The sequence below is a fragment of the Staurois parvus genome, unplaced genomic scaffold (genome assembly GCF_062004578.1).
Source record: "Staurois parvus isolate SC_StPar_1 unplaced genomic scaffold, SC_StPar_1.0 ptg000264l, whole genome shotgun sequence".
Classification (NCBI taxonomy): Eukaryota; Metazoa; Chordata; class Amphibia; order Anura; family Ranidae; genus Staurois; species Staurois parvus.
Genome location: NW_028318060.1, coordinates 9,889,819 through 10,178,176, shown reverse-complemented (window position 1 = coordinate 10,178,176; position 288,358 = coordinate 9,889,819). Strand labels below are relative to the sequence as shown.

Here is a 288,358-nt window from a genome sequence, read left to right as displayed (position 1 = left end):
TACAGAAGCCAGTTATAATGCCTGACCACCATTGCTAGAGGCAGGCTTAACACTGATATAGAATATGAGCGGATCTCACACATATTTCAATTTTTGATGGTTCCCCTTAAAATTCATACAAGACCCGAAAGGCCTGGCATAAATTATGGGGGAATCTCACACCCCATTAAAATAGAATATATATAAACCAAGGAGAAGGGGATAGTTTAAAAAATGGCTTGGCAGGTTCCTCATAATTCATACCAGGCCCTTCAGACATGAAGTAACCCTCCCAAATTATATACCAGACTTGAGGGTTGTAGCTTTGATTAGGAGCTCCAGATGACAGCTAAACTCTAATGCCATCTGGAGTTGCACTGTCCAGTCATAGTATAACATTTGTGTTTATTGTCTATTGTCAAATATACAATCTAAATTCTATTTCAAGATAAAACTAGTTTTATCTCACCCACCTATATTGTGGCCTAACCAAGCTGCTTACCTACTGTACAATGTTTGTGGTTATTGTCTGTCAAATATTACAGTCTAATCTTTATTTCAAGATAAAACTTGCTATGTGTCTCCTCATATATTGCAGCTTAACCAAGCTGGCCAGTTTGTGGCATATTTGTGGCAATTGTCTATCAGATAATACATTTGTTTATAGCAAGAATAAACCTGTCTTCTCTCTTTTTATTTGCTGTCTATTCAAGTGCTTGAGTACTGTCCTGACACTAGCAAGTTTCTACCAAACACATACCTAAAGTCTATATTGAGAATATTATGGAAATATTTGAGGATTTCAGGGAATGTGTTGTTATATTTTATATATGTTTTCAGGTTTTATTAAACATTTAAGACAATGCAGTGTGGTAATGCGAAAGAAGAAGCTCGCAAACTAGATCATGAAACTGCTTTACCAATGGCCTTTTGTATGAAGTGTGGATTTTTTTTTTATCCCCCTCATAGACTTCAATTGGATTCACAGGTAAGTTTGCTTTTTGTATATTTCAGGTGGGGTTAAAAAAAACCCTGTAAATTGAACCCAGGCAGATTCATATATCCCTATTTTTCATCAGATTCAAAGAGAAATATTAGGATGAAAATGTAGAACTTCAACTCAATCTGTTTACTGATGCATATAGAAGGATATGGAGATTCCTCTTCACTGGGGCTAGACATGAGCAAGGCGCAGGATCTTTTAACGCAGTTAAGCTTATGTAAATTCTTTGGTATTAAAGCTGATCTCCAGGTATGGTTGGTAGTCCAGCTAGGACCAATGTAAGTATGCATATTCCATATATACGAGATCCCTGTATTAGTTGCCACTACTACAGTAATGGCTGCAGTCTTCATACCTCTGAAAATAGTGCAGTGTGTTAAAAATATGCTTGCTGTACCTTTGTTGTGGCTTCCAGCATGATACACCATCCACAGGGACAAATGGTAATACTTTTAAAATGTTGCTTAAACATGTGTTAAATGATCTAAACATGCCTAAAATGCACTGCACAACAACTGTGCCACATCACAAACAATGAGATGTGAATGTAGTCTTAACCACTTGCCTACCAGGTACTTATACCCCCTTATTTACCAGGCCAATTTTCAGCTTTCAGCACTGCTGCACTTTGATTGACAATTGCGTGGTCATGCAACATTGTACCTATATGAAATTTTGATAATTTTTTTCTCACAAATAGAGCTTTCTTTTGGTGCCACTGGGCGCTTTACTTTTTGCGCTATAAACAAAAAAAGTGCAAAAAAATTGAAAAAAAAAGTTTCTTTGTTTCTATTATAAAATTTTTCAAACAGGTAATTTTTCTCCTTCACTGATGTGCGTTGATGAGGCAGCACTGATGGGCACTGATAGGCGGCACTGATGGGCACTGATAGGCAGCACTAAAGGGCACTGATAGGCAGTAATAATGAGGTGGCACGGATAGGCGGCACTGATAGGCAGCACTAATGAGGTGTCACGGATAGGCGGCACTAATATGCAGCACTGATAGGCGGCACTGATAGGTGACACTGATGATGGGTACTGATAGACGTCACTGACTGGCATCACTGCTGGGCACTGACTGGCGGCACTTACTGGCACAACCGCTGGGCACTGACTGGTGGCACTGACTGGCAGTACTGCTGGGATGCACTGGTGGGTGGCACTGGTGGGCAGCACTGGTGGGTGGGCACAGGTGGGTGGCACTGCTGGGCACAGGTGGGTGGGCACAGGTGGGTGGCACTGCTGGGCACAGGTAGGTGGCACTTCTGGGCACAGGTGTGTGACACTGCAGAATGGCACAGGTGGGTGCACTGCTGGGCACAGGTGGGTGATCTGCTGGGCACAGGTGGGCGGAGCTAGTGGGCGCACTGCTGGGCACAGGTGGGCGGAACTTGTGGGTGGCACTGCTGGGCACCGATCATCAGGGCACTGATCATCAGTGCCCTGATGATCGGTGCCGATCCTCGCTGTGACAACTGCCGGTTCTCGGCAGTACTTTCTTCACGATCTGACAGCGTGAGGAAAGTGCAGCCGAGAACCGGCAATTGCATTTCCCTGTGATCAGCATGTCATTGGACACGGCTGATCACATGGTAAAAGGCCGCTGTGATTGGCCTTTTACCACATCACGTGATCAGCTGTGTCCGTAGGACACAGCGATCATGGAGATCACCACGTGCGCGCCCCCTGGGGCGCGCAGGAGAGCGCGTTCTGGGAGGACGTCATATGACGTCCACCCAGAACTGGCCGGCCGCAGTGCAGCCGTCATTCGGCTATCTGCAGTCGGCAACTAGTTAAATTGGTTTACACAATATAATTTAGAAAAGACCCTCCTCAACATTTACTGCAAATAAAAATGCAGACCTCAGATTAGAAGCTTTTAATGCAGTGTTTCTCAACTTATTTTCCAGTCAAAACACCCTTTAAAATGATAATCAATCCCAAGGCACCCCATTTTAAAATTTAAAAAGCTAAACTCATATTTTTACATATTTCAGCAACATCCATACACATAGGACACCCAATATTAGAGATCATTTATTCTTCCAAAGAAAATTCACTTTTGCACACTGGTATGGACTACTATTTCAACATTTCTTCTCCCTAATTTTTTTTCTCCCCCATGCAGCCAACATGGCCTCAATGCTGACAGGTAGGTGTGGGGAAATACAAGGATGTTGCGCAGGAGCCAGATACCCTCCTTATCAAATTATGATGTCAGCAGTTGTTAGGACGCTGGTGGCTGGCCCGTATGATGCCCAAGGTTGTAATGTTGCACAATAAAAAATTGTGACTGTAACAAAAAGGCACACTTGATCCACCTGATGGCTTGTACACACTTTTTTTGGCAAATTGGGGCAATTTTTAGGCATTTTGCCAAGGCACCCCTGAAGAACCCATGAGGCTCTCCAGGTGTCTCAGCACCCTGGTTGAAAAAGTTTGTTTTAATGTTTTAAATCAGTAGACCCACAATGCTCTGACTGCTGGCTGGGTGAAGTACTGTTCATTGCAAGCCTGACAGCCCACAGAATTTTGTGCTGTCTCATTCTTGCTTTAACCAACTCAAGGACGGACTGTTTGACTCCCTTCCTGCTCAGGCCATTGTTCAGTTTTTAGCACTGTCACAGTTTGAATGGCAATTATTCAGCCATGCAACACTGTACCCAAATGAAATTTTTTTTGAGACAGAGATTTATTTTGGCAGTATTTAACCACCACTGGGTTTTGTATTTCTCACTATATAAATTAAAAAATACCAAACAATTTCCTTTAGTTTCTGATATAAAACTTTACAAAAAATAATCTTTCTTTAAACATTTTGGGCCAAAATGTATTCTGCTACATTTCTTTGGTAAAAAAACAAACAAACATGTAAGTGCATTTTATTTAGTCTGTGTGAAATAGAGTCTATAAATTATGGTATATATCATTTTGAAATTTATCAACCCCAATGTTCTGACTGCATCTCATTTCTTGAGGCCCTAAAAAGCCAGGACAGTAAAAAATGAAGTAAGTAAATAAAATTTGATTGTAATGTAACAAAGTTGTCTTTTTAACAAGTTATTTTTCACTCATGACATAATTACAACATTCTTCCACTCCTCCTGATTATGTGAATATCCCATGTGTGAAACATTTTTGCTGCCTAGACGTATAGAGGAGTCCAAAATGCAAGGAGCACCTTCAGGCTTTCAAGGGACATAAATAATGCATCTGATTTCCTGACTACCTATCACATTTCTTGAGCCCCTGAAGTGCACAAAGTGAAAGTAGACCTTCCAATATACAGTATTTAATTAGAGGCATGGTGAGTCTTCTGAAGATCACATTTTTTCACACAGAACTGTCAACGAATATATTTCTCACACAGCATGGGCATACTTAGAATCACACCCTGAAACATTCTTTGCTATTCTTCCAAAGTATGGGGATACCACATATGTGAGACTATACAGACAGTATGGCAATCTGCCTAAAGCCCTGAACATACAATGAGAATATTGGAAGAATGGTCGTCTGTTTTTTTTTTGGATGCTAGTCTCATATCGAAAGTGAAGAGGTTACTAAAGTTAATTAAATTCTTGTATGACAGAAAGAAAATTTGGAAGTGATAAAATGTATTTGTATTGTATTTTCGAGCAAAAACTGTACTGATTAAATGAAAATCGTACGATCTGGTATTGTACGAGAAACCTTTTCGTGTTTGTCCCTTCAAATAATTTCGGAGGAACTGTATGCTAACGATCAGACTATCGTATGATTGCTTTGAAAGCAGTATTTTTGGTACAATTTTCTGATTGTGTGTACTAGCCTTTAGGGGTAGAATCCATAGGCAGTGTTCTCCCAGAAAGAAAATCCATGTAGTTTAGTACAGTTGTGGCAAGTTCCAAAGATGTTTCCAGAACATTTCTTCCAGAACAATATTATTCTTAACTCAATAGGGAGCACTGTACACCATTAGGCAAAAGGTGAAAATAATCAGGGAGCATGGGGAAGCAGGGAATATCTAAACAAGGGTTATACTTTGTAATGCAAAACAGGAGGGGGGAGAAAAAGTAGACTGTACTGAGACAAAAAACATGGCAATAACAACAATAAACAGACTGCTGAAGATAGCACACTCTTCGCCTTGTATCAGTGAATACCACTATACTATAATGTGCAATAGACTGGAAAAAGTTACAGACAATATAGACCATAGATGCAGATGATGCTGTCTTCTGTACCTGAAAAATGTGAAGACAGGACAGAAATATGCTAAACAACAATAAATGCATAAGTCCATTGAATGTTGAACTCTTTGATGAATCTTTGTCAATGTAGGCTTGAAACAGAAATTCCTGAAAGTGACTTTCTCAAAGGTGTCAAGACTTGCATTGTCCCTTGATAGCAAAGGTGGAGTAGTCCCTTGAGTAGGCTCAAGGAATCCCTTGGCATGTGTATCCTTGTGAAGAAATAAATATTTTGGCATGATGAGCTGTCAGTGGTGTAAGCATGAACTTGAAGAAATTGGATGCTTCTAGTTCAAGAAGATGATTACTCAGCTCCTTGAACTTCTGATTGTCTCTGTTGGATGATTTGGGAAAGTCCTACAATCTTCTAAATAAAGCTTGTTCTAATCTCTCCCATGCAAGATTAAGGCCTTTACTTGGTTTGTGAATGTGAATGTTCTAACGATTGTGCACAATAGAGACATGGAACCTGTACACGACAGCCATTTTTGTTTTTCATGAGCAATAATCTTCCTCCCCTCCTCCTGAAAACTTGAATTTGTAGCTGTAGCTTTTAACAAATTTCAAAAGTACCTCTTATCTTAATTAAAACAGAGCTGGCCAGGGCTGTAAACAGCTAATTAGTCTTGACAGGATGTCTGTTTCCACAAACCATGGAAAACACTTTCCTCTGCCCTATTGTAAAACAATAATAACTCAGTTAAGCAGTCACACATGACCTCTAAGGCCATTGAGGCTCTAGGAATGCAGAGCGTGCCATGAAACGTCTATTCCACATGTAACAATTCCACATACAATTCATAAACTTCAACAGGAACAGGGTACATTAATATTATATATATATATATTTGAATAGGAAATATTATACCAAACAAATCAAGGTCATACATGACTATGTTAGCACATAAGAAAGGGGATAAAGCAGTATCTTCCCTCCTGGGTGACAAAAGTATGCTGTGTTTGGTATCCCTGAGTTCGAAATACAATTCTGAATAATAATCTGCCAGTTGCTAGAATACCACCTGCGCGTATTGGAAGTTGTAATATTAGTATGAAACTGGAGTTGGGACTTGGTCATAAATTTGGTGACCTCCTAGCACCCATCCCTTAAACCGGATGATTGATCAGTTGTTCTCGGGCGACATCCCTTTGATGTCATAGAAAAGGACTGACTGGATCTAGTAATGAAGCTCTCGTTTAACATCAACTAAAGAACATCTTAACAGACGTTAGAGCCAGGGCAGCGTTTTTGCTTGGATAATTGGACGCTGCTAAAACCAAGGACTTTGCAAGTATTCTACCTTTTTAACTCCTTTCTTGTATTTCTCTGTTGCAATATTGTTGTCTTTATTTCTTTGTAACATCCCTTTTTGTAAATATTTTAATTGCACCAATTGACTTTACATTAATAAACCCTATTTTGAAAAGTGTTAAAACTATCTCTAAGGCTTTTAATGCAAACTAAATTATCCCTGTCTCTTGAAGAGTGCTACTGTATATAATAATCCTCTGAATATACTTATTTGTGGTGACAGTGTGTGTTACAGACTTTTTGTGTTCACATTTGTTCTTGCTAACATTGTGAAAGGTTGATAGTCCAAAAACTATCTGGTGGCAGTTTGGAGTTTGAATGGTTAATTGGGTAATTAACCTAACCCAGTGACAATCGCTCTCAGACTGCTGGCACATAGATTGTGGTCTCATGAGTTGCAAAATCTTTGTGAAGGGTGCAGCTGAGAGTGGCAGTGTTATGCAAGTGACAGCAAGGCGTAAGATTGTCTGGTCCTTTGTCATGAGTTTGTGAAAAGGGCAGGGGTGGGGCACAAACATTTTTTAGCCTTTTGACACAGTCCCATCATTGTGGCCCTAACCATTCGATTAGCAGATCAAGCTCCTGCATGGATGGTATGCTGAAGTTCTGGTGTGGATTTTAAGAGGGTACCGCAAGCAAAAAAAATGTGAGTGGTAGAAATAGAGCTTCTTTGTAGGATTTTCAATGAATAGTGGGCTGCATGAGCAAAAGTTTGGGCTTTCCTTTGAATAACTGAACAGCCAAAGTTGGTTCATCACTGTGGGTATTAATCTACTATCGCTGTGTAGTAGTGGGTACATGTGGTCTTGTAGCATGAGTCTCAAGAAGGGCATATCTAGTCTCAGGATACTTAAAGGCAATCTGGTGATCTGGGCTCAGGAGGGTTTGTGATGGCTCATAGGTCACTGCATGAGGTATTAGCAGCTTAGGAGGCAGAGGAATACCCAAAGTACTTGGCTGACCTGTATGGTTGATCACTGCAGTATCTTGCTTAAGAGCAGAAGCATTGTGCTTTTGTGTCTTCACTGTTCTGGCTTAAGATGAATTGCAAGGTCCATCTGGCAGGGTCATTAGGTGTAGCTAAGAAAGAGCAATGGACTTCTTCCTCTACAGTTTGTTCCAAAATTCTTAGCTTTGCTAGGACTGATGCTTCTTTCCTTTTTGTTTGAAGGACTTCTAGCTGTGCCTCTGTCTCAGCCTGTACAGTCTCAGTCTCTACTTGAATCATTGCAGATTGTTCTTTTTTTTTTTTTTTGCTTTAACCTGTGCTCGTGCAGCTTGTTTATCTGTCTGTATTCTCACAGCTTTGGCATTAACAACCACTTCCCTCTCAATACAAAAAGCTGCTGCCTCTGCTTCAGCACAGACTATTATGAGATTACTCCTCAATAAGGCATGTGAAGGCAATGAAAATTGCTGTAAGCTGGGATGTTAGTGATCTATAAGATGTTTTGGAGTGCCTTAAAGAGAGAGGGTGGCAGGCCACTGATTTTTGAAGTTTTGATATCTTGTTATGACCTCTAGAAATGGAATGTCTATTAGGAATGAGCCAATGGGATGAATTTTCACCCGTTCAGCCCCCAGTTCGATTTCTACCACTTTTATATATGACAGCTTCCCAGTGTCAATGGTTCCCAAGAAAGCAGTGGGCACAGTCCCTAGCAACTACTATTACCAGCTCATTGGCTTACATGGCTGGGAATCCCTGGCCATGTAAACAAAGAGGCAGGGCTAGCAGTGACATTACTGCCCAGATATGATCAATTGCCATATATAGGCAATGGCATTTACCAAATATGGCCGTGGACAAATTTTATAAATGATGCCACCACTTTTCCTCCTTCTTGCCTTATTTAGCTGATGACAAATTGTGGAGCTGCCTGTCTGGTCCCAGCGCATCATTTTTTTTTCTTTCAGTGAGTCTACAGGTGGTGGGTAATGTAATTGGTGACTACAGATTTACAATGAAGCATCCCCCTGACAAATAACCTTTGTCCCTATGTTGATGAGGACAAGGGTTTCTTCCCCACAACCCTGGCCCGGTGGTTGTATGGGCTGCGGGTGGGGGGCTTATCTGAACCAGGAAGTTACCTTTAACAATGAAGTCCAGCAATGAAGATCCATGTCTATCATGATGCAGGATTCCTGCAGACCCGCCCAAAAAAAGAACAACAAATCGCCAACATCTGACAACTTACACTGATGACAGCTGATATAATCAAGTGGCAAGGGCTCCCAGGTGACGTAACTGACCATGTTTTGAAATGCAAAAAATACTTTTTTTTGCCTAAAATTTTGCCTATCAGTGGCAATGACAGCTTTGAAATGACAATATTTGGTCAATGAAGTCACTCTAAAAATACAAACTGGTTGTATTGTGACTGTCACATCTTTCTGCCATTTACTGGTGTGAGTTGGAAGATCTCCTTCTCTTTACTGCGTTCGGAGGTCCCTGTACATTTATTACATTACTGTGTATCCTCACTTCTTTTTTGTGTACCCTTGCCTTTATATGGGTGTGTACAGCACTTCAACCCTTCCTTAAAAGGGACTTAATACTCCACCCTCGTTTGAGAGGGCTATTCTCTAGGATTTCCTTTTCCTGCATCCAAAGGTTAAGGGTACTCTGTTTCAAACGCCATCTGCTTGCTGGTTAATACTTTAGATCAGTGGTTCTCAACCTTTCTAATGCCGCGACCCCTTAATACAGTTCCTCATGTTGTGGTGACCCCCAACCATAAAATTATTTTCGTTGCTACTTCATAACTGTAATTTTGCAGTGGGAGGACTAGTGCCACATCATTGGTGTCAGTGGAAGGAGTAGTGCCCCATCACTGATGTCAGTGGGATGAATAGTGCCCCATCGTTGGTGTCAGTGGGAGGAATAGTGCCCCATCGTTGGTGTCAGTGGGAGGAATAGTGCCCCATCGTTGGTGTCAGTGGGAGGAATAGTGCCCCATCGTTGGTGTCAGTGGGAGGAATAGTGCCCCATCGTTGGTGTCAGTGGGGGGAATAGTGCCCCATCGTTGGTGTCAGTGGGGGGAATAGTGCCCCATCGTTGGTGTCAGTGGGGGGAATAGTGCCCCATCGTTGGTGTCAGTGGGGGGAATAGTGCCCCATCGTTGGTGTCAGTGGGGGGAATAGTGCCCCATCGTTGGTGTCAGTGGGGGGAATAGTGCCCCATCGTTGGTGTCAGTGGGGGGAATAGTGCCCCATCGTTGGTGTCAGTCGGGGGAATAGTGCCCCATCGTTGGTGTCAGTCGGGGGAATAGTGCCCCATCGTTGGTGTCAGTGGGGGGAATAGTGCCCCATCGTTGGTGTCATTGGGAGGAATAGTGCCCCATCGTTGGTGTCATTGGGGGGAATAGTGCCCCATCGTTGGTGTCAGTGGGGGGAATAGTGCCCCATCGTTGGTGTCAGTGGGAGGAATAGAGCCCCAACATTGGTGTCAGTGGGGGGAATAGTGCCCCAACATTGGTGTCAGTGGGGGGAATAGTGCCCCATCATTGGTGTCAGTGGGGGAATAGTGCCCCATCATTGGTGTCAGTGGGGGAATAGTGCCCCATCATTGGTGTCAGTGGGGGGAATAGTGCCCCATCATTGGTGTCAGTGGGAGGAATAGTGCCCCATCATTGATGTCAGTGTGGTGGAGGGGGAAATAGTGCCCCATCTTTGGGGTCGGGGGGGGAATAGTGCCCCATCGTTGGTGTCGGTGGGGGGAGGAATAGTGCCCCATTCTTGGTGTCAGTGGGGGGAGGAATAGTGCCCCATCGTTGGTGTCTGTGGGGGGGAGGAATAGTGCCCCATCGTTGGTGTCAGTGGGGGGCAGGAATAGTGCCCCATCGTTGGTGTCAGTGGGGGGGAGGAATAGTGCCCCATCATTGGTGTCAGTGCGGGGGGGGGAGGAAATAGTGCCCCATCATTGGTGTCAGTGGGAGAAATAGTGCCCCATTGTTGGTATTAGTCACACAAATGATGGGGCACTATTCCTCCCACTGACACCAATGATACTTACCTTGCTGACCCCTGCTCCAGCCTGGGCTCGCTCTCTCACTTACCTGTCAGCTGTCTTCCTTCTCTGGCCGCTCTCCTCTTCACTTACTCCGGCAGTTCCCTCGATCTTCTTAGATCTACGCGCGCTGCCGCTCGGCTCCTCCTCTCCAAGCTCCACCTCCTCGCCGGTGATTGGCCGCCTGTGTGCCTCTCCTGAGCTACAGTTCCAGTGGCCAATCAGCGGCGAGGAGGCGGAGTTGTTGAGGGATCCCGGAGGTGTGGCCAGGTGACAGGGCAGCGTGTCATCCCGCCCACACATCGACTGAGTCAGAGGAGCGGTGTCTCGGTTCCTAAGACCATCGGAAATATGTGTTTTCCGATGGTCTTAGGCGACCCCTGGGAAATGGTCGTTCGACCCCCAAAGGGGTCGCGACCCCCAGGTTGAGAACCGCTGCTTTAGATTGTCCAACTATCGCTCCTTAAGGTTAAGAATTATGTTTCCTAGGCTTTGATAATTCTTTACAAATATTCTTGTTTTTGTTGACCACATTTGCTGTCAGCCTCTCCTCACCTTTTGTCTCCTTAGGGTGGCTGCTGGATTCTCCTCCACTTTATTGTTGAGATCCATTCCCTTACCAATAACAGTCTCCACTAGTGATGCTATCTGTCCTATTCTGAAACACCAGATTCATTCTTAGTACCTTTTTTTGTAGTAACAATTTCCATATTGCTACCCCATCTTTTCATTGGCCTTTCAACTATATATACCTCCTCCCACGTTTGCCTCGAGGACTTCTCCAGAGCCTCTCCAATCCTCTGGAACTCCCTGCCCCAGTATGTCCATTTAGTTCCTACCCTGTCCGCCTTTAGACGATCCTTGAACACTCAATTATTCAGGGGAGTAGACCCCACCTCTACCTAAGAACTGTACTTGAGTCACCTCCATCAGATCATCCCCTGCAGCTATTACCTTTTGTACCAGCTCCTCTCCTTTTAGATTGTAAGCTCCACGAGCAGGGCCCTCCAATTCCTTCTGTATAAAACTGTATTGTAATTGTACTGCCCCCCCCTTATATTGTAAAGCACTGGGTAAACTGTTGGAACTATATAAATCCTGTATAATAATAATAGTATTCCTTTGGATGCTCATTTAGTTAGATCTACACATTGAATCTTCCAGTGGCTGTTGCTCACCCCTCAGTTGCATTGTTTTTGCACATGTCTGTGATTTATTATATCCCTGTGTTCCTCAATGGATGATAAACAGGAATTTTAGTACTTATTCTAAAATCTGTTTTTCTGCAGTCCAATGAGGGAGATAAGTCTGAAGCAAAAAAACGACAGAGCTGAGGCGTGACTGTTAAGGGCATATACAGTATATTAGGATGGCATTCATTTTTTTTTCCTGTTTGCCAGTGTCCACATCCTGAAGGAACCACACATTCATAATTTACTGTATTCCTGTATCCTTCAATAAACTTAAAGATGAGTAAAATATGATATTTTGCAAACTATGAACATTTTCAGTATACAGAAAAATACCTGTTGATCTTGCCAGACATGCAGTGTCCTTTCCACTTCCTATGAGCTGAAGAGAGAACAAAATAATCTCATCTTTCATTTGTAAGCTACTATTCCCCTTATCCCCTATGTACTGGACATGAACAAAGACATGTTTGATGTCCAACCTGGGTGGCAACCATGGCTCCCTCCAGAGATACAGGAGAGGAGTGAGCATAGCCACCCAATGACAGTAAGTGGTGTTACTTGCAGAATTACCAGGTACGAAAAAAGGAAAATAGTCTGGAGAAAAAATCTAGAGAAAATAAAACTAAATCAGTCACCATTCCTAAGGACTAGTAAACTACAATAAACTGTATCATGATTTTGTTTTTTTTCATTTATTTATGCTTTTGGTTTTATTTGACTAACAGGTTCATTTTGGCTTGTACTTGGATCCTGAGTAATATAGCCATACTGTAAGTTTAAATTTAATTTGATAATTCTTGTCAAACATATGAAATATTTAGTTTTCAGAGACATTCTCCAAATTTATTTTCTATGCGTGATCTTTGCCTTGCCTTTATTTATGTTTTAAAGCTACCTATATCAGCGCAAAGAATAAGGCAGTGGGAGTGTTGAAAGCTGTGTTTGCACAAAATGATTTGCAATGAGGATATTAACAGAATGCTGTAACATGAATAGCCCACTGTATATCAGTATGCTCTGATGTTTGCTCAAGCATGGAAAACCTTTACTGTGCTATTATTTGATTATTTTTATATAAACTATATCAGTATTAATCACAGTGGACTTTTTCCACTTAGTTTCTAGAGAGAGAGAGAGACACTATAATTTTCCCATTAGGCTACTGGGGCTGGTCCGTAATATTTTCCTATAAGCTACAAGGTACTGGCAATAAGAAATCTGCAAGGTTACCAGGGTATATTTTTATGCGATGGAAATAGAAAAGAAAGTCTGTTAAGCTAGTAATGTCTTCCAAATAATATTCCAAGAGGGTAACTGGCACTGTCAGTAAAAATTCCACTAGGCTATCAGAAACTGACACCATCAGTCTTATTCAGTAAGACAGTTAAAAAAGCATGTTGATGTTCAGAATAAAGTAACGTTTGGCAACCAGTTGGATTTCCTTATACTGAAGTCAGGCAAGTGCAATTTCACCAGCTTTCAATAGGATATTGTGCTTTTTAGTACTAAAAAAAAGCTTGTGATGGGCTACTAATATTCAGGCAAGGAAACTCCAAAAATCCTTTAAATGGAACCCATGATTTGCCCACACAGCACAAAACAACATGTTCATTTAATTTTAGCCATCCCCAGCAACATATACACTTTTCACTACTCTGCCACTCTACTGCCAGCAACAACAGGAAATCCTTGTATAAGCTAGTTGCTAGGGTCATTGCTTACACAGGACTATGAATTCTTGTGTTCTTGTGTCACGTCGCTGATTGGTTCTGTGTTATCAAACAGAGTGCTTTATGTGCTCTTCAATGCCTGGAAGTATTGGGTATTGATTTGTTGGGTTGTTGAGAAGTAGTGGATTAAGGCAAGCCTTTGTTATGCCCAAAATGAGCAATGCACAGGTTTGCTTTATGATTTCTGGAACTCCAAACAGATGAGCAAAGCTCCAGGTAATCAAAATTCATGTGCCAGTGATGCTGTTCAGCAGGTCGGACTGACCATTTGAGCACTTGGGCAATGCCCGAGGGCCCGGGGTCAGTAGGGGGCCCCATGAAATGCCACTGGTACCTTTTTTATAGGCTTTTTTGAATGTGGGCAAGGACACAGGGGCCCCATGATCCCCTATTGCCCAGGGGCCCCATGAGTTGTCAGTCTGCCTCTGCTGTTGAGTAGGAATTTTCAGTAGACTATCACTGTATTGTCTCTTTAAGGAGGGATATCTAACATGAACTCTGCGTATTGCCTGGGTATAGTTATCAGCGTGAAAAAAAAATATTATAAAAGGAAAATAGCTGATGCTTGGAGATCCATTTGCCAGTTTGTTCTGTAATAGCAGAGACAGCTGTTGTTGTGGTTCTTAAACTAGCTCCTCTGGGTGTAAAGCTGGTCATAGACGACTCGAATCTCAGCTGGTTCAACAGGGACTGGCTGAATGTACCCGAGTTGATTGATCAATCATCTTGGGTACAACCAGCCTGTCAGACTTTTGCTGTTATAGCTGTTAGCAGTAATCACTGTGCCACTAGCAGTAATTGCTGTGCCGCTAGCAGTAATCACAATAGCCCGCTGGAGGGATTCCCCCATCAACACTGACTGTGTTGATGGTGGAATCAAGTGATTTTCTTTCCTGCAACTCAAGACAGCTATGCAGTATTGTGCTTGTACGTTGTACTGTAATGGTCATTTTCTATCAGTTCTTGATAAAACAAATTGCATTGATTTTGAATAATTTTTTGTTATAAAATTGGGGTGGAAATCAATCAAGATGACTATCATTATAATTTTCTGTTTGAAATTGGTAGATTGTTGAAACCATGGTTGATATGTTTCTGCAGACAGTTTAGTTCTATGCAATTGTATTTTCAGTCAAAAGTTGATAAAAAGATTTAAAATTTTTGCAGACTTCTTATGTTTATGACCAGCATTACATTTAACAGGATGTTTCCCCCATCTTCTATTTCTGTCTGCAGAAATATATTGCTCATGGTTTCAACAGTCTACCAGTTTCAAACAGGTTGATTTCCACCCCAATTTTATAACAGAAAATTATTAAAAAAATGCAAGAGCTGATAGAAAAAGACCATTACAGTACAATGTACAAGTACAATACAGCATTATTGTCTTATATACAGCCAGAGTTTAGGGACATTGTGTTGTCAGCCAAATTGTTATACAAGCAAGTGTTCTTGCCTCCTGTATGACTGTCAGGGTTGATTCATACTCAATGCAATTGAAAGCACATGTAGTATTGCTGTGACTTTTTCAGATGCAGTGTTCCTCAAATGCTCATATGACGGCATGGACAATATTCAAAATGCAGTAGAAAAATGCAGTTCGCTATGATGAGAAATGATGCAATACCCTGAACTATGTTTTTAAAATGTCACGTAGTTTGCTTGCACCCCAAAGAGTTGCACACTGAACAAAGCCACATTTGGTATAAATGAGCTGTTATTTCCATGGCCATTACTCCAATTCAAAGAACTTGTCTGCAGAAGTTAAAAGTCAATGTGAAGCTATCAGTCTATTGGTCACAACACTAAGAAAAATACTGCTGGAGAATAATTGGAGGCCAAGTGGAGGCTCAGGACAAGGCTGGAGGACAGGGAGAAATAGGCCAACACCCAAAAGAGCCGGCTTTCAAAATTCTGGCTCTTATGGTGGAGGAGGCTAGAGCAGGTTGAAAATGGTCTTTTAAGCCAGGCCAGTTCCCTGGAGTGAGGCTATCCCCAGAAGGACCTGGGAGAAGTGTATCCATGCCGGAGGTAACTGCAATGATTCTGTTTGAGGGCCACCTTTAAGGAGCACTGAGCTGGATACTGACAGCCTAGGGCAAACCAGAACCCTATGAGTGAGTATTGATGACAACAGGAGAAGAGAGACTGAGTAGAGAAGATGGCTTACTAAAGTGTACTATGTGTTAATTCCACATGTGACTGTTGCAGTTTGTCCACTATATGTGAATGACAAAATGCTGTCAAGTGACCCCTGGATAGTATGCCTATGTTATGTGACTGTAATGCTATCTTAAAGTAACATCAGTGAAGTGCAGCAATCCTAACTTTTTGTGTGGACATTCCTTCCTAGAGATATAAAGGTCAGTGGCCAGGTATGTCGAGAGAAGGACTTTGGTAAGGAGATGGGCGCAGGATGGTGGAGGGTTAAAACCTCAAGCAGGAGGGTCGTTGTTCTTGTTCTAGTAAGAAGAAGCAGTGCAGGGACTTGTACTCTTTGGGGCCAATACAAAGCCATTCGCAAGCCCCTTTACACGCACATCACTGGGTATTGTCCATTGACATTTTGCAGATATCCTGACTATATAAGATAGCATAGCTTTGTCTAAATTTGTACAACACAAGGCAGTAAAGCAAATTATGTGTGTAACATGGCAAGGCCAGTTTGTCTAATCAGTCGTTCTCTGACTGGACAATTTAGAAATTGTGATGTCACCACTCCTCCCCTCCACCTCATATAGTGAAAGAATGCCTTATATTTATAGAAACAAAATAAAAGGAATTCTCTGAATGTTTGCAGTGCCAAGCAAGCAACCCCCTGTGGTCATTCTGTAGAGGGAAATCAAGTTGACACATGACCAGCAAAATTGCAGTATCATTGTACGTAGCAGTGCCAGATTTTACAATGATTGGCCCTTCAGGTAAGAGCTATGCATTCCTACATTGGTCCAAGATGTGCCTATGTAAGTATGCAACAAAGATAGTACTTGGAGTTCAGCTTCGATCCTTATAGTGCAGGGGGAGCACCACTGCAAGGGTTTTTATGATTCCCTGGAGTTCAGCTGTAAGGCCTCATTAACATTAATGCATAGACCCATACACTGGTGAAGAGGTGTTTATTTATGCACCCAGAATACCGTACAGCCACACCAGACGTCTTAAAAAAAATCAATGAGAGTCTAACAAGTGAATCTTCTGTACAAAATACATATCTGAGCATGTACCTGACTGCAGGAACAAATGAGTGGCCCTGAACGCAATCATGACTGTACACTACTCCAGACCCATAAACAATTATCTCTACACAGACGCACATATCTATGCAACAACAAAATATTCAAATGTTTTGTGAAGACATATTCTATAGTGTTTTTGTAAATATAACAATTCTGGTTAGGAGAAGTTTTGGAAGCCTGAAGATTTTGGTGCCTCAATAATTTTCAGACAGGAACAGAAAAAGAAGTGACTTTAGATAAAGGAAGAAGAAAGAGAATTTGAAAATGTTCAGACGGCCAGTTCGGTAGCTGCAAGAATGTGCTAAAGACATAAAAGTTCCAATAAAAAGCAACAACCATTTTACTTCCTTTTTAGGGCATACAATTTTTGCAGACCACAAATATAGCTCATGTTTGTACAAAAACCTTTAATGAACTAGGAAAAAATATATTTTGAAACACACAGTGCTATCCCTAGGATTTAGGTTGCAGAAGCATATTCACTTTTTCCAAATTTCTCCATAGCACACTGTGTTTCCAAAACGGATATCCAAAATTATCATATCCATGTAAAACCTCTAAGACAGAGGAAAATGAAATATGATGTTTGCTACTCATTATATTTCACACTGCACTGTAGGGAATATAATCATCCAAATTGTGATCACAATTAAAAGTGAGAGGCATAAAAAGATATTAAATCTAATAAATGAATTACAAGGCCATCTTTGGAATTTCCTATTACATATCTAGTGCAATCTTTAGAAGACACAAACTCTTCTGCAGACACACAGTAAATGGAATAAAATGTACTTTTACTCTTGTTCCATTTAAACAGAATGTGAAAACCAGCTTGTACACCGACACCATGGATCTATATTCTCAAACAATGTCACAGACAACAGTTGTATGCATTTCATTCACTTTATGACTTTGTACAGAATAGTTTAGAATTTCTATCAGCCCTTACACCAAAGTGGTTGTTTTGTTGTAGCTTTTGGCAAGTCTGGCAAATTCTGCATACCTGAGAAACGCTAGGATTTGTCTCTTTGGTGTCCGCCGGTTGTTAAAGCTGAAGGCCAGCTTTTGGTACACTTTACATAGTTCATTTGGGCCAAGCTGGCCCAAATGAGCTATGTCCCTCACTAACATGTGAGGTAGCTGGATGTGCTGTATAAACTGTATGTAGCTGAGGTTACATACATACAGCACTGTGTTCCCGGAGCAAGTGGGCTGGAACAGAGCTGGAACACAATAGAGCCTCAGTCACTCATAGAAAGCGATGTATTTTGTTCATGAATACAAGGATTCTTCTGATTGGCTGAGTCAGAGAGACGGACTGATGTCACAACCTCTGACTAGGCCAGTCAGTGGCAGCTTTGTATTCATTGATAGAATACATCACTTTCTATGAGCGGCTGAACGCAGTTCAGATAGATTCTATTGTGTCCCGTGTCTGAGATGGTAAGGTCTTGACTCAAACCCAGAACACAGTGCTGTATGCTGTATGTAGTTTCAGCTACTTACAGTACAGTTTATACAGCATATTCAGCTGCCTCACATGTTAGGCCCAAACCAACTATGTAAAGTGTACCAAAAGCTGGACTTCAGCTTTAACTTAGCATGAGATGCAGCTGAGTTGAGTAATGTAACAAGATGGGCAAAAGCCTAAATAATGCAGCAGAGCGGAGAGTAATTGTAACGTTTAGTTTAATAAACAGATGCAAAGTTATAATCAATAATGTAAAAGAGGGTGAAAACAGCAAAGAGTATACATTCAGTGCAGAATAATACAAAACAGATTATAAAAGTGGCACAAACATGGACTCTTCACACACGTCTCTGTGATTCAAACATGGTAACACGTGTCTCTATAAGACTTTGAGGGTGGAGGGCCTCTCAACTGGCTGCAGATAATTTGCCCAGCTTCTTCTGCCTCATGTGTGGCCTCTCTGGACAGCTGAAGGAGGGAAGCAGAGAAACTAATCCTGCATGGGCATGTCTAGAAAACCATGGAGTTGCAAGAGTTAAAGGGACTTGCACCTGCATCAGAGCACGGTGACCATTTTCTGAAATGGAACATTATTTTGTCAATGTTGCAGTGGAGCCAGAGCTTCTAGTATTTCTTTCCTACAATGGAACTTTGGAGATATTTTAGATATACAGTTTTGGTTTCAAATACACCTATGCTACCCTAAATCAAGGATTATGAGCCATTCACAGAGGATGAATAGTAATTTTCAGTTGAAAAGTAATTTTATGGCTACCATAGAAATCCATGCACCCTTTATGGAACTTTGATATTTGGAGAACATATTATAGATCACTTTCACATCCTCCTCTGTAGTTATGGCAAAGTGTAGCATGTCATCAATCTAATGAAAAAGTCAACAAAAGCTTAGTTCATGAATACATTAATAAAAGGGAATGTGATTTCTGTACAGTAATGCATGTGTTGTTTTACAGTACAAAGATCAGCTCCAAGAAACTTTGAAAATTAGGAAAGGATGAATAAAGGCAATGCTAGCTTTTTCAATTTCAGTCCTTGAATGCCACAAAAAGCCTGGCTGTAGGGACAATAGCTTGCAAAATAAGTTATATCACAATTCATTAGACCCTTTACACACTGATTCACATGACTTTTTGGTGCACTTTTAGAAAATGCACCCAATGGAAATCTATGGCAAAGCTCAGGTAACATGCATGAAAATCATGGGTACGCTGTACTGCACCCACACTGTGGAGAAACCGCAGTGGATCAGTGTAAAAGCAGTCTTATTTTTGCCCGTTTAGTAAATCATTTATCTGCAAGAGGGTCATAGCCCATACGTACTGAGTTGAATTACACTTAGGCCCCTTACACACTGGGTGGGCTCTGTTATGATAACAAGGGGATCTGTCCACTGATCTTCTGCTGTTCAGAGCAGAGCCGGTGGATGAGCCAAAACTGAGCAGGCATTGTCTTGGACTCGGTCACTTACAGACCATTTACCGTGATCTACCAGTGAGCCAAATTAATATGAGAATACGTGCACGTGGAAGTAAGACACTGACACTTCGCAGTTTGCCAACTTCCTAAAATTCTGTTTTATTGAGGAACTAACAGTATCATTTATAGGGCATATGATGCAGGCAAAGCATATACATTGATTGGGTGAAAAGTCCACTTGGTTTCTGCGTGTTCTCACTGGGCGCCGCCATCTTTGAAGAGGGCGGAAGCGGAAAGGGCGGGGCCGGAGGCGGAAATGGAGGTGACTGAGTTGGAAGCATCGGATGTTGCATAGTCAGCTTCCAGTCACATCCCTTGCAAATCTCCTCCCACCCCGGATTCTTAACTGAACACCCCTTACATATCCGGAGGTTCTGACTACACGGTATGCAAAAATCTGAACTCTCGGGGTGGGGCCTTCCTGTATTTCCACATGCCTCGCACTTCCAGGACGGGCCATCATCATAGGGGGGTGGCGCCTTGCCGGGCACGTCTCCTTTCCTGTAATATACATATACAACTCCCCCGTCCAAGTTTCTGCTGTCTTTAACATGTTATGCTTCATTAGAAGCCCTCTCTTCTCTTTACACAGCTTCCTCCACCAGTTCACAAGCAAACGAACTGTTCTCTGGCTTTATAAGTTTCTGTCCCATTTTGTTTTACTTCCCTCCCGGGGACCCTAAGGTGGTCCCCAAAGCCGTCACTCTGTTCTGAAAGTGCTGTGTCGTGAGACAGTGTAAGCGCAACACTCCCCCCCCCCCCCTGCTTCTCCTTCAGAGAGACTTCCCTATTTTTCAGCTCCACTGAGAGTAATGCACATTAACCCTGTAAACCAATATATCAGGAGCTACGATTGTCACTGTACTACTACTTGTACTACTTTCACCAATCCCCACACTTTCGTGGTGTACACCAAACATTAATCCACATACACAGTGTGATCATGACATAGTATTGCAGACACGCCTGTCGGGAGTAAAATGTTTTTTGTTTTTTTTTTCTTAGTTTTCTTTTTCCCCCACAAGACCAATCCCTGGCTGTGGTTATTTTTTTCCCTCGAGTCACCATTACTGCGACTACGAGTTCCCCTCGTCAGTCACCAATACTGCGACTGCGAGTTCCCGGCACCCTCTCTCAAATCAGGGTGTATCCTGTCCACTCCTGACGAGGAATATTTTGCCGTAATTCTCCCCTCCCTCACTGGCGCATCAACAACAACCCAACCAATCACACTGGTACACACAGACAACACAAAAGACAAGACATATCACACTGGTAGATGACGTTACACTGACAGGTGGGTTCAAAGGAGCCCCGGGCAAGTATACCTGTCACTTTGCTGATCAACGGACAGCCAGACGGGTGAGTAGTCCCGCTGGGCAATTCCAGACTACGCAGGTAGGGAATTATTAAACATAAAAATTCACTTACCGCTTTCGGAGGTGATCAGTCTCCGGTGGTCTGGAATGCTCCACGGTCCCCCTCATCCACTCTGGGTTGGCTGATCCCGTGTTCAGAACCCGGGCTCCACGTTGGGCGCCAAATGTCTTGGACTCGGTCACTTACAGACCATTTACCGTGATCTACCAGTGAGCCAAATGAGGACACCACTTATGCCTCGGGAATTTCTTTCTGTGACCAGTTGCAGCAGTGGGCCAGAGAGAGACTGGCGGACCAGGCCACCACATTGCAGGACATTACCCAAGACAAGACTGAGTCGGTGGAAAAGTTCCATACCAGACTAACACAGGTGTTTACAGACCTAGGATTCAGTGTCCATAACAAGGTACATACTCAAATGCTGGCCTCTGCATTTGTATCAGGACTAAAGGAGTCTGTTTGCAAGGGTTTGATCACTGCCCGTCCAGAATACCGTACCCTCCACCTGGATATACTGCTATTAGTGGCAAAAGGTCTGGAGACCACCCAGGTGGCCCGGAAGCCGACACCACTCATGTTGTCGGCTGGAGAGCAGGTCTCCAGAAGAAACCCACTTATTTGCTTCAACTGTGGAAAACCAGGACATTTCAGAAAGGAATGCAGAGCTCCCAGACTTTCACGACGACTCACTGACTACAACTCAGGGTGGGAAGAGTCTGCAATGCCACCACCTCCACCGCTTCCAGGACCAACACGCACAGGTCCTACCCAAGAACATTTGAACCTTCTCCAATAGGACAGGGGCAAGCCTGTGTCCACTCCCCTTATGACAGTTTCTTCTGATGGATATGGTGCTAGTGGGCCCCTAGCAAAGGTCACTGTTCCCATTGAGGGACATCCTCTGGAAGTTTCAGGCCGCCCCTTGCCAGACCATGTAGAACAGGCCTTACAGGAACTGCCACTCTTTGGTCCACCGGACCTGAGGATATTGGCCATCTGAAAGTTACTACAGTGTTAGTCCAGCTTAAGCCTGGAGCACCATTGCCGCGGAAGCCTCAATACCCTCTGAATCAAGCCCAGATGGACGCCATCTCCAAACAAGTCAATATACTTCTGGAAAACGGGGCATTAATTCCCCGTGTGTCCCCATGCAATACATCCCTTTTCCCAGTGAAGAAAAGAACTCCAAAGGGTGAGCCCACCAAATATCACATGGTTCAAGATCTGAGAGCAGTCAATGAGGCAACTATTTTGGAGACCCCCATTGTACCAAACCCCCACACCCTGCTTGCAGGGGTACCTCCCACAGCCCAAGTGTTCACAGTTATTGACTTGGCAAATGCCTTCTTCAGTGTTCCGCTGGACCCCTCCTGCATGTACCTCTTCGCCTTTACCCATGCTGGCCGACAGTATACCTGGAGAGTTATGCCCCAAGGGGCCCAAAATTCACCAAGCCAATTTACAAAGGCCATGACAACTATCCTCAGCACCTGGCAACAGTCACACCCGGAAGTCATAGTGCTCCAATATGTGGATGACTTGCTCCTATGTGCCACCAACCACTCTGAAGGAAAAATCACTTCTCTGAGCCTCCTCCACCACCTGGCTGAACAGGGCTGCAAGGTTTCTAAGGACAAGTTACAGTGGTGCCAAACTTCTGTCATTTTCTTGGGACATTTCATTTCCCAAGCCACTCGTCACCTCAAGCCGGATAGAGTACGGGCTATCTAGAATGTCCCAATACCTCAGGGACCAAAAACCCTGCATGCTTTTCTAGGGTTGGTTTCCTATTGTCGTTCCTGGATCCCAGAAGCCTCCATCTTGATGCAATCCCTTTATGATGCCCTGAAATCTGAACCCTTTTTCCTGACAGAAGAAGCTGTACTTGATTTCCATCGCCTGAAAAAAGCCATCTCCACTGCACCTGCATTAGGTCTACCAGATTATGATGAGCCCTTCAAATTTTCTGTGGCTGAGAGACAGGGTCATGCAACAGGAGTTCTGGCACAGCGCCATGGGGGTCGCCTCCAGCCTCTGGGTTATTACTCCTGCAGGCTAGACCCGGTTGCACGAGGTGGTCCCTCCTGTCTGAGGGCTGTTTTTGCTGCCCATCTTCTCCTGGATAAAACGGCAGATTTGGTCTTAGGACATCCACTCACACTTCTGGCCCCCCATGACATTACCGCAATACTGAACCAAACCCAACCAAAACATCTATCTGCCGCCAGGCATCTGCGACTGCAAGGCTCCCTTCTTTTACCTGATCATGTCACCCTGGTCAGATGCACCCAGATAAACCCTGCAACTCTTCTCCTTCTTCCGGGGGGGCAGAAGAAACAGAAGAAGACACCGAAGACATGGCACCAGAGGATGTGGTACATGACTGTTTGGAACTTATGCAGGCAGAAATTACACACCTACCAACAGTCCATGATACGCCCCTATCAAATCCTGACCTAATACTCTTTGTGGATGGATCCCACTTTGCAGATAATGCTGGCACCTACCACACTGGATATGCTGTGACTACCGACACAATGGTACTGCAAGCTAGACCTCTTCCACCTTTTATGTCTGCACAAGAGGCTGAACTAAGGGCCCTCACCAAAGCCTGGGAATTAACAAAAGGAAAGACAGCTAACATTTACACGGACTCCAGATATGCACTGGGAGTTGCATTTGATTTTGGCCTAATCTGGAAAATTAGGGGCTTTCTCACGGCAGCTGGGACTCCTGTAAAGCATGGAAAGGCGATCAACCGCCTTATCGAAGCACTCTTACTACCAGCCCAAGTGGCCATATTGAAGGTGAAGGCCCACGGTAAATTGACCACTATGGAAGCAAAAGGAAATCATCTGGCAGACATGGCTGCTAAGCAAGCTGTGGTCAGGGAGCAGGAAGAGGATGAAGAGATGTGCAGTGAGGTGATGCCTGTGTTAATTCATCAGCCCAAGGACAACCAACTCCAGGAAGCCCAGGATAACGCTTCAGAAGAAGAAAGGAAGGAATGGATACAGAAAGGAGCAGTTGAGGATAAAGGATTGTGGGTGGTGGGGAAGAAGGTTTTGCTTCCCAGATCCTTATATCCGGCAACAGTGCAGTGGGCACATGGAGCGTCACACCTGTCCAAGATGCTAATGAACTCTTTGATCAGTAAATACTGTGTGGCACCCGGAATTACGGCTTACACAGACAGATTCTGTAAGTCTTGTGTTGTATGTGCCAAGTGCAATCCGGAAGACCTGAGAAACCTCCAAGCAAACATCTGGCCAGGGCACTATATCCATTTCAGAGGATCCAGATAGATCATATCCAGATGCCAAAAAGTGGACGATTTGAATATGCCCTAGTGGTGGTGGATATGTTCTCAGGATGGCCAGAGGCATTCGCAGTAACCAACCAGACGGCAAGAACCACTGCCAAGAAGCTGCTCACGGAGATAGTCTGCAGATATGGAGTGCCCGAGGTGGTTGAAAGCGATCAGGGACCAGCTTTTACTGCCAATGTCACAAAAGAGATCTGGGGTGCTCTGGGGGTCACACTTGCGTTTCACACACCCTATCATCCCCAGAGTAGTGGGAAGGTAGAGTGCCTAAATGGGGTCCTGAAGTCAAGAATGTTAAAAATGTCCCAAGAGGTAGGCATGGGATGGCCGGACAGCTTGCCTATTGCTCTTTTCAGCGTTAGATACACACCAAGGGGAAGTCATGGGTTGTCTCCCTATGAGATTTTGTTTGGGTCCGCCCCTAGACTGGGTACCTACTATCCTCAACAATTACAGTTGCAGTCTGACTCATTGACAAAGTATGTGATATCTTTGACACGTGTGTTGACTAATATCCATGTGCAAGTATTCTCCTCCATTCCAGATCCTGAGGCGGACATAGGAACACACACTTTACAACCTGGAGACTGGGTCTTGGTCAAAAAGTTTCTGCGAAAACATACATTGGAACCCAGATATGACGGTCCTTTCCAGGTGCTCCTGGTGACTGCCACTTCAGTGAAGTTGGAGGGAAAGTCCACCTGGATACACGCGTCACATTGCAAGAAGGTTCCAGCTCCAGAGGACGAGGCCCTGTCCATGTCACCCACACCACAATGATTGTGTTGCATATCCTTTTTTGGTGGAAATGGGAGGGGGCCAACAGGTGGCCATCACTCACAAGGGTGACTCCACCCAGTTTTGGTATAATTCATCCAACACACAAGTAGCAACATTTTTCTTCAATCATAGCCTGTGCAAGAACACAACTGTCCCCATTGCCTCCACAATATATATATGTGTTACAGATAATTATTGGGGAGCAGATTGTGGCTACTGGGGATCAGTGGGATGGAACACGAGACCGGTTTGGGGGTATAAGCCACAAAGTGCAGTAGAGCGGAAAGACCGGTGTGGAAAATCTCTAATTTCCCGAATGACACTCACTTACTACCCCTAAAGTAGATAGGTGATCCACAAAAATGAACAAGCAATTCACTGTAGCCATCCCCCTTACTCTGACCATAGAGAGTCCGGGAGATCAGGGAACTTACCTTCTAGGGGTGTTATACCCCAGAGGTGGCACAATCCACCATTGTGAGTTCCAACTGAAAGATATATACCTTTCAAAAGAGTGGTTGGCCCCCCTTAATCATTCTCTCCCTTCTCCCAATCCCCACACCTCCATGCCATAATGCCATTGCACATCCTCTCAGATCCATTACTTAAGGGGCCTCCCAAACCCCCCCATGCAACCAAGCACAAACGAAGTGCCCTGCAAGGGAGTTTTGACCCCCATGTCTATATAGATGCGATAGGAGTTCCAAGGGGGGTACCCGATGAATTCAAGGCCAGAGACCAGGTGGCCGCAGGATTTGAATCCCTATTCCTCTCCATCACTGAGAACAAGAATGTAGATTGGATAAACTACATCTACTATAATCAACAACGGTTTGCAAACTACACACGAGATGCCTTAAAGGGGATAGCAGAGCAGTTGGAGGCTACTTCTAACATGGTCTTTCAAAATCGTATGACACTCGATATGTTATTAGCTGAAAAAGGGGGGGTTTGTAAAATGATACCAAAGACCTGCTGTACGTATATCCCAGATAACACAGGCCCAAATGGGAAGGTGACACTGGCCATCAAGAGGTTGGAGGACCTGTCAAATGAACTTAAGGAAAACTCAGGTATTACACATCCCTGGGATCAGTGGCTTGGATGGCTGAGTGGCTGGCAGAAAGCCCTCGCCCAAGCAGGGGTGGTTATCCTGATTATTATCATTCTAATGGCAATAGTCGCCTGCTGTGTGATCCCTTGCATTAAGAGGCTAATGGGGAAAGCTGTGAACGAGATCTCCCCTACATTCCTGAACTATAACAATGTTGAACTCCCCTGTAAAGAAAGGGAATCCTATACTCCCTTACAGACCATGGCCCCTGATCATCATTTTTCAAACTTATAAAAAAAAAAAAAAACGGAATGCTACAACTTTCCCCCCGCAACAGACAACTATAAGCAGGGAAAGACAGTGCCTGACTGTGGCCTTCTCAGGACGTATCGAGACTCTAGGGATGGATTAGCCACTCAGGGGCTCTATATGCATCTTAAAAGAGTTCCAAGGGGAGGGCCACCAGGCAGTTAGGACATCAGAAGACATAGGGACAGTCAGGAATAAAATAGCCATTTTAAGGGGGGATTGTAGTGGATTGTGATAGACAGTCCACGTTTTATTAGATGAATTTTATAGTCTTGCTACTGTCTGTTTCTTGCCCTTTAAATTCCTTACTCTCTTAAGTAAACAATCAGATATAGGTTGACAGAACAATGATGATAATTAAGATGGCGCCTTCATCCGGAGTCTCACCCTTGGTGACTCATTAGGAGAAAAGTATCTTTTAATGTAAACAACCCCCATAAAAGGGAATGAGTCTCTTTGGGGACAATGATTGGAAGATATCAACACGGATGGAAGAACACGCAGAAACCCAGTGGACTTTTCACCCAATCAATGTATATGCTTTGCCTGCATCATATGCCCTATAAATGATACTGTTAGTTCCTCAATAAAACAGAATTTTAGGAAGTTGGCAAACTGCGAAGTGTCAGTGTCTTACTTCCACGTGCACGTATTCTCATATTAATTTGGCTCACTGGTAGATCACAGAAAATGGTCTGTAAGTGACCGAGTCCAAGACAGCATGGACTCCACTGTCCGTTTACACCCGACTGCCCTCTGATCAGATCCACCTAGATGGAGGGGGACAAATCTCCTTCTGCTATATTTTAGCAGACCAGATCAGATTGGAGGTAGGCAGGTGTAAATGGAGTCTGTTTACACCTGTTGGTCCACAGGTTGAATGGAGGGTCCAATTAGGTCTGCCTGAAAAACTGACAGGTGGACCTGATTGGACCCTTCTTGTGAAAGGAGCCTTACGTAGAACAAATAAAGAAACATATCTGATCAGTGTAAATCATCTTAGATAATCTCCAGCAGAGAAAGATATTGTCATAAATTTATCGATTTACTGTATGCATTGTTATGTCAGCAAATCATTTTTTTGTTTTTCCTTTCCTGGATAACCCACACTAATTTAATAACTTCATTAAAAGTGTCATTTCTAAAGTGGATTTTTCACACCTCATCCAGGCCTCTAATTAAGTAGCAATGGACCAGTCAATTCAAGTAGAACAGGCTTGCTGGATTTGATCCAGTGTTACAGAAAGATTTTTCATATTGTTTTTGTTAATTTAAATGTCAAAAGAAGCAGAAATACAGATGGACAAAACATTTTCTGAAGGCTCATCTGGAGTGTATCTGCATAGATGGGATGACTCACTGTCTTATAGAAGAAAGAGCACAGTATAATACATCTTTATATACTAGTTTTTCTGTGAATATAATGTAAGATGATACTAGGTTGCCAATAACCTACAGGGATAATATGAATATGTTATCTTTAACTGTTCAGATTAATATTCTGAAAATGTCAAAATTGGATTAGAATGTGTTCAAATATAAATCTGGGTGCTATAAAAGTACTAATCACAGTAACTTTACTGTCTTGATGAATACATTACTATTATTATAACACAGTATTTATATAGCTCCAACAGTTTGTGCACTGCTTTTCAACATTTCAGACATGTCATAGTACAAAGTAACCGTAACATTTTTTAATAAAGATTTAACTTTTTTGAATAAAAAGCAGTAGGTGCTGATCCTGGATATTTCCTCAGTCAGTTCACCTAAAGTCTAAAATGACTGCATCATTGTGTAAGATTTGTAAGCATTTGTATAGACATATACAGTATATAGTAGCTAAGAGGACAGTACAGCAAACACTGCCTTTATCTGATTAAAATATTCTACTTAGCTGAGATTAGTCATTTAGTAATGATGCTACATAGAGGAAGAACATAGGACATGTAGTTCTGTAGAGGAGCACTGTATAGAGATCCCCTGCACACAAAGGAGGAGAGAGCTGAGCGTTTTCCTAGGCAAATGTGGGGAGGTCTGGACAGACAGTACAGGGAACCAGTGTGGGCAGATCTGATGCTGTCTATGCCTACATTGGGCTGAGCCTTGTGAGAGCCGGGGTGATGAGGACTGAGCCACAGGAAACTTCTTGCTGCTGGAGACCGGAGGGGTACAGACCTGTTGCCTGTGTGTGTCTATACCTACCAGAGACAGAGAAGCCTAGGATTAGAGCTGGAGTTGAGCCTAGAGGCCCTAATGATGGGGACTGAGCTACCAGGACCAAGTTCCTGAGGACAGCAGACCACCAAGCTTCCAGGACAAAGTTAGTGTGTACCAGGATTGGTGAGTGGATTAAGGCATGCTTGTGTTCTCACTGTAAGTAATCCAATACAACTGGAGACTACCCTTTTTGCTTAACTGCCCAACAGTACTGCACTGCATGCAGTCTTAAAGAGACAGTTAAACGTGCGTCACTATACGGATGGGCTCCAACAATAGCCGGCTTGGATTTGCAAATTAGGTATACAAATACCACTCAGAGGTATCCACCTAGGAAAGCCTACATATACTGATGTTCAGGGGTATATACACAGAGTGCATTCAGGGACATTTTCTTGATCAGCTGTTGCAGAGATTCACTGTGAGATTGTTCTTTGTCATTTTTATACTTTCACTGTCTATGTTGTTCTTTGTCAGTGCTGTGGGTATTGACTGAAGTCTAGGTTATAGAATATGTCAACCCAAAATGTCATAATCCTGACATGTGCCTGCTGTACCATATACTTGTATGAAAAAGTATCCTGTTCTTTTTGTATTGCTACCTTTGTGTGAAATTCCTGGTGTTCCTGACAGTCCCTCTGCTTTCCTATTAAATATTGACCACATTAGGAATTATAACACAGCATGGTCAGTCTTCTAGCTATGATGAGAACTCTTCTTGCTCTCCTACAATGATCAGACTTTTGATGATACCCCCTCCATGCACAATCATTCACTGGGAAAATCAGTGTGCTGCTGTTTCTCCTCCCCAGCTCTCTAAAATCCTTATACAGCTGAGAACATAGCCAGGGCGCCCTGCTTGCATACTTGGGAACCTCTCTACTGCTATATCTACTGGTGTCCAGGCCTGACCCCTGACCTGGCACATTTACTTTAATGCAATTTACTAAATTCTTTACCTTTTTATTGAAGCTGGCCTACTGCCAATCACACTGCCCTTTGCGATCCTAATATATATCCAGGAGTGTCAGAGGGGACAAAGCAGTTTACAAAGTCATAACTGACAGGTGACCCATCATACCATGCGGCACTTTTGGGGGTAGTTCTACACGATCATAAAAAATATGTTTAAAACATAAATTCCCTTTAAAATAGAATTCTACCTTTTGCAAAAAATAAAAAAATAATACCCATATTGAATGATGAAAAAATGCATTGCTCAGGCTCCGGCAGACTATTCCTCTAGCTGCAAGTCATTGCCTAGGTATGAACCTGCTTCCAGACTCATCCACCTCGTTAACCATTCTGTATCTGCCACCCCTGTCTGCCAATTCCTCCACTGGCTTCCCATTGCCCAACGGATAAAATTCAAAACACTAACAATGACATATAAAGCCACCCACAACACTGCCCCAATTTACATAACCAATCTTATCTCTAAATATCACCCAAACCGTCCACTCCCCACAAGACCTCCTACTCTCTAGCTCCCTTATCTCCTCCTCCCATGCTTGTCTCCAAGACTTCTCCAGGGCGTCACCCATCCTCTGGAACTCCGTACTCCAATCTATCAGACTATCGCCTACTCTACTTACTTTTAGGCGATCACTGAAAACCTGTCTCTTCAGGGAAGCCTATCCCGCCCTCTGCTAATACCGGAATCCTGTACTCTTCCAACCACTCCATCCCCCACAGTTATTACCTATTGTACCATTCACCCCTCCCTCCTAGATTGTAAGCTCCAAGGAGCAGGGCCTTCAAATCCCTCTTGTATTGAAATGTATTGTTACTGTAGTGTCTCCCACTATAATGTAAAGCGCTGAGCAAACCGTTGGCGCTATATAAATCCTGTATAATAATTATAGGTCTGACATATCAATGGACTATAGTTGTGGTGATGTCAACACACTTATGCTCCATTGAGAATTATGAGCCCCTCTAGCAGTGGTGTCCCGTGGCAGGTGCAGGGGGTGCGGCCCACACCCGGTGACACCGACCACACGGGGTCGTCGGTTTTGTTTACAATTTACCTTTTCTTGGAGCGGGTCCGGTGCCACCCCGTATAGGTTGCGTGCCAGCGATCCCTGCATCATGCGGGGTTCGTCGGCATGCAACCTATACGGGGTGACACCGGACCCGCTCCAAGAAAAGGTAAGTTGTAAAGAAAACCAATGATCCCCGCAGGATGGATCGGATCTGCGGATTGAGCATAATGGATCGGAATCTGATTCATTATGCTCAATCCGCAGATCTGATCCATTATGCGGGGATCGCTGGAGGGGGTGTCACCAAGTGTTACCGCACCGGGTGACACCAACCCTAGGGATGCCTCTGCCCTCTACTTAAGTAGCAAATGGACCTTGTAGTTTTTTCAAGTGGCTTTGAGGTGGAGGGGTAAGCAACCTTGTCATTTTTTTTATAGTTGTCTGTTTCCCCAGTAGGGAGGTTCACTTTTTTTACTTGTTCTAGTAAGAATTGTCCCTGAGACTAAAAGTGCAGAAAAATGTAAAAATCCAGTTGTCATCACAACAGGGATAGAAGGGAAGTCTTGTAATAGGTAAACGTGTTGTAGTGACAACTGTACGAGAGGATTTTTCTCACTTTCAATTTAAATCTCCCCAATGGAGCAGAGACAGCAAAAACCTAGCTGGTTTCCTACTAGGACACACAGAAAACATTTGTTTTCTTTGTGTCCTATTCACACTACCATACAGCCTGGAGCTGCAATAAAAAGCAGACATACAGCATATTATCGCAACACACTATACAGGATCGTCCCTCACTGTACAGCAGCGCAGTGCATTGTACTGCTGTTCAGCAACATGAATGAAGAATTGTTTTTGTGCACTTTAAATAAAACTTCTACAATAAAAAAGGGAGTGGTATGAGGCACTGGATTGCGCACTACACCGCCTTTACTGCAGCTGTAAAGTACAGCCGTTATAGGGAAAAATTGCTGTAGTTTTACTCTCAGGCAGCTGTCTGTTCAATGTGAATGGGCCCAAATAGGCTTTTCCTCTGTGCCAGCAGAGCGTCATTACTTTTTCATAAAACGTTGAGTAGCAGGAGAGTACTGTGCTGCAGATGAAACTCTACATGAGTAATGTGACATGGCTTAGGATAATGACTTCATGATGCTGTATTCCACAGTCATCTTTTTGTATGTAAATTGGGAGCTTCCTTGGCATAAACTCACTTGAGCATAAAAATGTATACACTGATCTGTGATCTGCAGTTCATTATTGTGCAAGCATATACTACATATTAGAATGATTGAAACCCTTTCTACTTTATTATTAGAAATGTGCTTATAATATAATGCATGTTTACAGAAATGTATCTGCATATGCTGTTTTGGTTTTGTCCCATAGTATGTAAAATTAGCCTGTTTTTACAGTTTTTTGAAATGCACAGGTATGGAGGAGCTATGATATTGGTTACACAATATTTTGGTCTGGTTTTCCCTAGAGTATCTGTCTACAAACAAGTGAGGGAATGAAACCCTTCCAAATCTCTGTTACACTGATAAGATACATATGGATGTCTGTTCATGAACTGAGTGAATTGGTAGTAAACAGTGTTGGAGATATGGTAATAACAAGAGCTTAAAAGTATAAAAATAGAATATAATATGTTATTTTATTCACAATGCTTACTACATATAAATACAAAAATCAACAATCATAAAAATCTGTTTAGGAAATCATAACAAGCATCCATTACATAGGAACATACCAAAAAAAAGAGGGCATACTTAGAAAAAAATGGTAGAATCGAAGCACATTTATGACTCAACTGATGGCAGTTCGCTCTGCTATTCACTGAACTTACAGAAGTTTGTGGGACAAAGAACAAGCTCATGGAATTCCAGCAAATGCAAAATGGAATTTAAAATTCTCAATGGAATTTGAAAAAAATTGGATGCATAGTAAGTGCAGTGGAGCACCATAGAAATCACAGAGGAATTATTGAGAAAATTAGTGAATGGCAAATGGTGAATGATTCAAAGCAATAAGTTGCATGCAAATATGATATTGAAGATATTGTTAATACAATGAATGTAATGAATGTGACCTACTGTAGGTGTGGATTTCCCATTGAAGAGTAGGAAATGCAGGTATTGGGCGAATGGTAGCGAATATTGCTGAACAGGTGGAAACTGGAGGAAAATACAGATAGCAATGTGTTCTATACAGCAAATATGGCAGATCTTCCGGTGTTTCTTAGTGTTAAATTGGCAAATGATTCCTAATCATACACCACAATATACTTGCAACAAATATAGTAGACTTATTGGGGTTGATTTACTAAAGTTGGAGGGTGCAAAATCTGGTGAAGCTGTGATAGAAACCAATCAGCTTCTAGGTTTTTTTGTCAAAGCTTAAGTGAACAAGCTGAATTTAGAAATGGATTGGCTACCATGCAAAGCTGCACCAGATTTTGCACTCTCCAGGTTAGTAAATCAACTCCATTGTCTGTCATGTTCAGAATGCTAATCAAATTACTATTCGTAATCCAAAATTCGAATGTATTAATGAAACCGTACTTGTACTATTTTATTCATTTAAAAGTGCAAACTTTAATTTTCTTTATCAAAGGAACAGTATGTTCTTGACATTTAATGAATGCATATTTGTTAGTACAACTATCTATTATTCTAATCTTTTCTGTGACAGCAGTGAGCTGTGCTTGGCCCTGGATCTTTAAGGTCCCTAACCTTGATTTTCTCAAGCTACATTCCAACCACTTCCTCCCAGAACTTCTGAAAAATACCATTACTTGATCATGTCAGTGCTAGATTATAAATATCATGATCAAGTTGCAAACTGGACCTCCTAGAATCCCGTTTTCAGAGATTTACAATGTAGAACTGCCATGTGATCTTGAGCATATGACTAAAAAGAACTGTACAGTGTCACTTCTGTGGCAGACTGGATACTGTAGACATTAAACAATAAAATGTTAATTCTGTCTCATACTAGGGGCAGACTGACAACTCATGGGGCCCCTGGGCAATAAGAGATAATGGGGCTCCCTGTGTCTCTGCCTACACTAAAGCCACACCCACACAATACCCCTCAGCTGCATAGAAAGGGCATTAAAAATTATTTAAAAAATAATATAACAATATTGTGGAGTCCCCCCTCCATTCATACCAAGCCCTTCGGGTTTGGTATGGATTTTGAGGGTAACCCCCATGACAAAATCTTTAAAAAAAATGGTGTGGGAGTCTCCCCCAAGAGCCATACCAGACCCTTATCCGAGCATGCAGCCCAGCAGGTCAGGAAAGGGGGGGGGGACAAGTGAGGGCCCCCCCCTCCTGAACCATACCAGGCCACATTCCCTCAACATTGGGGGGTTCTTTGGGAGGGTTCCACTTCCCCACAACCCTGGCCTGTGGTTGTAGGGGTCTGCGGGCAGGGGGATTATCAGAATCTGGAAGCCCCCTTTAGCAAGGGGGCCCCCATTTCCTGCCCCCCCTTTTTAATTTTGGCGCAGGGGTTCCCCTCAAAACCTATACCAGACCCAAAGGGCTTAGTATGGATGGAGGGAGGATCCCACTCCGTTTTTTTTATTATTTTTTTAATTGCTGGCAGTTCTTTCTTTTACATTCAGCTGTCAGTGGGGAACCCCGCTGACAGCTGAAACATTAAAGTATGGTTTTCACTACTAAAATACCGCATGACTTGATAAAATAACTCATGCTGTATTTTAGTAGCATTTTTTGGTGCATTCAGACTTTAAAAAAAAAATGCTGTGCGGTATCCTACCACATACTTGGATTCGGTAAGGTACCACTTAGTGAATTGTGCCCAGTGAGGATCTCACCGGGCCCCCTACTGACCCCGAACCCTCGGGCAATGCTTCAATGCCCAAATGGTCAGTCCACCCCTGTCTGATACTGAAATGCATCTAAACCCCTCCCAATCATTTTTTAAATTTCAGAGCTTACCAATTCTTAGATGTGGTAGCTTAGTTAGTTTCTTTTAGAACAAAGACAGAGAGACAGAACAAGTACATTCTCTTAATAATGGCATCTAAGTGCCATTAATAAATGTGTGCTTCTCACAAAACAAAGGACAGATTATCAAGGGACTCTCCCCTGGATCTGATGTTGGAAAAAACAGTGTTTTGAAACACAGCCTGGATGGTAACAGCGGATCATACATAAGCCAGCTTTTAATATAGTGCCAAACAGGAGAACCTCTCACCTTCCATCCCACCCTTCCCTTCATGCTCTGTCTTCAGATACAGCCGCGTGTATCTAGAAGGCAGGTTTTAAGCCAGCCACAGATGGATCAAAATTCATCCAGTTCAGCAGGGACTGGCCAAATTTCTAAACATCCATGGGCAGGCTGCTTGTACAAAAGTTGATTCCTCAATCAACTTCTGTAGAACCAGCTTACTGGATAATTTTTGCTTGACCACTGTCACTGGCTGTAGCCAGGAGTGCTGATAAGTGTATTCTGATGAAGGGGAGGTCTCCTTGCTGTCAAAATACAATAGCTCCATGGGAGGGATTCTCCTATCAACCTCAAATGTGTGGATGAGGGAATCAATTCATTTCCTTTCATTCAACCAGCTGGGTTTGAAAATGGATCATGTATGGACTGTCTTAGGGTGACGTATGAGAAGGTTAAGACAAAATAGACAACATTATTAAAGTACTTTCAAAATTCAACTATAATTAGATACTATGCAATTAGAAATATCTGGGTTCCATTTACCTTAATTCAGTGGTAATCTGTCTTCATGGCTGCCTGGAATTCTTGAATGTTTTTTTCCATAATCAGGCATGCTCCAAATAGGCACATGCCCATTGTGTCCAGTGGGATTTTAGGAATTGCATTACCAAAATCCAAAAATAAATTCTGCAACAGTGACAGAGCAAATATTTTTCTTCAAGTTCATTGTGGTGTTGTTGGTTTGATCTTGGTATACAGAGGATAGTGTCATTCTGTTTCCTAACCTGTCATTTGCCATCTTCTCTGACTTTAGTCTGTTAAGCGTCTTTGGTTGCTTACTGCCAGCTTCAAGTTATGCCTCAACTGTTACTTTATTGTTAGGATTTGTCTTGTGCTGCCAAGTTGATTCTGTCAACTGTCTAGACCAGGGGTCTCCAAACTATGGCCCTCCAGGCGTTGATGAACTGCAAGACCCATGAGGCCTTGCAAAACTCTGACAGCCACAGGCAAGACTCCCAGAGGCATGATGGGACTTGTAGTATTTCAACAGCTGGATGGCCATAGTTTGGAGACCCCTGGTCTAGACCACTAAGTATCATTAGGGCAAGCTGAAAAGCTACAACCCCGTAACAACATACCCAAACCTGAACCTCCTTGTGTGTTTTCTTCATAAACACCAGCCACTCCTGTCACTCCTTAGACACCACATCTCTAGTATCTCAAACTTATTGGCAAAACGAGATTCATCTACACCCAGGTTTTCATATTTACAGGAATATAATGGAAGTAATATAAACAGAAATCAGGTTGGATATAAAAACTTCATAAATATATATATGAATTGGGGTTGGTAGTAATAGAAGGTTAACCTACACCAGTTCCGGCCTTTTGCATCCATTATCAGTAACCCCCTTTTCAGACAGAGGTATAGATAACAAATCTGTGACAGCACAGAGTTTGTATTGATGCAAACTACTGTAATGTAACACAAACGGGTAAATATTGCAGAAAATAATTTAGAAAGCACACCTACTTGCAGAAACTTCATATGACATTAGGCATACTGGATCAAAGATGAATACAATTCAGTTGGCAAGCTGGTTTCCTTTCTGTGACTGATGTTGTTCTGGTCTGGTAATGGGGTTGTGGGGAGACAACACAAGAATGGTGTGGCAAGAGTGGGGATTGATTCTGTCTATGCTTTTAAAATAATTGCTTGGATGCTTCCAGCAGTGTCCTGTCTCGAGGCAGAAATGGGTTGCTGCTGAGCATGTGTGGGTGCTAGACCTATGCCACTGGTTGCATTACTGGTTGTGAACCCCACTGCTCTTCTTCTCAGAGTTAATTCAGATTTCTTCCATTATCATTTGGAGTACTGTCTGCACCCAAAACGTGACTAATAATAATGTCACTATAGACTAACAACATTTGCGTTATAGCCAGTGAATGCAATAGATTTGGGTTGTTAGTGCAATGTGGCCTAGTTTAATTATTGCTGGAATGTAATACACTTCTGACACACATCTTGTATACGCAAGAGCAAGGATTGTAAATGAAAGACAAATGTGTGTGAAATGCATGTTCCCCATTTACAGCATATGTACAGATGGTGACATCTGGAGTCGGGAATAGTCATATTTCCCTGTCCTCGCACTTTGCTCAGTGGAAATGTTCATATACTGTTATTGGAATATCTTGGCAAAAGTCAAATAAAATGCACAGTGGAGTCTGATATTTAACAGTCTGTGGAATTTTTGTCTGATTTATTAATGCTGTTGTTCTTCCTGTCCCAAATTCTAGGAAAGAGAAGCAGAAAAAAACTAGGTGCTAGATATGAGTGTGCTCTAAGCTGCCTATTTCTTTCACTTCTGATTATTTTTAAGTTTAGTATTCTATATTGAGTGTAGGCTGCTTATTTCATTATCAATATAATAATAAACTGATATTTACTCTCTACACACACACCACTAAATCTAGCTTTACATATTTTCAGTAGATACAGTACAGACTAAAAAAAATCTCTTCCCACGTGTACAATGCTAAATCGTAGAGCAGCCAAATTGAACACTCTGCCCGCACTGCATTGCTGGCTGGCTAGGGGGGCAGTGTCGTGAATGTTTCAGTGCACTGCACATCCCTTTTTTGGTTTGTTTTCTACCAGCTTTATTCAAAGTGTACAAAACCTACACTTCATTCACTGCAATGTCATGTGGCGCGATATACTGTACTGCCTGACATTGCAGTGCAATTCAGGCCGGCGCACTGCATAAAAATGCAGCATGTCTGCATTTTATAGCAGCACACTGCAGAGCAACACTAGGCTGTGTTGCAATGTGAATGGGGCATATAGCAAACAATTGTTTCTTGTGTGTCCCTGTGGTGACAGACATTTTACCATGCGGTAAAACATCTCTCATCACACATAGTGTGAATTGGCCCTAAAAGTGGTTCTAACAAGTTCAAGGATTGTTTTTAAAGGTAACCTGTGGTCTTGTTGGGAATGCAACAGCATGTACTATATAGTATTGTGTGTTAATATCACTTGACCATTAGATGGCACTGTACACTAAGGTTACCAGTTGTGCATATGTGTAAAACTTGTTGGTTCTCTCTCTTCTCTTCCTCTCTTTTCTCTCTCTTCAAAACCAAGATGTCTGCTGAAATGTGTTCTGTATGTTTGCAACTTAAGCCACACAAGTAAAACAGTGTTCTTCCTCATCACAAGCTACCAGTGTCTTCTCTAACACATAACCAACAGGTCTGACTATTGGCATTGTACAGTGGTACCTCGGTTGAACGCCTAGGTTAACGTAATTTTCGGTTTACGTATGAAAATCCATTGAAAATAATGCCTTGGTTTACGAATTTTTTTCACAATATGAAGCAATTTACCCCAGGATGCATTGCACCTGGGAGGTTTATAGCTCCGCCCCCGGCATTCTGGAGTCTGTGGGTAGTCTGTGGGTATCATGTGGCGTTGAGTGTGGAGGTGTTTTTCAATGCATTCCTAAGGGAAACTGTGTTTCGGTTTACAAATGTTTCGCAAAACGAAACGTCCCAGAGAACGCTTTAAATTCGTAAATTGAAGTACCAATGTATTTATATATATTTTTTTAGTAAATGAGCTTTAAATCAAGCCCATATTGACCTACACGTTTTAGGAACTGTGAAGTAATTCATCCCTAAAGTGTATGTAAAACCTAGCTTGAAACGTATTTGCTCCCTTTTGGTCTGCTAAATATACCCTTGAGAGTGTTTTTGTTATACATCTTTGATCGTGTAAATGATCAGACACCTGTTAATCCTGTCAGAAATTCTGTTAGCTCATACCTTTCTCTCTACTCTGCTGCTGGGTGTTGCTACAATGCCCTCCTCCCCCCCAGGCAATCATCTGGAATTTGTGCAATGGTAATATATTGATCAATTCAGCAGTAAAGGGCCACCGCTGACAGGTCTTGTTGCTTCTCCTCGTCATGATATGCTCACACTGCCGCTGTAGTCTTCAGGACCCTGCCAATGGACTGCCAACAGGAACTGCCCCACCAACAAGTAGCAATCCAGAAGAAGGACACCCCCAATCTACAATCCAAAATAAAGAAGGTCAGAACATGGAGCATCAAGTAACTAATGATACAGGTAAGTATTTGCAATTTGTAGGTAGATTTAAAAAAAAACATTATGGAGAAATAACTAGAGTGGGTAGTGTTTAGCAGTTGAGGGTTGGAATAGCCTGGGGAGCACCTTTCATAATCTTGGTTAAGTTAAAAATATACAATAATCTCTCCAACCTTACTTTTGAATGAAATAAATGACACTCTCTGATGACACCATTTATTTGAAAAGTGTAAATTAAAATTTTATTTTACAATGATGGTAATGCCTAAGCACACTTGCAGAGAAAGACAAATGTGTAAGATGCCATTGCTGACCTCTTCTGAGAATATTAATTGATTTGGTGTTTGTGTCTTCAGTACTTTAACCCAGACCAAACATAAACTGGAGGGTGCAAAATCTGGGGAGGCTGTGCATGGTAGCCAATCAGCTTCTAACTTCAGCTTGTTCAAATAATGTGGAGTTCCACCCAAAAGGGGAAGTTCTGCTTTAAAGACTGGTCCTCCGCTCAACATTAAGGATTGGCACCTTTGGAGAGCAGGGAGGAGCGGGTACCCAAAATTGACAGGTACCCGCTCCCACTTCCACTGTGATCTCCTAGGTCAGTGGTGGGCAACCTTTTTTTTCAACTGAGCCAAATCTCGCCAAAACCACGATTGAAATTTATTTTGAGAGCCACATTTTTAAAACTGAAAATACATCCCCCATATAGTAATTCATCCCCCATAGTAATTCATCCGCCCTATAGTAATTCATCCCCCATATAGTAATTCATCCCCCATATAGTAATTCATCCCCCATAGTAATTCATCCCCCATATAGTAATTCATCCCCCATAGTAATTCATCCCCCATATAGTAATTCATCCCCCATATAGTAATTCATCCCCCATAGTAATTCATCCCCCATATAGTAATTCATCCCCCATAGTAATTCATCCCCCATATAGTAATTCATCCCCCATATAGTAATTCATCCCCCATAGTAATTCATCCCCCATATAGTAATTCATCCCCCATATAGTAATTCATCCCCCATAGTAATTCATCCCCCATATAGTAATTCATCCCCCATAGTAATTCATCCCCCATATATTAATCCATCCCCCATATAGTAATTCATCCCCCATAGTAATTCATCCCCCATATAGTAATTCATCCCCCATAGTAATTCATCCCCCATATATTAATCCATCCCCCATATAGTAATTCATCCCCCATAGTAATTCATCCCCCATATAGTAATTCATCCCCCATAGTAATTCATCCCCCATAGTAATTCATCACCCATATAGTAATTCATCCCCCATATAGTAATTCATCCCCCATAGTAATTCATCCCCCATATAGTAATTCATCTCCCATATAGTAATTCATCCCCCCTATAGTAATTCATCCCCCCTATAGTAATTCATCCACCCTATAGTAATTCAGCCCCCATATAGTAATTAATCCCCCATAGTAATTCATCCCCCATAGTAATTCATCCCCCATATAGTTATTCATCCCCCATATAGTAATTCATCCCCCATAGTAATTCATCCCCCATATAGTAATTCATCCCCCATAGTAATTCATCCGCCATAGTAATTCATCCCCCATATAGTAATTCATCCCCCCTATAGTAATTCATCCACCATATAGTAATTCATCCCCCATATAGTAATTCATCCCCCATAGTAATTCATCCCCCATATAGTAATTCATCCCCCATAGTAATTCATCCCCCATATAGTAATTCATTCCCCATAGTAATTCATCCCCCATATAGTAATTCATCCCCCATATAGTAATTAATCCCCCATAGTAATTCATCCCCCATAGTAATTCATCCCCCATAGTAATTCATCCCCCCTATAGTAATTGATTCCCCATAGTAATTCATCCCCCCTATAGTAATTCATCCCCCCTATAGTAATTCATTCCCCATATTAATTCATCCCCCATATTAATTCATCCCCCATATTAAGTCCCCAAGTCCCCCCTGTGTCAATTCACTTACCTTTGCTCCGCACGTTCTTCTCGCCGTGTTCCCGCGCCGTTCTGGTCTTCAGAGCGGACTGTGAGAGGAGAGGAGTTCCTCACGCTGCCCCGCCTACATCCTGGCTGCCCCGCCTACATCCTGACAGCTGCAGAGTCCTGACTTTTGGGGCGGCCGCCCGAGAGGAGGGAGGGGAGCGGGCGTCCGAGAGGAGGGAGGGGAGCGGGCGCCCGGCACACAGAAGAGCCGCATTTAAGTTTGTAAAGAGCCGCATGTGGCTCGCGAGTCGCGGCTTGCCGACCACTGGCCTAGGTAATCGGAAGCGTAAGTTGTCCTCCTACCCTCCCCGTAGTCTTCTGGGACTGCGGAACCATTCATGAAGCGCAGCACACCTTGCTGGGCACCCAGCTGTGAAGTCGCAAGCCGGGTGCCCACACTGAAGATGCCAGCACCTGGAACACAGGATGGCTGGTCAAACGGGTTGTGGGGAGGACACCGTGGGATCGTGGGACAGGTGAGTAACTGTTTTTTAAATGTCAGCAGCTACAGTTTTTGTAGCTGCTGACTTTTATTTTTTTACAGTGTGAGTGGAAATCCGCTTTAAGCTTTGACAAAAAAAAACTGGAAGCTGATTGGTTTTTGCGCAGAACTGCACCAGATTTTGCACTCTCCAGTTTTAGTAAATCAACCCTACAGAGTATGTGACATCGGAGAGAAATCAGATCTCCTGATTCTTACTTGTTCCAGGCCATCAGCTCAAAAAGTGCTTTACCTATTTTGATCAGCATGAAAACCAGCCAACTAGCATTTTTCGTAGGAGAGGAAAGCAATGCTAACCTATCTATTCCCTTCAAACATGTTTTGACCAGACCAGAGTATTCATATATTCAGTAATTGCGCTTTTCAAAACACTAACATCACAATTTTCAGAGTAATGCAGCTACTTTATACAGTTAGAGTAAAAGGTTGAATGATGGACTGGATGACAAGAAGATACTTTAGTAGGCAAAGGAGTAGCCCTAATAAACTTTGTAAATATCTGGTTCCATAATTGTAAGCTATAATCACTGGTAAGTATACTACAGCCCCTGCTGTTTTCCTGACTCATGATCCAGACATGTTCTGATATTTTTTATGTAATAGAGTTCTTACAATATTGCTTTCATTTTAGTTAGCAATACCACTGCAACTGAACCCAAAAATGTAATGTGATTTTTCAGTTTTGGCAAACTCTTTTTTTTTTTTGGTTGGAGATCTTTTTCACTGGAATTACAAGATACATATCCTAGCTCTGGAACCTGATTTAGCAAAAGATGCAACTTTTAGTATTATAATGGAAAAAATAGATTTTAGACATTATTAGATTTGTAAACATAAAAAAACCCTTAAAATGCAAGTAAAAATTATGATGCAATTTTCAGCAGAATAAATGTCTGGAAATAGGCAGCACAGTGGCTAAGTGGTTAGTGCTTCTGCCTAGCAGCCCTAGGGCTGTCGGTTCTAATCCCAACCACAGCGCTACCTGCCTGGAGCTTGCCCTGTGCCTGCATGGGTTTCCTCCTACACTCCAAAGACATGCTGGTAGGTTAACTGGCTCCTGTCTAAATTGACCTTAGTGTACGAATGTGAGTTAGGGACCTTAGATTGTATGCTCCTTGAGGGCAGGAACTGATTTGAATGTGCAATAAATATGTAAAGTGCTATGTAAATTGACAGCACTATATAAGTACCTGTAATAAAAAAAATTACCATAGAATTAATCTTACAGCCTAACTTTCATTTTAATTTCACTTTAAATAGTTTGTTTGGGCCAAGCTGGCCCAAACAAACTATTTATAGTGGAAGTAAATCTGGCTTTAAGACATCACACATAATAAAATTAATAGTGTATGTACACGGTCATCAGACTCAAATGCAATATACTTTCAGAGGGTCCTGAGTTGCTTTAATTTGCCTCTGAGTTGCTTAAGGTTGCTTTGGGGAAGAAAGCAATTCAGACACAAGCAAAAACCTTCTGGTGATGGATTTGAGTCGTGGAATGCATGGCAACTCAGGTAGAGAGAACGGCGGTGCGGAGCATCCACTTCTGCCTTTTGGAGGTGCCCTTTGGGCACCATAATATGTGAGTGCAATATTTCCTTTTATTTTCATGCAGATTACTTCCCTACCAGGCACTTTTACCCCCTTCCTGCTCAGGCCAATTTTCAGCTTTCAGCACTGTCACATTTTGAATGACAATTGCACGGTCATGATACACTGTACCCATATGAAATTTGTATTATTATTATATTATTTAAACAGATAGAGCTTTCATTTGGTGGTATGTAATCACCACTGGGTTTTTTATGTTTTGCTAAACAAACTAAAAAAGACTGAAAATTGTGAACAAAAAAGTTTTTTCTTTGTTTCTGTTATTAAATGTTGTAAATAAGTAATTTTTCTCCTTCACTGATATGCGCTAATGAGGCTGCAGTGATGGGTACTGATTGGCTGCACTGATGGGCATTGACAGGCATCACTGGTGGGCAATGACAGGTATTACTGATGGGCACTGAAAGGCAGCACTGATGGGCAATTATAGGCGGCACTGACTGACACTGATAGGCGGCACTGATAGGCGGCACCGACTAACACTGATAAGTGGCACTGACTGGCACTGCTAGGCAGCACTGACTGGCACTGATAGGCAGCACTGATTGGTGGCACTGATGGGCACTGATAGGCGGAACTGAATGGCACTGATAGTTGGCACTGAAAGGCAGCTCTGATGGGCACTATGTGGCATCGATGTGCACTGATAGGCACTGGTATGTGGCATGGATGGACACTGACAGGTGGCACTGATGGGGCTACACTGATCATCAGGGCACTGATGATCAGTGTAGATGTCCCCTCTGAGGAATGCCCATTACCAGCTCTCCTCTCCTCACACGCTGTCAGCGTGAGGAAATGACTGCTGATAACCGGCATTTTCTATTTACATGCGATCAGCCGTGATTGGGTACAGCTGGTCACATGATAGAGCCTACATCATTGGCTCTTTACTGCGATCGGTGATTCACTGTGGCACCACCTGTTGCTGCGCTGTACGCCCCCGGGGGATCACATGTGCAGCTAGAGTGGGAGGACGTCATATGACTCTCATCATTTCCTTATATGGTGGGTGGGAAGCGGTTAGAATTTGCTACACTATAGAACATATTTTTCTTTTGAGTGTTTGTACTATTTCATCCTCTTTTTCTATTTATACTGTTTCAAAAGCTTACTGTCGGCATACACTTTGTCTTTTACCATCTTATATCTGGTGAGTTATTATTCTCACTGCATGTGGTGGAGTTTTGCACAAGTGGACCATTCTGCTTGATTCTTTCGGACACTGGGTGTGGAAGGATAACTCTTCGTAGAATAATTAGATAGACTTCCTTTTTTTTGGACACTTTATAACTTTATTGGTTATTTCATAAGGACGCTTTGTAACTTGATTTGTTACGGTGTAATTATTATATGTTATCTGTCTAGTGTTTTTGCAGATATTATTCACTTCAATATTGCTATGAGTAGCATCTTTTTCTTTCATTTTTAGATATAGCAAAAACTGTGTATATGAGCCCAACACTTCAGAGCTCAGTGAACTATTCCTCCAAAAAATGCCTCACAGTCTAAACTCGGTTATGTTTATTTACGTTATTAAAGGTGCAACTTAAATTCTTTAGTTGCTAGGTTTTATATAACAAATAATGACACACTTTAGAAGTTTGCATAATTTCAAACAAAATGTCTTTGGATTTTGTGAGGTTACTCTGAGGTTAAATATGGTAGTGGAAAAATCAGTGTGTTGCAATAGCTGTAGACTTTGGAAAGTTAAAGGAGAGGAATTTGACAAAAATAAGGAGTTGCTGGCAGTGTCTATGACTGAAGACAGTTCACAGCAAGTATCCTCTTTCTTGAAAGCACTGGCTAGTGACTAAAGATTCCAAAAACAGCTACACACTGACACCTACTGGGCTAAACTATTTTTACCCATGGATGAGTACATAAAGTACTTCATACATGATGCTTATGGGCTCATGAAGTTGAGTTTTATTTGACTGCAGATTTTTATTGATTTCAAATATGTAGCATAAATGACAGTTCTTAGGATGCATTTGACTTGCTTTGATTTGCTTTGCTAGGGATGCAGCAGTTCTTATTGAGATCCAATAATGCTGCAGGCAACCATGGAGGTGTTTGAGAAGTGATGCATTTTATGCAAAGCAGTGGGTCACTTCAAAGTCATCTGGGGGAAAACATGCAAGAATGTAAAGCAGACCATAAACAAGTTTGTTTTTTTCATTCAACCAGCGATATGGACCATACTTAATGTGGATGGGGGAATTCTTCCATCTGAGCTATTGTACTCTGACAGAAACTTCCCCACGATCAGAATACACTAATCAAGGTTTCCGACTATAACCTGCAGTGCTGATCGAGCAGGGAAAATCTGATGGGGCCGTTGTACAGAAGTCGATCAGTAGATTGACTTCTGTGCAACCTCCCTACCCATACAGACATCAAAATTCCTCCTGTCTCTGCTAAACCAGCTGAATTTCAATCCATGTATGGCTGGTTTAAAAGTGTCTGGTCTGCAACATTCTTGGCTTTGATGATGGTGAGGAACAGAAAAGAATGTGTTGTGGGGGTCAAGATTTACATATTTTTAACTGCTTCCCATCTGCCCTATAGCAGTAAAACTGCTACAGAGCGGCACGGGTGTGCAAAATCGCCTATTGTGACGGGAGCAGGGGTGGACTGACCATTCTTAGCTAGTTCCTTAGCTTTCTTAGCTAGTTCCCTTTTTATTTTTTGTGAAAAGGTAACTAACTTTAAGTGCTGCTACTGCTGAATTTGTGCACAGGAGGGTGAGGCCCCAATCAGCTGCTCTCAGGGGGATTGTCAGGCAATGGGAGAGACAGAGAGGGGAGAAGAAGAAAGGAGAAGAGAAGGACAGCATCTGGAGAATCAGATGTGGAATGCACAGAAAAAGTCAAGCTGCTTTTATCTGTCTATGACAGGGTGAGCTTCTCTCTCATGCTGGGGAAGTGTTGGTATCTCTTTTATCTTTTCCTGATAGTCAGATCTGTGTATAGCATTTTAGTCTAAAGCCGGTCATTAACTGATCAAAATTTGGCTGGTTCAGCAGGGACTGGCCAACGTTCGATCCATGTATAGGGACAGTAGTTATACAGTCAATCTACCAATTAGCTTTTCTACAACCAGCCTGTCGGTGGTGCTGATCAGTATATTCTGACATGATAACTCAGTGGGAGTGAGTGATTTCCCCATCCATGTTGAATGTGTGGATGGGGGAATTGGGTCAGTTGTTTTCATTCAACCTGCTAGTTGAATGAAAAAAGCTGAATCATCTATGAGCTGCTTAACTTCTTCACGTCCGGCCCCTGCCGATAAACAGGCTGCCGAGCGATGCTGATGCGGTGGGACGTTTCTAAATGTCCCCCCACATCCATTGCCTGTGCACGCTCCCAGGGAGCAAACAGCCCGCCGTCTGTGCCTGCTGTGTCCACCGGACACAGTGGAACACAAATCGCTGTATGGGACTGCTGTGTGAGGTCCAAATACATGAGATCAGTGATTGGCCAATCAATGATCACATGAACAGCAGTAAATAAGGTATCACTTTTTTACTACTTGTGAAATCTGTGAATGATCACAGAGGTCACATGGTACAAGGCTATTCACAACAGCCTTGTACCATGTGACAAGCTGTGACCAATCACAGCTCTCACGGGATTTCTTAATAGCTGCAGGAATGCAGCCAGAGAGATTGAGAAATGATTGCTTTTACAGCCTTTATGGGTGTACAGGCAATCAGTGTAAAAAAAAAAAAATCGTCATCACCCCCCCACAAGTAGTACAGTGTCAGTATGGTGACAGTATACAAAAAAAAACATAAATAATAATATTTAAAAAAAAATAAAAAATAATAATTTTGAACCATTATAATGTTTTTACCGAAAAGATAGCTGAATACATTTTTGGCCAAGATTTATGAAGAAAGATTATCTATTTTCAAGAAATACACTTTTTCTCAAAATTTTTGGTCTTTTTCAATAAATGTTGAATAAATACCACCAAAAGAAAGTTTGATCTGTCTAAAAAAATGCTAAAAATGTAATTTAGGTACAATGTTGCATGACCGCGCAATTGTCATTCAAAGTGTGCTAGCACTGAAAGCTGAAAATTGGCCTGGACTTGAAGGGGGTGAAAGTGTCCAGGCTTGAAGTGGTTAAGACACTTCAAGAAAACAAATGCAACAGAATTAAGAAGGGAACTGATCACTCGGCATTGTTTCTTGGAGTGGTAGTGAAGGAAGGCAGAGTTAGTATTTTCACTAAGAGCAATGAAAGCCCACCACATATAAAGCTGTCTGCATTTGAAACTACTTGTACACAATGCACAGCTGTTTATTGCCATGTGTTCTCAGTCCCTGCCGACATAAGATGAAAGTAGATTGATGTATTCATAGAGATCATAGAGGAGTCTGGCTGAGCATGTTCTCTAAGGAATCCCTTTGTCTAGCTTTGGATTCAAACTATAGGCTCCAAGGCAGCTCATATGGAAGAAAGAATTGTACTCACATGTTAAGGGTTTTCCTCAAGGGTTTCTCTCATTTGAGCATATGCAGTACTTCTGTTGAGGATTCTGTAGACGGTGGTCAGTCAAATTCAAGAGTTAATTCATAAATTACTTACAGTGAATGTAAACCTCTGACATGAAGTATGAACAAAGCACATCATTTTATAGTGTGTGTTTGCCTCACTCCAAAGCACTGTGTGTGATTTCTCTCTGCTTTCTAGTTCCTCTGCTATCTGCATGGCTCACTGCTGAAAGGTTTTTCAGGTTCTAAGGGATAGAGGGAGATGGGGTAGGGAAGCTCCAGCACACAGCCTGTGACTGCTAGCCTTACCTTTGCTTGTACTGTATTTCTGTGTGCTCTGTGAATGAGGCTGTTTCTGTGTCCTCCAATCAGCTCTGAGATTACACAGATCTCAACTCCCTGAACTGTGCAGAGTATAACTTTGAATTCCTGCCCCCTGACTCTGGAAGGTCACACAAGCTAAATAAATATGTAGAGAGAAGATGGACGCAGATACACAGGTACAACTTATCTAATGGTTTCATCTCTGTGTATCACCTGAGGCTAGTCACTTCACTGGGTATAGGGTTTATAACTACTTTAAGTGACTTGTTTTTTTCTGGGTTGGATTTTGCCAACTGAAGAAAAGACACAGTGGTGAGAGAATTCCACTAAATGTGTGGGGGTGCAGAATAAGGGAAATCGGAAACAAAAAAGACCTTTAATTATACTATGTTTGCTTGAGAGAAATTGTTTTTCTTTAAAATCCTTAACTCAAACTGTATGCAAATCAAATACAGTACACTTAGTGGCTACTTTATTAGGTACACCTTGCTAGAACCAAGAAAATATCCCCCACACCATTACACCACCACCAGCCTGAACCACTGATACAAGGCAGGATGGATCCATGCTTTCATGTTTTTTATGCCAAATTCTGACCTTACCATCTGAATTTCGCAGCAACCAGTCTGCCCATTCTCCTCTGACCTCTGGCATCAACACAACTGCCACTCACTTGATATTTTCTCTTTTTCAGACCATTCTCTGTAAACCCTAGAGATGGTTGTGCATGAAAATCACAGTAGATCAGCAGTTTTTTAAATACTTATACCAGCCCATCTGGCACCAACAACCATGCTACATTCAAAGTCACTTAAATCCCCTTTTCCCCCATTCTGATGCTCAGTTTGAACTTCAGCAAGTTGTCTTCACCACATCTAGATGCCTAAATGCATTGAGTTGCTGCCATGTGATTGGCTGATTAGCAATCTGTGTAACCAAGCAATTAAACAGGTGTACTTAATAAATTGGCTGGTGATTGTATAATATAGTAAGTTTAAAGTAGACTAAAATGTGCACACTATCGCAACCAATCCCATACCATTTTGAACTGCTGCTTTTCTGTATGTCATGTAAGTCTGACCATATGCAGCACAGCATGGGGTGAATTTACAACTTCTGTATCATTAGAGAACAATAGTAACAGAGCCAAACCAGTCTGAATGGTAAAGATGTTTTCCTGAGGTCTTCTGTTGTAAGTGTTATAATCCAGATGCTATAAATTGATTTGTGACTGTACAACTTAAGAAGAGGATTGGCCACTGAAATTATTAAAATATTTCATATCTGCCATTTCTCAGTGGGAAAGACTAGTAAACATGTTGCAAGGTGGGGGATATTACAAACAATATTGGAGAAAAGTTAGTAGTCAGTATGTGCTGAAAAAGGAGTGCAAAGAGCAACGCAGAAGGTAGAACAAAGAAGAGGAGTGTGGAGAGCAAAACAATTTTGAAGGAGAGGAGTGCAGAGGTCATGACAGTGGGCAATCAGTGCAGGGGATAAATGCAGAGAGTAAAACAATGTAACATAAAACATGTGCAGGAGAGAAGTGCAGAGAGCAATGTGTACAGGAGAGTGTTTGAAAGTTATGACAGTGGGCAGTATGTGCAAGAGAGGAGTGTGAAAAGTATGACAGCAGGTAGTATGTGCAAGAGAGGAGTGTGGAAAGTATGACAGCGGGTAGTATGTGCAAGAGAGGAGTGTGGAAAGTATGACAGGGGTTAGTATGTGCAGGAGAGGAGTGTGAAAAGTATGACAGTGCGTAGTATGTGCAGGAGAAGGGTGTGAAAAGTATGACAGTGGGTAGTATGTGCAGGAGAAGGGTGTGAAAAGTATGACAGTGGGTAGTATGTGCAGGAGAGGAGTATAAATAGTATGACAGCGGGTAGTATGTGCAGGAGAGGAGTGTGAAAAGTATGACAGTGGGTAGTATGTGCAGGAGAGGAGTGTGAATAGTATGACAGTGGGTAGTATGTGCAGGAGAGGAGTGTGAAAAGTGTGACAGTGGGTAGTATGTGCAAGAGAGGAGTGTGAATAGTATGACAGTGGGTAGCATGTGCAGGAGAGGAGTGTGAAAAGTATGACAGCGGGTAGTATGTGCAGGAGAGGAGTGTGAAAAGTATGACAGTGGGTAGTATGTGCAGGAGAGGAGTGTGAATAGTATGACAGTGGGTAGTATGTGCAGGAGAGGAGTGTGAAAAGTGTGACAGTGGGTAGTATGTGCAAGAGAGGAGTGTGAATAGTATGACAGTGGGTAGCATGTGCAGGAGAGGAGTGTGAAAAGTATGACAGCGGGTAGTATGTGCAGGAGAGGAGTGTGAAAAGTATGACAGCGGGTAGCATGTGCAGGAGAGGAGTGTGCAAGCATAACAGCGGGTAGTATGTATAGGAGAGGAGTGTGAAAAGTATGACAGCGGGTAGGATGTGCAGGAGAGGAGTGTGAAAAGTATGACAGTGGGTAGTATGTGCAGGAGAGGAGTGTGAATAGTATGACAGTGGGTAGTATGTGCAGGAGAGGAGTGTGAAAAGTGTGACAGTGGGTAGTATGTGCAAGAGAGGAGTGTGAATAGTATGACAGTGGGTAGCATGTGCAGGAGAGGAGTGTGAAAAGTATGACAGCGGGTAGTATGTGCAGGAGAGGAGTGTGAAAAGTATGACAGCGGGTAGCATGTGCAGGAGAGGAGTGTGCAAGCATAACAGCGGGTAGTATGTATAGGAGAGGAGTGTGAAAAGTATGACAGCGGGTAAGATGTGCAGGAGAGGAGTGTGAAAAGTATGACAGTGGGTAGTATGTGCAGGAGAGGAGTGTGAATAGTATGACAGTGGGTAGTATGTGCAGGAGAGGAGTGTGAAAAGTGTGACAGTGGGTAGTATGTGCAAGAGAGGAGTGTGAATAGTATGACAGTGGGTAGCATGTGCAGGAGAGGAGTGTGAAAAGTATGACACGGGTAGCATGTGCAGGAGAGGAGTGTGCAAAGCATAACAGCGGGTAGTATGTATAGGAGAGGAGTGTGAAAAGTATGACAGCGGGTAGGATGTGCAGGAGAGGAGTGTGAAAAGCATGACAGCGGGTAGCATGTGCAGGAGAGGAGTGTGAAAAGCATAACAGCGGGTAGCATGTGCAGGAGACGAGTGTGAAAAGCATAACAGCGGGTAGTATGTGCAGGAGACGAGTGTGAAAAGCATGACAGCGGGTAGTATGTGCAGGAGACGAGTGTGAAAAGCATGACAGCGGGTAGTATGTGCAGGAGAGGAGTGTGAAAAGTATGACAGCGGGTAGTATGTGCTGGAGAGGAGTGTGAAAAGCATGACAGCGGGTAGTATGTGCAGGAGAGGAGTGTGAAAAGTATGACAGCGGGTAGTACAGTCATGGCCGAAATTGTTGGCACCCTTGATATTTCTCCAGGAAATCATGTATTTCTCACGAAACGTATTGCATTAACACATGTTTTGCTATACACATGTTTATTCCCTTTGTGTGTATTGGGACAAAACAAAAAAAGGGAGGAAAGAAAGCAAATTCGACATAATGTCACACAAACCTCCAAAAATGGGCTGGACAAAAGTATTGGCACCCTTTCACAACTGCGGATAAATAAGAATGTTACAAGCATGTGATGCTCCTGTAAACTCACCTGGGGCAAGTAACAGGTGTGGGCAATATAGAAATCACACCTGAAAGCAGATAAAAAGGAGAGACGTTCACTTAACCTTTGCATTGTGTGTCTGTCTGTGCCACACTAAGCATGGACAACAGAAAGAGGAGACGAGAACTGTCTGAGGACCTGAGAACCAAAATTGTGGCAAAATATCAACAATCTCAAGGTTACAAGTCCATCTCCAGAGAACTAGATTTGCCTTTGTCCACAGTGCGCAACATTATCAAGAAGTTTGCAACCCATGGCACTGTAGCTAATCTCCCTGGTCGTGGACGGATGAGGAAAATTGATGAAAGATTGCAACGCAGAATAGTCCGGATGGTGGATAAGCAGCCCCAAACATGTTCCAAAGACATTCAAGCTGTCCTGCAGGCTCAGGGAGCATCAGTGTCAGCGCGAACTATCCGTCGACATTTAAATGAAATGAAACGCTATGGCAGGAGACCCAGGAGGACCCCACTGCTGACACAGAGACATAAAAAAGCAAGACTACAGTTTGCCAAAATGTACTTGAGTAAGCCAAAAGCCTTCTGGGAAAACGTCTTGTGGACAGATGAGACCAAGATAGAGCTTTTCGGTAAAGCACATCATTCTACTGTTTACCAAAAACGGAATGAGGCCTACAAAGAACAAAACACAGTACCTACGGTAAAATATGGTGGAGGTTCAATGATGTTTTGGGGTTGTTTTGCTGCCTCTGGCACTGGGTGCCTTGACTGTGTGCAAGGCATCATGAAATCTGAGGATTACCAAAGGATTTTGGGTCGCACTGTAGGGCCCAGTGTCAGAAAGCTGGCTTTGCGTCCAAGATCCTGGGTCTTCCAGCAGGACAATGACCCCAAACATACGTCAAAAAGCACTCAGAAATGGATGGCAAAGAAGCGCTGGAGAGTTCTGAAGTGGCCAGCAATGAGCCCAGATCTAAATCCCATTGAACACCTGTGGAGAGATCTTAAAATTGCTGTTGGGAAAAGGTGTCCTTCCAATAAGAGAGACCTGGAGCTGTTTGCAAAGGAAGAGTGGTCCAAAATTCCGGGTGAGAGGTGTCAGAAGCTTATTGATGGTTATAGGAAGCGACTGATTTCAGTTATGTTTTCCAAAGGGTGTGCAACCAAATATTAAGTTAAGGGTGCCAATACTTTTGTCCAGCCCATTTTTGGGGTTTTGTGTGACATTATGTCATATTTGCTTTTCTGCCTCTGTTTTATATTTGTTCCAATACATACAAAGGGAATAAACATGTGTATAGCAAAACATGTGTTAATGCAATACCTTTTTTGTGTGAAATACTTGATTTTCAGGAAAAATATCAAGGGTGCCAACAATTTCGGCCATGACTGTATGTGCAGGAGAGGAGTGTGAAAAGTATGGCAGCGGGTAATATGTGCTGGAGAGAAGTGTGAAAAGCATGACAGTGGGTAATATTTGCTAGAGAGGAGTGTGAAAAGTATGTCAGCGGGTAGTATGTGCAAGAGAGGAGTGTGAAAAGCATGACAGTGGATTGTATGTGCAGGAGAGTTGTGTGAAAAGTATGACAGCAGGAAGCATGTGCAGGAGAGGAGTGTGAAAAGCATGACAGCGGGTAGCATGTGCAGGAGAGGAGTGTGAAAAGTATGACAGCAGGTAGTATATGCTGGAAATTAGTGTGAAAAGTATGACGGTGGATAGTATGTGCAGGATAAGAGTGTAAAAAGTATGTCAGTGGGTAGTATGTGCTGGAAAGGAGTGTGAAAAGCATGACAGCAGGTAGTATGTGCTGGAGAGGAATGTGAAAAGCATGACAGCGGGTAGTATGTTCAGAAGAGGAGTGTGAAAAGCATGACAGCAGGTAGTATGTGCAGGATAAGAGTGTAAAAAGTATGTCAGTGGGTAGTATGTGCTGGAAAGGAGTGTGAAAAGCATGACAGCAGGTAGTATGTGCTGAAGAGGAGTGTGGAAGATGCCGGGCAGAATATGTAGTAAAGATGTGCTGGAGGGCATGGCAGTGCACATTATGTGCAAGAGACAATATTATTTTTATTAGTAAAATTTTCATTACATTCAATGTTTTTTTAGTGAATTTTAGAGTTAATCCCTTTGCTAGACAAATCACAGTGAAAGCCAACAGAAACTAAACTAAATTTCTGGTCATCCCCCTGCATATACTGACCTTCCCTTGAAACAGCTAAAAAAGTGTGAAACTGGAGAAAGTTATGATCCTATGAAGGATCAATCAGCAGTTGTAGGTTTCTCATTCTTGTATAGGGTCCTTCTCTTTAAGTGGTTCTAAAGCCTTAAGGTTTTTTTTTTGCCTTAATACATACTATGCATTAAGGTAAAAAAACCTTCTGTGCTTCAGAATCCCCCCAGCCCCCCTCTTACTCTTACCTTAGCTCAATGAAATCCAGCAATGTGCAAGAGAACATCGTCGCTGTCTTCCTCTTCACTGAGCTGTCAATCAAATGCTGTGATGGGGGAGAGGGGGGCAGGCCTGGGCCCCTTGTCTGTGTTAATGTGTTAATAAGTAAGCTCACACATGTGCCCCACAGAAAGTAGCTTTCCATGAGGGCATTTGGCAAATAGGAGGGGCCTAGAGTGCTGGCGGGGGACCCCAAAAGAGGAGGATTGGGGCTGCTCTTTGCAAAACCACTGCAGAAAACAGATAGGCATAACATATTTTTTGTTTTTGTTTTTTTAATTATCTTTATTCAGATTTTCAATTTATTTTTTTTCACAAAATTACAAAAGAAAATAAAATACAAATCCCGATAAAAGGGAATCAGGCAGGAGACAAAAGCAACAAATGAAAAACAAAGCAGCAGATTAACTAAATGGAATGTACACTTAAAACAGAGGAAAGCTTGTCATTCACACGTGAGACACATCATATGCAGACATATACAAAGGAAAGACGAATTCAGGACTGGACGCCTCAACTCTGTCCCAAAGTGGCACATATTAGGATCAGAAAGAGAACTTCACATGGTCAAGAATACATCTACATCAGGTGTTTTTTTTAAATAAAGGTTTAATGTTAATTTAAAGTGACACTAAACTGTGGTTTAAAACAAATTTTGTTCAAGTGTGTATTCTTCACTCAGAAAAGTATGTTTTATTGCTCTCAGGGTCTTCAACATTATATCACGTTTGGGCCAACAGTTGGGACAGTGGTACTTGCATCAACTTTCTCACTCTCTCTCTGCTCCATCCCACCAGATATCAACCTATTGAGAGACACCATGGAATATGAACAGCTTTGCCTTGTAACTTCACCACATAGACACACTCTTTCCCTGACACATGCTCTTGCAAGACATGGAGACATATTCTTGCCTGTCATATAATCGAGCCTGAGAAAATGAGCTTAACCTGACGTTTACAAAACAGAAAATTGATTGCATTCACTCTTTGGCTCACAAAGCCTCAGTTTCTCAAAAAATCCAGAAAATGGTCTATGAAATTCTCACAAGGTGGTACAGAACTTACATAAAATGTTTCCCCAACATTTCCCCCTCTGCTGACAATGTCATAAAGAAAAAGGCACCTCTTTGTACATTCTCTGGGACTGTCTTCTCCTCACCTCATTCTGGTCATATGTACTGGCTGCTGTAAATATTTTAAATTGACAAATGTAAATTTTTCAAATTTTTTGCACACTTTTTGTTTATAGCACAAAAAGTAAAGAGCCCAGCGTTGATTAAATACCACCAAAAAAAGCTCTGTTTGTGAGAAAAAAATGATAAAAATTTCATATGGGTATAATCTTGCATGACCGCGCAATTGTCAATCAAAGTGCGACAGCGCTGAAAGCTGAAAATTGGCCTGGTAAAGAACGGGGTATAAGTGCCCGGTAGGCAAGTGGTTAATCATGTCCCTTTATGCCTTTAAAGTGCATTTTATAAAGAGTTTTGAACAGATAAAACTTTTTTGATTTTTTTCTGACCTCCGGAACAGATTAATTGGTTTTCAATGCATTTATGATTTTTTTTAAAATCATGTCCCTTTATGCCTTTAAAGTGCACATTATAAAGAGTTTTGAACAGATAAAACTTTTTTGACTTTTTTCTGACCTCTGGAATGGATTAATTGGTTTTCAATGCATTTACAAATTAATTTTTAATCATGTCCCTGTACAGTATTTATGCCTTTAAAGTGCACTTTATAAAGAGTTTTGAACAGATAAAATACTTTTTTTTTTACTTTTTTCTGACCTCCGGAGCAGATTAATTGGTTTTCAATGCATTCCTATAGGAAAGCGTGTTGGGTTTACGGATGTTTCGCAATACAAAAAGTCCTGCAGAACAAATTAAATTCATAAACCGAGGTACACCTGTACTTGAATTTGTCGCATGCATCAGTAATAATAAAAATATTGCAGGGTTTTCACAAATTTGGAGCAAGGTTGACGATTACATCTACATCACCAGAAATGTGCTGCAAATTCCTTATTGAATTGCTCCCATGTATATGAAGTGTAATAAGCACTTAATTCAGAAACAGTTTAAATATTGTACATAAAATGTATGTAATTTCTATTTTAGGAAGATATTAGGAATTTCTTCCTCTATTTATATTTCCTATAGATATTGCCTTTTGTGCTTTTCAGAAATCACTATGTAAACTGTGAAGAAATGAAAGCTTTCTACAAGTGTTCTATATGACACAACTGAATTCCAGTCAGGATGTCTCACAATATGACCTGCACACGTTATGACTCATGTTTGGCATTAGCCGTTCAGTAATTTTCTGTGGCTAAAGTGAATGGATTGGAAAATATGTATAAAAGATTCCATGGTTAAATCTTCCTTCCATGTTGTTTTTGTTTTGGGAATACAATACATTCTCATGAATTACAAGACACTGTTATTTCTCTAACCTTTCATTCCGGCTAATGTTATCATTAAAATAGACCTCCCCCCCTTTCATTAAAACTGCATGCTGAGAGCAAATCATCTTACATTCATTAGTTAAACATGTTTCGCTTTTATTTACAATGACTGTTTTTGCACTTCCTGGTTTCTTTAGCTACTTGCCCTCCGGAAGATTTTACACCCTTCATGACCAGGCCGTTTTTTTACTATTAAGCACTGCACTACTTTAACTGGCAATTCACTCGGTCATGCAACGCTGTACACAAATGAAATTTATATAATTTTTCCCCACAAATAGAGCTTTCTTTTGGGGGTATTTGATCTCCATTGAGTTTTTTATTTTTTATTATATGAATGAAAAAGACTTAAATTTTGGGTCAAAAAAAGTAAAACTGCTATAAAACATATCCAATAAAAAAAAATTAAAAATCAAATTTCTTCATCAATTTAGGCTGAATTGTATTCTGAGATATGTCTTTGGTAAAAAAAAAATTCCCAATAAGAATATATTAATTGGTCTGAATTAAAGTTATTGTGTCTACTAATTATGGTATATATACTGGAATTTGTATTTATTTATTTATTTTAATACTAGTGATGGCAGTAATCAGTGACCTATAGCAGGACTGTGATAGTACAGCGGGCAATCTGACACTAACTGACATGCCCCCTACCCACAAGTCTGAAACCACATACATGCAACGCATGTGTACAGTGCATGACTCACAAGTGGTTGAGTCACTAGTGATATAACCCTGGCCTTACAACTGCATCCTGATATATACTATATTGCCAAAAGTATTGAGACGCCTGCCTTTACACGCACATGAACTTTAATGGCATCCCAGTCTTAGTCCGTAGTGTTGAATATTGAGTTGGCCCACCCTTTGCAGATATAACAGCTTCAACTCTTCTGGGAAGGCTGTCCACACGGTTTAGGAGTGTGACTATAGGAATGTTTGACCATTCTTCCAGAAGTGCATTTGTGAGGTCAGACACAGATTTCGGACGAAAAGGCCTGGCTCGCAGTCTCCACTCTAAGTCATCCAAAAGGTGTTCTATTCGGTTGAGATCAGGACTGTGGACAGGCCAGTGAAGTTCTTCCACCCCAAACTCGCTCATCCATGTCTTTATGGACCTTCCTTTGTGCACTGGTATACAGTCATGTTGGAACAGGAAGGGGCCATCCCCCAACTGTTCCTACAAAGTTGGGAGCATAAAATTGTCCAAAATGTCTTAGTATACTGATGCCCTAAGAGTTCCCTTTGCTGGAAGTAAGGGGCCAAGCCAAACCCCTGAAAAACAACCCCACACTATAATGCCCCCCTCCCACCAGCAAACTTTACACTTAGCACAAAGCAGTCAGGTGAGTACCGTTCTCCTGGCAACCACCAAACCCAGACACATCCATCGGATTGCCAGACACAGAAGCGTGATTCATCACTCCAGAGAACACGTCTCCACTGCTTTAGAGTCCAGTGATGGCGTGCTTTACACCACTGCACCCAACACTTTGCATTGCACTTGGTGATGTAAGGCTTGGATGCAGCTGCTTGACCATGCAAACCCATTCCATGAAACTCTCTACGCACTGTTGTTGTGCTAATCTGAAGACCACATAAAGTTTGGTGGTCTTTAGCTATTGGCTCTGCAGACAGTTGGCTACTTCTGCGCACTGTGCACTTCAGCATGTGCTGAGCCCGTTATGTCATTCTACGTGGCTGAGTTGTTGTTGTTCACAGTTTCTTTCACTTTGTTATAATACCACTAACAGTTGACCGTGGAATATTTAGTAGCAAGGAAATTTCATGGATGGACTTATTGCACAGGTGGCAACCTATCACGGTACGACACGCTTGAATTCACTGAGCTCCTGAGAGAGACCCATTCTTTAATAAATGTTTGTAGAAGCAATCTGTATGCCTAGGTGCTTGATTTTATACACCTGTTGCCATGCAGGTGATTGGAACCGCTGAATCCAATGATTTGGAGGGGTGTCCCAATACTTTTGGCAATATAGTGTGTGTGTGTGTGTGTATATATATATATATATATATATATATATATATATACATTGCTCAAAAAAATTAAAGGAACACTTTGAAAACACATCAGATCTCAATGGGGAAAATCTATGCTGGATATCTACAGTTGTGTCCAAAATTATTCAACCCCCAATGCTGTAAAGGGGTTTAGGGACTATAGTGTACATTTGGAATTGTATTCAGAATCAAATCCTACAAGGACGTTGTAACTACCCAAATGCAACTAAAATGACATCAATTGTTTATGTAATACAGTAGTAAATGGTTCTTATGTGGTTTCTTCATTGCCACAATTATTCAACCCCTTAAAGACTACCACTCTGAAGAACAGAGGTTCATACAGGTGCTTTCCATCAGGTATTGAAAACACCTGTGGATGTCACCGAGCAGCAATCAAGCATAATAAGCACCAATTAGGCAGCTTTAAAATGACTGTGATACTCAGCTCCTTCTAGACATTTACTGGTGTGGTTACAAACATGGTGAAGGCAAGAGAATGGTCCAGGAAGACAAGAGAAGAGGTGATTTCTCTTCACAGGAAGGGCAATGGCTATAAGAAGATTGCAAAGATGTTAAACATACCAAGAGACACCTTAGGAAGCATCATTCGCAAATTCAAGGCAAAGGGCACTGTTGAAACGCTACCTGGTCGTGGCAGAAAGAAGATGCTGACTTCGACTGCTGTGCGCTACCTGAAGCGTAGAGTGGAGAGAAGTCCCCGTGTGACTGCTGAGGAACTGAGAAAAGATTTGTCAGATGTGGGTACAGAAGTTTCAGCCCAGACAATAAGACGCACACTGCGTAATGAAGGCCTCCGTGCCAGAACTCCCAGGCGTACCCCCTTGCTGTCTCCAAAGAATAAGAAGAGTCGACTGCAGTATGCCAAAAGCCATGTGGACAAACCACAAAAGTTGTGGGATAGTGTTCTGTGGACTGATGAAACAAAATTAGAACTGTTTGGGCCCATGGATCAACGCTATGTTTGGAGGAGGAAGAACAAGGCCTATGATGAAAAGAACACCTTGCCTACTGTGAAGCATGGTGGAGGGTCAATCATGCTTTGGGGCTGTTTTGCTTCTGCAGGTACAGGGAAGCTTCAGCGTGTGCAAGGTACCATGAATTCTCTTCAGTACCAGGAGATATTGGATGGAAACGTGATGCAGTCCGTCACACACCTGAGGCTTGGGAGACGTTGGACCTTTCAACAGGACAATGATCCCAAGCATACCTCCAAGTCCACTAGAGCATGGTTGCAGAGGAAAGGCTGGAACATTTTGGAGTGGCCATCGCAGTCACCAGACTTAAATCCGATTGAGAACCTCTGGTGGGACTTAAAGAAAGCAGTTGCAGTGCGCAAGCCTAAGAATGTGACTGAACTGGAGGCCTTTGCCCATGAAGAATGGGCGAAGATACCCGTAGATCGCTGCAAGACACTTGTGTCAAGCTATGCTTCACGTTTAAAAGCTGTTATAACTGTAAAAGGATGCTGTACTAAGTACTAAGATTGAATGTCACTTGGGGGTTGAATAAAACTGATAATGCTGTGAGCACAGAAAAGACATTTGTGGTTATTTCATTATAACTGTTATGTTATATTTGTCTGACCTACAAGTGCCTCTTTAATGTAAATGTAAGCAAGATGACTGAATGATCAAAAGCAATGTCAAACTGGCCAAAACACTCAATTTCAGTGGGGGTTGAATAATTTTGGACACAACTGTATACTGATATGCACTTCGTAATGTGTTAGGAACGTAAGGCTGTCCCAACATTTGATGGTAATGAAAAAAGCAAAGTGAAAGCAGCAGGCTAGCTCATTTTGCTGAAATTTAATTGCAGCAACACAAAATGGTACTCAGTACTCAATATGGCCCCCACATGCTTGTATGCATGTCTGACAATTTCGGGGCATGCTCCTAATGAGACGAAGGATAGGGTCCTGGGGTATTTCCTTCCAAATCTGGACCAGGACAGTCTGAGGTGCAACCTGGCGGCATCAGGTGGACATCAGATGGACCTAAGCATAATATCCCAGAGGTGTTCTATTGGATTTAGGTCAGGCAAGCATGGGGGTTATTCAATGGTATTAGTTCCTTCATCCTCCAGGAACTGCCTGCATACTCTTGCCACATGAGGCCGGGCATTGTATCGTGCCAGAAGGAACCCAGGACCCACTGTGCCAGCGTAGGGTCTGACAGTGGGTCCAAGGATTTCATCCCAATACCTAATGGCAGTCAGGGTGCCATTGTCTAGCCTGTAGAAGTCTGTGCATCCCTCCATGGATATGCATCCCAAGACCATCACTGACCCACAACCAAAACAGTCATGCTAGACGATGTTACAGGCAGCATAACGTTCTCCATGGCTTCGCCAGACCCTTTCACGTATGTCACGTGCTCAGAGTGGACCTGCTCTCATCTGTGAAAAGCACAGAGTGCCAGTAGACTTGCCAATCCTGGTGTTCAATGGCAAATGCCAGTCGAACTCTATGGTTCTAAGCAGTGAGCACAGGGCCCACTAGAGGATGCCGAGCCCTCAGGCCACCCTAATGAAGTCTCTTTCTGATTGTTTGGTCAGAGACATTCACACCAGTGGCCTGCTGGAGGTTATTCTGTAGGGCTCTGGCAGTACTTATCCTGTTCCTCCTTGCACAAAGGAACAGATACTGGTCCTGCTGATGGATTATGGACCTTCTACAGCCCTGTCCAGCTCTCCTATAGTAATTGCCTGTCTCCAGGAATCTCCTCCATGCTCTTGAGACTGTGCTGGAAGACACAGCAAACCTTCTGGCAATGGCACGTATTGATGTGCCATCCTGGAGGAGTTGGACTGACTGCGCAACCTCTGTAGGGTCCAGGTATCGCCTCATGCTACCAGTAGTAACACTGACCCTAGCCAAATGCAAAACTAGTGAAAAACAGTCAGAAAAGATGAGTACGGAATAAATGTCAGTGGCCTCCACCTGTAAAACCATTCCTGTTTCGGGGGGTCGTCTCATTGTTGCCCATCTAGTGCACCTGTTGTTCATTTCATTAACACGAAAGCAGCTGAAACTGATTAACAACCCCCTCTGCTACTTAACTGACCAGATCAATATCCCAGGAGTGTAATTGACTTGATGCTATACTCTGATTAAAAAGTGTTCCTTTAATTGTTTTGAGCAGAGTATATATACAGTATATATATGTATATATATGTATATATATATATATATATACATACAGTATATATATATATATATATATATATATACATATAAACCATATTGCCAAAAGTATTGGGACACCCCTCCTCGAAATCATTGGATTCAGGTGTTCCAATCACCTCCATGTCCACAGGTGTATCAAATGAAACACCTAGGCATGCAGACAAACATTTGTGAATGAATGGGTCGCTCTCAGGACCTCAGTGAACTCAAGCATGGTACCGTGATAGATTGCCACCTGTACAATAGGTCCATCCTTGAAATTTCCTTGCTACTAAATATTCCATGGTCAACTGTTAGTGGTATTATAACAAAGTGGAAGCAACTGGGAACAACAGCAACTCAGCCACAAAGTGGTAGGCCACGTAACATGACAGAGCAGGGTCAGCGCACGCTAAAGCGCACAGTGTGAAGAAGTCACCAACTGTCTGCAGAGTCATTAGCTAAAGAGCTCCAAACTTCGTGTGGCCTTCAGTTTAGTACAACAACTGTGCGTAGTGAGCTTCATGGAATGGGTTTCCATGGCCGAGCAGCTGCATCCAAGCCTTACATCACCAAGTGCAGTGCAAAGCATCGGATGCATTGAGATGTCAGCATACCAAAACATTTTGGACAATTTCATGCTCCCAACTTTGTGGGAACAGTTTGGGGATGGCCCCTTCCTGTTCCAACATGACCAGGGGCGGACTGACAACTCATGGGGCCCCCGGGAAATAGGGGATCATGGGGCCCCTGTGTCCTTGCTCAAATTTAAAAAAGCCTATGAAAAAGGTACCAGGGGCATCTCATGGGGCCCCCTACTGACCCTGGGCCCTCGGGCAGTGCCCGAGTTTCCAAATGGTCAGTCCACCCCTGAACATGACTGCGCACCAGTGTACACAGCAAGGTCCATAAAGACATGGATGTGTGAGTTTGGTGTTGAGGAACTTGACTTTCCTGCACAGAGTCCTGACCTCAACCCATTAGAACACCTTTGGGATGAATTAGAGTGGAGACTGTGAGCCAGGCCTTCTTGTCCAACATCAGTGTCTGACGTCACAAATGTGCTTCTGGATGCGCAGTTCTGTTGTGACAGGGGGGAGTGATGGATTGTGTGTCCCTGCAGAGCTGGAAACATGATCCATCACTTCCCCTAGTATAAGCACCACCTAGTGTACACCAAACACATAGCTAGGCACACACTTAACCCTTTGATTACCCTATACGTTAACCCCTTCCCAACCTGAGACATTAGTGCAGAAATCAGTGTATATTTTTAGCATTGTTTATTGTTATTGTTATTGTATATTGTTTTTTTTTTTTCAAAATTGTCGGTCTTTATTTGTTTATAACGCAAAACGTAAAAACCATCAAATACCACAAAAAGAAAGCTCTATTTGTGGGGAAAAAAGGACACAAATTTCATTTGGGTACAGTGTTACATGACCATGCAATTGTCAGTTAAAATAACGCACCGTCATATTGTAAAAAATGGCCTGGTCAGGAATGGGTGTAAATCTTCTGAAGCTGGTTAAAGTTGTATTTTTATACGTATTGTTTTTTTCTGCCTTAAAATACAAATAATAGAAAAGTAATGCAAGATGTTACAATTTATCATAGACATAAACATGTCCCCCCATTGAGGCCAAACTAACTGAATACCATCTGCGTGTTGGTGGAAACTTCTAGCGTAGTAGCTTAGATACTGACAAGATCGCCATGTTTTATCAATTTGAACTACATTGGCATGATCCTGCTGTACTGCACTCTATTTAATTCATTAAAAGTACCAACAAAATGGTTCTTTTTACTTGTATGCCTAGAAGTACATGGTGTGCTATAAACACTTTTTTTCTGTTCTGACCAGGTATGAAGAAGTCTATCACCAGCTAATCAAACATTACTGAGCTTTCCCCTAACATACTACCATGGTGACAATGGTTTTATCATACAGGAAATGAGGGACAATCTGCAACACATAGGGGTCGATTTACTAAAGGCAAATAGACTGTACAGTTTCCAAGAGTGGTTGCTGCCCAGCTTAGTAAATGAGGTAAAAATTCACTTTGCAAAGAATACCCAATCACATCCATGGAAAATTAAAAAAAACAAAATAATTTTTACTTGTACCTAATTGGATGATGGAAGTCAGCAGAGCTTCTGGTCATTTACTAAGCTCTGGAGCAACTGCTGTCTCAGAGTGCAAAGTGCACAGTTTATTTGCCTTTGATAAATAAACCCCATAGCGAAATAAAAAGCTTTCAGGGATTCTAGCCTTCTCCTACTCTACTTAAAAAAAGGATTTTTCTTCTGTCTGTATTGCTGTTAGAGAAATTTTAATAAGCAGGGTTCTCTGATTCCCCCTGTATTGTTTGTATTGTACGTAACTGTACTGTCTGTCTCATGTTATAAAGTGCTGCACAAACTGTCGACGCCAGGGGTGGACTGACCATTTGGAAACTCGGGCACTGCCCGAGGGCCCGGGGTCAGTAGGGGGCCCCATGAGAGGCCCCTGGTACCTTTTTCTTAGGCTTTTTTGATTGATTGATCCCCTATTGCCCGGGGGCCCCATGAGTTGTCAGTCCACCCCTGGTCGACGCTATATAAATCCTGTGTAATACTAATTTGTCTTGTTTCCTTTCTCGTAGAATGAAGGGAAATCTCTCCAATGGAGCCCAAGATAACAGTTAAAAACCCAGAAGAGGTTTGAATCCTTCCCACTCTGTTAAAACTCCCAGTAACTGTTACAAGTAGAGATGAGCGAAGAAATGAAAAATTCGATTCGACTGATTCGGCGAATTCGTGGACAATATTCGATTCGAGTCGAATAAATTCGCTGTGAATTTAACTTAAAAAAGGGTGTTTCTAGGCTTCAGAGAGACTTAATATTAGTGCAGAACACTGTACCTTTAATTTAAATGCCCTTGGAGTCTGCTGGGGAAGAGAAATAATACTGTCTGTCAGTATGACATGCAGATGAGTGCCGTCGATCTTAGAATCACTGCACACTTCACTCCTTTGGCCAGTCACGGGGCCAAAACCAGTGTTTGGAGCCACAGTGTGGCGGTGGAGGCAGCAGCAATGGGAGGCCATACAGCAACCTATGACAAAATGGAAACCAGCAGGAGCGTGAGGAGACCTGAAAGTGGCACATGGCAGAGTGGGAGCAATGGGAGGCGGTACAGGGACCCAGGTCACACTGTGGGCCCAGCAGCAGCGTGACCAGGTGGTACGGGGGCCCATGGCCGATATGGGGCTTGGTGGCACCTATGGAAGGCCTGTAATCTGCCAGCAACCTATGACAAAATGGACAACCGCAGGAGTGTGAGGAGATTTCAAAGTGGCACATGGCAGAGTGGAAGCAATGGGAGGCCGTACAGGGACCCAGGTCACACTGTGGGCTCAGCAGCAGCGTGACCAGGAGGTACGGGGGCCCATGGTCGATATGGGGCCTGGCGGCACCTATGGAAGGCCGCTAATCTGCCAGCAACCTATGACAAAATGGACAACCGCAGGAGTGTGAGGAGATTTCAAAGAGGTACATGGCAGAGTGGAAGCAATGGGAGGCCGTACAGGGACCCAGGTCACACTGTGGGACCAGCATCAGCGTGAACAGGCGGTACGGGGGCCCATGGCCGATTTGACCTCATTCATCCCATAGTCCTGCCGACTCACGAATAGCGTGGCCTCCTCAAAGGGCCTGAGCAAGCGCAGGTGTCACACATGAGCTGACAATGGCTGACATCTAAGTTACACAGGGAGTACCTTTATCCGCTTTTAACATCAGGAAATCTGTGATGGCCTTTAGCTGTTCGTAAAGGCGGTCTAACATATGTAGGGTTGAATTACACCTTGTTGCAACGTCACAGCATGAGGAGTCGGTACGGGGGCCCATGGCAGATTACATGTCTGGCAGCAGCAATGGGAGGCCCGTAATCTGCCAGCACCCTATGTCAAAAAATTTAACACACCAGCAGTGTGAAGAGACCTGAAAGTGGCACATGGCAGCAGAGTGTGGCGATGGAGACAGCAGCAATGGGAGGCCGTACAGGGACCCATGAGAGACTCTGGACTTGGCAGCAGCATGAGGAGGCGGTATATAGGGGCCCATGGCAGATTAGGGGCCTGGCAGCAGCTATGTGAGGCCCGTAATCTGCCTGCACCCTATGTCAAAAAATTAAACACACCAGCAGTGTGAAGAGACCTGAAAGTGGCACATGGCAGCAGAGTGTGGCGATGGAGACAGCAGCAATGGGAGGCCGTACAGGGACCCATGAGAGACTCTAGACTTGGCAGCAGCATGAGGAGGCGGTATATAGGGGCCCATGGCAGATTAGGGGCCTGGCAGCAGCTATGTGAGGCCCGTAATCTGCCTGCACCCTATGTCAAAAAATTAAACACACCAGCAGTGTGAAGAGACCTGAAAGTGGCACATGGCAGCAGAGTGTGGCGATGGAGACAGCAGCAATGGGAGGCCGTACAGGGACCCATGAGAGACTCTGGACTTGGCAGCAGCATGAGGAGGCGGTATATAGGGGCCCATGGCAGATTAGGGGCCTGGCAGCAGCTATGTGAGGCCCGTAATCTGCCTGCACCCTATGTCAAAAAATTAAACACACCAGCAGTGTGAAGAGACCTGAAAGTGGCACATGGCAGAGTGTGGCGATGGAGACAGCAGCAATGGGAGGCCGTACAGGGACCCATGACAGACTCTAGACTTGGCAGCAGCATGAGGAGGCGGTTTATAGGGGCCCATGGCAGATTAGGGGCCTGGCAGCAGCTATGTGAGGCCCGTAATCTGCCTGCACCCTATGTCAAAAAATTTAACACACCAGCAGTGTGAAGAGACCTGAAAGTGGCACATGGCAGCAGAGTGTGGCGATGGAGACAGCAGCAATGGGAGGCCGTACAGGGACCCATGAGAGACTCTGGACTTGGCAGCAGCATGAGGAGGCGGTATATAGGGGCCCATGGCAGATTAGGGGCCTGGCAGCAGCTATGTGAGGCCCGTTATCTTGCAGCACCCTATGTCAAAAAATTAAACACACCAGCAGTGTGAAGAGACCTGAAAGTGGCACATGGCAGCAGAGTGTGGCGATGGAGACAGCAGCAATGGGAGGCCGTACAGGGACCCATGAGAGACTCTAGACTTGGCAGCAGCATGAGGAGGCGGTTTATAGGGGCCCATGGCAGATTAGGGGCCTGGCAGCAGCTATGTGAGGCCCGTAATCTGCCTGCACCCTATGTCAAAAAATTTAACACACCAGCAGTGTGAAGAGACCTGAAAGTGGCACATGGCAGCAGAGTGTGGCGATGGAGACAGCAGCAATGGGAGGCCGTACAGGGACCCATGAGAGACTCTGGACTTGGCAGCAGCATGAGGAGGCGGTATATAGGGGCCCATGGCAGATTAGGGGCCTGGCAGCAGCTATGTGAGGCCCGTAATCTGCCTGCACCCTATGTCAAAAAATTAAACACACCAGCAGTGTGAAGAGACCTGAAAGTGGCACATGGCAGCAGAGTGTGGCGATGGAGACAGCAACAATGGGAGGCCGTACAGGGACCCATGAGAGACTCTGGACTTGGCAGCAGCATGAGGAGGCGGTATATAGGGGCCCATGGCAGATTAGGGGCCTGGCAGCAGCTATGTGAGGCCCGTAATCTGCCTGCACCCTATGTCAAAAAATTAAACACACCAGCAGTGTGAAGAGACCTGAAAGTGGCACATGGCAGCAGAGTGTGGCGATGGAGACAGCAGCAATGGGAGGCCATACAGGGACCCATGACAGACTCTAGACTTGGCAGCAGCATGAGGAGGCGGTATATAGGGGCCCATGGCAGATTAGGGGCCTGGCAGCAGCTATGTGAGGCCCGTAATCTGCCTGCACCCTATGTCAAAAAATTAAACACACCAGCAGTGTGAAGAGACCTGAAAGTGGCACATGGCAGCAGAGTGTGGCGATGGAGACAGCAGCAATGGGAGGCCGTACAGGGACCCATGAGAGACTCTGGACTTGGCAGCAGCATGAGGAGGCGGTATATAGGGGCCCATGGCAGATTAGGGGCCTGGCAGCAGCTATGTGAGGCCCGTTATCTTGCAGCACCCTATGTCAAAAAATTAAACACACCAGCAGTGTGAAGAGACCTGAAAGTGGCACATGGCAGCAGAGTGTGGCGATGGAGACAGCAGCAATGGGAGGCCGTACAGGGACCCATGAGAGACTCTAGACTTGGCAGCAGCATGAGGAGGCGGTATATAGGGGCCCATGGCAGATTAGGGGCCTGGCAGCAGCTATGTGAGGCCCGTAATCTGCCTGCACCCTATGTCAAAAAATTAAACACACCAGCAGTGTGAAGAGACCTGAAAGTGGCACATGGCAGCAGAGTGTGGCGATGGAGACAGCAGCAATGGGAGGCCGTACAGGGACCCATGAGAGACTCTGGACTTGGCAGCAGCATGAGGAGGCGGTATATAGGGGCCCATGGCAGATTAGGGGCCTGGCAGCAGCTATGTGAGGCCCGTAATCTGCCTGCACCCTATGTCAAAAAATTAAACACACCAGCAGTGTGAAGAGACCTGAAAGTGGCACATGGCAGCAGAGTGTGGCGATGGAGACAGCAGCAATGGGAGGCCGTACAGGGACCCATGAGAGACTCTAGACTTGGCAGCAGCATGAGGAGGCGGTATATAGGGGCCCATGGCAGATTAGGGGCCTGGCAGCAGCTATGTGAGGCCCGTAATCTGCCTGCACCCTATGTCAAAAAATTAAACACACCAGCAGTGTGAAGAGACCTGAAAGTGGCACATGGCAGCAGAGTGTGGCGATGGAGACAGCAGCAATGGGAGGCCGTACAGGGACCCATGAGAGACTCTGGACTTGGCAGCAGCATGAGGAGGCGGTATATAGGGGCCCATGGCAGATTAGGGGCCTGGCAGCAGCTATGTGAGGCCCGTAATCTGCCTGCACCCTATGTCAAAAAATTTAACACACCAGCAGTGTGAAGAGACCTGAAAGTGGCACATGGCAGCAGAGTGTGGCGATGGAGACAGCAGCAATGGGAGGCCGTACAGGGACCCATGAGAGACTCTGGACTTGGCAGCAGCATGAGGAGGCGGTATATAGGGGCCCATGGCAGATTAGGGGCCTGGCAGCAGCTATGTGAGGCCCGTAATCTGCCTGCACCCTATGTCAAAAAATTTAACACACCAGCAGTGTGAAGAGACCTGAAAGTGGCACATGGCAGCAGAGTGTGGCGATGGAGACAGCAGCAATGGGAGGCCGTACAGGGACCCATGAGAGACTCTGGACTTGGCAGCAGCATGAGGAGGCGGTATATAGGGGCCCATGGCAGATTAGGGGCCTGGCAGCAGCTATGTGAGGCCCGTAATCTGCCTGCACCCTATGTCAAAAAATTTAACACACCAGCAGTGTGAAGAGACCTGAAAGTGGCACATGGCAGCAGAGTGTGGCGATGGAGACAGCAACAATGGGAGGCCGTACAGGGACCCATGAGAGACTCTGGACTTGGCAGCAGCATGAGGAGGCGGTATATAGGGGCCCATGGCAGATTAGGGGCCTGGCAGCAGCTATGTGAGGCCCGTAATCTGCCTGCACCCTATGTCAAAAAATTAAACACACCAGCAGTGTGAAGAGACCTGAAAGTGGCACATGGCAGCAGAGTGTGGCGATGGAGACAGCAGCAATGGGAGGCCGTACAGGGACCCATGAGAGACTCTGGACTTGGCAGCAGCATGAGGAGGCGGTATATAGGGGCCCATGGCAGATTAGGGGCCTGGCAGCAGCTATGTGAGGCCCGTAATCTGCCTGCACCCTATGTCAAAAAATTAAACACACCAGCAGTGTGAAGAGACCTGAAAGTGGCACATGGCAGCAGAGTGTGGCGATGGAGACAGCAGCAATGGGAGGCCGTACAGGGACCCATGAGAGACTCTAGACTTGGCAGCAGCATGAGGAGGCGGTATATAGGGGCCCATGGCAGATTAGGGGCCTGGCAGCAGCTATGTGAGGCCCGTAATCTGCCTGCACCCTATGTCAAAAAATTAAACACACCAGCAGTGTGAAGAGACCTGAAAGTGGCACATGGCAGCAGAGTGTGGCGATGGAGACAGCAGCAATGGGAGGCCGTACAGGGACCCATGAGAGACTCTGGACTTGGCAGCAGCATGAGGAGGCGGTATATAGGGGCCCATGGCAGATTAGGGGCCTGGCAGCAGCTATGTGAGGCCCGTAATCTGCCTGCACCCTATGTCAAAAAATTTAACACACCAGCAGTGTGAAGAGACCTGAAAGTGGCACATGGCAGCAGAGTGTGGCGATGGAGACAGCAGCAATGGGAGGCCGTACAGGGACCCATGAGAGACTCTGGACTTGGCAGCAGCATGAGGAGGCGGTATATAGGGGCCCATGGCAGATTAGGGGCCTGGCAGCAGCTATGTGAGGCCCGTAATCTGCCTGCACCCTATGTCAAAAAATTTAACACACCAGCAGTGTGAAGAGACCTGAAAGTGGCACATGGCAGCAGAGTGTGGCGATGGAGACAGCAGCAATGGGAGGCCGTACAGGGACCCATGAGAGACTCTGGACTTGGCAGCAGCATGAGGAGGCGGTATATAGGGGCCCATGGCAGATTAGGGGCCTGGCAGCAGCTATGTGAGGCCCGTAATCTGCCTGCACCCTATGTCAAAAAATTTAACACACCAGCAGTGTGAAGAGACCTGAAAGTGGCACATGGCAGCAGAGTGTGGCGATGGAGACAGCAACAATGGGAGGCCGTACAGGGACCCATGAGAGACTCTGGACTTGGCAGCAGCATGAGGAGGCGGTATATAGGGGCCCATGGCAGATTAGGGGCCTGGCAGCAGCTATGTGAGGCCCGTAATCTGCCTGCACCCTATGTCAAAAAATTTAACACACCAGCAGTGTGAAGAGACCTGAAAGTGGCACATGGCAGCAGAGTGTGGCGATGGAGACAGCAGCAATGGGAGGCCGTACAGGGACCCATGAGAGACTCTGGACTTGGCAGCAGCATGAGGAGGCGGTATATAGGGGCCCATGGCAGATTAGGGGCCTGGCAGCAGCTATGTGAGGCCCGTTATCTTGCAGCACCCTATGTCAAAAAATTAAACACACCAGCAGTGTGAAGAGACCTGAAAGTGGCACATGGCAGCAGAGTGTGGCGATGGAGACAGCAGCAATGGGAGGCCGTACAGGGACCCATGAGAGACTCTAGACTTGGCAGCAGCATGAGGAGGCGGTTTATAGGGGCCCATGGCAGATTAGGGGCCTGGCAGCAGCTATGTGAGGCCCGTAATCTGCCTGCACCCTATGTCAAAAAATTTAACACACCAGCAGTGTGAAGAGACCTGAAAGTGGCACATGGCAGCAGAGTGTGGCGATGGAGACAGCAGCAATGGGAGGCCGTACAGGGACCCATGAGAGACTCTGGACTTGGCAGCAGCATGAGGAGGTGGTATATAGGGGCCCATGGCAGATTAGGGGCCTGGCAGCAGCTATGTGAGGCCCGTTATCTTGCAGCACCCTATGTCAAAAAATTAAACACACCAGCAGTGTGAAGAGACCTGAAAGTGGCACATGGCAGCAGAGTGTGGCGATGGAGACAGCAGCAATGGGAGGCCGTACAGGGACCCATGAGAGACTCTAGACTTGGCAGCAGCATGAGGAGGCGGTTTATAGGGGCCCATGGCAGATTAGGGGCCTGGCAGCAGCTATGTGAGGCCCGTAATCTGCCTGCACCCTATGTCAAAAAATTAAACACACCAGCAGTGTGAAGAGACCTGAAAGTGGCACATGGCAGCAGAGTGTGGCGATGGAGACAGCAGCAATGGGAGGCCGTACAGGGACCCATGAGAGACTCTAGACTTGGCAGCAGCATGAGGAGGCGGTATATAGGGGCCCATGGCAGATTAGGGGCCTGGCAGCAGCTATGTGAGGCCCGTAATCTGCCTGCACCCTATGTCAAAAAATTTAACACACCAGCAGTGTGAAGGAGACCTGAAAGTGGCACATGGCAGCAGAGTGTGGCGATGGAGACAGCAGCAATGGGAGGCCGTACAGGGACCCATGAGAGACTCTGGACTTGGCAGCAGCATGAGGAGGCGGTATATAGGGGCCCATGGCAGATTAGGGGCCTGGCAGCAGCTATGTGAGGCCCGTTATCTTGCAGCACCCTATGTCAAAAAATTAAACACACCAGCAGTGTGAAGAGACCTGAAAGTGGCACATGGCAGCAGAGTGTGGCGATGGAGACAGCAGCAATGGGAGGCCGTACAGGGACCCATGAGAGACTCTAGACTTGGCAGCAGCATGAGGAGGCGGTTTATAGGGGCCCATGGCAGATTAGGGGCCTGGCAGCAGCTATGTGAGGCCCGTAATCTGCCTGCACCCTATGTCAAAAAATTTAACACACCAGCAGTGTGAAGAGACCTGAAAGTGGCACATGGCAGCAGAGTGTGGCGATGGAGACAGCAGCAATGGGAGGCCGTACAGGGACCCATGAGAGACTCTAGACTTGGCAGCAGCATGAGGAGGCGGTATATAGGGGCCCATGGCAGATTAGGGGCCTGGCAGCAGCTATGTGAGGCCCGTAATCTGCCTGCACCCTATGTCAAAAAATTTAACACACCAGCAGTGTGAAGAGACCTGAAAGTGGCACATGGCAGCAGAGTGTGGCGATGGAGACAGCAGCAATGGGAGGCCGTACAGGGACCCATGAGAGACTCTAGACTTGGCAGCAGCATGAGGAGGCGGTATATAGGGGCCCATGGCAGATTAGGGGCCTGGCAGCAGCTATGTGAGGCCCGTAATCTGCCTGCACCCTATGTCAAAAAATTTAACACACCAGCAGTGTGAAGAGACCTGAAAGTGGCACATGGCAGCAGAGTGTGGCGATGGAGACAGCAGCAATGGGAGGCCGTACAGGGACCCATGAGAGACTCTGGACTTGGCAGCAGCATGAGGAGGCGGTATATAGGGGCCCATGGCAGATTAGGGGCCTGGCAGCAGCTATGTGAGGCCCGTTATCTTGCAGCACCCTATGTCAAAAAATTAAACACACCAGCAGTGTGAAGAGACCTGAAAGTGGCACATGGCAGCAGAGTGTGGCGATGGAGACAGCAGCAATGGGAGGCCGTACAGGGACCCATGAGAGACTCTAGACTTGGCAGCAGCATGAGGAGGCGGTTTATAGGGGCCCATGGCAGATTAGGGGCCTGGCAGCAGCTATGTGAGGCCCGTAATCTGCCTGCACCCTATGTCAAAAAATTTAACACACCAGCAGTGTGAAGAGACCTGAAAGTGGCACATGGCAGCAGAGTGTGGCGATGGAGACAGCAGCAATGGGAGGCCGTACAGGGACCCATGAGAGACTCTAGACTTGGCAGCAGCATGAGCAGGCGGTATATAGGGGCCCATGGCAGATTAGGGGCCTGGCAGCAGCTATGTGAGGCCCGTAATCTGCCTGCACCCTATGTCAAAAAATTTAACACACCAGCAGTGTGAAGAGACCTGAAAGTGGCACATGGCAGCAGAGTGTGGCGATGGAGACAGCAGCAATGGGAGGCCGTACAGGGACCCATGAGAGACTCTGGACTTGGCAGCAGCATGAGGAGGCGGTATATAGGGGCCCATGGCAGATTAGGGGCCTGGCAGCAGCTATGTGAGGCCCGTTATCTTGCAGCACCCTATGTCAAAAAATTAAACACACCAGCAGTGTGAAGAGACCTGAAAGTGGCACATGGCAGCAGAGTGTGGCGATGGAGACAGCAGCAATGGGAGGCCGTACAGGGACCCATGAGAGACTCTGGACTTGGCAGCAGCATGAGGAGGCGGTATATAGGGGCCCATGGCAGATTAGGGGCCTGGCAGCAGCTATGTGAGGCCCGTAATCTGCCTGCACCCTATGTCAAAAAATTAAACACACCAGCAGTGTGAAGAGACCTGAAAGTGGCACATGGCAGCAGAGTGTGGCGATGGAGACAGCAACAATGGGAGGCCGTACAGGGACCCATGAGAGACTCTGGACTTGGCAGCAGCATGAGGAGGCGGTATATAGGGGCCCATGGCAGATTAGGGGCCTGGCAGCAGCTATGTGAGGCCCGTTATCTTGCAGCACCCTATGTCAAAAAATTAAACACACCAGCAGTGTGAAGAGACCTGAAAGTGGCACATGGCAGCAGAGTGTGGCGATGGAGACAGCAGCAATGGGAGGCCGTACAGGGACCCATGAGAGACTCTGGACTTGGCAGCAGCATGAGGAGGCGGTATATAGGGGCCCATGGCAGATTAGGGGCCTGGCAGCAGCTATGTGAGGCCCGTTATCTTGCAGCACCCTATGTCAAAAAATTAAACACACCAGCAGTGTGAAGAGACCTGAAAGTGGCACATGGCAGCAGAGTGTGGCGATGGAGACAGCAGCAATGGGAGGCCGTACAGGGACCCATGAGAGACTCTAGACTTGGCAGCAGCATGAGGAGGCGGTATATAGGGGCCCATGGCAGATTAGGGGCCTGGCAGCAGCTATGTGAGGCCCGTAATCTGCCTGCACCCTATGTCAAAAAATTAAACACACCAGCAGTGTGAAGAGACCTGAAAGTGGCACATGGCAGCAGAGTGTGGCGATGGAGACAGCAGCAATGGGAGGCCGTACAGGGACCCATGAGAGACTCTGGACTTGGCAGCAGCATGAGGAGGCGGTATATAGGGGCCCATGGCAGATTAGGGGCCTGGCAGCAGCTATGTGAGGCCCGTAATCTGCCTGCACCCTATGTCAAAAAATTAAACACACCAGCAGTGTGAAGAGACCTGAAAGTGGCACATGGCAGCAGAGTGTGGCGATGGAGACAGCAGCAATGGGAGGCCGTACAGGGACCCATGAGAGACTCTAGACTTGGCAGCAGCATGAGGAGGCGGTATATAGGGGCCCATGGCAGATTAGGGGCCTGGCAGCAGCTATGTGAGGCCCGTAATCTGCCTGCACCCTATGTCAAAAAATTTAACACACCAGCAGTGTGAAGAGACCTGAAAGTGGCACATGGCAGCAGAGTGTGGCGATGGAGACAGCAGCAATGGGAGGCCGTACAGGGACCCATGAGAGACTCTGGACTTGGCAGCAGCATGAGGAGGCGGTATATAGGGGCCCATGGCAGATTAGGGGCCTGGCAGCAGCTATGTGAGGCCCGTAATCTGCCTGCACCCTATGTCAAAAAATTTAACACACCAGCAGTGTGAAGAGACCTGAAAGTGGCACATGGCAGCAGAGTGTGGCGATGGAGACAGCAGCAATGGGAGGCCGTACAGGGACCCATGAGAGACTCTGGACTTGGCAGCAGCATGAGGAGGCGGTATATAGGGGCCCATGGCAGATTAGGGGCCTGGCAGCAGCTATGTGAGGCCCGTAATCTGCCTGCACCCTATGTCAAAAAATTTAACACACCAGCAGTGTGAAGAGACCTGAAAGTGGCACATGGCAGCAGAGTGTGGCGATGGAGACAGCAGCAATGGGAGGCCGTACAGGGACCCATGAGAGACTCTGGACTTGGCAGCAGCATGAGGAGGCGGTATATAGGGGCCCATGGCAGATTAGGGGCCTGGCAGCAGCTATGTGAGGCCCGTAATCTGCCTGCACCCTATGTCAAAAAATTTAACACACCAGCAGTGTGAAGAGACCTGAAAGTGGCACATGGCAGCAGAGTGTGGCGATGGAGACAGCAACAATGGGAGGCCGTACAGGGACCCATGAGAGACTCTGGACTTGGCAGCAGCATGAGGAGGCGGTATATAGGGGCCCATGGCAGATTAGGGGCCTGGCAGCAGCTATGTGAGGCCCGTAATCTGCCTGCACCCTATGTCAAAAAATTTAACACACCAGCAGTGTGAAGAGACCTGAAAGTGGCACATGGCAGCAGAGTGTGGCGATGGAGACAGCAGCAATGGGAGGCCGTACAGGGACCCATGAGAGACTCTGGACTTGGCAGCAGCATGAGGAGGCGGTATATAGGGGCCCATGGCAGATTAGGGGCCTGGCAGCAGCTATGTGAGGCCCGTTATCTTGCAGCACCCTATGTCAAAAAATTAAACACACCAGCAGTGTGAAGAGACCTGAAAGTGGCACATGGCAGCAGAGTGTGGCGATGGAGACAGCAGCAATGGGAGGCCGTACAGGGACCCATGAGAGACTCTAGACTTGGCAGCAGCATGAGGAGGCGGTATATAGGGGCCCATGGCAGATTAGGGGCCTGGCAGCAGCTATGTGAGGCCCGTAATCTGCCTGCACCCTATGTCAAAAAATTAAACACACCAGCAGTGTGAAGAGACCTGAAAGTGGCACATGGCAGCAGAGTGTGGCGATGGAGACAGCAGCAATGGGAGGCCGTACAGGGACCCATGAGAGACTCTGGACTTGGCAGCAGCATGAGGAGGCGGTATATAGGGGCCCATGGCAGATTAGGGGCCTGGCAGCAGCTATGTGAGGCCCGTAATCTGCCTGCACCCTATGTCAAAAAATTAAACACACCAGCAGTGTGAAGAGACCTGAAAGTGGCACATGGCAGCAGAGTGTGGCGATGGAGACAGCAGCAATGGGAGGCCGTACAGGGACCCATGAGAGACTCTAGACTTGGCAGCAGCATGAGGAGGCGGTATATAGGGGCCCATGGCAGATTAGGGGCCTGGCAGCAGCTATGTGAGGCCCGTAATCTGCCTGCACCCTATGTCAAAAAATTTAACACACCAGCAGTGTGAAGAGACCTGAAAGTGGCACATGGCAGCAGAGTGTGGCGATGGAGACAGCAGCAATGGGAGGCCGTACAGGGACCCATGAGAGACTCTGGACTTGGCAGCAGCATGAGGAGGCGGTATATAGGGGCCCATGGCAGATTAGGGGCCTGGCAGCAGCTATGTGAGGCCCGTAATCTGCCTGCACCCTATGTCAAAAAATTAAACACACCAGCAGTGTGAAGAGACCTGAAAGTGGCACATGGCAGAGTGTGGCGATGGAGACAGCAGCAATGGGAGGCCGTACAGGGACCCATGACAGACTCTAGACTTGGCAGCAGCATGAGGAGGCGGTATATAGGGGCCCATGGCAGATTAGGGGCCTGGCAGCAGCTATGTGAGGCCCGTAATCTGCCTGCACCCTATGTCAAAAAATTTAACACACCAGCAGTGTGAAGAGACCTGAAAGTGGCACATGGCAGCAGAGTGTGGCGATGGAGACAGCAGCAATGGGAGGCCGTACAGGGACCCATGAGAGACTCTGGACTTGGCAGCAGCATGAGGAGGCGGTATATAGGGGCCCATGGCAGATTAGGGGCCTGGCAGCAGCTATGTGAGGCCCGTAATCTGCCTGCACCCTATGTCAAAAAATTTAACACACCAGCAGTGTGAAGAGACCTGAAAGTGGCACATGGCAGCAGAGTGTGGCGATGGAGACAGCAGCAATGGGAGGCCGTACAGGGACCCATGAGAGACTCTGGACCTAGCAGCAGCATGAGGAGGCGGTATATAGGGGCCTATGGCAGATTAGGGGCCTGGCAGCAGCTATAGGAGGCCCGTAATCTGCCAGCACCCTATGTCAAAAAATTAAACACACCAGCAGTGTGAGGAGACCTGAAAGTGGCACATGTTTGAGGCATGATTCATGGCGGATTTAGTCAGTTGTGTCAGGAACTGGTGGTTTGAAATCCAGACTAATCCACGCCTGATTCATTTTCACAAACGTGAGTCTCTCCACACTTTGGGTGGACAGTCGTGTCCTCCGCGGAGTTACAATACCTCCTGCCGCACTAAACACGCGCTCCGATGCCACGCTACTGGCCGGGCATGACAGCCTTTCAAGGGCAAATTCAGCTAGTTGGGGCCAAAGGTCAAGTTTCGTTGCCCAGTAGTCAAGGGGATTGTCTACCTCGGTTGGCAGGGTGCTGTCCAAGTAGGCCCAAGCCTGTTGTTTGAGCTCCTGCTCCAGGTCCACCTGATGCTGCTGCTGCTGCTGCGGCTGGTTAGTAGTTTCCTCACTGCGCTGGTGAAGAAAGCTACTCATCATCGACTGCAGACTGAGGCAGCCACTGCTGGTGGAGCTGCCACTGCTCCTACCACCCCACCCCTCCCCTGCTGCCATGCCAGCGGAACGCGAGCGCACAGGGCCCACAGTGTCTGAGGATGGACGTTGGCGCACAAAGGCAGAGACCAACTGACTACATAGGTGGTTTTTATAGTACGTAATTTTGGCCTCCCTCTCAGCAGGTGTGAAAAAGGCCACCATTTTGGACCGGTAGCGAGGGTCCAACAAGGTGGACAGCCAAAAGTCATCCCTCTGTCTGATGGTTATTATTCGGCTGTCGCTACGCAAGCAACCGAGCATGCTATGGGCCATTTGTGCCAAGGAATGCGAGGGACTCCCTGCCTCCATCTCCACAGCATACTGCCACGGTGCGTCTGGGTCCTCTGTCTCCTCCTCCTCCTCCTCCTCTACCAGATGCTCCTGCTCCTCCACTCCTGTCCGCTGAGTGGAAAAACCACCCATTTCACTCAATAATTCCTGAGCACAAATGTCCTCCTCTACCTCCTCCTCTTCTTCCTGTCCTGCCCCCACAGGGGTCATGTGGCGTTGAGATCTGTGCGCCACGTCTACCGCACCCTGACCAGCCATTGTTAACAGCATTTGTTCCAGGACGTGCAACAGAGGAATGACGTCGTTCATCCCATAGTCCTGCCGACTCACGAATAGCGTGGCCTCCTCAAAGGGCCTGAGCAAGCGGCAGGTGTCACGCATGAGCTGCCAATGGCTGACATCTAAGTTACACAGGGGAGTACCTTTATCCGCTTGTAACATCAGGAAATCGGTGATGGCCTTTCGCTGCTCGTAAAGGCGGTCTAACATGTGTAGGGTTGAATTCCACCTTGTTGCAACGTCGCAGATCAGGCGATGCTGTGGAATTCCGTTCTGCCGCTGCAGCTCAATGAGGGTGTTCTTTGCGGTGTAGGAATGGCTGAAATGCATGCACAGTTTACGTGACATTTTAAGGATGTCTTGCAGTGGGATGGTGGATTTTAGGAACCGCTTGACAACCAGATTGAACACGTGAGCCATGCATGGCGCATGGCACAACCTTCCTTGACGCAGAGCAGACACCATGTTCTTTCCGTTGTCAGTCAACATGGTTCCGATTTTTAGTTTGCGCGGAGACAGCCATCTGTCGATTTCTCTGTTCATTACACTCAGCAGTTCCTCCCCTGTGTGACTACGTTCGCCAAGGCATACCAGGTGCAGCACAGCGTGACACCGTTGCGCCCTGCACATGTGATATGCCGGTCGGGTAATGGGACTTGGCACGGGGGTGGCGGCTGAGGACACGGCGGAAAAAGAGGTGGTAGAGGCGGACATGCTTGCTGGACCAAGGACGTGCAAACGTGGAGGCAAAAGCGTCGTGACCTGTCCAAGTTGCTGGTGCGGCTGTGCCGGCACCACGTTCACCCAGTGGGCCGTAAATGACATGTACTGTCCCTGACCGTAGTTACAGCTCCACACGTCGGCGCTGCCGTGCACTTTGGCAGAGACCGACATGCTCAAAGACTGGCCCACCATCTCTTCTACATGTGAATGCAGGGCTGGCACTGCCTTTTGGGCAAAGAAATGACGGCTTGGCACTCTCCACCGCGGCGCGGCACAAGCCATCATTTCTCGGAAAGGTGCTGAGTCCACCAGTTGGAAAGGGAGGGACTGCAGCACCAGCAACTTGGACAGGAGGACGTTCAGCTTTTGCACCGTCGGGTGCGTGCTCGCAAACTGTTGTCTCTTGGATACGGATTCCAAGAAAGACTGTTGACGGAATCCGAGAAGAGGAGTAGCAGGAGAAGGAGCATCTGAACGAGCGGAAGATGCCAACGAGCGACAACTCCCCTCAGCAGAGGTGTTGGAGCCTTGACTGGCTGATAGAGGGCGATTGACGACGTCGGGTGACGGAGCAAGTAACGGAGCGGGTGATGGAGCGGGGGCTGGGGCAGGCAGAACCGCCGTATGTTTATCACGGTTTTCCCAGGCCACCGAATGGTGACGCTGCATATGCTGACGCAACGCTGTAGTCCCAACATGGGCCCCCTGGCCACGCTTGCATTTCTGGCCACATAGTCGACATACGGCTACGTTTACTTCCTCGGGCGGCTTGAGGAAAAATTGCCACACCACCGAGTAGGAAACTTTGCCCCCGCTACTCTTCACTGGCTGACTGCTACTTCCTCCGTGCGCACCGGCACCACTACTGGCCGTGGTGGTAGGCTGCAGTGGAGCTGGTGCTCTACTCCGTGGACGTTTGGCTCCACTGACACTGATGCGACCCTGCTGCTGTCTCCTGGGCAACCCACCGACTGTTTTGCTCGCTGCCAAGCTGCCACCCTCTTCTCCTGATGATGCGGAAGAAATTGCCTGATGACGACAAGGCTGCCAAGTGCGATCAACCTCCTCATCATCAAGTAGGGTCTCCGCCTCACTACTAGCCCCCTCGGCTGCGTCTGGGTCAGGAGACAGACCTGTCTCTAGACCGGCTACCGAGCCACTCTCCTCGCCAGTACTTGTTCGCTTGGCTGCTGAAAAGGCCGATGTCTCCCCCCGTTCCTGACCGCCCTCTGTTAGCTCTTCCTCACTGTACAGTGGGGCTGAGCCCACAGCATGCGATACTTCGCTTGGTGAGGGAACAGCAAAGGACAGGGGCAGGTAGAGGACACGTGATTTCAGTGGGCTTGCTCCCGGGCCATGCCAACTAACGGTTGTGTCTGACGTACCCACCGACCGTTGGCTGTAGGTGTCAGAGGTGACCTGGGAAGAGGAAGACGACCGAGCCAACCAATCAATGACGGCAGGGTTGTCGGTGGAGACACGACCGCTGGATGACACCGGGAGCACTGGCCTCTGGCTGCGAATACTGCTGCCTCGACCCTTTCCTCTGCTGCCACGTCTGCTCGCTCCTAAAACATTGCCTCCTCTGCCACTCCTCTGCATGTTGTCTGACATACTATTTAATTCAACGATTAGGTGTCCCTGAGTAACAATTCTCTGGCACTCAGTAACAATTCTGTCTGTCCCTGAGTATGAATTCTGTGGCCCTGAGTAACAATTCTGTGTCTGTGCGAGTAACAATTCTGTGTCTGTGCGAGTAACAATTCTGTGTCTGTGCAAGTAACAATTTTGTGTCTGTGCGAGTAACAATTCTCTGGCACTCAGTAACAATTCTGTCTGTCCCTGAGTAACAATTCTCTGGCACTCAGTAACAATTCTGTCTGTCCCTGAGTATGAATTCTGTGGCCCTGAGTAACAATTCTGTGTCTGTGCGAGTAACAATTCTGTGTCTGTGCAAGTAACAATTTTGTGTCTGTGCGAGTAACAATTCTCTGGCACTCAGTAACAATTCTGTCTGTCCCTGAGTAACAATTCTCTGGCACTCAGTAACAATTCTGTCTGTCCCTGAGTATGAATTCTGTGGCCCTGAGTAACAATTCTGTGTCTGTGCGAGTAACAATTCTGTGTCTGTGCAAGTAACAATTTTGTGTCTGTGCGAGTAACAATTCTCTGGCACTCAGTAACAATTCTGTCTGTCCCTGAGTAACAATTCTCTGGCACTCAGTAACAATTCTGTCTGTCCCTGAGTAACAATTCTCTGGCACTCAGTAACAATTCTGTCTGTCCCTGAGTATGAATTCTGTGGCCCTGAGTAACAATTCTGTGTCTGTGCGAGTAACAATTCTGTGTCTGTGCAAGTAACAATTTTGTGTCTGTGCGAGTAACAATTCTCTGGCACTCAGTAACAATTCTGTCTGTCCCTGAGTAACAATTCTCTGGCACTCAGTAACAATTCTGTCTGTCCCTGAGTAACAATTCTCTGGCACTCAGTAACAATTCTGTCTGTCCCTGAGTATGAATTCTGTGGCCCTGAGTAACAATTCTGTGTCTGTGCGAGTAACAATTCTGTGTCTGTGCAAGTAACAATTTTGTGTCTGTGCGAGTAACAATTCTCTGGCACTCAGTAACAATTCTGTCTGTCCCTGAGTAACAATTCTCTGGCACTCAGTAACAATTCTGTCTGTCCCTGAGTAACAATTCTCTGGCACTCAGTAACAATTCTGTCTGTCCCTGAGTAACAATTCTCTGGCACTCAGTAACAATTCTGTCTGTCCCTGAGTAACAATTCTCTGGCACTCAGTAACAATTCTGTCTGTCCCTGAGTATGAATTCTGTGGCCCTGAGTAACAATTCTGTGTCTGTGCGAGTAACAATTCTGTGTCTGTGCAAGTAACAATTTTGTGTCTGTGCGAGTAACAATTCTCTGGCACTCAGTAACAATTCTGTCTGTCCCTGAGTAACAATTCTCTGGCACTCAGTAACAATTCTGTCTGTCCCTGAGTAACAATTCTCTGGCACTCAGTAACAATTCTGTCTGTCCCTGAGTATGAATTCTGTGGCCCTGAGTAACAATTCTGTGTCTGTGCGAGTAACAATTCTGTGTCTGTGCAAGTAACAATTTTGTGTCTGTGCGAGTAACAATTCTCTGGCACTCAGTAACAATTCTGTCTGTCCCTGAGTAACAATTCTCTGGCACTCAGTAACAATTCTGTCTGTCCCTGAGTAACAATTCTCTGGCACTCAGTAACAATTCTGTCTGTCCCTGAGTAACAATTCTCTGGCACTCAGTAACAATTCTGTCTGTCCCTGAGTAACAATTCTCTGGCACTCAGTAACAATTCTGTCTGTCCCTGAGTATGAATTCTGTGGCCCTGAGTAACAATTCTGTCTGTGCGAGTAACAATTCTGTGTCTGTGCAAGTAACAATTTTGTGTCTGTGCGAGTAACAATTCTCTGGCACTCAGTAACAATTCTGTCTGTCCCTGAGTAACAATTCTCTGGCACTCAGTAACAATTCTGTCTGTCCCTGAGTAACAATTCTCTGGCACTCAGTAACAATTCTGTCTGTCCCTGAGTAACAATTCTCTGGCACTCAGTAACAATTCTGTCTGTCCCTGAGTAACAATTCTGTCTGTCCCTGAGAATGAATTCTGTGGCCCTGAGTAAGAATTCTCTGGCACTCAGTAACAATTCTGTCTGTCCCTGAGTAACAATTCTCTGGCACTCAGTAACAATTCTGTCTGTCCCTGAGTAAAAATTCTGTGGCCCTAATAACGTTTCTGTGGCCCTAAGTAACAATTCTCTGGCACTGAGTGAAAATTCTGTCTGTCCCTGAGTATGAATTCTGTGGCCCTAACTAGCGTTTCTTTGTCCCTAAATAACGATTCTGTGGCCCTCATTAACAAGTCTGTGTCCCTGAGTAATGGTTCTCTGTCCCTAAGTAACTTCTCTCTGTCCCCAATTCTCGTTTCTGTGGCCCTAACTCTGTCCCTGTCCCTAGTACAGAGCGGTCTGCCTCTGTTCAATGACTGCAGGCAAATGAAGATTTCCAAAATGGCCGCTATATATACCTCGACCATTACACAGTGCTGGCTGGCTGGCTGCTGATTGGCTGATGCGATCACATGTCGTTGAGGAATGCATTATGGGGCAGCGCGCCTTGTCTGCGCGCCTTCCCCGACATCCCCGCTCCGTCGCCGCACATGTCAGCCGCCATTTTCGGAAAAATTTCGATTCGCGCGTCCGAATTAGGCTGTTTTTCGGATTCGGCACGAATCGAAATTTTTCCGATATTCGACTCGAATTCCACTTCGGATACTTCGATTCGCTCATCTCTAATTATAACCTTCCCTTATGCTGCATTCACACTTGAGTGTTTTGTAGTCCGAAGCTTGAAACTCGAAGACTCTCAGCAAGCAAACTCCCATTCATTTAAATGGCCCATATTCACAATGAGATATGAATAGGGGTCATTGAAATTAATGGGATTTTGCTTGTTGAGTGTCTTTGAGCTTCAAGCTTTGGACTACAAAACACTCAAGTGTGAATGCAGCATAAGAGAAGGTTATAAACCCTATCAGTTTGTTTGCCATCTATGTCCCAGAGATTTTCCTTTACTTACTACCTCATAGCCAAACAGGAAGTAAGAGGAAATCCATTCAAAGTGTGGATGTTTTTGTTGTCACCAGAACTAGTGTCCCCATTGGAAGATTTCCCCTCTTCTGGTGTCAACCCAACATTTTGGATTTTCTTTCACTTTTTGTGATAATAATAACCAGGACAAAAAAAGAGGGTGAATTAAAAAAAAGGGGGGGGCATAGAGAGCTGGGAAGTTTGTTTTTCCCCACTTCAGGGGCTACTTAGAATCAATTGGTAAATGAGATCCTACCAGCATGTTGTTAGTTTGCTGTGAGGCATTCTAGTAGAACATACATGGAACAGCTCCAATGAAAGTCTACCAGGCAGGATCCATATAATGTGTCAAATTGACAAAAGCTGCCTCCTCACAGTTTGAAAGAACAGCCTTTCTACCCTGGGGAGTGGACCCAAATATAAAATCATCCATCATTCAGGCATTTTATGCATCTCAGTAAACCATAGGATTTGTTAAATATGAAAACTAAATACCTAGCACATTTCTGTTTTGGTTTCCAGGACATTACATTCTTACAAAGTCTAAATTTTAAGCCATTTTCTTTTGGATATATTATCCAAGATATATACAACAATTATGTGTTAATACATACAGATGACCTCATTACCCACTTTCAATTAAACGTCAGCCCATTTATTAAAATAAATAATGTATGGGTAATACATTTCATATATTACTAATGTTATATTTGTAAGAACATTCCTAGCCAATGGGAAATATACAAATGGTTTCTCAGCATGTATTTAATATTTGAAGGAAAAAATTATCCACAAAGCAGTCTGCTAGTGTCAAAAAACTGCAGAAGTGCAGAACTTTTGAGGGTTCTTAATCCCTTGCTGGTCATATGCCATGTCTATGGAAACCTGCCATTTGCAGAATAATATTAGGCTATAAGTGGGAAATGTCATGCAGATTCACATTTAAAGTAATTGTACAGTACAGCACATGTGTAATGAGGTTTTGGCAAACATTGATCAACCCATGGACAGTAACAGTCAAAATATTTAATTGATCAAATGTTAGATGTTGCTTTATTTTTTGTGCCATAGTTTCTAGAGTAATAAAGCACAATCTGTCTGTTAAGAGTAAAGTTGATCCTGAATTTAAGATGATGTTAAATTTGAACAGAACTTTGCTTAATCAAATAGCCAAATCCAAATCCTAATTTCAGTGTTATTTTTAGTTTGAATTTCCAAAATATTTCTTGGTAATAAGGACCAAATACTGCTCAAAAGGCTGTTTTTGTCTTGCCCGGTCATACCTATAGTATCCCTTGTAAAATATTTAAAGAAAGTTCTCAGCATTTTTAGGCAGGGATGCCAGGAACTGCCAGGAGCTTCCCAAACTATTCTGCACAATTTGCATCTTTTGCAGCTTGGTTACACAAAAATTTTGGAGCCTGGTTGAGAATTCCATTGACTTTATTTGCACTTCCAGTTTACAAGTTCCAAATGTCATAAATTTGCAAATTAAAAAAATGAAATCAGGAAATCAAGCTCCCATCATAGGTTAGATGTCTGTCAGGTTCTTACTGCTGTCTGGGTCTACCTCACTTAAAGATTTTCCCTAGCTTCCTTTTATTGTGACATCCTTTGCCATTTACAGGAAATTGAGGGAAATTCCTCAAATGGGACACAAAACAGTGGTGAAAACTTGAAAGAGGTAAACTTTTGGCATGGGGGCTTCTTAGAGGTCTTCAGCTACCATTGTTCTGTATTGGGCTTCTAGTGTGTCCCTGTGCCTTTAAGAAGGAATAGGCTACCTCCAGGCATACCTGGATGTAGTGCCCTCTTGTGTACATAGTTTGTGAGTGTAGTTAGAGGCTTGTTAGAAGTCTGGGTGTCAGTCAGATGGTTTAGTTCAGGTCAGGCTGGAGGGCTCTACAGGTCAGTCCTCTGGTACCCCTCCCTGGCTCTAGATGCTTGGAGCTTTCTAGAAGCCAGTGGGTGGAGGCCAGGAGGAACTGATCTGCATATTCATGGATGTCTGACCAATCCTAGGCAAGAGGCCTGGTAGTGTGGCAGACGTGTCCATACATATGAGAGCCTGGCCACAATTAGAGTCAGGTGGAAGATGGACCCCAGAGAAGGGGATTCTGTCTCCAGGCTGAAGGAAGGAAAAAAAGAAAGCCGATAGAGGGAGTTCCACTGCCTTACAGTCCACTAAAGAAGGACAGCCTGTTAGTCTAGAAGGAAACCAGCCTAGCAAAAGCCTGAAAGCAGTTTTTCCAAACTAAAGGACACAAGGAGAGTGTGAGTACCTCTACACCCCTGGGGCCTACAGGGAAGAGGGCTGCTAAATGCTATACCCATCCAGTTCTCCTTGGGACAGTGCTGCAAGCCTGTACTAGAATCTCTTGCTCCAGGATACCCTTCAAAAGACAGCTACGTTGATGGGTAGTTTCTAGCTGGGGTCTAAAGAGGGTCAGAGGGGGCCAAGAGCTTCTCACAGAGACATTGTTATTGGTCCATGAAGAGACTGATGCCACTCCGGAGGAAGTAGAACGTCCAAGATCCTACATTTTTTGACGTTTGTCTTCAGAGTTATTAGTTTCAAGTCAAGTTGGGCATCCCATATACCCCTACTCCCTATCCAAGTTGTTTATCCCCAAATAAAACAACAACAAAAGCCCATGAACTGGTTACTGACTCTGAATGAAAGTTGGAAAATGCGTGTTGCCTGGCCATATAGGAAAATATGGGGACCCAAAACCAGTAAGAGGCATTGGCTACCTGCTCTCAATTTATCATTTGCTATGTATTCTCTCAGAGGGTGGCTCTCATGGATTTGCTCCAGGACCACACTGCACAGAGGGACCTTGACGGGATATTGTGGCTTCCACATATATTTGCAAATGTTGTTCAACTAAAGCCTTTCTTTCTAATGCAAATTGTTAAACAATGTTATTTATGACATTTTTTAAATTTGTGAATAGGCATGTTTTTTAATGCAGAAGAGACATACTGGGGTTTATTTACTAAAGCTGGTTCACTCAGAATCTTGTGGACTTCTGCATGGAAACCAATCACCTTACAGGTTTTATTGCTAAAGCTTAATTGAACAAGCTGAAGTTAGACACTGATTGGCTACCATGCACAGCTGCACCAGATTATGAGTGAACTAGCTTTAGTAAATATTATTATTATTATACAGGATTTATATAGTGCCAACAGTTTGCACAGCGCTTTACAAAATGAAGGCAGACATTACAGTTACAATACAATTTAGTACAAGAGGAAACAGGGGGCCCTGCTGATTAGAGCTTACAATTTAGGCGGAATGGTTGAGTGATACAAAAGTTAATAGCTGTGGGGGGGATGAGCTGATGGAGGAAATAAATGGCGATTTATTAGGTAGAAGCAAGATTGGCTTCTTTAAAGAGAAAGGTTTTCAGGGATCATCTGAAGGTGGATAGATTAGGAGACAGCTGGACAGATTGGGGTAGGGAGTTCCATAGGATGGGAGAAGCTCAGGAGAAGTCCTGGAGACGAGCATGGGAGGAGGTGACATGGGAACTAGAGAGCAGAAGGTATTGGAAGGATCGAAGAGAGCGGTTTGGTTGATAATTTGAGACCAGGTGGTGATGTAGCTGGGGGAAGAGTTGTGGATGGCTTTGTAAATTGTTGTTAGTATTTTGAATTTTATTTGTTGGGTGAGTGGAACCCAGTGGAGGGATTGGCAGAGAAGGGTAGCCCCAGCATGTATCTTCTGCATTAAAGTTCTCACCTGCCTGTCTGCACTATACACTGAGTGTCAGGGCTCCCAGGTGTGACCAGAGGTGTGTGACTGACGCAGGGAAACGCAGACTTCAGATATGTTATAAACAATGTAATTTATTAACACTAACCATACAAACATAAACGCAGTGCAATACTAAAACATAACACAGTGCAAACAAACCAACCAACCACCCACAGATAACAGTACATACAATGCAAGCGTCGTCAGGCAGGCCGGGTCAATATCAGTCGGGCAGGTAGGTACAGGGGGAGCAAGCGGAGAATGGTCGGGGTCACAGGCCAGGTTCAGCAGGTAGCGGGCAGCGTTTTACAGAGGGTCAGGCAGAGGAGAATGGTCAGACAAGCCAGGGATCAGAGCAGGGTCAGCAGAGAATCAGACAGGAACAGAGAGCAGGAACAGGATACAGGGCCCAAGAGAAACACAACACCAAGGCAGAGTCTGCAAGTCTGGCCATCCCTTAAATACACCAGTATCATCAGTTCCAGGTGTTAGCTGGCTGAAAGGTTGAGTCTCTGATTGCTGGGAGCACCCGCTGGCCAGCCCTGGTACTGCAGATCAAAAGGCAGGTGAGTCCCACCATTGCTGGCCAGTCCATTCCTGACACTGAGGTTTGCAAATGCAGCTCAGTGTACAACTTTGCCATCTGCTAAAAAAAAGGAACTCCCTTTCATGTGTGAGAGCGATGTTATCTTGGCCCTGACAATCATAATGGTCAAAGACTGGAACCCAGAAGAAGCCACTCAAAGATGTCAGCGGCAGGTGGAGGAGCTCTTGGACACCACAGTGCTGGAATGGAGATGAGCATGAGTTCTGCTTAAGTAGGAATGGGCTACCTCCAGGTATACCTGTTGTAAAATTATCCATTGCTATATATGCTCCAAGATGGATGTTCTCAAAGATTAGAGCAAGGGACCACATTACATAGAAAGGCCTTGACCAGGCAGTGTGATTTCAACATATATTTGCAAATGTTGTTGAAGTAAAACGCTAATTGGTAAACAGCATTTGGGGGTTTTTTGGCTACCCGATAAATGTGTCAGACAATTTTTTCATTGTTTGTTCAGTTAAAACCCCTTTTCAGGTGCACCTTACTTTATATTGTTATAAATTGAAGCAAGCCTTTGCACATTTTGTTTAGCTTGCTGGATTGGGTATGGGGGCACACTGGAAATTTTCAGTTCCCACTTTGACTGCAATTGTGCTTTGTTGAGTTTGCAATGACTTTACAGCTTTAAAGGTGTATGGGCTACCTCCAAGCATATCTGCACTTAATTTAACCCTAACGCTACCTCAAATTGAGAAGAGTTGAGCTGCAGATGAGCTTTAAAAAAAAAAAGCGGCAGTGTCCTGTTAGTTTTGAAAAATGTGAAGGCTGAGATGGGACATTTGCCCCCTGGAGCAGTATTACCAAGATATGATGGGCTGGTGGCCCAGAATGCAGATACTCCACCATTTGGACATCAATCAGAGAAGGATCTGCAGTAACACATGCTACGCATTATATACAGTAGTTATTTACACTGCTCCAGAAAATTAAAGGAACATTTTGAAAACACATCAGATCTCAATGGGGAAAAATATCATGCTGGATATCTATACTGATATGGACTGGGTAATGTGTTAGTAATGTAAGAATGCCCCATCGTTTGATGGAAATGAAAATTATCAATCTACAGAGGACTGAATTCAAAGACATCCCGAAAATCAAAGTGAAAAAATGATACAGCCGGCTAGTCCATTTTGCTGAAATTTCATTGCAGCAACTCAAAATGGTAGTCAGTAGTTTTTGAAGCCCCCGTGTGCTTGTATTCATGCCTGACAGTGTCAGGGCATGCTCTTAATGAGCTGATGGATGGTGTCCTGGGGCATTTCCTCCCAGATCTGGACCAGGGCATCACTGAGCTTCTGGACAGTCTGTGGTGCAAGGGTTTCATCTCAATACATAATGGCAGTTAGGGTGTCATTGTCTAGCCTTGTCTAGACCATCCCTCACCCAGCACCAAAACGGTCATGCTGATCGATGTTACAGGCAGCATAATATGCTCCATGGCTTCTTCAGACCCTTTCACATCTGTCACATGTGCTCAGGGTCAACCTGCTCTCATCTGTGAAAAGTATAGGGTGCCAGCGGCAGACCTGCCAATTTTGGTGTTCAATGGCAAATGTTAATCGAGCTCTATGATTCTGGGCAGTGAGCACAGGGCCCACTAGAGGACATTTGGCTCTGGCAGTGATCATCCTGTTCCTCCTTGCACAAAGGAGCAGATACTGGTCCTGCTGACGGGTTAAGGACTTTCTACAGTCCTGTCCAGCTCTCCTAAAGTAACTGCCTGTGTCCTGGAATCTCCTCCATGCTCTTGAGACTGTGCTGAGAAGCAGCAAATCTTCTGGTAATGGCACGTATTGATGTGCCATTCTGGAGGAGTTGGACTGCCTGTGCAACCTCTGTAGGGTCCAGGTATCGCCTCATACTTCCAGCAGTGACACTGACCCTAGCCATATGCAAAACTAGTGAAAAACAGTCAGAAAAGATGAGTACGGGAACAATGTCAGTGGCCTCCACCTGTAAAATCATTCCTGTTTGGAGGGTTGTCTCATTTTTGCCCATCTAGTGCACCTATTGTTAATTTCATTAACATGAAAGCAGCTGAAACTAATTAACAACCCCCTCTGCTACTTAACTGACTAGATCAATATCCCATGAGTTTAATTGACTTAATGCTATACTCTGATTAAAAAGTGTCCCTTTAATTTTTTTGAGCAGTGTATATCTCATTTTGGCTTACAATCACAGCAGTTGGTACAAGTTAAGTAAAGATAATAGAGTAGTGGTTGGTAGAGTTGGTAAAGTTGATTTCCTTTGCCTGTAAGGCATCGTGTGACTGAATGCTGAGAGCTGTAAAAAAAAACTGATGCTAAAAGATGTGCAAAGGTGTTTTACAATAATTGTGCAATTTTGGAACTCTTTCAAAAATTCCATCCAATCACTGTTGAACCAAGGCATACTTTACATGACACACTTTCTTAATCCCACAGAAATGTGTCACTACCAAGAAAAGGAAAGTTGATTGTGTTTTCCCTTTAAGTCTAAATGTTTCCAGTTCTCCCCTGAAGAATACTGGAAAATGAACCATTAATAAAATACAGGTGACAGCTCCACTTTATTGTGGTCAAGTGGCAATTTCACAGTTGAAGTCACACTGGGTAGCTATCACTTGCCTATTACTAGGCCACAGCTTAGGTCTTTTTTCTGTGCTGGAATAAATGCATCCACATGGACCCTTTATCCTACTCAAAATAAGAAACCTATTTAGGAAAAATAAGCCTCAGTTTGATGTTATTTATGCTTTCTGGAATTTTGCAAAACTTTTAGATAGTAAAAGTAGACATTAAACTTGTATTTATCATGCCTTGAAATGGGAAATATCATAAATTAATACACACACAAAAAAACACAGAAACTAATTAAAAAAAACAGCATTTTAATGAGACAAAGCAAGCGGTGCAAAAGAACCTTAATTTTAATGCTCACATTACTATTTTCATTGCAAAATGATTGTATAAAAAGAATTCACTTGTTAAATAAAATTGACAAGTACAGTACAGTATTTGACAGATTCTGGTCCAATAATATCATCCTCCTTGGCATATCTGTTCCAGTTTCATATAGAAGTCCTCTTGTCTTTTTCAAAGAAGCCTTCTACTTTGGAACATAGCTTTCTTTTTATTTAGGCAGACACTTCTATAGGCTTCAAGCAAGAAGCAGGATCAGACTATACATGTTGGGAGCCAAATGCATACAAATCATACAAATCATCATTTACATACACAGCCTCAGCAGAGGAAATATACAGTATGTATGAATTGGCACCACAGTTAACATAATATATTATGTTAAATGTTCATAGATAGAATTAGATATTTTTATTCTATTAAAATGGAATTGCCTGAAGCCAATCAGTGCACAAAACGTTTACAGTATTTGAACACCTCTAGGATTAGTATTCATGCATTCAAAATATTCTGGACTGTAATTTGTCTTGAAAAAATCATGATGCAACAGATTAATATACAAAGTTCTAAGCTTTGCTCTACAATTTGTAGTTTTGAACTGTTTTGAAAAAAAATCAGTAATCAGAATTTGTGCTTACTGAATATTTAAAGAATATGTAAACCCAACATTTTATATTCTGGTTCTGTGACTGCTGTACCATGTATTTGTATGAAAAAGTATTCTGTTCTCTTTGTATTGTTTCCTTTGTGTGAAATCCCTGGTGTACCTGCCAGTCCTTCTGCTTTCCTATTAAAAACTGACTATAGTAGGGATGAGAGTAAAGTGTGGTCAGTTTTCTAGCTGTGCTGGGAACTTAGTGTGCTCTCTTCCAATTATCAAACTTCTGCTCAGCCTCCCCCACCCCCCCGCCATTCACTGGGAAGATCAGTTTTCTGCTATTTCTCCTCCCTCAGCTCTTTTTTCTCACCTGCATAAGGAGATTAGGGGGTATGTGATCACTTATAAAACAGGGGGAAAATGTATTTGCAATTTTGTTTATATCAAAACACAATTTTCTTTTCCTCTCATTTCTGTTTTAAACTGAATGGGTTGTTTTACAATGGATTGTTTTACATGCACTTTGAAGTATTTCTGTCTCTAGCTTTGCAAAAAAAAAAAAAAGATGCTGACAGGTATAATGTACAGGTTCTTAGAGTGCCTGCACATAGCTGCAATGCTTTTTAGGGTTCTTGCACTACATGAATGCTGGAGTATTTTGATTGGTCAAAGCTTTGGCATTTCCTGAAAGTTCTGAAGCCTTCCCACTCCATTCACCTCCCACACATCTAATGGCCAGTAAGGCAGCCCATTATAGGGGTGGTTTTAGCATATAAGGTCTGACATGCATTCTCTTATGCATGTCATTTCCCACTAGAGTCTCAATAAACGTTATTCGGAAACATTTTTGAAACAGTGTGGAGTATATGTTTTTAACTTTTTTTAGCTTTTTTATACTGTACAATATATTCACCATTTTTGGAAAAGTGAATTGGAGATTAGATACCTCCAGTGCAATGGCAAATCTAGCCCATTCAAATTATTAGTATCTGACCATCTACGTACATAAAATTGAAATCTATTTTTATAACATAAGTACTTGTTCTAAATCACTATTGAAATGCCCGTCTGTATCAGGCAATCACTAAAGATATTTACTGTTATTAGAGATGCTGTCCTAAATCTGGCCTACTAAAAACAGGAGGAAATCTATCTTACCAACTGATTCTACCCTGCCCAAACTGTTAGTAGTAAACAAGTATCCCTGGTAGGTATAAATCAGATTCCTCTTAGTTATATTTGCTAAATTGCCATCCCGTTCTATATTAGTAAACACAATTGATTTCCAAATCCACTTTCCAAACTAATGAAGTGCCCAGTTTTTAGAGAAAAAAATCAAGCAAAAAATCCACTCACTCAATATGTATTTCCATATATATTATGGCTTCATCAGGAATGTTTAAAATAAAAAGTGCCAAGTTCTCGGTGCCCCCCAAAACAAAAAATATTAGATCAAATCAAAACAAAAGAATATACATAAAGCCTAAACTAAAGTTTATTGAGACTCTAGTAGCAAATGGGCAAATGCCATGCATAAGGGGATGTATGTCAGGCCTTATATGCTAAAACATCTCAGCTTTGATTTACATCATAGTGATAGGTTAAGAGGAATGTATTGTGGCACTGAGCTAAATGCTCTAAAGGCATGCATTGACATCTCTAGAGGCCCCACCTTATATATTTATATACAAGAAGCTTGTTTGTTTACTTAGGAAAGCAACTTGTACATGCCTGACACAAACGTGGTACTAAAAGTGACAGATTAAAATAGCATACAACAAAATATCAGTATAAAACACTAGAAAATAAATGTGTAACTGCAGGGAACAACTAAACATGAGTTTGTCTGCAACCTATCCAATCATAAAACCTTCCAATCATTCAGCAAAATCAGTTCTGAAGAACTTCCCCAGAACATCAAACAATGTAATGTGTAGCACCTCTCAGTAAATTTATATGGTATGTTGCAATGTGTAAGCTGCCAGGGCCATACTGAATGGGCCCAGAATTCAGGGGCTTCTAGGTTGCTGGCAGTGATGTATTTCTAGAATTTATTATGTATTTCTAGAACCTTCACATACTAGTTGACATATGCTAAGATGTACAATATATTTCTAGAACCACCACATGCCAGTTGAACCAATTGGCATGTGGTGGTTCTGTTATGTGTATGTTTCAATCTGTCATCTGAGCTAACAACTTAATGCTCAGCTTAAAAAGACTTAAGCCAGCCATAGACAGATCGAAATTTGGCCAGCAGGAACCAGACAAGTTTCAATCTATCTACAGGCAGACTGGTTGTACTGAAGTCGATCTTTTTCAAGCAGCCTAATCAGCCCCTAAAATTCTTATCTGAACTATCTGTCATCTGTGCTAACAATGTTCTCACATGATCATGCACAGCTTGAACAGACTTAAAGTAGTTTTAAAGGCTCAAGATTTTTTACCTTTATGCATTCTATGCATGAAGATAAAAAACCTTCTCTGCATAGCATCCCCCCATCCCCCTCAATACTCACATAAGCCCTTCTTGATCCAGTGATGTGCACTGGAGTCTTGGCTATCCCATGACTCCCTCTCCTTATTGGCTGAGACTGCAGCTATTAGCTCCCCATGCTGTCAATCACAGCCAGTGAGCAAATGAGAAGAGAGAGGAGGCAGGGTCGAGCCGTGGCTCCATGTGTGAATGGACACAAGGAGCAGCGACTGGGGAGTACTTATGCTCGGGCGCCCCCATAGCAAGCTGCTTGCTGTGGGGGCAACCCAAAAGAAGGGAGGGGCCAGGACTGCCAGAGGGGGACCCAAGAAGAGGAGGATCAGGGCTGCTCTGTGGAAAACCACTGAATGCAGCAGGTAAGTATGACATGTTTGTTTTTTTTAATGTAAGCCTTTAGAATCACTTTAAGTAGGCCATAGACGGATTGAAATTTGGCCGGTTCAGCAGGAAACAGATGAATTTTGATTGATCTATGGGCAGGCTGGTTGTACTAAAGTCAATCTATCTCAAGGAGCCTAATCATCCCCTCTAATTATTATCTAAACTGCAGATCAATTTGTGTTTATGATGTGTACTATAGAAGAAGGAGCGTGTTTTAGTATTGTGCAGTGCAAACCATTGCTGTGTGATCAGCACACAATAGGAATTAGTAGTTAAAAGCATTTCTGGCAGATCAACAGGTGTTTTTTCTGCACTTGCTTTAAAAGGGTAAAACATGAGGAAATGTGCATGTAGTGCAGAAATGTACTACATAAATGTTTTTTTCTTGACGTACAATTTAAGTACATACTCACAATGATATCCAAGAGAAACCTGACATCTTTCTGCCTCTTCAGAAGTTTTATACTATCTTTGGTCAAGCATCATCCAACATCATTATCTACATCTTGGACTAAGATGCTGATCAATGCAAAACATAGGGGTTGATTTACTAAAACTAGAGAGTGCACAATCTGGTGCAGCTGTGCATGGTAGTCAATCAGCTTCTAACTTCAGCTTGTTCAATTAAGCTGAAACAAAAAAGAGCTGGAGCTGACTGGTTTCTATGCAGAGATGCACCAGATTTTGCACGCTCCAGTTTTAGTAAATCAACCCCATAATCTTGTAAATGTATCATTTAAGTAATCATTATGTCCTTGGTTGTGTACATCAGATTATCTCCTGTTTCACCTAGAAATGTGACAACAGTTCTAGTGAAAGATGATAGGGGACATACTTTTCCTTCTGCCTGCAGAAGACCGATGACATTATTCTCCCAAAATTCTCCACTCAGGCCTTGGCAAGGTCACTTGTCCGGAGTTTATGCACTATGTTCAGTGAAGGTATAGTTTATTTTAAAAAATATACTGTTTCTGTGTATTGTAGCATGATAGGAGTTCATTCATGCAGACTTATAGATTTACCCATAGGTTCACTTGTAAATAGTGAACCCTTAAAATATCAACATTTGAAAGAAAAATGCTGAAGATAGGCCTGTAACATACATTTACATTTGCCTTTTTAAAATTACAATAGCTTACAGCTTCAGAAAAAAATGTCTTCATTACATATGAAATTATAAAGAACTATATAGTGTTTTCTGGCAAGATTTTGGAACTGTATGCTGATATAATATAATTATTACATTTTCAAGGGTCAGTACACTCAAAACTGATATTTTAGCTTTTGGAAGATGCTGGAGACCTACATTTCCTAACATTTTGTAATTTCTAAAGCAATAAATATACTGTGCCACGCCTAACAAAATCTTAAATAAAAAGAGTATTAAATAGTAAACATAATGTGCCAATTATAACATCATAAATGCTCCCATATATAAAAGTGCAACAAATTAGTAAAGTGATACTTTTAAATAGTCCTAAAACATTTCTCTTTTAGAACTAAGTCTAACTTTTGTAATTGCTCTGATAAATTGAGTGAGATCTGATCTTTACTGTTGACTTCCTAAAGCTGTATACCCGCAAGGGCAATTATTGTTCGAGTCCCACTCTCCTTTTCAGATTTGTATTGTGATTTATAGTAGCGGGAAGGTATAGTGGAAGAGCTGGTCTCTGAAATTCTGAAAGATTTAAGAAAGCTGAAAGCTTTCTGTAGCTGAAAGTATCAGTTTCCAGTTGTGGATAAATACCACCTTTGGGTGGACTGGCCCTTTAAATCTATTTTATGTTTTTACTGCATTTTTTTTCTAAAGGCATTTACAAATTTATTTAATGGAAGTAAGGGAACTAGACACATCATGTTCTTGAAAATATTGTAGAACTGCTATAGTTTTTTCTATCCTCCATTTTTTTTCATCAACAGTTAGTGGAACATAGTGCCATATATGGCTCTCAGATGCTTCTTGATTGCACTTGTTGCTTTACAAACTTTTTAATAACATACAGCCAATAATTTTAAACTGTTTAACCTTAAAAAATTACTTTAGAGTGCAATCGTCTAGTTGGCGTGATTCACCTCACCAATACTTGTAATATGACATTGTAGAAGTAAAAACTTGAATCATGAGAATTTTTTTTCACCTGTATATTTGCATGCAGACCTGTTTGATCTGCAGAGACACATATAACTCACTCTAAACATCATGATTGCATGATTGTATGATTTAAAATCAACACCTGTAGATTGCAAAACATAATACCCTCCAGATTTCTTTAGAGTAGTAAACAATATAACACTACCAGTAATGTTGAAAGACATTTGGCTGTTAATAGATGTATACTGTGACTTTTATTTTTGCATGATTTGCAGTCCTCTTTGCAGAATGTACATGGAGATAGATTTTTCATCACCTTGGAATTGTAGCTCTTTACTGTTCTTCTCCCTGATAAAAATGAAAACAAAAATTAGAATATAGAAACAGTGGCATATTTTGTCCTTTAAAATTTAACTTAACCTTTTGCACCATGTTGCATTTTTAGGGTGTTCGAGCACAAATGGGACACCCCCTCATGACATCATGTGGGGGTACTTCTCTCCAGCGGCCACTGCTACTTTTCAAATTTACAAAATTATGTGGGGCTCCTTAATAACTTTGGGTCTTTGTATGACATCTTCGGGTCTTTGGATGAAAAACATCTGGAATTTGGATGAATAACAGGATCCACTCCACCATTCAGAGATCATGTTACATTGCCAATGTACAAAATGAAGAAATTTGCTCAATGGAAGAGGAGAGGACTGGCCCCTGTAGGACTAATACAATTCAGCCTCTAAACCCAAAGCTATTGACCATTAGAGCACCAGAAGTTCATCACCAGGAAGAGGACTGGGCACCCTGCTGAGAAGATTTCTACAGGGCCCAGCTTCCTGTATGACATTAGATATACTTGATTATAGGTGAGTTAATTCACTAAAGCTGTAGTGAAAGATAATAGCTAAAGTCCAATTTAAGTCTACAAGTAGAAGAATATTTTATATTACTTATCTTAGGCTTCAGGCACTCACTTCTCTCTGATGCTCTGGGTTGTAGCTGAGCCCTCACCTTCCTCACGTAAAATAAAATAGAAGTGTCACTTCCACTAATAGAAGGTGTCTACATCACTCAGGCAGTGATGTGGACACCTGAAGAAGAACCACCCGTAGTGCACAGAAGAGAAAAGGAGGTCATGTGTCCATGGCCTCAAGTAAGTAAAATGGACATTGGAATAGGTTTCTTCCTTTTTTTGTTATATAAATGGTTAGAAAGGTGTCAGAGGAAGGGTGCAAGGAGGGTTTGCTAATATACTGGAGTTGGGCTTTAAATACTTTCAACTGCCACGCTTCCTTTTACTGTAAATAGTACCAGTAAGGCCAAGTGTCCATGGTCACAGTGTCTCAAAGTGCATGACCTTACACTACATGTATAAAATGAAACACTATTTTTTTCAGATTTGTTTAGTTTGCTAAACTGTTATCGCTTTGCATCTGAAGATCTGCCAATTTTTTTCTGGCAGATTTATGTTTTTACTTTTTTAGCTTTTAAAGGAACGTTTGGTGGATAAAAAAAGAAGAGTTGCTGACCTAAATTTGTTAGTGAGTCATAACTACAATGAATGAAACCCATAACACAGTGGCATTATTACTAAGTCTTAGCCAAAAGATGTTTGCATGGCTACTAAAAGCAGAATGACTTGTAACAGTAAGATATCATATTTTATTCATCGAGGAGTAAGTTTTGACTTCCAAAGGTTGAAGATAATTGCATGCATGTTTTGGACTTCTTTTTGGTGAGGAGGTAATAGAGAAAAGTAAAGAGTTTGTGAGAAAAAAATATTTTCCAATCCCACAAAGGGCAGTCAGGTGAATATCTTTAATTACCTTATAACTTTCCAAAAGCACCCTCTACTGGCTGGGAACAACTTGTTCAAATCAAAGAAGTATGTGAATATAGTGCTGACAGACTGTAGGTCTGTAGGCCTTTATGAATCACTAGAAAAATACTCAATGGTTGGTTTTAACATGGTAGAGGTCATATTCTTGTCACCGGATTGCTATAGGGTTATAAGCTGATCAAACCAGACTATTTTGATGTGTTTTTTTTAATTTGAATAAAAGTAGAAAACAAAAAGGTGGACAGGGTCCAGCCCCTTGATCTTAAACTTAAAATAAAGTTACTAATTTATACATAATTTTGCTAATAAACGTATGAATTTTGATTGTTTTTTTTTCTAAGGAGATAACACTAGTGGTATGGGCCATACTGAGAAGGACAAAGTTGAATAAATATCACATTATTTTAATAATACACATATTTTGTATATACCCACAAATAAACACAGACACATACAACAATGTATTGCTACTTTTACCTGGCTCATAATAATCAATAATGGAAACAAAAGCATCCTGAGTGTAGCCAACCTTTGAATTACGGGTAGCAGGTATATCCACGCACACTTCTGTTTGATTAATCTAAGATATAATGACATAATGTAGATGAATAAATAAATACTTATTAAATAATATCACAATACATGGAATTTTTTATAGTTCCACTTCATTCATATCAACATAAAGGAAACCTATACTGAGAAAATCATGCAGGGTTCCATTTCTGCCCACTCCTCTTGAAAATAGTTTTTGCCCGGCTGTCTCTGGATTTAATACTTTGTGAGGCACTAACTTGCAAAAAAAAAGAACATATTAAGTGAAAGTAAATAGTAAAGTCAGAGTTCCTGATATATGTATTTAAGACTGATGAATAAGAAATATTGCACCCATTAAATGAACAAACAGCCAGACAACTAACATTTTTAGACTGAGGTCAGCAAAATTATACAAGGGAGGCAAAATAGTGCACCCACCAAAACTTTGACCCCTAGCCATACTTTATATTTTAGTTTTGATTCCCTTCCTCAAATTAACTTCCAATTTCACATACGTACTGTAAATGGACAGTTAAAGAAAATTTTAAGTAGTATATCTGATGAAACAGATAAAATACAGTTTGTTTTAATACAAAAAATATACATATTATCAGCAACTTTAAAACAAGTTTGCAAGGCCTGGGTTAATCTTAGATGTGGCTACAAAAGACTACATAGTTAAATACATTTTTAGGCTATAGATAAGTAGCATATAACAGTCATATAGAAGCCCTCTGGAGAATCTTGTTACTGAAGTTAGTAACCATTCATCAAGTATGGCTACATACAGTATAATAAATATATTACACAAAAAAATACAGCATACATTGACTGATTAAGGATAATACCCAAAAATGTATGTTGATGAAGCCAGCTATGTATCCCTGGTTATTTTGTATGCAATAGAATCATAAAAAATATTACAACCAAACTGTGTGGACTGTGTATGGATGGCTCAGATCATTAAGGAATATTATCCCAAATTTGGCACATATAGTGCATTGTTGGCAATGGTAATTGCTGGTAATGGAAATAACATCCAGACATAAACACCAAAAATGACAACACCTTTACCTTTCAGTTTTCATCCTATGCTGTATAATGCTGTACATAGCAGTGTTGCTGTAATTTGCCACATATACTTTTTTCTCTCTAAATATATGCATATATATCATAGCTTGGTAAAGTACATGATTCAAGTCCATCAGATAAAAATAATAACCAGCTTGGTAGCATACTGTATCTGGTATTTCCTGCAATGTTGTGTCTATTTGGTGGTAAATATACAGTAGTTCATATACCCTCCAAATTCCATAATGGTGCAGCCCAACCAGAGGAATAGGAACGAGTTCAAGAACACTGGGAATAAAGAACTGTTGTGCCAGAAACAATAGCATCCATAATTCTTTTTGTATAGAATTCTTTTTTTTAAACTCATGAGTTAAAAAACAGTTTGAAAGATCAAAACACAGTGTACATATGGGAATGATCATTTCACTTACATTATCAAAATAAATATTGACTTTGCCATCCATAGTTTCTTCTATTTTCTTAATAGGATATCTCATTGATACACCTTCTGAAGCTAGTTTGAAGCCACTAAGCAAGTCCACTTGCATAATAGCCATTCCAGTCTGAGCTGAGGTCTCTGTTTCAAGGTAGCTAACATAGAGGGTTAGAAATAAACAGATGAGGTTATTCAAGTTTGCAAGAAGATATCATCATACTCTACTACTAATCATCACACTCTACTACTAAGTTAAAATGTAAGCAACATGTACTAAGCTAGCATTGTTTTCACAGTCATTTAGAGTCTTTCTGTACCCTGCATTATTTAATCTTTCAGGCTTCAATAACACAAAACTGGTCCATAAAAGTAGTTAAGCACAAAAATGAATTTCTTTAATACAAAATAGACAGTTGTGCCTTAACTAACATTATTACTGGAAACTATGACCATTACCATGGTAAATGGTAATTCGAAATAGGCGTGGGGAAAAAAACTGTTACTTTTAATCAGTGGTGCATCTAATGACCGTAAGTTAATTTAAGAAAAATGTTTTGGCAGCCATACAAGTGATCACCACCATGGTCTGATATGACTGCACACCTTGTAATTCTGACAGTAACACCCTTCCTGTCCACGGGTGACAAATCTCACTCATTGTTAGAAGCTCAGAAGATTTCTGGCAGGATTACCTGGTACTTTTTGCACTTACTAAACAAATATAACAAATTTTTTTCTCTAGTATATTTTACAGACCAAAAAGAGGCAGAAAAGGGAAGTTCATTATTGGGGTTAAAATTCTCTTTAAGCAAGAATAACAGAGGCTGATATACTGCAAGGAAAGGAATGTGAGAAATTAAAGGTATTATTTTGCATTTTGTTAAAAATGTTTTCTTTAAACTGCAAATTAGACTACGCTCAATTCATATTCTCAATAATCTATGAAGATTACCTTAGCTGTTCGAAGAAGAGTTAAAAGAACAGAGACTGACCTTGCAGGGGAGTGCTAATTTATTATTTTAAAAAGATGTTGTAAATGTTATATTCATCTTGGGATATAAAAAATCCCCAAAAATGGCTTAAAACAGTGAATGTCTTTCATTGCTATAGCTTTATATTTGTCCTGGAAGTAATTTAATACTTGAATGCCAAATGGATTTATGAAGGTTTTTATTCTATAGAGGCTTTCATTGTCCTGCAATTTAAAGTAGGAGAGCAATACATAAGTTTGGAAAAAAGGGAAATAAAAGTGGTAGATGATGAATGTGTGGACTGAATATTACAGCTTGTACTAAAATGATCCCGCAGTCTCTTTAATACAGAGTGGGACTCGTACCAAAGAGTCACAACCACTTTGGTAGCCATAAAATTATGTAAGCGCAGCATTACCTATTTTCACATGACATCATTTTTATCCATGCTAAACCTTTGACTGGGCTGGTTTCATTTTAAACACTTAGTGCCAAATTGGATCTCGCCACAAAGAACAACAAAATAAACAGCTATTTTAAAGCATTGCACCATGCTGCTTTTATAAGACCTGAACAAATCACAGTTGGAAGTTGACATTAATGAATGTTTTATCATAAGATTTAATGAGTTTGATTGGTCTAATATATATTTCATTTTGTAAGTTACATTTTTTTATACGATATATATTAACAGATAAAAAATACACATCTCAAGTGTTTAAACTTAAAAAATTTAAGTATTAAACTAAGATAATTTCTCATACTCAAACTTTTCTTTTCTGGAAACAAAGAGCAAATTCTGACTTGGCTTTCAGATTAGAGGTAACTCAAACCATATGTTATACCGTGAACCAAGGGAGGAATGAAAAAATATGAAGAAGGAACTAGATACAGTGATTAGTTCCTACTACTTAGTAACACACAGCAGCTTAGAACTTGCCAAAAGCAAGGACCAAAATATGCTCCAGGACAACTGAAAAGCTAGATAAATCACTGGAATAGACAGGAAAAGATTAGACACTAAATGTAATTATATGTTGTAGTGCAATGAGTGCAATGAGAGCTCCTTTAGGGAAAACATACTGTAATTCCTGTTAAAAAATGTAAGTGCTACAATGTAACTTGAGGTTACAGTGTTTTATATACAGCATATATATATATATATAAAAGCAGTGTTACCCTGTGATTTTCCTTTAATGACAATCAAGAATTTTGCAATAAAAGATTTCCCAAAGCACAAAGATATGGCATTCCTTTGTTGTAAAACTTAGTTTTCAAAACATATTTAATTGGCCTCAAGAACAAGTTATTAACTCTTGATTAACTGATGGACAGTGCATATCCTTTTTATATGTATCATAATCATCATAGTAAATATGTTTTTTTGTAAACATAACATTTTTTGGGAAAAAGTTTTGAGTAAAATTTTTAGTTGCAAATTCATTTTTATCTGTTTCTTTGGCTTACCAAAAGTCATGTTTCAGACCAGAACCAGAGTCAGACACATCAAAGTACACTTTAGCTAACTAACATCAGTAAATCAAGTACAATGGAAATGGGTTAGCCTACTACAAAATATACAGTAAATATCATAGCTCAGAGAAAAGGGGAGCACGGTGGCCCACTATAGAGCAGCTGGCAAATTACTGAAATCAGACACAGAGGAATTGATTTTCTAAAAACAAATAAGCTGTTCACTTTGCAAGGGAATTTTCCCTAGGCTTAATGCTTGTGGCAAAACTTCACTTTGCGAAGAATACCCAATTACACGCAAAGAAAAAAAAACAGTAATCTTGCTTGCACATGATTGGATGGTGATAATCAGCAAAAGTTCACCTCATTCACTAAGATAAGGGCAAATTCCCTTGCAAAGTAAACAGCCTGTTTGTCTTTAGTAAACCAACATTACAATAACAATGTGTGGGCATGAATGTGTCATAAGAAAAATTAATCTACAAAATATTAAAATGTTCTTGGAAAAGTAAGAATTATAGTCAATGGTTTTGAAAACAAAAAATGTTAGCTACTTGAAAACTGTGTTTAATACCATACAGTGTTTTAATCACTACCAATTCAACTTCAGGTTGAAATATAGACTATAGCTAAATATTCTTTTAAAGCCAAAGTTGTTTAACCTTTGTAGAACACAAAAGTCATGATAGGTAAGCAAAGCCAAACTAAGGAAAGCCAAACATTATGGATTTTTTTTCTTTCAACCACCAGACAATAGCTTCTATAAATTCTTGATGCGTGAAAACACTGGTGGATAGTTAAAGAAGTACAAAGAAAGTAAAGAAGAGATGAGCTGAATAACCAAATATGAAAGTGTCTTCTCACAGAGAAACCAAAAGAATGTCTAATAATAATTGTAGTGGAGTGTGATAGATTAATATGTAGAGCAGCACATTTTGAAAGATTAGAACCTAAACCAGAAAGGTCCTGAAAAGTCCTCATATCCTAAATAAGATTAGGAAGTAAAACTAATGAGTTTGTTAAGAATAATAAAACATCATCAGCAGGCGTACTAAGTATAAATTCACAGTCACCTTTGGAATAACTCTTAATATTCAAACTGTGATTAATTGCAGGAGCTAAAGGCTCTATGGTGAACTTGAAGCTGAAAGGGAGAGAGAGGGTACCCCTACCTCACTCTGCGCCCAAAAAGGAGAAGTCAGATTTGCAACCTGGAAGTTTAACTCTTGTGCATGGAGCTTAGATGATACAGAGCCCGAAACCCAGCTCAATTTATTCTTTGAAGCCAAATTTAGAAAAGAAATGATCGATGTTGGACCAAGTTACACTATCAAAATGCCTTGTGCATAACAAGGCTTAACAGAAGTACTGATCAAGAGAATGTACTTGCATCTTGGATAATATTGGTGGATAAACAGATATATTCTGTAATCTGTCTGGAAGGTATACAGTTCATTTGGTCTGGGGAAATTAAGGTAATAAATAATGCTTATCTATTAACCAACTGTCTACCAAAAATGTTTAAGTCATTGTTTATAACCAAAATCTCTTATGTGGTTAAGCATGGTCTTTATTGGGTTTGGGGATAAAAGACATGTTGTCTAGTAACATATCTTCAGGTAAATTATTCCCTTGAAGGATGTAATTAAACAGCTTGGTTAGCTTAGGAACCACACTATGAGCGAATTTCTTGTAATAGCACATAGAGTACCCATTCAGGCCTAGGGCTTTTGAAGGTTTAAGAAATTTAAGGATTTACGCTGTCTCTAAATCAGTCCATGAGACATTCAAGCTCTGCACTTCTTATGCAGACAGTGTGGGAAAACACTATCTTCAACCAGTCTATGGAAGAAGGAGGAAGTGGAGATGAAGGGGAGAATAGTAGATTGTAGAGATTGTAAATATCTCCATGACTTCCTTAGGATGGGACACCACTTGACCATTAGCACTTTGAAGTTTATAAACATGTGGGGGTTGATAGAGTGATTTAGCTTCCTAGCAAACATGAATGAAGCAGAGCTGCTGTATAATAAAAATGTAGCTTTGGACCACCTTAACGCCTTCTCTCTGAGAGACGGGTGTCCAATGCCACTCTCTTTTGATGTATCTGTCTTAAGAGTTCTGAAGAATGATTTTAGCGATGAAGGTTATAGAATTTATCAAAGGCATCGTAAGCAAGCTGAACTCAGTAAGTTTAGCCCTAGGTCCAGCTGCAGTAATACCTATCAGATGACAGTCTTATGAGCTGACTAAATGGTGGTGGCAGCGAGTTCATCAACCGATCAACCATACTATCCGAGAGCTGTTTAAAAAATACAAGATCCTTTCATATAGAGTCATTTATTCTCCACATAAAGGGTGTATTAGAAAGATCAATGCGGGAAGTGACAAAGGATACAATTTGATGGTCCAGCCAACAGCAAACATGTATGGAGGCGGAAGCAGAATTGGCCAAAAGTACTGGGGAACAAAAAATATAATCTAAGTGGGTATAGCTGTCATAAAAGTGAGGAAAAAGTGAATACTTCTTGGATCCAATATTGTTCACCCTCCATGAGTCAATGAGCTGATGTGATTGAAGCAGGCCTGTCAAAGTTTTTGGAAATGTTTTGGCTGTTTCTACAACTCTACATCAGTACAATGTAGGATGAGAAACTAAATTGAAATTTCCCCCAACAATTAAATTATTGGAGTGAAATCTAGGACTCTTAAAAGGAGGGGCAGGGGGAAGAGAATTGGAAAGCTAGTTCTGAGTTGGTACATCCCAATAACTATGCCAAGTTGCTTGATGCTGGGGATATCAGCTCAGGAGTCACATTGATGAAACAGAATATGTCCCCTAGCTGCCAGGGGAATGACTGCTTGGGATGGGGGCAAGATAGACAGACAAGGATAGACAGATATTGTGGTAAGGGACTAATTTATTAGAAGGACATATAGAGCGATCCGTCACAAAGACCTTGATCACCAAAGAGTATGTTGTTTACCAGGCTCTCGGGTTGGGGATATCGTGGATCGGATAGACAGATTGTTGGGTGAGGCTGGGGAGGACCCAACTGTCATGATACAAATTGGTACCAATGACAAAGTTTGAGGAAGATGGAGCATCCTAAAAGTGATTTCATGGACTTAGGAGCTATATTGAAGAAAATTACCTCCAAGGCATTATTCTCAGAAATACTGCCTATACCTCGAGTCACACCAGAGAGGCATCAGGAGCTTATGGAACTTAACAAGTTGCTGAGGAAGTTGTGCAGGAAGAAGAGTTTCGGGTTACTGGAGAACTGGACCAACCTTTCGGTCTTTTACCGGCTGTGGCAGGGACGGATTGCATCTAAATGAGTGTAGCTCTGTTGGGGCAGAAGATGGCCAAAAAGTTATAGAAACTTTTAAACTAGGTGATGGAGAGAAGGGATCAGAGGAAACTATTCCAGACAATAGGCAAGGGGCAGAAGATGCTACTGTGGAAGTGAAATAGGAGTGCCTAAGACCAATGCTCATAAGCTGGAAGAATCCTACTGCAACCTCAGAACAAACAAGGATAAAATAATATGCGCTAGTACAAAAGGAAAAGGCATGTTCACAAATGATAGGAGTTTGGTGAATAAAATGGAAGGCCTTGAACTACTGAAGGGACTTCAACTCTGTGGGAGTATCAGAGACCTGGTTTGACAGTTCATGTGGCTAGATTGCAGCTGTCAATGGGTATTCCCTGTATCAAAGCTACAGGGTAAGTAGAAGAAGGGAGGTGGTGTGCATGAACATCAAGAGTGATTTGTCTGTGGACATGAGGGATGACATTGCCAACAGGGCAAAGGAGGAGGTGGAATCCTTGAAGCTGGAGCTTCAAAGGAAAGAAACAAAAGGGAAATTAATAGTCAATGTATGCTACAGGGCCCCCTAACCTGAAGAATGAAGAGGAAACAGATCTCCTTTCACAATTACAAATGGTGGCGAAGTTGGGCAATGTGAATATCATGGGGAACTACAAATACCCATATGTTCAATAGGCAGATGGAACTGCTCACTCATCTAAGGCTCATCATTTTTTGAATGCCTTAGAGGACAATTTCATGTGTCAATTTGGTGGATGTCCTAACTAGAAACAAGACTCTGCTTGACCTACTAATTACAAACAAGACAGAGCTGATTTTGTAAGTAAGGGATAACTTAGGAAACAGTGTACATCGTAGGAAGATTACACAAGGGTAGGACAAAAACATTAAAGTGGCTATAAAGCTTAGGTTATAAAATTAGTGTTGTGCTACTTAGTGATATTAAAATAACAAAGTATGCTAATATACTCTTCAAAATTAATAAAATATCCTGATATACTCTTCAAAATAGACAACATGTCACATAATAAGTCCCATTCTGCTAATAAATGAGTTAGATATTATTATCAGTATCTTGTGCTCCACCAAGGTTAGAAGTACACCACCACCGGAAAGATTAACTGCTCACCTGAAAAATTGGACCTATATAAAAATAAACTATATTGCTAAAGGTATTGGGACACCCTTCCAAATCAATGGGTTCAGGTGTTCCAATCACCTCCATGGCTATAGGTGCATAACATTAAGCACCTAGGCATGCAGACTACTTCTACAAACATTTGTGAAAGGATGGGTCGCTCTCAGGAGCTCAGTGAATTCAAGAATGGTACCTCGATAGGTTGCTACCTGTGCAATAAGTCCATCTGTGAAATTCCTTGCTACTAAGTATTCCACGGTCAACGGTTAGTGGTATTATAACAAAGTGGAAGCAACTGGGCACAACAGCAACTCAGCCACAAAGTGGTATTCCACGTAAAATGACAGCGTAAGCTGATGCACACAGTGTGCAAAAGTCGCCAACTGTCTGTGAAGTCAATAGCTAAAGACCACCAAACTTCGTGTGGCCTTCAGATTAGCACAACAACAGTGCGTAGAGAGCTTCATGGTTTCCATGGCTGAGAAGCTGCATCCAAGCCTTACATCACAATGTACAATGCAAAACATCGGATGCAGTGGTGTAAAGCATGCTGCCATTAGACTCTAGAGCAGTGGAGATGTGTTCTCTGGAGTGATGAATCATGCTTCTCTGTCTGGCAATGTGATTGATGTATCTGGGTTTGGCGTTTGCCCGGAGTACTTACTTGACTGCATTTCATGCTCCCAACTTTGAGGGAACAGTTTGAGGATAGCCTCTTTCTGTTCCAACATGACTGCACACCAGTGCACAAAGCAAGGTCCATAAAGACATGGATAAGCGAGTTTGGGGTGGAGGAACTTGACTGGCCTGCCCTCAACCCAATGGGATTAATTAGAGCGAGGACTGTGAGCCAAGCCTTCTCTTTCAACATCAGTGTCTGACCTCACAAATATGCTTCTGGAAGAATGGTCAAACATTCCCATAGACACACTCCTAAACCTTGTGAACTGCCTCCCCAGAAGAGCTGAAGCTGTTATAGCTGCAAAGGGTGGTCCAACTCAATATTGACCCCTACGGACTAAGACTGGCATGCCATTAAAGTGCATGTGCATGTAAAGGCAGGCGTTCAAATACTTTTGGCAATAAAGTGTATATACAAGTCTATAAAGGCATAACAGATGAATCACACCCATCAGCAAGTAACTCCCAAGCAGGTCTCCAGGTGGAAGCAGAAACCTCTTGTATGGTAACTGGTTCACTTTACCTCCATGGCACCAGTATCTCCATTAAATTAAACAGCACTTGAACAGAAAGGGGAAACCTCCAATGGTGTAATAACGTTTTTACTCAAAATAGAATAAAAATATCAGCATAATATGCACTCACAATATAGAAGACATACATCACCGGAGCCGAAAACTTCAAGTTTTCGGCTCCGGACCGGAAGTGATGTCACTTCCGAACAGGAGCTGAAAACCAGAAGTAGCCCTCTGTACAATGCTGGTGATTTATTTCTATAGAAATAAAGTTCAAAATAAAAATGAAGGGGAAAACATGTGTGTATTAGATATTTAAAAAAACATTATAAACACTTTTTTCCCCTTTTTCTTTCCCTCTGTTTCCAGCTGCATAAGAGGTGGGGGAGGAGAAACACAAGAACACTGAACTTCCCAGTGAATGGCTGTACAGGGGGTTGTCAGGACAAGTCTCATCATTGGAGGAGAGCAGACTCCCAGAACAGTTCCCAGCACAGCTAGACAACTGACTAAGGTGTGTTCTCCTGCTTATTGTGGTCCGTTTTTACTAGGAAAGCAGAGAGACTGGCAGGAACACCAAGTCTTTCACAGAAAAGAAGCAATGCAAAGAGAACAAGATATATTTTCATATGTGTACATGATACAGCAGGCACATATCAGGGATATGAAATGTTGAGTTTACATACTCTTTAATGTGAGCAAATTTCCAGGACCAGATGGCTTACACCCGAGAGTTCGCAAAGAACCCAGCCAGGTCATTGCTAGACCATTGTTTCTAATCTTTAAGGACAGTTTACTGACTGGGAAGGAACAAACTGGTGAAAAGCTAGTGAGGTACCAATATTCAAAAATGGGCCAAGATACATACCTGGAAACTATAGGCCAGTTAGCCTAACATCAATAGTATGTAAACTATTGGCGGTGATGATAAGGGACTATAGCCAAGAATTTGCAAAACTGAAAATAATATCATTAGTAGTAATCAGCATGGATTTATAAAGGATCATTCTTGCCAGACCAACCTGTTAACATTTTATGAAGAAGTGAGTTGCAATCTGGATAGGGAAGGCCTGTGGAAGTTGTTTACCTAGATTTCACCAAAGTATTTGATATCATACCCCAAAAATGCTTAATTTGCATATTGAGATCTGCTGGCATTGACGATAGTGTATGCACCTGGATAAAAAACTGCTTACAGGAATGCATCTCAAGGGTGGTGATAAACACCTTATATTTTGAATGGCCTTGAGTTATAAGTGGGGTACCCCAAGGCTCTGTCCTGGGACCAATTCTATTTAACATGTTCATAAATGACATAGAGGTTGGTATAAATAGTTCAATCGCAGTTTTTACTGGCAATACAAAGTTAAGCAGGGTAATAACATCACAACAGCAAATAGCAACTTTATAAGAAGACCTTAATAAAATAGAGGGGTGAGCAACTACATAGCAAATGAAGTTCAATGTTGGAAAACGTAAAGTAATGCACTTGGGGGCTATAAATACAAGTGCAAGCTACACACTGGGGGAGAACCTCTGGTCGAATCAAGGATGGAAAAGATTTAGGGGTCCTGGTAAATAACAGATTCAGCACTAGTATGCAATGCCAAATTGCAGCAAGCAAGGTCAGCAGACTATTAGCATGCTTTTAAAAAGGTATTTAATCAAGAGATAAAATCATAAGTCTACCGCTTTACAAAACTGAAGAAGGATACATGATCAAATATAGTAACTAAAACACCACCAAGATACCAGTCAGCAAGATTGCATTTTTGTAAACCTTCAAACAATGAAATAAAAAAATAAGTAAAACTGCAAAGGGGTCAGAGGGCAACAGCTGAACCAATCAAACAATACATATTATAGGACTATTCAGTCCTTTGCTCTGCAAGATGCCCATACTGAAACTAGTGAATATAGGGAGATAAACAGTTTATGGAACATGGAGAATACTTAATGCCCACCAGAATACCATATACTTGCACCACTGAGGGTAAGGAAACATACGTGGGTGCAAAAAGACTTGGCCTTTGTAAAGTGAAAAGGAGTAAGATTTTGTGCATGCAGTTACCACAGCTTCAAGTGTCTATGAATAAACTTTCCTGATGAAGATATTGAGTCTCGGGGGAGTCCATGAAGAAGGACATAGGAGATAGAAGAATGCCACAAGATGTTAGAGATGTGGTAGACGTAGAGGGAAAAATAGTCCAGGAAGAGACATCAGGCAACCACATCTCTAACATCTTGTGGCGTTCTGTGGTACTGGCGTGCAGGTGGAGTGGCCCAGATGGGAGATGGTCGAGGTGTAGAGGGCATAGAGAAAACTGTGTCAGGATCAAGATGGTCCAACTTCACTAAGAGCTCTTTTCCTTCCGCAACCAAGGAGGCCATGTGGGCTGTACCATTATGTGGAACAATCAGCTTAAAAGGAATCCCTCATTTTATTGCAAATTCTAGCAGACATCAATACAGAAGTGATTCCCTTTATTTTGTATTTCTTATTAAGGGTGGCTGGAGCAAAATCAGGTTAGAGCTAGATTTTAATGCCATCCAGTTCCATAGTAAAGATTTTTCTAGATGCCCACAGAAAGACTTATTTGACCAGAAAATATTTTAGACACAGGACTATGCCCCAGGAAGGCTTATCCTGTGGTGGGTTTGGATAAAGAGCCCTGAGAATTCTGTTGCAGGCAAATGAAAATGGTAGGACCTCTGGGTGAAGGGAATGAAAGAGCTTGGAAACAGCTGGCATCTGTTACAGACTCAGGAACCCCTCAAATGTGTTCATTATTGTGCCTGTTCCTGTTATCAAGGTCTTCTATTTGGGTTTGTACTTGCAAAAAGCTCTTAGTTAATGCTGCATGGTCTGTCCTCAGAGCATTATATACTATGCTGAGTCTATCATGTTTAGTTTCAAGCCTGTCTGTTCTGCTAGCCAGTTAAGTTCAGTCCTCTTTGTTGCTTCTTTTTAGTTTTGTTTCATTTTGCCATTTGTGTCTGGCATTCTTTGACAGCACGGTAGTCCAGTTCTGGGAGGGCGTCATATGATGTGCACCCAGTACTGTCAATGATCGCTGTGGCCTTTGGACACAGCTGATCACATGAAATGTTAAAAGGCTAATGACAGCAGCCATTTGTCACATGATCAGCTGTGTCCAATCACAGCTGACCACTATGTAAATACACTATGTAACTGGCAACCTTCAAATCAGACATCTGCACTGATAATCGGGGCACTGATTATCAGTGCCCTGATTATCAGTGCAGCCCCAAAAGTACCCAACAGTGCTGCCCATCAATGCCCAGCAGTGCTGCCCTTCAGTGCCCAGCAGTGCTGCCCATCAGTTCCCCAACAGTGCTGCCCAGCTGTGTTGCCGATCTGTACCCATCAGTGCAGCCAGTCAGTGCAGCCTATCAGTTCCATCAGTCAGTGCTGCCAGTCAGTGCGCCAGTCAGTACCACCAGTCAGTACCCTTCAGTGCTACCTTTTAGTGCCCTTCAGTGCCGCCTATCAGTGCCCATCACTTCTATAATAGAAGAAAAGAAAACTTTTTTTTTTCAAAATTTTCGCTGTTTTCATTAATCGTGCAAAAAATAAAACAGCCAAGGGTGATTAGATAACACCAAAAGAAAGCTCTATTTGCGTGAAAACAAAAAGGATAAAACTTTCATATGGGTACTGTCACGATCGCAAGATCACCGCCACTAACATGCGACAATCCCACGATCGCGACATCCAATATGTCACGATCGCAGCGTCAGACCCCAGACCTTCTCACCAAACTCGTGACCGAAGGACTAGCCAATCTAAAACTGCGATGTGACGTGCGTAACAATGCCACACCCAGCTGCACCCTGCACAACGATTTTCCAGCTAACGGACCACAATCCATGTACCAGCAGCCTGGGCGATTGTTACTGGGTGGGGTTATTTACGCAATTAACCCTTCACACTGCCACCGCCTCCTTTTTGTACAGAGAAAGAGGAAACTCTGCGTTATCAGCTATAACACTATAATGATTGAAATAATCAGGCCGGTTATACAGAGGTTTAAACAAACAGTAGCATTCTCTTTAGAGGCAGGGATTCATAAATTATAATACAGAGCTATAGAAACAGTTCAACACTTTCAGAAAGAAAGATTTATTACTAAAAGGTCAAACGGATGCAATAAAAATATTTACAGAAAAAGATGTAACTAAGATATATATATAAATATACAAAGAACCATAGCACAGCAAAGAGATATCAGAGAGAGGTGAAAGGGTTAAAGTACTTGCCAAAGTCCTGGGTTAGCAGATCCAAGTTTCAGAGCAAGAGGGCACATGTCTCCCCAGGTGGTATTGATGTTAAAAATGGGAGACGTCTTCAACTTCCTTACTCTTAGGTCTGACAGCCTATTTTGTAGTCCCCAGCAGGGGGTGTCTCTTAAGTCAAGGCCCAATAACCCGTTTAAGGCGTGTAGTTATGGACGGATGCCTCAACTAGAGCAAAAATTGTCCATAACTCATATTTTGGCCCATAACTGTCCATCTGCACAAGGGACAGTCCACCCGCTGATAGATTATTATGCAGCCAAGTCTGAGGATTGATTAGATATGAATTTTGAAAATGTACACTGTACGGTTCGCGAGATCTATTTTTCTGCTTCTCTGTGTGTTCAAGACAAGGCGAGTGACCCATCAAACTGTTCGCCTGCTCATTGGCCAACTGACGATATGTCTGGTTTTTATGTAAGTCTCTCATATTCCAAGGTATGAGACACAGGGGAAAACATGCTTTTAACAGAGGTTATCTGATTCTATCACCTACGCTGAGCTAGGTTTATGAGGTCGGAATCTCTTTCAACTCTTGGGAAAGCTTGCCTTATCTCTTCCGAGGTGTGAAATGGCACAGCTTTCCAAGACAGCTAGGCATGGAGCTCAGAGATGCCTTGGCCTGCCAGTGACCCACAACCAGCACACACACACACACACACACACACGCTGGCCAAATGTCTCCTCTCAGAGAGAGGGAGAGGGGGGAGAATAAGGGAGAAATGGATACTCTTAACAAAATGGAGTCTGCATCCTTCACTGTGTGTTGCGCACGTTTGCGACAGGTACAGTGTTGCATGACCGAGTAATTTTCATTCAAAGTGCGACAGCGCAGAAAGCTGATAATTGGCCTGGGCAGGAAGGGGTAAAAGTGTCCAGTAGGCAAGTGGTTAAATGTGATGGCTGGATTAGTTTTATTTTTTTTCAGGCTGTTTTCTCCCTTTTAATCTGATAATCCTGTCAGTAATACACTTCCTATGCCAGAGTGCCAGATCTCGTTCACCATGCTGTATCTTTAGAGAAGCAGCTTTGTTGCCAGAACACAGGACCACAAACCCTTTGCCCTCTTCTCCATAACAGAGTTGCGGAGTTCTGCATTCCTTAGAGACAGCTTAAAATAATGTACTAATAGAAATTTATCACAGGCAAAAATCAGAGGAAATATGCCAACATAAGTTTTTTTTTTATTTTTGGAAACAGCAGCAAATGCAATATAATACTACCGTACATGTTATGGTGTTTATGACATTACTGGCAAAATTCTGTAAAAAGCTTCACTTCATGCCTCCTTCATAGTCTTCAAACATTGCTCTGAGCTGATACCTTCTGGAGAGTTAAAAGAAATATGGGAATGTAAAATAAAAATTATACTCACGTAAGTGAATGCTGCATCTGTCCAATGCTGCATCTGTCCCACCGCTGCCTCTAAGACAGGTTGGGTCTTCAACGAGCAGAGAACTGGTGACTGTCAGTCACCGACGCTCTGTTCTTCCCCTTCAGTGCTCACTGGAGCACTGGGCTGTGGAGGGCTGGCTCAGGCTCTCAGCAGCTCAATGAAAGGCTGAGCCAGCTGCCTGTCCAGGCATCTGGGTGGATCCCAACTGTAAAGTCATAAACTGTAAAGGCTCTCTCTGGTGCCTGGATTGGATCAGTGACATCAACCAACAGCTGACTGCTCAGTTCTTGATCTTTATTGAGCAGAGAGCTGGTGACTGTCAGTCACTTTCTCTCTGCTCTGCCCCTCCAAAGTTCACTGGAGCACTGGGCTATGGAGGGAACAGGAGCGGCTGGCTCAGGCTTCCAGGTGCTTGCTGACAGGCTGAGCCAGTTGCGAGTCCAGGCATCTAGGTGAATCCCGACTTTAAAGTCAGGAACTCTTCAGAGCCTTGATTGGCTCAGTGATGTCAGCTGAAAATGGGTCTAAGGAGTATAGAACAAGGTGTACTCTGTTGATCCATAGGAAAAGTAGGGCCAAAAGAGCTTCTCCTTTAACAGTAGCAACTAGTAGTGTGCCCCCTTCTGTCCTCTCTGCTTACCCAGGGAGCTTCTATTACCATTCTTTTTTTTTAATCAAAGAACGTTTTATTGAATAACTGACATAACAAGTATACAGCAATTCCAGAAATCCCTCCTGCATATACAGCAAATATCAGCAGATACAGAAAGCAAACCAAGCAGACGTCCACGATATTGTATTAGTATACAGATGTCAAGCTATAACATGAACTCAACAGTTTAAATGCAATGGAAACAATACAACAGCAGCTGAGAGTGGGTGGGCTGAGCCATGGCAAATAGACATCGCATTGGGATACACCATCAACTGATAAGGAGCCTGTCTAGGACCAAATCCATTGGATTCAGGCCCTGAGTACCCAGCCAGGGGCCCCATAGATCATCAAATATACGGAAGCAGCCTCTGTGCTGGTGTACGTATTTCTCAAGCTGGAGAGTTTCACCCATGCAATGTACCCACTCTTTATGAGAAGGAGGTTCAGACAACTTCCAATGCGGAAGTAAAACTCTCTGAGCCTGGAAGAGAGCCCTAGCAACCGCCTCCCTCATAAGTGACTCTCATTAAGAAATCCATGTGATCTTAATCCGTGCAGCAATGTATAAAATGCGCACTCACCAGATGCACGTAAGTTATGCGCATCAAGCCGATATGACTCTGTATGGAGCCCCTTTAGATGGATCTGTCAGCCAGTCTGTAACAAGGATCCCTACTCTGGACACCAGCCTCCTCTGCAGCCACACTTCCTCTGGGGGTCTATCCGCTGAGGATGAGACCACTCAGTCTAGAGCCTCCTGGGCAGACAATCAGGAATCCCTAGCAGCGTCAGTTGGGTTGTCTACATACAGTCTCTCCATCTAGCTTACCCATCGCTCTAGGTCAACTTTCAAGTCATTAGATGCATGTTTCACCTTATTAATTTGAGCAATAAAAATACCCCGAAGGAATGATTTAAAGGTGTCCCACACCTGCAACATAACTGGGTAGTCTGCATGGGCTGCAATAAAATCCATAATAGAATGGCTGACAGAGTTATGGGAAGGGATTAGACTAAGCCAAACATTACGTTTCCAGGGACCTCAGGACAGAGAGGAGGAGGGTCTGGCGTCTAACACAATGAACGGGGAGTGGTAAGAGATGCCTCTAGGTTCATATTTAATATCGGTGAGAAGGGGCAGCAAGGAGGGGGCACCTAGACAAAGGTCAGATGCAGGACAGGGACATGTGGGACTTCGAGAAACAGGAGAATTGTTTCTCTAAAAGATGTTTAGAACACCAGAAATTAATCCAGCCCACCTCCTTCATAAAGTGATAGAGAAGTGTATCTCTGGAGGTGACATTTAGGGGTGTTTGTCCAAGGCCGGATTCAAGTTAAAGTCACCTATTAATAGGAGCAGGACATCAGGTTTATCAAGACGGTATGTCAGTAGTGACCAGGGGCGGACTGACCATTTGGAAACTCGGGTACTGCCCGAGGGCCCGGGGTCAGTAGGGGTCCCCATTAGATGCCCCTGGTACCTTTTTCATAGGCTTTTTTGAGTTTGGGAAAGACACAAGGGCCCCATGATCCCCCATTGCCCAGGGGCCCCATGAGTTGTCAATCCTCCCCTGGTAGTGATGCAAGACCTCCCTGGAAAAGGGGGGTGGGACATAAACCATTGCCTTGGACACATTTTACTGTAAATATTTGACATTGTATAAAGACTTATCTGCCCACATCATCTACTTTAGAACCAAGTTCTTTGAATGTTAGGGAGCGGTGTATCAGTACACTCACCCACTGGAAAAGGAGGTGTGAGTGGAGTGATAGGACCAGCCAACCCATGCATACAGGAGATTGTATCTTTGGTAAGATGAGTCTCTTGGAATCCATATATACCCAGTTGATGCTCATGTTATTAGCAATCACAGACCTCTTCAAAGGATCTTGGACACCCCTTACATTCTACAACACTCTATGCACCCCAGTCATAGTGTGCCAGAACAAGTAATGACCCAGACATACTGGGTCCTGCGTGTTAGAAAAAACATCTTAGAGTGCAAGAGTAATGGAGTTGGCAAGAGGGGTCCAAGCCACTGGTTCCGCAAGAGGCCTGATTCAGATTGAAAGGGAATGTCTTGTAATCGGGACCAGGCCACATCTCGCAGTACAAGACAATGAGCAACTCTCTGGAAAGCTGAGACATTAACATAATGTGTACATAACCATTGGTGCAACAGCACTGTCCTAAACCACCAAAAAAACCTGTGTGTCCTGCAACACTTGCAGGTAGAGAGCAAAATAGGAGACCATAGGTGCAACAAGCACATAGAAACATGTCTCCTGATAATAAGAAACCAAAAGAAAGGTAAAAAAACATAGTGTATCCAAGTCCAGTCAGAACCAAGGTCGTACGGTATCATGTTGCATTCAAAAATTCTCCCTCAATGGTTGAGGAGGGGAAAAGGTAATTCCTCCCGGTCTCATGTATGGAGAGGTACACAGAACAGGTAAGTTGAGCAAGCATCCCATTGTGTTCAAAGAACGCAAAAGTAATGGGGTCACTAGGAAGTAAACAGAATCAGTCTGCATCCGCTTCAGAAGGGAGACAACGAAGATCAGCCTCATGTGCATCAAGCCAGTTAGAGGCCTCAGCAGCAGTGTCGAAAAAATGAGCCTGCCCTCCTGATGTTATGTGGAGCCTTACCGGGTAGAGCATGACATTGGAGGCCTGCAAGTATTGCAATCTCTTCCGGACCTAGCTGAATTTCGTGCTGTTACGCTGAACCTCAGCCAAAAAGTCCAGATAGAATGAACTCTGACTCCATTATAATAAATTTTGCAATGTTGCCAAATGTAAGACAGTTTCCCTGTCATGGTAGTTGAGAAGGTGTATCAGCAGAGGCCTAGGGGGTCAGCCTGGCTAGAGGGGTCTGGTAGGGGTCCTATGGGCTTTCTCCACGGAAAAGTGAGGTGAGAAGGAATCTTTCCCAAAAGTGTCAAAGTAACCAGCGTTCATCAAATCTGTGGGGTTTCGTCCCGCAACCTTCCCCGGGAGACCCACTACGCGGACGCTGTTGCTCTGCATACGGTTTTCCATGTCCTCAGCCCACAGGCTATTCTCCCTAGCTGGCTGTTTAGCTGTCTGAGAATAACGAAGGAGTGGAGGAAGCTTGTCTTCCAAGTTGCTGATGAAGCCCTCTGTCGCAGTGGTGCGGTCTCTGAACTTCTGAAAGCCCTGTCGTATCAACACCACCACTTCAGTTAACGCCCCAAGGTTGGCTTTTAACTTATCTACTGAAGTGGTGCATTTATGTACTGCTTTCAGTATTTTCCTGAGAGTGGGCTGCTGTTGGTCAGAAGGGCTCTCCTCTGAGTCATCCTATGACTGGTCATCCTGTTCTAACATAATGGCGTCAGTCCCCAGTATTCTGTCTCCCTCCTCCTCTTCTTGTATGTCGGTAGGGGACTCACATGTTGATTGTGCCACATGAGAATTGAGCATTTGCATGTAGTACAGCCTGTCCCTGGGAGCTTCTTTAGCGGAGGGTTTTGGGTTTTAGGTCTAGTACTTACAGAGTCCTTCTCCACACTCCTCGTGGAGTCCGGAGCGGCTGTGTGGTAGCGGTACCATGTTGGGAGGCAGGGGCCGCGCCATCCTCCTTCCTCGTTTGGGTCACTGTCCGAGTAAAAGCAAGCAAAACTTCAGGCAACCTGCACAGGGGAGCAGTCAGCACTCTCAAGGCACCTCAGGAGCCACAGGGTACAGTTCGGTGACCGGGAAAAGTATCAGATACAGGATCAACCTTGGGAGCAATGTAAAGTGTGTCCTCTCAGATGCCCCACTCAGCTCCGCCCTCTTCTATTACCATTATTACACAATGAGTCACATTCTGTAAGTGTAGTAGGTGGTGGGAGTAAAGGGTAGTGGAGATCCTGTCATTCAACTCTTCACAGCAGCTGCTGTTAACTCACACAGTTATGGAAAGTTTAAAAGTTGTACATAGTTGAAAGACTGGGTATGATTTACTAAATGGAAACGAACAAGAGCTGAGAGAAATTGTTGTGCAGTGAGGTGTGATGCACTGTTTTAGTGCATTGCATGCTTTACATTTACACTTGCATCTACATTTACATTGAGAGTGTACAAATGCACACTCCTTTCAAGTCTCCACACAGCAGCATGCTGCAATGTGCTGCAATGCTATTGGTTTTCTCAGTGTGGTTGCTCAGTTTCTAGTCATGACAGGCATATGAAGAGACATGAAGGAGGAAATTCTCCAAATATAGCAGGCAGAAGCACCAGAAATAGTGCCACAAGAGCATTGTGCCAGATATTCCTATTTGCTGAGAAATATGTACAGAAGGATTATGTTTTTTTGTACGTTTATGCCAAATTGTGAAACATTGCTCTATATTTGCTTAAGGCATGCTACTGTCCAAGTCTGAAATATGCATTCATTTAATAAAAAAAAATGTCTTAGACAATGGCTGGGCAAAGAGCAATGATGATGTAGCATGTGGCTAAAATTATTTCCCACCAGCTGTGCCTGTTTCCCATACTTTCTCCCTGCTCTTGTACATTTTACAGTGGGTGTTTGTTGGCACAGCTGCATCAATTCTGTCCTCAGATGACACACAGTTGTGTCACTACTGCCACTGCCTACCAACTCCATTTTTGTTTTACGTAGTTAGTCTAGTTGAAAAAAGACATAAGTCCATTTAGTTCAACCCACAGAGAAAAAACAAAAACACACACACACAAATAGAAAATATCAATATACACAATCCTATACCCACAGTTGATCCAGAGGAAGGCAAAAAAAAAGAAAACAATATAGCATGAGCCAATTTGCTCTAGAAGGGATAAAAATGACTTCCTGATCCCCCAGCTGGATATTAACTGGATCAGCTTTACCTACACATATTAGTATCCAGTTATATTTTGTGAATATAGGGGAAAAAAACAAGCCTTTTTTTAAAACAATCTACTGAGCTGGTCAGAGTCTATTTTTACAGCGCTTACTATGAAGAGGACTTTCTATATTTGGAGAGTAAAGTGTTACTAAACCCACAATAGTAAAATCAGTCTGTATATGCATTAAAGCATGCTTGTTATACTCACTGTGGAACCTAAGGGGTTAATCCTCTGCATTGTGTAAAGGCTGTTTGATCCTTTCTTCTCTGCTCCTCCTGTTGTTGAAATGACCACCTGATACAGACTAAATCCATAGTCACATACATAAGCTCAGCTTGGTGTGTATTGCGAGAGAGGTTTTTTTTTCTATTCTTTAGAGAGTGCATGTGACCAGCACAGGGCTAATTAGCACTGTCCAGACAGAGGGTCAGGGGGTTTCACATCCTCCTGGAGCAGAAAGAAAACTCATCCTACAAACTTTAATCAGTGCTCTGCTTAAGTCACAACTGCTGATGAGAAAAGGTATTTAGCAGTTTATATTTACTAAAATAATTGCATTTCCATGTCCTGTGCACTGTGGGAGACCAGACATAGTGAATGCAGGGCTCTGGGTTTAGTAACACTTTAAATCCCTTTTCCTCCAGACATAAAGAGTGCTCCCTTGTACTTTGTGATGACTTGAGGACACTGAGTTCAATATATGGACCACTCATGTATTCATACATAAATACACAAGTGGTCCTAATCTCCTTAGGAAATAATAAATTCATTTCCTCTAATCTTTTCTCATATCTAACCTCCTCCATAACTTTTAGCTCCAGTTCCTCAATATCCTTTTTGTGAACTGGTGCCCAAAACTGAACAGCATACACCATACAGTATACTGCCAAAAGTATTGGGATACCTGCATTAACATGCACATGAACTTTATTAGCATCCCAGTCTTAGTCCGTAGGGTTCAGTATTGAGTTGACCCACCCTTTGTAGCTATAACAGCTTCAAATCTTTTGGGAAGGCTGTCCACATGGTTTAGGAGTTTGTCTATGGGAATGTTTGACCATTCTTACAGAAGCGCATTTTTGAGGACAGACACTGAATTTGGACAAGAAGGCATGGCTCGCAGTCTCCGCTCTAACTCATCCCAAAGGTATTTTGTTGGGTTGAGGGCAGGACGCAGTGCAGGCCAGTCAAGGTCCTCCACCCCAAACTCACTCATCCATGTCTTCATGGACCTTGCTTTGTGCACTGGTGTGCATTCATGTTGGAACAGGAAAGGGCCATCCCAAAACTGTTCCCACAAAGTTGGGAGCATGAAATTGTCCAAAATGTCTTGGTATGCTGACGCCTTAGGAGTTTCCTTCACTGTAACTAAGGGGCCAAGCCCAACCCCTGAAAAACATCTCCACATTCTAATTCCCCCCCCCCTCCCCCACCAAACTTTACACTTGGCACAATGCAGTCAGGTGAGTACCGTTCTCCTGGCAACTGCAAAGACACGTCCATTGGATTGTCAGACAGAGAAGCGTGATTCATCTCTCCAGAGAACATATCTCCACTGCTCTACAGTCCAGTGGTGGTGTGCTTTAAACCACTGCATCTGACGCTTTGCATTGCACTTGGTGATGTAAGGTTTAGATGCAGCTGCTCAGCCATGGAAACCCATTCCATGAAGTTCTCTATACACTGTTGTTGTGATAATCTGAAGGCCACACAAAGTTTGGAGGTCTTTAGCTATTGACTGTGCAGACAGTTGGTGACTTCTGCGCACTGTACGCTTCAGCATGCGCTGAGCCTGCTCTGTCATTTTACGTAGCCTACCACTTTGTGGCTGAGTTGCTGTTGTTCCCAGGTACTTCCACTTTATAATACCACTAACAGTTGACCATGGAATATTTAGTAGCAAGAAAATTCCATGGATTGACTTAATGCACAGGTGGCAACCTATCACGGTATCCTAAGAGTGACCCATTCTTTCACAAATGTTTGTAGAAGCAGTCTGCAGGCCTAGGTGCTTAATTTTATACACCTGTGGCCATGGAGGTAATTGGAACACCTGAATCCAATGATTTGGAAGGGTGTCCCAATACTTTTGGCAATATGGTGTAGATAGATAGATACATACATACATAGGTACATAGATAGAATATATAGATCCATACAGAATGAAACGGTTGACCAACCTGCTTGTACATTCATATTTTTAGATATCTTTTTCGTGAGATTACATTGTTACATGTTGTACTTTATAATCTTTCACATGTCAAGTTTTATGAGCAACCAGATCATAAAAGGGTGTTCGGTTTGCAAATAAAAGAACATTGGCATACAAATGATTTTTAAATGGTTTCCTGACATTCTTGCAATGAACAGGCAGCCAATTCATCATTTAACTTACTGAATAAATCATTGCCTTCTTTCCCAATTTTTCAGATCAGTAGGTCTATCATTAGTTTAATCATTAGTTCCATGAGGACTAGTAATTTGTTTCAAAAGCTTTTACCCTCACGTACTGAATATGGTTCTTGTTCCAATGAACTTACATTTCTTTCTAATGGTTCACAGTTCTTTCCCAGGAGTATAATAACTGGCTTGCCATCATCATCAGCATTATTATCATCTATGTAATCATTGCTATCATTATCTCAAAGATCCCTGGCTAAGTTCAAGTATTTCTGCATGACAGATACCAATGATGGTTCTGTGTTTTAGGAAATAATGAAACCAGTGCTTATGGTCACCATAAAGTAACAGTTCTGAACAGTTTTCTACCTAGTTGGCTTCTTTGTACACAACAAGTAAACACATTGCAGGCAGATTAGGATGGTTCTAACCATGTGGATGACACCATTCAGTATAGGTACAGGTGTATTCTTATACTAAATGACCTACGGTATATTAGCCCCCTCTTCCTTTCTATTACAAAGATGGACAATGTTTAGATGCAGCATAGACCAGTTTTACAGCACTAAATTCTCTCAGCAGTGTTTATATACATTCATTGGTGCCTCAGCTACAAGCTCAGCGGAGATGAATGAAAGAGATGAGTGGTGCGTCACAGGCACTATGGGAATGGGAATACAAACACTGCCCAGCGCAGCAGAGAGCAGGGAAATGAAAAAGTGGGTCCACACTGCATCTGAAGTTTATTTTGGGCAGAATAGTTAGGAAAGGGGTGGGGAAACCTAAACATCTAACTGAGTACTAATTTGCTCAAAGTAGAATGGAAGGTAAAACGTTTTTCATTTTGGATAGAGTAAGGGAGGGTAAAAAAATCCGTCAGGCTTTTTTACTATCTGTGTCCTATTGAAGAAATGTTCCTTCACTTTCTGTCCCATAGCCACACTAGAAAGTGAGAGAAAATCCCTTTAAAATTAGAGAAATCCCTGTTAGCCACGAGGATCACCAGAATCACTGCCCTAATTGGAAGATTTCCCATCCATTCTTGTTCTAGTGACCACTCAAAATGTGAGATTTTCTTTAACTTTTACTGTCAATGATAATGGTCACTAGTGACTCTCCCTAACAGGGACACTAACAACAATAAAAACATAATAGGTGGTCTAATCCCTCTCCACTGTTTAAAACAAATAAAAAGATTTGCCTTCAGTTATACTTTAATTGGGGGATTGCTTTTGTTAAGGTTTAACAGCCTAAAAATAAAAATGTGGACTTTGCAGGTACCACACTAATCTAACATCATGTCATTTTTATTCAATTTCAAAGTTTTTTTTTTTATTCCAACACATTTTTACTGAGAATTTGTTTAGTTAACAATAGAATCCTAAAATGTACAATCAAAGGCCCCCAGACGGGGTGTTTAACGATAACAAAGTTTAAATTTTGATATTTTATCTATGATAGAAACGTTAAAAAAAACCTTGAAAATGGTGTTAGATATGTCGTTAGGAATGGTGTTCTGTGTGTACAACAACGTTTATATTGTACTTATTTGCATTTTTTTTAAATACTTTGTTTTAAAGAATTTGTCTGTATGATTTTAGAATGAATCTCCTGGTGTGGTACCTGTAAAGTCTGGCTATACGTTTTTCAAGGCTGTTATGTTAATATGTATGTGGTACTGACTTTAACCCCCAAGTTGTTTATGCATTTTTTTTAAAGTTTAACCAGCTCTTAAATGTATATGACCTGATGCTGCGTATCTTTGACCTAGAAATAGGGAACGTTTACATTATTTCCCCCCACCTATCCATGGAACCTTATATTACCCCTTCAGACCTTTAGCTGTCTGGATTATATTGTTAGACTCATAACTAAACCAGTGTTTACATTTTGTGCTCATTTTACCTGGCACAAAAATCATTGGAATTAAACAAGAATGTTCCCCAACACCATTTTATAATATGTAATACAGCCTAGAAATTTATAACAGAATACTTCTTCTGAGCATAAATGGATCAAACATAAATACTGTATGCAAGAGACAACAAGTTGGGACACACATTCACATTTACCAGGGCAAGCATAATGAAACATTTGTATTGCAAATGTGGTTACCTTATGTTTACTTTGAATGCCATTGTATAATGGTCAGGTGTCAAACCTTTTCAAATACAAAAGAGAAATCTGGGATAGCTTTGCAAACCTGACCTAAATCACTGTATTATAAAATAGCCTCTTGAACAATCTAGAAACTTAAAAGGATTTGTTTACCCAATAGACAATTGACAGTTTTGAGATTAATTAGCATTCCTTGAAGTTCATTGGTTTAAGTCTGGGCAGATGTTTTACAATATTCTGTTCGCTCATGCTTTTGGGTATAATCATTCGTTAATCCATTAGTACCAACCCTTTGCCATATTTCTTCACTGAATAAACAAAATGTTGAGCTATCAAAACTAACACAAAAACATATGTGTGTTGCAAACTCAATCCACAAAATATCAACATTGTGCAATATTTCAATAAAGCAAAAAAACATAAATCACAAATCCTTGTTAAAAGCGTCCAATGTAATTCAAACATGTGTGAAAAAATCTCTCACTTGGTTCCACGTGGACATGCCAAGGCCACACCCTATGCATTTCATCATAATGAAGACACCAGGGCACCAGCTGGTGCCCCAATTACATCATTGTGACAAAATGCGTAGGGCATGGCCCGGGCATATCTACATGGAACCAAGTGAGAGAGAGGTGATGGCCGGAGCAGCTGGATTGACTAACAGTGTCCAGTGCCATCTGTGCCCATAACAATTGAGTGAGATTTAAAATGATATATGCACTTTGCTTTCCTTTACAACACACGATTGGAATTTTATTTTTTTAACTATATCAATAAAGCAACAGTGAGCACTATGTCGGCTTCCATTGTGTTTTAACATGTGAATTACACTGACTCAACCATCCACCATCTCAGGTGCAGGGGATTATCAGCTTTCCTAAGAACTCAACAGGATTTGAGGTGTGTAGATCTGATTGATCACAACAGGAGCACATATTAACCTTTGTTGTGAGGATCAATATGTTCAAATGAGAGCTTACCCATATGGGGTTAATCAAGGTGGAGGCTTTCAACTTTCTATGCTCACACTCTTTATGCACTTGTGTGGAGTTAATTTATGTTAATTTTCTTCATAAGATTTTCTTCACTGAGTTTAGCACACACTTATGAATGATACTGGACTCATTTAACAAGATTTTGTGATTTATGTATTTTTGATTTATCACAATATTGTATTATGTTGATATTTTATTGATTGAGTTTGCAACACACATATATGTTTTTGTGTTAGTTTTGATTATTTGGTTTATTAATTTTTGGGTAACAAACAGCATGCCATCTTTTTGCTTGCATCTTTATTTTTCTTTTTTACACTGGTGCACAGGATATCTTTTCACATATATTTCATCATTGAAAAGTAGAAAAGAGTGACTTAAATGTTTTGGAAATAGTTACATACCTTGTGCATACATTCAGTGTTACAGTATTTATGTTTTCTTTATCATCATGTACTGTGATTCCTAAACTAAAAGGATCTTTAAAATTTGTGGATCTGCGGGTCCTGGGGGAAATGGGCCGCACATTATAGCTGACATGAAGCTAAAATGAAGGAAAATTAAATTATCAGTATAATGCATTCTGCTATATGATATGTATATTTTAAGCAACAATCTATACCTTAAGCAACAGCAGAAGTATAATATACAACAACTAAATCAAACCAAAACATTCATGATTCAGTCTGTTCTTAGCAATGTACATTTGTTTTTCCTTTTTCATTTGTGTTAATGAATTGTTGCTATGTCAACTTTTAACCTATAATATTAGCATAGGAGTCACAATAAATACTTTTTTCTTTGCAACCTTTTTATGTGCAGCATACAGTAAACTTGTTTTGAGAGTGCTGAAAAATATTACTAACTAGTTAACAAACAAACCTATTATCCAACTAACTAATACATGTTAACACATGCCCTGCAATTTGTTGTACTGCAGAGCCATTTATCTTGAATGGCAATCTAATGCACTTTCTTGAAATTCTGTAAGACTCCAAATGGCAGGATAGTGACTCTCTAAAAAATCTGAAAACTATATGGTTCACTTTAGTATCCAAATCTCTATTCATCCCATGTTTAGCTCTCCTATGCAGAAACAACAGAGAAATCTATAGTGCAGTAATTTCCATAAAATTAATCTATTTAATAAAAACAATACACTGACAAACAGATTCTCTGTATGAAATAAATAGATAAAGTGATGTAGCTGTGTGCTGAGAGAGCAACCTGTCTAATAATTAGCTCTGTTTTTACTGCTGGATCCAGGAGGTGGTTTCTATGATGGCCATGATACTGATGACTCCATGTAGCCCCTACATTTTCTTATATTTTGTTTTGATTTTCTTTTGATGCATTAGCTGACTCATTTTCTGTTATATTATGTTAGCTTTTTGATTTTTAGATTGAGCTTTCATGACTTTTTTGTTGTTTAGTCAAATATTTGGAATGTTTTGTGCTTGCCATTGGTTACCCCCTATAATAGCTACTTTTATTTCACTGGTAGTGGTGTCATCACAGGTGGCTGGATGGGGTGAGGTTTGTGGGTATATCTGTTTGCACAATTCATGTAGATGTTGCTTTGATACACATTGGCCGAGACCCATAAAAGCATCAGACATAAATAAAACCTGTGTTTTAAAATACAGTATATACTGCTGCAAGACCTGCGAGTGGCTCAACCTCAACCTGTTCATCTAACATTGTGCATGTAGAATTCTAAAGTAAGCATATTTTATTTATCCCCAAAGCAAATAATATCTGGTGGACTGCTGCTGGTTCCTAACCTTTATATGTTGCTTTTTTCCTTCATAAATAAGCTACAATGTATTCTATTTATATATACTGTATATATCATTACAAACGGTCAGCTTAGAAATTAATAGGTGTTTACATGAAGTTCAAAGCTCACTGAAAGTATATATATTTTGTAATATTAAAATATAAGAAGTTTTAAAATCACAAGACTGCAAGAACAGTGAATACTTAGCCATCTTAGTTTATCTAAAGAAAATTAACAACTTTGAGAAAAAAAGTACCTGCAACAAGGCAAATCCAATACCCTTTGCATTAATGTGAAGTTTGATATTTTCTCCAACAGTTATCTGAAAAGAAACACTTGGTGTGAAAACCTAGTAACACTTTAGACCAGCCATATTTACGGGCAGTTACTAGGTTGTTATATGCTTTAAAACTAACTCTGTTTGACTTCCTGTATCACCAGTAAAAAAGTAATGTTATTGTGAGTTCACTTTGGAACAGAGTTACCTCCAAGCTAGAGAATCACATATTCATAAAAACAAATCCTATATCTGCAATTAAATATCTATCTTTTATACACAGCACCTCAAACCTTTCTGTTATATGCAGTGCCTCCTTTTGCATATAGTGTCCAATACCTCCCTGTATTACTACTTTAGCCATACCTCTCCTCTACATGTAGGGGTTAATTTACTAAAACTGGAGAGTGCAAAATATGGTGTAGCTCTGCATAGAAACCAATCAGCTTCCAGGTTTTACTGTCAAAGTTTAATTGAACAAGGTGAAGTTTGAAGCTGATTGGCGACCATGCACAGCTGCACCAGATTTCACACGCTCCAGTTTTAGTAAATCAACCCCAGAGCGTCTGATATCCCTATTATCTGCAGTGTCTATTACTACTGTATCACATAGTATCTTATAGTTTATATTTCACAAGGGTTGATTTACTAAAGGCAAACAGACTGTGCACTTTGCAAGTGCAGTTGCTCAAGAGCTTAGTAAATAGAGAACAGCTTCACTTTACAAAACAATACTCCTTAACCCTCACATTTTTTTAAATATTTGATTCTATCTTTTGATGTGACAACACTGAATGCAAGGAAAATTAAAAAATAATAATAATAATTTTTGTTTGCACATTATTGGATGATGGAAGTCAGCAGAGCTTCCCCTCTTTTACTTAGCTCTCGAGCAACTGCACTTGCAGAGTTCAACTGCACATGCAAAGTTCACAACCTATTTGTCTATAGTAAATCAACCCTGTAGTTTTACATACCCCTTTATTATTTGCAGTGTCTCTACTTTCAATATCACCTTCAGTGCCTCATGGTTCTCTATCATATACACTGCCCTATAATTTTATATTACATGCAGTTCCTCATATCTTTATATCACATGTGGTGCCTTATACTGTATGTTCCTCTCAGCATCCCATAAGCATCCTATTCTAGCACACTGATAAGTTGTGGACTGACTCTTTGGTGTTTTGTTTGGGTGTGTGTGGGTGTTTGTGGGTGTGTGCAGTGTAGGACTGTTAACCACTTAGCTTCCAGGAACATAAGCCAACATCTTGGCTTTGAGGTGAAATGAGCTCACAGCTACACAAGAAGTTGTGAGTTTGTTTCTATATTTTTTCAGCAGGCTCAGGGCTATTTAGTAAAGGCGATCTGGGCAGCCGTACAGCCATAAAATTACTCTTAGAGGACTCACAAGTGGCACCCCCACGCTGCTAGACACTCCTGTTTCCTTATTCTTAGGCTCTCCCACTCAGTGGCGTATTTAGGTTTCATGCTGCCCTAGGCAACACAAAAATCAGCTCCCTGCCCCACCCATGGAGAGACCCTGAAACTGACTAACACACCCCTCCCCTACAAAGAGAGCCTGACATTGACCAACAACACCCCAGCCCCCTACCCCCACCCCCACCCGAGAGAGCCTTCCACTACCATCACCCCACATACACTGGCAACCCACCACCCCACCCCGGCAAGAGAGAAGACACTCACCTTCACAGATCTGGACATTTCTGGTAACAAGAGTCAGGCTCTGCATACACCATCAAGCAGCTCGCAACCTCTCTCAGATCCCACCTGGTCCCCATGCTGCATGTGTCCCTTCTTCCATCTCTTCCTTTGGGGAAAAATGCTGCTGCCCCCCTGAAAAATGCCACCCTAGGCAAATGCCTTGTTTGCCTTGTGGTAAATACGCCCCTGCTCCCACTACTTCTGGGAGCCCAAGAACAAATTAAACATTGTCAGGATGGCGAAAAGAAGGATATTGAGAAACATCCATTCCTCAATGTCCACTGCAGAGTGTGAATCCTAGAAGTATTGAACAGATTCAGAGCTCAATCATCCGGCACAGAGGGCAGGAGAGACCTCAAGTAGTAACCTGTTCAATGCTATCACAATGGTGGCTTATTAGTCTCATGTGATAGAAATAACATAAAAAATAATCCAAAAAATTAAAACCAGCCCCATTGCCCCACAAATATATATACCCATTAATATATATCTTACGTTTTTGCCATTCCGTGGGTTCATTCAATTTTGAAGCGTGACATATTTTAGAACTATTAACTTAACACAGACTCATCATTTATTTTGTACACAAAATTGAAGATTATATGGTTTTTGTGTGCACAAAAATTCCTTTTAAGTGTATTTTTGTACACTTTTGCTTTCCTGGATTGAGTTGTGCACGTATTGTGTAAAATAAAAAAATGCAACTATTATTTTTTTATTTTACAGGGCCTCTGCTTTTGAAACTATATAATGTTTTACGGAGTTTAAGTAATTTTCTAGCCAAATGCAGATTTTAACAGATTTTATGAAAAATCAAAAAGTGTTCTGGTAGCGAAAGGGTTAAATATTGAATTTATGATTTTATACTTTGTCACACACAAATGACTGAAAAGGATGAACCTGTGGATAAATGTTCCAATATTTCATACTTGATAGAAATGATGTTATATTTTGTATATCTGACTATCCAGCTGGTGTGTATAATCTATTTATATTTTTTATCAGCAATATTGCGTTCTAAAGCCTGATTCACACCAATGCATTGTGCTTTTTGTCTGTTTTGCAGTGCTGTTTTGCATTTTTGCATGCACTTTTTTCAGCTTTTTTTTTCTTAAAGGGGACTTTTTTTGTCGCTGGCCAGAGTAAAAATGCAAAACACTGCAAAAAAATGGCAAAAAATATGGCAAAAACGTACTACATGCATTTCAGCAGCTTCCCATTGAACTGTAGCAAAAATGCTGCTTTTTGCATATTGCCTGGCAATACTAGGGTTGTTGGTTCGAATCCCAGCCACAGCACCACCTGCCTGGAGTTTGTATGTTCTCCCTGTGCCTGCGTGGGTTTACTCCGGGTACTCTGGTTTCCTCCCACATTCCAAAGACATACTGGTAGGTTAATTGGTTCCTGTCTAAATTGGCCCTTGTATGGATATGTATGAATGTAAGTTAAGGACTTAGATTGTACGCTTCTTGAGGGTTAGGGACTGGAGTGAATGTACAATAAATATATACATGTAAAGCGCTGCATAAATTGACAGCGCTATATAAATACCTGTAATAAATACAAATAAAATTTTAAAAAGTCCCTGACCCTTTCCAAAAATGCAGCTGCTCCAAAAAACATAAATGTGAACATGTCCCATGGGAAACCATGTTAAATGGACTGTAGTGCGTTTCTACAAAAAGCACAAAAAATGCATTGGTGTGAACCAGGCCTAAAGGATGTGTTTAATACTAACAGTCTACTCCACAAAATATAAGGATATCTTATCAGTCATGGAAGTGTTCATGGAACCTTAATTTATGCCTATTTTTTCCAGTAATTCAAAAAGGCTATCTAATACATCCAAAACCAAGCCTGACTGCGGCATTAAAAATGTATGGTTACTTACTGTAGGTTATTTAATGCAGTGGCCCATCTGATACTTTTTAAATATGACCCATGGGTCTGCCAACCTACAGCTACATCTACCAATAACAATTACTAATAATGAATAAATACCAATAATAATGAATGTTACCGGTTTAGTTTGAAGTAGCATGCGGTTTCCTGAATTGACTGTGAAACTTGTAGAAGCCATCTGGTCTCCTTCCACTAATATGTGTAACGCTGATTTGCTTATAGAGTACCTAGATGCAAATAGTGACATTGCTTGCAAAGCTACTATGGTATCCTGTTTGAAATTAGAATGCAAGCAAAATAAGCATTAATTGTGTATTTTTCAAGATCTTCTTAACTTTTTTATATATATACTTAGAAACAACCTATTGATATTTGTGCTATTTTCTCTTATATTAAAAGTACAATAAAAACACAGTTGCATCTAAAATGGTACTAAATACTTAATATGGTACTAAATACTAAAATATATGCTTTGATGCGATGACTGATAATAAATATACAGTAATATAGTAATCATTGAAATAAAGTTGAAAAAAGATATTATGGGGGGGATTTACTAAAACTGGTGCACTCAGAATTTGATGCAGCTGTGCATAGTAATTGATCAGCTTTTAGGTTTTATTGTCAAAGCCTAATTGAACAATCTGTATGCACCAACTTTAGTAAATGTTCCCATATGTTTGCTGTCAAGCATTTGTTGCCTATACCAAGCAACAACAATCTGTTTGTAAAGTATTTAATCCAATTTACAAAATGATATGAACAAGGAAAGTTTGATAATGCAGGGTCACTGCACTGATTATAGGTGACTGTAACAAACCTGAGTGGAAGAGAATCCTCCTAGGGAGTTCCTCTGCTGGCATAACCATTTCATTACTGCTATCCCCTCAGACACTCGATTCTGAATTACATGGGACATTAAAATATAAGCAGCTGTTGCTATGTCTATAGAGCTTGGCTGCCACCATCCAGAAACTGTATGGACATTAGATTTCCAAAACATTAAATCACCTGTAGGTAAACAATATGTTCCATGTTAACAGTCAATGTAAACAACATAATACAGAATATATAATTTCATAAGGAGTTGAAGGCATGGCTGTACTAGTCTGAGGGGTTGGGCACTTCTAAGGGAACTGTAGCATTTTCTATCAACCCTTTTTAGCCAATTTAAAAATACTACAAGGAAACAGCAATGTATTGCCTTCAGTCCAGACCTTTGCTGAAATAGTGAGTTTACTCAGAAAGTAGGGCCAATTACCTGCAAGGAAACCTAGACAGGAGTCTAGGGCCCAGCGAGAGTTCAGTGACCCACCTTCTGGTCATGTGGAAGAAGGAAAGAGAGATAAGTGCTTTTAACTGGCACCTTAAGCAAAAATAAGCATCTAACCCTTACGGAGCAAGGGAAGTCCCACAGCAAGGGTAATTTTTTTGTTCTCCAGAGATCAGCTTTAAAATGTAAATCTGAATTAAAGGCATTAAAGAGTTACAGTTTTTTTGGTTTTTCTTGCAAAGGAAAGACTCTTTTGCTAAAAAAAAATCTCCCCACACTTTTAGCAATTTTTCTTTTAGAATGTACACTGCACAGCATGCTCAGAATAGAGTTGGGTCCCTGAAATGAAATAACTCCTGTGCACGTGTGCAAGAGTTACATTGTCAATGGATGAAGAACAGTGTTGCAGAACCTAGAAGAAACTGCAGGGGAGATGGTGCTGGCTTCAGATGGAATGTTGTATTGAGACTAGCCCTGTTCCACAGGAGGAAAGCACTGTGTCAGGTAAGTGTGCCATAATGTGCTAGTTTAATTATGGTACAAGCTAACCTGCACACAGTAGAATCTAGTTCCTCTTTAATGTAATACAGATAGTTTTATAATTACTATAACTCCCTATGATCAAATAGTTTTATTTAATAATAACTGCTAAGTTATAGGCATTGGCAAAGAATCCAACTTCCTGTGTGTGGGATATTTCTCATTTTCAGCTGTCTGACAGCAGCTTCCAAACCCAGCCTTGCAATCTCACGATATCCAAGTGAAGCTTTGGAACATATAATCTTCATATAAAGCATGTTTTTACTTCTCTAAGGTTGAGGGTCACATTCATTGTGGTAAGCACGCATATGTGCCATGGTGGAAGGAGCACTTGCGTGTTTTATATATGTTTGAAGAGCACCATCATTTGGAAAGTATTACACAGTGGTGGACACATTACTTTGCATGGACTTTGATTATATGACTATTATTATATTAACCTCTTTATTATCATGGCATATGTATATATATATATATATATATATATCTTCCATGAAAATATCCCCCTTGTGATGGAAATAACACAATGGATGTACAGTATTTTTTTTTACAAATTCCAAGTTTTATAATCACAAGCCATGCTATTGTCAGTTTCATAGACTATAAAACAAAAATGGTTGTATAAAATGTATAAATGTAACTACAAATTAACTAAAATACCAAATTAGAATGTCAGCTTAGAATAGTATAGAACACTGGAGGAGAAAGGTTTGCTTATGGCAACCCAAACAATATGGTAGTGTGACAAGGGCACTCCTACCTGAAAAAATAAGGTTACTAAATGATCCACGCGGAGTAATATGGATTCAAAAAATCCAGGCAATACTTTATTTGATCACATAGATCATAAGGAGGTTAAACATGAGCACGGTGAACATGTCAAACAAAATAAAATCATGTTAAAAAGCACTTGGCGTCTTCATTATAGGGTCATCTTAGCAAGTAGAGCACCATATAAGGCAATATAGAGTAATGGTGAGGTAGTTTCGCCTAGATTTCCATGGATTTCCAGCTTATATTGGAGTAAGCCATGTATTCAGCAGATATGTTCCCAATATATGTCAGGAGCCTCCTGGTATATGGAAGCTGGAATACAAAAATACACAATGTGTATAAGAAAATGTAAGAGCTGAATCGCATCCAAGCCTCACCGAGCCTCCCTCTACAGTAATTCGTGGACACTTCTATTACCTTCTCAGTTATGAGACTGTCATACCGACTTCTCAAATGTAGGGACTTCCTGGGTAGCCACCTCAAGTGAAACAAAGTCCACAGTACCAGATGATTCTGAGGATATATATAAAAAGATAGGTGTATATATCACAGGCATCAAGTAACCCCTGAAAATAAGAACCACAATATGAGTATATTACCATCAATAAAGATCAAGAAGACTCCCGTCGACTTGAAATAGGATCAGGTCCTTGATGCTTGTTTAGAGATGTATAAGGGGGTGGGAAGCCAGGTAGTCACAATACGTAAATTCCAGACACATATAGTGTATATATAGCAGGCCGTGTGTACCTGAGTCTATATACCCAATGAAGGGTTTCCAAAAATTACTCAATCTGAGAAAATTTAAGCGGTTTCATTAGGATATGGCTATGTCACAGCATACAGTGCCAAAAAATAGGATAGCGTGTATATATATATATATATATATTATCCTCCAAAGAGGATTTCCAAAAAATTCCCCGAGTATGCAGGGTAAATTAGGCCCGTATAACATGCCTTCTTAACTCCATAAATGCTCTATAAATCTAAACAGCTGTAAGCTTAAATAACTTGCCACCGGTGGAAGGTATATTCCCCTGGGGGATTGCCGTTTGCGAGCCGCAGTAATAGTAGCCTTATGGTAGTTTTTCAGAGGGCCTCGTGCCTTCCTAGCAAGGAGCTGTGACACCGCCGTTCCTTCCCACCTCGTGGGCGCCGCACCCTGTGAAGACGCCGAGCGTAGTGACGTCAATACGTTGACGCGTTTCGTCCGCCAATCACCGCAGACTGACAAAGTCTGCGGTGATTGGCGGACGAAACGCGTCAACGTATTGACGTCACTACGCTCGGCGTCTTCACAGGGTGCGGCGCCCACGAGGTGGGAAGGAACGGCGGTGTCACAGCTCCTTGCTAGGAAGGCACGAGGCCCTCTGAAAAACTACCATAAGGCTACTATTACAGCGGCTCGCAAACGGCAATCCCCCAGGGGAATATACCTTCCACCGGTGGCAAGTTATTTAAGCTTACAGCTGTTTAGATTTATAGAGCATTTATGGAGTTAAGAAGGCATGTTATACGGGCCTAATTTACCCTGCATACTCAGGGAATTTTTTGGAAATCCTCTTTGGAGGATAATATATATATATATATACACGCTATCCTATTTTTTGGCACTGTATGCTGTGACATAGCCATATCCTAATGAAACCGCTTAAATTTTCTCAGATTGAGTAATTTTTGGAAACCCTTCATTGGGTATATAGACTCAGGTACACACGGCCTGCTATATATACACTATATGTGTCTGGAATTTACGTATTGTGACTACCTGGCTTCCCACCCCCTTATACATCTCTAAACAAGCATCAAGGACCTGATCCTATTTCAAGTCGACGGGAGTCTTCTTGATCTTTATTGATGGTAATATACTCATATTGTGGTTCTTATTTTCAGGGATTACTTGATGCCTGTGATATATACACCTATCTTTTTATATATATCCTCAGAATCATCTGGTACTGTGGACTTTGTTTCACTTGGGGTGGCTACCCAGGAAGTCCCTACATTTGAGATGTCGGTATGACAGTCTCATAACTGAGAAGGTAATAGAAGTGTCCACGAATTACTGTAGAGGGAGGCTTGGTGAGGCTTGGATGCGATTCAGCTCTTACATTTTCTTATACACATTGTGTATTTTTGTATTCCAGCTTCCATATACCAGGAGGCTCCTGACATATATTGGGAACATATCTGCTGAATACATGGCTTACTCCAATATAAGCTGGAAATCCATGGAAATCTAGGCGAAACTACCTCACCATTACTCTATATTGCCTTATATGGTGCTCTACTTGCTAAGATGACCCTATAATGAAGACGCCAAGTGCTTTTTAACATGATTTTATTTTGTTTGACATGTTCACCGTGCTCATGTTTAACCTCCTTATGATCTATGTGATCAAATAAAGTATTGCCTGGATTTTTTGAATCCATATTACTCCGCGTGGATCATTTAGTAACCTTCTTTTTTCAGGTAGGAGTGCCCTTGTCACACTACCATATTGTTTGGCATGCATTTTCTTGGGTTTATGGATCCACACTTGTATAAGTGAGTCGGAGATATGACAATGACACCAGCTATTTGTGTCATTTTAGGTGGCTTGTTTCTGTTCTATTTTTGCTTATGGCAACCCCTTTTCCCTCACAACAGTTTATTTTCACCGCTCATCAGCTTTTGAAAGCCCAATAGGAACATACTGGAGAAAAGTATCAGCAGAATGTCAATCAGGCTCATAGCCAGAGGAAAAGGCAATGCTAATTCTACTGACCAATTCACAAAGTTGGTAGAAAACATCTGAGTGTACGTTTTCTTTCATTTCAACATTATAGAATGTGACCTATTGAGTAACTTATTGAAACAATAAGAATTACAGTTTTGAGTAGGCAGACCAATGTAATTCTGCTTGGCATCTATACATTATTACCTCTGATATTTGGCCCATGCTTAAAAAAATGTTTTTGCACATCCAAAATGTCCTAACATTGTTATTGCAATTCTTATAAGTTGCCAGGGGTCAGATCAGCTTTACTAATGCTATCTGGTTAGAATAATTGCCAGTACAAGGCAACATATATTCTTGACCAACACTGGCAATGCATCGGTGTGGTTACCTTCAGTCTCTGCTCGATTGTTTAGAATGTCTAGTCCTTCTTTAGCTTTGTTCCTTCCAACCAATGATAATGCATACGTCACAACACTTAGGGTGTAGTTATCAGAAATGACTTCATTCAGCTGAGACTCCATGTAATTTGTTGCAGCTGTCATTTGAGTAGAATTCTGGGGAGAAAAACATTTGTTTTGTATCAAACAATACAAATGAAGTCACATTTCTCTGGAAAAGCATACAGAGATTTTATTTATGCAAAGACATTCATATTTTGTGTTTTTACAATAGTAGTTCTTAAATGCAGTTCTTGATATGATATTTACTTTTGTCTAATACTGATCCAAAATGGGCAAATTAAATGAATCATTTACAGCACACAAATCTACTCAAACCTGTAATGATACAAAGTTTCACTTTCATCACGTACATACTTATTTTTTAGAACCATTCAAGAGCCAAGAGAAAAATATACATGCTTCTTTTTTGACAAAGCGAACAGCCCCATATATATACACATGAGTTTATGCAGACATGCCACCCTGTAGCAGTACATCTACTATAGGGCAGCGAGCAAGCAGTAAAAAAAAAAACAGAAAAACCATTTACAGCAGTTCACACATCAATAAGACTTCACTTTGTTGTGAATTTGTTGTATAGTATTTTGAAAGTCAGTTTGCTTTGACCTGCAAAATACTGAACAGGCTCCCTGGTCAATAACAATAGACCTTCTCCATCTTTGTCCATTTAGGGGGATTTCAGTTCACTTCCTGTCCAATACTCAAATCAGGAAGTGAGAAGAAATCCCTTCAAAGTGAGGGAATCCCTGGTTGTCACCAGGCTCAATGGAACTAGTGTCCTCATTGAAAGATTTCCCCTGTATTCTTGTTGTGGTGAAAACCCAAAATTTGGGATTTTCTTTCCCTTTCAGACTTGGTGGTAACAGTAAACAGGAAAAATAGAGAGGGTGAATCTCCCTATCTATAGAACAGAAGAGTGTTTTAATTCCTCTAATCCACTATCCAAAACAACAACACATGCTGCCTTTAGGTATACTTTAAGAAAGTTATAACTTCATTGCAATCATTGGATAACTTCTCTTTGCTTATTATTGATCTTTGCATTGCCCTCTTAAATTAGTATAATACATTCTGTATACAGCATATTATAACAATCTGTGATAGTATACGGTTGAATGTGCTTGAAATATGTAAATTGTGTGATAACACAATTGTTGTTACCCATGTTCAAAATGCAATCATAATATTTAGTGATACAGTATGTGTGCATATGCATTCAAAAAACAATTAACAATGCATGCAACAATGCATGCTATGCTTGCCTTGACTGCAGTTAAAAAATGCCCTAAGACACATCAGTGTACAATATAAATTGAGAAACAATGACATTTAATATTTGGATGGCTTCTCTGTGCATCGTTTATGCTATTAACAAAAGTAGGCACATTTTGCACTAGCGCCCCCTGGAAGCAGTGACACAATCCCGTGACCACTGTGTCTGTTGGACACAGCAGATCACAACACTTGGTACCCAACAGCTGTGAATGGCAAGGGTATCATGTGATTGCTATGATCACATGATTACAATGCAAATAAAACAGTCATGAATGGCTTCCATTCATGACTGCATGCTTGCTGTTGTGAAGCTGTAATTGGCCCACAGCTATCATATGGTAGCCAATCACATCATGTCAATAGTTAGCATAGAAAGCTTAAGCATAGAAAGCCATTCATGACATTTGGCTATAGCTTATAACAGTGATGCTCACAGTGTAAAAACAAATCCCTGATTACCCTCCCACCCCCCCCCAAAAAAAAGTAGTACAGTGTTATTATAGTGACACTGAACTACTCTGATGACAGTATGTAAAAAATAGTAAAAAAAGAAAAAAAAAATTGATATAATTACTTACATTTTTTTTTACATACTCTCACCAGTTAGTATCTCTGATCACACCACACCAGTCATATGATGACACAGTACTGCACTGGTGACAGTATGAAAAAAAATGTGCAAAAAACACATTTAATTTAATTTATTTAATTTCTTCATTTTCCCAAAAAATGTGACACAAAACTTGCAACTTCCATGTCTCTTACTAAATACCTTTGACTTTCCGAAAAGGGTAATTTGTAGACTCTATAACTTTCACACAGACTAGTATACACTGATTTGGATTAGTTTTACCAAAGAATTGTACCAGACTAAATTTTGGCTAAATCTATGAACAAAGATTATTTTCTAACAGGAAGTAAGAAAAATTAGTTTTTTTTTTTTAATTTTTCAATATTTTTTTAATTTATATAGCAAAGAAATAAAAAAACAGTGGTGATTAAATACCACCAAAATAAATCTCTATTTGTATGAAAAAAATGCTAAAAATGGAATTTGTGTACAGTGTTGCATGACCGAGCAGTTGCTAGTTAAAGTAGCACAGTGCTGAATAGCTTAAAATGCCTGGGTCATAGTGGGGGTAAAACCTTCTAGTGGTCAAGTGGGTAATGGTAGCACTATTTGGGATAACTGGAGATTTGTCTGTTTATGGCAATGGTTAGGGCGCCTAAAGGTATAGAATTTATACTAACTTCATTGGATAATTCATGACAGATTCATGACAGTGGATCATATAAGGGTAAATGATTGTGACAAAAAAACCACAAAAATATTTGTATGTGTGCAAAACTTTATTAGGAGACGGAATGGTTACTTTTTCAGTGTTGCAAAACCTCCAAAAAAGAAGCCTCAAGGTCCCCAAAAATGTGTTACTATTATCAAGTAAACCGGGAGTCCCTAGTCACCAACATAAGGAGAAACTGCATAAAAATACTGCTAGTTGTGGACTCAACCAGAATATTGGGTTTGTTTAAATGTATTCATATTGAAAAAACAATAATTTAAAAAAGGGCTGGTGGTCAGCGGCACAAAATCATTTCTTTATTCAACATAGACATTTCTAAAAATAGAAAAAATCCTACCACACTCCACAGGTCCCGGGTGACAACCCCCGAAGGGGAGTACCCATTAATAAACAGATCAGTTGGTAACAATAATATCTTTCTCCACCAATAATGCATATGCCCCATATACGAAATTACAAAGGCTGGTCATTCACAGGCCTCCTTAAAGGGAACATGTTCTGTATCATATGTGATGCCTCTGCCAAACAAGATCACCATAAATGGAAAATATAGTGAAAATCCCATAGATGAAGTTGTGTATTCCAGGGGAGGGTACTGTAAACTGTATGAGCCTCCTTCTTACACTAAACTGACAATCAAACATGTCATGTTATAGATGAAAATAGGCAGTTCTAGATAATGCATCAACAAACACATGTAGTCCAGAGGAGGATACTGTTGATAATATAGCTGTAAAAGCAAAAAGGCTTCACCTCCCTCTGGCGCCTAATATTAGGGCGCCATCCAGGGGAGAAAAAAAAACTAAAAAAAACCTCCCTCATACATTAATGGAAAACATCCTTGTCCTGGGTCCATCCATAGGGGATTCTTGATTTAATTTGGTGATCTTGGGAATGAAACTTCTCCAAATTTGATAAAGTGAAGGAGTAAGAACAGTGTATTATGCAGAGTTGAATAACAATAAAGCAATCTCTTTTTGGTATGTAATGCTCATTAACAGAGAGGTTTCTTCCAAAGTTTAGCAGAATAATATTCTTAGATAGAATTAAGCAATGACAGTATAGGCAGTCCCTTTAAATGCATTTCAGCAAATCGATAAATAGATTCCTTTTCCAAAGATAGTGAGGTTAAAGCATCAAAGGAGCATTTGAAGTAGACCTATGGTATACTACAGAGTTGAGTAATAGTAAGGCAGTCCCTTTAAATGCATAATAATAAGGCAGTCCCTTTAAATGCATAATATTCATCAGTAGAGAAGTCTTTTCCAAAATTAGCAGAGTGATGTTTTTAGGCAGAGTAAAGCAAGAACAATATAGGCAGTCCCTTTGAATGTGTATCAGTAGACCAGCAAAAAGGTTTCTTTTCCAAAGATAGTGAAGTTAGAGCATCAAAGGAGCATTTAAGGTAGAGTTGTAGTACTTATCATGTTTAGAGATCCGTTAAAAGTTCCCTGGGGGGGCCTGGGTTTGTGGTAACAGCCCAATCCTGACCGGTTTTGCCGGTACAACCTCAGAGGTAGGCTCAAAATTGTTTGACATGCTCTTTCTGAATTGGGTGCCTAAAATGGCTACCTTGTCTCAACTACGCATGCACAGGGTGTAACAGCGTTGTGACGCAGCGAGCGTGGTGACATCATGCGCATGCGCAGTGGAATAAAGCCCACATATATACTTAGAATGGCAATACAGTCCACATAGGATATCAAGTGCACCATCTAGTGGACATTTGTAAACAAACAGTAATTAATTCAGAGAAACATGCACATTTAAACAGTATTACGAACTATCCAATGAGGGCCAATCTAGCCTCCTCCCCAATCCTCCTCCTTACTAGGAGAGAATCCAAAAGGAGGAGGAAAGGGAGAGGCCAAGAGAACACCCAGCACATAGCACATAAATACATCAACACTAAAAACATCACTAAAAAGTTTTATATCAAAATGGTACACCAAAGACCACACAGCCCTGTGTTTGTGTACAAAATGTAGATCAAAGAGAGAACAAAACCTAAATATATATAAAAAAAAAAAAATTAGGGAGACAAAGATTGAAAAAGGAGGAGAGCTCTAAGCTGGTTTTCATTTCATTTTCAAACTAAGGTTTTCATTCAAACCTGGAGGTTTTGTAGCCTCAAGCTCCCATATCCACCTCACCTCATGTACCACTTTATCGAAGTCTCCCCCCCTAGAGTCATGGGGGACAACCTCTAATACCCAACATCGGAGGTGTTTTGGGTCACTATTATGTTTAAGACATACATGTTCTGCCAATGGAAATTTGAGGTGATAGATGGAAATCTCATAGAAGTGATCTTGGAATCTCTTGCTGATGGTACAAATAGTTTTGCCGACATAGAAGGATCAGCAGGCACAGAGAATAATGTATACAACTCCAGACGAGCCACAATTGGCTCTCTGTCTGCACCTGAGGACCCTGCCGGTCGGCAAAGTTAAACTGTCATCCTCAATCACATAGGGGCAGACATCACAACAGACACATCTATGCATGCCTGGTGACAAATGTAGCTTAGGAGGAGACCAACTAATGTCACTGTGGACCAGTAGGTCTGCTAGAGATTTGGCCTGTGTTTAAATTAGATTCGGACAATTGTTAATATATTTCTCAACTGAAGAATCCTCCTTGAGAATGTGCCAATGCTTGGCACAGATATCCTTTATGTTCCCTGATAATTCTAGATATTGTATATTGATTTTGATTGTTTCCTGATTTTCAGTGTGCTTAGATTTGGGAATGCCTTTTTTTCAGAATAGTAACTGCATAAGCTGCTTATGAATGCACTTGAAATACTCCAATAGAAATAAAAATATGAAATTATCACTTCTGGCATATTTTTAAAGGTGCATGACCAAAGGTTGTCATCCAATCCTTCTTTATGTTTGGCTTGCAACTGACTTAAAACATGCATGCACATGTATGCTTGAACTACATATGATTGTTCTGTGCCAATAACACACTTGGTATTAATGCCAAGAGACACATGACAATCCTGTCAGCAATGTCAGCTTTACATTTCTGTCCTGACAGGTGTACATTATTGATTTAAGATGTCAGTGAAATCAAGAGTTCCTTATCTGCACTGTTCAAAGGTGATCACATACAGTACATTTCAGCGCAGATGAATGTTAAGAACCCTTTGCATATATATGTATATTTGTAAAATTCCATGAGCTATATGGCTACACATTCTAGAGTTATAGAAGTAGATGTGACATGTTTCAATAGTGTTTAGTTTTTTCCAGTAGCAGAACTAACTGGCAAAATAAAGCTGCTGACTGTTCTGACCCCCCCCCCCCTTTGAATACTGATGTCATAGCGAACTGCATTTTTGTCTAAACCTGGATAAAATATTAGTTGCACATTTTGATCATGATGGATGTTACTAGGAAACATTAGAAAGTCAGTTGAATCATTAGGCTTGTATGCTGCTGTAGTATTGATATTTTATTGTATTTTCCAGCCTTATAATCAGTTGGTGTGCATTTGTATTTGCTTTGTAATGTCTCCAAAAAAGTACGACTTGTCTGAACCAATGGGAAAGTCCTTTCAACACAACTCAGACAAGACATTACAAAGTGAACTGTATTTTCCAAGTCACCGTTTTAATAAGCAATGTTTTCAATTTAAATGTCATTTTTTTGTGCTGAAACTATTATAAAATTGCATCAGTGGAGAAAATCACATATAAATTATGCTATTATGACCTCTTCTTCATGGTATGAAGCAGATGATTTCATTACATTTTAATGGCCTTAAGTAGAGGAATCCCCAGTATCAAAAGAAGAATCATTTTTATAAGACCTAGGAGAGAGTCACTGCAAGGTTTTTTAGTCAAATGAACACAAAGGCTATTAATTCATACGTGCTGGAAAACTGTGGGGTTTCCTAAGAGTGACTTTTTATATCAGAGCTCACAATTTGGCCCAGAATTTAAAAATGCTTTAGTAAAACAGAAAAACACCTTTTTACAGGTTTATGAATCAGTCTGAAAATATGTGATGTGAACAAAGTAAAGAAAAATAACTTTAGCTTGGAATATAATTTAAATTTAAAGGAAGTCTATTATGAATTGTGATGAAAAAATTATTTCACCCCTTTGCGAATCTCCGCCGAACTAGGCTGATTTCTGAACCTTTATCTGCCTGTGAATTGACATAGGGTTCTATTCTGAACATTTACCAGTTAATTTAATCTTTGTGTGTACCCCTCCCCCCAAGGAAGCAAATCAGCCATTATGTACTGTAAGCAGGGGCGTACTGACCATTTGGAAACTCGGGCACTGCCTGAGGGCCCGGGGTCAGTAGGGGGCCCCATGAGATGCCCCTGGTACCTTTTTCATAGGCTTTTTTGAGTTTGGGCAAGGACACAGGAGCCCCATGATCCCCTATTGCCCGGGGGCCCCATGAGTTGTCAGTCCGCCCTGACTGTAAGTATACCTTATACTGTAATGTAATATGTGATCTTATAGAAGTGCTGTGTAGTCATGACTTAGAGGCCCTTATTTGGACTAAGTCACAGAAGATCCAGTTTTTTGCAAAAGGGATCTATTTCTTCTTAATTAATCCCACTGGAGGTGAAAGTTTCTGGATCCAAAGTCAGAAACTCCCCTTTGGCAGTATCTCATCTCTTTAGCTACATTTGACAGCTTTACTACTGATTGTGTTTTTTCCCATCACTTTTGCTGATAAATGTGTATAAAAACGGACTGCTCTTGACCTTAAATCTTGTCTGCTACTTCAGCAACTGAACTTTGACCGTGATTCGAGATTGAATAATTTATTAATAATTTAATAGCAACAGCCCTGAAGAAGGGAGAAAGGACTCACGCCCAACGCGTTGGCTTGATGTACTTGTCAGCTTGTAAGCTCGAAAGAGCAGGGCCCTTGACTCACTTGTGTTTTGTTTTGTTACTGTATTGTCTCATGTTCTGTCCCCCACTATAATGTACAGCGCTGAGCAAACCTTTTAGCGCTATATAAATACTGTATAATATAATAATTATTCTCAATAAATGCCTCTTAATCTACTATCAAACTTTCATTCTTTTGGACATTGGGCACTTGTTCTTTCCTATTATTCCAAGTCTATGTGTGGAAACAACCTTCATGCAGTACCAGAAAAGGCAGCAGTCCAAACCCTAAGAGGGTTTACTGCCAATATCCACCATTGGGCATAACTGACTGGAGGGACATCTCCCTACCAACCCACACAACTACCCACCTACAACCAGTGACTGATCCAGTCAGTCCAGCGCAGTCTTCAGCACAAATAAGATCACTGGAGTACAAGGAAGTCAGTGCTGATATTTTCTAGACCATTGCAATAATTTTTGGAGTGGAGAATTCTGAAGTAAAATAAACAAGGCTGACTTAAGCAAACCTCTAATGGTTTGAGCAAAAGTCCTTTAATTAATAATTCCAGGCATGGCTATAGTATACATAGATACATTGGTCCAGCAAGATGAATGTATCATACCTAACCAAAGTTGAAAATCACTGAAGGAGACACCCGTACTTCAGTGATCTCCACTTGCTTCTAGGTCCTGTGCTGAGCAGCTGACCTGGTGCATTGTGAAAACAAGACGTTGGCTACTCAGCATGGGAGCCATTCAGAGAATGGTTATCATTTCCTGAATTAATGCAAAACGTTCTCTGATTGGAAGGGGCTTAATGTCACCGCCCCACCTCTCCATCTCTTACAATCAGAGAATCATTCAGAAAATGAAAAACCATTGACTGAATGGAGGCCCTGCCAAGGGGCCAACCTCCTGTGTTAAGTAAGCAGAAGTGCAGCCGTTCGGCATGGGACCCAAAAACAAGTGGAGATCACTGATGTTGCATTGTCTACAATGATTTACCAGCTTCCAAGGGTATCGGCCAGGTATATTATACATAGTTACATTGGTCCACGCTGAACACATGTACAGTTTTACGGAATGCATTTCCTATTTTACTTAATTTACAGTAACGACATTTACTATGATCACCATGTTCACAGCCTAGCCACATGTTCACTTAAAACTTTGCTCACTAAACAGTTCCTCCTCAGCCAAAGCCTCTTGAATACTGAAACACAGGAAATGTTCAGTATATTGCCATGCCCCAGAACTCATGTGGATATAGTAATATGTTACCAAAGTATTATATAAGCAGAGGTACTGTGTTTTTATGTTGTAGGAGCTACCATGATGTCAGTTACATTTCAATTTACTGCCAATGTTTATGGCCTCCATGCTCTAAACTTACATAAGGAGCCTGTGCTACCTCCAGCAGCTCATTATATTGGGTTTTAGGGTTATGATTTATGCCTTGGTAAATTCCCCTGCCCCTCACCTGCTATGCACTAGTTAGACCAGCCCTTAGCTGCCACTTCCAACTTAGTTGCCCCCATGAAGTAAAGAGCTCCCTCCATACAATTAAAAGGCTTATTGTCCCATGGTGCTCTTTCACCTGCAAGAAATGTTCAGAAAACATCCTTATTGTCTTCAAAGTCTGCAGTAAACTACATTGGATTTCACTCTAAGTCTTTTTAGAGAGTCGATGCAGATTGTGGATTCTACCATTTCAGAAAGCTGCCATACCGTCTGTAAAGACTGTGTCTCAGGAAGTATGTTCAAATGAATAAAGCAGTTTTTGAAGCAGAACAGAGCAAATGCAAAGTTTCCTCTCTTCCAAAGTAAATCAGCCAACTAGAGTGCTCCTTTCTGTGAAGATAAGTGTATTCTACAGAGAGAATAAGTGCACAGTAAGTAAACATCATGTATCTAAAGGGAGTGTAAGGGACAACTCAAATATTAAGGACATGAGAGGTGCTACATTGCTTCTGGTGCCCAGCCCTTTCTGCTTTTGCAAGTAAGGGTCGGTGTTTAAACACAGTACAAACAGTGGAGCTGTCAAGTAGGTCATAGAAGTCATGTGACCAACTGTTATTTAGGTTTAGGCTTACTGTTCCAAAAGACAATGTTTCTGTTTGGAGGTCCATGTATAACATATATAGCTGGCTGATAACATTCATTCAGTGGGTATAAAGTAAATCAGAAATATTTCTAAATAGAACAGTTTTTAAATTGACAGTTATATAGAAATTGATCTCTTACCAGAAGTCCAGGGTATTCAATCAGAGCTGCCATTATATATGCAGTTAAAGTAACTGGACTATATCGACCTCCTTGAATCTGAGTGTTTATTACTCTGCCAGGTTCCCAAAATTCTCCATTTTTTTTCTGATGCTTCAGTAGCCATGTCAATGTATCATGTAGTACTACAGGATCAACCAATATAAACTGACGAGCTTTTAAAAAGCACCGTAAGACAAATGCAGATAACCTTAAAAAAAAAACAACTGTCACAGACAAAACTCAGAAACAACAATTAGTCTCCTAAAAGAATGATAAATAACTAATATAGAAAAACTGAAACCCACTGAATCATGTAAACAAAAGTAAATGGGTAACTGGGCATTTTTAACACCAATATACAAACTCTTAATCAAGGTTCACACTGATGCGGTGCAGTACATTGCATGTGATTCGCACAGGAACCGCACTGCATTCCTGTGCAAATCACATGTGACACATTTTATATGGCTCAAATTGCAATGCATCAGCACCACTATAGCGCAGGACCCTTTTTCTGGCCGCACCAGAATTGGATCTGATTCTGCACATCGCACCGCATTTTGCAAACTGATCTCAGGGAGTTGTTAACTTAAAATACACACCCACAGCGGTTTGTATGAACAGGGTGCAATTACGATGCAGTGTGGAAATTGCACAGAAACCGGTGCAAATTCCACACAACATCTGTGTGAACCTGGGCTTAAGAGTTTAGATTAAATTTACCATCAACAGTATACACATATGCTGTAAATCCAGCTTTTATGAGCGAATTGAACTGTAATGTAAACTAGCAATTGTGCATAATATTCTTTAGTTGTGTATTTTGCAAAAGAGATACATGCATTAAAAAAAAACTCCACTGGCTGTATTATTTCCAACAAAGTCATAGGTGTAATCCCAATTATGAACTACAAGGTAGCAACTACCCTCTAGTATCAAAAGAAAAGCCCTAGGGTTGAAAGGAAAACTGCCAAATGGACAGTGTATACATTGAAATCAGATCTCTACGGAATGCTGCAATTATTCTCAAGAACTAGGGAAGATGTGGTAATATTTTTTCCACAAAACTAAAGTTATTTATAAAGTCTCTTTAATAGATAACACACCAAAAGAGTTGACAAATTTTGTATAAATGGCACACTGTGTCTATGTTCTCAAATACGTTTCTTTAATTGTTTTAGTTTTAAACTGAAATGAAGAAAATAAGCCTGTGTATTCTCGTCCAATATTAGGTGCAATTATGTTATGTTTCATATTTTGTTCATAGATTTGAATTGGATTTTGTATTACTGTAGTCTCTTTTATAAAACCCTGTGACAAACCTGATGCATTCAAACTGTACAAATAATAATTTTACATGCATCGTTAGTAAAAAAAATGCATTTCAAAACTATTAGAAAAATATGACTTTTCTTGTAAAAGTCAAGCTAAATATTTTCAATCCTTTCAGTGAAGCCATCTATCACATAAAATGAAAAATAGAGAAGCTAGAGGGAAAAAAGGAAGGACACAGGTTGAATGTACAGGAAAAAGTGTACATACTGTAGTTTGCAAAATTTACATCAGCATCTTTTTTCTCTGGAATCTCTAAAGATTTTGTAGCTATGTTTTTGTCATTGTTGTGCTTAGTTTTGAATTTCTAATTTGTGTGATAAGTTTACTTTAAAGCTACACTCTAGGCAGATATAAAATTGACAAATAATGTAACTCTGTGATCATTAATACATCATTAAATGCACTTTTTAAATGCAATGCAAGCCTGGATTTGACTTGGTATAAGCCTCTCGGAAATCTAATGTTCAGTCTGTACAGCAGGACTCAGAGAGGGATTGGGAGAAGCAACACAATGCAAACAGTAGCAGTGGTGCTGCTACCTTCTTTCAAGCCTCAGCTCCACCCAGTGCTCAGACTAAAAGGTTGCTGTCAGGAACATCAATTTAGGGCCCTCTTCCTCTCATACAATGACATACAGTTCAAAGTACTTTGGGAACACTGCGACACAAATACCTAGATGTGCGAGGCAGAATTCAACTTCTTTAATATTGATTAGACCTTAAGTAATAAATGATAACACGGCATATTTCAGGTGGTTTCCATAAAGCACCAATCAGAATACAGAAAAAAGATCTTAGTAAACTACTATATGGCTAGTCATAACAAATGCAACAGAATAATAACTTCTGCAAGCAAAAAATGGGTGCATAGACAACAGCATTTAAATGTCAAGGGAACATCTTGAATAAAATAAACCAGTTAGTAGGCACAAAGCAAAAGTTAGTTAACTATTAACACTTTCAGATGCCAATGCCTCTATATACTGTAAACCACTGGACGGAGAGTCGGCACTCAGGAAAACGTCAAGCGGCAAAACAGCCAACGCGTTTTGGCCATCAGGCTATATTCATGGCTCATCATGGCTGTTCCACAGCTATTTCATATCATTTCAATAAAGGATACTGCCATTTGACGTTTACCCGAGTGCCGACTGTCCCTCCAGAAGCAACACAATGACCCAATCTGGTTTCTTTCTAGAAAGAAAATACATATAATGTTAAACAGTACATACATTTTTTATTATAACAAGAAGTAAACAAGTAAAATCAGCTAACAACGAATCTATGTACATGAGACCTGGAAATTATATTTTATTATGGCCTGACTTTTCAGATATAAAGATATATAGAGATATATCGCTGTGTTGGACCAGGGATGTAAAAAAATTAGGGTACAGTCTAATGTTTCTAAATGCATTACATATAATGTGGTCTTTTCTGACTTAAAAGAAGAGGACAAAAGCAGAGGAAAACACCCAAGATCACTTAATCTGTGTTGTTTTTTAATCATTGATCATTCTGATATATAAATAGCTGATTATTTTTTAACATGCAACATACCATGTGCTTCCAGAAGGGTCATTATTTCCAAATGCACTAAAAGAGCCATCTTCTCTTTGATAGACAAGTTCTCTCTGGTATCCTGAAATAAGTTAATTGCTGCATATAGTCAGTTTTTATGAGGATCATATTCAGAAACACTGAAAAAGCATATGAAGTGTTAGAACATAGATGCTTGAGCAGAAATAATTGTTTACCATCAACCAAATCTGAACAGTTTGAGGACTCTTTATTAAAAATTAGCATACAGTGGACTTAATGCGGTATATTCCTGAAGAAGCTGGGGGAAAATACTGCATTGTGGTTACAAGATGGAGATAATGATCATAGGAAATAAACTTATTTGTCAAAATGCGGGGTTTATTTGTGACAGCTGAGTAAATGCTTGCGACAACCGCACATGTGTCCACATGATATAAAGGCTTAAAGATTGCTTGCTTTGTACTTATATTTAAGTCTTCAGCAAGTTTATTTTTTTTACAATGAAACATCTTTTTCATAAAATGAACAAACATGCCAGATTTCAGAATAAGCAGGTCAGTTTTTAAATGGAACCAAATGTGTTCATATCATAAAAAGGAAGTTTTTTCTCAGTAGATGCCTTATTGTGATAAAATGATGGAAAGTTCTATCCTCACCTCAAGTCTGCTTTGGAGCTTTCCACTATGCAGAGACCTTTATTATTGTTTTTTTCATTGTGTGTATAGGAGGAGTGGCTGGGATTGAGCTATTGGGATCTGGGTGTAGCACCAAAATGGTAAGGTGGCTACTCACCAACACCTTAGACATCATAATAAGTAGGAGCAGCACTGTAAATATTTAAAGTACAACTGTACTATCACTAAACACTATACATTTGTATTTGTAAATGTAGCCTTTTACTAACAACAAATGATGTTGCCTTCTTGGCTCAGTGTTTGCATCCACCTCTACTGTAAACTATGTAAACAGAATTACTTTAATCAATAACCAGTAACCCCTACAGACCCTGAACATCAGTGACCCCTGCAGATACTACACTAAAACCATGTGCCCGAACTCTAAACTTTCCATAAACTCACACTCCAAGATCACGTCATGGTTCCATATGAATCAAAGTTATCAACATTCAATGCTGTTTCCTTACAAAGTATCTTGAAAATATTTCCTATAGGTGACAACAGCTATTAGTGAAAACAAAGTATTCTTTCTGTTCCATAAGGTCAGAGTTTAACTGTTCTCAATTCCTGCTTAGCAGGAATAGAAAACCACCGTTACCCTGAATGAAAGTGCCCTCACACATGGTGAAGCAGGAGGTGCCTCCTCCCTAAGTCCTTCCTTAGGTTTGCTTCCCACTGCAAACTAAATCCTCTCACTATTTATGTACTCCATCTCAAGCCTGAGACTAAGTTACATTGTCCAGCACTCTGAAGGTTAGATGTACATTAATAGGGGTCTACACCCTTCTACAACAAGCTGTTCCGAGACACTATAGAGTGCAATTTGAAGATAGGAGACCTGCTCTGCATCTGCCTGCATCAGATCCTATTGGATATTTGTTACAGGTCAACCAGGTTTCCATGACAGTCCACTGACAGTCTACTTGCTGAACTTTGCATGTTCTTGCATTCCAGATTTTTGGAAGCAAATGGCATCCCCTATGCTAGGACAGTGGCTTCTCAAGATGAATAAGATAAGGTCAATGGAAGAGCTGATGGTGAGGTTACTGTACATAACAGAGAGGCTACATTTCATTATATCTGGCTTCTGTGGATACTGGACAGCGTTTACCTGTTCTGCCCAATATGCTTCTTTTCTGCATCTGACACCAACCACCTGCCAGACCCACGGATGCTGTTTTAAGGCATGAGAGACTGGTGGTGGCTCCAAAGCTGTCAGCATGTATTTCCCCCTTGCCTTCAGATCATAATAAGCCCTCCCCCTCTAATTTTTTGCCTTTATTTTTTTCCAGAACTTCCACCTCAATTTTCATCTCATCACATGTCATTTCCCCCTTTTCTGTCCTTTGGTGGTCTCTTTTTCAAACGCATTCCTCCAAAAAGGTTTCTAGGTAGTAAAACCGTGGACATGGTGACAACAAAAACTTATTCTTATGTTTCCCTGTTGTTTGATACACAACCTCAATAGAATTTTGAAGTGATATATTATACACTAACAGTTTCCAATGTGAATATAAGTTTTCCAGCCTTTACAGATCAGATGTGTCATGCTGTATGGTCACTTTTGTGGTTAACTTATATGTAAACACACAATCATCTCTTTAAATTAAATGTGTTTTTTGTAAAGTCAATATTCTTACTGTCCCTGTTGTATTTATTTGATTTTGTCTTTTGGAGAATACAACAAGAATATAAGAAACACCCTTGCTGTTTCTGGACAATGTGCATCCTAGGTAGGCAGGAACAAAACAGGCATGCCCAGGGGCGGACTGACAACTCATGGGGCCCTTTGGGTAATAGGGGATCATGGGGCTCCTGTGTCCTTGCCCAAACTCAAAAAAGCCTATGAAAAAGGTACCAGGGGGATCTCATGGGGCCCCCTAGTGACCCCGGGTCCTCAGGCAGTGCCCAAGTTTCCAAATGGTCAGTCCGCCCCTGGCGGCATGCCTCATAGTACCCCCAACAGATATAAGAAGCCAGTGGATGAGTCAGCATACCCAATCCCCCTATATCTGAAATATCATTATTGGACAGACTAAATAAAAAAACTGTAATATAAAACTTTGTAATATAAAAAAGTCTACACTTTCTCTTGTTGAAAGAAGTTGTCCCTTAAATTATTCTAATTGTGTTCTCCATTGTTGCTTCTTTTGGCCTACCTCAGTGATAACATAAAGTAAATCTTGAAAAAAACAGGGTTTTTACACTTGTATTAAACTTCTAGTACAGTGCTTTTTATTCTGTATAGCAATCAAATATCTCCCAATCACTCTCATTTACGCGAGACTGGCCTGGAGTTTGAACCTAATTCTAGGGCCCTGCGGACCTACACCATTTCCCAGTATTAGGTGCTAGAATGCTCCTTCTATCACCTATTGCCAGTATCTAACCAGCACAAGCTCAGTCCCACAATACCTTGGAGTTAAGCAGTCATCAGTTAGTTGCCCTGTGAGCGAAACAGTATTCTGCTCACTGTGGGCATTCTAGAAGATAGAGGGGCTACTCGATTCTTATTCATAGCCTCCCCCTAACTGTGCTCTGGTTACAGGCATTAATTCTTGTTACATGTGTATAAGAAAGACTGTTCCTAGAGTGAAGTGTGACTGTCTCTTGTCGGCTATGGCCATGACTAGTGGAAACTATACATGATAAAACAAGGGCTCTATAAAGTGTGGGGCCTGTGGCACAAAGAAAAGACCAAAGTGGCAAATTGCAATATCTAGGGAAGGGGTTGGTATAGACGTGTTGCCTGAAGTGCTCTGAAGACTGACTGGGAGAAAGGATCTATGGTACTTTCACAGCATCACAGATCCCCTTTACCAACGCAGCCTTTCATTAGTTTAGTCTGGTATATCTTTCTTATTAAGTAGTTTATTGAAAGAATTGTTATCTTGTGTACTTGTGTTCCTCCCACATTTCCGTTACAGTTTCACACTTGCATATGTGCATAATTTAATCATCATTCATTCTTAAGGATATAGTAATTTCAAACTTTTGATCATTCTTTGTCCACTGTAGGTGAGTTTGTTCTAGGCTCTTGTCTACACATGTAGGCAGGAGTGTAGGCAGGTTTAGTCTGTTTCCTCCACTGTAGGTGGCACACGACCCGGGCGCAACTACAGCTTGCAGAGGAAGTCAGGGGAAACCTGGTTTCTCTATGGCTTCTGGGTCTCTGAAAGCAGCTTTCCGCTTGGCTATGCTGCATCCAGGTGACCCCAGGAAGCCATCTTGAGTCAGCAGAGTCTTTATAAGTCCCTGTCCCCAGGTTTTGGTATGTATTTGCGAAGTGGCAGGGGTAGAGATAGAGCACCCGTCTGTTAGGGAAAGTGATAATGGCAGGGAAAGTTTCCAGGTGAGTAGAGACAGGCTAGGGACTTGCAAGCCTTCATGGAAGCCTCCCCTTTAGGACTGGACTGGTCAGTCCTCATTCCACCCTCTGAAGAGAGATGCTGTTGGTGCATCCTTACCGACTATATCTCTGCATTGAACTGAACTGTAAGTGTTACCCTAAGTGGCGCTCTCCTGCTGAGGTTGTTTGTAGCTGGTATTCTCTGCAATGCAAGTTCTGAGTTTACCCGTAATTGGGTTCGGTGTCTTTACTGTCATCGCATTACTCTGCACCTACTCACACTCATCTGTACCTTTCATTGAGATGAAGCAGTCTTATCTGCCATCATATATGCTTTTTTGACCTTTTTCTTTTCAGAGACCACTTTGCTGTAACTCTGTAATTCTGAAAATATATCTCTTTCCGGTCAAGATGTTACTTAAAACATGGCTTAGCCCTTCTTGTTTTAATGGAAAACAGGAGCACAGGGACACAAAATGATATTATAACTATGTAGCTCTACAAACGATAACAATACATAACACTACCAGAGCTACTAATCACAGTATAATATATGAGAATGAACGTTACCCCTATGTCTCTATAAACAGCATGTCAAGAAGTGGCAGCCCAATGGATAATCACCAAGGGAGCTGCTGAAAAGGATCATATTATCACTTTTTTTCCACTTAATAAATAGACTCCCAAAAATTTCCAGAGCATTGTGTGGGCCTGCTCACTAAGAGAAAACTCTTTTTCTCTGCATAAGACAGTCATAGACATTGCTAAGGACTGCAAGGTAAGAGAATGAAGCATCTGGACTGGAGAAATGAAGTGGTGCAGGGTCTTGTAAAAAGAGGCACACAGCTCTGCAGTTCTGATTACCTATAAGTCTCTTCTATTTCCCCGAAACAGTATTCTACCCTTATAATTACATATTGATTTCATTAACGATTATTGCCAACATCCAAGACCAAAACATCTTTATTTTCATTTTGAGGTGATCAAGTGGGATTTTCTCACAGCTTTGGGTTACAAATACCAGTAATAGAGACTGCTTTATTGCATTAGTAAGCAAGCTGAAATGAAAGCTTTCTGATTTGTTCTGCATAATTTAGCATTATTTACAAGGTAATACAAGTCCCTTGATTATGAAACATAACAAATACCTAAGGAGGTGGTTTGTATGCATAAGAAATATAATGTAAACCATGTTTATTGTTGACTGAAACAACCTTATTAATATATACATCTTCATCCTAGTTAATATATCAGAAGGACCAGAATATGAGGCTGTAATTTCACATGTGTGGCTAACTAAAGTTCTAATGAACTTAGTCCATGCAGCCCCATACTTCAATCTGATTTTAAATGGTATATAAGTGCTTTCATTTTCTACTACAAGTTTAACCAGTATCAGCTTTTTCCCATGCCTTTAGCCAGGTCCTGCCTGTTCTAGATCAAATGATTTTTAGTTTGTGAATATGGGCGTATGATCTTTGCATCCCTAGGAGGATATGCCCATAACTTCTTCTTTCTTCAAGGTTGGAAATATTTGGGCAAGTGACAGACAAAGTAGGAAGCACTTAAAGCTTGCATAGAGCTTGCATCATGTTGGATTATCTTTGTATGACCTACATGTCCTTCCATCATTTCAAGTAGAAGATGTAATGAAACCTGTTAACTGATTGTGCCACAGGCAAGACAGGTGATTATTAGCAGCAGGAACCTTCTCATCATTATTGGAGAAGCATCTTCCTGTCTATGGCTAGCTTATATTGTATTAGTATTAGGACTATATTTCATGTAGACAGAAAGGCTTTAAATCATCAACCTTTTTATTAATATAAAATCAAGAAGAACAAAATGGAGAAGAAACATTTACAAACTCAGTTACAATTGATTTAAATCAAACAACATGCTCAGCAAAGTGCTGACTATGTGTATGTGCCTCCTCCCATTATTTGTTAATGATAAGTGCTTGCCAAGGTAACATATTAGGCTCACTTCCCATTTTCAAAAAAGTGCCAGTTCAGTCCAATGGGATTTGAAAATTGCAGTCACTTGGCTAAAATAGCATGCATAAGGCTGGCATTAAAGTGGAACTAAAGTCCTCAATACTTACCTCACCTTCAGTGGTCTGAGGCCCCTCGCTGGCAGCAACTACCTGGCTTTTTCTTCCAGGTTCCTAGATGCAGCCATCTTCATTGGCAAGTGTGGGATGACATCACTGTTGCAGATGCACAGGAATGCAGTCACCCTGACAGTCAAGATCTGTGCCAGACTGTAAAATGAGCTGTGCATCCGTTGCTCAGTGTACATTTTTACAGAAGACTGCAAGCAGGCAGGCAGGTAGGTTTATTTTATTGCAGAAGTGGCATTGCATCTCTTCTGCAATAAAAAGCCTGTCTGTTTGCAGTTTTTGATTTAAAGTAAAACTAACCCTCTTCTCCTTTTCAGCCAAGGAACCTGCCATATTAGCCTATGTTTGATCTGCAACTGCCACGGTGCTGCACATGTTATCAGTTATGAGCACAGTTGGGAGCACAAACCAAAGTTAGCATTCCTGGCATGCTAGGAATGTAACTTTTTTTTTAAACAGTTAAGGGCTCATTCACACCATGGTGCAGAGACATCAGTTTTTCTGCATGCATTCTGCAAGGGCACCAAAAGCAATTGCTCTGTATGTGCCCTGTTTACACCACAACGCTAGTATCACATGCTGATTTTTTTTCTGCGTATGATCTTCAATGTGTATAATACTCATTGACGCATGCATGAGAACTGATGTAAACTGATGTCTCTGCAAGTGAAATCTCAGCATCAGTTTCTATCCGTTTTTCTCCATGTATGGTGTGAACCTTAAAATGTTACTAAACCCAGGGCCATGCATTCTTTCTATCTGGTCTCCCACAGTACACAGAACATGGAAATGCAATTATTTTAATAAATTTAAACTGCTAAATACCTTTTCTCGTCAGCAGTTAGAGCAGTTTTGTGACCTCTATCAGTGTTCAGCAGAGCACATGTTAACACTTATAGGAGTTTTCTTTCTGCTCTAGGAGGATGCAGATCCCCTGACCTCTATCTAGACAGTGCTGATTGGCCATGTGCTGATGACATGTACCCTCCCAAGAAAAAAAAAAAACTCTTTAGCAATACACACCAAACTGAGTATGTGCAGAGTGTCTCCACACAATATGTCTTATCATGAGATAAGAGGGAACACTGGAAAAAGGAGAGGATCAGAAAAGTCAGGGCCAAACAGCATTTTTACACAATGCAGAGGATTAACCCTTTAGGTTCCACAGTAAGTATATCAAGCATGCTTTACGGCATATGCAGACTGATTTTACTTCTGTGGGTTTAGTAACATTTTAAGGTCTTAATTGATGGGTTTAGTTCTGCTTTAGGCCTCGCTCATACCATGTGCAGAGACGTCAGGTTTTTTGCACATGTTCTGCAAGGGCACAATGAAACCCATTGTTCTCTAAGTGCCTTCACTGCAACACTAGTATTACCTGTGGATTTTTTCTGCACAGGAATCTGTAACATGTATAAAACATATTGAAGTGTGCATGAAAACTCGTGTCTCTGCAAGTGAAATGTTTTTTCCATCCGTTTTTCTGCACGTATGGTATGAACATGGCCTTAAATTTTAGTTCCACTTTAGAGTTCTACAGTGTTTTCAAAGTGGTCTCATTTCAAATATCTGGACTTTTCTTACCTTCTTTCATATAGGAAATCAGTTTGGGAGCAAGGTCATTTGTCTGCCTTGTATTTGTTAAATATTCCATTATAAAAATGATAGGTGCAAATTTGATCATGTTCTGTTCACCGCAACCATAAGGAAGTTGAATTAGTGACTGCAGACTGCTGGCTGAAGGTCCTAGAATATCACCTATGGAACAAAGAGTCGTTTTTATCAATAAGTTAGGATAAAATATGGCTAAAAGCATACACTGGAATCAATGCATGTGGCAATGTTAATAAGCAGAGGATGTTCAATTAGCTGCTTACAACATACATCCCCTTTTCAATATCCTTCTTGCAATATGGACTAGACATGTGTGATTCATTTCGTTGTTAATTGAAATTTTGACAAAATTTGTGATACATCCAAATCTCCTAATCACAATAGTAAAGAACTTCATCTAATCCGAGATAAATTAGAACGAAGTCAACAAATTCATTTGCATTCATTTGTTTTAGTCAGATGACATAATGCGATAGTTTGGGCCTTTGGTTAATGTTTGAAGCGTCCGAAATAATGTAACCACTTTATGAAGTATCTGAATTGATTTGGATTCACTCGTTTTATTCTAGTGAGTATAACATGAATATTCTGATAAGAAACTTTTTGTACTAGGGTTGAACTTAAGAGACCATTCATTTATTTGTATGTGCATGTCCCAACAAACAAAATCTGTTGTGAATGGAAAAATTAATTCAACTTAATAACATAATGTATGAATATGTACTAATTCAGATTAATTTGTTTTATTCAGATGAGAGCAGAGTGGTATTCTTTGACTCTTGGGATAATCAGCTTATTCTTTTTCTATTAACATTTTTCATTATTATAAAAAAAATGCGCCACAGATGAAATGGAAACATATTTCAATAAATACAGTAATACATAAAAGTGAAATAAGATGATCCCTACTTATTGTGTTTTGGTTGGATGGAAGTGGAGCCATCAGAATTTTCTTTTACAAAGAATTTTATTATAGAATAGATAGGAGCAAAGAATCAGTCAAAAACAGATGCATTGACCAACAGGAATAAGACATACAAGGTATTTGATGAATATTACAGAATATGTACTGGTGGAGAGACATAGAAATAAACAGTATACTTAAGTGCCATTAAAAAAAAAAAAAAAAAAAAAAAGGGAGAAAAAAATGAGTAAACAATTAGAGACCAATGACAATATAAACTCTGAGGAAAAATTGTCACTATATCAGCATACAGAAAGCGGAGAAGATATAAAAGGGAGCCTCTCCAAATGTAGATAGGTATTCCACACGCAGGACTCTCAATGGAGTCCAGCATGAGGATTTAGTAGGTGCGGCACTCAAAGCACAATCAGTACAAATAGTATAAAAACAGGTTAGACAAGAGAAAAGAGAGGGATGAAGAGTAAGGAGACGAGAACAAAAACAAAAACAAAAATGGCTCCAGGGTGATCGCAACAGAAAAAAAAAGAAAAATAAACTAATACGTAAATTTTATATCGACAGAAGGGACTGGTCGAATCTCGATGGTTAGGCTATATCAAGCCAGGGACGCCATGTCTGCAGGAATTTTGTGTGGGTATCCAACAGTATAGCCGTCAGTTTTTCGTTAACCATTATGAAGTTCATTCGGTTTTTGACAGCCTCGAAGCTGAGGAGGGGAGTCTTCCAAGCCCTCGCGATTGTCAGCTTGGTAGCCATAAATAGGTGTGATGCCAGCTGCCATTCGGGACGAAGTAGACCCACTAATGGTTTAAATAAAAGCGCTTCATACGGGTTGCGCTTAATGTCTGTGTGAAATATAGTGCGGAGAAGGGTATAAACTCTGATCCACAATCTACAAACCTTAGGGCAAGTCCACCAAATGTGAACCATAGTACCCATCTGTTGACAACCCCGAAAACAAGTTGGAGAATATGTAGGGATAAAACGAGCTAGACGAGCAGACGTGTAATACCATCCATAAAGAACCTTATAGGCATTTTCTAGAATGATAACATTCCTAGAACATTTAGATAACGCTTGGGTCATGATCCGCCAATCCTGTTGATCCAAAGTGCCCCCGAGTTCCGTCTGCCAACGCTGATGATAGGAACGGACCGGAGGAGTTCTATAAGAAATAATGGAAGAGTAGACCAGAGTGATTAGGCCTGGAGCATGGGGTCTATGTCTACATTGACTTTCAAAGGGGGACAACCTGTAGGTTCCCGAGTGTGTCCGTATTAGTGTATTAATAAAGTGGCGGAGTTGAAGGTAGCCAAAATGTTCCTGCAATGGGATATCATGAGAGGAGCGCAGACTTTCAAAGGTGAGTATTTGAGTGGGAGATAGCATCGAATGTACATCCTGGAAGCCATTTGCTTGCCACCAGGCAAAAGCCATCAGAATTTTCAAATCATAACATAAGGAATGAATCCAAAATTAATGTTGTTCCATTCGTTACTTTCGAATGCTTGCAACTCCAGTCGATATTGTTTAATCAGCTCATTCCATTTCTCTTTGTAGGTTAGACTAGCAGGGATATCATCAAACTTCCAAAATAACAAAAGAATAACAGAACTTCCAAAAATAAAAATTGATTCAGAATATATACTCTTCCAAAATAACAAATGTTTCCCAAAATGAATCATTCTTACATAACAATTATGATGAAACAAAATTATTTACTTAACGAATGAAACTGAAACAAAACAAATATTTTCATTGCACACATCTCCAATATGGAACATCATGGTTTTAATGCATTGCTCCTTAGGAACAGTCACTCTTAAAACCTAGTTTTTTATTTCTTCATTAAATAAAACTACAGAGCAAAAACAAGTATAGAACATGATCGGTTGCCATTCACAGTTCTCCCAGATTCAAATTCAATCAATGGGAATCAATGGTGGAGAAGGGGGGAATCAATGGTGGAGAAGGATCTGGGGGTTCTGGTAGATCACAAGCTTAATAATGGCATGCAATGCCAAGCTGCAGTTTCTAAAGCATCAAAATCCTCTCTTGTATTAAAAGAGGTATAGACTCCAGAGAGAGAGAGATATCATATTACCCCTGTACAAGTCATTAGTAACACCTCATCTGGAATATGCAGTTCAATTTTGGGCACCAATTCAAAAAAAGAATATTGGGGAACTGCAGAGAAGGGCAACCAAACTGATAAGAGTCATAGAGAAGCTCAGCTATGAGGAAAGATTAAAGGGATTTAATTTATTCTCTCTTGAGAAGAGGAGATTAAGGTGGGATATGATTAACATGTATAAATAATCAGTGGTTCATATAGTGAACTCGGTGTAGTTATTCACCCTGTGGTCATCACAGAGGATAAGGGGACATGCTTTATGGCAGGAGGAAAAGAGATATAATCTCCAAATACGGAAAGGTTTCTTCACAGTAAGAGCTGTGAAAATGTGGAATAGACTCCCTCAAAAGTTGGTTCTGGCCAGCTCAGTAGATTGCTTTAAAAAAAGGCCTGGATTAATTCCTAGATATGCATAATATAACTGGATACTAACATTTACAGGTAACGTTGATCCAGGGAATATCCAATTGCTTCTCGGGGGACCAGAAAGGATTTTTTTCCCCTGCAAGAGCAAATTGGACCATGCTTTGCTGGGGGTTTTTTTTGCCTTCCTCTGGATCAACTGTTGGTATAGCATTATAACTAAACCCATGTGAATGAGTACCCCTACTCATTCACCAAAAAAAGTGTAGTGTAAAAAAACATAGTAGGAAGTTTTTGAGAAGTCCTTTATTTAAAAAAAAAACTAAATAAAAAAAGTCCCCCGGTTTAGATTCATCACCATTTTTTTTATACTTGGAAAAACAGGTTATTCTTACTTGCCCTGTACATTGATCTTGCACAGAGCTAGTCCCTTGCCTCTTTTGTGGTTATTCCCCACTGGCACTGTGCTCTCCTTCTCCCTATGAGTGCCCCCATAACATGGCATATGCTATAGGAGTATCTGTGTGGGCACCCTCCCAAACTCCCCCTCACTCTCCCCTCACAGGATTTCTGCTCTCAGTGTAGCCTGTGAATCAAGGAAGTCAATGGAGCAGTGCAGCTGGCAGTGACAGTACTACTGGATCGTGAGTAAGTGTTTTGGAGCTGGGGGGGGGATGTTGATAGAAAATGAAACATTTTTTTCCTTAAATCAAACCCTTACTTTGTAACACAACCCATTGAAAGGCAAAATGTGTGTGTGTGTGTGTATATATATATATATATATATATATATATATAATTTAAAAAAATTATAAATACCTTCTTTTTTTTTATAAGTGATCACATACCCTCTGTTCTCAGCTGCATAACAGCTAGGGGAGGAGAAGGAGCAGCACACTGATCTTCCTAGTGAATGGCTGTGTGGAGGAGGGGGTGTCAGGTGATTATTGAGAGCAGACTGAGTTCTCAGCACACCCAGAAAACTGACCACACTGCCTAGTGTTGTCATTTTTTAATAGGAAAACGGGGACTGGCAGCAACAGCAGTGATTTCACACAGAGGAAGCAATACAAAGAGAACAGGATACTTTGAAGGCATACACTCGCAGGCCACTTTATTAGGTACACCTGTTCAATTGCTTGGTAACACAAAGTGCTAATCAGCCAATCACATGGCAGGAATGCAATGCATTTAAGCATCTAGATGTGATGAAGACAACTTGCTGAAGTGAAAACTGAGCATCAGAATGGGGAAGAAAGGGGATTTAAATGACTTTGAACGTGGCATGGTTATTGATACCAGACGGGTTGGTCTGAGTATTTAAAAAAAACTACTGATCTAATGGGATTTTCATGCACAACCATCTCTGGGGGTTTCAAAGAATGGTCCGAAAAAGAGAAAATATCCAGTGAGTGGCAGTTGTGTGGACGAAAATGCCTTATTGATGTCAGAGGTCAGAGGAGAATGGGCAGACTGGTTCAAGATGACAGAAAGGCATGCCATTGTGTCAATATGGATCAAAATCTCCGTGGAATGTTTCCAACACCTTGTTGAATCTATGCCACTAAGAATTAAGGCAGCTCTGAAGGCAAAAGGGGGTCCTAATAAAGTGGCTGGTGAGTGTGTACTGTATATCAAGAATAAGAATTGTTGGGTTTGCATATTCTTTAAAAGAGAAGTATAGGCTTTTGGCTTTTTTCCCCCAATTATATTTAACAAGGTGGATACAGCATTGGTCCGATGCTGCATCTTTCCCCTGCTGTGAGAACTCAGCAAGCACATGACCGCTGATCATTGAGTTTTCACAGCTGCTCTGAACAGAGAGTGGCGACAGACAGTTACCGGTGTCTACTTTGCCCCCCCTCCCCACACTCAATAGAGCATGGGGTTGTGGAGGGAGAGGAAGTGACTGGCTCACACTCTCAGTGGCTCACTGAGAGCCTGAACCAGGTGCCGCTCCAGACTTCAAAGTGGATCCCGACTTTAAATTTGGGATCTTACCCCAGCCTAGACTGGCTGAGTGATGTTAGCTGTCAGCTGAAAATGGGTCACAGGAGTGCAGAACAAACTGCACTCCAGTGATCCACAGAAGTATAGCCAAAAGAGCTTTGGCTGTAATTCTCCTTTGACCACTTCAATACTGGGCACTTTTACCCCTTTCTTGCTCAGGCCGATTTTCAGTTTTCAGTGCTCTTGCACTTTGAATGAGAATTGCACGGTCATGCAACACTGTACCCAAGCTAAATTTTTATCATTTTGTTCACAGAACTGGAGCTTTCTTTTGATAGTATTTAAAAAACTTGGATTTTTTTTTGCTAAATAAATGAAAAAAGAAAACTTTTTCTTCATTTCTGTTATAAAATTTTGCAAATACATAATTGTTCTTCATAAATGTAGGCGAAGATGTATTCTGCTATATTTCTTTGGTGAAAATAACCCAAATCAGTATTTATTATTTAGTCTGTAGGAAAGTTATAGAGTCCACAAACTATGGTATATATCTGAAAAGTGATCATTCTTGAAGTACTGACAGCCAATCTAATTTCTTGAGGCCCGAAAATGTCAGGACAGTAACATATATCTCCCAAATGACCCATAGGCAAAGTAGACAGTCTGAGGATTAAGTAACATGGCAAATTTTTTTAAGTTGTAATTTTTTGTCATAATTTTTTTGAAAGTGGAGAAATTAACAAAACATTTTATCACAATTTTTTTTTTTTACATACTGTCACCAGTGCAGTACAGCAGCATCATATTACTGGTGTGTAGGTGATCAGGGACACTGACTGGTGACAGTACAAAAAAATCACAGCGGTCACATGGTACGGCAATGGGTCGGTACACAGATCTGTCATTGGCTGTATTAGAGGGGCACAAACTGGTGAAAGATCTCACCACAGCACGGCCCCACAGGCGCAATCCGAAGGGACGTCATATGATGCCCATCCGGATTGACGAGAGTCCCTCTCGACTGTCATTTTGCTATTGGCTGGATGGGAACAGGTTAAATGTACTGCAATTACTGCTATAAAAAGCAGGAGAGAGGAGAGTGATAGTCAGGCTTAATCAGCACTATATTGACAGAAACACAAGTGTTTTGGCAGGTAAAAGAGCCCTTGTATTAAATTTAAGCATTGCATTTAGCTGTTGGCTTGGAGTTCAGCTTTAAAGACAGGACAAAATGAGGAAAAGTAACTTTCTACACTTAAAAGAGATACACAGAACAGATAAAAAAAAATCTTTTGAATGAACAAATGAAGTGTTTTGCTACTGCTTCGTCGCAATATTGTTTAAAAATGTTAATGTTGTTATCCTTACCAACAACAGTGATAAATGCCTTTTCACTGCCACTTACTACATCAGGAGGGAATGTAAAGTTCAAAGCTTTAGAGACATTTTGTGGTTTATTGTTGATCAGTTCCAAAATTAAAGTTTGTGAATATGAGTGTTCTATTCCTTCAGCCTGTCAAAATAAAGCAGTACATAATTAACTCTAAACCCCTGCAATTAGCTGAAAGTATCATGCCTGCTAACATTCCACATGTTGTGATCCAACTATTAAGATATTCCCAGTTATGTCATGCAATGATGTACTTCTCATGCCCTATAAAATTGTAATTCATGTACTCATTGTCGTGAAAAATAATATGTATTTATCTTTAATTAGATAATATAGTAATGTAAAGTTACACTGACAATGTACACTGCTCAAACAAATTAAAGGAACACTTTTTAATCAGAGCATCAAGTCAATTAAACTTCTGGGATATTGATCTGGTCAGTTAAGTAGCAGAGGGGGTTGTTAATCAGTTTTGGCTGCTTTCGTGTTAGTGAAAATAATAACAGGTGCACTTGAAGGGTGACAATAAGAAGACCCCAAAACAGGAATGGTTTTACAGGTAAAGACCACTGACTTTTTTTTCCCTACTCATCTTTTCTGACTGTTTTTCACTAGTTTTGCATTTGGCTAGGGTCACTGTCACTACTGGTAGCATGAGGCGACACCTGGACCCTGCAGAGGTTGCACAGGCAGTCCAACTCCTCCAGGATGGCACATCAATATGTGCCATTGCCAGAAGGTTTGCTGTGTCTCCCAGCATAGTCTCAAGAGCATGGAGGAGATTCCAGGAGACAGGTAGTAACTTTAGGAGAGCTGGACAGGGCTGTAGAAGGTCCTTAACCCATCAGCAGGACCGGTATCTGCTCCTTTGTGCAAGGAGGAACAGGATGAGCACTGCCAGAGCCCTAAAAAATTATCACCAGCACGCCACTGGTGTGAATGTCTCTGACCAAACAATCAGGAACAGACTTCATGAGGGCAGCCTCTAGTGGGCCCTGTGCTCACTGCCTGGCATCATAGAGCTCGACTGGCATTTGTCACTGAACACCAGAATTGGCAGGTCCGCCACTGGCACCCTGTGCTTTTTACAGATGAGAGCAGGTTCACCCTGAGCACTTGTGACAGATGTGAAAGGGTCTGGAGAAACCATGGAGAATGTTATGCTGCCTGTAACATTGTTCAGCATGACCATTTTGGTGGTGTGTCAGTGATGGTCTGGGGAGGCATATCCATGGAGGGATGCACATACCTCTACAGGCTAGACAATAGCACCATGGCTGCCATTAGGTATTCAGATGAAATCCTTGGACCCATTGTCAGACCCTACGCTGTTGCAGTAGGTCCTGGATTCTTCCTGGTGCATGACAATGCCTGGTCTCATGTGACGAGAGTATGCAGGCAGTTCCTGGAGGATGAAGGAATTGATACCATTGAATGGCCCCCATGCTCTCTTGACCTAAATCCAATAGAACACCTCTGGGATATCATGTTTTGGTCAATCCGACACCGCCAGGTTGCACCTCAGACTGTCCAGCAGCTCAGTGATGCCCTGGTCCAGATCTGGGAGGAAATACTCCAGGACACCATCCGTCATATCATCATTAGGAGCATGCCCCAATGTTGTCATGCATACATACAAGCATGTGGGGGGGGGGCCATACAAATTACTGAGTACCATTCTGAGGTCCTGCAATGAAATTTCAGCAAAATGGACTAGCCTGCTGTATCATTTTTTCACTTTGATTTTCAGGATGTCTTTGAATTCAGTCCTCTGTAGGTTGATAATTTTCATTTTCATCAAATAATGGGGCATCCTTACGTTCCTAATACATTACCCAGTCCATATCAGTATACTGTAGATACCCAGCATGATATTTTTCCCAAATGAGATCTGATGTGTTTTCAAATTGTTCCTTTAATTTTTTTGAGCAGTTTATTAAAGTGTATGTATAATCAAAAATTTTTTTTTTTGGAAGTCGAAAAGAATTAACACCCTTGTCAATTTATATTAAATGTTTCTGTCGTTGAAACAGAAAGTTATGGAATATACAATATTTTTTGGTTGTCATGAAAAGAAAAGTTGATAGTAAATCTTCCAATGTGGAAACCCATTACTATGACATCGGCCTCAGAGTTCCCTAACTTTTCAAGGATTTTACCATATCTCCTGTTGCATTCCTAGGACCAGAAGAGATGGCAAATCTCCTCAGACAGCAAAATATAAACTGGGGTAAGAGTTTACCTTTTCCTACTCTATCCAACACAAAAAATAACATTTTTTTTTTTTTTATACATACACACTTTAAAGTGGAAGTAAACTCTCTTTTTGCTTTGTACCTACAGGTGAGCCTATAATAAGGCTTACCGGTAGGTATCGTAAATATCTCCTAAACATGCACAATTTAGGAGATATTTACCTGTGTAGCCACTGGTGGCATCGCTGGCGTATGTGCTCTGAAGGAACGGCATAATTGTACCGTTCCTTTAGGGCCCTGTGCCGTAAACATGCTTGCGGTAGTGACATCATTGCGGCTCGGTCAATCATGCGGCTGCAGCCAGCAAACCCAGAAGAAGACAGGGTGAAGATGGATTCCCTTTCAGCAGTGAAAGGGTGCCGCTGGAAGGATTTCTTTCATAGGTAAGTCTGTCATAGTGTGCTAAGAATCCGCTGTTCCCCTCCAGCCACCACGCTGTTCCAGCCGAGAGCTGACCTCCCCACATCGCAGTAAAATGACGGCTCTTCACCCGGGTTACCACCCCACCGTTAACTATTCTTAACCACGGTTTTTAAGCTTATGATTACTTCACACATGTGAGTGTTTCTACACATAGACTTGAATAAAAAGACTTATTGCACTTAGAGGCGCTTCTCTCCTTTTCTCATCTACAGAGGTTGCTACAGCTTATTTGGAAGCCTTGTCCTCAGTGCCACATGGAATCCTACGCTCTTCATACAGTAGCCACTAATACCACGATAACCCCATACTACCATTTCCCAGGACTTTGCAGTGTTTGCGCTGTTACAACCCTTCCTCATTTTTTCTGTGTCATAGTGTGCTAGTATGTGGTGCATACTAGTACACTATGACTTTATCCTGCAAGGGGACCAGTTTTTTTTTCATCAGCGGTTTACTACCGCTTTAATAAGAAGGATTTGGAAGTTATTTGAAAGCAGGGGCGGACTGACCATTTGGAAACTCGGGCACTGCCCGAGGGCCCAGGGTCAGTAGGGGGCCCCATGAGATGCCCCTGGTACCTTTTTCATAGACTTTTTTGAGTTTGGGCAAGGACACAGGGGCCCCATGATCCCCTATTGCCCGTTGTCAGTCCGCCCCTGCTTGAAAGGGTCTTTTCTACCAAAACTAGCATTTCAGTTCTGGGTACACGCATGCAGGGCTTTTTTATATCTCATTTTTATATCAAATGTTTTACATCTCAGTAAATATTAACTATAAAATCCAATAAAGTGCCCTTAATGCGGTAGTAAACTGTTAACAAACAAACAAACAAACAAACAAAAGGGTCCCCATGCAGGTTTAAGCCATAATGTTCTAGTATGCTCCACATACTAGCACACTAGGTTAGACTTACCTGTTAAACAGATTCCTCCAGCGGCGCACAGTCACTGCTAACAGGGATTCAATCTTCACCCTCTCTTCCTTCCGAATTTATGGTCTCCAGCCATTTAAATGCCTGATCCATGATGATGTCATTACTGTGCAGCAAGCACTCTCTATGAATGGCATAATGGAGTATCCCATCCATTGAGAGCGCAGTGTGCATGCCCCAGTGATGTCACCTGCTGCTACTCATTGAAATATCTACTAAACTATGCGCTTTTAAGAGATATTCATTTTACTTACAGGTAAACTATATTATAAGCTCACCTGTAGGTAAAAGTTGCTAAGTGGGCTTTACTATCACTTTAACAGACATGACAGGTGAGTGGAATTGGGAACTCAGAATGCAACATTTGTATTACTTTAGTCAATAACAGATGTACCCAAAAAATAAAATATAGCTGTGGGTGCATATACCTTAATACACTGTACCTGCAGATTAGTATCATAGTTCTGGGGAACAAAATAGAAAGATCATATATGACATTTGATGAACTATGCATATGGAGTTTGCATGTCATCCCTGTGCTTATGTGGGTAATCTGATTTCCTCCCGCATTCCAAAGACATGCTGGTAGGTTGATTGTCTCCAGTGTAAATTGGCCCTAGTATGCATATGTATGGGTGTGATATAGAGACCCTAAATTTTAAGCAGAGATTGATGTGAATGCATAATACGTAAAGTGCTGCACTATATAAATACCTCTAATAAATAAATACATAAATAAATAAAGTAGCTACTCAGTTTCCAAGCATCAGTAAGATAACTACACAGAATATTCAGAAATAAAGGCTGACACCTTGTGGTCCTGAGGAGTTAGGATGAAAAAAATGTGTTAGCATCCATGTACATCCAAGTACAATTTTGCATCCTTTCCTGAACTCTGTACACAGAGTTCAGACAAGTAGTTCCTAGGGAACCCTGAAAGAAAACTGCTGGCAAACAAAACTGGAAACATACTAGAAGGCCACAGACATGTGGCGTTAGGACATGTCTCCTAGCCATCCATTACATTTCTGTATGAATAATTCACTATTGCCATTCATTGGATAATTGTGATCTTTTCCACATGGAGTTTAGTGTGCATCACACTGAACTCCATTAACTCTGAGGTACATGGATGCTGGCTCAGACACAACTTCAGTGCCAACAGATATGTCACTTGCCATGCATATAAAAGCATTGGCATGATCTATCCCAAATTTTAATTTCCTGCTATATATAGGGAAAAAAGTATCAACAATTTACAATTTCCTCTTTCTAATTTAAACTGGAACAATGTCCAACAATATCACAATAATTTGAAATGGTCTTGGTTTCAGTTCCAAGTTTTGGAGCATTATTAAAATATCTTTTTCTCTTGTACGTTTTGGGTTGTTGTTTCCTGCTTACCTCATTGTCACAGCTGTATATACCGTACACTTAAGTTCAAAAACCTTTTTTAGTCTGACATAATTTTGTTTAAATGCTAATCTGAAATCAGTCTAGATTTTATTTAAAAAATGAGCTTGACAATGAGCATTTGAATCATTGCATCTGAGGCAAGGAAGGATATGACTTTCACTCTTTTTATTCTGTTAGGACATCGATCCAAATTGTATTTTGAAAAAATTACCTTGACGAGGAGCCTTTGAATCACTGCATCTGAAGCAAGGGAGGATATGGCTTTCACCGTAATTGGAATCTCGCCCAGCTGAATCGGTCTAATTGGAAAGAAAATCATTTTTCCTTCTTGACTTGGGACAGATACGGTTTGTTGGCTTCCAGTTGCATTTATAAATTCTGTGTGGATTTCATATGCATCACTTTGTTCAAGGGTCACAGAAACCTATGAAAGGAAATTATGGTTAAAGGCAAATTGAGTTTGCTGAAAACGAGCCAGTGGTATGTGTAATACATTGGGGTGTTTTAAGCAACAGCACATGAAGTTTATTGTGTTATTTTTGCTTATTGCAATGTCGGGTCTTACCAGAATACACATATGTAAAATAACAACTTGATCTGATTTGCATTTATCTATAGTCACCTATTGGTTGTCATGTTGCTAATTTCATGTTTAAATACTACTTCTACTACTACTACTACTAATAATAATAATAATAATAATAATAATAATAATAAAACACCACTACAAAGAAACTGAATCTTTAACAGTTTCAGGAGTTGTCTAAAACAATGTTGGGGAGAACTTTACCAACTTGTAATGATCCTTTATTATTTAGCTTTTCCTTTGCAGCACCCAGTGGTTGCCATATAGTTTATTTCCTGCCCCTTTTTTTGGATATAAGGAAACAAAAAAGAAGGGGAGAATGGATAACCAATGGGTTCATGAGTGACTTGATAAAAATTGGAAGAGCAACTCATCAAACTTATAATATACTGTACAGTATGTCTACAATAATACATATCATGTATATTTTCAATTTGTTTCATTTTTTCATTCTTCATCATTAAAGAATTTCATTTCAACATATTCGTTATGTTGAACCAATTTGTTTTCGTAATTCGTTCATATCTTAGGCATTTTTCTTGTATATTCATTGGTCCAGGTGGATTAAAAAAAGTAGCAGTTTTTTCAGAAAATTGCTATATATTTGGGGTAGATTTCATATTCCTATATCAAAACTATTCCAAAGAATTCAATATTTTTGGATGCAGTGGAATAAAAAATGCAAAATTTAGCTGCCCCAAATTTTTCAAACCTAAGAATTGCATTAGACTAAAGTGACTGACTGTGACAATTACAAATTCAGTTTAAATCACAACTATAACTGTATCTGAACTATTGAACAAATTTAAAAATACATTTGTAGAGAAACTATGGCTACAGGGATATGATAGGACTCACACTAAGCACAGCATGCTGGAAAATCCCTGTGACCAATCATTCAGTTGCTCCCATAACCCTGAAGAAGAGCTAACCTTAAGGGAACAAATCTTCATTACAGAAACATTAAATAGCAGTTTAGTACTAGATGATTTTCACTAAAAGTGTCTATGTCTGTGGACTAAGAAAGGACACACACACGGGATACAGTTCAAAGTTATATCTTTGGGCTTGTTTGCAGGATGGTGCAAGTTACATGGTAAAACATCGTCATTTCACCAGCATATGGCAAGGACTAGTTTTGTCTTTACAATTGGAATTTATTGGGTATGTATACACACAAAATCTACGTCAAACAACATCTTTAAAACCCAACTTTAGTCAATTTTGTGTTTGTTTTGAAGAGTGGGAAGAGTTAAAACTACTGTTAGGGTTTTATTTAAATCTGTGACCCCATTGGGGAGATTTTCTCTCAATTCCTGTCCTTGAAATGTCTGTAAAACAAATGAGATGTGCAATCATCACCAGGATTGAAAGTGGCATCATGAAAAACATTGTCATCTACTAAAAATGTTTGTCTGTGGGGGAGACTACTAAATCTGCAGCACTCAGAATCTGGTAGCCAATCAGCTTCTACCTTCAGCTTGTTGAATTAAGCTTTGACAATAAAACTGGGAAGTTGATTGGTTTCTATGCAGAGCTGCACCAGATTTTGCACTCTCCGCTTTTAGAAAATAACCCCCTTGTCTCACAGTGATTTCCCATCACTTTCTGTCCTGAAGATCCCCCCAACAGGGTCACAGATAACAATTAAAACAAGACAGAATTCCCAACTCTTCCTTTATTTAATCAAAATAATGAAAAATGTTTTGACTGGAGTATCTGGAAGTGGAAACAACAAGCATACAGTAATATATTGCAGCTTACCGGGTCCTCCAATGTGCAGGCTGTATTTTTTTTTTTCATGCTAGTTATTATTTTTTCAGCAAATACAGATATCTACTTGTTAAAGGATAAGTTAACCTTTTGTAAAAAAAAAAAATAATAAAGTAATATCTTTTTGATCTTTTTGTAGGCAACAAAATGTGCATTTATTTTGCTCTGCAGATTGTGCAGTCACTCAGACAGTTACTGAATTACAGGAAGAATCAATGAACTATGAGAGTGCTCACCAGCACCTTCACAGGTCCTTGATAACTACAAGCTGCTGGCTGTGGCTGCTGGAGGTACTTATAGTTCATTCACTCACAGACGAGTGTAAATGAATGATGAGTCCATCTGTGTGGAGCCCTGTAGGGTCACGCTGTTTTAAATTGTGATATGTGGGGGATCCTCTCCCCCCACCTGCTTTCACAGTAAGGGGGGATCAGGGGGAGAAGGTGAGGATCCTGGAACGTTACTTGTTCCACCCTAAAAACAGGTGGAACATATAACATGTTCTGAATGTGAACTTTAATCCTGCTAGAAATCTTGAGTTCTTTCAGCAGGAATGAGGTTCAGGTTTGCACTGAATCCCAGGAATTCATGAAGTTTTCATTTGTCAGTTACATAGTTATGTAGCGATACCCCCAGAGGGGCTGCTTAAATTTGTTCACTCTGCCACTCTGTCTCTCAACCCCAAGAACTGTCTCAGCACCAACTGACATACCTGGCAATAGTGTAAGTGCAAGGACTAATGAAAAGAACACACTTTATAATAAAACACAGAGATCAGCTTTACTGTAAGACCTCTATGGGAGGTAATAAACATTAACAACAGGTATACGTTAGGTGAATCAAGAGAACAGCAAATACTGTGACCGAAAGCAATATAGCTCACTTTTACACTCAGGCTGCTTTTAAGGGATTCCAATCGTGAATAACTCCAAGAGCAGAGGCAAACACTTAAATGGCAACCTCAAAGTGGGTCTAAACCCCTTTACACAAATTTGGCTCTATGATGTCCAAGCAGGAGGAGAGCAGAAGAATGACTCTCTGTTGTGTCAGACTTCTCCCTTCTAACCCCCGACACCACAAGCCCAATAGGCAAACACTGTACCCAACTGATGCTTAATAGCTACTTTCCAAGGTAAAGCTATTCCCTCACACACCATGCAATATAGAGGCCTGAATCCGCATGCGCATGCTCATATGGCACCAGTAACTTCAGTCTCTTGGTAACAGGATGAATCTTGGGATCTTCAGCTAGCCACTTTCGTTGGTGCACTTAAACTCCTATGGTAAAGTATAATTGTAATCCCGTGGCAGTATTTGTATAGCAAAGCAAATACTGTATGTGTTTAGCAGGGCCATCTAGACAACCCAGTGCCTGGTGAGTATGGGCAAAGTGTAATGTCTCTGTATGTGTGCAGTGTTCCTGTCATCTGCCAGTGGGCAAAATCCCTCTCACCAGATCCTGTGACTAAGGCCCAAACGATTGTTCGGAAATGACAGGCTCCTCTGGTCACCTCACGATGAGCACTTCACTCTGTCGGTATAGGCACTGTGCTGTAGGCCCACATCTCTCAGTTTGGATGTTCCCCTGACTGATGCAGATAACTAAGCATGCAGTGAACTGACCCTAAGCACTTTTTTGCCCCATGCAGACTGCTTCCCCTCAGGAAAAACAAGATGGAGTCCTTCACTTTGCTCTCACAAAGCATGCTGGTCTCTGTAGTTCCATTCCTCATATAAACCTATCAGGCCGTTTCTGTTCAAGACTGCATATTCCACAATGCTTTGCAGCTGCACCTCCTGCTTGAGAAAGTCCCTGTCATTGGCTCCTTTAATGGCTCTTCTGATTGGCTCTCTCTCTATTACAGTCTGAGTGGAGAAGAGGGGGGATGCTGAAATCCCTCACTGCCTTGTGTGTATCCAGTGCAAGTGTCAAATTTCACAGGTGGTGCCAGTCAGCAGGTTACAGCAGGCACAGATAGGATTCATTTCCTCTGCTACATTTACATAGTTACATAGTTAGTCTGGCTGAAAAAAGACAAAAGTCCATCCAGTTCAACCATTAAAAAAAAGTTATAATCCTATACCTACAAGTTGATCCAGAGGAAGGCAAAAAAACCCAGCAAAACATGATCCAATTTGCTCCTGCAGTGAAAAAAATTCCTTCCTGATCCCCGGAGAGGCAATTGGATATTCCCTGGATCAGCTTTACCTATAAATGTTAGTATCCAGTTATGTTCTGTGTATCTAAGAAACAATCCAGGACTTTTTTAAAGCAATCCACTGAGCTGGCCAGAACCAACTCTTGAGGGAGTCTATTCCGCATTTTCACAGCTCTCACTGTGAAGAAACCTTTCCGTGTCTGGAGATTAAATGTCTTTTTCTCCAGACGCAAAGACTGCCCCTTGTCCTCTGTGATGACCTCAGGGTGAATAGCTCTACACCGAGTTCACTATATGAACCACTGATGTATTTATACTTGTTGATCATATCCCACCTTAATCTCCTCTTCTCAAGAGAGAATAAATTCAGTTCCTCTAATCTTTTCTCATAGCTGAGCTCCAGTTGAGTCACAAGAACCAGTAATTTGAATGAATGGACAACCCAGCCCCCTCTCCATGGAACATTGGGTTCATGGTAGCCATGGTGTCATTGTGTGTTGGAGCTTTTAGCGACAGCTGACAATTCTGTGTAGGAAGAAACTCTTTTTTTTTCATTTGTATTTTATTTTAGTTATTTATATATATATTTGGCACTGGTACATAATTGAATAACAAGAATTCCTATTATGGACTTCATTGGATTTGCTGACAAAGTTTGTGAATATTGATCTTCAAGCGAAGCTCACAAATTTGTTTTCTGCTTCCCCAACTATGTTCTATGAACTACAAAACTATTCCTTCCTGTGTAATGGAGATGAGGAGCGGGTAGGGCATTTGTAGTCTACATCAGGATAGCAACCTAGTGTGACAATCCAACATCTCCAGAGATACAGTACAGTGAGCAGGTGTTGTCATCTATTAAAGGACTGCATTACTGACAGTTGAAAAAGCCTGCAAAAGCAAACAAATGCAAACTCCTCACCTAAGGACTAGTAAACCATAATATATTACACAATTGTATTAAACCTTTTGGGTTTACCTATGAGTCCCCAATATTTTTTGTAGTGTGGGATGCCTCTGAGAAATGCATTTTTATTATTGTTGCTGTTAGCCACTGGTTTATGTTTCATAAAACTCCAGGCTTGCACTACGAGTAGTGTGTGGGAACCAATTTATCCAGCATATCACTATGTATGTTCAGTAAACCTTTCCAATCATTCTATTTTTCTCACTATCTAATACACCTTTAGGACCTGATCTTCTGAAGTGTGAAATGCACTACAGTTAAGTACGGTAAGCAGATTTTCTATAGCGGAAAGTGATCATTTCAGAAAAACAATCAAGCAAAGATGCTTTGCTTTTGTTTTTGTCAAATTCTTCTAAAAATGTTGGATGTTTGAATACAGATTCACTTTCCCCACTTCACCGTAAAAAATAAAGATCACTGCATTTTACTGCAGTTTACAATATAGGAAACCAGAGCTTTGGTGCCAAAGGACAGGGTACTAATATATTGTGTCATATGTTGTCAAGATGTGGTTAGATGTATACTTAAAGTTTCAGAACTCAATAACTGTGGTACTTACAAGCCCCTGGATCTGGTTTAGGCCTCTGTCCCTGTCACGATATGTTTACATGTATAAATAAAAAACACAACTGGCCTGAACACAATTGGTTATTGTTTTCAACTGCAAATCTGCAAATGTCTGCACATGGAAGTAAACCATTTCTACTGTTTACCTCAGTATCTTCTTCCAAATAGTTGAAGACAGCAGCTTCCAGTACTAATTGTTCTCCTCTGGTGACATAACTGGGAAGATTCAAGGAAACAAAAAATGGCTGAAAGGATTCCAGCTGAAAATGCAATAATTTAAGAGTAAGTAAAAGTATGCAGTTGTACACGAGTTAATAAAGAGATGTCAAAAACTGTTGTACTGATATGTTTAAAACTGTTTAATTGGCTTCTCCCTTAACCTAGTTTAATTTGTAGATCTTGCTTTGGCGGGGTCTGATGTGGGAACAGTGAATTCTGGAAGTGACACATGAAAACAATGTACAAAACAGGCATAAATGCTGGACCCATCTAAAACATTTTTGTTGTTAGGTCATCTTTGAAAACCAGTAATAAATCCTGAACTGTTAAATGTACTTTAACATGTTTACACTGTCTGAAAATTGTGCTTAACTAGAACATGTAGAAATGAGCTCTAAAATAAATAACATTTAAAGGAGTTTTCTAGGCAAAATAAACTTGACCCCTTCTGGAGATTCGTTGACATTGAGATCTTCATCATATTGAATTGAAGATGGTTATACATAGGAGCAGACTTTGTAGACAATCTTGCAACTATTTTTATATAAATGTTTATATGAAGAAAGAAGCATAGAATATTTATTGGGCTTTATTTTTTTAAATTCATTATGAGATGATAGGTAAATCTAGTTTTTGGCTCCTTCTGTAATCAATGAAGCAGTAATCACTTGCTCTGGTCTGCTCATGGTTTCAAAGGCTGGGAGTGTGATTGTTTCACTCTGTCTCTGGAAAAAGTTTCCAGAGCTTAAGGTGGGAAATTCAAATAACTGGTCTGAATATTTTTTATGTCCTGGCCAATCCCAGGAGAGATGTGTGCAGAAGTTGGTCTAGAAGGAAGTAAATAGTCTTAAGCCCTGGGGAGACTGCTGTTTTTACCCTGCTAGGGAAGGTTCCGAGAGCCTTAGGGGGCTGCTTGCCCCTGGGGTGACCTATGGACTGAGTTGCTGTTCTGCAGGGTCTCAGCTGTAGCACAGCTGGAGATCACGAAACAATCTGGAGCTGTGTGCAGGATTTCTCTACCAGGAGATTGGATCTGGAGAAGGAGAGTCTCACTCAATGGACCGTATCTGGAGGAAGTTTGAAGGAGGCAGCTGTCCTGACCCTTTTTTTTTACTGTGCAGCACCCTAAAATTGCAGTGGTTACCTATAACTGTGCAGCCATGGAGGGTATCCAGATTCATAAGAAACGTATCTCATGCTCTTCAGCTGTGAGGTCTTAGACTGTCCCCATACCCACAAGAAGAGTGTCCTCTGATCAATGTTACAGAGTGCTTTGGAGTATCCATTGCCTTAACCCCTCTCCTATTACAAGTTCTACCAGCAATAGATTACAAAAAACAACCCCTAGACTGTTTATTGGAGCCAGGGTGAATGGACTGTTGCAGGGTGACTGGCAGCCTCTGTACTGTTTGGGAAAGAATCAGTTAACATTAAAGGCCCCTGCAGGGGTAGCTCTAAATGTGGTACTATCCCAAAGACAACAATACAAGATCTCCAGACAGGCATTGAACAGTGGGTGTGAAAGAAGAATAGGGGATTGTGTTTGGGTATGATACTCTTCAAACAATTCAATCCTGGTCCAATATTTGAAACATAATGGCATATTAAGACTAAACGCGGTTGATTTACTGAAGAAGTGAAGCCTAGTTGCTTTGCAAAGTAAATTCTCACTGTGCAAAGGAGTTTTCATGTGTTGTAAATGAGGTGATGCTGACTTCTATCTAATCATGTGCAAGCAAAATTGATGTTTTTTTTTTTTTTTTGATCATGATTGGGTGTTTTTTGCAAAATGAATTTTTGACCATATTTACTATAGAAAGTGAAAATTCTCTTACAAAGTAAAAATTCAATTAGCAAAGTAAACAGGCTCCACTCCTTCAGTATATCAGTCACAATTCAAGATTTCACCTGCTGGTGCTTATAGTGAATTGATAGCTGCAGTGGCGGGAATAACTTGCTCCATGGAGGGAGATTTCAAAAAGTAAAAATCTTCCAGATCTAGCTCGAGGACCATTCTAGCACACTAAACTGTACTACACAGAGGACCAAAAGAAAATTTGTGCCAAATCTCAAGTATTCAACCAGCCATTCCAATGTAACATGTGCATCAGCTGCTGTTATGCTCTCCCATGTTTATTCTAAGTCTAGCTTCTCTTCCAAGTGTGGGCAATAAGCATGCACTAATGATCTGTACATGAAAATAGATTTGTAGGATTAAGATCCTCTTTACATATAGATCTAGTGGTGGACAAGAAAACGGACTAGGGGTTTTCTCTATCCAGCATGCTGATTGCAATATTTAATCCTGTTCCCAAATTGCACAGAACCTTGGTCTCTCCATTATTGTGCTTGTTAATATTGTAAACCCTGAAGTGGGGTCCATCTTAAGTTTATAGTGCATAGGACAATGCTATTAAATGTCTGTGTTTGGAGAGGTTATGAGACGTGCAGAAGAAATGCTACACATGGTATATCCTACTGTCATTTATAAATAGGGATGAACTTTGAGTTTATGCCAAACATGAGTTTGAAACTCATAGCCATGGCCATATTTGGCCAATGATATCACCTAGGAGCCAATGTGTTTACTTCCAGAAACTAGTAAAGATCTATCATTTGTGATGAGATTAGTGCCAGAGTGACATTGTGGTGGGTCAACATCGCCGCATTGTACTCATTATGATTGATATGGAAATATGTCACTGAATGACATGACAGGGTGTACTATTTACCCTATACTCATTCATGTGTGTGGGGGGGGGGATATCTGGGATCAACCTTCTTATAACAGGGGCTTCCACATTCCCATAAGTCCTTTTAGGGGAAAGGATGTGGGCCATTAGGAAAGCTGCTTTGCAAGGGGAAAAAAAGAAGATTCACTGCCCGTTCTTTGCATAGTAGCCTTCCAGTGTTGAAGGCGTGTGGCCTGGTATGGTTTGAGAGGGCCCTGATAGGGGTCTTTTATGAATTTGTAAGGGGACCCTAGCCAGCATTCATGATGATTTCCACCCAATGATGCTGACCCACCAATCAGCCGTGTGGCCCCCTGCTACTCCTGTTGGAAAAGACTGATCTCCACCAGCTTCTGTATGTAAACAAGCTATTGGGGATCCTGGGTGATGTCAGTGACTATGTTTATGACCATATTTGATCAATGATGTCACCCAGGATCCCTAACAGCTTGCTTACAATACAAATGGAAGCTGGTGGGGAATCTGTCATCTAGCAGCGGTAACATAACTGAAGCTAAATGACAGATCCCTGGCTGCTGTTTATTTGTACTGCATCTACAACTTTGTATTTAAATTCAAAGCATTCCCCTAAACCAGTTAATTTTTACACCCATTAACCCCTTCACGCCGGATCGTCCCGGCGTGAAGAGGAGTTTCTGTGCCAGGAGGTGGGCGGGACGGGCTTAGTGTCATGTAACTGCCGTGACGGGAAAGGTCCCAATTGCAAGAGGAGACCGGGACCTTTTGGTGAGTACCGTACATGTGTGCTGGGAGAGCGCAGGGTGCGCGCTCTCAGCACATATGTATTTTGTATATTGAACGCAAATGTGTGGCCGCTCTGTGTCTAGGCCCAGACGCCGGGAGGCCACACATTTGCGTGCTGCCAGCGTGAAGAGGTTAAAATGCACATTTTAGGCATGAAGATTAGTTAAAATCCCAAAGCCCTTATAGATTTTCTGAAAGCAGAGACACTGAAGAAGAAAATGGTGGTAGTTGCAATTTGTTCAGTGTCATATAATATGAGCTCAGCTGTTTATCAAAACCAGTAAAAAAATACACAAAAGATCATTTTAGTACCAAAAGATATATTACCAAATTTTTGTTAAAATATAAAAGTTAGGGTGGCGTCAAGTATATATATGCCAAGCATGTCAAACCTTGTAGTGCTACCCCCTAAGGCAGTGGTTCTCAACCTTCCTAATGCCGTGACCCTTTAATACAGTTCCTCATGTTGTGGTGACCCCCAACCATAAAATTAGTTACCCAGTAATTATAATTCATGAGTGTTGTTTTACCTCCAATACTGCTGCTTTCAACACAGTAGCTGCTTTTAACAGAGTAGCTGCTTTCAACACAGCAGCTGCTTTCTACACAGTAGCTGCTCTTTACACATCGGAAATATGTGTTTTCTGCTGGTCTTAGGGGACCCCTGTGAAAGAGTCGTTCGACCCCAAAAGGGGTCGCGACCCACAGGTTGAGAACCACTGCCCTAAGGAGACACTGGAATTTTAGTCCCCATATTTCCTGCACAGCCAGGCAACACAGATTTATGGGCAAACACAAAGAGTCAAGAATCCAGTCCATGGGCTTGTTTATGTTGTTTAATTTAGGGGAGTCAACTTGGATAGGGATTAGGGGTTATTGGATGCCCAACTTGACTAGAAAGAACAGTTTGAAGACAAACTTCCTGCATTTATGTAAAAGAAAAATGGATGTTACTGGACGTTACTTCAGCCCGAGTGGTATCAGTCCCTTTAAGGATCAGTCGTGATGTTACTTTAAGGAACACTACATCCCCTTGTGTGGACTCTCAGGAAGTCCCAATTTTTGGTGGAAAAATTACAATAGATTAGCTGTGACACTGTAAGCATGATGGATATTGCATTAGGCAGCCTTCACCCTTATTGGCCCTGAGGATGTAGAGGTGTTCACTCTGTCCCTTATATCCCTCTGCTTTGGACAAGACTGCTGGTTCAGTCCTTTTAGCTGTGCTAATCTTCCCATGCTGGGCAGGGTGCCTCCTGAGCAGGACTTGTAGTGGAGTTCCTCTCTCTAGCTTCTTCTTCCTTCCTTCCTTCCTCCTCACCTCCACCCTGTAGCCAGATCCCCCCTTCCCCAGGGTCCCTTCCCAGGCCTCACAGTCCTCAGTACTCTATCTTTCACCCAATCACCAGAATTCCCTGATGGCTATGCTCTTTTAGATTTATAGGCCCATCTCACCACACTGCCAGGCCTCATGCCTAGGATTGGTCAACATAAACATGCGACTCTTGGTCTTTGCCTACTAGCTTCTAGAATCTTCTGGAAGACTCCAGAACCACGGGGAGGTACCACAAGCCTGACCTGTAGAGCCCTCCTAGAATCTTCTGGAAGACTCCAGAACCACGGGGAGGTACCACAAGCCTGACCTGTAAAGCCCTCCAAACTGACCTAAAGTGAACCTAAAACAATTCCCCAGACCCACCATACTACTGTGAGACATTAAATTTTCCTCACTCTGATTGCACACTAGAGGGTGCTACAACTTAAAAAATCATGTGCCTGTGATATGAGGACAATCCACAGTGTACAGACCTCAAATTAGTATTTAGGCAACACTTTAAAAGCCTTTACAGCTCAATTTAAAGTTGACTGAGCATTATGGCTCTACTATTGTTGCTGTTATCCTGGACAGTGATTCCTAGTATGTTTTTGTATGTAGGCACACCCAAGACGTGCCTGTGAGGCAGGATCCTTAAAAATGGAGTGTTTTTTTACCTCTAAATTCACCTATGAACTCCAATAAAGCTAATCAAGGACTGACTGTTTGTGTTGTTAGAATGTTTTTCCCACTAAATGAAAAAAAAAATGTTTGCATTGCAACATGTTTTCTCATGCAAGTGTCCAGCTACCAATGCCCCTTTTTAATGAGGACAAAAAAAAACACAGCAATATTTGGTTCCTGAAGACTTCAGTGAGTTTTGGCAATGTGTTTGGTATTTGCTTAATTCACAATGCATTCAGCAAATGTGCACCAAATCAAATTCACCCATTTGGCTCATCACTAATGACAAATACAGAACGCATTTACACCTGCAGTTCTAGGCAATGTTTGTAAAATATTTCTATGATATGTTGCTGCTTGAATCTGTGCTAATGTACATCGTTTGTGTTACATGCTGCTACAGAGTCTTTAATACACTACTGAAAATAATGTCAGAACTTTAAGGGCACTGTTACATGGGTGTGCATATCCAAGATCTTTGTGCCTCCCACACTCCAACTTGACAGCCATCAAGATGCAGTTGTATATATTTTTGGTCTGCAATACACAAACCTGCACTTACACTTGATTTGCCCTGCAGTAACTTTCTTTCACCACAGTAACAAACATCTGTAAGCAGCTGATAATTTGTCAGCCCCGTCACCCAGTCAGGTACCAAGATCTGCCAGGTGCTTACCTGAGTCTTTTGAGTTTCCTACCCATCAAAGAAACCCTTTATCATTCTGGGAGGTTTTGCAGGAGCACAATCACTTCTGCCTTTTATATATCTTGCAATCTTGTGCTTACCTTTAAGATAACCTTACAAGGAAGCTCCCCTACCTCCCACCCTAATTGTTACTTCTCCTCAGTATTTATACTGTGTTAAACATTACAGACCTGGTTTGATAATAATTACCTCTTTATTTTGGCCAGTGACCTGTATCTAAGCATACTATTCTGGTTATTATAAATGCTTTCAGTTTGGATAAGGATTTGGGATAATCTTTTTATTGGGATTAGACTCGGGTTTGGGTTAAACGTGAGTTGTGCAGAGGGGGAACCTCTTCAGACAGTTGGTCATGAGTCTACATCTTCCTCAGGACCTCAACATAGGCACAAGGTGCCTTGCAAGGCCTTCCCCTTGCAATTTTTAAAAGTATGTGGTTTGGTATGTGGAGGAAGGGGGTGCACAAATTACTATTTAAATGTATATAAATAAAATTCTCAAATATATTCTAATAAATTCCTTCCTTCGTCAACTGTGTACATCATTAAACAATAAACCCATAGTGCTTTTATGAGAACATCAATATTTATTGAAAATCTAAAATTCAAAACTCACAACCAAGAAGTGATCAGGTATACAGAGGAGCAGTTGTGCTGGACACTATTATCTGCATGTCTAATTAATACTTTTCAAACAAGCAATAATCCTGTGTGCACGGAATATAGTTCACAGTATAACCTGGGTGCTTAATTTAAAATTTGTATACATTTTTATGTTCTTATGGAAAGCACTATTGGGGAGATTTACTAAAACTGGTGCACACATAATCTGGTGCAGCTGTGCATAGTAATCAATCAGCTTCTAGGTTTTATTATTAAAGCTTAATTGAACAAGCTGAAGCTAGAAGCTCATTGGTTACCATGCACAGCTTCACCAGATTCTGTGTGCACTAGTTTTGGTAAATGCTCCCATATGAGTCTATTTTTCATTGCATAACACCTGGAAACAGGGGGAAATGCTAAAGCAAAGTTATGGAGAGCACTATTGAAGGCCCCAGAAGGGGAAAGGATCATTGTGACCTCTATAACTAATAGATCATACCTTAAAGGTGAGAGTGCATCTAGGGTGAAGAGCGCACACATAGTGAAGGAAAGAGGTTTTGTAGCGGACACAGTGAATTTTGAACATTTGGTTATAAATTAAATGGGCTGTTTATAAGGACACTAATTTTTATGCACAGTGAATCAAATTTATGTTTATTTTGTAAAGTAAACATATATAGATGGAACATGTGGGTGGATAAGCCTAGAAACTAATAGTCAATGAGCAGGAGTAGCATGTAAAAAGTCCCAACAATTCCTTGAGAATGGAGCACATGCTGATGGCAGCTCCTCAGAGACTGAAGCGATCTCTGCAGTAACACAAGAACAAAAGAGGTCACCGAGCTGGGTATAGTATAAAAATACAGATTTGTTAAAAGCATACAAGTGGCAACTCACATTTGAGCAGAATACATGCTCATATCACTCATATGGCCGCCGTGGTACCTCTCGATCCTGGAGTATGGCCAATGTGGGTGTAGCATAAACACCCAGCTCAGCGTCCTCTTTTGTTCTTATGTTTTATCTCGTACAAGGATTGTATTGGGATATACTATATTAGAGAGTATTATCTACACACATTTAATAGGTCATTTGTTATGTATGACATTGTATGTACAGCTTAAGATTATCAATTAAAATTTTAACATTCTTTATTTTTAAGTTTTATGAAAAAACAAATAGGGGTGCACCAGCACTAAGCACAGTAATACAAAAGTAGGGAAATCCAGGTATGATACATCACAATCAGGGTGCAAAGAAGAAATTGCATGGTTAAGGGTATATCTCACTTCACTGCTTTGAGACCTGCACCATATTCCATGGAACATGTAAAGAGAGACCAATACAACCATTTGCATCTGAATTGCTATTCTTTGCCTTTCAATGTGACTTATGCAAATACATTTTGAGTATTAGAATAAGTGGTTACATAACAGCAAAGCAACTTGCATTTTTAGAGAGGTATGCATGTTTCCTAGCACCATTTTCTTACCTCAATGCAATACAATGCCCATATAGAATTTGGCTGTTTGTAAATCAACCAGCCAGGGATCCAGGATGATGCCATTGAATAAATATAGTCATGACCACATTTGGTCAACTACATCACCCAGGATCCCCAGCTAGTTTGTTTACAAACACCAGCAGGTAGGGGATCTGTCATTTAGCAGCAGTAGCAGTAACCCCACTGATTAGTGTTTGTAAACAAACCAGCTGAGGATCCTGGGTAACATTATTAACCAAATATGGTCATGAACATATTGTATTTGGCCAATGACTTCACTCAGGATCCCCAGCTGTGGGTCTTTATGGTGCTGAGTTATTGTGATTCATAACCTGGCAACTTGAATTTTTAGAAGGAGGGGTAAGAAGTGGCATTTATGCTGTATAACGTCATACAAAAGAGTGATACATTTTGCCTTTTAAAGGGGATTATAACCAGTGTATAATTACTTTACTAGTTAAACTTTTTCTTCTCTAACTCTTCTTTCGCCATGAAATTTTAAGAAGCAGAATTACAAATCAAGATAATTTCTTAAAACATCTAATCCACTTGTGCTTTCTCAGAGTGCAGTAGAAAAAGTGAAGCATGAGATATGGTTGTTGCAACTGCACTTTTATTTGCTCCAGATATCATAAATCAACCCTCTTTCGCACCAGATGCAGTCTAGTCCATTTTTATTCTGCATCAAAAATGCATGCATTCCAATGGCCCTAGTTCACACCAGTGCAATGTGTTCCAGTGCAGTTAACAAAAGTAGAACATGCTTCATTTTTTCCATATGGACGCAACTGGAATATGGCAAAATGGATTCGAAAACACACAGGAATGCATGTAAATGCACCAGATATGCACTGGAATGCCTGAATTGAGATGAAGGAAAAAAAGGGGGGGAATGAACCGGAACTCATCAAAACGCATCAAAAATATACTGGAATGCATCAGAAATGTGCGTAAACACGCATGCAGAAATGCAGCTGGAACAAAGAAATTGCGATGTGAACTATGCCTCACTGAGATGCTAAAAACATGACATATTGTGGTTGCAACACAGACTTGAACATATTCCTGTGGAGAATAATACCTGCACAGGAGACTCTAAAATTCCAAACCCCAAATTCTCAGAAATTACAAATGCATTTGTTATCCAAGTAGTGATGGTATCAGGTAGGACAGTACTTATCTCCAGTTCTGTATCACTTCTGAAAAAGAAAAAAAAAACAATACTGTATTGTATGTCTTATCATTGAAAAAAAAGCATGATCACTTTATCTCCTGAATGCAGAGACTCAGACAAAGCTACATGTCCTATTCATTTCATGGTATTTGTATTATATTACTACTGTATACTATGTTACAGAATGATTTCTGAAAGTTCAGCTGTATATTTTTCCCAGCAACATTTTCAGGCACACTTATTTGGTGAATAATGTGCAGTCATTTTCACTTAAAACATTCAAATATGCGTAAGGCAATATGCATTTTTTTTTGCTGCACACTTGGGTATTGCACTGTAAGCGAAAATACAAATACATTAAATTTAATGAGAGATCATTCTATACTGCTTTAGTAAATTAGTGCCAATTTGTGGTTATCAAAATTTAATTATGCAGACATAAACTAGGCATTTGTGGTCTTTGCGTACTTCTTTAAAAGTGATCATGTTTTTTCTGACATGTACTGTATATTCTATGAAATGCATTAGTACTATGTATTTTTAATAAATGATGCATTAAAGTTGAATTCCAGACATATATAATGACACAATGTAAATAGTATACTCAAGGTTACTATGAGACCTTCACTGGGTCGCCTTACCACATCCAGACCTCCATTCGCCAATGTAATTTGTGAACATAGAAGACAGTAAGGGAAGTCTTCCGCTACTCAATTCCTCTGTCACGCTCTTCAATATATTTAATCTGTCAGAGCCAAAAGAGAAACAAGAGGATTTCTTCTGTTGGCTACTGTGTTTACAAATGACAGCAGCGATCAGATGAACTGACAAACCATGTGCTGGTACAATGCCGATGAAGGTCTGAATGGCATTAGGCAACTGGCAGAACAGTAGGTCTTCTGACAACACCTCTCACCCCTGGTGTCCCAACTGACCCCCCCTGACTCACTTATGGAGGTCAGGATAGGGTACGTCTCACTGTACATTCCCTTTGCCACAATGCTTTATTTCATATGCTATGCTGTACATTCCCTGTTCTACAAAGCCTTATACCATTTGCCATGCTGTATGTTACCTATACTACAACATATTCCGAATAGGATGCTGTACATTCCTCATTTTGCACCCCATCATTTCAAATTCCATGCTCTATATTCCCTATACCACCAAGTAATATCCCATACTCCATGCTGTGCATTCCCTTTTTCTCACTGTCCCATTCCATATGTAATTCTATGCATTAATTATGCTTTAATGCCTTTTTCCGTATGCCACACTGTACATTCCCTAATCCACAATGCCTAACTTGCTGTACATTCCTTATTCTTCACCACTTCATTCTATATGTCATGCTCTAAGTTCCACATTCCTCAATGCCTCATTCCATATACCATGCTGTATTTTCTCTATTTCAGCTGCCTCATCCCATATGCAATGCTCTATGTTCCCTACTCTGCAATGTAATTTCATATACCAAGCTGAACATTCTTTATTCCACAGCACTCTATTCCATATGCCATGTTGTACATTCTATATTCTATACCATCTGACTCCATATGCCATGTTGTATATGTAACACTACCCCCTTAGGGGCTGCTGAGTTTTGGATTGGACCCAACTAAGCTCTGCACAGCCAGGCAACACGCATTTTCACACTTGGATGGGGTATATGGGATGCCCAAGGACTTGAAGAACATGAGGACAATGTCCTGGCATCTATGTATAAAAATGTGGATAGCAACAGTCTCTTCTGAAAGAGAACTAAAGGGCTCCTTAGTGTACCTCCTCAGACCCCGGATGAATGCTCCTCTTCACCCAGTTGCCAGTCAGTCCTTGAACAGTCCCAGATGAGAAGCTAGTTGAATATTACACCTGACCACCCTTTCCTCTTATCTGGCCCAGGGGATGTAAGAGTACTCACACTGTTCTCTCCTGTTAGTGTAGTGGGTTGTTGGCTGCCTTCAGGCCTTACACTGGGCTGGCTTTTTCCGTGCTGCACAGGCTGTCCTCCCCAGGAGACACTGAGGCAGTGGAGAGCCTCCTCTCCAGCATTCTGCCTGTAGGTAGGCTCCCCTCCTGGAGTCCCCTCCAAGTCTCCATATCCCAGCCTTCCTCAATCCATTTTCCACCCGACACTGCACACTGCTCCCAGGCTCTCTAATATTTAAGGGTTGCTCTGGTAACCATGTCCAGCCTCCTGCCAAGGGATTGGCCAAGGTCCCTCAAACATGCAGATCTGAGCCTCCTCCCCTGCTCCACCCCTGCTCCACAGTTTCTGGAAAGGTGGGAGGGCTCCAGAAACTCTGACCTGTTAGAGCCTCTGAGTCTGTCCTGAAGTGACCTCACTACCATACTCACCGGCTGACTCATCCCAGGCTGCTACTCATCCTCTAACTAATGTACATTTTATATTTTGCACTGCCTCATCTTGTATGTTGTGCTGTAAATTCCCTTTTCATCACTGTTTCAGTCTGTGTGGCATGCTATGCATTCCCTGTTTTACAATGTCTCATTCTGTATGCTGTGCTGTACATGTACATAGCCAGATTGTTTTCAATGCTTCGTATCCTGTCATGACCATTAGGGTCTTGTACAAAAGTTTGTTTGTTGTTTTGTTTAGAGGCCCAGTAAATACTTTTGCTTTGATGTCCTGTGATTTCTAGTTGCTCCCCTGGTAGTTTAAGTACATAACAGCAGAGCTCATACTAGGATAGGAAGAAGCAGCACACAGCCAGTCAGTTGTGTTGTAGTACCCATGTGCTCACAAGAAACATGCTAATATGTGTAGAGAACAGAGTACCAGATGTGAGATGAACTCAGTCTACAGTGCAAACTAATGAAAGAAAAAAATATCTAAAAGCTGTATATAACTGTTAGTACTGCTGCTCATACTTTTTATGTTCAGACAAAAAAAAACAAAAAATAAGTATACGTGATTTAGCGCAACACAGTGCCAAATCTTCCTAGTGGTAAATGCTCATGTACCTTCTTATAACATTCAGTTTAGTCATTGTTCTTGATATATTTTGATGACATGAATGCATACATTCTATGCATGTTCTATGTTTGGACATAAATGCATAGGATATACGCATGTCCACCTAATTGTCTTTATTATACGATTTTATGTGATATTCCACGGCACATGAGCATTTACCACTAGGAAGATTTGGCACTATGTGGAGCTCAGTTCACTACTTCTCCTTTCTCTGTATTTATCTGTTTGCCTGAAGCTCAGCTTCAATAACAATACATTCTACAATGTAGGAAATGTCCATTTTCAGCATATGAAGATTTTTTATACACTTTCTTCTTTATGTGCTGATAAAATACATGAAAATCTAAAGACTATTGAAAACTCCCTCTTTTATACCATAGCATAAGTGATGTATGTAACCAATGTTTTGCAATATGCATAAAAATGGGTGAAAGTCAAAAATTATTTTGAATATGTACACATGAGAATATTTGAGCAGGTTGTATGTTTAAACCATATCAGTTTAAGAATATGTAATATAGCAAGATCAGTGTCACATTATATTACCCCATATTAATATTCTTCCAGATCCATGCCTCAGGAAAATAAGATCTTACACGTGGTCCACCAAAATCAGCAGAATGCCATGTTGGCAGGAAGTCCTCTGTTGTGTCATAATATACTTTAAGCACTGTAACAAAAAATGAATGCCTTTTACAGTTAATGCTAACCAATTTAGAATGATAGTGTTAAAGTGGTACTAAACTCTGATTTCTATTGTTACCTCCAGGTAAGTCTATAATAAAGCTTACCTGTAGGTAAAATTAATATCTCCTAAACTGTTTAGGGGATATTCTACAGAGTAGCAGCTGGTGACATAACTGGCGCATGTGCTCTGAAGGAACAGCATACTCCCAGCTCAGCCATTCAAGTAGCTGCAGCCTAGGAACCCAGAAAGAACATATGAAGATGGAAGCCTGTCAGCGGTGATAGAGCGCCACCGGAGGGCTTTGTTTTAAGGTAAGTTTCACTTAATATGCTAGTATGTGATGCATACTAGCACATTATGATATCATCTTGCAGGGGGAAACTTTTTTTTTTAACAAGTTTACTAATGCTGTAAGGGAAATGTTATTGTGTTTATTATACTTGAAGATGTATTGCAGAGATTTTCCATGTACCGTATATAAGACGCTAATAAAACCATCCAAACTGACCACAACTCTTCTATTACAATTGCTCATGCTTGCAATTTTAGAAATCAAATGATACCAAGATCAGGGGCGGACTGACAACTCATGGGACCCCGGGCAATAAGGGACCATGGGGCCCCTGTGTCCTTGCCCAAGCTCAAAAAAGCCTATGAAAAAGGTACCAGGGGCATATCATGGGGCTCTCTACTGACCCTGGGCGCTCGGGCAGTGCCCGAGTTTCCAAGTGGTCAGTCCGCCCCTGACCAAGATATACAAGTTATTTTATCTGCATTTATTGTATCCCTTGTGAGACATTCAAAAGCATACATATTGCATTGCTGTAAAACAGAACTTTTCTTACATGAAATATATATTTTATTACTGAAAGCTTAAATTTTTCATGACTCTTTATTTACACCACTACTGGGTTATTTTATTGCCCTCCTCAATAGACAACTTACTATGGTTGATTTACTAAATAGAGACTGTTAACATAACAATGTGAATGCTCAATGAGCTTAGTGAAAAGGGTGAAGTTGTATTCATTTTAATTATCCAATCATGTATTGATTTTTTAATTCCCTTTGCATACATAAGGGATAACATAAGTGGTTCTAAAGGTTGAAGGTTTTTACCTTCAAGCTCTCCCCTCAGTCTCCCCTAATACTTACCTGAGCTTGATCATGATCCAGTGCTGTGCACAAGAGAAGTGGCTCTCCCAGGTCTCTCTCTCCTCATTGGCTGGGACACAATAGAGGAAGCCAGTGTCTCAACCACAGTCACCGAGGAGGGAGCTTGAGGCAGGGCCAGGCCTTGCTCTGTTTGTCTCTTAAACACACAGAGGTAGCTCGGGAGCGAGCAAGCCAAGCACGAGTGCCCCCGAGCAAGAAGCTTGCTCTGGGGGCACTCAGCGAAAGGGAGGGGCACAAAGTGGCAGCAGGGGACCCAAGAAAAGGGGGATCGGGGTTGTTCTGTGCAAAACCATTGCACAAGTCAGGCAAGTATACCATGTTTGTTCAGTTTTTCAACATTTCACAGTTTCTACTCCTTTCATAAATCAATATCATAGAAATTCCAAGTTGTCACCAGGCAGAACTAGCTATTTTTCACAGATGCACAGCATGTGTGATAATCTTTGTAAATGTCCATATATACAAACATCTTTATGTTATTAGATGTTAAATTACTGCATTGTTTGCTCTTGCTAAAACGTCTCTTCTTTGCACATAGAATGTGAAGTATTTCTTTTGTGATCTTTGCTACAACGTAGTTGCTGGTGTGCAGTGTGGTCCAGTGGGATCGCTGCCGTGCAGATGCACCAATGTCAGGACATTGCACTGCTCACTTTTTTTTTAATGCACTTTATTGAACTGTCACACAGACATTTAAAAAAGTTCAATTGACTGCTGCACAGTGAGATGCGGTGGATTGCCTTGCACTATGAAACATTAGTGCTGGCAGTACTTTTTTCACCGCACATTACCCTCACACCACCATAATGTAATGGTATGAATTGGGCACACAGGGAACAAGGCTATTTGTCATGTGGTGGCATTGTGCTGGAATAGCTGCCCAGTGCAGTCCTGCTGCATATGCTGTGAACGAATCCTTACTGAAAAATAATTACAGAATTATGTGAATACACATATTTGATGTCATTATTTTACATAAATGCACCACTCTCATCCGATGCAGGAAACACAAAGGGCCCCTTTTCAAGTTTACTTAATGGAAAAAGGGATCATAAATGAATACATCAGGTGGATCAGAAATATTCAAATATATGAATTTACATAATGTTTAATTATAGTCATGAAATAAATAATAAGCAAATTGTAAGTTTCTAAGGAAAAATATAGAACTAAATTTATCAATTGTCAATATTATTTGATCAAATGTACTTACATACATCATATGCATCTTCCGTTTCAATGATGGCATCAGTGAGCACACCAATATTACATCTCTATGATAATAAAAAGTTCTGAAGAAGTTATCTTCATACCACATATACATCTTACTAAGCATTAAAGCTTAACTCTAGGTTAGAATGGATGCAGGGCACCAGCAGATAGATTGCACATAACGTGGTTTAACTGTGTGGCTTTTTTTAGTTTCAAATGATATGGATAAGAGTTACAGTGGTTATAAAGTTAGAAAGTTTTTTTACCTTAATGTATTCTCTGCATTAAGGTAAAAAACCTTCTGTGTTTAGCTCTCCCCCCCCCCCCCCGGCCCCTCCTAAATACTTACCTGAGCCCAATCTCGATCCAATTCTGTGCCCGAGGGCAGCAGCTCTCTTGTCTCTCTCTCACTTTCTCTCCTCAAAGGACATGGAGGCAGCAGCAGGAACAATTAGATCCTGCTGCTATCAATCCCAGCCTGTGAAGATAGACTGGGGGTGGGGCCAAGCAGCACTGTGTTTGTCAATGGATTGAGCCAGCATTCAAAAGGGGGGAGGAGCCAGGAGCACCAGCAGGGGACCCCAGAAAAGGACGATTGGGGCTGAAAAAAGCATTGCGCAGAGCAGGTAAGTATAACATGTTTGTTATTTTATGAAAACAAACACCTTTACAATCACTTTAAAATTTCTGCTAGATTTAAAGTTCTCTCTGTAATCACACTGGGGAGATTTTTCCTCACTTCCTGTCCCAAGGCATAAAAAAAATATAAAAGCAGTTGTCACAAGAACAAGAAGGCAGCGAAAATATACAGAAAGGCTAACTTGTTCCCACTCTACTAAAAATATGTTTTTGTTATGTTTTTGCCAATGTTCACTGTAGAGAGTCTCCCCAAAAAAAACAGATACACCAGTAAAAACCCAAGAGAGGCTCTAACTCTCCCCATTCCAAAACAAATTAAAAAAAAAGATTAGGCTGGAATTAGGCTTTAAATCCTGTTTTATTATTGTGTGATTGATTCCACTATTGCTATCTATCTATGATCAAACATTAAGTGAACATAAATAATTACCAACTGCAGTGCCCACAACAAAAGTAGTGTCAGATACTTTCTCAAAGGTTGATGTAGGTTCTATTGCACAGGTAGGTTTGACCTTTTGCAGTTGATCATGGGTTTTTGTAAAATATTGCTTGATATATGGGTTTCTGAGACACAACATAGTTGCTTGAATGTGTGATCATTAGCATGTTCATTTACTAAAGTGGTACTGAAGACTGAAGTTTTTTTAAGGTAAAAAAAATCTGTACACCAGAGCAGCGGATCTGGCCTCTTTCTCTTTCCCCACAGGACACATTGATAGCAACGGGAACCATTGGCTCCTGCTGTTGTCAATCAAATCCTATGATGAGGGAACAGGGGTAGGGCCGAGTCCGACTGTCTGTGTCTATGGACGCAGACAGCAGGACTCAGGAGCAAGCCACTTCCTATGGAGACACTGGCCAAAGACGAAGAGCCAGGAGTGCTGGCAGGGTCACAAGAAGAGGAGAATTTTATTTAACTCCAAGTATTAATTCCACAAATTTGGCTTCAAGCAATATACTGTATGTCATTAAACCAGACATAAAAATACGTGAAATAGTCTCATAGTATAATTTAGATTTTCTGTGATTATTTTAATCTAAGATCTCTCTCTCTCTCTCTTAACACCAAAATTATTTAATATTTACCTCAAAGACTTGATGTGGATTAGTGATACGTCTTGGTTGAATTGTGCTGTAATCTCTCAAATCTTCTGAAATCTGAGAGAGAGAGTTAAAATTAATAAATTAACATTTTTCATGGTATTAAAGCAGCATAAAACCCCAAACCAAAAATGTAATATATTGCAGCTTACCAATCACTAGATGTGGTGGCTTCACTAGTTTTCTGATTTTAAAGTTTTTTTCCTGTTTTCACCTGGTGATCTGGCCAGTACACACATCCTGTATTAAGGTGCCTATACTCTGGATATAGCAGCAATAGAGACACCTTTTGACAGCAGCATTTAGGCATCACCATCTAGGCACCCACTTTTCATCCATTACACATCTGTCTCAGAGGCTGGTCATTAGCTCTGAGGAAAGGGAAACGCGTCAGCATTTGACCGCACTGACAGTGAGGCCATCGTCATTTTTCTATGCTTTTTAGATAAATGCTTCGTTTGTGAGTATGTTTTTATTATTTTTTACTCTTTACAATAAACCTTGGATAATGCACTAGGTGTGTGCGCCACCTGTTTTCTCTTTATCCAGTGGCTGATTTCCCCATCTGAGGAGGGCTGCACCCCTGAAGCATTTCCTTTGGTTTTCGCTGTCCTGATACCCTTGGCTTCCCTTTTGGCTGTGCATATCCTGAGGTGCTGGAGAGTACATACGATATCCAGCAGCATTGTCAGTCTAGGGGGAACTTAGTGTTATCTGTACTTTCAGCTCTAGATACACTAACAAATTGAAGCCAAACTCCAGATAACACTTTTTAAGCAGTTACAGCAACAGTTTTGTTCCTTTTGGGATAAAGGGTTTACATGTTAGTGTTAAATGGTTTGTCTCAACCCTCTAACTGCTACATCTGCAGGTCAGCTTGTTCTGTTGAAAAACAACAGAAATACAAGCTAGTTCCTGATAAACTGATAAAAGCACTGTCAGACCTCCCCATAATTGAGGTTTGTGTGTTTGGTAAGCTGCTGGATGTTTTTTTCATATTGGCTAGTGCACTATATTGGTGTAAAGAATACAATTTCACTTCACGATGGACTTTATGATATTGGGACTATTTATATTGATATTTTTTCAACATGATTTGTGAAAGATATGATTAAAGTGGTATCGCAACACATTCATGTTTATCTGTATCTGGATACATTTTTGTTGTGTTTAATACTGGTGAGTGCTGCTGTCTCTCTGGTGTTTTAATTTATTGTTTTTATTTTTATGAGCACCTTAATACAGGTTTTCACATTTATTTTATTTTCTTATACTAGCTAGTTTACCAGGTGAAAATAAAACAAAAAGCCTAAAAAAATTAAACAAATGCAGCCATCAGAGCTAAGAATTGGTAAGCTGCAATATAATATAATGTTTGCTTTTTTGTTTTAATTACCATTTTAAGGTCTCCTGAAAATATATTGCTTTTTCTGGTCATTGTTCTTTAATTTAAAAGCAGTGATAATAGAAAACAAATCATGTGAGGTCAGGTGTCAAACACAATGCAATAAAAATCTGACATTATTGTAATTATTACTTATCATCCGGGAGACAAAAGACAACACTAAACAACAACCCAATATCAGTAGGTAATAGGCTTTATAGTCCCACCTTTGCCTGAAGTGGCGGCTTAGAATATAAGATTCCTTGAATTGGAGGACCGATAAAAACCCTTACCCACTTACTTGACCAACATTGCAGTTATAATGTAGGAACAAGCAATGGAGTGAGCACATCCAAAAGGAATAAAGCAGAAAAAAATATTATTGGGTGCTAATTGCAGTGATGCCCACACCAAAAAACAACCAGATAACATATTCAATAATAATTTAATTAACAGAAAGTAAGTAGGTTATTGGCAAAATTCTGCACAGTACAATCTATTTTCTACACAGTAAGTAAGATCCTGCAACAGAAGTATGTTACATTCAGAACATCATAAATCTAATGCACATAGCAACATGAGTAAGTCATATTTATCATACTACACATGCATTGTTGTCTATTTGCTTAAATAATTTTGCCCCTTCCTCCCTCTGTAGCAAGGAGATGCTCTGTGTAGCTAGTCCCACCCTCTTTTCAATGCATCTTTAGTTTTTGTTCTGAGCACATGCAATTGCTGGAGCTAGACATACTATGATTTTTTTACCTATCTGATGTTCATCTGCACACATTTTGGATTAAAGCTTTTTACGATCTACAAAAGGTCATTTGGATTGAGTCACTGTCTGCTAATTCTACCGAGACTGAAGTTACAGCTATTTTGCCACAGCTAGATCAGTTATGCAGATCACACTTGCAGTGCTTAGATTGGAGAGGCAGAGCAATATTTTTCAAACTACCACGATAACATAGTACATAAAATTCTAGCACAATGGGATATGTGGACAAGCAAAGCAGTTTTAGTTATATAGTGGCCAAAATGTGCACCAGCAAATGTAATATAAACGATGCATAAAGCATTAATGGCAGTGCAATATACTGTAAGTCCTCTATAGTCCATCATTTAATGTAGAAGGTTCCTTTTTAAAATCAATATAGTCAAGAACCACAAAACCCAGCCAGCAATGGAGCTTTCTGACATGTCTTTCCCAATCAAACAGGTGCCATATTCACAATTCTTCCTATCTTTCTCTCTTTGTCTACCTTTTTCTTCCTTATTAGCCCTTTTACAGATTAACCCAGTGAAGACCTTTAGGATCCTACCACCTAGGCATTATTGAAACAAAAACAATGGACCCATAAAAGAGCATTAGCATTTTGATGACGTTTACCTGGCCTGTGCTCCATCACAAACCTGAATTCACAGAGTGCCAAGAACTATTGGTCACCCTGTTTTTTGTCCCTTTATTTTGTTGCTCTAATGTCAGGGGAGCAATGTAAAAAGCATGCCCAAACTTCCTTCTTAAGGGGTGACACCTTGAGAGCCTACGGTCCATTTAATAACCAAATCTGGTATCCGTGGCTCCTTCATGGATTGTGGGCCACCACGGCGGCTGGCGCAGCAGGAGACCCAGGCCAGAGAGGTGAGGCTCCGGGGTGTTGGAGCTGAGCCCTTGGTAGGCCGGGGGGAGGGGTCGGTGGCCGGCAGCAGCCAGAGGGGAGCGGAGAGGCCCCAAGACTCCGGCAATCCGGGAGTAGGAGGTGGCGGTATCCAATGAGAGGGGGACGCTGGAACGCTCAGGTGACCACCAACATGATAGTATCCAGAAGCCTGAGAGATCTGGGAGAGTCTCTGCGGAGGTGGTAGGGCACCGGAAGAGAATCCCCCCCCTCACCAAGGCACTATTCTTGGCAGATCCTGAGACCCTAAGATACCCAAAAACACCTATCATCTAGAGGCCCCCCCACAGGTACAACTGGAAAGCAAGATCTGAGACCCTACCTGGGAAAAAAGAGTGAGCAGAGATGGAATGGTTCTGAACCTCAGGCACAGAAGGTGATGGTGAGTCAACGTAGGTTACGGCAGGACATTTAAAGTTTCTGTTGTTTCTGATATTCCAGATGTAAATTACTGTATATTTGAAATGTATTTTTAAAAATATTTTTCATATGTTTTGTAATAAAAATGCATTTCAACATGCAGTAGATAGATAGATAGATAGATAGATAGATAGATAGATAGATAGATAGATAGATAGATAGATAAATTTATTGCAGTATATTTAATATGGCCAAACTTGTAGTATTTCAAATATATGTCAATATATTTGGGAAGAATATTTTTCAAATATATGTTTCTTCCTTATGGGTGATCATAAAGTATTAGCAGGAAACTAGGATGAAAGAGTTGATGCTGGAGTGGATACACCTGCATCAAGCGGGTTTAATTCCTGGCAGAGAAGGGAGGGACAATGGCCTGAGATCATTGGTCCTTCTAAAAAAAGCAAGAGAGAATCTGCCGACAATAATACTGTTGATTGATGCCAAAAAATCTTTTGACAGGGTTGACTGGGGTTTATGATAGATACGTTAGAAGCTTTAGGACAAGGGCCCAAAATGTTAAAGTGGATAAAAGGGCTTTATGATGGCCTGGCAGTAGCGGTAAAGGTTAACGGGTCCCTTTCTTGGGTCTTTAAAATGTATGTACTAGCCAGGGATACCCACTCTCCCCTTTGTTATTTGTAATATCCCTGGAACCTGGTGAAAAAGAATGTAGATATAACAGGAATTAAGATAAATGAAATGGAACATAAGGTGGCAGCGTACGCAGATGATATGTTGTTCTATATTGTAAATCCCAGATTAACATTTCCTAACTTAATGAGACTATTAAAGTATTATGGAGAGTTATCAAATCTGAAAATAAACCCCTCAGAGTCAGAGATATTGAATATCAGTCTCAAAGATAGAGAAGAAGACCCTGCAGAAAGATTTTCCATTTACATGGAGGGAAAGGGAATTAGGTTATCTAGGAATAAAGTTAACTCCTTCCATAAAGGGCTTATACCAGGCAAATTATATTCAACCAATAAGTGAACTAAAAAATGAGTTGGGGAGACTCTCAAAGGGAGGGGCCTCTTAGATAGGTTGTATAAACGTGGTAAAGATGGTGATATTACCAAAAATCTTGTATAAGTTGCACATGCTTCCAGTACATATACCAGGGTCTTTCTTTGTGATAATAAAAAAAAAATTATACTTCGGTTTATATGTGCAAATATAATATAAAATATAATATAAAAATACTTTTGTACACCTGTGGGACACAATTTCGCACAACCAGACCACATTATGGAAGACCTCAATATTTTAGTTCTTAAAGGAAATTTTAAATCCATTCAGGAAAGAAAAACGTTTGAACTAAGAATGATTCTATTAGATAAGGGCCTTAATTTCGACATGGGATTCCTCAATCATTATCCAACATTTTTATGACTCCCTCTGTGAGTGTTGTTCTCCCCCCCCCCAGTCTTTGCTTTTGCTTTGCTGTGTCTTATCTCTAGGCTAACCCTAGGCTTGTGTTTCTTTCTGCTCTTTTTTTTTTCTCATCCCCCACATCTCTTCTAACATTCTGCTAAAACGTTGTAATAGTACTGCTTGGACCTTGAAGAAGGGGACATACCCCGAAAGCTTGTCCTCAAAATTGTATGTTAGTGCAAATAAAAAAAGTATCACGTCAGTGCTCAATTGTTTCTATTTAGAGAAATATAAGCACTGGGTACTGAACATAGGATGTCTCTTTCCGCACAATGCGTGCGGCGGACACACTTTCCTCGATTCCTATTGGCTAAGCCTCCTTCAATCCATGCACACTGATAGCTCTGTTTTCCCCCAGTGCTTTATGGCGTCGCTGAGTGCACCAGGTGAATATAACAAACCAGATCCTCCCATTCACAATCAGTATCTGAAGGACATGGTCCAACCAAATGGCTAATTCTTCAGAGAAGAAACAGGGAGCTATTAAGCCTGCAGGTCACCCCCAGAGATTTACCATCACCAGAGGAAAAGGAGCCCTGTACTCAGGCTGAGCACCTAATCCACCCTTAAGGGGACCTCTGGATCCAGCAGAATTCTATAATTTCTTACGGCTTGATGACTACACCATAGAAGGATGTTCACCTAATTATCCCGTCTATCCACAGATACCTTGATGGTTATTATATTATATGCGCATTACCTATGCGCTTTCGGTGAGTGCGTACTTTAACTATTGGTTGGTGTCACAAGTCTATCTGCTGCTGACTGCACTATCCTAGGATTTTTTATATATATTTGAACTTTATTGGTGGACTTATTTATATTATATTATCATACGGGTTACTCTTTGATATTTGCTTGGTTAATCTTTATTGACATTTGATTGGTAATTTTGCTCATCATTTATTACATTTAGTGCTACACCCATATTTTACTAAGTAATTTTTAAGAGTTTTTACTGCATTTCCCGTTTCTTCTCCTCAGTAAATGTGGTTTGAAGTGTATGCCTGTGACGTAAACACCTAGCTAGAAAATACTATCTTCCTCTTTCAAGGATAAGAAAAGCATCTTATGGTCAAACCAGTTTGAACCAGCAACTGTCATGATGGATGCTATTTTGGACTGATTATGTGATGTGAACCCCCACTTAACTCTGAGTTTGCTGTTAAGCATATGAGGATTTGATTGGATTAAGACCGTATGAACACACCTGGACTTTATACAATCACGCCTGGATCTTATGTCTATATATACATTAGCCAAAAGCTTAAGACACAGATATATATTTTGTATTACCTTAGTTCATTGCATACAAAGTGAACTTTTGTATGCTATATTATCTCCACAGCAGTGTAATAAATGCACCTTTCTTTATCATTTGGACTCACTATCTCATCTGAAAGGTTTTGGTTGTAGACCCCCTAACCTGAAGTTACAGAAGTAGTAGGAGTATAAGGTGATGAGAGCAGGGAGTGTATGATCAAGTAGCTGTGGAGCATTATGTGAAGGAAAGAGAGAGTGGAGGTATGAAAAAAGGGACAGAAATACAGACAGAAAAACATAGGAGGAACTAGAAGTAAAGAATATGGTATATTGACAGGGGAAATTGAATGGGGGGGGGAGGAAGGTGGGAGGGGAAGGGAATAGGTTAATTTACGTGAACATTCTTGTGTGAGTGAACGGTTTTGGTATAAAGATGATTTTTTTTGTAATGAAAACATTAATAAAAAAAAATATAAATATATATATATATATATATATATATATATATATATATATAAAATCAAGAGACATCCTATGTTCAGTACCCAGTGCTTATTGTTCTCTAAATATGTTGTATAGACTTGAGCAATGAATGCTTAATAAAAAGAAATTCATTATTTATTAATGTAAAGCAAAATGAACTCACTCGTTTTGTAGTAATTTCTTGTCTGTCTCCAAGCAACTTCACACTTTTGTCCACAACTGAAAGGCCAACCAAAGAATTAGACTCAGTCACGTTGATCTTTAGTGTTACACTGTCTGATGGGCTTGCTTTCTCTTTGTTCCAAGAAACAAAAATCTGCAAGTGATATAGTTATTTCAGAGAAGTTGAAATGGGTGGAATGTAAAGAAAATTAACATTAAAGATATATATTTCTATCATCCATTAAACAAAACAGAAACACAGTATTACAATGTGAAATAATATACTGGTAGATTTCTAATTGTACTATTGCAAATATGATCCCTAGCTTGAGGGCTATAAAAAAATAATTTTGAGGTTGAATTACTAAAGCTAAATAGACTGTTGATTTTGCCAGGGAGTTTCTCTTTAGCTTAGTGAATGAGGGGAAGCACTGCTGACTTCTATCATTTAATCATTTGCATGCAGAAATATAGTTGTTTTTTTTTTCAAATGATTGGGTATTCTTTTCTAAGGGAATTTTCACCGCATCCCTAAACTAAGTTAAAATTCATTGCAAAGTGAACAACCTTTTTTCCTTTAGTAAATCAACCTCCTTGTTGTCTTACATGATTTGAGCTGATTGGATCTACTCTGCTTGTAATTGGGAAAATCATAGACTCCAATTCATTTTGTAGGTTGTATTATCTGCTCTAGGTCTAATGCAACAATTGGGCTAGTCTAAGGGCCCCTTGGATTTCTATATTGGCAAAGTCAGAATATTGGCAAAGTCAGAATGAAGGTATTTATGTCAAGAAGACATGGCATATCAATAAAGTTACATTTTGCATGACTTTACAAGGCCCATTCCCTATTCATCATCGTTGCACTAGTGACCCAAAATTTAGAAGAGATTGTGTGCAGAAAGGATTTTTTGCTCACCCTGCAAACAAGAAAGACCCACTTACCTGTTCAATGTGTGGATTGATTTACCAGGAATAGTAAATAAGCAATTCATAACAAATGTTTGACTGCAGAAGATCAACAACACAATCAAGAGTGGGAGTTCTTAGTTCGTTGTCACTAGAGCAAGCAGACCATTGGAAGATTCCAATTGTATTTCTGTTTCAGTGATAACAAAACATTGGATTTTCCCTTACTTTCCGTGCAAGTGATAATGGTTACTAGAACTAATAGAGTCAATCTCCCAAACGGCGCCATAGAGAGCAAAAAAAACAGTGATAATACTGACCTACTCTTTGCAATGTTTTTTAAAAAAGTGTTTTGGCTGTAGATACACTTTAATATAATAATAATAAATGGCAAACACAAAAAAATTACAACAGAAAAAAAATCACCTTATTTTCAAAGTTAGGATGAACAGAGAGAGTAGTAACATCATTAACAACTGTGCTGTCACCCAACGTTGTGTAAACAACTAAACATGCCTCTGGAGTCCATGAGCTCTGTGGATTCAGTGTTAGTGACATAGCATTCTCCTTACCGACATGTACTATCTGACCTCGGGAAATAACCTGACAAATAGAAACAGAAACAACTGTAAAAAAAAGCTTTGCTTTAGGCTTGCCTTGGTCAGCATTGCATCATTTTTCTAGTTACAATGGTAAAAAAGTTGAAATCTGCTTACAGCAATTAAGAAAAACAACCTCATACCACTGGTATGAGCTTTTATGGATCTGATTTCTAACATCATAATTAACTAAAAGCAGTAGTGTGACCTTATTATAGGTGTACTATTGCTTTCAAAATATTTTTTTAAATGGGTGTCCTTTAAAATGTGCCTAGCGCTTTTATTCAAAGAAAGCGGAGTGCAATTAAAAAGAAAAACATCTAACCAGAGGAAAGTCCAGTCACATGACCTTTCAAAGTCATGGGACCGGCATTAGATCTCTTTACATCATTAAGCACTGGCACACTGCAGGCGCCATACCGCAGCCTGCATTTTATGAATACAATGTAAATTGCAGGCCACAGGGTAACAGAATAAACAAGATGAATGAGCGCAACTAAGAACAAATTAGGCAAACTGGATAAAAAGCTGATAGCATATAAAGGTATACCTCAGCACTTCAGTAACAAAATACAAGTTTTGGATATGCAGCGCTAAATAAAGTGATACCATAATAGACAAGGACTGATGTACATTCATAAAATGTTCATAAACAATAAATGAGTCCCAAATAAGATGGTGTTCCAATGGCTGTTAGGGCCAAGCAGTATAGTTTGATTCCGTGAAGTAATAGTACAATAATGCGCTTACCAGAAGTACATACAAACTGCGCGTTGTATGCATATAATCTGTAAATGCGTCAAGGTCTGGTCACCGGTATGGCATCATCAGGTACAGTGGCGGACTCTCAAGGATGATGTCAATCACGCACAGGGTCCACCTCGCCATGTATTGAACTTAGCAATCACATGATTGCTGATCACTGACGGATCACTGCACCTGACGGAACCTCTCAGCGAAGTGCTCAGAGCCTGAGCCAGCCGCTCCTTCCCCCTGCACAGCCCAGCACTCCAGTGAGCGCTGAGGGGGCTGAGCAGAGAGCTGTCACAGACAGCTTAGAGTAGAGAGGAGAGCTCAGTGATCAGCAATCATGTGATTACTGAGTTCTCACCCTTAGAGTCGGTGGGGGACAGATGCAGCATCGGACCATTGCTGCATCCACCTAGCTAAGTATAAACAGGGAAAAAAAGCTCTACTTCTCTTTTTTAATGAGTTCAGTTTACGCAATTCATGCTAAATTACCAGATATTTTATTTCATCCAGATGGATGTTGCTCTTTACATCCAGATTAAATGGAATGCCGACCTAGATAAAAACAATAAAAAAGAAAAAAAAACATAACATTTAAATAGACACATACAATTAATATACTGTAATTGCTAGTCTGAGTAATTGTAGCATAGGGCTATCTGCTAAAGCCTGGTTAATAGATTCTATACTGTATATAAGGTTAATAAATGTCACAAAGATACATTTTGTTAGATTATTCAAAATGTTTAAGCTGTGAATAAAAATATACCACAGTCATAGTTCGGCAAAGTGTTAGTCTAATAGAGTAGAATGTTCTAAAATGAATATTGTTATATTGTAATTACTTTGCAGTTTTCCTCATGTATAAAAATTGATGCATATTGCTAACCACAGTAAGTATCGATTTCTTCTTTTTAAAGGAGGCCAATGCTTACCCTACAAAGACCACCTTGAAGAGAATTTATAAGCTTTTTTTTTTTAATATCATTTATTTATTTATTCAGAACTTAAAAATATAGTCTTAAAATTATTATAGTTTTTAATTACGTAACTAAGAAATATTATATGTTAATATTGTATTTTCATTTTTCCACAAAGCAGGTAGAGCTACAGTATGAGTTTACACATTTACCAGGCTAAGAAGTGACTCATCCATCTCCCTCTGCTTGGTATGGCTCTGGACAGATTTCCAGTTAGAGAGAGATAGTCTAAATGCAAACTGTATCTGCTGTAATCTCCCTTTAAAAAAGCACCCTGTAGTAAATGTTTATTTGTAATATAAATATTTTAAATAACTACAAACATAACCCAGTTTAAACAAATGTTTAGGTACAACAAAATCAAACCTACAACCTAGGTCCAGGGCCTCTCCAATGTGGTTGACATTACTAATAACAGTTAAGCATTGTTCATATGATCTAATCTGGGTGGGCTTTTATGACTCACTTTTAGGTGATCAGTGGTTCTGTATGAAGAGTGAGCCTCTCTTTTGGTGAAGATTACTAAATAATGTCTCATCATAAATAAACTTATTGATGGAAGCAGGACAAGAATTCACTAACATGGTCCCAATTTTTTTTTCTTGTAATCAACAAGTTCCTGTATGGCTTACCTTAACTTCCTGGTTTTCATTTTGGACCTGCAGATATACTTTATTTGGCGAATTAAATAAATCATGAACATCAATTGAATTTGAACTGTCCAGAAATACTGCCTGAAAACAATATGCAATATAAAAATACACACACATTATATATAATTTATATTTATAAACACACCACACCAATATATACAGAGATTCCCTAATTACAGTACATTATTATAGAACTAAAAATTCCAGTGTATATAATTTTCTTTTTAAACTATTAATGAAAATGCTTTATAATGAAGCCTCAAAAAATATTATGTAATATAAAAACAATTAATAAACTACCCAACACATGGGAACACATTTGATTGTTGGCTTAGCAAAATAAATGATCATTGAGCTTAGTAAAGAAGATTAAATTCACTTCAATCAACCAAATATGCAATTTTTATATTTCCCATGATTTTGATTGTATGTTAAATGTGAACTGTGTTTTTTTTACAAACATTTTTTATATTTGAATATTAGAATCAAATATGAGAGGTTTTGCAATCACATTACAATGCTAGTACAACAGCACAGAAAATATATAACACCAGCAATGTGTCTAGATAAGTACTTAATACTAAGACTTAGTAGTACACAGTTACAATTGTAAATCAAAAAGGGGGCATAAAAGAAGAAATAGAAAAAAGTGAAAGAAAAAGTGGATATAGAAAAAGTGCCAGGAAAGATAAAAGGCATGTAAGCATTTGTAGTCATATAGATCTGAGCTTCAAAGGCCAGGAGAAATTATTTAAACATACTGCATGTATCTAGGTTGGGAACCAGAATAGAAAGATTAAGTAATAAGAATTGTACTATTCCCTAAGAATAGGTCCAAAAATCCAATTTCTTGTGAAAGGTTGGTACTGCCCACCAGATGCAACATAGGGTATAATTGCAACCCTGGCCACCATTGCACTTTAAAAGGGGTGATCAAGGGGAAGTAAAATCACAGCTCAACCTCCTATTTTATTGCCCACCAGCCACCCATATGAAGGAAACGCAAAAGGTTTTTTTCTAGAATGTAATCTGGAAACAGTATTGTTGTTTTTAATATGCTGTCCTAATGCTACCCATAACCCCAGATGACTATCATCTAAGTCCAGTGAACGTGGTCATATTGATAAAATTAAGGTGATAACAAGGATGCATGGGGCACTACAGCAGGCATCCTTGGCAGACCATTATCAGAAGAGTCTGTTAGCTGGTTGTATTTTTAGGTTGATAGTCTATTGTTAGAATAATGGTGGATGTCTCTAAAACTTGAAGAATTTGTAGGCTATGTAAGGTACATTTGTATACTACTTTGTAGCTTCACACAATGAGTTATCAATTCTTCACAACCAGCCTAACATTAGCAATGTACCACCTGATTTTCTAAAGTGAAGTGAATAATCCATGCACTGATTGCAATAAACGGTCATGTATGATTTACCATCCAAGAAATCACAGAAACTGGAATTTGTTGAAAGTGCTTGCTATTATTCACAGAGATTTTCCAATAAGTTGGAAAATATATGTGGTCAACAAAGGATTATTCCTTTTTCCCAATAGAAAAGTGAGATTTGCTTGCTTATAGCCAGTAAAGTGAATCCTATATCATTCACAGATAATGATACTGCGGGACCAGGAATCTGGCAATTAAGATCAAAGAAATGCCTTACTAATTAGTAGGAATATTAACAGTTGACACAAATATCTACATATTGCATAATCCTACTAACATTCTGCCAATATCTTTGTAATGCAGATACACTTAAGTAAGTTGGCTGCAAACATGCCAGAAGTATTATCCAACTGGCCAGATACTACCGTGTGCGTCATCAAAATGTTTCACTGAATTTAAATGGATCACTATCAGGCATGTTCCTAATGGGGCCTGACCACACCAGTATCTGAATGCAGTCATTTTATGGCTACACATAAAGTCAGCTATGTATGTTTACTTGTTCTCAACTGCAAGTCTGCTGACTGCTCATAATCATGCTTATGGACAGATATCGAAATGCACACTATAAAAACATTGCAAATACTATTAGTAACACATTGCACTTAAAATGAGTTGGAAAAAAAGAACCCTTTTTTGCATTTTCTAGCAAGAGTCAGCTGGTAATTAGTGTATTAATTCCATTGCTTGCTTCTCTCCATCATCCAGCTGCTTCAAAATGAAAGTTACATAGGGTAGTTCACTATGAGAATATAGAAAACAATGAAACCATTCATAATTAAAAAATAGTAAATAAAATAAATAAACATATACATGTTAAAGTCACAAAAAATATATAAACCCAGTACTGGTGCTCAATGTATTATCTTCAAAAAATGTTTCACTGTGCTTGACAAAAGTGCCCCACATGGACTCACATTCACCACTAATCAATGACAATCTATCTCTAGAATGGTCATACAAGCTTGTTCAGGGTAATTCCTAGAATACCGGTGGTCTCCAATATATGATCCTGTACTCATATCCTAAGATGATTCATAAGGCTCAATAAAGTGGATGTGGATGCCAAAAAAATTGGTGGTCTCCAGAGTCCCACAGATTTAGAGCATTGAGTAAATATATACTGTATCACCATGTGAAAAGAAAATAGAGAAGAGACATCCCATAATGTAAACCTGTATGGTATATTTATTGTGGTAAAATCAATAAAAACACACTCACAGACAGAGTGCCAAAATGGAGTTCACTGTGCATCTGTGGCAGTCTGGAGACCACCAATTTTTTTGACTACCACTTTATCGAGCCCTATAAATCATCTTAGGATATGAGTATAGGATCATATATTGGAGACCACCGGCATTCTAGGAATTACCCTGAACAAGCGTGTATGACCATTCTAGAGATAGATGGTCATTGATTGGTGGTGAGTGTCACTTTTTTGAAGATAATACATTGAGCACCAGCACAAGCACTGGGTTTATATATTTTTTGGGACTTTACCGTGTATCGGGGTGGACTGACCATTTGGAAACTCGGCACTGCCCGAGGGCCCGGGGTCAGTAGGGGACCCCATAAGATGCCCCTGGTACCTTTTTCATAGGCTTTTTTGAGTTTGGGCAAGGACACAGGGGCCCCATGATCCCCTATTGCCCCGGGGCCCCATAAGTTGTCAGTCCGCCCCTGACGTGTATATGTTTATTTATTTTCTTTAATATTTTTTAATTATGCGTAGTTTCATTGTTTTCTTTATTATTTTGTTGTGTTAATTTACACAAGTAGAGGGCTGCAGCATTAGGTTTATTTGGATATCACTTATACATATTTTTTAAAAAAAGTCACACATCCGTTAAGGGCATCAGCACCTTGTTTATTAGTTCACTATGAGGCATATGTTTTAAAGTCAATGAAAATGTATGCATTTTCTATTCTGCAAATGCATTTAGTATGCAAATCTGATCTATGAGCAAAGGAACATCATGTGAAGAAATAGAAACAGCTAGTTCAAAACAGCAAACTTTTTACAAAGTTCAATATACTATCCAACAGTACTTTGAGGGTTGAAGCTCAGCTTGTGTGTAGTAGGGCTCCAAACATTATGTGAATGCAATTACAACCATTCACCAAAAGCAAAAGACTACTTGTGTACAAAGAAATCCAAACAGCATTTAAACGAAGATAGATGAAGGATAAAAACAATGTGCATAACACCAAAGCTTATTCTGTCATCCACTGAAAGGAATGGTGCCACTCACCAGCAGAGAATGACCTCTCTATTACAGGCTGGTCAAAATGAACTTTTGCAGCAAATATATTTAACTTCCATGTTTTCTGTGACATCAGCTCTACGTATTTCCATTAACGAAAGCACAAAAAAAAAGCTTGATTGGGTAGAGTCTCTGTTCTGTAACATCATACAACTAGCATGGTTAGGTTTTATTTATTTTATTTATTGAGCATTTTAACTAGCTTTATACTGTATATGGTTTTAAATGGAATTAAGAGTCTGAGCTTGGAACTAGACTCTGAGCTGGTCTAAAAAACTTCATTTGGAGTGTTTCTCTTTATGTCGAACCTCTTGAAAGAAGTCATCATGGAATTTGTTATCTTATATGTAGAGAATTTACATTCTCTACAGGTGAGTGATGTCAACCCTGACTGTTATGCACATGTCTGAATCTTCATTACTTTTAAATGCTGTTTTGCCTTCTTTGCACAGAAGAGCCTTTTCTTTAGGTGTATGGGATTCTAATTTGAGGAAAGTGCATTCACATGTACCTTTTGGATTTTGGAGCACTATTTGGCATCCAATACTGAATGTGTTGTTGATGTGTTGAAAATATTGCTTCTTTTAAAGGAGAGCCTCACTGCCCCCAAAATTAGCCAGAAGGAGTAGGTGACTAAGGAAGATTTTACTATTTTTCTTACAGTCATCCTTCAGATGCATGAGTACAGTTGTCACAATTTTGAGGGAAGGGATGTTGAACTGTGGAGGTAGGATACAATCCATATTGGTTTTATACCTTGCATATCTCTCCTACCTCCAGTTGACATATGCAAGATATAAAACCAATATCCAGATTTTGAAGTTACACAATTTAGAAATTTCACATTAGGATAAAAATAATCCTCACCTTGATCTTTAAATGAACTGTGTCCGGATTTATAGGTACTTCAACGTGAAGTATTCCGTTTTCAGGAAGATCGTAAGTTATAACCTGTTGAATTTCAATATTACCTTCTTCCTCTGTGGATATTTTTGTAAAAATCCCTTCAGTGAAAAACATTTTTGACTGAGTTATTGTTACAGAAACATCATTCATTCTATCATCTGCAGTCAGATTTCTTCCATCATATCTCTTAATTTTAAGCTGAGGGGGAAAAAAAATAGAAAAAATTAAAACACAATTGCACATTTGCTTACAAAAAAAACAAAAACAAAACATGAAAACAACATAAGTATTCTACTGTTACTGAAACAGAAGTACAGAGACAGAAAGTTTTCTGTTCTACATTTTGGGTGTAATGTTAAAACACATAAACTGTCCTACATAAAATAATAGTAAACAACAAATGCATGTGCAAAAATATTATAAGAAAAGTCAATTGTCAATATAAACAGTAATAGATACAGTACTTTATAAACATGACTATACATACTGTATCTTCCCCAAAACACTTGTACATGTGATTTCTTTTTTTCCTTTATTTCTACTCTATAACAGCTCACAGGGAGATGAATTTTTCAATAAATATGGATAATCTTCCTTGATAATTAATGTCCTCATGCATTCAGCCTTATTCAACCACAATTTTGAAAATATAAAAGGACTGATAATTACACTATCCTAAAAATATAATCCACGTCCTAATGTCAGGGATCCCCTCGATCCCTGCCACGATGGTCCCGGCGCAGGCGCACTGCTCCGCCCTGTGCAGGGACACGGGCACTAGGTCCGGGCCGGCCGCGGCGTTCGAGTTCGCGCATGCGCAGTAGAAGCACCAATGGCAGCGCAGGGCGGGATATTTAAATGTCCCTGAGCTGTCATTTTGTTGCCTTCTGGTCTTACCTGCTTCCTGTGATTCTGAACCTGTGCCTTGTAAGTTAATTGACCCGGATTGTTCTTGACCTGCTGATTTCTCCTGCCCAGACCCTTGCTTTGCCTGACCTCTCTCCCTGGATGCCCCTCATTAGATCTGACCTACTGTTGTTGACCTGGCGTGTGACCCGACGATTCTCTGCCTGCTCCCTTGTACCTTACCGCCCTCTACGTTACCAACTCGGCCTGTCTGACTTCGCACTTGCTCAGCCATCCATCCATCCCATCGGGGTCACCCGACCTCCTCACACCTGGCTCTCCCTGGTTGGAGCCCCTGGCGAACACCCCTACCACTGACAGGTGTGCTCAGTAGTGGCGACCTGGTCTCGGGGTACTACAAGTCCATCCCCACCATCAGGGGCCCTGGTGAACAAGTACCATGGGGCTTAGACTCCGCGCTCTGGGCACGCCTGACCAGTGGAGTGCTAGTGGTGCCCCTCGGCGGTCCCTCACACCTAATGAACTGGAATATTTTTTACTAAATTCATGAACACAAAAGCTAAATCAGGCTAGCCTAAAAAAAACTATGACCTGCTATGGCTACAATTATGGTCATATATGTCAGGAAATAGAGCGTTGTGGTTGTCTAGAGGGTCCATCTGTAAAAGGGATAACTGCACATAGGGATATATTTGGCGTACAGCAAGCAGCTGCAGTTAATAATGGGAGCAGTGCTCAACACAGACAGAGGGAGACCTCAGCACCTACACTACCATATTTAGTAAGCTGTAGTACACAGTTTGAGGTGATTCAGATACTGATCCAAGTAAGTGTATTCTGTCTATTTAGTCTAATGTCATTGTGATGGTGTATTCTTATATTCTCCTTCCTTGTGTGTTTTAGATTTAATTTTACCTAGTAATTTGAGATTAGAAGAGTGGCTTCACCATCAGCATTGTGCCTGAAATTTGGAGAACTATTGCTACTATTGGTATTGTAGCCCTTTGCTTTCCAGTTCTTGTGGAAATATTCCTCCCACTAGCACTGACAATGGAGCACTTTTTCTCCCACGTACATCAACAATGTGGCACTATTCTTCCCTCTAACAACAATAATGGGGCACTATTCCTCACCCTGATCCTAAACATGGAAAACTATTACTTCTGATGATTGGGCACTATTCCTCCTATGTACATCAACAATGTGGCATTATTCCTCTCACTGATCCGAAACAAGGGGTACTATTTTCCCCAACTATTGGGCACTAGTGCTTTCACTTATTACTACCACTGACATGATGCATTTCTTTAGTCTCACTGGCAGCAGCCCAGCCCCCCAAAAGGTCTGAAATGACCCTTTGTTGAGAACATTTGTGAACCATTGATGTTGTGTGTGCTGTACTCATCATCCAAACCTCATGTATGGTATATATACACTCCAGATAAGTACAACATTTTTATGTAGATGATGGAATGTGGATAGAATGAGATAAAGAGAAATCATGTTTTTTCATTCTAATAAATACTTACATAAGGTAATTCTAGGTTAAAATGGTGTGCAAATGCTGATAATGCATAGAAAGTGTGTCACAGATCATGTTAACTTACATGTGTGGTGAAGTTAAGCATTGGTTTGAGAACTGTGGGATAGTTGTAAAATTCACTGTAGTAAACTTTATCAATAACATATATGCTGGAAGTCTGGTTCTGTGAAATACCTAAGGAAACAGAGCATGCAATATATTAAAATTATTATTCCTATTTTTCATGCAGGTACAATGCTAGTCAATTATTATCACATGTAGTAAGAGCAATTCCAGCCAACAGTCAGTAACTCTTTATAAATGTATTTTCATTTCAACTGCAATTCTAACACAAATTGAAAAGATCAGCCCATCCTAAAGTGTAGCAGATGGTGCAGGGCTGAGCCCCACATCAACTTCATATACTTATCCACTTACACGCTTTGGGCAAACGTTTTTAGTAGTAGCTGGCTATAAGAATAAAAATTCTCTATAAATTAGGCTTCAATCTCTTTTTTAAAAACACAACTTTGGCCATGCAAGTTCATAAGATGCCAAATTCTAGAACATAATAACAGCAGATAGAACACATGGTATTTTAGTATTATTAGTGCTTAGTATTAGTTAATCATCAAGCACCTAATATGGGAAAGCAAAGCAATCCCATGGATGATATACTCAAACGTTTTCAACTGTATGCAGTGACTTCTGAACCACTGACCTGTCCTCTTTTATGGTTTACCTCATGAGAAGACTCAAAATAGTTTGTTTTCTGCAGAATCTGAGGACTTAGCTGAACAAGCGTGTACAGTCACATGCATCTGCCTTTTTTCTTTTTTTTCATTTAAAACAGTGCTTAAAGTAAACCTGCCATGCTAGAATAATGGGAGTTGCCTTGGCTGGCCTATATTTTTTGAGGTTGCTAGCTCCTTGGTTGTCATTCTCATTCTATAGTTTTACAGCTTACTACTGAGTAAATCATGGGCTTTGTGCTTGTTTCAGGCTAGTAAGTAAAAACTGAAGTCATAGATCAATGAGATCTAGGAAAATAACATCTTTCATGTGGGAAGCAATGGCAGCAATGGCTCATTTTTTTTTTATTTTGCTTTAATTTTGAAGGGATAGTTGTTAATTGCTTGAGGTTTATTGTGATAAGCACAAAAACATGTATTTCATCATTTAGAAAAAATGCAGCTTAAGTTAAGATATAAAGAGAATCTGTCCTAAAAAAAACAAATACATAAAAATCCTGCTGGTATAAAGTGCAAGTATCTATAGGCAACAGCCTCTAATACCTGCTTTTAAAGCAGATTTCAGGCCATTCAGACAGACAAAGCTATTGCATATCCCAATGCCAAAGCTTGTCTGCTCCTTCCTGCCTACTGCACTTTACTAATTGCCAGTGAGGCAGTCCATCATATTGATGAGCTTTAGGAATGTGAGGACCCAAACGTGCCTGAGCTTTGCCTTTCAGATTGGCCTGACATTCATCTAAAAAAAAAATGGGTACTAAAAGTGTCTGAACTTTATACCTACAGCTCTTTTTTTTAATGTGGCATGTTATTATTTAAAAACATTTTTTTCTTCTAAACTAGAAAGTATATTCAAAGAAACCTTTCATATTATAATGATAGATTGACCTTAAAGAAGTAACAAACCCCAAAACAAACATTTATTATATTGTAGCTTAGCTTAGTTGTCATTGCTGTTTTGTTTTAATTTTTTAGGCTCTCTTTAGTAACTTTGGTTATAATTTGTTACAAAGTAACTTTGGTTATGATTTGAAAAGTATCTTTAGTCAAATGTGCTGATATTATTTTGATCTGGCATTTCATATAAATAATGTTTTCACTGATTGTGAAGTGCAGGCTTTTTTTTACAGCAGTGAGAATCTGAAGTATATAAACTGACTTTAAATATTTTTAGGGTGCCTATATTTATTTAATACATATTTATCATATGGATCAAAAGCCAAACAATCTTACAAGTTTTTTTTTTTAACTGACAAATTAAGAAAAAATAAGAATCATTCACATAACTTCCCTGCTGTTTCCTTTATAAGAATTTAAATTGCATTCCAAATACTGAATGTGGCAAAAGAGTAAGGAAAAGTTATGCTCTGTGATTTATGCCAAACTTTGGGATGAGCTGCTCTGTTATGAAATTACTAGTTAAATAACTCTCTATGACTAAATTAAAATGAGAAGTATGTGACTCATCCAAGTATATGTGTCAAAGGAACACATTTTGCTTTCTCCCTAAATATGCAGTAACTTAATAGGGAAATATCAGGTCACTGTTCTAAGTAAATACTTGGCTACTGACTATTTTGACAAGATGTTAAAGGATGAAATTCTAGCATTCTAGTAGCAGCAAAAATAAAATATACCATATATGCCATTTTTCCTAGGTGATAAATACTAGTTAACTGAAGGACAGGCCGAGTATTAGAAAAGTCTATAACATTCTTGCCTTTATTGTTTCCAGTTGAGTTATTTAAAACCTAGGGCCTAAGCAATAGGCTGGGTACATACTATAACATTCACTTTTCCAAAAATGACCATCACAACTATATATCTTTCTAGTCATACATTCAAATCTTGTGTATTCCACTACTAGGGGTATACTATGTAATTAATGTCTGGTTTATTTCTTAATCATAAGTATGCCATGAGTGTTTACTGCAAAAGAGAACCAGCAAGGACCAGAGCTGAGAGACTGAGCCTTATGAGAACCTGTTTGTGTGGACTGAGTCACTAGATCCCTGGTACCTGAGGACAGCAGACTGCCAAGTGATCTGGACCAGAATCCTGTGTACCAGGAGCGGTGAGCTGAAGCATCTGTGTTATTCTTAACACTTACACAAATCATGCAATAGAAATTGCTCCTTGTTTAGCAGCCCACCAGCAATTAGTTGCACACTCTTAAAGGGACAACTATATGTGCATCACCTTAAAGAAGGGCCCCAGTGAAAGCTGGCTAATATTAATAATCAGGCTCCAAGTACTTATAGTAACCTCCAGGGGTACCCCTTTGTTAGGAACACGTACGCCCACCCATTGGGTTTGCATGTGTAGTGTGCACACAAGCACCTTTATTTTTGGATTAGTTAATACCAATACTCTTAACCCTGTTTGCATCAGTTTTAGTTTGGTGTAGCATCACAACATTAAATCAAAGTATTTTTAAAAATATTTAAATTGCATGTTCATAGTTTCATGCATTGTTTAACTGCTTTGCCATAATACTTCCTTTCGGTCTCCCATCCAGTTGCTTGTTGCCTGTTTTCTGTGTAGTATTATAGAGTGGTAGCATATTAACTTTTAAGTTACACAGGTGTCTCAGTGGGGTCCGAGCAGTTTAAAGAGTCATGGCAGAACAGAGAACCCATCATATCAGCTCCTGCTAGGCAAGTGCTACATGTGAAAGCATGTAGCCCCCAATGAACACAGTAATAATGAAGGCCCTGAACAATACTAACAGGAAATGTGCCCACTATGTCTTTAATGCTGTTATACAGAGGTTGCAGTAAGCAGCATATCCTTGGGTGACTAGGTGGAAAGCTACTCAGGGGGAGTCTGCTGAATGTCACCAGGAGATAAAATTTCTACAAATAATTGTCTTCAAAATATTTCATAATTATCTACATCAAATAGGCATCCATAATGCCAAAATTATCATGATGAATAGGTAAATTATTCCATTAAGTTACTACACTGCTCTGGCATTCAAAGGTTTATATATGTACTTTCCTTTATACAGTTGTGCTCAATAGATTGCATACCCTTGGAGAATTGGTATACAGTGTGTACCATTTTTAAAGAAAACATGAGTGAGCAGGCAAAACACATTTATGTTATTTCTTATGGGATTCACATTCAACAGTAGGTTATAACAGAATGGCACAAACATAAAAGAAAACATGGCAACAAGTAAACAAATTAACCACTTGCCGCCCAGCCACTGTATAAAAACGGTGGCAGGGCAGCACGGCTGGGCAAAAGCACGTGTTAAAACGTGCTGTTTCAAAACAGGTAGGGGGTGTGCGCAAGGCGCACCGCCGCCCTACCTTCACCGCCGATCTCAGCCGCGGGTGTCAGTCGCCGGGTCACAGCCGGTTGTTATCAGCCATGTCCCGGCGATTTGCGGCAATCAGTGACAGAGAGCAGGGCTGCAGTAGCTCTGCTTTCTGTCACTTCCCTGACAGTTCCTGACACGCAGACCAGGAGAAATGAGTTTCTCTGTCCCGATCTGCATGTCTCCCTGCAGTACACACACCCGCCCCGTAGTAAAACACTCCCCTCACACAGTTAACCCTTTCAGTGCACTGATCACTGTATTGGTGTCACTGGGGATGTCAGTGACCCCAAGTCAGTTCCCCCCCAATGTCAGAATGTCCGCCGCAGTCGCGCAGTTCTGCCATAAGTCGCTGATCGCCGCCATAAGTCGCAGAATGCATTTTGGCCGAAATGTATGACGAAATTTGATTTTTAAATTTTTTTTTACTGGACATGTTTTATAGCAAAAAGTACAAAATATTGTTTTTTTTTCTCAAAATTATCAGACATTTTTTTTCATAGCGCAAAAAATAAAAAACGCACAGGTGATCAAATACCACCAAAAGAAAGCTCTATTTGTGTGAAAAAAAGGACATAAATTTAATTTATGTACCGTATTGCATGACCGCGCAATTGTCCGTTAAACTAGTGCAGCACTGTATAGCAGAAAAATTGCGTAAATTGCAGTATCTATACCATAGATTGTAGACGCTATAACGTTCACAAAAAGCAATCAATATACACTTATTGGGATTTTTTTACCAAAAACATGTAGCATAATACATTTTGGCCTAAATTTATAACTAATTTTGAGTTTACTATATATTTTTTATAGCTGAAAGTAAAAAATATCGTTTTTCTTCAAAATTTTTGGTCTTTTTTGTTTATTGCGTGAAAAATAAAAAGCACACAGGTGATCAAATACCACCAAAAGAAAGCTCTATTTGTGTGAAAAAAGGACGTAAATTTTGTTTGGGTGCAGCGTTGCATGACCGCGCAATTATCAGTTGAATTAGTGCAGCGCCGAGTAGCAAAAAGAGGCCTGGTCATTAAGGGAGGTAAATCCTCAGGAGGGCAAGTGGTTAAATGACCCCGTTCAAAAGTATGCATGCCCTTAGTTCTTACTGTGTATTACCCCCTTTAGCATCAATGACAGCGTGCAGCCTTTTGTAATAGTTGTCTATGAGGCCCCGAATTCTTGCAGGTGGTATAGTTGCCTATTCATCTTGGCAAAATGCCTCCAGGTCATGCAAAGTTTTTTGTCGTCTTGCATAAACTGCATGTTTGAGATCTCCCCAGAGTGGCTTGATAATATTAATGTTAGGAGACTGTGATGGCCACTTCAGAACTTTTGCCTTTTTCTGCTGTAACCACTGGAGGGTCAACTTGACCTTGTGCTTAGGGTCATTGTCATGCTGGAAAGTCCAAGATCATCTAATGTGCAAAATGCAAATTGTCTGCCAGTATTTTCTGATAACATGCTGTATTCATCTTGACATCAATATTCACAAGATTCCCCGTGCCTTTAGAGCTCACACACCTCCAAAACATCAGTAAACCACTACCATGCTTCACTCTGGGGATGGGATTCTTGTCATTATAGGCCTTGTTGACTCCTCTCCAAATATAGCGCTTATGGTTGTTACCATAAAGCTCTATTTTGGTCTTGTCACTTCAGATTACAGTGAGCCAGAAGCTGCGAGTCATGTCAAGGTGTTGTCAGGCATATTGTAACCAGGATTTCTTGTGGCATTGGTGCAGTAAAGGCTACATTCTGGAAACTCAACCATGCAGCTCATTGTTGTTTGAGTATCATCAAATCGTGCTCCTTAAAACAATCACACTGTCTTTTTCCAGAGCAGCCTGTATTTCTCCTGAGGTTACCTGTGGGTTTTTCTTTGTATCCCAAACAATTTTTCTGGGAGTTGTAGCTGCAATCTTTCTTGGTCTACCTGACCTTGGTTTGGTATCAAGAGATCCCTGAATTTTGATTGAACAGTACTGACTGGCATATACAAGGCTTTGTATATCTGTTTATATCCTTTTCCATCTTTATAAAGTTCCATTACCTTGTTAGGCAGATCTTCTGATCTTTGTTTTTGATCCTAATGGCTCAGTATCTAGCCTGCTCAGTGGATCCATGTGAGAACTAACAAACTCATTGACTATTCATACACAGACACTAATTACAATTTAAAAAGCCACAGATGTGGGGAATTAACCTTTAATTGCCATTTTAACCCGTGTGTCACCTTGTGTCTGTATCAAGGCCAAACATTCCAGGGTATGTAAACTTTTGATCATTGCCATTTGGGGGATTTCTGTTATCATCATCATTTAAAAAATAGCCAAACAACTATATGATAATAAATAGCTTCATATGATCACTGTCCTTAACCACTTGCTGACCGCCCACAGTACTTGTAATGTGCGGGTGGTATCTACAGGCAGAGCGACGTGCACACATGTCATGGGTATATGTGGAATAACACCCCAAAACACATTTTGCTACTTCTCCCAAGTATGTGTGTACCACACGTGAGAGACTTTTTGGCAGCCTCAGTGCATACAAGCCCCCAAAATTCAATAGCCACATTAGGCTTTCAAAGGGCATATTTCCTCATGTCGCTACCTATCACAGTTTCAGAGGCTCTAAAGTGCTAGGATAGTAAAAACACCCCCAAAGTGACCCCTTTTGAAGGGTAGACACCACAAGGAACTTGATAAGAGGTATGGTGAGTATTTTTCAGATATCAAGGTTTTGAAAAAGAGAAAAAGAAAAGAAAAAATAAATTTTCATTTTCTTTTTTCAATTTCAAAAACCTTGTGGCAACAAATGAGGTCTGCAAAATACTCACCGTGCCCTCTAGCAAATACTTTGGATTGTCTACTTTCCGATAAGGGGTTATTTGGGGGGGATGCTTCTACTATCCTTTCAGGTTCAACATTAGAATACGTATACCACACATTACCCCCTCCTCTAAATAAAAGACAATTTTTTGACATGATCAGTCATATTTTCAACATCAATACCCAAAATGATTTCTGCCAGGGTATACAAACTTTTGAGCACAACCGTATTACACAGCTTCTAGTGCCCAGTGCAACCAGATAAAGAACCAAAGGCACATAAGCCCTATCTGCTCAAGAGGCAGATTACATGCCTTTAAACTGTTCTAACCCCAGTTTCAATATTCTGTTTTTCTAAGCAGTGTAGAACAGGATGGCATTTAGATGCCTATTAAACAGCCCATATCCATATGTCTAATGGCATGCATTTAGCATGTGAGTAAAAAAGATTTGTTTTACCTGTCAGCTCCTCTGTGACTCTGGCAATAACATCCAATGGCCCAGCAAAGGTAGAGGCTCCGGCATCAGATGCTGCTTCTTCATATCGCAGAAAATTTCTGAGCTCTGGATTATTAAAACTAAATTTTGAATTGCCATTTATCTATAGATACATCAAAATGGAAAAGTTCAGAAATTAGAGTAAAGATCATAAAAATAGGGGATAGGAGTTCAGGGATTTAGTAATCTCTGATTGTATTATATACAGTATCTGCACTTAAACATGGCTAATTTGATGTATTTTTTAGTTAGTTATTTACATTATTAGTATGTATAACAATACATTTTAAAGCAGTCTGTCTCCATGCACACCTTACCTGCCACTGAAAAAGTCTTGTGGCTTATTGCATGTACTGTATATCTTATATCTCATACATTTAAAATGAATTCATCTACCTCTATGCCCACTTGTTAAATTCTTAATTACCAAAATCTTCAGGACTGGAAACTAGTTTAACAATATTATATCTATTTTTCTATGACTGCTGTTCATCCTTACTACACATGATTTCAATGTTGTTTATCTTTATTATGCATTATTTGATATTATGTACAGTAAACAATATACGCTCTTTTTAGAGCTGCTTGCATGTACCTGCAGCAGTCTCAAAAAGACTGACATTATGGCCAAATGCTGGACCCTTCTGGCAGGCACTTTATAGTGTGTTGGCACCCCTTCTTGCCCCCCAGCCAGTCTCTATTAGCCAGTAAGTCAGCCCAACTTAGTAAATGCTCAATAGCAATTTGTGAGGAAGGAGTTCAAGATGAGCTTTGACATGACCCAGTAACTGGCATTGGACAGCTAATACTCTTGTTGATTTTAGTTTTTAAAGAATAGCTATCTTGAATATAATTGTGCAATGTTATTTCCTTACATTGTAATATGCTAGAAGAGAATACAATTTTTAGTCTATTTTATGTCCTGTACACAGGACTTTAGAATCCCTCAAGTCTGTGCTTTGCTAGCTATTGTTTCTTACAACCAAAGATTAAACAGGTGAACCACCACCAAACCACCACCAAAAACAGTTTTTGTACAGCTGAACATTAAGTCTAGGTTCCTACTACTGCAGGTCCTGCAGGCTTGGTTTGTGTGGGCACAGCAGCCTATTCATTTGAATGGGCTGCTGTACCTGAGAGAAATGCAGGGAAAAGGTCCCTGACCTATTTTCCAAAACACACCCACAGGATAGCCACAAAGAACTGCATGGTGCTCTGGCATCATGTAGTTTCACGCAACCATAAATACTCTACATTTTCAGATGTACAGGGGTGTCATTAATAATTAGGGGGGTAGAGTTTAGTACCTGTCAATTACATACTGAATAAGGTCAGTTAGAGGACTATACGCTTCTCAAGTTTTTACCTAGTGTGGGGTGTCACAATAAAGTGGGCTCCTAGAGAAGGAAGCAAGAGACCTCCTGTGATGAATAGTAAGACCAGTTGAAGAAAGCCAGTCTGTGTCTGCCGAAGATGGGGCTGAGTCTTATATGCCCCTGGTCAGACAGCCTGGCCATGATGGGACACAGCATGCTGGGTATCCTCTGGTGCCTTAGTTTACGAATAGCTCCCCTGCCTTCTGGTTAAAAATCCCAGTACTTTTAAAAATGGTGGAACATGTGACACTGCCCCCCCTACTATAGTGCAGTGCCCAAGTTACCATAAGCCAGGCCAAAGCACTGGCACATGTGAGGCAGGTGGGCACAAGATCTTTGCAGGGGCTGCAGCAGGAAATAGGCCTGCAGGCAGCAACATTACTAGTGATGTTGGAGATGCCTAGTATGCATTAGGGAATGGGGTTCTGTTTTTTGTTTGGAGACTGGCTTGCTCTATAACCTTTTATCCAACTGAACATTTGTTGATTGTTTTTCAAACCAGTTTCTACTCCTTGCATTCTTCTAAAACTAATTTTACTAAAGCATTCTATAGTCACTTGATTGACAAAACTAAAAGTGAATATTATATAGTATCTGCTGCCTTTCATCTAGGCCAGTGGTGGGCAACCTTTTTTTCAACTGAGCCAAATCTCGCCAAAACCACAATTGAAATTTATTTTGAGAGCCACATTTTTAAAACTGAAAATACATCCCCCATATAGTAATTCATCCCCCATAGTAATTCATCCCCCATAGTAATCCATCCCCCATATAGTAATTCATCCCCCATAGTAATTCATCCCCCATATAGTAATTCATCCCCTATAGTAATTCATCCCCCATATAGTAATTCATCCCCCATATAGTAATTCATCCCCCATATAGTAATTAATCCCCCATATAGTAATTCATCCCCCATAGTAATTCATCCCCCATATAGTAATTCATCCCCCATAGTAATTAATCCCCCATATAGTAATTCATCCCCCATATAGTAATTCATCCCCCCTATAGTAATTCATCCCCCATAGTAATTCATCCCCCATATAGTAATTCATCCCCCCTATAGTAATTCATTCCCCATATTGTGTCAATTCACTTACCTTTGCTCCGCGCGTTCCTCTTGCCGTGTTCCCACGCCGTTCCGGTCTTCAGGGCGGACTGTGAGAGGAGAAGAGTTCGTCACCCTGCCCCGCCTACATCCTGACAGCCCATGTTTGCCACGCTCCGCGGGCCGGATTAAAAGGTCCGCCGGGCCGTAGTTTGCCCATTGCTGGGCTAGCTGCAGAGTCCTGACTTTTGGGGCGGCCGCCCGAGAGGAGGGAGGGGAGCGGGCGCCCGGCACACAGAAGAGCCGCATTGAAGTGTGTAAAGAGCCGCATGTGGCTCGCGAGCCGCGGCTTGCCGACCACTGATCTAGGCCATCTTCTCATTCTGTCTCTGATACCCTTTGATCTAAATAATACTGTTATAATACTTGTGTGTGTGGTTCCAGAACTGCCAATAATGCCTACAAAGTGGCTGCCTGTCATATGGCATTGCTAATGCTGACAGCAGGAGAGGCACACAGGAAAACCAACAGCTGCTTCAAAAAAACAGGTGTTTCATAACTGCTTGTTTCCAATTTGTTCATTCATGTGATCCCTAATGGACATGAACAATACTTATCATCTACAAGCCAGCATTCTCCTCTTCTCTCTGTTGCTACAGACTGTGGGCGGTCCCTTGACATCTTCATGTACAATGCAGGGATATCAGGGTCCTGCTCTGCACAGTACATGAGCAGGTAAGAGTGTGACTTTGACCCAGACAGCCTTAGAAAGGAGGCTGTGGGGGCCATTCACACAGATGAGAGAGCCTGGTAGAAGGAGAAATATAGAAAATATTACACCTTATTCCTCTGCTCCTAAAAATGAGCATTTAACCCTTGCAAGGGTCTTTTTTTGTGTTAAAAGTTTGACTTCAATTCTTTAAAAGCAGTAGTACAAAATATAGTAGCTGCAGTAAAAGTGACATTTCAAGCCATGTGGATCTTTATCAAGCTAGGAACAGCTTGAAATAGATCTTCATCTAGCTCAAAATGTCACTGTTGACTATTCTATTTTTACTGATCACGTTCTCGTTATTTGGACAGGTACCTATGATATGTTGTTGGGCTTCATGTCCCACATATAAAACAGTGATTGCAATTTAAAATTTACCATGCAGGCAAGCCAGCGGCATATTCCGTTTTTGGATCTACACCTTCTGGCTAACCCTGATGGGTCCTTGTATACCATGCTATACTGTAAGGAGACAGAGAGTAATACAATACTCCATGTTTCTAGTGCCCACTCAGCCCCTCTAATAAGTATACCATGCAGTCAATTTTAAGACTGCAGAGGAATTGTACCAAAGAAAGTGATTTCGAGAGTGAAGCTAAAGCACTAAGGGATAGATTGTTAGTCTGTTGGTATAGTAAAAAAACTTCTTAACAAATCTTATCAGAAAGCCAAGTAATGGCAAAGCGAGGACTTAATTTTTTCCTCCAAACCATAATTGAAGTTAGGCACTATGAAAGTGATTACTAGATTTAGTGCCCATCAAGATCTTTTTTGGAATATTCTTATGCATAACTCACAGAGGATGAAGTTGTTTCTCAATTTGTTCACAATCATCCTGAAGTCGTATTCACTACGCGACAATCTAGTTCACAGCCACTATCTGCCTTCTGACATCATGGCAGACACCCCATTGAGGGTGGGAACTTACAGATGTGGGAGCTGTGATTATTGTCCATGGATTCAGGAGGGACATTGTTTCCCCCTCCCCCATGGGGAAATGTTGAGATCTAAACATTATGCTGATTGTCAGACCACTGGGATAGTTTATTTGATGACTTGGGCAATCAGAAGATGGGTTCAGGACCACCTACACCACTACTATAGCATCAAGTCAATTAAACTCCTGGGATATTGATCTGCTCAGTTAAGTAGCAGAGGTGTTGTTAATCAGTTAAAATTAAATTAACAACAGTTGCACTAGATGGGCAACAATGAGATGGCCCCTGAAACAGGAATGGTTTTACAGGTGGAGGCCACTGACATTTTTTTGCTACTCATCTTTTCTGTTTTGCACTAGTTTTGCATTTGACTAGGGTTAGTGTTAGTACTGGTAGCATAAGGCGATACCTGGACCCTAAAGAGGTTTCACAGGCAGTCAAACTCCTCCAGGATGGCACGTACGTGCCATTTTCAGAAGGTTTGCTGTGTCTCCCAGCACAGTCTCAATATTGTGGAGGAGATTTCAGGAGACAGGCAGTTATTCTAGGAAAGCTGGACAGGGCTGGAGAAGCTCCTTAAGCCATCAGGAGAACTGGTATCTGCTCCTTTGTGCAAGGAGGAAAAGGATGAGCACTGCCAGAGCCCTACAAAATGACCTCCAGCAGGCCAATGGTGTGAATGTCTCTGACCAAACAATCAGAAACAGACTTCATGAGGGTGGTCTGAGGGCCCGACATCCTCTAGTGGGCCCTATGCTCACTGCCCGGCACCATAGAGCTCGATTGGTAGTTGCAATCGAACACCAGAATTGGCAGGTCTGCCACTGGCACTCTGTGCTTTTCACAAATTAGAGCAGGTTCACCCTGAGCACACGTGACAGACATGAAAGGGTGTGGAGAAGCCATGGAGAACTTTATGCTGCCTGTAACATTGTTCAGCATGACCACTTTGGTGGTGGGTCAGTGATGGTCTAAGGAGGCATATCCATGGAGGGACACACAGACCTCTACAGGCTAGACCAGGGGTGGGCAAACTTTTTGACTTGAGGGCCGCAATGGGTTCATATATTGGACCCGGGGGCCGGACCAAGAGTAGATGAATGATGTGTATGTGTCATCCATAGTAAGTATAGTAATATTCCCCCATAGTAAGCATAGTAATTAATCCCCCATATAGTAATTCATCCCCCATAGTAATTCATCCCCCATATAGTAATTCATCCCCCATAGTAATTCATCCCCCATAGTAATTCATCCCCCATAGTAATTCATCCCCCATATAGTAATTCATCCCCCATATAGTAATTCATCCCCCATAGTAATTCATCCCCCATATAGTAATTCATCCCCCATATAGTAATTCATCCCCCATAGTAATTCATCCCCCATAGTAATTCATCCCCCATATAGTAATTCATCCCCCATAGTAATTCATCCCCCATAGTAATTCATCCCTCATATAGTAATTCATCCCCCATAGTAATTCATCCCCCATAGTAATTCATCCCCCATATAATAATTCATCCCCCATAGTAATTCATCCCCCATATAGTAATTCATCCCCCATAGTAATTCATCCCCCATAGTAATTCATCCCCCATATAGTAATTCATCCCCCCTATAGTAATTCATCCCCCATAGTAATTCATCCCCCATATAGTAATTCATCCCCCCTATAGTAATTCATCCCCCCTATAGTAATTCATCCCCCATATAGTAATTCATCCCCCCTATAGTAATTCATCCCCCATAGTAATTCATCCCCCATATTAAGTCCCCAAGTCCCCCCTGTGTCAATTCACTTACCTTTGCTCCGCGCGTTCCTCTCGCCGTTCCGGTGTAGCATGAAAATCTGTCTCCTATGAGGATCTGTCTCCCTCGACGTATCTGCGCATGTGCCAGTTTCAGGCATTAGCAGCCGATCGGCGATCTCCGGCACATGCGCAGATACGTCGAGGGAGACAGATCCTCATAGTAGACAGATTTTCATGCTACACCGGTCTTCAGGGCGGACTGTGAGAGGAGCCTAGCGGGAGCCTAGCTCCGCGGGCCGGATTAAAAGGCCCGCCGGCCGTATATGGCCCGCGGGCCGTAGTTTGCCCATTGCTGGGCTAGACAATAACACCCTGACTGTCATTAGGTATGATATCCTTGGACCCATTGTGAGACCCTATGCTGGTGCAGTAGGTCCTGGGTTCCTCCTGTTGCACGACAATGCCCGGCCTCATGTGATGAGAGTATGCAGGCAGTTCCTGGAGGATGAAGGAATTGATACCGTTGAATGGCCCCCATGCTCGTTTGACCTAATTCTAATAGAACACCCCTGGGATATCATGTTTCTGTCCATTCAACTCCACCAGGTTGCACCTCGGACTGTCCAGGAGCTCAGTGATGATCTGATCCAGATCTGGGAGGAAATACCCCAGGACACCATCTGTTGGCTCACTAAAAACATGCCCCGGCATTGCCAGGCATGCATACAAGTAGGTGGGGGCCATAAAAAACTACTGAGTACCATTGTGAGTTGCTGCAATGACATTTCAGCAAAATGGACTAGCCTGCTGCATCATTTTTTCACTTTGATTTTTAGGGTGTCTTTGAATTCAGTCCACTGTAGGTTGATAATTTTTATTTCCATCAAACGATGGGGCATCCTTACAATCCTAACACATTACTCAGTCCATATCAGTATTGATATCCAGCATGATATTTTCCCCATTGAGATCTGAATTTTTTTGAACAGTGTATATTGATGCAGGGCTGCATTCTACACCTATTGGCAAGCATGTGTGACTATTACATGGATATGATCCTAAGGTTATTACATTCTTTGCCATAGAGAGGATCCATCAGGACCCCCAGAGGGGGGCCTTTGATAATTGATAATCCTGACTTTAATACTGCATTTACGTTTAAACCCTTTTTATAAAATTGTAGCAGTTCTGGTATTGCCACATATTAGGCCAGTTAGGTGTTCTTTGGTTTCCTTGTTTGTAGTTTTTTTTTTCTTGGTGAGAAGGGTAGTTGCCCATTTAACTGCTATTGTGTATTTGTGGTATAATTCTTTATTTTCTATATGTATTTTTTTTAATTATTATTATTTGGGGGGGGGGTTATTATATAATCTGTGCATATATGAGAGTACTCTAATTATGCTAGTGCAATCTGAGATGTTTGTTATAATCTTTTTATATATTTTTATATTATTTTTTTCATTTTTTCCTATTAGTCATTGTAACTTGGAATGGTGCTAATGTTTCCCTTGTGTGGTTGGATTATTCTATTCCCGCATTAGGGACATTCAGGCGCCTGGAGGTTTCCATCATACGGGGAACTAACCTATTTCTCCTCCATTGCTTGGAGACGGATTTCCGCCTTTTGTTTGCGTTCCACATGCTCTTTGGTCTGCTTTCTTTGATATTTTCTGCGTGGGCGCATGTGTTATTACTGGGCACCCGCGCCAAACGTGAAGTTACACATCGGCCTGATGTCAATTGGTGCCAGACGTCTTGGCGGTGGTGCCCCGCCTGGTGGGGCCATTTAGGGAGGAGGGGGAGAGGTAGGCCCTGCTGCTGCAGGTTTGCGCTGTAACTGGGACATTTTGAAAAACTATACCATATGTAAGTATTAATGTTTGATATCTGGTACAATATAACTGGGTCCTACATACTGGGAGAGACTTACTGTTCTAGTGGAATATCTTTTACTTTCTATCACATCATTAGCATTGTGGTATCATTGATGTAGCCTTTCCCCAGTTCATGGGAATTAAGTAGACTTGGTTTGTTTGGAGGATTTAATTGACCCTTGATCACCACAAAGTGACTTATTTTTGCTGTTATGCCTCCTTTTTTATACAAATGTATCCTCTCTTCACGAGTATTAGCTTACTTGGAACTGTAGAGAGTTACACCATGCTATGTTCATTATCTCTGGATTAGCTGGGTCCCTTTTTTTAGGATTAAGCGGCCCTCATCCATGGGGTTGCTCACTTTATTTATAGATGAGAGATCATTTTGCAGATCATGGATCTTGGTTGTTTTTTTTTGTGTTTGTAGGGCTAATGGTTTTTCCCTCTCCTGTTTTTACATTATTATATTGTATGTGCACACTCTGGCCCCTTAACATATTCCAACTGGATAGGAGCATGTAAGTATGTATAAATTATCACATAGGAGATAAGCATATATAATTTTTTATTTATTGTTTATTTATTGTGTGGTGGCCTGCTTCTTCCTCCTCTCTTCTTGGCCCAATGTCCAGGTAGCCCTCCCTTGCTGTTTTGGTGAGGTGAGGGCATTTTAACTACACATATTGCACCTTCTCAGGAAGTAGTGATAACTGAGATTCAAACAGATGTGATGATAAGCTTCTGTAAATTAGAGATGTTATCTACCTTAATGATTCTATTGCCATGTAATAACTGTGGAAAACATTATTTGAATAGTCCCAAAAGGTCCCTGATGAAGCAGATGTTAACTGTGAAATTACTTGTGGGACACCACATCATCTTTGAAGCTGTATGATTTTAACCACCTCAATACAGGACACTTTTACCCCCTTCCTGCCCAGATCAATTTTCAGCTTACAGCACTCTCACACTTTGAATGATAATTACTCAGTCATGCAACACTGTACCCAAATGAAATTTTTGTTCTTTTTTTTTCACACAAATAGAGCTTTCTTTTTGTGGTATTTAATTAGCACTGAGTTTTTTATTTTTTTGTGCTGTAAATTGAAAAAGACACATTTTTCTTCATTTCTGTTATAACATTTTGCAAATAAGTAATTTTTCTTCATAAATTTGGGCCAAAATGTACATTGCTTTGGTAAAAATAATCCCAATCGGTGTGTATTATTTGGCCTGTGTGGAAGTTATAGAGTCCATAAGCTATGGTACCAATCATTGAAAAAAGTGAACACACCTTATCAAACCTGATGTACTCTCATTTCTTGAGAAGCCAGGTTAGTACAAATACAAATGACCCCTTTTTGGAAAGCATGCATTCCAAGGTATTTAGTAAGATGCATGGTGAGTTTTTTGAACCTGTAATTTTTTTCCCACAATTCTTTGGAAAATTAAGAAAGTAAATAAAATTTGTTTTTTTTTCACACAACTGTTATATTAATAGGTTATTCCTCTCACACGCCATATGCATACTTGCAGCTGTACTCCAAAACACGTTCTGCTACTCCTCCTGAGTATGGGGATACCGTATGTGTAAGACTTTTCCACAGCCTGGCCACATACAGAGGCCCAACATCCAAGCAGGACCTACAGGCGTTCAGGAGGCATAAATTACACATCTCAATTCCTGACTACCTATCACATTTTTGAAGGCCCTGGAGCACCAGGACAATGGAATTACCCACAAAATGACCCCATTTTGGAAAGAAAACACCCCAATATATATTCTACGAGGCAAAATGAGTCTTTTGAACATGTCATTTTTTCCACAGGTTTTCAGAAAATGTGGAAAGAAAATGAAAATTTATTTTTTTACACAAAGTTGTCCATTTATAAGATATTTCTAACACATAGAATGTACATACCAAATATTACAGCCCAAAATACATTCTGCTACTCCTCCTGAGTATGGCAATACCACATATGTAAGATTTTTCCACAGCCTGGCCACATATAGAGGCCCAACATCCAAGTAGGACCTACAGGTGTTCTGGAGGCATAAATTACACATCTTATTTCCTAACTACCTATCACAATTGTGAAGGCCCTGGAGCACCAGGACAATGGAATTACCCTTGGATGCCTGCCTATCTTCTGGGAGTGCTGCACTGCTTGTAATCACAACTACGCTACTGGTGGATGCCTGCTCCTCCTCAGATCTCCTGAACCTCTTTGTTTGGACTCTCTCCTCCTCGGAATCTGTTGCTGGCCCACTGCTTTCAATTGGCTCATACTCAGAATCTGAGTCTGACAAAGAGAGTTCCCCGCTACTCTCATCCGTCATACTTAGTATCAGGAAAGCCTCCTCGCTGGTGTATAATTTTTTATACATTTTGATGTTCACTGGTACAGATGTAGATGTGGATCACGGGTACTGTGACAGATGTTGATCACTGGCACTGTCACAGATGTGGATCATGGCTACTGTGACAGATGTGGATCACTGGCACTGTGATAGATGTGGATCACAGATGTGGATCATGGGTACTGTGACAGATGTGGATCACGGGTACGGTGACAGATGTGGATCAGGGGTACTGTGACAGATGTGGATCAGGGGTACTGTGACAGATGTAGATCATGGGTACAGTGACAGATGTGGATCACAGATGTGGATCATGGGTACGGTGGCAGATGTGGATCACGGGTAAGGTGACAGATGTGGATCACTGGCACTGTAACAGATGTGGATCACAGATGTGGATCGCGGGTACTGTAACAGATGTGGATAATGGGTACTGTGACAGATGTGGATCACGGGTACAGTGACAGATGTGGATAACGGGTATTGTGACAGATGTGGATCACGGCTACGGTGACAGATGTGGATCATGGATATGGCGACAGATGTGGATCATGGTTACTGTGACAGATGTAGATCATGGGTATTGTGACAGATGAAGATCACTGGCACTGTAACAGATGTGGATCACAGATGTGGATCATGGGTACTGTGACAGATGTGGATCATGGGTACAGTGACAGTTGTTGATCACTGGTGTGGTGACAAATGTGGATCACGGGTACTGTGACAGATGTAGATCACTCGCTCTGTGACAGATGTGGCTCATGGGTACTGTGACAGATGTGGATCACTGGCACTGTAACAGATGTGGATCACAGATGTGGATCACTGGTACTGTGACAGATGTGGATCATGAGTACTTTGACAGATGTGAATCACAGATGTGGATCACTGGTACTGTAACAGATGTGGATCACCGCTACTGTGATAGATGTGGATCACAGATGTGGATCACTGGCACTGTGACAGATGTGGATCACTGGCATGGGGGCAGATGTGAATCACTGCTACTGTTACAGATGTGGATCACTGGTACTTTGACAGATGTGATCACAGATGTGGATCACTGGTACTGTGACAGATGTGGATCACTGGTACTGTGATAGATGTGGATCACAGATGGGAATGACTGGTACTGTGACAGATGTGGATCACTGGCACTGTAACAGATGTGGATCACAGATATGGATCACTGACATGGGGACATATGTGTATCACAGATGTTGATCACTGGTACTGTGACAGATGTGGATCACTGGCACTGTGACAAATGTGGATCACTGGCACTGTGACAAATGTGGATCACTGGCACTGTGACAGATGTGGATCACTGGCACTGTGACAGATGTGGATCACTGGTACTGTGACAGATGTGGATCACTGATACTATGACAGATGTGGATCTCTGGCACTGTGACCGATGTGGATCACAGATGTGGATCACTGGCACTGTGACAGATGTGGATCACAGATATGGATCACTGGCACGGGGACAGATGTGGATCACTGGTACTGTGACAGATGTGGATCACTGGTACTGTGACAGGGTGATGTTTGGGCGATGTGCTTGTGTGTAACTCGCAGATCGGCTCTGCTTCTCCTCACTCGCGGGCTCTGTGTGAAGAGAGGCAGAGCTGTTCAACTGAATGGCGGCTTTGTTGACATCACATGATGGCTGTGATTGGACACAGCCATCATTTGATCAGAAGAGCCAATCAGAGGGCCCTTCTGCTGAGTGGTGTTGCGCTGTGTCCAAGGGACACAGGCACACTGAGAGCGCACAGCTGCGCTGCCACGAGCCTGTGCACATGTTCTGAAGGACGTTCCTGAACATCCACTTAGAACGGAGAGGATCCCACCTGGCCGTTTATGTGCAGTGGCCAGGTGGGAAGCAGTTAAGAAACGTTTTGTACATAATGGATATGGAATTTCTTACCATTTTTATGTGAACTAATAAATGTCATTGTTTTATCTATAATGAGCTGTATGAGTACAATGCCTTTAAAGTCCTGCTTTTTTTGAGGGTTTTCCCTCCAGTTTGTCTTCTCATCTATGTTTACTGCAATTTTTAATCAATTACAATAAAAGAGCTATAATTTTTTATGGCTTGTGGATGATAAGTATTGTTCACACACATTGGGGTTTATTTACTAAAGCTGGTTCACTAAGAATCTCGAGCATCTGTACATGGCAGCCAATTAGCTTCTAACCTCGGCTTGTTCAGTTAAGCTTTAGCAATAAAACCTGTAAGCTGATTGGTTTCTGTGCAGAAGTGCACAAGATTCTGAGTGATCCAGCTTTAGTAAATAAACCCCAGAGGGATCTTCTGAACTGAACTGAAGGAGGTCTTCATCCTTGCACCAGGCATTTTTAAGATTTGTACGCTGGTTTGTGCTCCAAGACTACAGGTGTTACCACTGATGGACTTGAAATCTGGGGAGTAAAATCCATTATTTGAATATTTTTCCAATATGTTAGTGAAGTGGTACAAAAGTGATCTGAAGAATCACTTAACAGTTTACTATGGAGCAGAATGCTGGCAGATTCTAAAGGGTATCCCAATTTAGAGGCAGCAGTGGCTTATAGGGCATTAATCCTGCCCTCCTGTGACACTGGCAAGCCAATTCGTTTTTATGCGGGATCCTAACACGGAAGTATAGTATTTCCTTATTAGGACAGTGATGTCATACAAGAGATTTTCCCTGCATCTTATTATAGTCCTAATAGGTATGTATTTAAGTAAAGCATGTGAAATACATCTGCATTTCAGCTGTAGCTGCACTTCCATTGTCAGACTGATCTGAAATTGTATTGCTTAGCAGGAGATGGGCTAAATATGAGTTTTATGTTCACCTAGAATGCTGTAAAATTTAAATGTAATAAATACATATACAATTTAGTGACGTTAATCTTGGTTTTAGCCTCTTCCAAGTTGTAGGCCAGAAATGCTTGCCACCTGTGCAAAGATTTGTGTTTTTGACTAGATTCCCGCTGACAGCATTTACTGTATATGAAAAGTTTACAGTCTACTTACCTCAAATGTTTTGGTAATATTTCTTCTATGAAAAATAGTTGCATATGATAAGGTAACATTTAGCTTTCCTTTTACAGACATGCCATAGGTATACCTGCAATTAATCATAAATCCCATGCTTACAATTAACCAATGTTAATTTTACTCAAGTTGCACAAGTTAATAACTGTATAATTAAAATGTTGGTACATTTTAAATTGTACATAGCTCATGTTAATGTGTGTAATGTAATCCTATAACTACAATAGATCAATGGTCACTTTACAATACAATTATTATCAGAGGAAATTTGGTTTCTTGATCACAGTACTGCATGCACGTTCTATAATCAGAATAAACTCTAGTCCAGAAAGCACACTATTTTATAGTGATATATAATAAAGCACTCATTGAACAAGGCAATGTTGTATGGGCTTTACATTTTTGACCAACATTCAGAAAAACCATAGCTCCTGCATTTATTAAAGTATTGAAAAACTCATCGCTATCAAGGCATAATAGCATATTGTGAATATGTTGTTTTCACATATACAGTAGATTGTGCTTTAATCTGTATTTTTTTTAAAGTTATAGTTTGTATAGACAGATTTAAATTAAAAATGCACTTACTTGGCAGTAACTGTTCCTTCTAATGACCCAGTTTTTATTGACTGATATGAGGGAGTAGACAGAAGAACTTCAAACTTGGGTAAAACTAAAAGATAGGGAATACTTGAATAAAACTTGCTAATAGGAAATGCAAGACATAGAAGCCAAAATAAAAGGTAGCATATAGGTTTTACTTAACAGTGCACAGTCAAAATTACAGTGTGTTCAAGCATTAGAATTGTGCTTGTTCCAGTTTGTAAGGTGAAGAATTAAACAGTCCTGCAAATGTTATATGCCAATAAAACCTCAGGAAGGGAAAAACTGTTGGTCTTAGAAATACAAAATTACCCAACTCCTATTAATGAGGATTCCAGGCTTTACCTGTGCTACCAAAATGGGCATTTTATGGCTCTATTTAATAATGTTTTCACCAGAGATTCACTTTCATCCAAGATTCAAACATATTTTAAATGGATTTGACTTTGAAAATGTGAGAATTTTGGGAGAAATTGTACCAATCTTGGGTGAAAACATTGATAAACAGAGGAAGAATGACAGTGATGCCTAGACACTAGTATTCAGAGTCCATCCCTTCCATAGGGGAATTGGAATGTAGGTAGCTTTACTAAAATACTTAAAACATGGAGAGATTGCTGATCGAAGATATTGCAAAAAAATACATATTTAATAGCACATCAGCCTGTTAAAGCGATCGCACGGTACCTACCTGTTTTTATTTGTTCCTTGCCCTTCTTTATTTGTTATTGCCTGTGTGTTTTATCTTGCTTTATTTGTAGTTTTGGTAATATTGAGAACTTGCTAGTCTTCTCTCACCCTTCTTATTCTCCCCTTAACCCCTTTCTTATTTATTACTTCACTTCTATTTTATAGTTTATATAAAAAACACATATAAAACACATCTTTCTGTCTCTTCTTTTTGTTCTTTCTTATATTTTTTCTTTTACTATGTAAGCACTTGCTAAAGTACAGGAACACATCTGGCACATTTTAAAAACTATGTGGTATATTATTATGCTCTCACTTACAGCAATGAGGATTTATTGTAAAGTGGTTTGCAATTATTTCTATATTTTAGATACATAACTACACTTTTGGAATGCCCTTTATAGTTGTATATGATATGTTGAGTATTCATGGTGTCCATTTTTGACCCATGGGAATTAAAATATCCTGTTATTTTGCTGTATTATTCTGCATGTTTTAAATGTTATCTCTAGCCACAAATTCATTTTGTTTTAGTTTTGGACAGAGTAGGAAAAAATGTATGTTTTATTGATTTATTTATTTGCTGTCTGTGTCTTGTTTAAAAGATTTCACTTTACTTTCTATCAAAGTGACAACTTTATGACAATAGGGACACAGACAGCAATAAAAACTAATTGAGGTTCCAGGCTTTTAGCCTTCTTCTATAGGAAACAGATTAATTAAAAAAGGGGGTCAGAAGGTAAGGAAGATCAGGGGAAGATGGTACTGTGACAAAATACAGTATCAGATCCTGGTCACTGCCACAGGTCCTGCTCCTAAGTGCAAGCTGTAGTGCTAGGCAAACAGCTAAAGACATAGTTGAAGTACATATATGGGAGCTAGGGTACCTCCCAAACTACTAGATCAAACTAGATAACTGCTGCTATACAAGGAGTTACAAGACAATGATATCAAGGTAAATACCTAGTTGCATTTAAAAATACATTTAGGCTGAATTTACACTGCATCATATGTGTTGGTGTGAATGGACCCATAAGATGTTCCTTTTTCTTTCACACTAAACTGCTGCACATAGATGTGAATGTGCCACATAGAAAAGGATGGGATTTCTACTTGACAAGCATTTCTATGCAGCAAAATGCATCCTATTCACACGTGTCTGTTTTGATGCAGCAAAATGCAAGACTTTTGCTGCATCAAAAAAGACGTGTGAATAGGATGCGTTTTCCTAATAAATATATTACTACATTTACTTGTGTTTTTTTCATCTATCTGGTTTTAATGTGGACATGGGTAAAGTTGACTTTAAATGTGCTATTTATCCAGAAGGATAATTTTTCTTTTAATTGGTTTCCAATTGATCTTGTTAATTAAACTGCAACTATTGCAGTTGTTAATGATTAAAATAGAACTAAACTCTCATAAAAGAATGGATATTTTTGTAGAGCACCGTACATCCAACAGGATTGCATTATTGTTATAAAATTACAGTGATCACCTTACTTTGGCCATGTTTTGTCTGCACATTTTGTAGACTGTTCATAGAAGCTTCTTGTGAATGTTTTTATGCTCTAGTAGGAGCCAAATGTCACAATTTTAGTGTGTCTGCAGGGTTGTTTTAGCCCAAATCTGGGGTATGAAGGAAAGGGTGTTAACACTGCAGCTAAACTGTAGTAAGTGTTGCCACTCTAGGACAGGAAATTTCTATAGATATGCCTTGCTGGTATGATTTAAATCATATGTAACAACTTTCACGATTAGGAAGCCTTGAGCAATAATGTACAGCCAAAGTTGAAGCAAGTGCATGTAGACAGGAAGCGACATTATTTTATGAAAACTTTAGAAAATAGCTATTGTTTATCTAAAAATAATATTTTTTCAGAAATTAATAAAGAAATGCATGAATTACTTGATATATGTTAATCCTATATATTTTGCAAATGTGCTTACCATACTGGGTTACAGTAAATGTTTGATAATAAGGTTGATGCTGTAAAAACAGAAGTAAAAAAAGTCAAATTTGTGTAACTTGCTTGTCAGAGTTTTATATTGTGCTATATCTTATGAAGGTAAACTTTAATAATAATACAAATGAAAAAAAATTATCAATTTTGCCACCATGTTTTACTGATCAAGCAGTAGTGGGAACATTTCAACTTGGAAAAACAGGAAAAAATAATTCAAAATAAAGTCACTTAGGCCTTCCAATTCTTTATAAACACTTTCTATTTATCTGCTGACCCGGAAGGAATGTATTATTAGCCTCTACTTAGAAGCATTATGCTCCTTGTACACAAATATGGGGGAGAGTAATTAGCTCCATAAATGCAACATTAACAAAAAGTGTAGTGTCAAAAAATCCAGAAGTGCAAGTTCTCAGGATTAGGGAGAGGTAAATGTAATATCATGCTTTATTACTACCCCAATGCCCTCAAATTCAATCCAGAGGTCTTCAGCTGCACAGTTTAGGTTTCGGCACTGTTCCACTCTTTGAGCATCACTCTACAGCTAATTCACAGGTAGTCCCCACTGACATATACTGTGCCAGATACTAATTCTGGACAGCTGCAAAGCAGAAAGCCAGGACCTGAAATTTGCAGCTGATTCATAAACTGGGGGCATGGATGTACATTTAAAGTACACAATTCTACAAAACTTACTATTATCCAGAAAATGTACATATTTTAAACTGTGCTATAAAGATAGCCATGTAAGGTATTGGCTGGCAGTCAATCAAGCAACAGTCTATAGTTAACACTATATATGTAAAAGTATTTTCTTGTTACTGTAAACCATATAAAAAGTGTGTCAGGATATACTGTTATTTTAAAATGAAGCTGAAAGTATAATAAATACTTAAACAAATTCAATATATCTTAACTGTTTCTCCATGAATTTCACATCTGCTACGAATTGTGAACATTTTGGAAAAAGGTGTGCACGATCACATCTTCAATCCAGCTGTGACTTTTGCCAGTTATTATAACCTAAGTTTAACCTTATCCATGAAGCAAAGGCAGCTGGGCTTGGTTGATTGTTTTGCTCTGGTGTCTTTTGATGTACACTATGAACCATAGCAAAAAAATGTTCCATATTGTTTCAGAAATATCCATTTCTCTCAAAATTTGATCAAATGTTAAGAATGCCAAATATCTTTTCTGCTCACTTACTTATCACTACCACATGCCTTTGTACCCACATATTATTTGGCTTTTCTCTGAGTTCTACTCATGAATAAAGAAATGCATTCTGATATTTTTTTTATAGCTTGTCTCACTGCTTTTATTAGGTAAAATATTACACAGAATATGATATACCGGTAAATGATTACGGAAGTTCAGCCTCAGCACTGAATTAAAAAAAGACACACATGTGTAATGCTGCTCATGCACCCTTTTTCCTCCACCTCCTTCTCAGGGGTGCATAACAGACACTTTTTTTTACTTCCTTTTCCACATGCTCAAGGTAGCAGAGGATCCGCTTTTTTTTACAGTGCTGCTCATGCACCCTTTTCCTCCTTCTCCCCTTCAGTAGCTCAGAACAGCCACTTGCCTTTCTAGTGCTGCTCATACATTTAGCTTTCCAGCCATAGTCCCACCAACTGGCTATTAGAAGTTGGAGGAATTTCTTTGTGGCTATCCCCAGGGCTCAACCATTGACCCCTACACTGTTACTGCTGGAGCAAAAGCAACAATTTCCCCCAAATGGCGCCCATACTCAGCATCTACCTGCTAGCTTTGCCAAACAACCTGTGTACATGAGTTTGTGGCCTGTGTTTTACCACTGTCCGGTACTCAGCTGCCATTATGTTGCCCAGTAGGCCATACACCTTCCACCATTATTGTGCACAGAATGCATCCCGGCCCCACATCAGTATATGGAATGCCATAAGGAATAAAGAGGCAGCGGTGGAATATGAGAGGTGGGGAGTTAAAGTTCTGGCAGTGGGGAGTGTTGGATTTCTAGTAGTGAGCATGATTTTTAGGGTGCTGACAGTGAGGAAAAGGAGGAGGAGGGCTGGGATGCTAGTAGTGAGGAAAAGGAGAATTGGTGTGCTTCTGCTAGTGAGCATAAGGAGAAGAAACATTTGGGTTGCTTCAAAAGGAATGATTCACCACTCCTTGATACAAGAGAAAAATCAGGGGATCTGCTACCATTAACCCTGAGGGAACCTATGGTCAAGTTTCTTGCTGAATGTGAAAAAGTTAACATAACTACATTGAATATACAATATATCAGACAGAAAACAAAATGCGGACAAGTACTTGGTAACATAGATCTGAGTTTCAAATATTTCCTTTAACGAGCTGTCAGTCTTTTTGTGGGGAGTATACTGGATTTTGTGGCATATCACCAGGTAACTTTCTGTACTTATGGCATTTCTGAAGGATGGAATAAATCCAGATAATTTTTTTGCTTAGAAGCACACTTTCTGTGGTGGGTATGGCCATTAAAGATCAGCAGCCCTGTATGCAGACAGTTTGTTTCCAATGCTGCTCATCTGTCTCACAGATTACCACAGGTAATTGCTCCATGTGCAATTGCATGTCAGCCTGTTATTGATTTGTATGGGCAGATTGCTATACCCACCACAGAAATATGCTGATCTGGGTGGTGTATGGCCGTGGAGGGCCATGTGATTAGAAAAATCATAACTTGACCAGGGCTGTCCAGTCAGGCCTAAAGTGAAAGGCAGAGGTTATTCACTCAGAGGTAGGCTTTTTATGTTTTTGCTGTAACTGTATTTACAATTGTAATCAATCAATTGTTTCAATTATTTTTTTCTTGTAGGGCAGTCCCTGTCCTTTTGAATCAATCACAGGTAAGAATGGTAATGCAAGCTGTGTAATACTTTAAAAAAAATGAAGTCCTAGGTCTTAACACCACCTTGTCCCTAATCAAAAATGTAAAAGACTGCCAATTTTTCCATAATGCAGGATAAAGGCAGACGGCAGCAAATGGATGGGGGAATTATACAGACATGCTTTTTCAAGTCTTCCTTCGACAGTCAAATATATCAAAGAAGCAGTCTGGAGGTTGCGAATGTCTTGTTTGTGATATATATATATATTTTTATACATTTTATTTACATATATGCCTTTTTTAAACATCTCTATTTACATTTTAATAGTAAGCATACATCCATGCATACATCCATGTGAAGGGCCATGCTTGCCTGCAGGAATTGCACAGGTGTTCCATGCATCTGCATGCAGTCAGTCCCATTTATGTCTGTTGAATGTAGCAGCTGCATGGACCCAGCCTCTGGTCCTAATTTGACAGCTGCAGAGGTGCATGTCCCCGAACACATACTGCATGCATTTAGGGACACCCACCTGCACGACTTTCAGATTGGGACCAGTGGATGTGTCTGTGCAGCTGCTGCATCACTATAGACATAAATAGGGCTGCCTGTACATGGATGCATGGAACACCTATGCATCCTAGTCAGGTAAATACAGTCCTTAGCACATATTTATGCCTAAAGTAGAACTAAAGGCAAAACATTTTTTGAATTTTGGATAAAGTAAGGGAGGAATATAACCCCTAGCATGTTTTTTGCCATCTGTGTCCCATTCAGGAGATAACCCTCAACTTCCTGTCCCGTAAGCAAAACAGGAAGTGAGAGGAAATCCCTCAAGAGTGAGGAAATCCCTGGTTGTTAGTAGGTTCATCAGAACTAGTGCCCCCATTAGAAGATTTTCCCTTTTCAACTGTTCTAGGGACAACTCAAAGTACTTTAGTACCGTATTTTCTTTTGCTTTCATTGATAACCATAAACAGGTCAAATACAGAGGGTGAATCTCTTTAATGAGTACACAGCCAGCAATGAAAACCTTACAGGTGTTCTATTCCCTCTCTACTTTATCCAAAACTAAAAAAAGAAAGTTCTGCCTTTAGTTATACTTTATAATTTCCCTGACTTGGTAAAGCAAACAAGGGCAAGGACAGCAATGGGCACTTCCTTTATTAAAAAGGAAGTCCTAGCCCTAAACACCACCTTGTCCTTAGCAAAAATACCAGACTGTTCACCCGTCCACAACTCCGGGTGAAGGGCAAACAGCAGAAAATGGATAAGTGAAATTATATGGACAGGGGGAACCGATACATTAGCTTCCAACCATAGCCCTGAAGTCACCAGGTGATTAATGAACCAAACCTTGCCCTTCCAGAGAAAAGGACACGATGAAAACATTTTGTTAAGAAAAGCAACAAAAAGGAAGAGGTGAGAAGGTCCTCTTTAAGGACATACAGCATATGGAATATGGATGACATTAAGGCAGTTATCTGGAGTTAGCATCCTGGGAGTTATTATTCAGCAAGTTGATCTACAGAGTCCGTATATTTGGGACCAAAAGTGCAGTTAGACCAAAACATTGTAAAATGCGAGGTCACCCTGCTGGAGGTGAGCAGATTTATTGGATGTTGGATGTTGATGGACTTTGTTTTATAATTATTTTTTTTTTTTAATAGTATTCATTTGAGTCACATCTTTGTTTTTTTATTTACCAGGTCTGTGTTTTTGGTTTTTAGTTATTCTATAGGAATTCTGCATTTTTTTATATGTCACACAGCATTTTTTTCACATAAATTGTATATAAATATTACTCCTGCGCTATTACAATACGCAAATAATGCTAAGCTGCCAGCACTAAGGTGACACAACCCTGGCACCAAACACAGAAGAGAAGTATAATAATAAAGTAGTGCATCGCTATAAATACCCTATCCACATAATTAAATAAAAAACAAATAAATAAACAACATAGATGCTATGAGTCCTCCCAGTAATATAGATCCATCTTGTTATGTGAAAAACACACACAAAATTCATGCAGGTGCTCCCAACTTAAACGTGAATCCACAATGACAGGGGTGCCCCCTCACCTTCCTGCCCAGGCCCCGCAGGACCAATGAGCCAGACAATTGCCTCTTAAGTAATCCTCCCACAACACCTTGGGGGTCTCCTCAGCAGTGGTGGTGGTACTTCCTCCTCCGGTGGATACTGATTTCCACTAGGTGCCTCCAGATATTAATATGTACTCACTCCATAAACACCCCACATAGGACAAAAAAGATCCACATAGTGTAAAACTGCAAAACCTTTTAATAAAAGGTATATCCTGAAGAAGTCACGTGCTATTAACCGTGACGTAACGCGTAGATACGCCAGTGGGAGGAGCCTAACGGACCGCACGGTGACGTCATATCCGGCGTCAGCGCCATTTTGGTCCACCTTTTTCTCGTGAGGATCCACACAAGCCAGTACACCCATGGTGTGGTGCAAATGTGCATGCCAAACCACACAAATGTGAGTAGTACTATTACTGTGGCTTTTATTAAAAGGTTTTGCAGTTTTACACTATGTGGATCTTTTTTGTCCTATGTGGGGTGTTTATGGAGTGAGTGCGTATTAATATCTGGAGGCACCTAGTGGAAATCAGTATCCACCGGAGGAGGAAGTACCACCACCACTGCTGAGGAGACCCCCAAGGTGTTGTGGGAGGATTACTTAAGAGGCAATTGTCTGGCTCATTGGTCCTGCGGGGCCTGGGCAGGAAGGTGAGGGGGCACCCCTGTCATTGTGGATTCACGTTTAAGTTGGGAGCACCTGCATGAATTTTGTGTGTGTTTTTCACATAACAAGACGGATCTATATTACTGGGAGGACTCACAGCATCTATGTTGTTTATTTATTTGTTTTTTATTTAATTATGTGGATAGGGTATTTATAGCGCTGCACTACTTTATTATTATATTTTTTTCACATAAATTATTTTATCATTTAGTCCACTGAGACATGGGTTGTGTGCACTAGCGGCTACAGCATTTGTATTTCACTTATTAAATGTATTTATATTTTGTATTCACCATAGAAAGCACTTAAGTTATATTTATAATTTTCAAAAAAATAATGCATAGAATCCTACGGCCCTCAAATCTTCCTTCAACAATCTGTAAAGTACATACAGAGAGGCAGTCCGGAGGAGGAAGCTGACTGCCATAAACTTGTTGTGTGAGGTTTTGAATGTTGTGTTTGTGGCAGGTATAAACATTGTTTTGCTTATTTTATTATTTACATATTTCATTTTTTTATTCAATTTAATTTAAATTTTTTCTTTACTAGGACAGGAGCGGTAAAACAAACTGGGTACCCCAGGGAGTCCTAGGCCTAAACACCACATTGTCCTAGTCCAAAAATAAAAATTGTGTTGTCTTGCAAGAAAGGGTTGTCAGCACAGAAATGGCCTTGCAGAGGTGATGACAGCAAGGCACCTGACAGGAAAACTGTGGTCATGTTTCTACCCAAGGAATGGCACAAGGAGCAGCTCGCAGACCTGTGTACAGAATTAGGGTGTACATATCAGTATGTTTATGCTAACGCACATTAGCGTGAATGTGCATTTAGATGCACATTTATTGAACTTGTAGTGCAAGGCTCAAGATCATTGCTGAGTGGTCGTCAGCTTCTGTGACCCATGACCAAATTCTGCTGGTTCCTGTATTATTCCAAGTGTACTGTCTAACAAGAACTAATGTTGATCCTTCAGATACCTGACCTTTTGGCTTCTTTCTCCACTCCACATCTTACTTATTACTTTGGCTCACCTTATGCCTCTGTGTTACTGACTGATCTCGGCCTGGCTCCTGTTTATGCTCCCACCTTCTGAATCTATACCTTCGCTGACTGCCTGTTGCCAATTTTCACCTGTCTGACCACTCCTGCTTCTGCAAGTTCTATGATGACATCGAGCACAAGTTTCTGTTCTTCGGCTTCTACTTCACTGCAAGATCCATTTCTTCTGCTTGCCTGGACTTACTACAGATGTCCATTCCATTCCATGTCCTATCTTACACTGTCATCAGTCTCGAGAGACAAACAGGACAGAAGGTGTAAAGGAAAGGACTCTCATCAGCTCAGCCTCTACCAGGTACATGACAGAACCCCACCTTGTATGTGAGAATAGAGACAGGAATATCTCTAATGGTTTAAAAAAGACTGCTACTGAAGTGAAAAAGAGACAAACAGATTATCGGTATGTCTTTCCAGTTAAATGAGAGGCCAATGATCTCTGAAAAAAAGTTTTAAAAAAGCTCAGAAACATGACCTTTGAAAGTCCTGTGAGCCAAACACTGGTCCGGACACATGTGTTTTCCCACTAACCATTACTACTTTTTAAAGTTTTTATTTTGTTAATGCATTTACAGATTGACATCTTCTTTGTTATGCTTATTTTCTGTTTTCCTCATAAGGCTGTCCCTGCCCTTGTCAAGCAAACGTAGCAGTGATGTCAGGGTAACTAAAACACTTCGAGGTTAAAGGTGACCCCATATGTGTTTGAGGTCTGCCCTGCTGCATGTGTCATGTCAGAGAGGAACTTCAGCACAGTGGGGCAATTTCTAACTGAGAAACTGAAGTTTAAAAACCTTGGATTAGGGTGTGCAATGTTTTGGGTGCATAGTGTTTTTCATATTTTTATCAGGGAGAAAAGTCCAAAATGTACTAGAGATAAAGATTACAGGCAAGTGTGTTGCTAAAAGAAACCACAGATGACACCGTAGTGTAAAACGGCAAGGTTAGGCTCAATTTAGTAGAAGCAAAAGACACAAGTAGGGGTTTTAGTGCAAGAATTAAGAGACCACAGTTGACACTGCAATATAAAATTATAAAAAGCAGCAGGACAGCTAAAGCCCAATGACGGACACAGCTGATCACGTGATGTGGTAAAAGGCCAATCACAGTGGCCTTTTACCACGTGATCAGCAGTGTCCAATGACACAGCAGATCACTAGTAAATGCAGTTGCCGGTTATCGGCCGCACTTTCCTCGCACTGTCACAGCGTGAGGAAAGTACTGCCAATAACCGGCAACTGTCAGAGAATGGATCGGCACTGATCATCAGGGCACTAATGATCAGTGCCCAGCAGTGCCACCCATCTGTGCCCAGCAGTTCCATCCACAAATCCCCAGCAATGCCACCCATCAGTGCCCAACAATGCCCCCCATCAGTGCCACCCATCAGTGCTGTCCAGCATTGCCACCCATCAGTGCCGTCAGTCAGTGCCGTCAGTCAGTGACGCCTATCAGTGCCACCTATCAGTGCCTATCATTGGTGCATATCAATGCAGCAGCATCAGTACTGCTATCCCCTTCTGATCCTCTGTATTCCATCAGTGACATCACATTCACCCGTGTGTTCCACACTGGTCAGCAGGGTGGCTTCCTGCTCCACTTCAGATTGCCTCCCTGGACTTCACTTCCAGCACTACCATCGGACTTTTTTCACTGGTGGTTCCCTACGGGGTGGAGAAAAGAGATCCCCCTTCTGGATATGCAGATATGCTTTACTTTTATTTACTCTTGTGAGCACATTTCTACTGTTTGTCATTAAAGTTTTTTTTACCATACTGCACTTAATGGAGCCTTAATTCCCTCTCTCCCTTGTTACTTTACGTGCCTACAGGGCACTTATACCCCCATTCGTGCCCAGACAAATTTTCAGCTTTCTGCTTTACCTTTATTTACTCTTGTGAGTACATTTCTACTGTTTGTCATTAAAGTCATGCAACATTGTACACATATGAAATGTGTATACTTTTTTCACACACATAGAGCTTTCTTTGGTGGTATATAATTGCCACTGGGTTTTTTATTTTTTGTAGAATAAGCAAAAAAAGAGCAAAAAATTTGAAAAATTATTTTCTTTGATTCTATTATAAAATTATTATAAAATTTTGCAAACAGCTAACTGGTAGGCGGCACTGATGGGCACTGATAGGCAGCACTAATGGCCAGCGCTGACTGACAGCACTGACTGACAGCACTGACTGGCAGCATTGACTGATGGCACTGACTGGCGGCACTGTTGGACACTGATGGGTGCAACTGCTGGGCAGCACTGATGGGTGGCACTGCTGGGCACTGGTTGGAGGCACTGCTGGGTGGTACTGGTGGGCGGCACTGCAGGGCACTGATCATCAGTGGCGATCTGCTCTGTGACAGCTGCTGGTTATTGGCAGTGCTTTCCTGTGACAGCGTGAGGAAAGTGCTGCTGATAACTGGCAACTGTATTTACTTCTTGATCTGCTGTGTCATTGGACACAGCTGATCACGTCGTAAAAGGCCGCTGTGATTGGCCTTTCCCTCATCACGTGATCAGCTGTGTCCATAGGACACAGCGATCATGGAGATTGCAGAACTGGATAACCGCACTAGCCGTCATTCATCTATAGCGCAGTTACAAAGTAGTTAATCCCCAAGTATATTAACCACTTGCCCTCCTAAGGATTTACCCCCCTTCCTGACCAGGCCATTTTTTGCATTATGGCGCTGAGGTACTTTAACGGACAGTTGCGCGGTCCTGCAACGCTGTATCCAAATTAAATTTACGTCCTTTTTTCCCACTAATTGAGCTTTCTTTCAGTGGTATTTGATCACCTGTGCGTTTTTATTTTTTGCGCTATAAAAAAAATTACAATCTTGAGAAAATAACAATATTTTTGACTTTTTGCTATTAAACATGTCCAGTTAAAAAAATTTACAAATCAAATTTCGGCATAAATTTAGTCCAAAATGTATTCTGCTACATGTCTTTGCTAAAAAAAAAATCCCAATACGTGTAAATGAATTGGTTTACGTGAAAGTTATAGCGTTTACAAATGGCAGTATGGATACTGGAATTTTTTTTTTCTAGTAATGGAGGCAATCAGTGACTTATAGCGGAACTGTGGGACTTCCACAGACATTCTGACACTGGGGGGAACTGACTTGGTGTCACTGACATTTCCAGTTACACCAATACAGTGATCAGTGATGAAAAAAAAACTGACACTGTACTAATGGCACTGGGCAGGAAGGGGTTAACATTGGTGATCAAAGGGTTAACTGTGTGCAGGGAGTGTTTTACTGGAGGGCGATGTCTGTGTGCCTGAACTGACAGGGAGGAGGATTGTTAGTAAACAAAACAGTCCTCCTCCTTCCTGGAGATGCTCGGTAATCGCGCTGGTGGGTAATCAGACCCTGTGAGTGACAGCCGCGACCGCGAATGACAGCGCGGGTAGGTTGCACTCACTACCCAGAAATACAAAGTCACGTAATATACATGATTTTGTGCACCCTGCAGCCCTTTAGCAGTATATCTGCTATAGGGAGGCGGGAAAGCGGTTAAGGACTCAATATCTACACATATGTACTGTATATGTATGGACTCTATTGGCGGTGTTTTTAATTTCCTTTAACTTATATAATTGCTTGTGTACACATGTCCTCTACCCCTTTTTTGCACCAGAATGTTATCTTGCTGTTCTTCTGAGCAGACTGCCGCTGTGAGAAGGGGCAGTATTGCATTCACTCAGCACTTCATCTCCTCTCATTGCCCTACTTCCTGCTCAGCCAGTAAGGCTACTAAGCGGGCCAACACAATATAAACAAATAGAGCATCGCTGCTGAGATGGTAACAGCAGTAGCCATCAAGGTGTGGCTTTGCAGGAAGGGAGGAAGCAGGGGTGGACTGACCATTTGGAAACTCAGGCACCGCCCAATGGCCCGAGGTCAGTAGGGGGCCCCATGAGATGACCCTGGTACCTTTTTCATAGGCTTTTTTGAGTTTGGGCAAGGACACAGGGGCCCCATGACCCCCTATTGCCCGGGGACCCCATGAGTTGTCAGTCCACCCCTGGGAGGAAGATAAGCAGTTAGTGTGAACACACAAAAAAAAATGAGCTGCCAGGTCCTGACTCATATCAAGCTGTGGCCCATTGGAGTAAAAGCTGTGCAAATGGTTGCCTTCTCTGCCCAGTTTCACCTCATCCTGTTTATACAATAAAACGTTCATTGCTTTAGATACAGTCTAGCTGATTTGAAGAAGATGGGAAAGTTTAGCTGCATGCCAAGCTGCATTTAGGCCAAAGGTAACATCTAGAAGGACAGAACAGTGTGTGTATATACAGTGTATATATATATATATATATATACATACAGAGAGGGTGAGAGAAAGCTATACTGAATTTCAGATCAACTGAGATGATTGACTGAGATATTAGATATCAGTTCAGCTGAGATGCTGAAACTTGCAGAATTATCAACCGTACATAAGGAAGGCTCTTGTTTCAGCTGCACTTGATAGCTGTCAAAAGTTTACATATATCTTTATCAAGCATAATTACGGTGGACTTGTTTGTATGGTATCACCCTTCTCCAGTGTATTACCTACAAGATATCATTTGCTGCCATCTGCTGGACATGCTTGTCTTAGCATATATCTCATTGGAAAGCTGTTACATTTAAATTGCCTAGTAGAAAGCAAAAACTCTGTAGCAACCTTAGCTAATAAACACATCACCTTGCCCCTTCTCTGTGAATTAACAAAAGTATAAAATGGCAAAGCAATTTTCCACAAATAAGTTTACTTTGCCTTTTAATTCTCATTTCCTTATGAAGCAAATGCATATTCAGCTAGCAGCCGAAAGCAACTTTAGCTCCCATCAGATACAGTCTAATTCAGTTGACAAATTACAGATTTTACATGGTCTACCTATTGTTTTCTTGCATTGGCAATGTTAATTAAAACAATTAAAAAACAACTGTCTATTAGCCAAATTATTTTGTATTTTGTAACATGTAAGAGCTCCAAAACTATATACAATGAAGGAAATAAGTATTTGATCCCCTGCTTATTTTGAATGTTTGCCCACTCAAAAAGAAATGATCAGTCTAAAAATTGAATGGTAGGTGTATTTTAACACTGAGAGACAGAATAGAAAAGCAAAAAATTCAAAAGAAATGCATGTCTAACAAATTATGCACTGATTTGCACGTTCATGAGAGAAATAAGTATTTGATCCCCTTCACAAAACATGACTTAGTACTTGGTGGCAAATCCCTTGTTGGCAATTACAGAGGTCAGATCTTTCCTGTAGTTGGCCACCAGGTTTGCACACATCTTAGGAGGGGTTTTGGCCCACTCCTCTTGGCAGATCCTCTCCAAGTCATTAAGGTTTGGTGGCTGACATTTGGCAACTCGAACTTTCAGCTCCCTCTACAGATTTGCAATCGGATTAAGGTCTGGAGACTGGCTAGGCCACTCCAGGACCTTAATGTGCTTCTTCTTGAGCCACTCTTTTGTTGCCTTGGCCGTGTGTTTTGGGTCATTGTCATGCTGGAAAACCCATCCACAATCCATTTTCAATGCCCTGGCTGAGGGAAGAAGGTTCTCACCCAAGATTTGACAGTACATTGCCCCATCCATCGTCCCTTTGATGCGGTGCAGTTGTCCTGTCCCCTTAGCAGAAAAACACCCCCAAAGCAGAATGTTTCCACCACGTTTGACAGTTGGGATGGTGTTCTTGGGGTCATAGGCAGCATTCCTCCTCCTCCAAACACGGCGAGTGGAGTTGATGCCAAAGAGATTGATTTTGGTCTCATCTGACCACAACACTTTCAACCAGTCCTCCTCTGCATCATTCAGATGTTCAGTGGCAAACTTCAGACGGGCCTGGACATGTGCTTTCTTGAGCAGAAGGACCTTGCAGGCACTGCAGGATTTCAATCCTTGTCGACATAGTGTGTTACCAATTGTTTTCTTGGTGACTGTGGTCCCAGCTGCCTGGAGATCATTGACAAGATCCTCACATGTAGTTCTGGGATGATTCCTCACTGTTCTCATGATCATTGACACTCCATGAGGTGAGATCTTGCATGGTGCACCATACCTAGGGAGACTGACAGTTGTTTTGTGTTTCTTCCATTTGCAAATGATTGCACCAGCTGTTGTCACCTTCTCACCAAGCTGCTTGGCGATAGTTTGGTAGCCCTGTCCAGCCTTTTGTTGGTCTACAATCTTGTCCCTGACATCCTTGGACAGCTCTTTGGTCTTTTCCATGGTGGAGAGTTTGGAATATGATTGTTTGACTGCTCCTGTGGACAGGTGTCTTTTATACAGGTAACAAAATGAGATTATCAGCACTCCCTTTAAGAGACTGCTTCTAATCTCAGCTTGTTACCTGTATGAAAGACACCTAATAGCCAGAAATCGTGCTGAATGATAGGGGATCAAATACTTATTTCCCTCATGAACATGCAGATCAGTGCATAATTTGTTAGACATGCAAACTGAACACAAGAAATCTAACAGATTCTTCCATATATGCTAAATAGTGTGGATATATGAATTTCCCCTGTCAGCTATTGTATTTTGACAGCCAATGCTCACAGCTGTCAGAAAACCTGAACAAGGATTGCAGTTGACTGATTGCAGTCCTTGTTTAGCTTACAATTTTCCATTCATCTTCACATCGAAGGTTGTTGAACTGGGTGGCGCCAACAGGTGCACCAACAGATCACATTTGGACAGAAAACAAGGGAAATTTAATCTATGTATAGCCACCTTTAGGCATTCAAAATTTGACAAGTGTATAAGTAATCTTAAATCAGTGGACTCCTGCGAAATCAGACTCCAGCAACTAGTAGTCCACGCTGTGCAGCATTGAGATTCTTCATTCTCTGTCTTTGGAAACATAACTCTTACAGAAGGCATGTTGGGTAAGTCTACCAAAGATCCATGAATGACTTACAGGGGTTTCCAATGAGACAAACATACACAAATGATGTGTGGTTTTAAGAGAAATGGCCAGCCAAAAATTTTTGCATTTTGTTTTGGATACAGTGGAAAAAACTAATTTGTAACCTCTGTCAGATATTTATTACTGTCCTTGTGCCATTGTGCAGAATATCCCTGACTCCCTACCCACCCAAGTGACAGTAAAGAAATCACCTGAAAAGAAACCAAGACAGCACTAAAAACCTAACAGATGATTTACCCTTCTCCAATCTATCCAGAAAAATAGCAACAGGCATCTTGTTCTCTATTTGGTTGCTGACAACGTAAAGTGGCAAAATATGCTACTCTTGTGCCTATACTCTGCACCAATGTCCCAAATTACTTAGCATATTAGTAAGTATATAAAAGCCAATAAACTGTTTTGCACTCTAAATCAGTGTTTCTCAGCCTTTTTTCAGTCAAGGCACCCAAAGATGATGTGCAAACAAAGATGATGTGCAGTCAACCAACATCCTCCTTGTCAACTGATGATGTCATTGGTTGTCAGGACTCCAGCAGCAGGAGGCAGGCTTGTTCCACCAGCTGGCTTGCATACGAGTTTTGGGCATTTTTACATATTGCCAAGGCAACCCTGAAGAGACCTCAAGGCACCCCAGGGTGCCTGGGCACCCTGGTTGAAAGAGGCTGCTCTAACTTATATTTGGTGACTGTGTGTGGGTATATTGGTACACCTGGAATGGGTGGTTTGCACAATCAAACAGAATTAAAAATCACTACTACTTGATAACTCATATACTAGCTATCATTCCTCCTTCAAGTGGATTCTGCTAAAGGGCTTAAAATACAAACATTTTACAGGCAAAAGCAATGTTCCACTGTGCTTTGGATTTTTAATGGATCATTTACATTCTTGCTGACCATAAGGAAGCTATCCTACTAGAAGGTTTGGTTCCCGTTCTTCAATGCAGCTTAGGTTTGATTATTCAGCTTTCTATGGAGTAATATTGTAAATCATCTTCTACTGCTACCAATAGTTCTTTACATGTATATGGGCGATTGAATATAGTATGGAAACTAAAGCCACACATCTCCAAAAATATATAAAAATCTTGAGTAGGGTTACTTTTTTAATGCACCTTTTTAGCAAGGCCTTGTAATAATGTTAATACAATGTAATGCCCATTACATCACCCATATTTCCAGAGATCAGTTGAAGAAGTATTGTGAATTTATCCATACTATACTCACTTGTAATTTTACTTTTATCGACCAGTCTCCAAGTGGCGGATTGTCACTTAACTGAAAACTCTTTGATACAACTCCTAATTCAGCTTCCTCTTCCATCCACTGCTCAAGTAAGTTTCCACGTGGGTCCTTTAAAAATAACATTATTACAATGAGACATATGATTATCCTCCTTTTCTTTATCATCTAAGTAAACCTTTGGCCATAGTAAGAAATAAGAAAACTCTTGATGCAAATGGGTTAACTATGAGAATGTATTATTTGAATGTTTTATTATTTATAGTATTTTATAGTTTTTGATGTACATATTCAAGAATTCTTTATTTGTGTGTTCGTCCAGTAGCATTATGGGTCTGTATGTCTCTGCTTAAATCAGGAGGGTTTTTTGCTTGACAATGAATCAAAGCTCCTGTTTATTGATAGTATGAAATGTAGCACATTTATTTACTCTTCTACTATATCATAGTAGGGAAGCGGTCTACTCCTATTGGAGTAATAGGACCAAGCTTCATGGGAAAGGGGCAGGGATTTACTGCATGTGTACTATGTGCATGAACTGACAATTCACATTTCGAGAGTGCTAAAAGGTATTCTGTGGGGTTTATTTACTAAAGCCGGTTCACTCAGAATCTCGTGCACTTCTGCATAGAAACCAATCAGCTTACAGGTTTTTTTGCTAAAGCTTAATTGAACAAGCTGAGGTTAGAAGCTGATTGGCTACCATGCACAGGTGAACGAAATTCTGAGTGAAATAGTTTCAATAAACAAACCCCTGTACCTCCACTATAGTCTGAGATGCTGGCTCAGAGATGGCACGATCATGTAAATCCTGGTTCTGGTCAATTTCTGGCTGTGTCCTTAAACATGTAAGGCAAATCAGTCCCCTTCTCCAGGTTTTCATCTTATGACTTGCTACAAAGTTAGACAAATTTACACTAGCAGCAGCCTTCTGGAAAGCAATTTGTGGTTGATCGCTTCTCAGAGGTGGGGGTGGCGGGTAATCTATGTTATATCAATTCCTTAGAAATTAAGAACTGTGTTTTAATGGTAACACATATAGTTTTTTTAATAAAAAAATTATATAGTTAAATGTTATATAATATATATATGTTTAATTATATAGTTGCTTTATAATAAAGGATATCTAGAATGTATTCAAGCAGACTTTTAAAGTTACTGAAATATCATATAGCATGGCATATAGTATAGCATAACTATATGCAGTGAGTCCACACTTCCTTCTTACTCCCAGCTGCTGTATTTAAATATCACAATTATATTTTTCACCACCTGTGTATTGTACAGCACTTCCCCAAAAATGTATCTTATATATAAGACTTGAACCTAATCCCTATAAGCTATGGAAAATTACTTGTAATTTGCAACACAATACATTTAAAGTGCATCAAACCATGGTACTCTAATTACATTACAACATGTTTCATACACGAGAACAATCTGTGCAAAAAGCAATTCCCTTGTGCAAGTCCAGCATAAACTGCAGTGTGCTCTATGCAACATTCTAATCCAGCCTTTTTCAACCAGGGTGCCTTGAGATTCTTCAGGGGTGCCTTGGCAATATGTCTAAAGATTGCCCAAAACTTGTATACAAGCCAGCAAGTGAAACAAGCCTGCCTTGTAGTTACACAAAGTCATAGGTTTTCATTGTGCACCATTACTACCATCCTGCTGCCAGCGTCTTGGCAACCAATTACATCACTAATTGATAAGGAGGATGTCAGCTGCCTGCACAACAATCCTAGTTTGACCCTCCCCTCTGCTGGGGTCACATTAGCTCAATGAAGAATAAAAACTGAGGGAGAAGAGAAACATTGGAATATTACTCAGTACCAGTGTGCAAAAGTGTATTTGCTTTGGAAGAATAAATCACCTCTAATGTTGGGTATCCTACATGTGTGGATGTTGCTGTGTAATTAAAATAGTTTTTCACATTTTAGAATGGGGTACACTTTTAAAATCATGGACAGTCTTGAGGCACCCCATTTGAGAATGCGGTGCCTCAAGACTGTCCATAATTTTAAAAGGTGCTGGGGATGGTCCATAATTTAAAAGGTGCCTTGAATGAAAGAAGGTTGAGAAACACTAACCTATAACACTCAACAAAAATGTCCGGAAGGTGTTGTCTGTGGCAGCTGTGTTACTCTTGAAAAAGTAATGTGTATGCTATTAGTCTGTGTAGCAAAACATTCATTGCTTTTGCACACTTCCCTTCATGCAATTTTCCATCTCGGCTATGTGTCCACCACCTCCTTATCCAAGCAACTCACCAGATCTTTTGACCCTTATATTAAATTGGGTCATTAGTACTTTTAAACCATAGGTAATGCAACCACCATTCACTGTCATAAATCTGACATAGGAACTAGAGGAGCAAAATTTCCCATATTGTAATATAGTCTTATATGGCATCAATAATGAAAACACCTTAAAAAAACCTCACATTTGTCAGTGCCAGTAGCTGCACTAAAATAATAGCATAAGTATTCAGTTCCACCTGCTCCTTCTACTCAGTTCAAACTCGGTGCCCTGTGTGGGATGATGTCACAAGCCTAGACCCCACCCTACGTGTTTTATCATTCACTGTCTTCATCAGTGATTCTGATCATACTGAATGATAAAACGCTTGGGTTGGGATCTAGGCTTGCATCTCACACAGGACATCCAGTTTGCACCACGTAGCGACACCAGGTGGAACTGGCGTCTACACAATACTTATGATATTCTTTTAGTGCCAAGGTCTGGCACTGACAATTGTTTTTAGAAGTGATTTTACTTTTGATTTACAAAACTGTATTACACTATGCTATGGAAAGTGTGTCTCCTCTTTATGTTAGATCGATGACAGTGAATGATGGCCACATAACCAGTGGTTTACAAGCGCTAATGACCAATTTTAATACAATGGTCTAAAAATCTTGAGAGTTGCTAAAGAGGGGACTGGACGCACAGCAGAGATTGATAATTGCATAAAGGGTAGTGTTTAATATCACTGAATGATAATTTTGTTACATGTACTATTAGTGGACACAGTACTTTTACAAGAGTAGTAACACAGCTTTCACAGGAAGAGAAACAGCAGCTTCTGGACACTTTTGTTGAGTGTTATAGGTTTAGAGTGTTTAATAAGGCACATGTAGGACCTGCACAAGAGAATTGCTTTTTTGCACATATTGTTTATGTGTATGATACATGTTGCACACTTTAATGACAGTTCCATGGTTTTATGTATATGTTCCATAGCAGGGGAGGACTGACAACTCATGGGGCCCCCGGGCAATAGGGGATCATAGAGCCCCTGTGTCCTTGCCCAAACTCAAAAAAAGCCTATGAAAAAGGTACCAGGGGCATCTCATGGGGCCCCCTACTGACCCCAAGCCCTCGGGCAGTGCCCGAGTTTCCAAATGGTCAGTCCGCCCCTGTTCCATAGTTTATAGGGATTATGTTCCTATGTTATATATAAGATACACTTTTGGGGAAGTACTCGTCACTACAAATATAGTATAGCATATCTGACAAGTATCTTACACATAAACATGGTGTTATGTTAAGTGATAGTAAAAGAGATCCATATAAATTAACTTACCATAATGTGTATATCAATGGTAGACATGTAAGGCTTCAGATCGGCAGAGAAGGCCAAAATTCGTATTTTTACTTCTTGTCCCGGCTTGTAAAAGTTGCTGTTTGTTTCAATAAATACAGAATAGCTTTTGGATCTAAAATCAAGTTTAGTTGAATTGAAAAATATTTGTTTACCCTCAGAAAATCCTCTGACGTGAAGTTCATATGTCCCATAAAAACTATTTAATGGAAGCTGAAAAAAACATAAATCAAAAGTGAAAAGAAAGGGGGGAAACTCTTCAATATGTATAAAGAAACAAGTATGAAATGATTACTATAAAATTATTACTATTATTAATATTGTATTTCTTTTGATTTGAGAGTCATTTATATCTACAGTACGTCTAATCAAAAATGACTTTGCCTTAGCACAACAGGTCTTATATTCAATTTAATAGTAATTTACATTGCTATTTTCTTAAATAGGGTACATAAAGAAGTTTTATTTGCATTATCCCAGACGTCCTCCCACTCCTCCAATTCCAAAGTTCTCCCCACTTGAACATGTAGCCAAGTTTAGGGAAAAGGGAAGTATCTAGAGATGTATGTAAACAATATATATTGGTAATGAGAAGCTGTTGCTTAGAACCATCTAGGCATATTCTCTCAAAGGAAGATAATTTAGAAAAAGAAAACAACTTCCACATACAGGATTTACAATATCACAGTAGCGTAAAAATGCTTTTTGCTAACCAAGGAGATGTTACCTGTCTCTTGAGACAGGAAGGTAAATGGGGATTATTCAAAAAATAAACCATCTGTGAAGCTGTAACTGATGAAATTTAGCATTACAGTAAGCCCAGATATGTTTGGTATGGACCGTAGATGTCAGAAGCTGAGCACTGCTAACCTTCACTTTTTGAGACCATATCAAAGAGTTAGTATGAATCAGAGCTATCCAAAGACGTTCAATCTCTGTCCATCTGTTACAATGATGAAAAGTGGACCAAGAAGCCAGATGGAGGAGTTGAGCAGCTGATTAATATTTTGTAAAGTACAGGAATCTCAATCACATTGCTATTTCCTTAGCTATTATTTGTTTGTTTTTTATTATTTATTTCCTTACTTTTGGAAGAACCAAAGTTCCAATGGCTCCTGTTTAAATGAAAGGAAAAAATAAAAAAGAAAGTTAACACAATTCATTGATACTACATAATTAAATTTTAAAACATGTCAGTTGCATATTTTGAAATCACATTTTAAGATAAACTACATAATAATATTTACTATGGGTCCAAAACAGGGACTTAAAAAAGGTATGTAACTATTCTCCTAGTTGTATCCACATTTTGGTCAGACCCATATTTCACAGCAGCACTCAATAAACTCCATCAATATTCATCCACCTGTTGCCCTGCAATTATAATCCTTGGCATTACGATTATGCTATTGCTGCAGGGAGCTTGTCTGTTATGGGACAAACTGCATAACTGTCTTATTGCACATAATATGGTAGCACAGTACATAAAATATGTATAATTTATCCCCATATACTGTAGATTAACTATGATTTATACTTATTTACATGAAATGACTGCAATCTCAAGCATTAGAGATACTCACAGATGAGAAGAGAGGTGAACAGTGCAAAGCTACAGAAAGCAGGTGAAGTAACAAGCAATGTACATAGCAGTACAAAGAAGAGTAAAGACTAAAGAGTAAAGAGTAAAGAGTAAAGACAGGTTGTGGCTCTATCGCCTCCTCCTGGCTTTCAGGGACCATAGAACCTACCAGAAGTCAATAAGAAGGAGGGGTAGAGGCCCAATCAGCATATTCACGTGGGGTCTGGCCAACCCCAGGTTTGGAGACCCTGGTAGAGTGGTGGGCTGGCCTATAAATATGGGGGAGTCAGGCTGACAGGGGAGTCAGGTGGAAGATGGAGTGCTAAGGAGACTGTCGGTGCCTTGGAGGGGTCCCCTATGTCTGGGGGGGGGCGGCCTCTAGGCTGGGCTCGGGCTGGCTCAGGAGGATACATTCTGTGGAGAGGCGTGGATGGGATCAAGGCGTGGAGTAGCAGGGAGCAAGGAGGACAGTGTGAGTACAGCAGCCCACTATGTAATCTACAGGGGGAAAGACTGCCACACGTAGCAAGCTTTCTAAGGACAGCATTGAGCTTAATCCTTTATCCTTGTCCCAGGAGATCTTCTGTGAAGCCAGGAGGGCTGAAGGTGCTTGCAGGCTGTGGGGGGAAAGCAGACGTCTCTGGCTGTAGCTATGAGAAGTAAAGTGATTTTTGAGGGGATGCTAGTTCCTCGCCCATAAAGGGCAACTGCTACTGATCCACAATGACTGATGGCTTTCAGGAAAAGAACAGTCCAGGATCTGCTTTGTACATAGGAAGGAAGTGTCCCCCTTCCATTGTTTCAAGTCAAATTGGGCAACCAATAATCCCTATTTTCCTATCCAAGTTGAATTTCCCTAATAAAACAACAGAACCAAGCCCATGCATAATCTATAGTAGAATAATGATATAACTGTGCAAATTAATCTCTTCCAAGCAATAATGCATTACATACAGTCAGGTCCATAAATATTGGGACATCAACACAATTCTAACATTTTTGGCTCTATACACCACTGCAATGGATTTGAAATGAAATGAACAAGATGTGCTTTAACTGCAGACTGTCAGCTTTAATTTGAGGGTATTTACATCCAAATCAGGTGAACGGTGTAGGAATTACAACAGTTTGCATATGTGCCTCCCACTTGTGAAGGGACCAAAAGTAATGGGACAATTGGCTTTTCAGCTGTTCCATGGCCAGGTGTGTGTTGTTCCCTCATTATCCCAATTACAATGAGCAGATAAAAGGTCCAGAGTTCATTTCAAGTGTGCTATTTGCATTTGGAAGCTGTTGCTGTCAACTCTCAAGATGAGATCCAAAGAGCTGTCACTATCAGAGAAGCAAGCCATCATTAGGCTGAAAAAACAAAACAAACCCATCAGAGAGACAGCAAAAACATTAGGAGTGGCCAAAACAACTGTTTGGAACATTCTTAAAAAAAAGGAACGCACCGGTGAGCTCAGCAACACCAAAAGACCCGGAAGACCACGGAAAACAACTGCGGTGGATGACCGAAGAATTCTTTCCCTGGTGAACAAAACACCCTTCACAACAGTTGGTTAGATCAAGAACACTCTCCGGGAGGTAGGTGTATGTGTGTCAAAGTCAACAATCAAGAGCAGACTTCACCAGAGTGAATACAGAGGGTTCACCACAAGATGTAAACCATTGGTGAGCCTCAAAAACAGGAAGGCCAGATTAGAGTTTGCCAAACAACATCTAATAAAGCCTTCACAGTTCTGGAACAACATCCTATGGACAGATGAGACCAAGATCAGCTTGTACCAGAGTGATGGGAAGAGAAGAGTATGGAGAAGGAAAGGAACTGCTCATGATCATAAGCATACCACCTCATCAGTGAAGCATGGTGGTGGTAGTGTCATGGCGTGGGCATGTATGGCTGCCAATGGAACTGGTTCTCTTGTATTTATTGATGATGTGACTGCTGACAAAAGCAGCAGGATGAATTCTGAAGTGTGTCTGGCAATATTATCTGCTCATATTCAGCCAAATGCTTCACAACTCATTGGACGCCGCTTCACAGTGCAGATGGACAATGACCCAAAGCATACTGCAAAAGCAACCAAAGAGTTTTTTAAGGGAAAGAAGTGGAATGTTATGTAATGGCCAAGTCAATCACCTGACCTGAATCCGATTGAACATGCATTTCACTTGCTGAAGACAAAACTGAAGGGAAACTGCCCAAAGAACAAATAGGAACTGAAGACAGTTGCAGTAGAGGCCTGGCAGAGCATCCCCAGGGATGAAACCCAGCGTCTGGTGATGTCTATGCGTTCCAGACTTCAGGCTGTAATTGACTGCAAAGGATTTGCAACCAAGTATTAAAAAGTGAAAGTTTAATTTATGATTATTATTCTGTCCCATTACTTTTGGTCCCTTAACAAGTGGGAGGCACATAGGCAAACTGTTGTAATTCCTACACCGTTCACCTGATTTGGATGTAAATACCCTCAAATTAAAGCTGACAGTCTGCAGTTAAAGCACATCTTGTTCGTTTCATTTCAAATCCATTGTGGTGGTGTATAGAGCCATAAATGTTGGAATTGTGTCGATGTCCCAATACTTATGGACCTGACTGTATAGTTAGGATGATGCTGGTTAAGAGATTGTAAGTAAAACTTACTATTTTTACTGTTACTTTCTTTACCGGCCCCCCTCATTTGTCACAGCTCTCTAGCAAACCCTAGATAGCAACTGGAAATGATACTTTGAAGGATGAGTTTGATCTTACATGACTAGTCGTTATGCAATTATCTTATCCCACATTTACCAGTTAGATGGAACTATTAAGTTTTTTCTATCGGCTAAGGTAAACCAATAAAAAAATAAATAGTCTAAGCCAATGAGAGCAGGATGGAAGGAGAAACGAAAAAGTAAAAGTAAGTTTGATAAGAGCAAGAATACAACAAAATGCTTATACCATATGTACAGGTATTGTTAGATAGAAGGATTGCAAGATAAGGTTAATTTTATAGCTTGCCACAGATGGGCAGAATTTAGGTAGAATTTTTTATGAAAATTCTTAGGAAAAGAAAGTCCTAAGAATGTTTGTTTTTCTAGTCATTAGTGGGTTCAAATCATCCATTTTCAATTGCAATGACAGAAGAAAATCTGAAGGAGCAAGATGGAAATTTTTTCTCAAAAGAACAAATTTCTAACAGTGTATGTGGTTTTCATTCAATAAAGTTAATTCCTTCCAAAATCAAATGTTAAAAGCAAACAAAATGTTTTCACATTTTGACTGTTGAGAATGTTCTGAGAATTTTTGTACAAATTTTCCTAAGACTTTACCTAAGAATTTTCATTCAAAATTCTATCCATCTATGTCCAGCTTTAATGTCAAATTTCTGTTTAATAAAACAAAGACCAAAACATTTTTCTTTATCTGTTATGTATTTGTTTGCAATTGTTTGCAATGTGTGATTTTGTCACTCACCTCTTTGAAACACTCCTTCTCCTTCAAGTAGTGTAATATTATCTTTTTGAATTTCAGCTTCAACTTTTACTAGAGGTGGGCTATCTTCCAATATATCAATTCCTAAAATACAATTTGATCCAGGACGAATATCTAAAGGAGTGGTAAGCAGGAATGTTGGCCTAATAAAGGGAGAGATATGTCAACTGGGATTGAGTCAGCATAACCATAATTTTTTTTTTTATTGAATCAAACAAAACTATATCACAGTTTAAAATAAAGCCAATATGCATAAAAACACAAAAACATTGTTTATCTGCAGGCCAAACAGAATTAAGATGACTTGAGTATAAATATAGATATCAGAAAAAGGGTTGTGTACTAAAGATTGGCCAGACGAAAAAGAATGTTGTGTCTTCTAATAATATGGAACAAATGAGGTAATTCAATAAGTCCAACACTTTTCTGGTGTGACGGCCCTTTCAAAAGGCTTGCACCAGATTAAAATATCCCTGCCACCTGTATAGGGAGCATTACCAACACTTGCTGCAAATTCAGGTAGTTCTTAATAGCATCACTGTTAAGTTTTTTACTGCACCAAATGAAAAAAATAATTACCTACAATTCATAGATAACAAAACTAGAGGTAATTAAGACCAACTCAAACTTGCTGTACATAGACAGGCAGAGTGCCTGTCTCTGTATGTTGTGTAATAGGAGGCACATTTGCTTCCTCTACCTTCTCCGAACCTGTCTTTGGTTTTTAAAGTAGAACTTTAGGCAAAACCTTTTTTTCCCATTTTGGATAGAGCAAGGGAGGGTTATAACTCCTGTCAGATTTTTTTTTCGCCATTTATGTCTCATTGTGGAGATTTCACTTCACTTCCTGCCCCATAGCCAAACAGGAAGTGAGAAGAAAGCCCTGCAAATTAGGGAAATTCCTTGGGGACCCGCAGGTGACCAAAACTAGTGTTCCCTTAGGAAGATTTAACCCTCTATTACTTTTCTGGGGACAACCCAAAACAACCCAAAATTTGGGATTTTCCTTTACTTTCACTTTTAATGATAATGGTAAACAGGACAAATAAACAGGGTGAATAATCTTAATGGGGGCACAGACAGCAATAAAAACTGACAGGTGATCTAATCCCTCTCCACTCTATCCAAAACATAAAAAAAAAATTTGCCTTTAATTATACTCTAAGTGTGCCTAGCAACTAGTGACACTAACAGTGTGCACTGCCTGATATGGAAGTTGAGACAGTAGTTTTCCTTCAGGTCCACTCTCTCCTTGTGAATCACAGGGGGCAGTGGGCAGATACTAAGGCCAATAGCAGGCTGTCTATTGAGTATAGATCTGCCCACTGCCTGTTGTCAAAAACAAAGGGTGGGATGGACCTGATGGGGAATTAGTGTCTGTAAATCCCTATCAAGTTCTGCCCAACCCAGCTTTAATGCTCCTTGGTGCTGTGCTTATCTGAAGTTAAAGGGGAACTTTAGTCCCCTTTTGAGTGGCTCTGCAACACATCAGCACACATGCAGAATCTAATCTGGGGGCACAAACATCATTCTCACCTAGGCAAAAAATGAGGAACTGCTGCTTAAGACAAAAATAACAGACAGGGTAATATGAGGCTTAGTTTAGGGTGAATGTCCGCTTTAAAATGATTGTAAAGCTTTTTTAAATTAATAAAATTAACAGGTTTATACTTAACTTCTCTGTGCAATGGTATTGCACAGAGTGGCCCCAAACCCCTCTTCCGGTGTCCAATGGTGATCTGAGCTTCTCCTCTTCAGCATCTGGCACCATAGCAAGTCGCTTGTTGTGGGGGTAGACAAGCAAGCTCAACACACGGTGCGGCTTGGTCCTGGCCCCCACTCCCTCTTCACAGGATTTGATTGACAGCAGCAGGAGCCAATAGCTCCCACTGATTTCAGTCAAGAATGTGAGAGAGGCTAGAAAGGAGAAGAGCTGCTGCAGGCAAAACAGCACTGGATCAAGAATGGACTCAGGTAAGTGTTTACGGAGGAGCTGAGGGTAGCTGGTACTAAAAGGTTTTTTTTTACCTGAATGCAAAGAATGGAATATGGTAAAAAAAAGACCTTTTTATCTGTAGAACCACTTTAAGGTCAGGTTGGTTCAGAATACAATGCCACTAAAAGTAGAGAATAGAGAACACTTCAAGACACAATAATGTAAGAATTAAGTGTTTAACTTATTTATGCACATACTATGCATTTTGAAAATAATGTTGTTAATTTAAAAGTATTTAAAGTGAAACTGAAGCTAAAATGCTTTTTACCTTAATGCATTCTTTGCATTAAGATAAAAAAATGTTTCTATTTCTCTGTCCTCCCCATTCCCTGTGTGAAGAGGAACGGAGGGAAGAATAGATCCAGCGCTGTACAAGGCTACATCTCTTCTCCCCTCTCTTCCTTTTCACATAGGGACTCAAACAGCAGGAGGGGCCAGTGGCTCCTGCTGCTGTCAATCAAATGTAGTGAGGAGGAACTGGGGGCAGAGCTAAGTCCCACTGTGTGTGTCTGTGGAGTACAGTTCGAGAGCGAGCAGACACTGTGTGCCCCCATAGCAAACGGCTTGCTATGGGGACATACAAAGAAGAGGAGGAGCCAAGATCACTAGCAGGTGACCCGAGAAGAGGATTGGGACCAATACCACTGCACAGCAGGGCTGGATCTAGCCTGCCTGATATGGGGGTGCAGTAAAAAATGTCAGGGAGGATGTGAGGTCAGCAGGACAATGTATAGGAGTCAGTAGGGCAGTTTACATGGTTTAGCAGGGCAGAGGATATGGTCAGCCGTTTGAAGGGCAGTGTACAAAGGCCATTAGTTTGTAGGACAGTGTACAAGGGGTTATCAGGACAGTGTACAGGGGTAAGCAGGGCAGAGAACAGAGGCTCAGCAGGGCAGAGAACAAGGAGTCAGCAAGATATTGTGCAATGGGTCAGCAAGGCAGTGTTCAAAGAGTTAGCAGGGCAGAGTATGCGAGGTCAGCAGGGGAGTGTACAAGAGTAGGTAAGGCAGTGTACAGGGGGTCAGTAGGGCAGAGGATAGAGGTCAGCAGGGCAGGGGACAGGGGTAAAAAGAGCAGATGACAGGTATCCCCTGGGTGGGGAGCAGCAAATATCAGGGCAGAGGGCAGGGGGTCAGCAGGGTAGTGTAGAGGAGTCAGCAGGGTGGATGACAGGAATCAGCAGGGCAGAGGATAAGGAACTACAGAGCACTGTACAGGGGTCAGCAGAATAAAGGACATTGTTCAGCAGGGCAGAGGACAAGGGTTAGTATAGCAAAGAACAGGGGTTACAGGGGCAGAGGAAAGGGGCTCAGTAGGATGGAGGACAGGGGTCAGCAGTGCAGAGAACAGTGGTCAACAGTGCAGAAGACAAGGGTAAGCAGGGAGGAGGACAGGGGTCAGCAACACACTTTATATGGGTCAGAAGGGCAGGGTACAGGGGTCAAATCCCCCTCAGCCAAAATCCCACCTTCCAGCACAAATATCCCCAATCCCCCCTCCTAGCATGTATCCTCCCGATTAGAATGAATCCACCCCCATTTACCTTTTCTGTTGCAAATAGCCACCATCCCCCCTCCTCCACAAACCTCAAATCCTGAGCACAAATGATTGTTATCCCCACCTCCCATTTCATTCAAAGTACAATTCCCCTACTTGTAAATTCCACCCCACTCCCCAACTTACAGGTGGGAATTTGCTACAGAAAGTGTGAGCTGTGCTGTGTTCTCCCCCTCCTGTCATAACAGCTCACCTCCATAGAGTAGATGTCACAGGATCACTAGATTGGACTTTACACACACAGTTTGATTACCCATCCCCTATGCCTCCAAGGGCTGCCAGCATCTCCCAGCAGCAGAAAAAGTAGGTAGGGAATGGGTAATCAAACCGTCTGTGTACAAACTGTCCGATCTAGTGATCCTTTGACATCTGCTCTATGGAGGAACGCTGTTATGACAGGAGGGGGAGAACACAGCACATCTCCCCTTGGCTCTCTCCTCTCTACCACTGTCACATCTCTCCAGACTGCCCTCCACCTTGTCCTGGTCCTGAGTGCAGGGATGGGGGAGAGGAGCTCAGGCACAATGTGCATGGAGGCATTCTGATAGCTGCTAGCAGTAATCACTGTGTTCTTCCAGCAGGGGCAGCTCCCTGTGGTCACAGGAAAGAAAATTGCTCCATCTATGGCCGGCTTTTGAAGCAAATGCAATGGTAACATCTAACAGTTACTGTGTTTTGCAACAGATTCCAGGTAATTTAATTTCTGTCCCATTTTCTTAGCATTAATGATGAGTGTATTGATCCACAGGTCTTAATCTCAATTTCAGCTTAGGACAAATACAGTAAAAAGGATCCCCCAGTAGCTCCTTAAAATAAAAAAGCAGCTCTGGCATACCCAATCTCCAGCACTTTGTCCGCAGACTCAATGACCCAGGGATGCAGTGACACTCCCATATTTAATGACACCCAGCATCATTTAACTCACTTTCTGTGAGCTCAGGGCATCAAGGCTCCTCCTCATCCTGAATCTTACAAGTGTGTACAGAGAGTGGCATCACAGCTGTCCTCCCACCACTGAGGGAAGAAGAGGGTAAAAAGGACCTGTGGTGCTACCAGACCAAAAAAAAGAAAAATGGTATATATATTGCTTTTTTTCTGCAGGCATTCTCCAAGGTGGTGAGGGGCAAACAGGGGGTGTGGACTGAACCCAGAGATAGGATTTATGATTAAACGTGTTCAGAGAGTTATATATAGGTTTCCATTGCTGAGTGTGCTAGAGTCCTCTACTGATTCACTGGCTTTAATATTTTTTTAATACCTGACTAAAAAGCATGCAGACCTGTTGTTCTGATTTGACTAGCTGCATGAAAGTCTTTGGTTAGTAGTTCAGAAATTTTTAAACGCTAAGCCAGGGAACTGTGATTCTCAGAGTTCAGCAATGATTCCCAGTTGACATTTCTTCGCACAGGCTTACAGAGGAATTACAGATATGGATATTATATACATAATTGCATTGGTCCAGCTTAGACCCAAATATACCATACCTGGCCAATGTCCCTGGAAACTGCTACTACAGTGATCTCCACTAGCTTCCAGTCCTGTGCTGAGCACCCGAACCGGCATTGTGAAAACAGAAGGTCAGCTGCTCAACACAGATGCCATTCAGAGATTGGTTTGCATTTTCTGAATGAGTGCAAAGCATTCTTAGTTTGGACAAGGTGGAGAGTCATATGGTGATGTCTCATTCATTTTATCCAATCAGAGAACTCTTTGCTTTCATTCAGGAAATGCAAAGCGGTCTTTGAATGGTGTCCACGTTGAGCGGCCGACCTCCTGTGTTTAACATGTATCATGCCAGTTGCTCAACACGGAACAGGGAAGCAAGTGGAGTTCTCTGGTGTAGTGATGTATTTTTCAGTGTTTTCCAGCTTCCAGGGGCATCAGCCAGGTACAGTATATGCATAGTTTAATTGGTTCAAGCTGGGCCAATGTAACTATGTATAAAATATCCATACCTGGAATTTATCTTTAATCGAAATGCAAAGCTCACCCCTCCAAACAATACGCCAACTTATCTGCCTATTTAAACAGATATAGAGGACCTTTGCACAGTTTGTTCACCACAGTACAAGGATGCCTTCATGCCAAAGGCATATTAGTACCACCCTATGCATTTTGTCACTCAGATTTCATCAGGACCATGGGAACAAAACTCTCTCATCACACTCCATACTCCATATGCTGTTCCACATAAACCCTTTCCAAGTTTCATGGTATTGTTTTTATAAACAATGAATATTGTCAGCAGAGACTTCTAGTGGTCATATAATATACTGTAGGTGAATGTATACAAACACTAGTTATGAATAATAAAATGTGTCAACCTCTTGGACTTTTAGTCAAAAGAGTGATTTAAACATTGTAACTGTATGTTTCACTTAAAGTGATTTGTATAATTGGGGACTCAATATCTCCCCAGTGTTTGTTTTAGCATGTATGTTTTTTTTATTATATAATAAATTGACGTTACGCTTCTTTAAAAACAAGTGTATGTCTTCCTTGGTACCAGTAAAGTCCATTTCTTCCCTTTGGGGTGTTTTTCTAAACTTCGATTACTTGTTTGTTACACTTGCATCTGATTAAGAGCAGGGATGCTCAAAACTGTTGTTAAACTATATATATATATATATACACACACACACATATATATATAATTTATTTTTATATATATATATACACACATATATATATATATATATATATATATATATATATATACATACTGTATATATTTGCAAATTTTATGTATGTCACTTTTATGCTGAAGTGTGATGCTTTTAGGATTAGTGTAACCTTTATGTGTTAATTGTGTGATTTTTTTTTTTTATTAGCCATAACTAGTTTTGGGTATATATTCACTTACAATATATTATATGACCACTAGATGTCTCTACTGGCAAAGTGCATTGTTCATAAATGATGTATTGAAATCTGTAAAGGGTTTGCGTGGATCAGTATAAAGAGTGTGATGACAATGTTAGTGCCCATGATCCTGATGAAGTCAAAGTTATGAAACACATAGGGCTTTAATAATACATCACACATAATACATCACATGTGTCATCACACTACATCTTTGGCAGTGCCAGGACAAGGTCATCCAGTGTCCAGGGCGAAGAAGGCAAACTGCCCCCCTTCTTCCTGGGTGCAGGAAGTGATGAGGCCGATAGTGGTGCATACAGCGAAATATATTTGAGGTTTGTGGCGTGCGCTAAAATAGTACCCAGAGTAGTGGTACACCAAACTGAAGGGTTTAAAATTAGTGCACAAAAATGGGTCTAACAGTGGTGAAAGAAAAAGTCCCTGAAAAAACAAAGGTTCCCAGCATTGTCTGTAAATGATTTGTAGTAAAATCATACAATAGTAAAACATAGTGAATCTGACATACAGTATATTACTTCCAAATCTTGACAGCAGTGTGTTCATCCAAGCCTTCTCCACCCATTTTGCAAATATACGACAAATAGTTTCCCAGATCAAGTTGATAGTGTAAAGAGAGACAGCTGCCTGCAGTATTTCATGTAGTAGTTGAAGTGGAATTAAGCTTCCCAAGTGTGTTTGTCTTGAGAGAGACTGGCAATTTAAATTGCTGAGTGTATGTCCATTTGTTCGGTAGAGGGAAGCATTTTGTGATTTACTAGCATCTTTTCACCCTTAGAAGAAATTGATGTGGACATGCAGTTTGACTATCACATGCAGTGAAGGAATAACATTGCTTGAGTTGTTATTTGGGACACTCTGGGGTTTATTTACTAAAACTGGAGAGTGCAAAATCCGGCTCACTCCTGCATAAAAACCAATCAGCTTCCAGGTTTTATTGCCAAAGCTTAATTGAACAAGCTGAAGTTAGAAGCTGATTGGTTTCTATGCAGAAGTGAGCCTGATTTTACACTCTCCAGCTTTTGTAAATAAATCCTTTTGTTTCATGTTTAATGATAAGGGGCTTTTTCTAGCGCCTGCAGACCTATATTTGATACAGAAACTTTGTACTGTGTTGCACATTATCTCTTAGGTCCCATTCAGATGGGATGGACTCCATTCCAAATAACAGGGGATCAGCTCACAGTTACCTGCTGATCGGATCTGAGCGGCTGATGACACATCCATGTCCCCATAGTGCCCTCCAATCCAATCTGCCTAAACAGAAGAGGATGGACCCCCTTCCATCTGGATCAGACCCGGAGGAAGTCTGTTGACACCTGCCTGTCTTAGGATTGAATGGACCATCGAATCAGGTCTGCTTGAAAAACTGTCAGGCAGACCTGACAGGCTATCCCATTTAAAAGGGCCTTATTGCACAGTTTGTATGATGATATAATAGCTTTGCAATATTCTTATTGCACTTAGCTTTTATTTGAGGTTGTACTATTGTTTTTTACCAAGAGTTTGTTTATTCACTCTTTGTTGTTGCACATATTTAAGAGGTTTATGATATAGCTGCTGATTTATTGCTTTTTATCTATGACACACTAAAGCTCAGAGTGAAGCTCAGAGTGGAGTTAACATCATTAAAGTGGAATTTAACTGTATCTGAGCACCAGAAACTCAGAAAACACAATTTATATCATTTTTAATATTTAAAGCAAACTTCCCAATCCATCCATGTTTCCATCCCTTATTTGTTGAGAAATCACTTTGAAAAACACCCCCTAGTACAGCGGTTCTCAACCTGTGGGTCGCGACCCCTTTGGGGGTCGAACAACCCTTTCACAGGGGGTCTCCTAAGACCATCGGAAAAAACATATTTCCGATGGTCATAGCAACCGAGACACTGCTCCTCTATCAGTCTCCAGGCGGGTCCGCCCACATGCAGATACGTCCACATTTCCCTGGACCGCGATGTGTGCGCGGGATGACATGCCACCCCTGTCATCTGGCCACATCCCCGGGATCACTCAACAGCTCCGCCTCCTCGCAAGTGATTGGCCGCCGGAACTGTAGCTCAGGAGAGGCACACAGGTGGCCAATCACCGGCAAGGAGGTGGAGCTTGGAGAGGAGGAGCCGAGCAGCAGCACGAAGATCAAAGAAGATCGAGCGAGGGAGCGGTCGGAGAAGGAAGACAGCTGACAGGTAAGTGTCTGTAGCGTGCACATGGTGCTGCTACAGCCAGGCATGCTGGCTGTAGATGGGAGAGGGAGGGAGCGAGCCCAGGCTGGAGCAGGAGTCAGCCAGGTAAGTATCATTGGTGTCAGTGAGAGGAATAGTGCCCCATCATTGGTGTCACTAATACCAATGATGGGGCACTATTCCTCCCACTGACACCAATGATGGGGCACTATTTACTCCCCCCCCCCACTGACACCAATGATGGAGAACTATTCCTCCCCCCACTGACACCAACGATGGGGTACTATTCCTCCCCCCACTGACACCAACAATGGGGCACTATCCCCCCCACTGACACCAATGATGGGGCACAATTCCCCACAATTCCCCCCCACACTAGTATCATGATGGGGCACTATCCCCCCCCCACTGACACCAATGATGGGGCACTATTCCTCCCACACTGACACCAATGATGGGGCACTATTCCTCCCACTGATACCAACAATGTGGCACTATTCCTCCCACTGATACCAATGATGGGACACTATTCCTCCCACTGACATCTGGGATGTGGCACTACTCCTCTCACTGACACCAATGATGTGGCACTACTCCTCTCACTGCAAAATTACAGTTATGAAGTAGCAACAAAAATTATTTTATGGTTGGGGGTCACCACAACATGAGGAACTGTATTAAAGGGCATTAGGAAGGTTGAGAACCACTGCCCTAGCATTTCTAGACATAGCCATCTTTCATATGGGCAGATGAATCATGCAGCATTTACTTCATGGAATCCATAAGACCTTAGCTTAGGCATGCAGGCAGGAGGGTGTGCTTAGCGGAGAAAAGCCCTCCTCCCATCCTCCAGAGAAAAGAAAAAAAAATACCCATGTAGACTCCTGAAATATATGACACAATTCTAGCCTAGGCCAGAAACCAGGAAGCAAATGAAGAAATGTGGAAATAAAAGTTTAAAACAACTTTCCTATCTATTTACTAATGCTAGCAGAATAAGAATCAAAATAGTCAGGAGTTTAGCTACACTTTAACTTTTTACTAAGTACATTTAACTTTTTGTTTGTTTTTTAAAACTGATAAATATAAATTGCAGCAGAAGCATGCAAGATACAATTTAGTTTATTTAATTCCATTATAACTGGGTGTGGTGCTTCTAATAAAATGGGTTAGCCTTTTTTTCCTTTTTTTTTTTTTGCTGTTTATGTAACCACTTCAGTAATGGTGACTTCCTCCCCCTTCTTGCCCAGGCAAATTTTCATCTTTCAGTGCTGTCACACTTTAAATGACAATTGCACAGTCATGCAACACTGTACCCATATGAAATGTTTATCTTTTTTAACACAGATAGAGCTTTCTTTTCGTGGTATTTAATCAACACTGTGCTTTTTATTTTTAGCTAAACAAATTTAAAAAAAAAACATTTTGTAAAAAAAAAAAATATTTTGTTAGTTTCTGTGTCCAAATTTTGCAAATAAGTCATTTTTCTTCTTTACTGATGTGCACTGATGAAGTAGCACTGATGTGAACTGATGAGCACTGATGAGGCTACACTGAGGCTGCACTAATGTGTCTGCACTGATGGGGCAGCACTGATGGGCACTGATGAGAAGGCACTGATGAGGCTGCACGGATGAGGCGGTACTGATGGGCACTGATAATCTTCACTGATTGGCACTGATGGGGCTGAACTGTTAATCAGGGCACTGATTAGTGCTGTATTTATCAATGCAAACGTAATTTCAGATTGGCCGGTAATTGGCTCTCCTTTCCTCACAAAGACACAGTGTCAGCCGAGTCTGTTTACATGATTTGATACAGCACAGTGGCTAAATGGTTAGCACTTCTGCCTAGCAGTACTAGGGTCATTGGTTCAAATACCAACCATGGCACCACCTGCCTGGAGTTTGCATGTTCTCCCTTTGTCTACATGGATTTCCTCTGGGTACTCTGGTTTCATCCCACACTCCAAAGACATGCTAGTAGGTGAATTGGACCCTTTCTAAACTGGCCCTAGTGTGCATGAATGTGAGTTAGGAACCTTAGATTGTATGCCCCTTGAGGTTTAGGGAATGATGTGAACATACTATCTATATATATATATATGTGTGTAAAGTATTGTGTAAATTGACAGCGCTATATAAGTACCTGTAGTAAATAAATCAAATGGTAAAGGGCCACTGTGATTGTCCAAAGGACACTGTGATCACAGAGCACACCTTATGTATGCTGTGGGAGGACGTCCCCACAGAACTGGTGAGCTGTGCTGTAGCCATCCTTTGGCTATATCTTGGTCAGCAGGTGGTTAAAGTGATTCTATTATTACATGTATTTATATAGTGCCATCAATTTATGCAGAGCTTTACATATATTGTACATTCACATCAGTCCCTAAACCTCAAGGGGCGTACAATCTAAGGTCCCTAACTTACATTCATACACATACTAGGGCCAATTGGGACAGGATCCAATTCACCTACCAGCATGTCTTTTGGAGTGTGGGAAAAAAAACAGAGTAAACACATGCAGGCACAAGGAGAACATACAAACTCCAGGCAGGTGGTGCTGTGGTTGGGATTTGAACCAATGACCCTAGTACTGCCAGGCAGAAGTGCTAACCATTTAGCCACTGTGCTGTGTCAAATCACAGCTGGTCACATTCTAACCACAGAAGGTTTTTTCGCTTAATGCATTCCATGCTTTATGGTAAAAAACCTTCTGTGTGCAACTAGCCCCCCCTTATACTTACCTGAGCCCAATTCTGATACAGTGATGTGCATGAGAGCAGCAGCTCTCCAGAGTCTCTCTCTCCACACAGCAGAGGGAGCCATTGACTCCGGTTACTGTCAATCACAGCAAATGAGCCAATGAGGAGAGAGCAGGGATGGGGGAAAGGGCCAAGCTCCATGTGTTACTGGACAATGTCCATTCACAGGAGTGCAGCTCGGCAGCGAGTCGGCTCGAGTGCCCCCATAGCAACAGGCTTGCTACTGGGGGCACACGGCAGGGGGGAAGAGCCAGAACCACCGGTGGGAGACCCAAAAAGATGAGCAGGATCATGGCCACTCTGTGAAAACCATTGCACAAAGCAGGAAGGTATAACATGTTTGGTATATCTAAAGAATTACTTTAACCACTTGGTAACTGCGCAATAGCCGAATGACGGCTACAGCGCTGGTACCCAGTACTGGGAGGGTGTCATATCATGTCCTCCCAGAACACGCCCTCCCGCGCGCCCTCAGTGGCATGCACCAAGCGATCTATGTGATCTCCCCATCATAGATGATGACGTGATGAGGTAATAGGCCAATCACAGCGGCCTCATCACAGCTGATCACGTCATCAGGTAAAAGGCTAATCACAGTGGCCTTTTACCACGTGTAAATGACACAGCAGATCACGGAGTAAATACAGTTGCCGGTTATCGGCAGCACTTTCCTCATGCTGTCACAGTTTGAGGAAAGTACTGCCGATAACCGGCAGCTGTCACAGAGCAGATCGGCACTGATCATCAGGGCACTGATGATCAGTGAGCTGTAGTGCTGCCCAGCAGTGCCACCCACCAGTGCCTAGCAGTGCCTCCCACCAGTGCCCAGCAGTGCCACCCATCAGTGCCCAGCAGTGCCACCCATCAGTGCTGCCCAGAGGTTGCACCCATCAGTGCCAGCAGTGCTGCCCATCAGTGTCACCCATCAGTGCCCATCAGTGCCGCCAGTCAGTGAGTGCCATCAGTCAGTGCTGTCAGTCTGTGCCATCAGTCAGTGTTGCCCACCGCCTCATCAATGCCCACCAGTGCCGCGTCATCAGTGCCACCTCATCAGTGCTGCCTATCCATGCCACCTCATCAGTGCCCATCAGTGCTGCCTATCAGTATCCATCAGTGCAGCCTCATCAGTGCACATCAGTGAAGGAGAAAAATTAGCTGTTTGCAAAATATTATAATAGAAACAAAGAAACACTTTTTTTTTTTTCAAATTGTTTTCTCTTTTTTTGCTTATAGTGCAAAAAATAAAAACCCAGCTGTGATTAAATACCACCAAAAGAAAGTTCTATTTGTGTGAAAAAAAATTATAAAAATGTTGTATGGGTACAGTGTTGCATGACTGCAATTGTCATTCAAAGTGCGACAGTGCTGAAAGCGGAAAATTGGCCTGGGCACAAAGGGGGTAAAAGTGCCCAGTTGGCAAGTGGCTAACTGTGAGACACAAATTCCACAGACATTATGTTGAAGTCTAGTTTCTTTCTTCTCATTGAACATGTGGAAAAAGGAGAAACATTTTTAAATCAAAGCATTGGGTAGAAAACATTTATGTCAGGTTATCACCAGTTAGAAGCTGATGGTGTTCCACTACCAGACCCTTCATTGTGACTAGAGATGAGTGAATTATTCAAAAATTCGGTTCGGCTGATTCGCCGAATTCGCCGAATAAATTCGCTTCGAGCCGAATATTTTCGCTGCGAATTTAACTTATAAAAAGGGTGTTTCTAGGCTTCAAAGAGCCTTTATATTAGTGCAGAACACTGTACCTTTAATTTAAATGCCCTTGGAGTCTGCTGGGGAAGAGAAATAATACTGTCAGTCAGTATGACATGCAGATGAGTGCCGTCGATCTTAGAATCACCGCACACTTCACTCATTTGGGTAGTCACGGGGCCAAAACCACAGTGTGGAGCCACAGTGTGGCGGTGGAGGCAGCAGCAATGGGATGCCATACAGCACCCTATGACAAAATGGAACCCACCAGCAGTGTGAGGAGACCTGAAAGTGGCACATGGCAGAGTGTGGCGATGGAGACAGCAGCAATGGGAGGTCGTACAGGGACCCATGACACACTCTGGACCTGGCAGCAGCATGAGGAGGCGGTACAGGGGCCCAGGACAGATTACGGGCCTGGCAGCAGCATGAGGAGTCGGTACGGGGGCCCATGGCAGATTACGGGCCTGGCAGCAGCATGAGGAGGCGGTACAGGGGCCCATGGCAGAGTGGCGGAGCGTAAGCAGCTAAAATTGAAGGCCATACAGAGGCCTATGTTAAAAAGTCCCCCCAGCAGCAGCGTGGGGAGACGACTATCAAGAGTCCAATGGCAGAGTGGCGGAGCAGAAGCAGCTTCAATTGAAGGCCATACACAGGCCTAGGTTTAAAAGTCCCTCACAGTTAATTCCAATAACAAACTCTACTCCTCCGTGCAATCTACTTACGAGACCCTGGGCAGGTCTAGGTCCAATTTGTGGTAGAGACTGGTTTTGTTCAGCCATGCTTGAGCGAGTAATAACAGGTCTGTGCTGCCCTTTGGTGTCTGGCTTAATGCGTACAACACTGAACGTCCCAGCGTTTGTCAACGATTTGCCGTTAAGTGATGCAAACCCGCTGAACCACGTTCATGAGGAGCCGGTACAGGGGGCCATGAATCAGTATGGACCTGGCAGCAGCGTGAGCAGACCTGGGAAGAGGAAGACGACCGAGTCAACCAATCGATGACGGCAGGGTTGTCGGTGGAGACACGACCGCTGGATGACACCGGGAGCACTGGCCTCTGGGTGCGACTAGTGCTGCCTCGACCCCTTCCTCTGCTGCCACGTCTGCTCGCTCCTGAAACATTGCCTCCTCTGCCTTTCCTCTGCGTGTTGTCTGACATACTCTTTAATTCAATAAGCACCCCAAAAATAAAACCGGATTTAACTCTTTGAACGTACAATAGTGGTTGTGAAGCAGAAAGTCAGTTTATTTAGCACAATCGGTCAATTGCAGCTTGCCGTTGGCTGTAAACTGTACGTTTATGTCACTGGAATGCACTAATCACCCAAAAAATATTACCGCCACCCGGCTTGTATATGGATTTAACTCTTTGAACGTACAATAGTGGTTGTGAAGCAGAAAGTCAGTTTATTGTACACAATCGGTCAATTGCAGCTTGCCGTTGGCTGTAAACTGTACGTTTAGGTCACTGGAATGCACTAATCACCCAAAAAATATTACCGCCAGCCGGCGTGTAAATGGATTTAACTCTTTGAACGTACAATAGTGCTTGTGAAGCAGAAAGTCAGTTTATTGTACACAATCGGTCAATTGCAGCTTGCCGTTGGCTGTAAACTGTACGTTTATGTCACTGGAATGCACTAATCACCCAAAAAATATTACCGCCACCCGGCGTGTATATGGATTTAACTCTTTGAACGTACAATAGTGGTTGTGAAGCAGAAAGTCAGTTTATTTAGCACAATCGGTCAATTGCAGCTTGCCGTTGGCTGGAAACTGTACGTTTATGTCACTGGAATGCACTAATCACCCAAAAAATATTACCGCCACCCGGCGTGTAAATGGATCTAACTCTTTGAACATACAATAGTGGTTGTGAAGCAGAAAGTCAGTTTATTGTACACAATCGGTCAATTGCAGCTTGCCGTTGACTGGAAACTGTACGTTTGTGTCACTGGAATGCACTAATCACCCAAAAAATATTACCGCCAGCCGGCGTGTAAATGGATTTAACTCTTTGAACGTACAATAGTGGTTGTGAAGCAGAAAGTCAGTTTATTTTGCACAATCGGCAAACTGCAGCACCAACTGTGCACGACAGCCACCAAAAAAAAAAAGGGTGTATGTCACTTTAAATTTTCGATTCTTTGATAGCTGTGGCCCTAAGTAACGATTCTGTGTCCCTGAGTAACGATTCTGTGTCCCTGAGTAACGATTCTGTGTCCCTGAGTAACAATTATGTGGCCCTAAAGTCTCTGTGGCCCTAACTCTGTCCCTTAATACACACAGGTCTGTCTCTCTTGAATGACCGGAGGCTAATGGAGAATTCTAAGATGGCCGCGATTTATAGCTCCACCATTACACAGTGCTGGCTGGCTGCTGATTGGCTAATGCGATCACATGTCATGAATGCATTATGGGTCAGCGCGCCTTGTCTGCGCGCCTTCCCAGAGATCCCCGCCCCATCTTCTCTGTCCATTTTCTCCGTCGCCACACATGTCGCCACCATTTTTGGGAAAATTCGATTCGTGCATCCGAAGTTTGTTAATCTTCAGATTCGTCGCGAATAGAATTTTTCCAAAGCTTCGGAACGAATTCCACTTCGTCATGTTCGATTCGCTCATCTCTAATTGTGACCATAGATGTCAACATCCTAGTTTGGGCTTTCACAGTGGTATGCTGACTGGGTTTGTCAGAGACAGCGTCAAGTGACAGCACCATTGATTACTGCACAACTTATATATGGGGCTTCACAGAAGTGGGCTTTCTGCTGTGGTGCTGCAAATGTGTTTGCTCTACGAGCACACTCAATTACATGCACCCAGCATGGAGAGCTGTCAGCGTCAGCGCCTGGTCTTAGAGTAGCAATCAAGACCCAATAAGACCAGCTCCCAGGGATATAATCACTGATACCCAGCCAAAGTGATCACTAGTTTTAGAACCCACCCCTGTATTATTTCTCCTATGTGAATGGGATGTACTAAGACTGGAGCAGCCAACTGTGCATGGCAACTGATCAGCTTCTGTAAATATGCAGTCACTGTTGCTACAATGAACACCTCTGTCTTTTGGATCCCACATCGAGTGCCTGTCCTTCTGCATAGTAACTATGTGGGGCACTTGCACAGCACATTCCTGATGATGGGGTACTACATGGCCCTGGAACTTGCACTTTTATGCTTTGATAAGATCATTTTATTAAATGTTTGCACACTGTTTTGAAGATCTATGTTGTGCTAGTTATACATGCTTTGGCTTGCTTGGCATTAGTCCCACAGGTATGGCATATGAATACTTACCTTGGTACATGCTGGATAAATGTAACTATGCAATAAAATCAATACGTGGAATTTGTTGGGTATGCAACAGCATGTACTATATACAGTATTGTATGTTAATATCACTTGACCAGTAGATGGCACTGTACACTAAGGTTACCAGTTGTGCATATGTGTAAAACTTGTTGGTTCTCTCTCTCTTCTCTCTCTCTTCAAAACCAAGATGTCTGCTGTTACAGATTGCTGAAATGTGTTCTGTATGTTTGCAACTTAAGCCACACAAGTAACCAAGTTCTGCCTCATCACAAGCTACCAGTGTCTTCTCTAACACATAACCAACAGAATTCAGCTTTAACTGAACAAACTAACATTGGAAGCTAATTGGTTACTATGCACAGTTGCTCCAGAATCTGTCTGCTCCAGTTTTAGTAAATTACTCCCATTTCATAATTTTTCTTCACTAAAGAGGAGTCTGTGTAAACAAACAAAAAAGTCTGTTAACCACTTGCCCTCCAGAGGATTTACTCCCCTCCCTGACAAGGCTATTTTTTGCGTTATGGTGCTGCAGTACTTTAACTGACAATTGAGCGGTCATACAACACTGCACCCAAACAAAATTTACAGCCTTTTTCCCCAGGAATTGAGCTTTCTTTTGGTGGTATTTGATCGCCTGTGGATTTTTTATTTTTTGCGCTGTAAAAAAAAAAGACTGAGAAGTTTGAGAAAAAAACAATATTTTTGACTTTTTGCTATTAAACATGTCTAGAAAAAAAAAAAAAAAAATCAAATTTCATCATAAATGTAGGTCAAAATGTATTCTGCTACATGTCTTTGCTAAAAAAGAAATACCAATACATGCAAATTAATTGGTTTACGTGAAAGTTATAGCGTTTACAAATTTCGGCATATATACTGGAATTTTTCTTTTTTTACTAGTTATGGCGGTGATCAGCGACTTATAGTGGGACTTTGGGACTGGGGCGGGCATTCTGACACTGGGGGGAACTGACTTGGTGTCACTGACATCCCCAGTGACACCAATACAGTGATCAGTGCTAAAATAAAGCACTGACACTGTACTAATGGCACTGTGCAGGAAGGGGTTAACATGAGGGGCGATCAAAGGGTTAACTGTGTGCTGTGAGTGTTTTACTGGGAGGCGGTGTGTTGGTGCTTCACTGTATGTACATTGCTCTGGATGGCTGTGCTGTGCATAGCCATCCAAAGTGGTGTGCCCGAGCCAACAGGGAGGAGGACTGTTAGTAAACAAACCGGGATCGGGACCTGGTGATTGACAGCCGTGGCTGCGAGTGGCGGCGTGGGTAGGGATTTCTTATAAGCTGCACATGCCCCTACCCGGAAACACAAAATCACGTATATATACGCGATTTTGTGCACCCCTGCTGCCCTGTAGCAGTTCCACTTTTACATGTGTATTACACTTCAAATGCTGCCTAACCAGTGTCATATAGAGGAATGGTCAGGTTTCACCCTTACATAATCACCATAATGGTCTTACTAGGCTTGTGAAACACCCTTTTGCTTAACTGGGTGACATCATGTGTTGTGCTGAATGAGAAAAATGTTAAGATCTGCCTATTTAGGATTGGTAAGTTGCTGGAGATGGGGGATTGGTACAAGGGGGGCCCTGAAGGATTTCATGTATGGTGGACTGTAAAAGTAGCTGATTATAGGTTGTTGAGCTATGGTGGATGGGTGAAGCCAAGCTACAGGCAGTCAGATTTCTTTTGTGTCAGCCTACTGCCACATAGAACAGAAGAATTGGCACAGATACACTTAGCCTGCATTGTCAAAGATGCTGTCATTGCAAGTTGTGTAGAGCAGCTTAAGGCTGTCATCCTGAAATAAAACAGAGAGTACATCTGTCACCGCTGTAATATGTGTGCACTGTTGTTGGCACAGGCACTACAGCAGCAAAGTGTTTATAGGCGTGTTTTGAATCTTTCAAATGTTATTTGGAGTTATTCAGACTTGTTCTTGTGCTAGTGTATTAAAGTAATGTTTACTGTTACTATGTTCATCAGGAGGATCTCATTGTTTCACAAGAATTGATAGGAGAGGAATTGGACTGTTTATGCCTTGCAGAATCTGACATAATATGAAGTACACATTCAGAAAGCTAGGAGATGTATTGGTAGAACTACAGTGCCTAGAACATCATCTCAGCTGTCAGATTAATGCATGTGTGAGCCTGTACACCATCATGCACACATCACTACGTATGCACAAGCAGATATTGTTGCCAAGCAGGTTATTTAGGATCATTGCTGAATGGTCTTTCAGTCTTTACCCCCATGGATCCTGAAACCTTATTATTGACCCTGCTTCCACCTGACATGCTTTGGATTACCCCGTCTATCTGTGATTGCTGCTCATCTCCATTATTGACCTTGGCCTGGACTTCTAACCAAGATTCAGCCTATCAACTTAGGACCTCGCTGCCTGCATGCTGCCAACCATTTTTGCTTTCGAACTCTGACCCTGCCCACAATATGGTGCCTTTTGTTCAGCTGTTACTGGATCTGTCTTGTTACACAAATCAGCTTAAAGAGTAACTCCACTTTGGTTGAGAAAATGCCATTTCCCTCTGGGTGATTTATGCACAGTGCAAGGATTTTAACGCAGATTTCTAACTTTTTCTTATTCTGAAGCAAGAGCTGTTTGTTTGTCTGTGTCCATGTGCAGAGTGAGTCTAATGGTAGTGGTTTTATAATTATCAATCAGATGCTGCACCTACAGGGCTCTAATGAGGAAATAGACAAGGTCTGCATCCCTTCAGATGTGTTTTCCTTTGGAAGTATTTCATCAAAAATGAAATGTTTGTTGCAGCAGATGCTCAAAATCTGACTTGTACCTTAGGGCAGAGTTCTGGGAAAGTCAGTGAGCCAATAACACAAGCAGGAAATAACATTTCTGGGAGGAGTTCTGTATATCATCTGTCTACAGAATTCTTGTAGGTAGCCATATTTCAATGTATTTTACAGAAAATTGCAGCAGTGCAGATTGAAAAGGAAAGATCATTTTTAATAACATTCAATTACAACATGACTTGTGTCACAATAGTATATGCCAGGGCTCAAAATATCAAGTCCTGAGCTACTAGCTGGCCTTAGGAGTTACTCATCACCAGTTGCCCCACCCAACCCCTACCCTGCCCCATCCCTAATTCTGCCCCTATGCATGCCCTCATAAATTATCTCATGAAATGACACAGTTAAATGTTTTATGCAGAATAACGTTACAAAAATAAAAAATAACTTTATCAATATTAACAAAAAGCTCAGAGACCCCCTTTACATCAGGTGTCCCATCAGAGTCTCCCTTTACTTCAGGTTTCTCCATCAGAGTCCCTCTTTACATTGGGTGCCCCCATCAGAGTTTCCCTTTACCTCAGGTGTCCCCATTAGAGTCCTTCTTTATATCAGATGTCCCCATCACAGTCTCCCTTTACATCAGGTGTCCAAATTAGAGTTCCTCTTTACATCAGATATCTCAGCAGAGTCTCCCTTTGCATCAGGTGTCCCCAGCACAGTACCCCCTTACATCAGTTGTAACCCCCCTTGCACTCCCAGATCCTCTTGTGAATGCAGCTTCTCCCTCTTTTCCTCCTTCAGTCATGTGATAAGTCACATAACAAGGGGAAAGAGAAAGGACACTCTGCCTTCACTCTTTAGTACTGGCTGTCTATCACCCCCTGCAGGCTGGAGGGAGGAGAAAGCCTAATTCTCCCACCAGCAAGTGTAGGCGATCACTCCAGTCACTTAGGAGCGGCACCAGCAGTGTGCCCTCCCTCAACACAGCATTCGGTGGCACCCTTCCCCCCCCCCTCCAATGTGGTGCCTGGGACACACTTGCCCCATGTTATTTCCACTCGCCAAATGCAAGCAGGCTAGTGGAAAGTTTGAGTATTGATATTTGCTATATTCATTTTTTTATTTGCTATTTTTACCATTTAACTGAATTTGGTGTATCCATGGTGTACCACCAGTTGTACCCCTGTTCAACTGATAACAACACTCCCAAGTTCCAGTCTTCAGTGTCTGCACCCTGGCACTTATGCCCTTCTGTCACCATTGCAGACCCTGTCCTAACTTCCACCGGTGCTCAAACATGAACTGTGCAAGAGGCCTCCATTATCATCTCAGGCACCTTTACAAGCACATGACACAGTGAAAATATCACCTATCTCTCTAAAGAGGTGGAGCTTGAGATAGCTCAGTAGAGCTGCAAGGAACACATTCTGTACCAATACAATGCTAATGTCATTCAGCAGCTCGGTCTAGAGTTAAAAAGAAGTAAAAATGTACTGTGGATTTTTCAAATAATTCCTCAAAATAGTTTTCGCTGTCAACCTTAGAAGAGAATTTTTAATGTAATCCTGCTTTGCATGTAATCATTGTCCATGTAAGGGTTACTCAGAAATAGCTGACACATTATTTTTGGACACACTTGATACAAAATTATGGTAAGACATCTGCAGCATTTGTGTCTCCATTTCATCCAAACAGATGGACTTCACTATTTTAGTTTTGCAAGCCTAGCAAAACTTCTAGAACGCTTAAGAAAGCTGATAAATCCTTGTGCAAGCAGCTTTTGCCAGATTTGGAAGAAATGACATTATACAGTACAACATTCACTTCAAGTACAATCGTAAAACAAGGTATAGGAACTTATAAAACACTAAAATGGGCTAAGTGATATTTTAGACCTTCCCAAAACCTCTTGCAGTTACCGAGCAGAAACATTCCTTTTCGACTAAAGATACAAAATAAATATTGCTGGCTCGTCGTACATGTACTTTATATAGTGAATTCCCCTGTTATTAAGTAATAAAAAGAGCTATCGCTTTCACATAGACAAGAAATAATGTGTAAATCGTAACAGAGCCCCCCAGTATTCCCTGTCGCTGTGCAAATGACCTATCGGACTGTTCTTCATTACCAGAACAACCAACTTAGAATACAGTAACTATTTCCAATCTATGTAACAGTTCCTATTGTGAGAAAAAATATTAGGATTCCTACCCTGCTGCAGCATATGATGCCAAGAGGCAAAGGATGGGAGGAAAAATGAGAAGGCCCTTCAGCAGCATCTTGCTCAGTCAGTTTCAAGTTCTCCACAGGCTGCTTTATTCTCTTGTGTCTCCAGAGGCTTTATTTTTATTTAATCTTCAGGAAGTTCTTATTGGAAGAAAGACGTAAATCGTGTTAATATGCACAGCAGTCAGTGATTCATGCAGTCAGCCCAGCACCATCCCCACCCCTTTCCCTTTCGCTGCTGACTCTGTACATGGCTGTACATGGCTGCCGAGCTCTGGTAATGAGCACTGTTAATTCCCATGCTGACGATGAAAACAGTACATACCTGTGCTGAACACAACAGATGAAGAGACATTTGACAAGCGTGTATAAGTGTGGGACGAGTCTGTGAAGTGCAAAGTATGTACCACACCCTCATTGATGAGTTTAGACGTGAAGTAAGCTAATGATAATGTGGAAAATATGCCCTAGCCACAAGTGAGTCAGTAGTAGAAGGGTACACTGTATAGGATTACTTCCCACAGCCTCCGACAGAATCCCCTTACACTGCTGTTTTCTTTATGAGGTAAATGGAAGCTAACTGTGCAGAGAGATGGACAAAATACGGTTTATGCTAATGTGTGGGTGGTGATAATGACTTTCACATGAACACAGGAAATCTGTATTAAAGGAGTATTAATCCCCAAAGCTGAAAAAGTGCTCAGCTTACAGGCCTCATGCATACAGGACGTTCAAGAAAAACCCTCCTACAAGCTGTCCTTTTTTTGCAAGAAAAACGCCTGGTGCTTGTGAAAGTATATAACACTTGTACAAGCATGTAGGTGCGTTTACAAGAGTCAACACTAGGGAATTAATTATTTTCATTGGCCAGAATGATCATTTATTCTGGCCATTGAAATAAAGTAATGCTCTAGCGCTAAATGCACCCAGAGTTTAGGCGCGTTTAGGCGCATCAAGTGTTTTTCTGCCAAAGCACTGGTGCTCCAGGACACAGTGGCCCTAGGTTTTTTTTTTCTCCTGCTGGTAAACACTACTGCTACCTAACCTCTTCCCGTCCAGCCCATATCGATAAACGCCCGGACGGGAGCGCTGCCAATGCGGGTGGACGTTTCTAAATGTCCCCCGCATCTATTTCCTGTGCGCACTCCCTGGGCAGCGTTGGGTGGTCTCCTGGATGCACTGGCCCTGGGGTTTTTTTCCCGCTGGTAAATGCCTTACTGCTACTAAACCTTCTTAACAGCTTCCCGACCGCCGTATAGCAGAAATACTACTACAGGGCGGCAGGGCTGTGCAAAATCACATATATGTGTGTGTGATTCTGAGGAAGAAGGCATGACCTTCGAAACACGTCAGCTGTACTGAGTGGCTACCCCCATGATGGGATTCGCACTGGCCCCTTGCCTTTAAAGTCCCTTGGAGGACTTATATGCCTGTTTTTATTCGCTGTTTCTTTTACTAAATAAATTTTGGTTACAGAGGTAATGCGCAAGGTTGGTGCGCTTCTTGTTGTTTTACTTCACAGTTGATTTGTTCACACCAAGCTGCTTGCCTATTGCAGATTCAGTCTTCCCAGCCTGGTGCAGGTCTACAATTTTGTTTCTGGTGTCCTTCGACAGCTCTTTGGTCTTCACCATAGTGGAGTTTGGAGTGTGACTGTTTGAGGTTGTGGACAGGTGTCTTTTATATTGATAACAAGTTCAAACAGATGCCATTGATACAGGTAATGAGTGCAGGACAGAGGAGCCTCTTAAAGAAGAAGGTACAGGTCTCTGAGAGCCAGAAATCTTGCTTGTTTGTAGGTGACCAAATACTTATTTTCCACCATAATTTGCAAATAAATTCTTTCCAAATCAGCCAATGTGATTGGCTGGATTTTTTTTCTCATTTTGTCTCTCATAGTTGAGGTCTACCTATGATGCCAATTATAGGCACTTCTCATCTTTTTAAGTGGGAGACCTTGCACAAATGGTGGCTGACTAAATACTTTTTTGCCCACTGTATATATATATATATATATTTATTCACTTGTCTTGCACAAGATTTCTTTTTGTGGTGATCTTCTTTGCAAGGACTTATTGATATTATTTGGACTTTTTTTTGGACTATACACAATCACTTTTAATTAAATATATACAATTTTTTGTGGAATATTTTTGTTCACTTCTATATACTTCACTGTTTTTTTGTACGGAATATTGATTATGTGCCACTTTAATACTTGCTAAAGTGTTTTTTATGTAAGTGCATATAAAAGCACTAACACTGTTATAATGGCACTGAGCAGGAAGGGGTTAACATGTGGGGTAATCAAAGGGTTTACTGTGTGCTGTGTGTGTTTCACATTATGTGCTGTTTTACTGTGTAAGCTGTATGCTGAGCAATACAAAGCAGCATGCTAGTGCTGACAGGGGAGAGATCTGTATTGTTTACATACAGAACTCTCCCCTGCCAGTGTTCCTTGGCGATCATTGGGTGCTGGCAGGGAATCTCCGGCCAGGACCTGATGATCAATAGCTGTAGCTGCCAATGCTGGCGTGGATAGGGTGGCTCTGAGGAAGAAGGCATGACCTTCGAAACGCGTCAGCTGTACTGAGTGGCTACCCCCATGATGGGATTCGCACTGGCCCCTTGCCTTTAAAGTCCCTTGGAGGACTTACATGCCTGTTTTTATTCGCTGTTTGTGAGTATCATTCTTTTACTAAATACATTTTGGTTACTGAGGTAATGCGCAAGGTTGGTGCGCTTCTTGTTGTTTTACTTCACAGTTCTGTTCGGGCTTCCCCAGCCTTGGTGTGGAGCTGCACGACCTTGTTTATTCCGGTGGTTGTTTTTCAGGAGTTTGATTTCATCTACTCACCACCGGCCTGGGTCCCGGAGCGCAGGAGAAATCACATTTGTGAACAAATCAACTGTGGGAGCAATAATTAGAAAATGGAAGACATACAAGACCACTGATAATCTCCCTCGATCTGGGGCTCCACGCAAGATCTCACCCCATGGGGTCAAAATGATCACAAGAACGGTGAGCAAAAATCCCAGGACCACATGGGGGGACCTAGCGAATGACCTGCAGAGAACTGGGACCAACGTAACAAAGGCTACCATCAGTAACACACTACGCCGCCAGGGACTCAGATCCTGCAGTGCCAGACGTGTCCCCCTGCTTAAGCCAGTACATGTCCGGGCCCGTCTGAAGTTTGCTAGAGAGCATTTGGATGATCCAGAAGAGAATTGAGAGAATGTCATATGTTCAGATGAAACCAAAATAGAACTGTTTAGTAGAAACACAACTCGTCATGTTTGGAGGAGAGAGAATGCTCAGTTGCATCCAAAGAACACCATACCTACTGTGAAGCATGGGGGTGGCAACATCATGCTTTGGGGCTGTTTCTCCACAAAGGGACCAGGACGACTGATCCATGTACAGGACAGAATGAATCGTGAGATTTTGAGTGCAAACCTCCTTCCATCAGCAAGGGCATTGAAGATGAAACATAGCTGGGTCTTCCAGCATGACAATAATCCCAAACATACTGCCCGGGCAACGAAGGAGTGGCTTCGTAAGAAGCATTTCAAGGTCCTGGAGTGGCCTAGCCAGTCTCCAGATCTCAACCCCATAGAAAACCTTTGGAGGGAGTTGAAAGTCCGTGTTGCCCAGCGACAGCCCCAAAACATCACTGCTCTAGAGGAGATCAGCATGGAGGAATGGGCCAACATACCAGCAACAGTGTGTGCCAACCTTGTGAAGACTTACAGGAAATGTTTGACCTCTGTCATTGCCAACAAAGGATATATAACAAAGTATTGAGATGAACTTTTGATATTGACCAAATACTTATTTTCCACCATAATTTGCAAATAAATTCTTTCCAAATCAGCCAATATGTTTGTCTGGATTTTTTTCATATTTTGTCTCTCATAGTTGAGGTCTACCTATGATGCCAATTACAGGCCTCTCTCATCTTTTTAAGTGGGAGAACTTGCACAATTGGTGGCTGACTAAATACTTTTTTGCCCCACTGTATATATATATATATATATATATATATATATATATATATATATATATATATACATGTGTGTGTGTGTGTGGAGTGCCCCCCTCTCAGGTGTGCACTCACCAGCAAGTGTTGCCTTCCACTCTCATGGTTGGCAAACTAGGTTTTAACAGACGATCTTCAAGAGATACATCAGACCAATATGGTGTTTCAGTCTCCTTCTCTCTTGAAAAAAACAGAATCCCAAGACAGGTACTCTTGAACTCCAGTATTCAAACTTAGGAAGTAGAGATCAAGGACTCCTTTCTCCTCCTAATACTCCATACTGGGTAAGCAGGTTTCAGTTTCCATTCAGTGATTGCATTAAAGCCTAGTTTGCCAACCATGAGAGTGGGAGGCAACACTTGCTGGTGAGTGCACACCTGAGAGGAGGGCACTCCACACACACACACACATATATATATATATATATATATATATTCACTTGTCTTGCACAAGATTCCTTCATGTGGTGATCTTCTTTTGGACGGACTTATTGATATTATTTGGACTTTTTTTGGACTATACACAATTACTTTTAATTAAATACAATTTTTTGTGGAATATTTGTATTCACTTCTATATACTTTGCTGTTTTTTTGCACGGAATGTTGATTATGCGCCACTTGAATACTTGCTAAAGTGTTTTTTTATATGATTTATTTATTTTTAAGGTGGCAGCTCAGTTTATGTGGTTATACACAGGTATTTATTTAAGCGCTATCACAATTCAGCTTTCAGCGCTATCCGGACTGGAAGTGGTTAAAGGAAGTTAAAAAATAACAGACTAATAGACCAGCTAAAAATAAAAGAGAAAAAAGAAAAATAACGGACACCAGATCTAAGAATAATGCCTCATGCACACAGGGCATTTCTGCAGCCATTTTTAGGGGCGCCAAGCTTCCAAATGCTCTTCCATGTTATCCTATGTGTCCATGCACACATAGACTTTTAGAAGCTTTACGTAGCAGTAGCATTTACCAGCAGGGAAATAAAAACCGAGGGCCAGTGCGTCCAGGAGCAGCAGCGCTTTGGCAGAAAAAACGCTTTACCACTTGAGCATTAATTAATTTCAATGTCCAGAGTAAATGATCATTCTGGCCAATGAAATTAATTAATGCCCAAGCACTTGACACTTGTAAACGCGCCTAAACTTGTAAAAGTGTTAGATACTTTTACAAACGTCAGACGCCCTCTAATTGCTACATCTGCAGGTGAGCTTGTTCTTTTGAATGACAACAGACTTACTGGCCATATCACCACATGAAAATAAAGGAAAGAAATCCTAAAAAAGAAAACTACAAGTCTTTGCATCTAAGAATTGGTAAGCTGTCATGTAATAAATGTTTGCTTTTGGGCATAATACTACTTTAATTAAACGCATAAATCCTGATCCTAAACCCCCTAAACCACGGGTGTCAAACTGGCGTTCCTCCAGCTGTTGCCAAACTACAAGTCCCATGAGGCATTGCAAGATTGACAATTACAAGCTTGACTTCCAAAGGCAGAGGCATGATGGGACTTGTAGTTTCACAACAGCTGGAGGGCCTCCAGTTTGACACCCATGCCTTAAACTAAATCTCCTAAGCCTTAATTTCTTAAAATTACTGCCCTGACCCTAAACCCCTGAAATGTAACCCTCCATGTCGTTACCTAACTAAACTGCCAGTTTAACCCCTAAATGCATAGCATATAGAACTAAGCTAAGTAAACTAAAATACCTGACCCTTAACCTCTTTAACTTAATACCCTGACCCTTAACCCCCTAATTCCTAAGTGCAAGTCGTTAAACTCTTAAATTTAGTCCTCTGGCCCCTACACCTATTCCTTGATCCTCAACCTCCTATACTGAATCCCAATCTTCAACACCCAAAACTTAACACCCATCTCTTAACTACTTTAAAACTGTAAGCCCAACTGTAGCTTTGTTTCTTGTTTTCCCATAAAGTAAGGATACAAAAAAAAACTGAATTTCTCTTTTTTATTTAACAGTGTTGCAAAACCTAGCGGTTCTTCATTGGGTCTTCATTGGCAGCAAGCTTTAAGCAGCACCACATGTCCTCTGCATATTCACAACTGTGCTCCAGTCACCAATGGTCACACTTCCTGCCCATGCTGTAACAAATGGCATGGGAAGTCAGGAAATTATGTGGCTTCACAGAACTGGGCTTTTTTCCATGGGGCCGCACATCTGCGTACCTGTGCGATGCGCTTCCAGCACAAAGACCGGGGTGTCACTGAGAGCCCCGGGTCCTGTTCTAACGATCGGGACCCAGGACTCCTGATTCCTCTGATTGGCTATCACAATGATCAGTCACTGTACAGCCCCCCCCCCCCTTGGTTTTTTTTTTCTCTCTGAATGGAGAAGAGAGATACATTGTATCTCTCTAACTCCTTGCATAGAGAAAAAAAAGAGAAATAAATAAATATTTAATAAATAAAAGAAAAAATAATTAACAAATACCTAGGTCAAAGTTTGATCTAGTTCAGTGCCAGGGTTAGTGTTCGGGTCAAGGTCCGGGTCAACGGTCAAGGTCAAAGATCAGGATTTTTTTTTTCATTGGTGTCAATGTCACTGTTTTAGGTAAAAAAAGAAAAAAAAACAAAATATGCACTATTGATTCTGGGCTGCACTGTGGGTACAAACAACAAATAACATACACATATATGGTATCGCTATGATCGTCAAAAGCTGGAAAATTTATTTTGGGTTGTTCTTTGATGGTAGGTTATGATAGTATCAAGAAACACACAGCTAAATTTAAAAAAAATATATTTTTTTACTATTTTGGGCCAGTTTTCCTTTGATAATGAAAAAAATCAGGAGATATCCATAACCATTTACCACCAAATGAAAGCCCAATTTGTCCTGAAAAAAAAGGTATAATTCACCTGAGTGTACAGAGTAGTTGTGATGATATGTACGATTTTACTAACACGTCAAAATTGCAAAATTGTGCTTAGGTGTTAAGATTTGTTTTGCCCTTAGGCGTGAAGGGGTTAATGTAAGTTATGTTCCTTGTGCTGATTTTTATGTTTCTAATTAAGACTAAATTTAACTTTAAGGTGGCTACCTCTTTTGAGATATTTTAAGTGACAATTTCTCTATATCCTAAAATGAATACTGTAATAAATACAGATACACTTATTGCCAAAATTTCAGGCACAGTGTAATGCGTGGTGCAAACTCCCATTGTTTAAAGCTGGTATAGCTAATCTTATAAAGACAGTCTGGGTTCCTCAATTATATGTGCTTCAAAATTCACTGGCATGGATTACAAATAATACACTGGAATAATTAACGGTATCTTTAGAGATTTTATACAGAGTAAAAAAAACCCAGACTATGTGTGAAAATATTACAGCATCCAACTGATGAGGGTGGTATAGCTACCCCTAATCCATGGGTATTTTACATAGCTAAGCAGGTGCCATATTTTGTGGGCTGGGGTAGGGGGTCTCTATACAGGATGATAATTGCATATGTGGGAGAGGGAGATCTGTTAGAGGAACTAGAGAATTAGGTTTTCAATCCTCTGTTTGGTGTCTTTATTGTCCAGTTGTTGAATAAAGTTTTGAGATGGGTTAGAAATTTACTAGAGAAGAGGTCCAATTATTTTTACACCTGTTTGGTCTAACTTTGTGTATAAGTAAGTGGCAATGTTGGAATGATTTTCCCTAAAATCATTTAAATATAGCTAAAGGAAGTATTTTCTACAATCAGAGTAGCTCTGTACCTTTCACCTGTGATCTGCACTGTCCAATCATAGTGTGATCACAGAGGCATGTGTGCAGTTCTGAGTGGATGTATAGGAATGTCAACTTGGAACAAGGATTAGTTGACCAGCCGTTCCTAAAATGGTTAAAGAGGACCTAACCTCAAAGTGAGGACAGTCCATTCTAAATAGTGGAAATACTATATTTTAATAGGGAACATCCTCAGCAGAGGCACCCATTCAATATAAAAGTGCTTCAAAGTGGACTATTCAGGAAAGTTGGCATTTATTGATCATAAAATAAAGGTTAAAACACCATTGACATGTTCCATGATTCTTTAGTGGCCACTTCGTCAGGAAAACGTTTAGAGTAACTCAATGCATTTAGGCATCTAGACGTGGTGAAGACAACTTGCTGAAGTTCAAACCGAGCATCAGAATGGAAAAGAAAGGGGATTTAAGGGACTTTGAACGTGGCATGGTTGCTGGTGCCAGACGGGCTAAATATTTAAAAAACTGCTGATCTACTGGGATTTTCATGTGTACCTAATTAAATTGTTGGTGAGTGTATATTGTTTAATAAATGCAAAACGTTACCTTTATTTGGTGGGATTTGTATGCATTCATCCAGGCCAAAGCATACACTGTGCTCCACACACATCCTGTTTATATAGCTTGCCTTTGTTTCAGGATCTCTATTGTTTCCTGCCTACCATTCAGGCTCAGCACCTCTCTGAGAATATTCACAAACGTGCTCAGGGGGTGGGGGCTCAGGTTGTACCAGTACTTACATGACATCCTACTCCTAGCAAACAGCCCAAGCCAGCTCATCACACACAGGGAGATTCTACTACAGCCACAGACAGGTTGGTTGACTAATAAACTATGAGAAAAGGCAGTTCTTCTTGACACTAGTAATCTATCTGGGGGTAATTTTTGATACTCTGCAGGGGATAGTCTCGTTTCCACCCCAGAAAGTGGAAAACATTATACAGAGGATGCACAATGTAATGCTACAATCCCATCTAACAGCTTTACAGTGTTTGAACCTTATAGGCATAATGTCCTCTTGTATTCCCCTGGTACCATGGTCACACTGGCACCTGAGATATTTGCTGTTGGGATTTCTGGCACAATGGCAGAGACAACACTTGAAGGAGATAATCAAGATATCATCGATGATGCGGCAGAGTCTCCACTGGTGGAAAAGTCTAGACACACTGTCCAAGTCTCTCCAACTGGGTCCTGTCTCATGTCCCATAATTACGCCCCACTTCTTCTTCATTCTTTCTGTGGATCTGTGCTTTCTGAACCTATCCTGCTGACTCTTAAATATTACCCCACCAGATCAGATCATTAGTCATGTGGGGGTGGCCAGCTCTAAGATGAATAAACAAATCCCTACTCCTTAACTAGGATGAAAACCTCCGCACAGAGATACAGTGCAAAACAAGGCATGGTAAATCAGTAACGAGAGAAACAATCCACTTTAGTGGGTCTGCTGGAAATTAAATACTGGTGGCTAGGGATAACAGTTGGATTTGC

At 41.2% G+C, this 288,358-nt stretch overlaps 2 protein-coding genes and 2 long non-coding RNA genes across 4 annotated transcripts; 2 read left to right on the top strand and 2 right to left on the bottom strand.

The window, feature by feature from the left end:
• The first annotated feature begins 23,402 nt into the window (after positions 1-23,402).
• On the top strand, positions 23,403-25,436 carry LOC149459309 (uncharacterized). The gene has a single exon (XM_089681307.1). The coding sequence runs from the start codon at positions 23,403-23,405 to the stop codon at positions 24,348-24,350; it is 948 nt and encodes a 315-aa protein (XP_089537433.1). The 3' UTR covers positions 24,351-25,436.
• Positions 25,437-91,015: 65,579 nt separating this feature from the next.
• On the bottom strand, positions 91,016-279,611 carry LOC149459306 (CD109 antigen-like). Its single transcript, XM_089681386.1, has 34 exons — positions 279,386-279,611; positions 279,046-279,201; positions 257,607-257,767; positions 253,651-253,679; positions 252,547-252,777; positions 248,946-249,071; positions 234,088-234,127; positions 231,433-231,517; positions 230,824-230,917; positions 217,621-217,762; positions 210,339-210,448; positions 207,826-208,062; positions 203,227-203,328; positions 202,107-202,169; positions 200,692-200,868; positions 199,358-199,510; positions 192,514-192,585; positions 190,790-190,850; positions 188,259-188,382; positions 184,622-184,739; positions 175,160-175,273; positions 169,173-169,385; positions 163,915-164,059; positions 157,145-157,318; positions 149,431-149,512; positions 146,516-146,744; positions 136,750-136,915; positions 131,872-132,062; positions 131,170-131,322; positions 127,404-127,469; positions 125,772-125,911; positions 100,505-100,664; positions 98,946-99,048; positions 91,016-96,979 (listed from the first exon to the last, which is right to left on the bottom strand). The coding sequence occupies exons 2-34, from the start codon at positions 279,111-279,113 to the stop codon at positions 96,810-96,812; spliced, it is 4,299 nt and encodes a 1,432-aa protein (XP_089537512.1). The 5' UTR covers positions 279,114-279,201; positions 279,386-279,611; the 3' UTR covers positions 91,016-96,809.
• Positions 133,670-134,132, bottom strand: LOC149459308 (uncharacterized). The gene is made up of 2 exons (XR_016313309.1): positions 134,056-134,132; positions 133,670-133,950 (listed from the first exon to the last, which is right to left on the bottom strand). It is a non-coding gene; the product is annotated as an uncharacterized LOC149459308 (long non-coding RNA).
• On the top strand, positions 135,604-136,066 carry LOC149459307 (uncharacterized). The gene is made up of 2 exons (XR_016313310.1): positions 135,604-135,680; positions 135,786-136,066. It is a non-coding gene; the product is annotated as an uncharacterized LOC149459307 (long non-coding RNA).
• Positions 279,612-288,358: the final 8,747 nt, after the last annotated feature.

What these genes read in the sequence shown, in the direction of transcription:
- LOC149459309 (XM_089681307.1), top strand. Translation starts at nt 23,403, where the DNA reads ATGGCACCAGAGGATGTGGTACATGACTGTTTGGAACTTATGCAGGCA.
- LOC149459306 (XM_089681386.1), bottom strand. Translation starts at nt 279,113, where the DNA reads ATGCTGCTGAAGGGCCTTCTCATTTTTCCTCCCATCCTTTGCCTCTTG. An exon ending in CCATTGATATACACATTATG is followed by an intron (nt 249,072 to 252,546) that starts GTAAGTTAATTT and finishes TTATTTTTAAAG; the next exon opens with GACCCACGTGGAAACTTACT. An exon ending in ATTTACTGTAACCCAGTATG is followed by an intron (nt 231,518 to 234,087) that starts GTAAGCACATTT and finishes CCTATCTTTTAG; the next exon opens with TTTTACCCAAGTTTGAAGTT.